At 40.3% G+C, this 256,657-nt stretch overlaps 3 protein-coding genes and 1 pseudogene across 5 annotated transcripts; 3 read left to right on the forward strand and 1 right to left on the reverse strand.

Moving 5' to 3' along the window:
• Window positions 1-4,328: 4,328 nt before the first annotated feature.
• LOC102271671 (protein FAM47E) lies at window positions 4,329-5,638 on the reverse strand. Its single transcript, XM_005889443.2, has one exon. The coding sequence runs from the start codon at window positions 5,636-5,638 to the stop codon at window positions 4,373-4,375; it is 1,266 nt and encodes a 421-aa protein (XP_005889505.2). The 3' UTR covers window positions 4,329-4,372.
• Window positions 5,639-35,405: 29,767 nt separating this feature from the next.
• LOC138986499 (MOB kinase activator 1A pseudogene) lies at window positions 35,406-38,515 on the forward strand (annotated as a pseudogene).
• A 54,898-nt stretch (window positions 38,516-93,413) lies between these two features.
• On the forward strand, window positions 93,414-235,881 carry PRRG1 (proline rich and Gla domain 1). Of its 3 annotated transcripts, none has more exons than XM_005889421.2 (4): window positions 93,414-93,521; window positions 144,792-144,844; window positions 174,680-174,840; window positions 232,921-235,881. In XM_005889421.2, the coding sequence occupies exons 2-4, from the start codon at window positions 144,835-144,837 to the stop codon at window positions 233,404-233,406; spliced, it is 657 nt and encodes a 218-aa protein (XP_005889483.1). In that variant the 5' UTR covers window positions 93,414-93,521; window positions 144,792-144,834; the 3' UTR covers window positions 233,407-235,881. The 3 variants fall into 3 exon arrangements, with proteins under 3 accessions (XP_005889483.1, XP_070221649.1, XP_070221648.1); XM_070365548.1 differs by lacking the exon at window positions 93,414-93,521 and adding an exon at window positions 99,227-99,244; XM_070365547.1 differs by lacking the exons at window positions 93,414-93,521; window positions 144,792-144,844 and adding an exon at window positions 162,295-162,427.
• Window positions 93,434-162,385, forward strand: LOC102269701 (transcription factor E2F6). The gene is made up of 4 exons (XM_070365546.1): window positions 93,434-93,521; window positions 144,792-144,844; window positions 160,974-162,038; window positions 162,255-162,385. Exon 3 carries the CDS (start codon window positions 161,164-161,166, stop codon window positions 162,028-162,030), a length of 867 nt encoding a protein of 288 aa, XP_070221647.1. The 5' UTR covers window positions 93,434-93,521; window positions 144,792-144,844; window positions 160,974-161,163; the 3' UTR covers window positions 162,031-162,038; window positions 162,255-162,385.
• Window positions 235,882-256,657: the final 20,776 nt, after the last annotated feature.

Below are 256,657 nucleotides of genomic sequence, written 5' to 3' on the forward strand. Positions count from 1 at the left end.
TATGACCTGAATTCGGTGTTTAAAAGATCACTCTGGTTTACTCCGTGGAAAATAATCTACAGTGTGAAAAGAACTGCAGTCAGAAGGTAAGGTGAGAGGCTTTTGCTATTGTGTGGCAAGATATGATGGCTCAGAGAAGAGCAGTAAGAGTAGAGATGGTAATAAGAGTAGAGGCTCTCCCTTTGGGAATACATTGTGAAGATATATCAAACTTCAGCATAGAATTGGAGAAGTCAAGGCTAGCCTGGCAACTCTGAGTGATGATGCTGTTTACCAAAATAGGGAACATGAGAAGATGAGCAAATTTAGAAGTAGGAAATTATGAGAGTTCTTATGATAATGCTCTTTCTTTTTATTGAAGTGTAGTTGATTTATAATGTATTAGTTTCAGGAATACAGCAACATGATTCTGTTATACATACGTGCATGTGTGCTCAGCCACTTCAGTTGTGTCCAACTCCTTGGCTTCTCTGTCCATGGAATTCTCCAGGGAAGAATACTGGAATGGGTTGTCATTTCCTCCTCCAAGGGATCTTCCCAGCCTGGGGAACGAACCTGCATCTCCTGAATTGCAGGCAGATTCTTTACCATTGAGCCACCAGGGGAGCCCTTATATGGTTATACCTACATAAATATATTCTTTTTCAGATTTTTTCCATTATAGATTATTATAAAGATATTGAATATAGTTTGCTATGCTATGCAGTGTGTCCTTGTTTATTTTTTATATATAGTAGTGTGTATCTGTTAATACCTAACTCTTAATCCCTCCATCTTTTCCCTTTGGTAACCATAAATTTGCTTTCTATGTCTGAGAGTCTATTTCTGTTTTGTAAATAAGTTCATTTGTATCATTTTTTTTAGGTTCCACATAAAAGTGATAAAGATGTATATATAAACAATGAAATATTACTCAGCCATAAAAAGGAATGAAATAATGCCATTTTTAGCAACATGAATGAACCTAGAGATTATCATACTAAGTGAAGTAAGTCACATAGAGAAAGACAAATTTCATATGATATTGCTTGTATGTGGAAGATAATGCTTTATTTTAAATTCCTATTACACATGCTAGTAGAGGTGTCATGTGGGCAATTGACTATATTGCAATCTGGAGTTCACCACTAAAAACTGGGGAGTGTGTGTGTGTATATATATGTGTATATATATATATGTGTGTGTGTGTGTGTGTGTGTGAGAGAGAGAGAGAGAGAGATAAAATCATGCTATTCAATTGAATTACCTGCAGAGTTAGTCCCAGGACTGATCTCTGGGTATATCCAGGTCAGAAACAGGAGAATTTCAAATTTAAGTCTCAGACTGGAGAAGGACCAGAACACAGGAATTGTCATGTTAGAAGAACAAAAAAAGGAGGGGATCCAAAAAGGAATGAGTTACTTATTAGGCCCAATGCTCTTGAATAAGATGAAAATACTAAATTTCGCCATGACACCTTATTGGTGACCTTGACAAGAACATGTCACTAGGAAATTAGAACAAAATTCTGATTGGAATGAATTCAAGAGGCCCTAGGAGATGAAGACATGGAAACAATGATTTATAAACAACTCTTTGTGGTAATTTTTCTACAAAGTGGAGCAGAAAATATAGAGTGGTAACTGGAAAGAAAAAATACATCAAGAGAATTTTTATTTGGTTTGGTTATTTCACATGATGGGAGTTATAAAAGCCTTTTTGGTTTTGGTTTGTTTGTTTTTTAATGACAAGAATTATTCTTCCCCAAGACAGAACAATAATATAGGAAAGAAAGAAAAATACAGGACAAATATTTAATTGGGCAAAATTTGACATCCAATGCACTAACGAAAGGCTTTGCCTTAGTAGAATAAAGAGTTCATCCTTTGTTTCAGAGGATGGAGAATATGGGTACAGATGTCAGTGGCCTGGTAGATGGAAGGAAAAGATGATTCTCTTCTAAATATTTTTTTTCCTCAGTGAAGTACAAAGCAGTGCTTTGAGAAGAAGGAATAGAAACAGGGATTTGGGCAACTGATTGTAGAAGTAAGATGATCATTAGAAAATGGGAAAATGTATTGATGAGGGAAATAAATGGAGCAGAATTTCAGCTAGTGTTGAAGGCACATTTAAGATTCATGCCATATGTAACCAGTCCCTGTGGTATGTGATTTTCTCTAGCCATGTATAACCATTTGGGTGCAGGTACAAGAATGGCAGAGATTAAGATTTAAAACCAGGATTGGGGTTTTATCAGAGGACTATAAGAGTCAAGGGAGTTAAAAGTATACTCAAAGAAGGGATAATAGTAGTCAGTGGAGCCTAAGCTGGGAAGGTAAGGAACTGAAGTAAGGCACAATTAATGCTGAAATTCAGGTGGTGAGGGTCATTGGATTGTTATAACATGTTGGAGTAGAAGAATTGGATGTTTGGGAATATTAAAAGGGCCTTATCCACAAGGTAAAAAGTAGGGATTGGAAGGTGGGATAACTGAAGTTGAGATTTGGAATTGGTATAAGTATTGCCAGAAACAAAGGCTAGAGTCTGACTGTAGGGATCATCTTACCTACTGTCTGTAGTGAGATAAGGACAAGATGAATGGAGGTAGTGAGATCCAGTGCCAGGATGTGAATGGATAGTCTTTGTGAATATTTGAATCAAGAACTTTGAGAGTAGTTAAAGGGAGTAAGTCAGTAATTCAGACACTAAGTAACCTCACTGAAGGTGGAGGAGTGAAAAGGGAGTAGTTGATTGCAGTAAGGACATTGGTGAACATTACAACCTGATGGCTCTGTTCCCTTCTCACATCAGTCCTGGGTATTCATTGGAAGGACTGATGTTGAAGCTGAAACTCCAATACTTTGGCCACCTGATGCGAAGAGCTGACTCATTGGAAAAGACCCTGATGCTGGGAAAGATTGAGGGCAGGAGGAGAAGGGGATGACAGAGGATGAGATGGTTGGATGGCATCACTGACTCGATGGACATGGGTTTGGGTGGACTCTGGGAGTTGGTGATGGACAGGGAGGCCTGGTGTGCTGTGGTTCATGGGGTCGCAAAGAGTTGGACATGACTGAGCGACTGAACTGACTGACTGACAACCTGATGGCTCTGTTCCCTTCTCACGAGGGTAAAGTATATGCACATACTTCCATTTACAGATGAATTCCTTCATTACCAGAAATAGAATTGCACTGCAGATCTGTGCTTCTAATCTTTCTCACTGCTGCTGCTGCTAAGTCACTTCAGTAGTGTCTGACTCTGTGCAACCCCATAGACGGCAGCCCACCAGGCTCCCCCGTCCCTGGGATTCTCCAGGCAAGAACACTGGAGTGGGTTGCCATTTCCTTCTCCAATGCATGAAAGTGAAAAGTGAAAGTGAAGTCACTCAGTCGTGTCCGACTCCTAGCAACCACGTGGACTGCAGCCTTCCAGGCTCCCCCGTCCATGGGATTTTCCAGGCAAGAGTACAGAATGGGTTGCCACTGCCTTCTCCAATCTTTCTCATTACCAATTTCCTATCCCAGACAATTTTACATGTTATTTTGGAAATGTAAAGAAGTTGCTTGACTTCTTTTAAATTCATGAGTGAGTTTTTAGTCACTATTCATGAAATGAAACGATTAATCTTACTTGAATAAATATGTGTGGATATTTGATGATGCTGTGTGTAGTTTTGCTTACTGTATTTTGCACACTAGATTTGCCAAGAACTTGAAGCTCCCTGCTATTCTGTACCTGTGTTATATGGAAATACTTTTTCTTGGTGAATTTTTTATGAGTATGGTTAAATTTTTTTAAGTATATTTAATTAAGAGGCATGACAAACCAGCATAACAAAGTTTTACCTATAATTTTGATAGTTTTCCATCTGTTTTGGGAGCTTGATGCAATCCTAATAAGGGGGATAGCAATTTCATTATTAAATGGGGCTAACATTATTTTGGCTACCAGTTGTACTTAAGAGTAATTGTCATAATTAACTCATTATGATTTTAATACAAATGGAACTGCATGTCTCCTTTTTCTCAACACAATTATTTTGAAATTGATCCCATTTTGTAGCTGACATAGCTAGATCATACTCTTAAAAAGTAATTATTTTTGTGGTTTGATTTTTACAAATAACTGATACAACTATGTGGTATTCACAATGCTATAAAATGTGAGAAGAGTATTTGTGAATATTGATTTCATAGGTGATAAAAGTGATAAAATATTGATAAACCCAAGCAGAAGGTCATTGAGAACTGTTGATAAGCATTAGGTATTAAATTTACAGATGTAGAATCAAAGTTGTACATACATGGTGGGATGGACACTCACCATGAATTCTGATGGGTGTTACAATGAGAGAGAAAAAAGCCAAGTTAAGTAGTAAATAGAAAAATGTCTAAGCATCTTCCCGTGCATCTTCTTCTCCCATTAAGTTGATTTTTATCACTTTGTGTATAGGAGTCTTAACAGAATCATATTTCCATCCCTTCCTGGTGAACAACCTCTCAAGGATGTCTGGCATCCGGTAGCCCTTGCTTAGAATGAAATCTTTAAATGCAATTGTTCCATAAAGATCTTCAAGAATGTCCTGTTCAGGAAACCTCCTTCCAAAAATCCCACCTCCAAGTAAGGCCTTGGGATCAATCAAAGGTTCGTCATTTATTAGCTTTTTCCACAACTTGGGCTGCAGGTACCATGCACCATACCTTATCTTCACCCAGTCAGGTTTATAAGGATTGTGTGGTTTCTGGAGTTTCCTCTCCCAGTTTGGTTCCTCCATGGAGAAATTTTTCGCCTCCATTTTACCTATCCTGATGCCGAACCTTACCTTTGAAGAAACCTGGGATATTTTCTTCATGCGGGCTTTGTTGTGGGTTGGTGGGCAGTCGCAGCCAACCTCACACAGTTTCATGATGAACTGTTCGTCAATGCGCAAGTCTCCGAAAGTAGAAACCCATTTGCAGAATTTCTGAATTCCTTTTGGTACATTAGAAGATGAATCAGTGAGTGACTCCTTTCTGCTTGACTTCTTGTCTTCATAATATAAATTGGCTGGGTGTGACACGGGAGCCTCCTTGACAGGTTCCAGCTGGACCATCGCAGGGGATTTTTTACGAAGCTTTTTGGGGTACTTCTTTTTTCTCTTGGGACCCAGACAGTAAGCCCACAAGTCCTCCAGCTTTCTGTCAGGATCGAGCACTTCCAGCACCTTTAATAAGAGGTCTGCAGGTAGATCTTCCTTCAGCTTTGGGCAGAGCGCCAAGGGATGCTTGGTCAGGTGGGCTTCGATTTCCTCCACGAATGCCTTCCGTGCTTGCTGGGCTGATGAAAGCGTGGAGAACACCTCTGCTTCCGCTGGCAGCTTTTTCTTTGGGGGGGCATGCTGGGGAACTCTGTGAGCAATCACGGGGAGAAAGCCCTCATTAGGTCCTCGAGTGATCAGATCTTTACAAGGTGGGCAGCCCTTCCGGAAGTCGTCCAGCCCCTCTTTCACAAATACCCACTGCCGGCTGTCCAGGTATGTGGGGAATTTCAGGAGTGCCTTCTTGTGCTTTGCGAAACACTTGGAGGGTAACTTGTCTTTGTACCAGGGCTTGCAGTTCATGCCCAGGGGCATCGGTTCCAGTAACCCCGGCCCTAGCAGCCACTTCTTGTCTTCCATGGTTCCCCTGGCCTCGAGGGGGACTCACCACTTTAGTAGTTTGTTGTCCAGGCTTCTCCGGTTGCTAGGAGACCACGTAGCCAGGTGCCGCTAGATTCTTCCTGGAGGCGGATCAATGCAGGCGCCATGTGAAACCTGCATTCTCCCAGGATGCGCAGTGAAGGCACATTCTTTTTTGTTGTAGTTACTGTGTTGTTGTTACTAGTCCGTTGTATGGACATAGCATCACTTATTTATGCACTCATCTTTTGATGGACATTTGGATTATTTGCAGTTTGAGGCTATCACAAAGCTGCTGCAAATATTTGTGTTTCTGTCTTTGTATATCCATATACTTTCATTTCTCTTGGGTAAACTTTAACTGATGGAAAGCTGGGAGCAGATGAGGTTTTATGTTTTAGACTACTACCAAACTTTTCCAAACTGGTTGTACTAGTTAATATTTCTTCTAGTTGTGTATAGGGGCTTCCCAGGTGGCACTAGTGGTAAAGAATCTGCCTGCCAATGCAGGAAACTCAGGAGACATGGGTTTAATCCCTGGGTTGGGAAGGTCCCCTAGAGTAGGAAGAGGTAACCCAATCCAGTATTCTTGCCTGGACAATTCCATGGACAGAGGAGCCTGGAGAGCTATAGTCCATGGGGTCACAGAGAGTCGGACACAATTGAGCATGCACACACAAAAGTCTATTCAAATTTTTTGTACTTTTAAAAAGAGGTGGATGAAACTGGAGCCTATTATACAGAGTGAAGTAAGCCAGAAAGAAAAACACCAATACAGTATACTAACGTATATATATGGAATTTAGAAAGATGGTAACAATAACCCTGTATATGAGACAGCAAAAGAGACACTGATGTATAGAGCAATCTTTTGGACTCTGTGGGAGAGGGAGAGGGTGGGATGATTTGGGAGAATGGCATTGAAACATGTATAATATCATATATGAAACGAGTCGCCAGTCCAGGTTTGATGCACGATACTGGATGCTTGGGGCTGGTGCACTGGGACGACCCAGAGGGATGGTACAGGGAGGGAGGAGGGAGGAGGGTTCAGGATGGGGAACACGTGTATACCTGTGGCAGATTCATGTTGATATATGGCAAAACCAATACAATATTGTAAAGTTAAAAAATAAAATAAAATAATTTTGATGGACGTCTCTTATTTTTAGAATTCTTTGTATATTCTGGATGTAATATATGATTTGTAAGCATTTTCTTCTCCACTTATGATTTTTCTTTTCATTGTCTTAAAACTGTCTTTTAACGAACAGTTTTTACATTTGATGAAGTCCAGTATATCAAGTATATATCCAGTATATGGCTTGTCTTTTTGTGTTGTATCTAAGAAAGCTTTGCCTATCCAAAGTTTGCCTATTCTGCTAAAATTTGTATAATCTTTAGGTTTTATGTTAAGATTTGTCATCTCTTTCAATTCTTTAGATGATGTAAGATATGGATCAAAGTTATTAATTTTATTTATTTATTTATGTTTGGCAGTACTGGGTCTTTGTTGCTGTGATCAGGCTTTCTCTAGTTGCAGTTAGCAGTGGCCACTCTCCAGTTGTGTGTGTGGCCTTTTCATTGTGGTGGTTTCTCTTGTTGCAGGAGCACAGGCTCTAGAGCATGGGCTCAGTAGTTGTGGCATTTGGGGAGCAACTTAGTTGCTCCTCAGCATGTGGGATCTTCCCCTACCAGGGATCAAACCTGTGTCCCCTGCATTGGCAGATGGATTCTTATTCACTGCACCATGAGTTAAATCCCAAAGTTTTTTATTTTTATTCTTTCTGCGGATATCTAGTAGTTCCAAAATTTTTTATTTTTTTTAAATTTTATTTTATTTTTAAACTTTACAATATTGTATTAGTTTTGCCAAATATCGAAATGAATCCGCCACAGGTATACCCGCGTTCCCCATCCTGAACCCTCCTCCGTCCTCCCTCCCCTACCCTCCCTCTGGGTCGTCCCAGTGCACCAGTCCCAAGCATCCAGTACCGTGCATCGAACCTGGACTGGCGACTCGTTTCATACACGATATTATACATGTTTCAATGCTATTCTCCGAAATCTCCCCACCCTCTCCCTCTCCCACAGAGTCCATAGACTGATCTATACATCGGTGTCTCTTTTGCTGTCTTGTACACAGGGTTATTGTTACCATCTTTCTAAATTCCATATATATGTGTTAGTATACTGTATTGGTGTTTTTCTTTCTGGCTTACTACAATCTGTATAATAGGTTCCAGTTTTATCCATCTCATTAGAACTGATTCAAATGTATTCTTTTTAATGGCTGAGTAATACTCCATTGTGTATACGTACCACAGCTTTCTTATCCATTCATCTGCTGATGGGCATCTAGGTTGCTTCCATGTCCTGGCTATTATAAACAGTGCTGCGATGAACATTGGGGTACACGTGTCTCTTTCTCTTCTGGTTTCCTCAGTGTGTATGCCCAGCAGTGGGATTGCTGGATCATAAGGCAGTTCTATTTCCAGTTTTTTAAGGAATCTCCACACTGTTCTCCATAGTGGCTGTACTAGTTTGCATTCCCACCAACAGTGTAAGAGAGTTCCCTTTTCTCCACATCCTCTCCAGCATTTATTGCTTGTAGACTTTTGGATCGCAGCCATTCTGACTGGCGTGAAATGGTACCTCATAGTGGTTTTGATTTGCATTTCTCTGATAATGAGTGATGTTGAGCATCTTTTCATGTGTTTGTTAGCCATCTGTATGTCTTCTTTGGAGAAATGTCTATTTAGTTCTTTGGCCCATTTTTTGATTGGGTCATTTATTTTTTCTGGAGTTGAGCTGTAGGAGTTGCTTGTATATTTTTGAGATTAGTTGTTTGTCCGTTGCTTCATTTGCTATTATTTTCTCCCATTCTGAAGGCTGCCTTTTCACCTTGCTAATAGTTTCCTTTGTTGTGCAGAAGGTTTTAAGTTTAATTAGGTCCCATTTGTTTATTTTTGCTTTTATTTCCAATATTCTGGGAGGTGGGTCATAGAGGATCCTGCTGTGATGTATGTCGGAGAGTGTTTTGCCTATGTTCTCCTCTAGGAGTTTTATAGTTTCTGGTCTTACGTTTAGATGTTTAATCCATTTTGAGTTTATTTTTGTGTATGGTGTTAGAAAGTGTTCTATTTTCATTCTTTTACAAGTGGTTGACCAGTTTTCCCAGCACCACTTGTTAAAGAGATTGTCTTTTCTCCATTGTATATTCTTGCCTCCTTTGTCAAAGATAAGGTGTCCATATGTGCGTGGATTTATCTCTGGGCTTTCTATTTTGTTCCATTGATCAATATTTCTGTCTTTGTGCCAGTACCATACTGTCTTGATAACTGTGGCTTTGTAATAGAGTCTGAAGTCAGGTAGGTTGATTCCTCCAGTTCCATTCTTCTTTCTCAAGATAGCTTTGGCTATTCGAGGTTTTTTGGATTTCCATACAAATTGTGAAATTATTTGTTCTAGCTCTATGAAGAATACCGTTGGTAGCTTGATAGGGATTCCATTGAATCTATAAATTGCTTTGGGTAGTATACTCATTTTCACTATATTGATTCTTCCAATCCATGAACATGGTATATTTCTCCATCTATTAGTGTCCTCTTTGATTTCTTTCACCAGTGTTTTATAGTTTTCTATATATAGGTCTTTAGTTTCTTTAGGTAGATAAATTCCTAAGTATTTTATTCTTTCCGTTGCAATGGTGAATGGAATTGTTTCCTTAATTTCTCTTTCAGTTTTCTCATTATTAGTGTATAGGAATGCAAGGGATTTCTGTGTGTTGATTTTATATCCTGCAACTTTACTATAATCATTGATTAGTTCTAGTAATTTTCTGGTGGAGTCTTTAGGGTTTTCTATGTAAAGGATCATGTCATCTGCAAACAGTGAGAGTTTTACTTCTTTTTTTCCAATTTGGATTCCTTTTATTTCTTTTTCTGCTCTGATTGCTGTGGCCAAAACTTCCAAAACTATGTTGAATAGTAGTGGTGAAAGTGGGCACCCTTGTCTTGTTCCTGACTTTAGAGGAAATGCTTTCAATTTTTCCCCATTGAGAATAATGTTTGCTGTGGGTTTGTCATATATAGCTTTTATTATGTTGAGGTGTGTTCCTTCTATTCCTGCTTTCTGGAGAGTTCTTATCATAAATGGATGTTGAATTTTGTCAAAGGCTTTCTCTGCATCTATTGAGATAATCATATGGTTTTTATTTTTCAATTTGTTAATGTGGTGTATAACATTGATTTGTGGATATTGAAGAATCCTTGCATGCCTGGGATAAAGCCCACTTGGTCATGGTGTATGATCTTTTTAATGTATTGTTGGATTCTGATTGCTAGAATTTTGTTAAGGATTTTTGCATCTATGTTCATCAGTGATATTGGCCTGTAGTTTTCTTTTTTTGTAGGATCTTTGTCAGGTTTTGGTATTAGGGTGATGGTGGCCTCATAGAATGAGTTTGGAAGTTTACCTTCCTCTGCAATTTTCTGGAAGCGTTTGAGCAGGATAGGTGTTAGCTCTTCTCTAAATTTTTGGTAGAATTCAGCTGTGAAGCCGTCTGGACCTGGGCTTTTGTTTGCTGGAAGATTTTTGATTACAGTTTCAATTTCCGTGCTTGTGATGGGTCTGTTAAAATTTTCTATTTCTTCCTGTTCCAGTTTTGGAAAGTTGTACTTTTCTAAGAATTTGTCCATTTCTTCCAAGTTGTCCATTTTATTGGCATATAATTGCTGATAGTAGTCTCTTATGATCCTTGGTATTTCTGTGTTGTCTGTTGTGATCTCTCCATTTTCATTTCTAATTTTATTGATTTGATTTTTCTCCCTTTGTTTCTTGATGAGTCTGGCTAATGGTTTCTCAATTTTATTTATCCTTTCAAAGAACCAGCTTTTGGCTTTGTTGATTTTTGCTATGGTCTCTTTTGTTTCTTTTGCATTTATTTCTGCCCTAATTTTTAAGATTTCTTTCCTTCTACTAACCCTGGGGTTCTTCATTTCTTCCTTTTCTAGTTGCTTTAGGTGTAGAGTTAGGTTATTTATTTGACTTTTTTCTTGTTTCTTTAGGTATGCCTGTATTGCTATGAACTTTCCCCTTAGGACTGCTTTTAAAGTGTCCCACAGGTTTTGAGTTGTTGTGTTTTCATTTTCATTAGTTTCTATGCAAATTTTGATTTCTTTTTTTGATTTCTTCTGTGATTTGTTGGTTATTCAGCAGCATGTTGTTCAGCCTCCATATGTTGGAATTTTTAATAGTTTTTCTCCTGTAATTGAGATCTAATCTTACTGCATTGTGGTCAGAAAAGATGCTTGGAATGATTTCTATTTTTTTGAATTTACCAAGGCTAGATTTATGGCCCAGGATGTGATCTATCCTGGAGAAGGTTCCATGTGCACTTGAGAAAAAGGTGAAATTCATTGTTTCGGGATGAAATGTCCTATAGATATCAATTAGGTCTAACTGGTCTATTGTATCATTTAAAGTTTGTGTTTCCTTGTTAATTTTCTGTTTAGTTGATCTATCCATAGGTGTGAGTGGGGTATTAAAGTCTCCCACTATTATTGTGTTATTGTTAATGTCTCCTTTCATACTTGTTAGCATTTGTCTTACATATTGTGGCGCTCCCGTGTTGGGTGCATATATATTTATAATTGTTATATCTTCTTCTTGGATTGATCCTTTGATCATTAGGTAGTGACCATCTTTGTCTCTTTTCACAGCCTTTGTTTTAAAGTCTATTTTATCTGATATAAGTATTGCTACTCCTGCTTTCTTTTGGTCCCTATTTGCATGGAAAATCTTTTTCCAGCCCTTCACTTTCAGTCTGTATTTGTCCCCTGTTTTGAGGTGGGTCTCTTGTAGACAACATATGTAGGGGTCTTGTTTTTGTATCCATTCAGCCAGTCTTTGTCTTTTGGTCAGGGCATTCAACCCATTTACATTTAAGGTAATTACTGATTAAGTATGATCCCGTTGCCATTTACTTTATTGTTTGGGGTTCGAGTTTATACACCATTTTTGTGTTTCCTGTCTAGAGAATATCCTTTAGTATTTGTTGGAGAGCTGGTTTGGTGGCGCTGAATTCTCTAAGCTTTTGCTTGTCTGAGAAGCTTTTGATTTCTCCTTCATATTTGAATGAGATCCTTGCTGGGTACAGTAATCTGGGCTGTAGGTTATTTTCTTTCATCACTTTAAATATGTCTTGCCATTCCCTCCTGGCCTGAAGAGTTTCTATTGAAAGATCAGCTGTTATCCTAATGGGAATTTCCTTGTGTGTTATTTGTTGTTTTTCCCTTGCTGCTTTTAATATTTGTTCTTTGTGTTTGATCTTTGTTAATTTGATTAATATGTGTCTTGGGGTGTTTTGCCTTGGGTTTATCCTGTTTGGGACTCTCTGGGTTTCTTGGACTTGGGTGATTATTTCCTTCCCCATTTTAGGGAAGTTTTCAACTATTATCTCATCAAGTATTTTCTCATGGTCTTTCTTTTTGTCTTCTTCTTCTGGGACCCCTATGATTTGAATGTTGTAGTGTTTAATATTGTCTTGGAGGTCTCTGAGATTGTCCTCACTTTTTTAAATTCGTTTTTCTTTTATCCTCTCTGATTCATTTATTTCTACCATTCTATCTTCTAATTCACTAATCCTATCTTCTGCCTCTGTTATTCTACTCTTTGTTGCCTCCAGAGTGTTTTTAATTTCATTTATTGCATTATTCATTTTATATTGACTCTTTTATTTCTTCTAGGTCCTTGTTAAACCTTTCTTGCATCTTCTCAATCTTTGTCTCCAAGCTATTTATCTGTGATTCCATTTTTGACTTCAAGATTTTGGATCAATTTCACTATCATTATTTGGAATTCTTTATCAGGTAGATTCCCTATCTCTTCCTCTTTTGTTTGGTTTGGTGGGCTTTTATCCTGTTCCTTTGTCTGCTGGGTATTCCTCTGTCTCTTCATCTTGTTTAAATTGCTGAGTTTGGGGTGTCTTTTCTGTATTCTGGCAGTTTGTGGAGTTCTCTTTATTGTGGCATTTCCTCGCTCTGTGTGGGTTTGTACCAGTGGCTTGTCAAGGTTTCTTGGTTAGGGAAGCTTGTGTCGGTGTTCTGGTGAGTGGAGCTGTATTTCTTCTCTCTCCTTTCGAAGACTTGGGTTGCTTTTCTGGGTGCCTGATGTCCTCTGCCGGCTTTCAGAAGTTGTTTTGTGGAATTTACTCGGCGTTTAAATGTTCTTTTGATGAATTTGTTGGGGAGAAAGTGTTCTCCCCGTCCTACTCCTCCGCCATCTTAGCTCCTCTCCAATTTTTATTTTTTTTTTAAAGAGAAAAATTTCTCCTTTGTAACTTTGTAGGTATGTGTTGTCCATATTTCTGTGGGTCCATGTCTAGACACACTTTTCTGTTTCATTGATTTCTCTGCCTTTACTCCAATTCTGCTCTGTGTTGATTACTTTGTATTTTACAATAAGCCTTGAAACTAGGCTGCATTAGTTCTCCAACCTCTTTCTTCTTTTACAAAGTTGGTTTGACTCTTACAGGTCTTTTGAATACATATGAGAATTTTAGAATCAACTCATCAATGTCTTTTAAAAGAAACCTGTTGGGATTTTGATAAGGATTTGTGGAATCTATTTTGAGATACTTGACAGCTTAACAATATTGAGTTTCCTGACCCGTGACAAAGGTGCATGTTTTCATTTATGTATATATTCTTTCATTTATCTGAGCAATATTTTGTAGTTGTCAGTGTATACATCTTTCACATCTTTTTGTTGTTGTTGTTCATCTTCTCTGAACTTCTGTTTCATCTCCTCCTGTCTTTAGCTTCCATTATGGAAAGATACAAAGTTTGTTCTTACTAAACTGTCAAGAAAGCTCTTATTTTACTACTTAGTTAAATGAAAATAGTATGACAATGCAAATTTATATTATTTCCAGACTTGCAAAAGAAACCACAACCAGTATGATGCATTGTGTAAAGTATGTACAGCTTTAATAAAAGAAGCAAACCAGCCACTATAACAAACATCAGAAATGTTCTAGAATAGCAATAAACCAAATCTTTTAGTTAGGAGTTTTAGAAAGTAAAGAATTAAATAGCTGAAACTCAGCTTTAAACTATCAGGAGAGGTGCAAATTATTTCTTGTAATAATGCAATATATTTGGTATACGGAAGAATATCAAAGGATAAACTACCATTCCTGATTTCATGGAGGAGAAACATTTCACACTGGTACCTTGGTATCTGCCTGGGGTTAGCTCAAGGACTCTCCTTAGATACCCAAATCTGTGGATGTTCAAGTCCCTTATGTAAAATGGTACAGTATTTGCATATAATCTGTGTACATGCCTGTATACTTTAAATCATCTCTAGATTACTTATAATACCTCTTGCAATGTAAATGCTCTGTAAATAGATGCACCACAAATTCATGTTTTGCTTTTTGGATTTTTCTTTTTCTAAATGTTTTCCATCTGCATGTAGCTGGTTTCATGGATGTAGAACCTAAAGATATGGATGGCCAACTGTACTGCACCATTTCATACAAGGGACTTGAAATCTGCAGACATTGGTATCTGCAGGGGTCCTGAAACCAGTCTCCTTTGGCTGCTGACAGATGACTGTATTCTTCTTATGGCCTCTCTTCTTTCTAGCCTGTCTCCTCTGCTCCACACTGATGTGGATTCTTCCTTTTTGAAATTACAGCTTTATTGAGGTAGAACTTACATATTATCAATTCATTCTTTTAAAGTGTGCAGTCTAATGGTTTTTAGTGTATTAATAGGATTGTGCAACTATCAAAGCAATCGGTTTTGACACAGAGTCATTAATCTCAAAGGAACACCAAACCCATTGGCAGTCACCTCATCCATCCCCCGGACACCTCAGCACTTGGTGTCTAATCTACTTTCTGTCTTTTTAAATTTGCCTATTCTGGACATTTGATATAAATGTAATTATAGAATATGTGGTGACTTTTGACTGGCTTCTCTCATTTATCATACCGCTTTTGAGTTTCATCCATGGTGTAGCACGTATATGTACTTCATTTCTTTGTATTGCCAAATACGAATCAATTATGTAATATACCATATTTAATGTATCTGTTCATCTGTTGGTGAATATTTGGGTTTTTCCACTTTTTTGTTGTTATGAATAATGTTGCTACAAACCTTCATGTACAAGAGATTTTTTTATATTTTTTTATTTTTTATTTTCTATTTTTTTTCTATTCAGTCTTTTGAAATTTATTATAATCTTTTTCCCAGCTGTCATGATGTATAATTGATAATTTAAAATTTCATATTTTTAAGGTATACAGCTTGATGATTTGATAAACATATAATAATGAAACAATCACCACAATCAAGCTAATCAACATATTCATCATCCCCCATACTGTCCATCTTACTTGGCTTAAGATCTACCCTCTTAGAAAATTTCAAATATATTGTTAACTATATTCACAGTGTTCTACATTAGGTTTTCAGAATTTATTCATCCTAAATGACTTAAAATTTGTACCCCTCGATCAACAACTTTCCCCGTCTACGAGTCTCTGACAACCAACTCTGTTGCTACTGCTGTTCTCTGCTTCTAGGAGTTTGACTCTTTTAGATTCAACATATAAGTGAAATCCCGCAGTATTTGATTTTCTGCATCTTGATTATTTCACTTAGCATGATGCCCTCCAGATTAACCCATGTTGCAAAAGGTAGGATTTCCTTCTCTTTGAAGGTTGAATAATATTCTTGTGTGTGTGTGTATCTCATATTTCCTTTATTCTTCTCTGGATAGATATTTAATTTGTTTGCATATCTGGACTATTGTGAATAATGCTACAGTGAACATGGGAGTGAATGTATCTCAGTATCCTGATTTTATTTTCTTTGGATGTATACCCAGAAGTGAGATTGCTAGATCATAAGGTGGTTCTGTTTGTAATATTTTGAGGAATCTCCATACTGTTTTAAAGAATGGTGATAAAAATTTACATTCCCACCAACAATGCACAAGGGTTCCGTTTTCTCCCCTTCCTCAACAACATGTGTTATTTCTTGTCTTTTTGAAAATAGCTATTCTAAAGGGTGTGAGATGACATCTCATTTTGATTTTGATTCACATTTCCTTGATAATTTGTGATGTCATGTACACTTTCATACCTTTTAGTCATTTGTATGTCTTCTTTGTAGAAATGTAGGTCTTCTGCCCATTTTTTTTTTTTAATTGAGGCATTGTTTTCAGCCATTGAGTTGTATGACTTACTTACATATATTGGATATTAAGCCTTATGAAAGATATGGTTTGAAAATATTTCCCCCATTCTGTGGGTTGCCTTTTCCCTCTGTTGGCTGTTCCGTTTGCTTTGCAGAAGCATTTTTATTTGATAAAATTTCTCTCGTCCACTTTTGCTTTTGTTATTTCTGCTTTTGTTGATATATCCAAAAAGTAATTGCCCAGACCAACATCAGGAAGCTTTTTCCCTATGTTATCTTCTAGTAGTGTTACAGTTTCAGTTTCATGTTTAAATCTTAATATGTTTTGAGTTTTTTTTTTTTTTTTAGTGTGAGATAATCTCATTCTTCTGCATGTAGATACCAAGTTTTCCCAGCAGCATTTACTGAAGAGAGTATCTTTTCCTCATTGGGTGTTCTTTTCTGCTGCTGTGCTGTGCTCAGTTGCTCAGTTGTGTGTGACTCTCTGCAACTCATGGACTGTAGCCCACCAGACTCTTCTGTCCATGGATTTTTCCCTTAAAGAATATTGGAGTGGGCTGCCATTTCCTTCTCCAGGGGATCTTCCCCACCCAGGGATCAAACCTGGGTTTCCTGCATTGCAGGCAGAGTCTTTATCACTGAACCACCTGGGAAGCCCCATGGATTTATTTGGTATTTATGTCTGATTTTAATGCCAATATGATGCTATTTTAATTACTGTAGCCTCACAATATATTTTGAAATCAGGAAGCATGGTTTTTATTTCTCAGGATTGCTTTGGCTATTTGGGGTCTTCAATTTGTTACAGTTACTTTGTGACCTAATATGTGTTCTATCCTGGAACAGGTTCTCTGTGCACTCGAGGAGAATGTGAGTTCTTCTACACTTGGATAATAACTACTGTATATTTCTGTCATGTCATTTTAGTCTATTGTGTTCTCACATCAGTTGCTTCCTTCTTGATTTTCTGTCTGGATGTTCTATCCACTAAGTGAGGTATTGAAGTCTCATACTATTATTGTACTGCTGTCACATTCTGCCTTTAGAACTGTCAGTATTTTTCCCACCTTTATTAATGTATGATTGACAAATAAAGAATTTTTATATATTTAAGACATATAATATGGAGATATATCAATATCTGCTTTATACATTTAGCTGTGTATTCATATAAATGTTATATAATCCTGTTGAACTGACCCTTTTATCATTATGCATTTACCTTCTTTGACTCCAAAGACAGTTTTAGACAAAATGTCTGTTTTGTGTGGTATAAGTGTAGTTACACTTGCCAGGCTGGAGAGGCTGAGCCAAGCTGGACAGGGCTAACTTTAGAGCATCCCTTTGGGGGCCTACCCTGTGACCCCCACCTTTTAAAATTATGGTGCTGCTCCTCCAGGGTCAAGGACAGGAACTTGGTACTCTTCATGCTTCTATGATACTCCACCTGGCACCAGGATCACATGAAAAAAAAAAAAAAAAGCTGATGCGTGCAAAGAATTGACTCTTTTGTTCCCCTTCTATAGCAACCTAAACAATATATCCAATAAATACGTATCAATATCAGCCAACTGCGGGGAGCTGCCCGTGAGAACGGGGTCCTTTATCTAAAGGACACAGCTCTGGGAGCTGCCTCAGTCTTTGAGGGTTTGCTTGCAAACATAGCTGTCTGTCCCGCCACCCCAGAGATTAGGCGATTATTTACTGCAGACACCTGGAGTTCTGGACAAACTTCTCACGCACAGGGAAATGTTATCTGGTGTAAGAAATAATAACAGGGTGCCATTCCCATGCTCTCAAGATTTCTTGTGGCTTTTTGTAAGATGTATAGGTCAACCAAGAAAAAATGTTAACTGTCTTATTTTTCTCTTGCTCTCCTGTAAAAATATAAGATGCTGAATAAAGTCGTGGTCAGACCGCTTCTCTTTGTGGAGACATGTCTGATCCTCTCGACCCCATCTTTGCTGTAGTATTCTTTTGCTGTAGTATTCTTTATCAGCCGCATTGTGCGCGTTCTCGGGACCTGATCAACTTTGCCGGCTGGCTCCGGCAGCCAACTCTTATGGGAGCAATAACGTGACCTGAGCAAAAGGTAATACTTGAGTTTTCTGCTAAGGAGGCTTGAGAAGCTAATAGGATTTTATGTGGGGATGTTTTTATTATTTTACTAATATGCTGACATCTACCTATGACTCCATGCAACTGGTATATGCCACAGAACCTAACAGCAGGAAGAATGTGCATTGCCAAAGAAAAATGGAGGTAGGGAAAAATGAGACTATCAGAGATATGAGTATGGACTTATCACAGTGTTTTGGGTTGAGAATCAGTGGATCAACTCAGAATTCAGTTCAAGGTTTGATACCTGGGCATTGTCCTATGTTGACCTTGGTTACTTAGGTATCAGGGCTTCTAGCACTCCAAACATGCTCATGATCCAAAAGATTTCTGAAAAAAGCTTGTATATACTGATAAGAAATGCTTTATGTGCTCACTTTTTAAGCATATGCTTAGTTGCTCAGTTGTGTCTGACTCTCTGAGATTCTTTGCAACCCCATGGACTATAGCCCACCAAGTCCTCTGTCCATGGGGTTTCCCGGGCAAGAATACTGGAGTGGATTGCCATTTCTTCCTCCAGGGGATCTTCCTGACTCAGGGATCGAACCTGTGTCTCTTACATCTCCTGGACTGACAGGCGGGTTCTTTACCACTAGCACTACCTTGGAAGCCCTAAAAATCTAGAGCTGTATCCTTGACCTTTGGGGAACTTTTCTCATGTGTAAAAATGAAGTAGTTGAAGCAGATTTTCTGACTTTATAGACCAAGAAAATTTAAATCAGGAAGATTTTTTTTTATAAATATCTGAAAAATCTGTGAGGAGAATATTAAAGTATCATCTTAATGATCTCGAACCAGAAACAGAGAGTTCTATCTTTTCATGTGGAACAAAATGAAATTCTTCTACCTTGGAGATAAGCAGAGCCCAAGGCCCTTAATCTCAGCAACACAGTGTATCCAAGACCAGTGCACTCAAGGAGTGTGGCACCTAAAGATGAAAAAGCAAAGTGCCATTCATCTATTGCTTTCTGCATCACTGCACAGCTTCTAGGTCTTAATACCTCTGACCTATGGCCTGAGATCCTTATCTGGTTGACTTCCCTTTAATCTCTTTCTCACCTCTCCAGTAAATCCTCCATACTGACTCTGGTTGTGCATCTTTCCAGAACAAAGATCCATCATGACATTCTTCCTTCATTGGATTTTTGCATCGAGGGAAAAGAAAAAGAAAAAAAAAAAAAACTTGTCTGCTGGCCAATCATTTAAAACCTTCCACAGTCTTCTCTTGACCTGCCTTTTCAAATTTGTCTTCTTTACTCCCTGTGTTCTGTACAACTCCACAATGTTGTAGCTACTGTTCTGAATGCATTCTGCTTTCATACTTTCTGAGTCAAGCTCAAGCTTGCTTCTCAACCTCACCACTAACCCCATCCCTTTACTGCCATTCTGACAGTGGGGTCCTACCCACCCTCCATGACCTTGTTCAAATAATTTCCTACAGAACCCTCCTAGACCTCTGCAGTTGGAAATAATCTACCTTTGCTTTTATTCCCAGAGCACTTTGAACCTTTTCCAGAAAACTCTTATAACAGCTGGCTGCTTTGTCTGTTACCCTCACTGCCTGTCTCTCACAGGATGAAAAGCGTGTGTGCCTTAATCATCATCATGACCCCAATAATGCCTAGCATAGTGTGAATATTTGATGAGGATTCAGAAAACATTTGGTGACAACCAAAGGTAAGATTATAGCCAAAATATCATGCAGGAGGTAATACCAAACATTTTGTTAGTTTTAATGGTAACTTTATTTCTGGCCTTATTTGTAAGACTATTTGGCGATAAAGAACACGGTAGATAAAACATTTCTATCCCCTTTATTCAAGATAGCCATTCTATCTGTTTATACTAATAAAATAAAATCTTTATTAGAGGACTCGGAGTTAAATAGAAGCAGTTGATATTAGCATTTAAATAGAATTTGGTGTTACCCAGATATAACACAAATTTGTAGTATATGACAATTGAGAGTCAGTTCTCCTACCATAGTGTAATATATTTTTTAGCTCATTGACCAGGAGTCTTCCTTGTTTGCTTTTAGAACACTCTCTCCTGTACCACGGCCAACAGGCCAGAGAGAGTTGGTAAAGACTACTGGTAACTATCACTTATGTATCATTTTATCATGTTCTGAGCACTTAAATGTATTTTAGGTTATTTAATCTGTCTGAAATCTCTTCAAGGCAGGACTTGTTTCCTTTCTTGAGTGAGGAATCTCAGGCTTAAAATGTCGTGTATCACATCTAACATTCAACAAATAGCAGAACCAGGTTCAAATCCAGATTTTCTGACTTGGAACAGCCAAGCTACAAAGAATGTAGAAGAGCTGGTCTGTAGACCAAGAGAATGAAGAAGAGTTGGTCTTTAGAAACATTATTTGTGGTCCATCCCCCGACCTAGTCAATGTGTTGGTGTATTCCCAGAGTATAGCTAACCTTGAAAAAATCCTTGTAATAATTCGATTTCTCTGTATAAACCAACTTATCTACTTGTGTTTCAGCAGTACCAATATTACACTAAAACATATCTATGACCATCTCCCAAGACTAGTGTAGTTTATTCTCTGAAAGAAAGAAAAAATTATCCCAGAGCTCACTAGAGCTACAAAATGGGGAATGTGGAGTTAATGTGAGTCTCTTCATAAATTATCAAATTATCTTGACCTTCAAGATAAGTTCAGGCGGTGCTTCCTTCATTCTCCTTGCCTTTCTAGTTTCTTTTTAATTTTATTTTTAAATTTTCTCCTCTGTCTGAATACCAAGGAAATGTTTCTAAGGAGCTCCACTCTGGAGAGCAACTTGTCCAGGTCCCTTTGCTCTGTCTTCTGTATTCAAAGCCATCCATATCTTTGCCTTCATGACCTTCAAATTCAGTGTTTCTTAGGTAGCCTTTGATTTGCTCTCTTCTGTTCTTCTCCTGACAGGACTAGCAAGTCATTAGATGCCCTCTCTGTGTATCTGTCAAGCTAGCTGTATTTCCCAAGTCATAATTGGGCCATACGGTTTGACATGTATGCTTTTTGAGACAAGGGAAAAGGATGTTAAAATTGAGATTGTCCCAAATCTTCAGATGTATGGTCATCATACCTATCTATGTGTATTTTGTGTCCTTTATTCTGTGGCTGTAACTTTCCTTCACATGAGAACAAAGGAGAGGGACTTGGATACCCCCCATTCCTGACTGGATATGCAACTTAATTCTGTTATGTCTTCTTATTCATGACACCTCTCCACAAATGTCCTTGAAAAAGAGAGACTAGTTCATTTAGAAGCATCTCAGGGATATGTTATCACTCTCTTTAGCATGACTTTTCTCCAAATTGTTGCACATAATATTCAGTAAATATTGTGGAATGAGTGAATAAACAAATTGAAATAAGGCTGATGTTTGTTTGTTTGTTTGTTTTCCAGCTGTAGCATACAACTACTCTTTGTGGTTGTTATTCTTCTGGTTTCCATTTTTTGATCCTTGGGTGTGCCACAAAGGTGAGGCAAAAGCTAACCCAGACCCTGAATTTTTCTGATAGTATCTCTGATAAGCTGTGAAAACTTAGTGACATTAGAGAGATGTCAAAGTCTTTTTTTTTTTTTTTTTAGGTCTCATAACATTTATTTTTTGCTTACTGATTAATGCATTCAACATGAGTTTTGGTGTTCACCTAACATTCATACAGTATACCACAGGCTAGAAATAAAATGGTCAGTAAGCAGTGATTACCGTGCCCTCAAGTTTCAACTCTGTTTAGTGAGTGAAACTTTAAACAAATACTTATGATAATAAAGATTTTTTTAAATTTTTTTTAATATTAATTTATTTTAATTGGAGGCTAATTAGTTTACAATATTGTATTGGTTTTGCCATACATCAACATGAATCTGCCATGGGTGTACACGTGTTCCCCATCCTGAACCCCCCTCCCACCTCCTTCCCCATCCCATCCCTCTGGGTCATCCCAGTGCACCAGCCCCAAGCATCCTGTATCATGCATCAAACCTGGACCAGTGATTCGTTTCACATATTATACATGTTTCAATGCCATTCTCCCAAATCATCCCACCCTTGTCCTCTCCCACAGAGTCCAAAAGACTGTTCTATACATCTGTGTCTCTTTTGCTGTCTTGCATACAGGGTTATCATTACCATCTTTCTAAATTCCAAATATATGTGTTAGTATACTGTATTGGCAATGGCACCCCACTCCAGTACTCTTGCCTGGAAAATCCCATGGACGGAGGGGCCTGGTAGGCTGCAGTCCATGGGGTCGCTGAGCGTCGGACACGACTGAGCGACTTCCCTTTCACTTTTCACTTTCATGCGTTGGAGAAGGAAATGGCAACCCACTCCAGTGTTCTTGGCTGGAGAATCCCAGGGACGGGGGAGCCTGGTGGGCTGCCGTCTATGCAGTTGCACAGAGTAGGACACGACTGAAGCAACTTAGTAGCAGCAGCAGCAGCAGCAGCATACTGTATTGGTGTTTTTCTTTCTGGCTTACTTCACTTTGTATAATAGGCTCCAGTTTCATCCACCTCATTAGAACTGATTCAAATGTATTCTTTATAATGGCAGAGTAATACTCCATTGTGTATATGTACCACAGCTTTCTTATCCATTCATCTGCTGATGGACATCTAGGTTGCTTCCATATCCTGGCTATTTATTATAAACAGTGCTGCGATGAGCATCGGGGTATACATGTCTCTTTCAATTCTGGTTTCCTTAGTGTGTATGCCCAGCAGTGGGATTGCTGGGTCATATGGCAGTTCTATTTCCAGTTTTTTAAGGAATCTCCACACTGTTCTCCATAGTGGCTGTACTAGTTTGCATTCCCACCAACAGTGTAAGAGGGTTCCCTTTTTTCCACACCCTCTCCAGCATTTATTGCTTGTAAACTTTTGGATAGCAGCCATTCTGACTTGCATGAAATTGTACCTCATTGTGGTTTTGATTTGCATTTCTCTGGTAATGAGTGATGTTGAGCATCTTTTCATGTGTTTGTTAGCCATCTGTATGTCTTCTTTGGAGAAATGTCTGTTTAGGTCTTTGGCCCATTTTTTGATTGGGTCATTTATTTTTCTGGAATTGAGCTGCAGGAGTTGCTTGTATATTTTTGAGACTAATTCTTTGTCAATTGCTTCATTTGCTATCATTTTCTCCCATTCTGAAGGCTGTCTTTTCACCTTGCTTATAGTTTCCTTTGTTGTGCAGAAGCTTTTAATTTTAATTAGGTCCCATTTGTTTATTTTTGCTTTTATTTCCAATATTCTGGGAGGTGGGTAACAGAGGATCCTGCTGTGATTTATGTCGGAGAGTGTTTTGCCTATGTTCTCCTCTAGGAGTTTTATAGTTTCTGGTCTTACGTTTAGATCTTTAATCCATTTTGAGTTTATTTTTGTGTAGGGTGTTAGAAAGTGTTCTAGTTTCATTCTTTTACAAGTGGTTGACCAGTTTTCCCAGCACCACTTGTTAAAGAGATTGTCTTTTCTCCATTGTATATTCTTGCCTCCTTTGTCAAAGATAAGGTGTCCATAGGTGTGTGGATTTATCTCTGGGCTCTCTATTTTGTTCCATTGATCTATATTTCTGTCTTTGTGCCAGTACCATACTGTCTTGATGACTGTGGCTTTGTAGTAGAGCCTGAATTCAGGCAGGTTGATTCCTCCAGTTCCATTCTTCTTTCTCAAGATAGCTTTGGCTATTCGAGGTTTTTTGGATTTCCATACAAATTGTGAAATTATTTGTTCTAGCTCTGTGGTAGCTTGATAGGGATTGCATTGAATCTATAGATTGCTTTGGGTAGTATACTCATTTTCACTGTATTGATTGTTCTGATCCATTAACATGGTATATTTCTCCATCTATTAGTATCCGCTTTGATTTCTTTCACCAGTGTTTTATAGTTTTTTATATATTGGTCTTTTGTTTCTTTAGGTAGATATATTCCTAAGTATTTTATTATTTTCATTGCAATGGTGAATGGAATTGTTTCCTTAATTTTTCTATTTTCTCATTGTTAGTGTATAGGAATGCAAGGGATTTCTGTGTGTTGATTTTATATCCTGTAACTTTACTATATTCATTGGTTAGCTCTTGTAATTTTCTGGTGGAGTCTTTAGGGTTTTCTATGTAGAGGATCATGTCATCTGCAAACAGTGAGAGCTTTACTTCTTCTTTTCCAATTTGGATTCCTTTTATTTCTTTTTCTGCTCTGATTGCTGTGGCCAAAACTTCCAAAACTATGTTGAATAGTAGTGGTGAGAGTGGGCACCATTGTCTTGTTCCTGACTTTAGGGGAAATGCTTTCAATTTTTCACCATTGAGGATAATGTTTGCTGTGGGTTTGTCATATATAGCTTTTATTATGTTGAGGTATGTTCCTTCTATTCCTGCTTTCTGGAGGGTTTTTATCATAAATGGATGTTGAATTTTGTCAAAGGCTTTCTCTGCATCTATTGAGATAATCATATGGCTTTTATTTTTCAATTTGTTAATGGTGTATTACATTGATTCATTTGCAGATATTGAAGAATCCTTGCATCCCTGGGATAAAGCCCACTTGGTCGTGATGTATGATCTTTTTAATGTGTTGTTGGATTCTGATTGCTAGAATTTTGTTAAGGATTTTTGCATCTATGTTCATTAGTGATATTGGCCTGTAGTTTCCTTTTTTTGTGGCATCTTTGTCAGGTTTTGGTATTAGGGTGATGGTGGCCTCATAGAATGAGTTTGGAAGTTTACCTTCCTCTGCAATTTTCTGGAAGATTTTGAGTAGGATAGGTGTTAGCTCTTCTCTAAATTTTTGGTAGAATTCAGCTGTGAAGCCATCTGGTCCTGTGCTTTTGCTTGTTGGGAGATTTCTGATTACAGTTTCAATTTCTGTGCTTGTGATGGGTCTATTAAGATTTTCTATTTCTTCCTGGTTCAGTTTTGGAAAGTTGTACTTTTCTAAGAATTTGTCCATTTCTTCCAAGTTGTCCATTTTATTGGCATATAATTGCTGATAGTAGTCTCTTATGATCCTTGGTATTTCTGTGTTGTCTGTTGTGATCTCTCCATTTTCATTTCTAATTTTATTGATTTAATTTTTCTCCCTTTGTTTCTTGATGAGTCTGGCTAATAGTTTGTCAATTTTATTTATCCTTTCAAAGAACCAGCTTTTGGCTTTGTTGGTTTTTGCTATGGTCTCGTTTGTTTCTTTTGCATTTATTTCTGCCCTAATTTCTAAGATTTCTTTCCTTCTACTAACCCTGGGGTTCTTCATTTCTTCCTTTTCTACTTGCTTTAGGTGTAGAGTTAGGTTATTTATTTGACTTTTTTCTTGTTTCTTGAGTTACGCCTATATTGCTATGAACCTTCCCCTTAGCGCTGCTTTTACAGTGTCCCAGAGGATTTGGGTTGTTGTGTTTTCATTTTCATTCGTTTCTATGCATATTTTGATTTCTTTTTTGATTTCTTCTGTGATTTGTTGGTTATTCAGCAGCGTGTTGTTCAGCCTCCATATGTTGGAATTTTTAATAGTTTTTCTCCTGTAAGAGATCTAATCTGCTTTGTGGTCAGAAAAGATGCTTGGAATGATTTCTATTTTTTTGAATTTACCGAGGCTAGATTTATGGCCCAGGATGTGATCTATCCTGGAGAAGGTTCCGTTTGTGCTTGAGAAAAAGGTGAAATTCATTGTATTGGGGTGAAATGTCCTATAGATATCAGTTAGATCTAACTGGCCTATTGTATCATTTAAAGTTTGTGTTTCCTTGTTAATTTTCTGTTTAGTTGATCTATCCATAGGTGTGACTGGGGTATTTAAAGTCTCCCACTATTATTCTGTTATTGTTAATTTCCCCTTTCATACTTGTTAGCATTTGTCTTACATATTGTGGTACTCCTATGTTGGGTGCATATATATTTATAATTGTTATATCTTCTTCTTGGACTGATCCTTTGATCATTATGTAGTGTCCTTCTTTGTCTCTTTTCACAGCCTTTGTTTTAAAGTCTATTTTATCTGATATGAGTATTGCTACTCCTGCTTTCTTTTGGTCTCTATTTGCATGGAACATCTTTTTCCAGCCCTTCACTTTCAGTCTGTATGTGTCCCTTGTTTCAAGGTGGGTCTCTTGTAGACAACATATGTAGGGGTCTTGTTTTTGTATCCATTCAGCCAGTCTTTGTTGGTTGGGGCATTCAACCCATTTACATTTAAGGTAATTACTGATAAGTATGATCCCATTGCCATTTAATCTATTGTTTTGGGTTCGAGTTCATACACCCTTTTTGTGTTTCCTGTATAGAGAAGATCCTTTAGCATTTGTTGGAGAGCTGGTTTGGTAGTGCTAAATTCTCTCAGCTTTTGCTTGTCTGTAAAGCTTTTGATTTCTCCTTCATATTTGAATGAGATCCTTGCTGGGTACAGTAATCTGGGCTGTAGGTTATTTTCTTTCATCACTTTAATTATGTCCTGCCATTCCCTCCTGGCCTGAAGAGTTTCTATTGAAAGATCAGCTGTTATCCTTATGGGAATCCCCTTTCCCTTGCTGCTTTTAATATTTGTTCTTTGTGTTTGATCTTTGTTAATTTGATTAATATGTGTCGTGGGGTGTTTCGCCTTGGGTTTATCCTGTTTGGGACTCTCTGGGTTTCTTGGACTTGGGTGATTATTTCCTTCCCCATTTTGGGAAAGTTTTCAACTATTATCTCCTCAAGGTCTTTCTTTTTGTCTTCTTCTTCTGGGATTCCTATGATTCGAATGTTGGGGGGTTTAACATTGTCCCAGAGGTCTCTGAGATTGTCCTCATTTCTTTTAATTCGTTTTTCTTTTATCCTCTCTAATTCATTTATTTCTCCCATTCTATCTTCTACCTCACTAATCCTGTCTTCTGCCTCCATTATTCTACTATTTGTTCCCTCCAGAGTGTTTTTAATCTCACTTATTGCATTATTCATTATATATTGACTCTTTTTTATTTCTTCTAGGTCTTTGTTAAATCTTTCTTGCATCTTCTCAATCCTTGTCTCTAGGCTATTTATCTGTTATTCCATTTTGTTTTCAAGATTTTATATCATTTTCACTATCATTATCTGGAATTCTTTATCAGGTAGATTCCCTATCTCTTCCTCTTTGGTTTGGTTTGGTGGGCATTTATTCTGTTCCTTTACCTGCTGGGTATTCCTTCGTCTCTTCATCTTGTTTATATTGCTGTGTTTGGGGTGGCCTTTCTGTATTCTGGCACTTTGTGGAGTTCTCTTTATTGTGGAGTTTCCTTGCTGTGGGTGGGGTTGTATGGGTGGCTTGTCAAGGTTTCCTGTTTAAGGAAGCTTGGGTTGGTGTTCTGGTGGGTGAAGCTGGATTTCTTCTCTCTGGAGTGCAATTAAGTGTCCAGTAATGAGTTATGAGATGTCATTGGGTTTGGAGTGACTATGGGCAGCCTGTATATTGAAGCTCAGGGCTATGTCCTGTGTTGCTGGAGAATTTGCGTGGTATGCCTTGCTCTGCAACTTGTTGGGCCTTGGGTGGTGCTTGGTTTCAGTGTAGGTGTGGAGGCATTTCATGAGCTCCTATTGATTAATGTTACCTAGAGTCAGGAGTTCTCTTGTGTTCTCAGGATTTGGACTTAAGCCTCCTACTTCTGGTTTTCTGTCTTATTTTTACAGGAGCCTCAAGACTTCTCCATCTATACAACACCGTTGATAAAACATCTAGGTTAAAGATGAAAAGTTTCTCCACAGTGAGGGACACCCAGAGAGGTTCACAGAGTTACATGGAGACGAGAAGAGGGATGAGGGAGATAGAGGTGACCAGGATGAGATGAGATGGAATCAAAAGAGGAGAGAGCAAGCACTTCCTTATGTGAGCTCCACAGTCTGCACCACTCAGAGATGTTCATGGAATTATACAGAGAAGAGAAGAGGGAGGAAGGAGACAGAGGTGGCCAGGAGGATAAAGGGGTGAATCAAAAGCAGAGAGACAGATCCAGCCAGTAATCAGTTCCCTAAGTGTTCTCCACAGTCTGGAACACACAAAGAGATTCACAGAGTTGGGTAGAGAAGAGAAGGGGGAGGGAGGAGATAGAGGCGACCTGGTGGAGAAAAAGTAGAGTCCAAAGAGAGGAGAGAGCAGTCAAGCCAGTAATCTCGCTCCCAAGTAAAAATGGGTACTGAAGATCGGGTTCTTAAAGGTACAAAATTGATAACAAATACCAAAAAGCAAAGATTAAAAATCCAGAGTAGAGGTTGGATTTTCAAAAATTCAATATTAAAGAAAAAAAAAAGACAAAGTCACAAAATTATATAAAAATATATATATATATATGAAGTTTGCTTTAAAAAATAGGGTCTCTCTTTTTATTTTCCAAAGTAATAGTAGGTTATAAAAATGAAAATTAAAGGAGTAATAGAGGACTTAAAAATAAAAAAAATTAAAATTAAAGAATGATAGTAAAAATAGTAAAATTATATCTAGGACTTTCTCTGGTGGTGTTGTGGGGAGTGTGGGGTCAGTTCATTTTCGGATAGTTCCTTGATCCGGCTTATGTGTCTCAAGATCTATAGGCCCCTTCCTATGTAGTTGGTGCTAACTACAGGGTTTTAATCTATTGCACCTGTCAATTCCAAGGCGGTTCCTTCTGTTTTAGCTTCTTCTGTTTGCTGGTCTCTTCAGTGTCTAATTTCTGCCCTGATGCAAGGGGGCGGTGGTGGACACCTTTCTAGGCTCACTGGTTCAGTCGTGCTGTGGGGAGGGAGGTACACTGCAAACAGATAACATTGGCGTGTGCTCGCAGTATCTTGGCCACACTGGGTTTGTCCCCACTCATGGTGTGTGTTCTTTCCCTATCTACATTGCTTAGGCTCTAGGTTGCTCTGCCGGGAACTCTCTGAGGCTGGCCCTGGGTTGTATGCACTTCCCAGGTCTAAGCCGCTTAGGTTCAAGTACTCAGGTAGTCCTCAAAGGCGCAGACTCGGTTGGGCCTGCGTTTTGTGCCCTTCCCAGGTCTGAGCAGCTCGGGTGACCAGTTTGGTGAGTGCGGTTGCTGCCACTTATCGCCTCCCCTGTCCCTGCCACTCGGTTTTCTGGGTGTACAACCGGCGCACCTTCTCAGGTGGATGTTTACCATTCAGATTCCCAAGAAGTCTTGGTTAGCAATGAAGCCTGCTTGCAGTTTGGTAGATAATGCCTCTCTGGGGCCACGATTGCCCCCTTCCGGCTCTGGCTGCCCTCGCTTGCCTGTCTCTGGAGGGGGATGGGCCAGTCCGCAGCCGGCTAGCTCTGCTCAGCGGGAGCAGAGCTAGCCTTCATCTGTGAGCAGGCCTGAAGGTGTCTTAGGTTAGGGCTTTTCACGAGGTAGCTCTCCCACAGTCTGGTTTGCTATCTCAAGTCATTTCCCTCAGATTGCCCTCGGGCCATTCAGGCGGTCCTTACTCTAAGCAATGCATCCCGCGCCTCCCTGCCCAGGCCCCGCTTGCTAGTGGCAGGTGCAAGCGTCTGCACTGCTTCTCTGCTGGGGGAGTTACTGTTGGGCACGTAATCTGTGGCTTTTAATTATTTATTTATTTTTCCTCCTGGTTATGTTGCCCTCTGTGGTTCCAAAGCTCGTCACAGACTCGGCAGTTAGGGTGTTTCCTGGTGTTTGGAAACCTCTCATTTTTAAGACTCCGTTCATATGACGGAGCTCTGTCCCTACCTCTTTTGTCTCTCTTTTTATCTTTTATATTTTTCCTACCTCCTTTTGAAGACAATGGGCCGCTTTTCTGGGTGCCTGATGTCCTCTGCTGGCATTCAGAAGTTGTTTTGTGGAATTTATTCAGTGTTCAAATGTTCTTTTGATGAATTTGTTGGGGAGAAAGTGTTCTCCCCGTCCTATTCCTCTGCCATCTTAGGGAGATGTCAAAGTCTTGAACACTTCTGTTCTGCATATGTCTCCCATATCAGCACCAATGATTGAGTCCTAATTTTATTTGATCAAGACCTCTTGGGTATTGGAAATGTCTCCTCTATGTATCACTGCAAGCTTATATTAATACTGAGACTCAAGGTACTTTTGTTTTATGATTTTAATCTATAATATCCAAATCCTGACATATTTTCTCTGCACTAAATGAACTCAGACTTGCCCTGAATCTCAAGATATGACCCTAGCAATGAAAAAGGAGTCTTTATGAGAGACAAAAATACATTTTCATTCTGCTACCTGCACATCATATTCATTAGTTTGTTCCCAAGTCTAAGAAGAGGGTAGATGCTAACTTGATTTGTAAAGTTAATTAAAGTTGTTGGGACATGTCACATGACAACAGGGGATTCTGTGAATCTCAGTACCTACTCAGTACCTTTTGTTGGGCAACCACACATGATGCAGCTGAAATTTGAGTTTTCTCTTGCTCCTTTTCATTTCCTTAAGTGATTATGCAAGATTGTTAATGTCTTCAATGAAGTTTCATTTACACCACAGAATTAAATTAGCAGGCAATCATGTTCCTGTTAATTTCGCTTTGTAAATGGCATGATGACTAGGCCCGGGGCTGGTGATTTTCAATCTTTACAGTCTCAGAACATCTTTATTCCATGTTTCTTCCTTACATCTTTGTATGAGTGTCACATGAAGGTGAGGAGATGGCCAAGATGAAGGGAAGCTAAAGGGGGTCAGGAGTGGGCATTCCAGCACACAGGCGTCAGGGAAGAACAGCAGAGGATGTTTGGGAACTGTAAACAGTTGCATAATCATAAGGGATTTGATTTAGGTCATACCTGAATGGTCTAGTGGTTTTCCCTACTTTCTTCAATTTAAGTCTGAATTTGGCAATAAGGAGTTCATGATCCAAGCAACAGTCAGCTCCCAGTCTTGTTTTTGCTGACTGTATAGAGCTTCTCCATCTTTGGCTGCAAAGAATATAATCAATCTGATTTTGGAGTGCCTGATGAACTATGGACGGAGGTTCATGACATTGTACAGGAGACAGGGATCAAGACCATCCCCATGGAAAAGAAATACAAAAAAGCTAAATGGCTGTCTGGGGAGGCCTTACAAATAGGTGTGAAAAGAATAGAAGTGAAAAGCAAAGGAGAAAAGGAAAGATATAAGCATCTGAATGCAGAGTTCCAAAGAATAGCAAGGAGAGATAAGAAAGCCTTCCTCAGCGATCAGTGCAAAGAAATAGAGGAAAACAACAGAATGGGAAAGACTAGAGATCTCTTCAAGAAAATTAGAGATACAAAGGGAACATTTCATGCAAAGATGGGCTTGATAAAGGACAGAAATGGTATGGGCCTAACATAAGCAGAAGATATTAAGAAGAGGTGGCAAGAATACACAGAAGAACTGTACAAAAAAGATCTTCACAACCAAGATAATCATGATGGTGTGATCACTCACCTAGAGTCAGACATCCTGGAATGTGAAGTCAAATGGGTCTTAGAAAGCATCACTAGGAACAAAGCTAGTAGAGGTGATGGAATTCCAGTTGAGCTATTTCAAATTCTGAAAGATGATGCTGTGAAAATGCTGCACTCAATATGCCAGCAAATTTGGAAAACTCAGCAGTGGCCACAGGACTGGAAAAGGTCAGTTTTCATTCCAATCCCAAAGAAAGACAATGCCAAAGAATGCTCAAACTACTGCACAATTGCACTCATCTCACATGCTAGTAAAGTAATGCTCAAAATTCTCCAAGCCAGGCTTCAGCAATATGTGAACCGTGAACTTCCAGATATTCAAGCTGGTTTTAGAAAAGGCAGAGGAACCAGAGATCAAATTGCCAACATCTGCTGGATCATCAAAAAAGCAAGAGAGTTCCAGAAAAACATCTGCTTTATTGACTATGCCAAAGCCTTTGACTGTGTGGATCACAATAAACTGTGGAAAATTCTGTAAGAGTTGGGAATACCTGACCACCTGACCTGCCTCTTGAGAAACCTGTATGCAGGTCAGGAAGCAACAGTTAGAACTGGACATGGAACAACAGACTGGTTCAAAAGAGGAAAAGGAGCATGTCAAGGCTGTATATTGTCACCCTGCTTATTTAACTTATATGCAGAATACATCATGAGAAATGCTGGGCTGGAGGAAGCACAAGCTGGAATCAAGATTGCCAGGAGAAATATCAATAACCTCAGATATGCAGATGACAGCACCCTTATGGCAGAAAGTGAAGAGGAACTAAAAAGCCTCTTGATGAAAGTAAACGAGGAGAGTGAAAAAGTTGGCTTAAAGCTCAACATTCAGAAAACTAAGATCATGGCATCTGGTCCCATCACTTCATGGGAAACAGATGGGGAAACAGTGGAAACAGTGTCAGACTTTATTTTTCTGGGCTCCAAAATCACTGCAGATGGTGACTGCAGCCATGAAATTAAAAGACACTTACTCCTTGGAAGGAAAGTTATGACCAACCTAGATAGCATATTGAAAAGCAAAGACATTACTTTGCCCACGAAGGTCCATCTAGTCAAGGCTATGGTTTTTCCAGTGGTCATGTATGGATGTGAAAGTTGGACTGTGAAGAAAGCTGAGCGCCGAAGAATTGATGCTTTTGAACTGTGGTGTTGGAGAAGACTCTTGAGAATCCCTTGGACTGTAAGGAGATGCAACCAGTCCATTCTGAAGGAGATCAGTCCTGGGTGTTCATTGGAAGGACTGATGCTAAAGCTGAAACGCCAATACTTTGGCCAGCTCATGTGAAGAGCTGACTCATTGGAAAAGACTCATGCTGGGAGGGATTGGGGGCAGGAGGAGAAGGGGACAACAGAGGATGAGATGGCTGGATGGCATCACCAACTCGATGGACATGAGTTTGAGTAAACTCCAGGAGTTGGTGATGGACAGGGAGGCCCGGCGTGCTGCAATTCATGGGGTCGCAAAGAGTCGGACATGACTGAGCGACTAAACTGAAACAGTTGCATGGAAACAAGGTAGGAAATGGGAAGAGATATAGCCAGATAAGTTGTCAAGACCATGTGGGGAGAGGCAAGGCCACGTGGGGAGGGACAAGGATGTCATGTGGTACTGGGGAGTGGGGGCCTCCTCAGCAGGTACAGCGAGGCCCCCCAACCCAGGGGTGAGCCAGGAGTGGTGCTATTGGACTTGCATGCATGCCTTGGGTAGCTTTGTCAGGGGGAACTTTGTGAAGCACAATCCTGGAAAAAGGAAATCACATTGGGAGGAAGCATGGAGGCCCAGGAAAGAGATGATAAGTGTTGAAACTGTCACTCAGTCATGTCTGACTCTTTGTGACCCCATGGACTTTGGCCCACCAGGCTCCTCTGTCCATGGGATTCTCCAGGCAAGAATACTGAAGTGGGTTGCCATTTCCTTCTCCAGGGGGATCTTCCTGACCCAGGGATGGAACTCAGGTCTTCTGCATTGCAGGCAGATTATCTACCGACTGAGCCAGAAGGTAATAGAAAAGGGGAGGATGGGCTGAATCTGAGAGGTATATTAGGGGAGGCGCAGGGCTATGTGGCTGTCTGGTTGGGTTGATCTGGTTGGGGAGGGAAGGAATGAGCCCTCGTTATGGTGGAGACGGGGTGAGACAGGAGGGGGTTGTGAAGGGGCTTTGGCAGCTGTGAGAGACAACTCAGGAAGAGCAGCAGCAGTTTTGTCCTTCATTTCATCAGGATTTATTGAGGGCCTTCCTCAAGGTCAAGTGCTGGAAGATGGTGAATGGGGTGCAGGAGACATGGCGTTTGAGGTTCTGGTGTCATAGCCACAGACCAATGTGTGACAGTGAGAAGTGGAACTTTGAAGCTTGCAGCAGGGGTGGTCCAGAGATGACAGATCTGTAAGTCACCAGCTCATAGCTGGTGGTTGAAACAGAGAGTAAACTTACTTACCCAGGGAGCCCATGGCGGAAGAAGAACACAGAGCTTGGCAGAACTCTAGATGATATAAACATTAAAATGTTTATACAAGTACTTTTTTTTAGTAGGTACCCCATGCACATTATATATCCAAAGGGTTCAAAAGGCTGGAGAGAAGTGAGTTTTTCTTCAGCCTTGTCCCCTGGCTGTCCTGCTCCCGGCACTGTAACTGCCTTTATTGGTTTCTGGTGTATCATTTCAAAGATACTCTCTATAAATGCAAATGTTTGCAAGTATGTTTGTGGTGGTTGGGATCACTTCAAACAGTGCCATCTCGTGTTCAGTCTGGTTGAGTTGCAGTCTTTGAGGACCTACCTACATGCAGATGTCTAACAGTGAGAAATAGATCTTTGATGCTTGCAGGAGAGGTGTGGGCCTGAGAGAACAGTTCTGTAAGTCATCAGCCCCCAGGTGGGAGTTGAAACAGCAATAGTGAATTATCTGCTCCTGGAGTGTTCATTCCTTTCCAGAAATGCAACACAGAGGGAAAGAGAGGACTGAGCAGGGGAAAGAAAAACAGGGAGAGAACGGGTGTGTAACCTCAGGAGAAGAGAAGATGGGGCGGGACGTTATTGCTTTCAAGAAAATAAATTATTAGAGAAAAAAAAAAAAAAGAGAACACTTGAGGTTGTGTTTTGTTCCAAATAGCTAAGGGGGTGGAGAAAATGAAACTTTGTGATAAAATGGAAGCATAGGGCGTTTGGAGGACTCAGATGGACACCCCAGAGACACGCCTTCTCTATTTGTTTACTTTCCTTAAGACTTACACTCTGGGAAGTCTCCTGAAGCCTTAAGAACCGGAGGCATCTCAGTATGCCTGAACATATATGGGGTGTTTTTCCTTCTAAAAACGGTCTAGCAACATTTTCCTGCGGCCTCATGATGTACAAAGTAGCGCCCTGCAGCTCGGAGCGTCTCGGCTGTGGATTGCTGCCCTCTAGTGGCCAGCAAGGAACCTCCCACTCCGGCTCTGCCTGGCTTCACTGTGACTTCAGTGAGGAGAGGAAGTGGGGACTGGGGTTTGTGCTGAGTGTCTGAGTGACTGACTATGTGGAAGGCTCCTTGGGAACATTGGAGACTATCAGCCTCTCTACCCAATCCACCATTTACCCAGATAAGAAAATTTTCTTGGTCCAGAACACATTATGGAGGCAGCCATTAGGGCCAGACTTGAACTCATTGTTTCTATGATGTAAACAATGTTCTAAAGATAATGCTTTCTACTTTCTCTGATGAAAGAGATGGCAAGATGTGGTTGGAGCAGACCCTCGTGAATATGTCAGGAGGGAAATCAAATGGAAGTAGTGTAAGCCAAACAAGTTTGTAAGCTCTAAAAAAGTACGTGTATATATAGCATTATTTTAGGGGAAAATAGCAGTAATTACGTGGCCTCTGCAATAGATTCTTGGGCAAGATGTGCAACTTCTCCAAGCTTCAGCTGGCCCATCTGGGGATAACAATACATCCTGCATGTATGTGTGGCTGAGATCATATGAGTCGATGGTTGAAGCGCTTACTTTACCTTTCACTGTGTTTGACTGACACAGTATTAAAGATTTAATTAATTTAGCTATTATTTATAATGAGGCCCATGCGCCTCGTGCACAGTGAGGCCAAACAAAGTGAAATATCAGAGTCTGGAGCAGAGAAAGATTCGTTGTGGGCCATGCTTCTCAGGTAGCTCAGTGGTTAAGAATCCGCCTGCCAATTCAGGAGACACAAGTTCGATCCTTGGGTCAGGAAGATCTCATGCAGGAGGAAATGTCAACCTACTCCAATATTCTTGTCTGGGAAATCCCATGGACAGAGTACCCTGGCGGGCTACAGTTCATGGGGTCACAAAGAGTCTGACACGACTTACCAACTGAGCAGACATGCAAGGAGATAAGGTGGCTCATATCCGAAGAACCTCGCACTCCCAGAAGGGTTTCAAGGGAAGCACTTTTAAAAGCCAGTTGGGGGGGGGGGCGCCTGGGGAATCATGCACAATTCTCTGATAGTCTGATGAGGAAGCAACAGGGTGGTGTCACAGGGGTTAGCTTTCTCAGTCCTTAGGCTCCAGGAAGCCTGGGACTTTGCCCTCATGATCATCAAGTAATTAATATCTTCTATTTGGTGGGAGGTTTTTGCTTCTGCAAAGCAACTCAGAAAATGTGTATCAAATGCAATACTATTATCCAGGTACTTCAGAGAGGAGCTAAAGCAGAGTATGTTGGGGGGGGGGAGGCACCATAGGGTCCTGCTCGGTTACATTATTATTACTATTTTACTGTTTTACTGTGTTGATTATTCTTTAGGAGATACAGCCCCAGCTTCAGCTTTATGACAGACTAGGAGAACCCTTCCATAAATAGAAACTCTACTTCCCAGTTTATAAGGGTGTTTCAAGTCCATGTTGATCCCACTTAATTAAAGTAGCACTTAAAATTCCTCATAAAGCTCTCCTCAAAGAGATGGAAGGCTCGTTCTTCTAAGGGGAAAGGATGTACTTGAATGGCCACTTGATATGAAGAAACTGTAGAAGCGATTGAAGTGAACTTTGAAGGCCTTGATAAAATGGACCTCAAAGCCCTCACAGGCTGAAAATTTTGAATCACCTGACTCTCTGACCTGCTTGTGGCCTGGAAATTCATGAGCAGAGGCCAACAGCAGAAGGGACCAGAGACATGTCTCCGCACAAGCTTGTGGCTGACCCCGCCCCGCATTCTGGAGGGAAACTCCATTCTCTCCTCCTCAGTGGTGGGCACTCGGGTCCCTTTCAGTCACCCAGGGATGCTCCTGGAATGGCACACAGGCTGCCCATGACGGCACCCTCCCTCCCAGCGCCACGCGCGAAGAATGCTTTCCTAATGGAGGAGAGATGGGCATCAAGCTGAAGGAAATCAAAATAGTAAGACTCTGCAGGATGACTGAACAGAGACCTAAGGAAATGACTGACAATAAAAACTGGCAAGGATGATTTAGATACCAGTCTGATCTTTGCATGATATAGACATTATAACTTCTTGTGTCTTGGCAGAAAATAATGCAAACATCATCATCTAATTTGTCAGTTCCGTCTGACAGTCATAGCATTAATAGAATGCTGTGATTAGGGTACAGAGAGAGGAAACTATACAAGCTTGAATTGTGACATAGAATATACTTAATTCTTCTTTATGGAAGGATAGACAGACAAGTTGGTGAATTGACTGTACTACATAATGGGCTATGAATTCCTAAGAAGGATCCTTCACTATAAGTCAACAAACATTTCAATATAGACACTATTAAAGGAATTTCCCTGGTGGTGCAGTGGATATAAGAATCCGCCTGCCAGTGCAGGGGACAGGGGTTCAGTCCCTGGTCTGGGAAGATCCCACATGCTGGTGCAACTAAGCCCATGCACCACCACTACCAAGCCTGTGTGCTGCAACTGCTAAAGTCCGTGCACCTAAAGCCTGTGCTTCACAAGAGAAGCCACCACAATGCAACAAAGAGTAACCCCCTCTCGCTGCAACTAGAGAAAAGCCCATGCAAAGCAACAAAGACCCAATGCAGCCAAAGCTAAAATAAATAAAAAATTTTAAAAGCTATTAGTGTCTGGACTTATAGGGAAAAATCATAATATCAAAATAGCTCATGTTATTGAGCATTTACTGAGCACCAGATGCTGTGCAGAGTACTTTTCACACATTATCTCATTTTATTCTTGAGACATACAGCAAATTTTCACGTTTTACTGGGGTTCTTTAGAGAATTTCTTTCTTTCCCTTCATATGATTTACCACAATTCATCATTATATATTGTTTGGCTATTTGGTGTCCAAACATTATAATTGATGTCCGACATTATAATTGCAGTGTAAGTGGAATCTTTTCTTTTGAAATACGGCTGGGTCCATTTTTCTTGTTGGTGGTGTTGGGGAGGCAGCACTGGGCTTTGCCCCAAGTTTGACCCCTGCTCAGGGTAGCAGTAGTCTGTGTTTCGCTGTCCGCAGACTGAGGAGTATCTGCCCCTTCTGGTTCCTAAGTGCTGCCTTTGCATACTGACTGCAGTGTAACCCAGTGTTCTCTCCCTCCCCAACCTCTACCCTCACCTCAAGAAGAAAAGAAGAGCTTCCCCTTCAGCAGCCATTCCTCTAATACATTGAAATCCAAGAACATCCCTGAAGGAGCTCATCAACATGAACACTTAAAACCTGCAGAAGCACTGTCGGAAGTGGGAACACAAAGGAAGCTGCCATGTTGCCAGAGGAAGAGGATCTCCGTCAATGGATGACAGTTAACACTATGGATTTCTTCAGCCAGATCACAACTCAGCATTGAAACAAGCTGCAGATCCAAGATCTGAACATCACTAGGAAAATGATACTAGTTTTGACAGCAGTCATGTGTCCAGCTCCAAAATACATTGACCATTTGATGCCTTGAGTTTAGGATGAACTTTACTGTGATGCTTTTTCCTTCTAAGATTGGTGTCCCATTTCCCCAAAATCTTATATCTGTGGTAAAGACTCTTCTAAAGCATCTGTCCAGAGTTTGCTGCCCACCTTTCTTACCAGCACTTTGATTCTGTGATGTAGCTGCCAGAAAAGGCCTGTCATAGTGTGTCCTTTAAGTGCTTTATTTGTTCAAGATTTCAATTTGACTGATAGAGGAGAGTTGGCACCACTTCAGGAATTCATTGAGGAGTTTAGATTGAAAGACAAGTTTCTTTAACACAGTTATCCTCTTGCTTCATGTACCGTTTGACTTGTCTTATTGCTAATCTGCCATAGACTTGTGTTGGAGGTTGAATTGTGCACCGCCCCCTCCAATCATATGTTGCAGTCCTAACCCAGTACCTTATTTGGAAGTAGAGTCCTTGCAGATGTAATTAAGTTAAAGTGAGGTCATTAGTTTGGACTCTAAGCCAGTATGACTGGTGTCATATAAGGGGAAATTTGGATATAGAGACATGTGCAAAGGGAGAATGTCCTGCAAACATGAAAACTTAGACACATCACCCCTTTCTTTAAGTCGAAGAGGGAAACCCTAACAAATCCTTCCCTCACAGCTCTCAGAAGAAACCAACTCTGCCCAAACCTTGATTTTGAACTTCTAGCCTTCAGAATTGAGAGAGAATGCATTTCTGTTTTTCTAAGCCATCTGGCTTGTGGTACTTTGTGTCCTGGCAGCCCTAGCTAATACAACCGGTGATACAAACTTTGAGAAACCATGGTGCAGACACCCATTGTCTGTGTTAACTGATAAAATTATTCCAGTGGTAGGTTGGCTTCAAAGTAAGAATACAAGAGTGTAGTTAACTTTGATGTACTGGAAGACCTGTTATTTCATGAAGTCATACTTGTAATATATGATGACTAACCTGTACTTTATTAGTTTAACATTGTTTCTTTGCTGAAGAAATTGAATCTTTTTCTGATGACAACATAATAGATAGTGAGCATTTCCGCCAATAATTTATTGGTTTCCAAAAGTTTTGAAACCAAATTTCCTAACAGTACAATCACATCACCAGATAGGTTTTATTCTACTTCAATCTAAACAATAAAAAGAGACTTCTTTTTTTACCATTTAGAACATATGTATTACTTTGTATTTTATTTTCATGTTTGTATAGAAGTGCTTTTTATAGTTAATCTACCTACTTACCTGTCTACCTATCTCACTATCGATCTACCTTTAAAAAAATTCATAATTGCTATATTAGTATTATATGACACGTGGTATAGGAACAACTAAAGTTTTTCCTTAAATTCCTTTTTATTTTATAATCTTTGAGATTTTGATCAACATAAACGTATCTACATTATTAGGAGGGCATATCAGTTCAGTTCAGTCAGTCAGTCATGTCCGACTCTTTGCTACCCCAAGAATCACAGCACGCCAGGCCTCTCTGTCCATCACCAACCCCCGGAGTTCACTCAAACTTGTGTCCATCGAGTCAGTGATGCCATCCAGCTATCTCATCCTCTGTTGTCCCCTTCTCCTACCCCCAATCCCTCCCAGCATCAGGGTCTTTTCCAATGTGTCAACTTTTTGCATGAGGTGGCCAAAGTATTGGAGTTTCAGCTTCAGCATCATTCCTTCCAATGAACACCCAGGACTGATCTCCTTTAGGATGGACTGGTTGGATCTCCTTGCAGTCCAAGGGACTCTCAAGAGTCTTCTCCAACACCACAGTTCAAAAGCATCAATTCTTTGGCGCTCAGCTTTCTTCACAGTCCAACTCTCACATCCATACATGACTACTGGAGAAACCGTAGCCTTGACTAGATGGACCTTTGTTGACAAAGTAACGTCTCTGCTTTTGAATATGCTATCTAGGTTGGTCATAACTTTCCTTCCAAGGAGTAAGCGTCTTTTAATTTCATGGCTGCAGTCACCATCTGCAGTGATTTTGGAGCCCCAAAAAATAAAGTCTCACACTGTTTCCACTGTTTCCCCATGTATTTCCCATGAAGTGATGGGACCAGATGCCGGCTGTGTTTATATACACAGAAATTATATATATCAGAAATTATTAATATCTTTTACATCTTCTAAGGATAATCTTATAGATTTTTATTTTCAAATGCCTCATTCAAATTAATTTTAACATATGAAGAGTTTGGTTAAGAAAAAAATCTTCTAAAACATTATCATAAACAGAGGTCTCAAAGCTACTATTTTCATTCACGTTATAGTGTGGGAGTCCACAAGCTTTATCCCAATAAAGATAAATTGAGGAAGACCACGATAAAAGTCATGAAGATATCCAAAAGTATAGCACAGCTAAGTTATGGTGTGCTATCTATTCTTTAAGGATTGAGCCCTCACAGGAGTTCTGTTCTTTTTAACTGTTTTAGTATCCATATTCAACATACTTTATTTCAGTTAACAAAAAGGACCTTCCCCTTAAATAAGAAAGCACGTATTTTTCATTTGGATCCTAGGACTTACTCCAGCTAACTGTTTAGAATATACTGAGGCAGAACAAGTCTACTGGAAGATTTGCAAAACAAAAGAAGCTTTAAATTCCCCTACATTCTGTCTTTCAGAACCATGATTTTCTTAGTCACTCACTGACCTCCTTGATGGCTTTGATGAAGGTTAGATTTGATAGTAAATTTTGTTATTTATTTTTATTATCCCACTAGGCTATAAAGAAAATTGTTGTTTAGAAAACTCCATTTATTAACTCAATTTTAATAAATTCTTAAATACATACAGCACTTGAAAGAATTTTCATCTAATTTATATCATCATTTGTTGAGTGAAACAGTGGCTGTCACTGGTGAAAAAAGAGAAAAGCCCTTTGTGAAACTAACTCATGATTGCCTGTCAGCCATTTCATAGGGGTATCTAGATAATGCCTAGAAAGTTACTGCCTCTCAACTTTAAATTAAACCTTGTCACCTTTATTTTATTTTTCCAGAAGAAATTAACTTCTATTTTTCAACTAGAGTCACATTTTCATCTTCATTTCTAGTATTTGTTATTTTCCAACACAGGGGGTCCTCACTTTTCTACATGTATTTTCAGCACTAGAAATCCTCTCTTTCCTCATGACTAAGCTTCAAACCAAACATCATCAGATCCCAAAGATACATTTATTGTTAACCACAAACCAAAAGCTTGTAATGTGAGACTCGTGCTGTCCTTTATTATTTTTAATAAGCACAATTATCACCAGGTACGCCAAAACCCTGATACTAACATTATTTGTTTGCATTCAAGGCCAGGGAGCCGAGGGTAGGAAGAAAGCTGAAAGTGGAGAGAATCGGAGAGGATGACACCCTCCTGACTTGGCTCAGAAGCTAAACTTTGAGGAGTCAGAAGAAATCTGACTTCTGTTTCACTTTCCTGGTATCTCTCTGTGCCCTAAGCCAGAGTGTCTTGTTCCATAACCCCTACTCCCCTGCCCACTCCAAATCACAAGGCCACTATTCTCAGTATCTGTGATCTTTGCTCCTTGTACCTAATCCCACTCATAGGATGGAGAGAGCTTGCTACATTGTGTAGTCAATCTGTGGTGCTTTTATCTTCAGGCCTTTAAAAACAAAAACTTTTAAACCATGGAACCATCATAGATCTTTGTTTGAATATGGACGATTCCATGTGCTACCGTGTTGCTTTTGGCCACCAAATATATCTGTCTTATTCTTCTTCCGTGATTTTATAGGACTGCTAGTTAATGAAGTGTTTCATGGTAGACTTGTAGCATCCTAACTCAAGTAGCTTCCTAGTTATTCTGGAATAGCAAATCAGTGCTCATCGTGACTTTCACAACAAAGGGCAAGTTCCTCTAGTATTGCAGAGGCCCCAGGGCCAATTTTACTGGTGAATTCAAGTTTTCCAAACTTGAGTTTTCCTTATTATTCTCTGGCCTTTCTCTCTGAGTGGTGAGGTTAAACCAGAAGTGGAGCTTCTTAATCATGGTATCACTGTGTCATTAGCAGAAACAAATCAGGCCTAAAGAGTATACATCCTAGAAGTTTGTTTCCAAGTAGACTCAAATCATGGTGCTGCTGCTACTCCTGCCTCTCAGTGTAGAATCCTAGCCAGAGAAGTACTGGCCTGGACAGTTAAATTCATTAAACAAGGAGGTCATTAGGCTGAGGTGATTGTAATGCCACTAGGTAAGTCAACTAAAACCTAAGCCTGCAAATGCCTCAAGGTTATGAAATTGAAACCTAAGAACAATCAGTCACAAGTCACCTAGGCTTTAAGCTGTAGCCCATCAAAGAATTTCCTTTCTTTGCTTCTACACTTCTCTATATAATCTCTTCCCTGGCTCCTCCTGGCAGTGTGCCCCTAACTGTTTCAAATTCCACTAGAATCAATTTTTACTCCGATAAGCTCATAAAATTTTTAGTATGCCTCAGTTTATCTTTTGACAGCACCAAACCCTGAACACCTTCATGGAGGGCCGTTATTTCCTCCTGCACATTCAGTATGTTGAGTAGATTTGATTTTTGCTACTGTAGAATTTTGGTAAAAAGGGAAAATGATCATTATCTGTTTTCAATCTTTGTAAGTTTTGCATTATATTCTGATGTACCAGGCTGTAAAAGGCTTCCAACAGTAGTAGGGACATTACATGAGGTGGCAGTAATTTTACCAAATCAAGTTCATTGAAATTTGCTTGAGGTTTTTCTCATTATCAAATTCTATGCCAAGCAAGTATTCTGTAAATCCAGATGGATTACCAGTGGGCTGTACACTTGTTATGGACCAACATTACATATTGGGTCTACATCAGAAATAGTAAGCCTTGTTTGCTGTCCAAAATATTTTTAAATGTTCTTTTTATTAAAAAAATTAACCAATTTCAACCAATTGAAGTGTAATTTACATTGTTGTTAGTTTCAAATGTACAGCGAAGTGATTCAGTTATTCATACACACACACACACACACACACACACATTCAGATTATTTTCCACTATAGGCTCTTACAAGATACTGAATGTAATTCCCTGCACTATACATGCTATACAGTAGGTCCTTGTTAGTTATCTATTTTATACATAGTAGCGTGTATATGTTAATCCCAATCTAATTTATCTCTCCCCTACCCCCACTATGTCATTTGGTAACAATAAATTTGTTTTCTTTGTGAGTTTAATTCTGTTTTGTAAATAAGTTCATTTGTATCTGGAGTGGGTTGTCATTTCCTTCTCCAGGGGATCTTCTTGACCCAGGGATTAAACCTGCATCTCCTACATTGCAGGCAGATTCTTACCATCTGGGCCACCAGGGAAGCCCATTTCCTTTGGTAACCATAGTTTGTTTTCTTTGTGAGTTTATTTCTGTTTTGTAATTAAGTTCATTTGTATCATTTTTTTAGATTCTATATATAGTGATATCATATATTTATTTTTCTCAGTCTGACTTACTTGGCTCGTTATGACAAATTCTAGTTGCATCCATGATGCTGCAGATGGTATTATTTCATTCTTTTTTATGTCTCAGTAATATTCCATTGTATATATAAACATCTTCTTTATCCATTCACTTGTTGATAGACATTTAGATTGCTTTGATGTCTTGGCTATTGTAAATAGTGCTGCTTTGAACATATGGGTGCATGTATCTTTTCAATTTAGAGTATTGTCTGGGTATTATGCCCAGGAGTGGAATTGTTGGATCACATGTCAAGTCTATTTTAGTTTTTTAAAGGAACTGCCATGCTGTTCTCCATAGTGGCTACATCAACTTGCCCTCCCACCAACAGTGCAGGAGGACTCCCTTTTTTCCACACCTTTACCAGCATTTATTATTTGTTAAGTTTTTAATGATCGCCATTCTGACTGGTGTCAGGTGGTACCTCATTGCAGTTTTGATTTCATTTCTCTAATAATGACTGACACTGAGCATCTTTTCATGTGCCTATTGGCCATCTGTATGTCTTGGAGAAATATCTACTGAGGTCTATTCTTCCTGAGGTGTGCATCTTAACTATCTAGGGCCCGTTTATCCAAAGCACAGAATGCCTCATCCTGTTTTCTCATCCTGAATTCCTCTCAGTGCACTGTTAGTGGATGACTGCGGTGGGTTGTGACTTAAACCTTGTATAATGGATGATGAGTGACACTCTTTGTTCTTTTTTTGTTGTTCATGATCTCTTTATCAGAATAAAATACATTGTAAGAAAAAAATGGTAACATGCTGTTGAGAACAGTGGCTATTACTGTTTTGCTAACCCATCTACTCAGCACATAGCAATATTTATTGAATGCATGAGGCTCAGAGAATCACGTACTCATTGTCATTGAAGGGGAACAGAATTTGCCACCCCAAAATAGCCTTCTTTGGCATAAGGATTGTTTGAGACTAATTACTTTGGACAAGCTTCAGATAGAGGAGAAACTCTGAAAACCTGGTAGAAGTGACCCTTTGGTAAGAGACATTTACATTTGTTAGGGAAATCTCCATTTGTAAGGGCATCTCCCTCACTGTACCAGGAAGAGGAGGATGACCAAATCTCTTGAAACACTTATCAATGGAGAAAGCTTGATAGCCTTCAAAAACCACCTCCCCTGCCCCTCCAGTATCTTCTTTTGTCTTTAGCTGGAAAGTGAAAGTGTTAGTCACTCAGTCCTGTTGACTCTTTGGGACTCCATAAACTGTAACCCTCCAGGCTCCTCTGTCCTTGGAATTCTCCAGGCAAGAATACTGGAGTGGGTTGTCATTCCTTTCTCCAAGGGGATCTTCCTGACTCAGAGATCGAACCCAGGTCTCCTACATTGCAGGCAGATTCTTTACCATCTGAGCCACCAGGGAAGCCCTCGTCTTTAGCTGGAGATGGATTTAAATGGTGGCTTGGACCATTTCGGGGAGTTTTTCAGTTCTCCTGGGTCTCTCCCAAGTATATAGGAGATATTAACATCATTAAATTTCTGTTTGTTTTTCTCCTGTTACTATGTCTTTTGTTAGGGAGGTTCTCAGCCAAGAGCCTATAAGGGTAGAGGGAAAATTAATTTTGTCCCCTACATCACTTACATTTGAGAAACCCTGTCTTGGAACCATTAACTTTTGGATCCTCTTTTCATACTACCGTGGGTCAGCGAAATATATGGATCTGGGGCATTCATCTTATCACAAAGGGTCAACCAGGAGAAAAAAGTCAAATGAGTACAGGATGCTGGTTCTGAGGTCGTCAAGTTTCTGGATCAAGGCCAATAGCCACCTACCTTCAGATTTTTTTGTTATTGGAAAAAAATAAACTTCATCTTTGTTTAAGTCATTGTAAGACAGGTTTTATACTGCTTGCAACTTGAAGTCCTGATAGACTTGCCTTACCCCAGGAGAGCCACAGAAAAAGCAGTTACAGCTCAATTATGGACCTGGCACCAGTCACCCGTGACTGTCACCTTTGGGTGCACATGAAGCTTTGGATTCCTACCTGCTCTTGTACTTGTGTCCTTGGACTTTGGATCTGTGTCTGCAGGGTGGTAAACATGTTTCTAGATGCCAGTTATGATTGCTCCTGTCTCCTGTTTTAACCAGACTTGGGGGTGTTCAGGGTCCCTCCTCCATTTTTGTAGTCAGGAAAGTGTAGATTCTGTGGTACCCAGAGCCACAGGTTGAGAAAAAACCTTAAAGGCAGTCTTCCAGTTTCCAGATGAGTAAACTGAGGATTGTGACAAGGCTAATGGGAGTGTGCCGCTCTGCAGTGCCCTGTTTATATCTCATCCTTCCTTTCCTGGCAGGAAATGATTCCTATTCAGTGTTGTCTAAAAGGCCCCTTGTAGGGTTGCACCAACCCATGGTTGTAGGGAGCTTTGACGCGTGTGGGATTGTCATACTCCTTATTGCAAGTGACCCCTTGGGAGGCAGAATGATGAGAATCAGTCAATTAGGTGAGAGCAGGTGGATTGACAATGCAGTCATGTGGAAAACCATTTAATTTCACTTGCTGCCAACTTCAGATAAGAAGCATATGCATGATGATCACCTAAGATAAGAGTAGCACTTAATATTTTTCCTTCATATTACCACTGAGTGGTGATTACCTCTTTGTCGTATTAGTAAAAAAGCATGCAATAAAATATTACTGAGCTATTAGATGAGATTGTCTTATAAGGGTTTTAAAATTTAATAGTTTATCAATTATGTTATTTCACTTAAGTTTCAAATATGATTAATTAAAATGATAGATTTGTGATCACTGGATTAATAGAAAAATTACTGAAGTACTGAGAGGAAAAAGGAGAAGAAAGAGACAGGATGACATGGTTAGATAACATCACCGACTCAATGGACGTGAATCTGAACAAGCTCTGGGAGATAGTGGAGGACAGGGAAGCCTGGCGTGCTGCAGTTCATGGGGTCGCAGAGTTGGACACGACTTGGCAACTGAACAAGATCAAGAACTGAGAGAAAATGATTTCCCACAAAATTTTTATGTAGCTAATTGAATAATTTCCCATGTATACTAAGAGGAAAAGAGAGATGGAAAGTAAGTTTGAGGTTTTTAATACAAGCACCTCAGAAGATGACTTCCTATAATTAAAAATACCATAATAGTTGTGTGGAGAAGGAAATGGCAACCCACTCCAATATTCTTGCCTGGAGAATCCGGTGGACAGAAGAGCCTGGCCGGCTACAGTCCATGGGATCACAGAGAGTCAGACATGACTAACACTTTTTTTCATAATTGCTTTACAATGTTGTGTTAGTTTCTGCTGTACAACAATGTGAATCAGCCATATGTACACATACAGCTAGCAAGATTCTCTCTGCCAACCAGTGCCCAGCATCAAGCCAGGAACTGCCTTTTAAAGAAGTTTTGCTAGCATCAGACATGTAACAAGACCCTCCTCAGGTGGATAATAGTTACTATGCCAGTACTGAAAGGTACTAGTGTGTGTGTGCACGCACACACTTAGTTGCTCAGTCGTGTCTGACTCTTTGCAACCCCATGGACTGTAGCCCACCAGGCTCCTCTGTCCACGGGATTCTCTAGGCAAGAATACTGGAGTGGGTTGCCATTTCCTTCTCCAGGAGATTTTCTCGATCCAGGGATCAATCCTGGGACCCCTGCATTGCAGGTGGATTCTTTTCCATCTGAGCCACCAGGGAAGCCCAAAAGGTCCTAGTAAATAACCTTTGATCAAGTGGTCACCAGGCACAAAGTCATGTGTGTAATATTCTTGTGATAAACTGTTCAGCATTTGAACCTATAGCAAAGTGATAGCCCCAAATTAACTCAAAATTGAGATACTCTATTCTTTAATAAAAACACATGATCATGCCATGAAGAATTTAAATATGCTTGAATCTGAATAATTTTTTTTATCACAGTGAGCATGCACATGTCTACAAGATGAACACTCTTAAAATGAGGGCCAGATGATAGCTTCAATTACATGGTTCCAGGTTTCTTTTAACTTATAATATCTTGGAACAGAACCTTGAGAAACAGTGAAAGAGTCCTATATTTGGTAATACCTGAACACATTTATTTGTATCTCAAGGGGCTTCCCTGGTGGCTCAGACAGTAAAGAATCAGCCTGCAATGCAGGAGACCCAGGTTCAATCCCTGGGTTGGGAAGAATCCCTGGAGAAGTGAATGACAACGCAGTCCAGTATTCTTGCCTGGAGAATTCCATGGACAGAGAAGCCTGGTGGACTGCAGTCCATGGATTCCCAAAGAGTTGGACACGATTGAGCAACTGACACTTTCAAGGGACCTAGTTACTACTCAGGTGTGAATAATTCTAAGCAGCAATACATGATTTACTTAGCTTCCATACTTGTAAACTGGGAAAGGGAAGAGAAACAGAAAATATGGGCTATTTTAATATTAATTGTTGACTCTTTTAGTAAAAGTTACATATGGCTAGAAATTAAACATGTGATACAAGAACAATGAAAAAAGATATGCAACTCATTCCACTTAATCATCACACATGGAACCAATAATTGTAACTTTTATTTCATAAAACAACTGCTTCAAACTCTTTCACTCCCTTTTGTCCTCTTCCACATTTCTTTCATCCACCACTTTTTGTCCCCTGATTTTTTGTTTCCCAGCTGTAAACTCTCAGAGAACCGGGTTTATGTACAGCCAGGCAGCCCCAAGCCTTCTGAGCCCGTTTAACCTCAATGGGATCCAGTCTTTTCACTCCCTTTTGTCCTCGACTCCATTTTCAATCCCTGCTGTTAATTAGCTTCATGCTTGGGACTTGCCAGATTAATACTTTTCTAGTCTTCTCAGATGGAATTGTGATTAATTTTGGTAGATTGTACAGTAGATTATCACCATCTTTATTTCCTCTCCCCTACCATTTAATTCAGTTAGTTAGGCCATAAAGCTTCTGAAGGATATGTTTGCCATTTCTTTTCTCTTTTGTTTTTGGCCTCTCGAGCACTTAATACAGTATTTTGTAGGACCTTAATAAATGCTTGTTGAATAGTCAGATAAAGTCCCTAATTCATCCCTTCTTTTCCCTGACTTCCTCTTAGTCCTCAGTAAGTTTTGGAGAAGAATATGACTAAGACATGCTTAGAATAGGGATGCTCTAGCGTCTCTGCAGTTTGTCACCATATTTTAGTGGCTGTAATTCCAGGACTAATGATATTCCCTTAGAGGTCTGGACAGTACACTTTCTTCTTGCCATTTCCCATGCTCTCCTTGTGAATCCCCATCCATTCTATGTCCCAGGGCCAGGACTGATTAACTTGCGTAGTTTTATTTGGGTCAGTTTTGCAAATGGTAAGGAATTTGTTGCTTCAGTGGTTTGGACAAATCTATCCAGATGGATTCATGTGCACATTCAAAACTGGGCCCAAGTAATCATTAGAAAAGATTGGCAAGGAAGGAGGAAAACCTGGGAGAGATGGAATGCACTGAAAATTTTCATTTCTCCCTGCATAAATACATTTCATAAATATATTTTCTAAAATCTCTCTTGAGACTTCCTCTTTTCACTGGATTCTGTAGAAGTGTGATGTTTAATTTCTAACAATTGGAGATTTTCCTAACGTTCTGTTAATGATTTCTATTTTATTTTCATTACAATCAGATTTCTGTTGTTCTCAATTTGTTAATGTTTTATTACCTATCTTTTTGCTTTCCTTGTGTGCTTGAAAAGAATGGGTATCTGTTGTTGTTGGGTAGAATGTTCTATAACTGTAAGGTGGATCCCATTGGCTGATGTTGTTCAGTTCTTTTATATACTTGCTGATATTTTTATCTAGTGTTCTATCAGTTACTGAAAAGAGGTGTCAAAATTGTCAACCATGATTGTGGATTTGTCTGTTTCTCTTTTAGTCATGTAAGTTTTGCTCTTGTGTTTTTTGCAGCTCTGTTGTTTAGGGTATACATATATGTAGGATTCCTGTATCCCCTGGTAGGCTAATGTTTTTAGCATTATAGAGTGTCCCACTTTATCCCTGGTGATTTTTTTTCCTGTGAAGTCTCCTTTATCTGATATTTGTATGGTTACTTCTGGTTTCTTTTGGTATATCATTTTGCATCCTTTTATTTTTACTTTTATTTAACTTACGTCATTATATTTGAAGTGAATTTCTTGTAGACAGTGTGTATTTGGGTTTGGAAGGTATTAATTATTCTTTGCTCATACTGTTCATAATCTCTCAAACTCCTTTTTTTAGGAATACATTTTATTTATGTATTTTTTCTGTCCTGGGTCTTAGTTGCTGCATAGGCTTTTCTCTAGCTGCAGAGAGCGGGAGCTACTCTCTGGTTGCAGTGCTTGGGCTTCTCACTGTGGTTCTCTTATTGTGGAGTGTGAGCTCTAGGGCCTGCAGGCTTTAGTAATTGAGGCATGTGGGCTCAGTGGTTGTGGTTCCTGGGCTTTAGAGCACAGATTTATTAGTTGTGGTGCATGGGCTTAGTTGCTCCACAGCCTGTGGGATCTTCCCAGATCAAGAACTGAACCTGTGTCCCTTGCATTAGCAGGTAGATTCTTTACCACTCAGCCACCAGGGCAGGGAAGCCCCTCCTGTTTTCTCATTGTACTTTACTTGTACTTATGGTATAACAGTTATCACACTTTATCTTATGCATATTTTTGAATGAGATTTTAGAAGCAGACTCTTAAATTTTTGATTCCCCCATATGGAACACAGTGCATTAAGTGACTTAAGTGTAGAACTATTTTTAAATTCCCTGTGTTCTATTACCTGGTTTTCTTTAATTGAAGTACAGTTGAGTAACAATGTTATGGTGGTTCCTGCTGTATGGCAGAGTGATTCAGTCACACACGTGTGTGTGTGGGTATGTGACTGAATGACTTTACCATACAGCAGGAACTACCACAACATTGTAAAATATATATATATATATTTATATTATATATATTATTTTTCATATTTGTGTGCATTATGGTTTATCACAAGATATTCAATAGGACAGTATTGTTTGTCTCTATTACCCGTTAATGGTAAACTTAAAGTGTAAGATCCAAGAAAGAGATGAGACTTTAAATTTTGAAAAATCTCATCCTTAGTTTACTTTTAGAAGGCATATTGATGTTTAGTTGCTACACACAAAAATCTTTAGGTAAAAGATTTAAAACTTTATTTTTAATTCCATCAAAGGGAAATATTGTGTCAGAGAGTCATAGTCTTAAATTCTGCAACCTGGGAAATTTAAATTTAAGGAAATACAAACTAGAGTGAGACATGAGAACTTCTTGGGTAAATTAATGTAAGACTGTTAGAGGATGAAGAACTGTGGTAAAGGAGGGGAGTAGGTGGGAGGAAGCAAGAGAAAACAACTTTCATTGCCGTTTCATACCCATCCTCTGCCACAAATCAAATATTCTTATTCCCTAATTTAATGTCAATGCTAACATTGACCCTCATATACATATATATATGTCAATTTTTATTGGAGTATAGTTGATTTACAATGCTATGTTAATATCAGGTGTACAACCAGCATATATTACTAATAGAAAAATGTTAAAAGGATTAATAGCAAAATAAAAAAGGATTTCTGCTGGCTCATAAAATAATAGCCTCATTGATGAGAACTAATAATTTTCTCAGGGAGCTCAGCTCGGTGCTCTGTGATGACCTAGAGGGATGGAATGGCAGTTGGGGAGGCTTGAGAGGGAGGGGATCTATATATGCATATTGGTGATTCACTATGTCATACAGCAGAAATTAACTCAGCAATGTACAGCAATTATACTCCAATTTTAAAAAAAAGAAGAAACATGGTGTTAGTACAAAAAACAATTTCCCAGAAATGTTTCAGTAACATGTAGACTGTGGTTGCATCAGGGAACATTTTAGTAATCTATAGACTGGTTACAACAGAGAACACTTGGCTTTTAGTTCAAGGATTACAAACTCCACTGCCCACCTGGGTCAGGGAGGTCATTTAAATATGTAAAATGGGTCAAAGGTTTATCAAGGAATGATAAGGACTGTGGTAGAGTAGCAAACACATGCCCTATACAAAGGCATTCAATTTAAAACATTTAAAAAATACTATAAAGGACATGCAAAACATGTCTCCTGGCCAAGCCACCTTGGTGTGACCTCCAGTTTAATTACTTAGCCATTTTCATGGAAAAGAAAGCTAGTCTGTCTTTATCACATTCAGATGGCCCTTACCTCACATGTAACTGCCACATTCTGGAGTCATGAGTAAGCTCTGCAGATGGAATCATCCTATGGGGAGATTTTACAGAACGCAGTGACAATAAGACATGATGCTGTGCCTCAGGAATTTCTGACCCCTAGAATCTTAAAATCAATAGATTTTAAAAAACAGAGTTCAAAAAAGGTCTAAATAAATGGTCATTTTTGCTTTAAAACTTATTTTGTATATGAACATGTATAACCTTTCTTTCCAATTAAGGATGGCATCACTAATTCAATATATATTTTACTCTAGATCAAGGGCCAGCAAAATTTTCCTGTAAAGGTTAAGGTAGTAAATATCTGAGGCTCGCAGGCTACATGATCTCTGTCACAAATACTAAAGTTGCTCACTGCAGTGCAAAAGTAGCCATAGACATTATATAAACAAATTCGTGTGACTGTGTCCCAATAAAACTTATTTATGGACTTTGTGACATTTTCAATGAAAAATTGAGGTCCTAGTTTGTTCATTTTTTTCAGTAAGTGGGTAAAACCATTAATAGTTACCCATGTCTTTAATGCTCAGCCAAAATTAAGTCAATATGAGTCTTGTTTCTGAACTCTAAATTGAGCTCCATTTACTATCAAAACCACACAGAATATTTTCCAGTTGTTATGGGAAAAAAGCAATATCATTCCTCAGAGCCAGCCAGTTGGCATACAATGACCAGGCAGTGGGAGTGTCTGCCCGCATGGGAAGGCTTATGACTTTCACTGTCTTGCTATGCACTGTGATAATAAAATGGAGACAGATTTTAGTTAGGTTTTTCTTTAATATTTAAAATATTTGGCTCCACCAAATAAATTGCACGTGGGATCTTTTTTTTTATTGAAATTGTCTGTAGTCAGTGAACCCTATTATTGGCTGTACTCCTGGTCTGGCCCCCTGAGTGTAGGGGCATGACCATTCCCACTGGGCCACCCTTGGAATGCCACATGGGGTCAGCCTCTGTGATGTTTGCCCATGTGGTATCATTGGAAGGTTGTAGGAAAGCCTCAGACAAGTCTATCATAAAATACCTAAAATTCTCCCATTCATAACAGAAATAGTAAGGATAGAAATGCATAAGAATTACCATGCATTGACTTGTCTACCATGTGCCAGAGATTATGTGTTAAGTGCTTTATTTACACTTGAGAGATGAGGAAATGGGGTTTCTGAGAGGCGAAATAACTTGTCCAAAGCCACTGAAGAAATAATGGGGTGAGGATTCGGGACTGGGTGTAGGGAACAAGTAGGGTGAAGAAGGCTGTGTGGGAAACTTCAGGAAAAAGGATGTTTAAAGTTGAGAGAAGAGAGGGTTGTATGAGAACAAAATGAAAGGATAGGGTTGAAATGAAAGGGTGTGTCACAAGTTTCCCATGGCTGCTTTTGTTCCCCTGTGTGTCCTTTCTCCTCAACTTGCGCTGTTTATTGACAGCTCACGGTGTGCAGGGGCTTCTCCGGTGTATCTAGTGGTAAAGAACCCGCCTGCCAATGCAGGTGATGTAAGAGACAAGGGTTCGGTTCCTGGGTCGGGAAGATCCACTGGAGGAGGAAATGGCAACCCACTCCAGTATTCTCGCCTGGATAATCCCATGGACGGGGGGAGCCTGGCGGGCTATGGTCCATGGGGTCGCACAGAGTTGTACATGACTAAAGCGACTGAGTTTTCACACAGTGTGCAGAGTGCTTCCAGATTGCTGCTATCACAGGAGCCAGGATTTTCTGTGTTAGCTGAGCCTGTGGAACCTACACTTGTGCAGTGTCAGCTCTGCTGCAACAAAGACGATGAACCATATGACCAAAGGAATAAGTAATCGTCAAATAAAATTGCTTGAAAAGAAAAGTTATTCCATACACACTCATGATGAATCTTAAATAATTATTCAAACCTTCTTCCCAGCATTTTGACACAATATTAAACAAATAAACAGTGGAACAATGTTCACAAACATCACCATATTGTAGTACAATTAATTACCATAGTTTGATTGTTAAATATTGAGCCGGCCAAAAAGGTTGGGTTTTTCCATACCATGTTACAGAAAAACCCAAATGAAGTTTTTGGCCAATCCAGAAGATCACCTTTTCTAACCTCTAAAAACTATAACACTTTGAAAAGTGAGGTGATTGCATAAGACGTTAAGGTAGTTGTGTTTTCCTAGAAAGATTTCAGTATGTAACAGACTCAGGGCCTTCCTGATTCAAAAGTTGTTCAGTCAGTCAGTCATGTCTGACTCTCATGCCCCATGGACTGCAGCATGCCAGGCTTCCCTGTCCTTCACTATCTCCTGGAGTTTGCTCAAACTCATGTCCATTGAGTCAGTGATGCCATCCAACCATCTCATCCTCTGTCATCCCCTTCTCCTTCTGCCCTCCATCTTTCCCAGCATCAGGGTCTTTTCCAGTGAGTCGGCTTTTTGCATCTGGTGGCCAAAGTATTGGAGCTTCAGCTTTAGCATCAGTCCTCAAAAGACGCATGTCTTATTTTGGCAACCCAGATCTTTTTCCAATGACTCTGTAAACATTTTAAGTATGGTCAAAGCTGTCATGTAGTAAAAGACCTCAAGTAAGATGAATATTAAAAACACCTGTAGTGAGAAAAAAAGATTTAAGAAAAATAAGATGAAAAGCATATCTACAATTGGTAAAAAGGGAAGGGAACAATGGAAGTTATCATTGCATTCACTGAAAATTAAAGTAAATGTAAAATGGATAGAAAGTTTTAGAGTTAGGAGACTAAAAGTGGTCCTCCAACTTCAGTGTGCATCTCTATCACCTGGAGGGGTTGTTAAAACACAGATCACAATCCTCACCCTTAAAGTCTCTGATTCAGAAGGTCTAAGGTGAAGCCTGATAATCTGCATTTTTAGCAAGCTTCCAGGTCATGCCGATGATGCAGGTCTGGGGACCACCCTTTAAAACTATTGGACCCAGACTTCCCTGGTGGTTCAGTGGTTAAGACTCTGCACTTCCACTGAAGGGGGCGTGGGTTCGATCCCTGGTCTGGAAACTAAGATCCCACATGCCCTGTAGCATGGCCAAAAGCAAACAAATAAACAAAATCTGTTGGATTGGAGCAATGGCTACCTACACTTTTCAAACTATTCCCAGTAGAAAAGGAGAGTAGGCAACCATGGGCTAAGATTTATCACAGCAGTGTAGTAAAGATACAGGACCAGATGTTAAGGGGACAGGACACAGGCAGAGTCTGGAGTAACTCGTGTGTCCGTGCTCATGTTCAGTTGCTCAGTTGCTCAGTCGTGTCCAACTCTGTGACCCCATGGACCATAGCCCACCAGGTTCCTCTGTCCATGGGATTTCCCAGCCAGATTACTAAAGTGGGTTGCCATTTCCTCCTCCAGGGGATCTTCCCAACCCAGGGATCGAACTTGGGTCTCCTGCATTGATTCATTACCACTGAACCACCTGTTAAGCCCAATCCATGTGTAGGCCTCCTAATGGTCTCTGCCTCCCATGAGGAGTCACACAGAACATCCTTTTCCCCCAGCAGTTAAAAGGCAGCAACATGCACACAATGTTTCTGCCTAGGGAAGCCCTTTGAGACTTAGTGTAGGGTTTTCTCTCTCTTTTTTTTTTTTTATTATTGTTTTTTTCTTTTTAGGTTTTTTTTTTTTTTCTTTTTTTGCTGGAAACTGGTCACATAGGTACCCTCTGCCTTGCATGTAGCAGAAGGCCCAACTTCCAGGAGGAAAGTAGGTGTTCAGAATAAAACACATTGTGTGAACAGTCCAGGCACAGTAAAAATCCTCATCACTTAGGAAGTCTTAAGGACCCTCCCCAAATCCAGCCAAGGACCAAGTTGGCAAACAGGCCTTTCTAAGGGTACCAGTCTCAGATCTGCTTCATTCTTATTTCTGCAGAGGAGAGTTGGCAGAAACCTCAGATAATACCATCAGTAGTATTATGGAACCCTATGGGATAGAATGATGAGGTGAAACCAACAAGGTGAAGCCTATTAAGGGAAAACGAGAGCTTTGCATTACAGTCCAAAAGATCAATGACTAGTACTGGATGGTGGAGACCCAGCTTGACAACAATTAATGTGAAAAACCCCCAAGGGGATTTGTTGCTCAATATCAATTAACAATGTTAACTGAGCCATTGGAAAAACTAATGGAAACTTATTCTAAATTAATGGGTGTGTCATGTCTAGATCAATGAGGGTAGAACTCCCATGGTATTCTGAAACGATCAAATATCATTTGGAAAAACACTTCTAAGGTTTTTATTCTAATACAGATATGAATAAGTAAAAAAAGTACAGTAGCTGTATGGGCTGCCAGAGTGACATTGATATATGAGCAACCTTATCATTTTTGAAATGAGCCCTTGAAATTTTTGAAACGAGTCTGGGTGATTCTCTCTTGCTCCATTTGGCAGACTTGAGACCAGTGGAGGCAGCTTTAGGAAGGTAGATACAGTGACAGAATTAGAACAGACCAACTATGGAATTAGCTGATGTGGGCAAGAATGTCTTCCCCAATAATGCACGTATTTACACAACTGGATGAACATGGGTCTCTAGGCTGGATGAGACACTGGAACTGAAGATCTGCGTGTGTGTATGTATCTGCTCAGTTGCTCAGTGGTGTTGAACTCTCTGCAACCCCATGGACTATAGTCCACCAGGCTCCTCTGTCCATGGCATTTCCCAGGCAAGAATACTGGAGTGGGTTTCCATTTCCTTCTCTAGGGGATCTGCCTGACCCAGGGATTAAACTCACATCTCCTGCATTGGCACCTGGGTTCTTTACCATGGAGCCACCATCTTTTTCTATTCCACTGTGCTTGACCCTGTGGTTCTGTTAATTTAGATGTCTCCACTGTGCTCATGTCTCAGAGGCTGCTGAATGGACAGTCAAAAGAAGAACAAGAGTGGTGACCTCTGCCTGGTGTCTGTGAATCTCCTTCTGAGTGTTGCCATAGGAGCCCTGGAGATGCTCACATGCGCTAGGGGCTCATTTCGTAACATTGTCTCATACAGGCAGGCCCTCAATTTGGAGACAAAACTCTTCACTGGCAAGGTTCATGCTTGAAATTTCACTTATACAATTAATCTTTAAGGATTATGTGATAAACATCAAGACACTACCTCAGTGAGCAACTCTTAAATTTTAGATGCAATTTCAGTATACACCAGGAAGTTCCTTAGTCCCAGATGAAGCTGACCAGAGCTCTTCCCATTTTACCATTAAACATTTATTTTTCTGCATCTTACTAATATGTTGACTGTCACAAAACATCCCCTAAAAATAAATACCCCTGGGCGAAGTAGTGCTTTAGCTGCTGCTGCTGCTGCGTCGCTTCAGTCATGTCCGACTCTGTGTGACCCCATAGATGGCAGCCCATCAGGCTCCCCCTGTTCCTGGGATTCTCCAGGCAAGAACACTGGAGTGGGTTGCCATGTCCTTCTCCAATGCATGAAAGTGAAAGTGAAGTCGCTCAGTTGTGTCCGAATCTTCGTGACCCCATGGACTGCAGCCTACCAGGCTCCTCCATCCATGGGATTTTCCAGGCAAGAGTACTGGAGTGGGGTGCCATCGAAATCAGGGTTCTCTAAATGTTTTGTATTATGTAAAAAATATTGATTTCTAGGAGGAAAAATTCAGTTGTATCAGTAAAAAAAATTAGTCATATCCCCACCTGTCTATATCTTTTATTTCCTTGCATGCTTGACACTCTTGACTCATTCTCATTCAGCTTCCTTCCTTGAAACAACCAGAACCCTAATCGCAGCCAGCTCTCTGCCTACCCTGCAGCTGTGTCCCACTAATGCCTTTGGCTGGAATAAAATTCATCACCATGCAGATGGTTCTCTCTTGAAATTGATGCTGGAAACCTCATATGGGGCCTTAATGCAGCTGAACCATCAGACTGTTCTTCCTGAATGTAGTCCCTCTCCCTAAAAGTATACCTCAGACTTGGTGGTGATGGTGGCTTATTGCTAAGTTGTGTGTGACTCTTTGTGACCCTTTGGATTGTAGCCCACCAGACTGTCCATGGAATTCTCCAGGCCAGAATACTGGAATGGATAGCCTTTCCCTTCTCCAGGGGATCTTCCCAATGCAGGGATCGAACCCAGGTCTCCTGCATTGTAGGTGGATTCTTTACCAGCTGAGCCACAAGGGAAGCCCAAGAATACTGGAATGGGTAGCCTATCCCTTCTCCAGTGGATCTTTCTGACCCAGGAATCAAACCAGGGTCTCCTGCATTGCAGGTGGATTCTTTACCAACTGAGCTATCAGGGAAGCCCAAGATGCCATCAATTGTGAGAAGCAGCCTTATATTATGTATAAGTAAGGTAAGGGACATGGCTATGAACTAAACTGTAAAGCTTTGCCTTAAAACTGCGTGCATGTGTGCTAAGTCGCTTCAGTCGTGTGCAATTCTTTGAGACCCAATGGACTGTAGCCCACCAGGTTTTTCTGTCCATGGGATTCTCCAGGCAAGATTACTGGAGTGGGTTGCCATTTCCTTCTCCAGGGGATCTTCCTGACCCAGGGATCGAACCCCTGTCTCCTGTGGTTCCTGCATTGCTGGTAGATTCTTTACTGCTGAGCCACCAGGTAAGCCCTTGCTTCAACGTTAATCTTGTGCAAAACATCACTTAGTCTCACCAGAATCTGTCTGCTTGAAGAGATTTCACAATTCCAGGATATTTGACACTTTTTAAAAAAACTGTATTCAGATTCATTCATCACTTGATGGAATGATAGGCAATCCTTTCGGATGTATACCATGGATGAAAGAAAACCCAAGTCTCTGTACTCATTGATATATTTTCTTTGACTTTTTATAGTACTAACTTGGTAATGGCTTTGCAAGAAATGACAGACTTCCACTCATTCCTCCAACAATGAACGTTCATTTCACTAGTATCACTTTTTACACTGCTGCTGTGTTTCCCTGACTTTCTATTGCATCTTAACTTTTTGTTTCAGTGCCAAATCATCATATAATCTTTTGGAAGACATTTTTATTTTTTAAATATTTATTTATTTGGCTGTGCCGGATCTTTAGTTGCAGCATACAAACTCTTAGTTGGGGCATATGGAATCTAGTTCCCTTTCTAGGAATTGAACCCAGGCTCCCTGCATTGGGAGCATGGAGACTTAGCCACTGAACCACCAAGGAAGTCTCTGGAAGGCATTTTAAACAGCAATTAAACTCAACACATGTAGTACTGATAATGCAGAGAACTTGCCTAAAGGGAAGAAAAGAATTTTCCTGAACAAGTTCCTTTGTGCAGGCAAATAACAACTTTGCCTGAACTGTCACATGGCAGACAAGTGTTGTAATACAGTTGCTACAAAGGTAATCCCAATAACCCCAATGATAAAATGTAGGGGAAAATTGATAAAATGCAGTAAGTCAGATCCATCCCTTCTGTACTCATATCTAACAAAGGCTCTCCACTGCACTTATGAGAACCCCCACCATATCCTACCGAGTGCTGTGTGAGCTCCCTGTTCCCAGCCCAAGCCCCTTTGTCTTTGTTCCAGAGGGAGTTTGTGAGTGTTTGGAATCTAGCCATGGGCGTATTGAGTTGCAGATACATGTAGCTTGGATTTCTGGGATGTATTTTTGTGGTTCACAGTTGTACCTAGAGGTAAGCTAGCTTCCCTATGTAAGGAATGGCTTCCCGAAATGCTCCTCATGTCCTCTCTGCTGACTCATCTGTGTTGGACATGAGGATGCAAGACCAAAGGCTGTTAAGTAATATAACCATGCACTCTGGCTCCCGGCACCTGGAAGAATGGAGATTGTGGGAGAGAAACAATTACTGAAATGGATGATGCCACAAGCCAGACTGTCGGAAACTCTTCTGATCACTAGCATGTATAAAGTTGTAGGCAGGGTGGTTTACTCATGCCAATGTCTGTTGAGACAGAAGTTCTCTCCTATCAGGAACATACATGAAAATGCAGCCATAAACTCTACTCCATACTTCAGGGACTTCAGTGTTCGTGGCATTTGTTGCCTTTGTAAAGTTTGGGCTTCCCAGGTAGTGCAGTGGTAAAGAATCTGCCTGCCAAGGCAGGAGGTGTAAGAGACTCAAGTTCCATTCCTGGGTTGGGAGGACCCCCTGGACTGGAAATGGCAACCCACTCCAGTATTCTTGCCTGGAGAATCCCCATAGACAGAGAAGCCTGAGGGGCTACAGTCCATGGGGTTGCAAAGAGTCAGACAGGATTGAGCACACGTGCAGATACCTAGGGTTCATCATTTATTGCCATTTTCTGTTATTCTACATAAATCCTTGATTTTGTGCCTAATTTTGTACCTTTGAATTCTTTCCTTTTTAAAAAGCATTTATTTATTTACTTATTTATTTGCTGCTCTGGGTCGTCTTTGTGGCACATGGGGTGTTTCTCTAGTTGCAGTCTATGGGCTTCTCTTGTTGCTGCATGTGGGCTTAGTTGCCCCACGGCATGCGGGATCTGAGTTGCCCAACCAGGGTTGGAACCTGCGACCCCTGCATCAGAAGACAGATTCTTAGCTAGTGGACCACCAGGGAAGTCCCTGAATTCTTTCTTTTAATTGTTCAACACTCAGGTGCCACAAAACCTAGATCCACTTCTGCTCTGACATCTGTAACACTACCCTTGTCCCCACTTCCCACACACTTGCCCTGAGCTCTTGCCATGCTGGTCTCTGCACTGTTCCTCAGACAATTCCCACATTTCCTGGTCTCTGCACTGGTGAGTCCCTCTGTCTGGAGCCCTCTTCCTCCAAACATCCACATTGCTTGCTTCATCCCCTTTCAAAAGGCTTTTCTCAAAATGCACCTTCATAGGGAACTATATTCAATATCCTGAAATAAACTATAATGGAAAAGAATATTTTAAAATGTGTGTAAATATGTGTAACTGAATCACTTTGGTGTACAGCAGAAACTAAAACAACATTGTAAATCAATGGAAAGGAGATCCAAAAACCAGTGGGTATACATATACATATATCTGATTTATTTTTCTGTACAGCAGAAACTGACAAAACATTGTAAACCAACTATGCTTCAAAAAAAATTTTTTTTTAAGAAAGAAAAAAAAGTCCACCTTCTTCATAAAGCCCTCCCTATCCTGTCCTCTCCCTAGGTATATGCAGTCCATATCTATACACAGTTCTGAAGCTTCTTACTCCACTTTCATCTTCTCCTTCTGTAGCATTTTTACACTCTGAAGTAGGTAAATTGATAATGATTGATCGAGCAATAGATAGATGACGGACACTATCAACAAATAATCAGATTATGCTTAGAGTTAATTGCCTCCCCTTCCACAGGAATGTACTCAATAAATACTTGTTAAATAAGTGAAGCTCTGCTTATATCAAAATCTATGAACCACTTACTTAGGTAATACTCACACACACACTCTCACACACACACACACAATGCTCTTCTAAACCAAATTGGTAACAACTTCTAGGATCTTAAGTGAACCCTGAAAGGAAAATCAAGATGGAGTTAGTATTGCTAAGAGAGCTCTCTAAAATGAAGCCAGGAGCCATTAAGGAAGTGTGATTTATGGATGTCTCACTCTGGATGGAATCTGATCTTTCAACCTGATGAAGCCATCCAGAACACCTGCCAGAAACTCAAGATACTTATCTGACCCTTACCCTAAAATAATTCTTGATAGTCTATGTATTAACAGACCCCTACCCTAGAACAACTTTTGATTCCTTAAGGACAAATATTTTTTAAGTCACAGTCAGTCACAGTTGTCTTCAGGCAACTTTTAGCCATCTTGTAGCTTTTTTCTCCGTAAGCCCCTGACTCTTTCTCTTCCCTGGAACATTCCTTTGGGGTTATCTGAATATGGGATCTCCCAGGCTGCAGTTCTTAAGACCCCAAATAAACTTCTTATTTGCAGCCTCTTTCATCATCACATTTTTGGTCAACACCCTTTACTATGCCTTGTATAAATTTAATATCAATATGATACTCTGGTCTCCAAAATGAGAAAGTGTGGAGAAAATGTGACTCTTCAATTGAAAAGACCCAGGGAATATTGTAGGGTTCGATTGTGGTTGGTGGTTGTATATTCTTTTTTTTTTTGATTGTGTGGGGATTTTTCTTTTAAGACTATTTTTAAGAGCAGTTTTGGGTTCCCAGAGAAATTGAGAAAGGTACAGACTTTTCCCATATACCTCCCCTGCCCAGTGGTTATGAATTCTTACTACAGGAAAAAGTACAGGATGATTTTTATGGTTGAATGACTGCAGGACAAAGACCAAAGCTGCCTTTGAAATAAAAGTTTCTCATACACGTGGCTCTCGGTTCAGGAAACCAGAGAATTCTCTGGTGGTCATTATTTAGAACAATGAGGAAAATGAGGACAGCAGAAAATGCTGAATGCTGTGAGCATTGGATACACGCCAAACATTGGAAATGATGGTTTATTAACTTCTTTTCTGTTTGAATTTGTTTAGCTTTTTTTTTTTTTTCTCGCCTCAGAAATGAGGATCATTTTTCCCACATCTTGGGCTCCATTTCCATCACAGCACAGCAGGGCATGGCAGTGGGAGCCTCACAGATGTTAATTTCGCTTCTGTCTCAGAACTTCACATTTCAGGGAAAATCTGCCTCCTTGTCAACAGCAAATTCAGTTAACAGTTACTAGCTATGTTTCTGGTGTCTTCACCTGGCCATGCATGGCTTCAAGCTACTTCTATCACTGTGCAGGAGGCTGGATGAGAGGTCATGTTTCTCCTTTTTGCTGAAAGGAAAGATTCAGGCATAATGTTTTCTGCTTGGCTTAGCACATGTTCCAGGATGCTGACATATTTGGTGTAGCGATGCTAGGGAAATTTCAATGTCAAGAGCGTGTAGCCCTGATGAGGATCACCTGGGGGAGGGTGGGTGGTTAACCATGTGTCTTCTCCACTTACATCACACACATATTTGAAGCTTTGATTCATGTCTGATCTTTGACACTTGGCAGTTGTCAGCTGTAGCTTTCTGTTCATGGCATGGTGGATTGGCAGGAGGGGTCCTCCCATGGGCACAGGCTTGTGGGGCCTGATGGCTTGTGGGGCCCAGGGAGGTGCCAGGACCTGTGAGGTTTGATCCTTTGTGATCCAAGTGAGCAAGACACTAGTCTCACTGCCCCCATCCTGGCCCCCACACAGCAACCCAATGTATCCTGCTGAAGCAGGAATCAGATCATGTCACTCCATTGCTTCACACCATCCCTTGGGTTCTCATTTCACTTGAAGGAAAGATGAAGTCTTCACAATGGCCCTGCTTGTCTGATCTCTGCCCTCCTCTTACTTTTCCAACCTCTTCTCCTATTACTCTCCACCTCCCTCCCTCCATCCACTTGGACCACACTGGTCTTTTGTTTTTTAATATTTATTTATTTGACTGCATTAGGTCTTAGTTGCAGCATGCAGGATCTTTGTTACATCATGCACGCTCTTTTGTTGTGGCACACAGACTCCAGCTATGGCACACAGGCTCAGTAGGACGCTCGAGTTGTGGCACATGGGCTCTGGAGCATGCCAGCTCAGTACTTATGGTGCCCAGGCTTAATTGCCCTGTGGCATGGGGGATCTTAGTTCCCCCACTGGGGTTTGAACCCAACTCACCTGCATTAGAAGGAGAATTCTTAACCACCAGACCACCAGAGAAGTCCCCACACTGGTCTTCTTGCTGGACCTTAGACACACCAAGCACATGCCTTCCTCTGAAAGTGAAAGTTTCTGAGTCATGTCTGACTCTTTGCAACCCCATAGACTGTAGCCCTCCAGGCTCCTCTGTCCATGGAATTCTCCAGGCAAGAATACTGGAGTGTTCCCTCCTCCAGGGGATCTTCCCAACCCCGGGATAGAACCCAGGTCTCCCACATTGCAGGCAGATTCTTTACCATCTGAGCCACCAGGGACACCCTTGCATTTACTGTCTCTTCTGCCTGAAATTCTCTTCTCTCAGGTTTCCTCATGGCACCTTCCCTCATCATCTACAAGTCTCTGCTTAGAAGTCACCTTCTCACTGAGGCTTACCTCAACTGCCACATGTCAATTAGCACCCTCTCCAGACAGCCCACTCACACATGTATACTTTTTTTTCTTGTCCTCTCAGTTTATTTTTTTTTAATTTAAATTTATTTATTTTAATTGGAGGCTAATTACTTTACAATATTGTATTGGTTTTGCCATACATCAACATGAATCTGCCATGGGTGTACACGTGTTCCCCATCCTGAACCCTCTCCCACCTCCCTCCCCATACCATCCCTCTGGGTCATCCCAGTGCACCAGCCCCAAGCATCCTGTATCCTGCTTTGAACCTGGACTGGCGATTACTCTCTTATATGATATTATACATGTTTCAATGCCATTCTCCCAAATCATCCCACCCTCTCCCTCTCCCACAGAGTCCAAAAGACTAAATTCTCTCTTCCCTGCTTTATTTTTTCCATAGCCTCCTATCATCATTTAACATTCTACATTATCTTTCTTGATTGTTGTATTGTCTGTCTTTCCTGCTACAGTATAAGCTCCAAGAAGTTACTGGTTTTTACTTTATATGCTGTTCACTGCTCTAGTTGAAGCCCCTGGAATAACACTTGGAATATAACCAGATTGAGCATCCATACTGGTTTGCCAGGACTGTCCCAGTTATGTCTGTTGTCATGGTGTGATTATTAACTATACTCCCTTCACTGTGCAAAGTGATAATTAGATTTATGGTCACTGTACACCAAGGAGAAGCTCAGTAAATATGTCTTAATGAAGAAGCTGCTTTCTCATGGGTAGGGTCTTCTCCAGTTGTGGTTCAGGCATTTGGTCAGTACCTGGAAAAAAAACTGGCCACTCACCAGGATGGTGCAACAGAGGTTCAGAAATGGTAGTAGAGAAAAGCAGCGAGCCTCTGAAAGGTCAGTCGTTGGGCCACAGTTTATCTATCTCTGAGTTTCCCTGGTAGCTCAGTTGGTAAAGAATCTGCCTGCAGTGCAGGAGACCTGGGTTTGATCCCTGGGTCAGGAAGATCCCCTGGAGAAGGAAATGGCAACCCACTCCAATATTCTTGCCTAGAAAATCCCAGGACAGAGAAACCTGGCAGGCTACAGTCCATGGAGTCACAAGAGTTGGAGACGACTATCAATCTCTGATATTCAGGAGCAGCATACCAGTTTCCTGCAGGAGCACAATGGACTCACTCTTTCTGCAAGAGGCCTTGGGTCACTAGAAAGTTGACCAGAGCAGAAATGTAGAACAGCATCCAAAACAGAAATCTAGCTTCATAAACCAGCGCTAAAGAGGGTAGCAGCCAGGTAATCACAAGTTTTAGCTAACAAAAAGGATCCTGGATGCCTTTACTCCCTTGAACGAACCCTTTGAACTCTTTTGTTGTTTAGTCGCTAAGCTGTGTCCGACTCTCTGTGACTCCATGGACTGGTGCCTGGCAGGCTCCTCTGTCCATGGGATTTCCCAGGCAAGAATACTGGAGTGGCTTGTCATGTCTTCCTCCAAGGGATCTTCCTGACTCCAGGGATCGAACCCATGTCTCTTACATTGCAGGTGGATTCTTTACTGCTGAGCCACCGGGGAAGCCCCTTGAATCCTTTAAATATAGTCAAAATCATCCTTTTCTTGTTGAAGACTGTGGTTCCCCTTCTACATGCCTTGTTAGTCTGTGACTTTTTCTTTTTTCAAAATATATACTTGAATACTTTAAAAAATATATCACTTTGCTTTCTCTTATTCCCTGTATTATTTTTAATGTGTTGTTTATTTGGCTGCTCCAGGTGTTAATTGCGGCATGCAGGATTTTAGTTGCAGCATGTGGGATCTAGTTCCCTGACTGGGGATCGAATCCAGGCCCCCTGCATTTGGTGCACTGAGTTTTAGCCAGTGGACCACCAGAGAAGTCCCAGTGTATTAGGTTTCTATTGCTGACATAGCAGATAGCCACAAACTTAGCAACTCAAAATAACACGAATTTATTGTCTCACAGTTCTGCAGATCAGAAGTATAGGATGGATCAGCAGGTTTTTCTACTCTGGGTCCCACAAGGCTGAATTCAAGGTATTGACTGGCCTGGGCACTTGTCTGGTGGCTCTGGGAGGCATTCCCCTGCTTGGCACAGCCAGGTTTTTAGCAGAATTCAGTCCATGCTGTTTTAGGACTGAGGCCCGCATTTCCTTCCTGGTTGTTGTCTGGGAATCATTCACAGCTTCTGGAAGCTGCTCACATTCCTTGCTTTGTGGCCCCTTTATCTTCAAAGCCAGCAAGAGTGGGTTGACTTCCTCTCACAATTGGAATCTCCCTGAAATGTTCCTCTCTAGCATCTCTCCTCCCCTCTACCGCTGCATCTCTCTGACTGACTTTTCTGCCTTCCTCTCTCGCTTTTCTGGATTCATCTGTTTATCGTGAGCCCATGTCAATAATCCATAATATCCTCCCTGTTTTAAGGTTAACTGATGCATCACCATCAATTGCTTATTAATAAACTGGTGAGTGTAATAAACTGTAATAACTGTAAAAAATTTTAATTACATCTGCAAAGCCCCTTCACAGTAGTAACTCAGTTCGTGTTGGATTGAACAACCAGGGAAAGGGACTCTTGGGGGAGTCCCTTTTAGAATTCCATTCCTCACATTCCTCCTGTTTTTGCAAATGTATGTTCAAGTTTCTTTTCAAAATATGTATTCAAATTTCTTTCCAAGATATCAGGCACTTGAGATGTTTCTTACTTTTGAAACATTTGTGACAGCTTCCTGGCCCTGCAACGCCACAGTTGATGACTGTAAAGGTGGTGAAATGGGTGGGCAGAATCTTGGGCTGTACTTAAACAGGAAACTCATCTGGTGAGGACTGATGTGTAAAAGTCTCTGGCTTCTGGCTGGCTCTCAGTACCTTCATTCCTTCTTCCTAGAAGAGTTTGTTGTTGTTGCTATTGTTCAGTCACCCAGCTGTGTCTGACTCTTGGCGACCCCATGGACTGTAGCAGGCCAGGCCTCCCTGTGCCTCACCACCTCCTGGAGTTTGCCGAAGTTCATTGCATTGGTGATGCCGTCCAGCCATCTCATCCTCTGATGCCCTCTTCTCCTTCTACCTTCAATCTTTCCCAGCATCAGGGACTTTTCCAATGAGTCATCTATTCACATTAAATGACCAAAATGGTGGAGCTTCAGCATCAGTCCTCCCAGTGAATATTAGGGATTGATCTCCCTTAAGACTGATTAGTTTGGTTTCCTTGCAGTCCAAGGGACTCTCAGGAATCTTCTCCAAAATCACAGTTTGAAGGCATCAATTCTTTAGTATTCTGCCTTCTTTATGGTCCAGCTCTCACAGCTGTGTGTGGCCACTGGAAAGACCATAACCTTGACTATACGGAGCTTTGTCAGCAGAATGATGTCTCTGGTTTTCAGCACCCTGTCTAGGTTTGTCAGCAGAGAGTTTAGTGAATAGCAAAATCCGATGTCAAAAATAAGTCTCCAAGTCCCTGATTTCCAAGGCAGGGAAAATGGGTAGGAGGATGTGCATGGGCTTAGAAAACTCCAGCACAGGAGCATAATTATCAAAACAGTGCACCCAGGAAGTGGTGGTGGGAGGGGCCCACACGACTGAGACCCATCAGGTAGTTGTGAATTATGACAAGGGACATGTGGGTGATGATTCTGAAACTGCTGCAGTAAGTCCTCTCCGGAGCTAGGATAAGTCAAAGACGGTGCTTCTCCAAGTGGGATCCCTGGACCCACAGTGTCAGCCTCAGCTGGGGAACGTGTTAGAAATGTAAGTTCTTAGGACTTCCCTGGTGGCCCACTGGCTAAGACTCTGCACTCCCAATGCAGGGGGCTTGAATTCAATCCCTGGTCAGGGAACTAGATGCCACATGCCTCAATTAAGAGGTTGTATGCTACAACTATGAAGTGACACAGTCAAATAAATACATACGTACACACATATAAACATTTGTTGTTGTGCAGTTGCTAAGTCGTGTCTGACTCTTTGTGACACCATGAGCTGCAACACTCTAGGCTTCCGTGTCCTTCACCAGCTCCTGGAGTTTGCTCAAACTCATCTCCATTGAGTCAGTGATACCATACAATCATCTTGTCCTCTGTTGCCCACTTCTCCTCCTACCCTCAATCTTTCCCAGAATCAGGGTCTTTTTGAATGAGTTGGCACTTCGCTTCAGGTGGCCAAAGTATTGGAGCTTCAGCCTCAATCCTTCCAATGAATGTTCAGGGTTGATTTCCTTTAGGAGTGACTGGTTTGATTTCCTTGCTGTCCAATTTGAAAGCATCAATTCTTCAGAGACATATATACATACATAAATATTATTTTTAGAATGTAAGTTCTTGGACCCCATTCTTGATCTCTTAAGTCAGAAACTCTAAGGCCCTAGGGATAGGGCTTAGGTGCTAGTGTTTTAACATGCCCTCCAGGTGATTTTGATGCAGGCTAGGTGGGTCCTCTTCAGCTATAACAGTACCCAAGAAATGGAAAGAGACACATCATGTGAAGGAGGTAAAGATACAGTGTAGAAACATCATGGAGATTCTCAGTTACCTTTCATGCGTAACACTATGTTAGTGATTTTTGAAGACAATATGGGTATGGAATTATTTCCTCTAGGAGTTCACATGCAAGTCACGGTTCCTTAACAGATTTGAACATTTCCTCTAGAATAGGAGTTTTTGTTGCCCAGAATCTCTGGAGACATTTTCTAAGTTCAATAATCTAGGGTTAGACTTAGTGTCCAGGGGCAGGAATATTTAAAATCGGAATAATTTATCTCTGAAAGCCATGAAGCAAAGAGGGTTCACTTCATGGTTCACCCTGAGTTAAATAGATTCCTAAATCATTCCTAACCCCTTCGGGTTTGTCAACGATTCATTCATGACCCAGAGTGTGGAGGGCTGTGGCACCAATTTGGCTGCTAAAGGGCTGGTGCTGAATAAAAGTATGGTTCTGCACAGCAGCAGTGAGCCCGTCTCTACAGTGAGCTTCTGCTTTGATGGAACTTGGATATGAGGCTGGCAAGCTGCCTGGCCCCTCAGAGAGTGAAAGAATTTATTGTGAGTAAATGCCTGAGGCAGAGGGAGTGGAAAAGGTCAAGGACATGGTTGAACTCAGACATCTGTCTGACTTGGAAAGAGAGGTGTGAGCCACGTAAAAGCTAGGAGGCCTCCTCCTCTTTGCTAAATGCTGATTGACTCCCTCTTCACTGAAACTATAGGCTTTTGCTTTTGTTTTACTTTGTTGTTATTTTTTAATCTGGAAGCTCTACAACCAAAAGAAATGGCTTTTCTTGATTTTCTTTTAATTTTTTTAAAAATTTGTTTGTCTCCACCAGGTTTTAGTTGCAGCATGTGGAATCTAGCTCCCTGACCAGGGATTGAACCCAGGCCCCCTGCAGTGGCAGCCTGGAATCTTAGCTACTTTTTAATGTTTTTGTCCTCAAATTTTGGCATAACCAAGTAGCAATTCCTGAAATTTGTTTTTTGAGAGCTGCCTGCACCCAGCTCTGCCATTTCTAAACTGTAAGCTGTAGCAGGTCACTCAGCATCTCAGTGTCTCATCTGTAAGATGTGAATATAATGGTTCTTACCTCATTGGGTAATGTTTAGGATTGGATGAGTTCATAAATGTCAAGCACTTACAACTGCGCCCTACATAGACTAGGCACCCAGCAAATGAAAATTATTCTTGCTGTTGTGGTGGTATTCTCTGCTCTGGATCTCTCTCTTCTTGCACGTCCCGATATGTACCATATGCCTCATGACCATAACAAGAGGAGAACACCAAGGCTATGGACTAGAGGTAAAATAATTCCTCAAGTGCTACACCCAGGTTGCATGCACAGTACCTTCCTGTCTTCTCTCCCTGACCATGAACTCATTAATGAAATGCCACTAAAGTTCAAGGATAACAAAAGATTACTTTAGTGACCTAAAAATGTGGCCTTTAAGCATTTAGAAATGTAAAAAGTAGAAACTAGCAAAAGTAAATTTTAAGTCATTCCAATATAATGTGGGCTTCCCTGGTGGCTCAGATGGTAAAGAATCTGCCTGCAGTGCAGGACACCTAGGTTTGATCCCTGGGTCAGAAAGATCCCCTGAAGGAGGAAATGGAAACCCTCTTCAATATTCTTGCCTGGAGAATCCCATGGACAGAGAAGCCTGGTGGGCTACAGTCCATGGGGCCGCAAAGAGTCCAACACAACTGAGTGACTAAGCACACAATACAATGTATGGACTGTGTCAGTCAGTAACAAAGAAGTCCAGCATTATAACCATATATAACCACAAGGACTTATTTCTTGCTTACATAACCAATCTGCCGTGAGAAGACTGGGTCCCACCTCCACAGCTCTCTTCTCTGGCTGAGTTGGGCTGTTAGAGTAGCCAGCATCTGGAGAGTTGCTGTATTGTCGCCATGAAAAAGGAGACGAAGCACATCATGTATACAGCCGTTAAAGCTGTGGCCCAGAAATGAGCCACTTCTCCTCACATTCCTTCAGTTAAAGCGAGTCACCTGTCTACGCTTAACTTCCACAGGGTCCATTACGTCTGTGAAGGCATAGCCTAAAAACCAAAGCATTGTAAACTGTTGCTTCCAAAGAAAGATATTGGGCTTCCCTGGTGGCTCAGTGGTAAAGAATCCCCCTGCCAGTGCAGGAGACTCGGGTTTGATCTATGATCTGGGAAGATCCCACATGCCTTGGAACAACTAAGCCCATGCACCCCAACTACTGAGCCCATGTACTGCAACTACTGAAGCCCGTGCACCCTGGAGCCCATTCTCCACAACAAGAGAAACCACCACATTAAGCCTGCACGCCACAACTAGAGAGTAGCCATGCAGCAACGAAGACCCAACACAGACAAAAATAAAATTTATAAAAAGGGAAAATATTTAATATATAAGAACACAAATCAACAATGTAAGAATGCAAATCAACCTGAAATGAATCATCCCAACCCTAAGTACACATTGTATCAAGTCAGTTTTTTCACTCTTTAATATTTATATGATTAGTCTACTTTCCTAAAACCATCACCACAAGCAGAATGATACAATTGTCAAGCATTTTAATTAAGAAACCTGCATAAAATGGTCAGTCTCATTCCAATTTTAAGACAATATCAAGATACATGGATATGTTTTTTGAGTTGTTTGTATTATCATAAATTTATAGATGTATAATTCCTAAAGTATCGTTTTTCTGTAATATAGTCTTTTGTTCCTGGTGTTCAGTGTGTGCATATATGCATTCCGGTTGCTTTAATTCAAAGTAACTCCTTTAAAATGTGCTTTGACTAAGGAAGTTTGTTTTTGAGAAAGCCTATCAGGTTTACTAGGTTGTAAGCATGGACTGTAGATTTTTTCTTAAGTTAACCTTGATGATTCCAGCTGGATAATTCAATGTTTGCCTTTAAATCCAAGTCTGAATTTGCATAGTCATGAAATGAAAATAATAATAATAAACAATATCTTAATTTACTAAGCTTTGTATACTTATTTCATCGCTCAAAAAGAGGAACTATTAGTGTCCCCCCGCCCCCCGCACCATTTTACAATTGTAGAGATTGAGGAGAAGCTAAAAGACTTAACCACGGCTTCTCTGGTGGCTCAGTGGTAAAGAACCCACCTGCCAGTGCATGAGACGCAAAAGACACAGGTTTGATCCCAGAGTCAGGAAGATCCCCTGGAGTAGGGACGGCAACCTACTCCAGTATTCTTGCCTGATAAATCCCATTGACAGAGGAGACTGGGTTACTACACTCCAGGACATCACAAAGAGTTGGGCACTGCTGAGAAACTGATCACAAGCACAAGAGACTTAACCAGGATCACATAGTAAGTGGCAGAGGGAGCATGCAAATCCTAGTCTCCCTGGCACCAGAGTCAGTGCTCCTAGTAACACTCTATGCTCAAGGGCTAACCAAGACCCCACATCCCTGAAAGTGAAATAGTACAGTTTGATTATCCAAGTGAACTTATCCACATGGAATCCTTGAGTGTATATTAAAAAAACAAAACAAAACAAAACAGTTACTTAGGGCCTGATAAAATACATCCTAATGAGATAAGAGTATGCATAATTTTCCCAAAAGCATAATGATCACCTACCTACTATTAATACTGCATATGTGTGTGCCAAGCCTCTTCAGTTGTGTCCTACTTTTTGTGACCCTATGGACTGTAGCCCACCAGGCTCCTCTGTCCATGGGATTCTCCAGGCAAGAATACTGGAGTGGGTTGCCATGCCCTCCTCCAGGGGATCTTCCCAACCCAGGGTTCGAACCTGCGTCTCTTATGTCTACTGCATTGGCTGGTGGGTTCTTTACCACTAGCACCACCTGGGAAGTAGGATACGTCTTATACATTGATATCTATGTTTAAAGTATATAAGTAAGGAATAGCAGGCTTTTGTAAGTTGAAAGAATGAGAAAATAGTTGTGCTTAAAGGTAAGTGACTGAGGACTTCTCTGGTGGTCCAGTGGTTAAGAATCTGCCTGCCAATGTAGGGGACATGGGTTTGATCCCTGGTCTTAGAAGATTCCATATGCGGGTGGGGCAACTAAGTGCATGCACCACAACTACTGAGACCACATGCTGCAACCACTGAAGTCTGTGTACCCTAGAGCCTGTGCTCTGCAACAAGAGAAGCCATCACAATTAGAAGCTCTTACACGGCAACTAGAGAGTAGCCATTGCTTGCTCAACTAGAGAAAGCCTGTGCACAGTAATGAAGACCCAGCATAGCCAAAAATAAATAAATAAAATTAGTTTTTTTTTTAAATATAAGCAGCTGAATTCTTAATATTAAAAGAAAACAAGTATTAAAAAACTGGCTCAAACTGGTAGGTATGTCAAAGGCTTCTTTAGTCAAAGTAGAGATGAACAGCAAAGAATATGCAGTAGCTTCAGCTCATCTGTTAACGTGTGAACTTTCAGGCCTGCCAAGAGACTTAGAGTAGCCCAAGTGTCATAATAGGCTTTTAGTTTTCAACAGGATCAGAGAGAAATTACATTTTAACTCTTATTAATTCCAACATCCTGTTAATTCAATACTTCAACAAACTCATTAACGAGACTGTTGACAGAAGAATGTAAGATCAATTGTTTTTTATTGTGGCTTTTTAGTTGACATTACCTTCAAAAAGAAAAGCTAATAAATTACATTGGGAAATCTATATTTGTAACCAGAAAATAAATTGCTATTACAGTAACTTTGCTGAGGAAGGTAGACTACAGTATAAAGGGCATTTATTTTTAGGTAAATTACTGGTGTTCAAAAATATTCTATTTGCAAGGCTAACTTGGTTAGCTACTTTGCAGAAAAGAGTTAAGATAACATGCTTGAGACTGCTTTCCTAAGAAGGGTCTGTTAGTAAGGTTGAACTTTGCCTGGCATGTGGGAACTTGGATTTGGGGAGGGTTCCCACCAGTCCCCAAACTGATAAGGGTGATTCACTGTGTCTAAATGGTTTGTGCAAACAGTGTGGTTCCTGCTGAACTCTGCTTTCCTTCTGGAAGTCTCAATGCTGAAAGCTCAGCTTCTCTGCACAATGGTGCCAAGTCAAATCTTGGAGACAGAGTTTTGCGTGAAGTAGAAAAGAGTAGCTTTATCACTTTGTCAGGCAAAGGGGGCCACAGCAGGCTAATGCCCTCAAAACCGTGTGTCCCAACTTGGGGTAGATACTGAAAAGTTTTATAGTAATGATTCAAAGAGGCTGTGATCAGCTCGTGGACATTCTTCTTATGGGTTACTGGTGAGGTAAGTAGGAGTCCACATCATTGACCTTCAGGTCCAACTGGTCTGGGGTCTACGTGCTTGTGGGCAGTATACCATGATTAATTGTTAACTTCTCCCACCCGGGGTTGGGGGGGGCTTTCAATATCTGCAAAATAGCTCAAAGATACTCTTGTGTGTATCCATGGATGGGGAAATGGGAAAACAGGACCTTGACCCAAGGCTGCTCTTGACTGTTTGTTTCTCCCTAGTCTCACATCCCCTCCCTTCCCTATGAACAACTGCTTGAATCTGCCTGTTGGAACTCAGGGAAGGTCATGGAGGCTGAATGAAGGCTGTTTCCTATAATCAAGGAAATGGGTGACACAGAAAAGCCTCATTCCCAGGAGTCCCACTGGGCCCTGCATAGTATCATCTGGAATTTTGATACATGATTGGCAGAGGGTACCTATGTGACCAGCCCCCAATGAAAACCCCAAATGCTAAGTCTCTAATGGATGGCACTGGGTAGTAACATCACACATATGTTGCTGCATTTTTCTTGCTGGGGTAAGTGTGCACTCTTGAGTGACGCCTGATGGGAGGAATAAAACCTAGCAAGACCCTGTAGGCCTTCCCAGGCACAAAAGCCCCTCCATGTCCCTCATTTCTTTTCTGTAGAAAAAGGCTTTAGTCTCCTAAACCCTTCCTGAGTTCCAAAGAGCAGACTCAAGCATTTGCTAATTAGGGAAGTGAGGAAATGCCAAAGCAAAGGAAAAACACTCAAGCAAGAAAAGTTGTGAGAGCTTAGATAATAGTTCAGTGATAAAACAGTCTTAGTTCTTCCTCAAGAGATCCACATAATGTTGTTATTGTTGTTCAGTTACCCAATTATGTCCAACTTTTGCGACCCCATGGACTGTAGCATGCCAGGCCTCCCTGTCCCTCACCATCTCCCAGAGTTTGCCCAAGTTCATGTTCATCACATCAGTGATGCTATCCAGACATCTCATCCTCTGACACCCTCTTCTTTTGCCCTCAATCTTTCCCAGCATCAGGGACTTTCCCAATGAGTCGTCTGTTCACATCAGATGACCAAAATACTGGAACTTCAGCTTCAGCATTAGTCCTTCCAGTGAATATTTGGGGTTGATCTCCCTTAAGATTGACTGGTTTGGTCTCTTTGCTATACAAGGGAGTCTTCTCCAGCACCGCAGTTTGAAAGCATCAATTCTTTGGCATTCTGCCATCTTTACGGTCCAACTCTCACAAACCGTATGGGACCACTGAGAAGACCATAGCCCTGATTATATAGACCTTTGTTGGGAGAGTAATGTCTCTGCTTTTCAACACACTATCTATGTTTGTCATCACTTTCCTGCCAAAAAGCAATCATCTTCTGATTTCATGACTGTAGTCACTGTCTGCAGTGATTCTGGCTTCCCTGGTAGCTCAGCTGGTAAAGAATCCACATAATAATCTGACATATATCTTCGAGTCATTCTGCAAACACTAAGACTACCCACCTAGCTGGAGGATGGTGACTACATTCTGACCACAAGCAGGTAGACCTCAGACTGATTGGAACCAGAAGGTTGATGATTGATTAAGATTACCAAAACATCACCCTGTTACCTTACCACCAACCAATCAGAAGAAAGTCTTGTATCCTGCAGCAGTCACCCCAAATGCTGCCTTTCAAAAACTCTCCCCTGAAAGCCATCAAAGAGTTCTGGTCTTTTGAGCATGAGACGCCCATTCTCCTTGTTTGAAAGTGAAAGTGTTAGTCGTTCAGTCATGTCCAACTCTTTGCGACTCCATTGACTGTAACCCACCAGGCTCTTCTGTCCATGGGATTTTCCAGGCAAGAATACTGGAGTGGGTTGCCAGTTCCTTCTCCAGAGGATCTTCCCAACTCAGGGATTTTCCTGACCCACAGATTGAACCTGGGTCTCCTACATTGCGGGCAGATGCTTTACCATCTGAGCTACCAAGGAAGCTCTCTCCTTGTTTGGTGCCCTGCAAATAAATGCTGTACTTTCTTTCACCACCACCTGTTATCAGTATATTGGCTTTGCTTGTCAGTGGGCAAGTAGACCCAAATTTGATTTAGTAACAGGAAGAGGACAAAAGGAAGCCTGCATGTGGATTCTTCTAGATTCTGATTATGTTTTCCCTGCATGATCTGGCTGTATATCCATGCTGCATCTCTGTAATAATTCTTAGCAATGTGTGCGACTGCATGTTGAGTCCTATGAGTCTTTCTAGTGAATGTCTGAATGCAGGGATGGTCTTGGAGACCCTTCAACACAGGTACTTTCTACAGGCATTTTATATCCACAAGCTTTAATTTAAAAAGCAGTACTAAGTTGGTGTGTTTCATCAGAAAGATGATGTCTCACCCAGTTCTGACAAGATAAATAAAACTCCAAATATATTTGCAATCTGTGATTTCAATACATCAGCTTGCAACAAATGTTTTACACAGTAAAAAGCTCTGAAAGAGAATCAGAAAGGCAATGAATGCACACAGCAGAAACAATAGCTCACTTTTAAAGAAAAATAAGCAGAAGTGTCATTGTTCCTTTAGCCTTGGGGCACAATTATTCTTTGTTCTGAGAATTGTGAGGAAAAATAAATCCAAGAAGCCATATGAAGATCTCTTGTGGACTTTTAAAAATATCAGCCAAGGGAGAAAGTGGGCAGAGATAAAGAGGAATCATGTTATTAATGAATGTTGTCCTTTTTATTTTTTTATGTTTTTTTCTCCTTTAAAATTTTTTGGCTTTGTAAATATTATCTTTTAAAAATTACAGTTAATTACCTTTACTACAATATCCACATGGTTTTATCTACTCTTCTTTTTAGGTACTGGAGGGCTGTTAAATGTATGTGAACAAAGGAAGAAAAAATATTCACGCAGTATGTTTTGAAATGGAATTGAAAACAAAAGAAAAGAACAAAGCAGAGCGTTCATTGAGATCATCATATAAAAAGAAAAGATGCCTGACAGGATTAAAATGCCAACGCCTGACATCAGGTAAAATTAAAATGTCAATTTCATAATAAGTATGTCATGAAGAGATACTGTAACACAAAATGAAATGTTAGAAAACAGCAGTGCAGTACAGTGTACATCTAAGCATCACTGTAGTTTTTTCTCATCCTTTAAAGCAATGTGATGTTTTTAAAATGCATAAAATATAATGTTATGACAATGTTTAACACATTTCATATAGTTTCACCAAGTATTTCCAGAATATGAGTAATAATTTAGGAAATATATTTCATCTGTTCGGAGTGTGGCTTGAAACTCTCTTCCTCTCCTCTAAGATTCCTGTAACATTTATGCGTCTTCAGCATCTTCCCCGATCCTGTTTTTCCACTTGTCAACCACTGACTACTTTTGTAATTAACTTTATTTTTCTCTATAAACTAAAGATTTCTTAATGAAACAAATGGTAAAAGACTGGCCTTAAGGGGAAATGGGTTTTGCTAGAAAAGTTGCGAGAGAATAAGATTAAAAAGAAGAAAGATCAGTTGAGAGTAATGGTTTGAGGACTACATATGGCATGGAGTTACCCTAATTGGAATGTGAAGCCTGTTGAAATGATTTCACATGAAAATAGATATGAAAAATAACTATGTCTATCAAAGAGTTTTAATCTCTCAAAAAGGATTATTTTCCAATACTCTCCAGTTACAATATATAAATCATTTGTAACAGATATTTTTGTTACATTCCTTGTAATAAAGGTGAATGAATTTCACTTCACAAAATTCTAAGACTTTAAACTCCTTTAAGGAAGGGAAGTGAATCCATTTCTCCTTACTTATATCTTTCTCCCCATATCCTCAGGCTCTTCTCAATGCTTAGTTCATAATAGGAGTTTGGAGAAAAGTATAGGGGGTGATGGGGGCACTTTGCTCCTTTCCTTGCTATGTAGACTTGGGAGAAAAATGCACTCTATCAGAGTTAGGAGTTGGTTTTTTGTTTGTTTTTTGTAACTTTTTATTTTATATTGGGGTATAGTTGATTAATGGAGAAGACAATGGCACCCCACTCTGGTACTCTTGCCTGGAAAATCCCATGGATGGAGGAGCCGGGAAGGCTGGAGTCTATGGGGTAGCTGAGGGTCAGACACAACTGAGCGACTTCACTTTTACTTTTCTCTTTCATGCATTGGAGAAGGAAATGGCAACCCACTCCAGTGTTCTTGCCTGGAGAATCCCAGGGACGGGGAGCCTGGTGGGCTGCCGTCTATGGGGGTCGCACAGAGTCGGACACGACTGAAGCGACTTAGCAGCAGCAGCAGCAGCATAGTTGATTAGCAATGTTGTGTTAGTTTCAGGTGTACAACAAAGTGATTCAGTTATACCTATACATATATCTGTTCTTTTTCAAATTGTTTTCCCAATTAAGTTATTACAGTTCCCTATGCTATGCAGTAGGTCCTTGTTGGTTATCCATTTTAAATATAGCCATGTGTACATGTCGATACCTTCCTGGGGACTATAGCCCAAGGAGACAGCCTCTCAGTAGCTCTGAGGGAACTGCTCCAAGAAGGAAGAGGAAGAAACCCCGTTTGTATATCACATTTGGCTAGGGAATCATGCAGTCAAGCATGCAGCTTGGTAAAAGATTACTGCTATTCACAAAGAACAGATATCTCAAGTTAATGATCTGAGTGCTTTTCTATGTATGGATCTAACTATCTAAGGGGACTTGTTTTTTCCAAAGCACAGAGAACCTCATCCTGTTTTTCATCCTGAATTCCTCTCAGGGTGCCCGGTCAGTCAGTAATGACTTAGAGCTGGGTGCTGAGCAATGCTTTTTGTTCTTCCTTGTTTACAGCTATGTTATAAAAAATTAATTTTTCTTTGTAATTCATAATTGAGAGGTGGACTGCCACTCTATCTGATTTCACTTCTACAGTTTCCACTGGGTTCTATTTATAGTTCTTACTTCTTTGCTGAGAGCCCCTGTCTTTACATTCATTCTGAAGGTATTTTTATTTAATTCCCTGAGCACAATTACAATATCCTTGTGTAATAATTTTGACAACTGAGTCACCTTAGGGTTGATCTCTGTTGATTATCTTTTCTGCTAAAAATTGGACCACGTTTTCCTGTTTTGTTATATACTTTGGGATTTTTGCTGGCTATTGTGAATGTTATATCATGGAGATTTGGATTCTGCTATAGTCTCCTGAAGAGTTGGTTTTGATATTTTGCTCATTTGTTTTCAAATCAGGTATGTGCTTTGGTTGGTTTCAGACTTCACGGTCTGAATCTCCTGAGGTGGCGACATCTCAAATTTCAGCTCTCACAGGTAAAACTGTGTTAATTTGAGCCTACCCCAGCCCCTGTGTGGTTCAAGGGTCAGCTACAGAGCTGAGCAAAATTTATAGAGAGAAATGGATACACTCCCTCACTTGTCTCCTTTTCATTGTCACGCCCCTCCTTTCCAATGTCTGTGGTTGCCCTGGATTCTGTCCTCTAGTTCTTCAGGACAGAAATTCTGGAGATTTTCTATCCAAGTTTTAGCCACTCCACGTAGAGAGATCTTTGTTTTGTCCTCAGTCTAATGGATGTTAAACTGGTTCTGTGCACTGTTCCTCCTTTTGAGTTTTGAGTTCCCCCCAAGACCTCCTGTTTTTGTTTATTCTCCAATGCTTCCCAGTCACTGTTTTATATTATTTTTCTCCAGAATTTTTAATTGTTTCCTGTGGCAGGATTGGATCTAGTAGAGCTACTCAGCTATAGTAATAGCAAAACTTTATAGCTCTATGTGACTTCAAATATAACAGCTGTGGAATGAGCTTTATGGCTATAAAAGTTTCTACGGTGTTTTCACTAGTGGGCTATTATTAATTAATATAATAAAAATAATCAGTGTAGCTATTAAAAGGAGCCTCCCAGATATAACTTTTCTATAAGCTATTTAAATATTTTAAAAATAGACTTTTCAAAAGAGAGTAAAATAATAAATAGAGCAATATTACTTGGAAAATCATATTATAAATTAAGAATATTTGAAGGAAGAATAAGTGGCACTGCAGAAAACATAAGATGAGAAGTAAACACAAAGGCTGTGGCCTTGATTCTAAGTCATTATGGATAAAAACATTGGACCTCAGAATAGGTTTACTACCTTAAACTCTGATGTGGGTTGACAGGGGTCTCTTCTGTTTAGTGACTCAGGGATCCGGGTTTCCACCAGTTTGTTGTATTCCCATGTAAACATGTGGCTTGCATAACCTCTGCTATCAGGAGAAAAAGAACCAGAACGTTGCTTCTACACGTGCTTTTTATAGCCAGACTTGGAAATGGCATATGCCATTTCTGTCTACATTCCATTGGCAAGAACTCAGTGAAATGGTCCCAATCCATCTTCAAAGGAGGTTGGGAATATTGTCTTTCTGTGTGCCCAGGAAGACGAAGTAGTATGGTGAATACATAGTGCTGTATGTGCAACGCTCTCCTTTTCATTGAGGATAGTATTAGAGGGAAAAGGGCTTCCAAGGTGACTCAGACAGTAAAGAATCTGCCTGCAATGCAAGAGACCCGGGTTCTATCCTTGGGTTGGGAAGATCCCATAGAGAAGGGAATGGCTACCCACTCTAGTATTCTTGCCTGGAGAATCCCACGGACAGAGGAGTCTGGCAGGCCATGGTCCACGGGGTCGCAAAGAGTCAGACACAACTGAGCGACTAACACACACACATGAGGCAAAGAAAGATAATTTTTAGTCCACATTTCTCTTCTTAATGGGAGGAATAGTTGCTACTTCTTGCATATCATAAGAGTATTGATGAGATCAAGACTACCTCAGAAAAGTATTTCTACAATTGATCCAAAAAAAGCAAAGAGACCTACTTGACAATAAAGAGTAATATCTTTATTTATAGATATTTGAGGGAGTGTTTTATAAGATGTTCTTTCTGCTCCCTTTAATCAGTAGTCTTAGCAACCTACTCTATATTATAAGGTAATAGAGTCTGTAGTTGTTGATACAGTATATATATTAATAGCTTTTTTGTTAATATTTTTAATATAAATTTATTTTAATTGGAGGTTAATTACTTTACAATATTGGTTTTGCCATACATCAACATGAATCTCCCACGGGTGTACACATGTTCCCCATCCTGAAGCCTGCTCCCACCTCCCTCCCCATACCATCCCTCTGGGTCATCCCAGTGCACCAGCCCCAAGCATCCTGTATTAATAGCTTTTATGTACAAGAAGGTAATCTACAGCCTATATGGAGGGTAGGAGCACTGGGAACTTACCATTGAGGGGGTGCAGTTGGGGCTACCTTCATGCTTATTGTCCTTCAACCCCAAGGAGGCTTGGCTAGTGGACTTGGCTTTGACCTTTCTCTCTTGGGGCTCCCTGCCCTAACATGCAGGAGTGGCCTATATGTAATCCATTTAGGAATCCCAAAGCTTGAAAAGTTCTCCATCGATTACTCATTCTCCCCTCAAAAATATTCCCTCCATCAGATTTTGGACTTACCATGAATGAATTATTTTATTGTTACAGTTGGGTTTTAATTTTTTTTAACCTTGGAATATCTTAGCTGATCTTTCATCATTTATCTGGTGGGTTTCGTTTTATTATTGTAACAAACTTTAACCTCTTTCCTCAGTTTCACTAAGTTAATGTTTAAAATAGTTTTTTAAAACTCCTTTCACACATATATACAGACAGGGAGAGAAGTAGAGAGAGAAAAACCAAAAGATACAGGAATATGGTGATTTCTGTACACAGGGTAGTATTTTTGTGCAGAAATGATCAGAAACTATTTTCCAAAAGAGCCCAGATCTGTCACAATAATTTTATCAAGAACTTATTTTAATAAAAAATATAATATTATTTTAATAATATTTTAGAATATATTATATATTATAATGGTATATATTATTTATATAATTATATATTATAATACAGTAATATTTTATATTAATGTATTACATGTTTTCTAGAATTTATACAATATAAAGTATATGAAAAATCCCCCAAAAGATCAAAAGAAAAAGAAAAAACACTCACAGTCCCATCATTCAATCATTGTTTACAATTTAGAAAGATTATACACTGAAAACTTGATGATATTTAGAAGTAGAGAGAGAGCAAATCCACTACAGAATCGTGAACAGCTGCTTAGCTGAGGAGGCAGTCTGTAGAAATGGAGAGAATGGGAGATTTGAGACATTGATATTAGAAGAGTGTAAAGCAACTAAATGAATGAAAAGGAGTCAGGAAATTTTTTTCCTCCATCCTTCTAAGTTCTCCTGGCTGGTCTAAGAATTAAACTGACATCAGACATATTAACAGCAGAAAATCAAACAAAAGTTTAATAACATGAAGACATGTAAGAGACCCAGCAAAATTCAGTAACTTGCCAAAATGGCTGAAACCCTCACCTTCAATACCATCTTCAGCTAAAGAAGTAGGGGTGGTGGTTTGGGACTTCAAAGAGGAGGTAGGCAATTCACACAGAGATGGAAAAGCAAATATTTGCTAACCAAATGTTTGCTGGGCCACACAGAGACCATGGGACACAGAGTGGACCCTGATCTCTAGACCCTGCTGTGTTTCCCTAGTACATCTAGCCCCATGTTCTTTACATATCTCTAGTGGTAGCTCTATTCTGAGAATGGGACTTCTATCTAAATTCTTTCATGCAGTGAGATGTAAGGTCAAAGATTGATCCTGAATCTTTTAGACCTTGATTGTTTTCAGCTTGAAATAATCCACATATCAAAGAGACACATTTTGGTGTGGCTGATTTTGTTCCCTTATAGAGTACAAATGTTATAAAGGTATTGTTGTTTTTCAGTGGCTCAGTCATGTCCAATTCTTTGCAACACCAAGGACTGCAGTATGCCAGGCTTCCCTGTTCTTCACCATCTCCCGGAGTTTGCTCAAACTCATGTCCATCCAGTCGGTGATGCCATCCAACCATCATATCCTCTGTCGTCTTCAATCTTTCCCAGCATCAGGGTCTTTTCTAATGAGTCAGCTCTTCACATCAGGTGGCCAAAGTATTGGAACTTCAGCATCAGTCCTTCTAAAGAATATTCAGGATTGATTTCCTTTAGGATTGACTGGTTTCATCTCCTTGCAGTCCAAGGGACTCTCAAGAGTCTTCTCCAATACCACAGTTAAAAAGCATCAATTCTTTGGCCCTCAGCTTTCTTTATGGTCCAACTCTCACATCCATACATGACTACTGGAAAAACCATAGCTTTGACTAGATGGACGTTTGTCAGCAAACTAATGTCTCTGCTTTTTAATATACTATCTAGGTTTGTCATAGCTTTTCTTCCAAAGAGCAAGCGTCTTTTACTTTTATGGCTGCAGTCACCATCTGCAGTGATTCTGGAGCCCAAGAAACTAAAGTCTGCCACTGATTCCATTGTTTCCCCATCTATTTGCCATGAAGTAATGGGACCAGATGCCATGATCTTCATTTTTTGAATGTTGAGTTTTAAGCCAACTTTTTTACTCTCCTCTTTCACTTTCATCAAGGGGCTCTTTAGTTCTTCTTCACTTTCTGTCACAAGGGTGGTGTCATCTGCATATCTGAGATTATTGATATTTCTCCCAGCAATCTTGATTCTGGCTTGTGCTTCATCCAGCCTGGCATTTGGCATGATGTATTCTGCATAATAGTTAAATAAGCAGGGTGACAATATACAGTCTTGATGTGTTTGTTTCCCAATTTGGAACCAGTCCGTTGTTCCATGTCTGGTTCTAAATGTTGCTTCTTGACCTGTATACAGATTTCTCAGGAGGCAGGTAACGTGGACTGGTATTCCCAACTCTTGAAGAATTTTCCACAGTTTGTTCTGATCCACACAGTCAAAGGCTTTAGCCTAGTCAATGAAACAGAAGTAGATGTTTTTCAGGAATTCTCTTGCTTTTTCGTTGATCCAACAGATGTTGGCAGTTTGATCTCTGGTTCCTCTGCCTTTTCTAAATCCAGCTTGTATATCTGAAAGTTCTCGGTTCATGTACTGTTGAAGCCTAACTTGAAGGATTTTGAGCATTTCTTTGCTAGTATGTGAAACAAGTGCAATTGTGCGGTAGTCTGGACATTCTTTGTCATTGCCCTTCTTTGGGATTGGAATGAAAACTTACCTTTTCCAGTCCTGTGGCCACTGCTGCATTTTCCAAATTTGCTGGCATATTGAGTACAGCACTTTCACAGCATCATATTTTAGGATTTGAAATAGCTCAACTGGTATTCCATCACCTCCACCAGCTTTGTTCATAGTGATGCTTCCTAAGGCCCACTTGACTTTGCACTCCAGGATGTCTGACTCTAGGTGAGTGACCACACAATCATGGTGATCCAGGTCAGAAGATCATGAAGTTCTTCTGTGTATTCTTGCCACCTGTTCTTAATATCTTCTGCTTGTGTTAAGTCCATACCATTTCTGTCCTTTATTGTGCCTGTCTTTGCATGAAATGTTCCCTTGGTATCTAATTTTCTTGAAGAGATCTCTTGTCTTTCCCATTCTATTGTTTTCCTCGATTTCTTTACATCGTTCACTTAGAAAGGTATAGTTTTACCATTTTTAAGGGAAAGAAAAGAAGTGATGAGCCACAAACAAAATCTCTTAGATCAAGAAAAATCTCTTAAATGCTAGTTCCTCAAAAGAATAAATGCCAGAGATAGCTCATAAGTCCCCCAAATAGAAAAATTGATGTCATACCAAAGACTAATAACATTAGCACTAAAAGCCCTATGGGACTTCAGAGTAGCCAACATGCTTCAGAAACTAACAGGATAAATTAAAAAATAAATCAAGAATATTTAAATACTAAACAAACAAACAAACAAACAGGATGAGGCAAAACTAATTAATTTATGCCCCAAGTTGGGAAAGAGCAATCTGACAAATTCTTCACTGGATGCAAAAATAAATAAAAAATTGTTCCATTTATATTTATTTTGATTATATATTTTATATGCATCTCTTTTCAAATAACTACTGCTCCTCCATTTAGGATTGATAACAGAAAAAATCATGCTGAGGTTTTTTTTCTTGCTGAACTCAAAATTGAATGAGAAATGACTATAAACAGAGAAGGCAATGGCACCCTACTCCAGTACTCTTGTCTGGAAAATCCCATGTATGGAGGAGCCTGGTAGGCTGCAGTCCATGGGGTCGCTAAGAGTCAGACAAGACTGAGCGCCTTCACTTTCACGCATTGGAGAAGGAAATGGCAACCCACTCCAGTGTTCTTGCCTGGAGAATCCCAGAGACGAGGGAGCCTGGTGGGCTGCCGTCTATGGGGTCGCACAGAGTTGAACACCACTGAAGCAACTTAGTAGCAGCAATGACTATAAAAGCTCAAGAAATATACTCATGAAATAATTTATAGAGGCATGTAACTGAGAAAAGAAAGTGAAGAAGGAAGAGTGGAATAAGAGCAAAGCAAGGCAAGAGGAAAGCATAAGAGAGGGAGGACTTTCTTTCTTTATTTTTTTAGTTCAGGTTCTGGTGCACTGGGAGGATTTTCTTTCTTAAGTTTTAAATAGATTTTGTTTTTAAAAGAAACGAGCCATGTATGCTACAAGTTCCTAACTTCAATCTAAGAATCTTCCATTACCAAACTTCTTAAATTTCTATAAAAAGTTAAATTACTGTTTAGTTCCTCACAGTTTAGGCATTCTAGACACCCCTGTTGAAAACATTGACCTGATTAGTTTTTCAGTTTACTTTGGGAAATTTGTTCTTTAGTCTCTAATTAAGCCATGTGTGATAGACTGAATAATGAACCCCGAAGATATTCACATCCCAATCCCTGGAACCTGTGACTATATTATCTATCACAGTGAAAGGATCTTTGTGGATTGATTATCTTGAGGAGGGAAAATTAGCCTGCATCATTTACTTGCATGCTAAGTCATGTCTAGTCAAGGCTATGGTTTTTCCAGTGATCATGGATGTGAGAGTTGGACTGTGAAGAAAGCTGAGCACCGAAGAATTGATGCTTTTGAACTGTGGTGTTGGAGAAGGCTCTTGAGAGTCCTTTGGACTGCAAGGAGATCCAACCAGTCCATCCTAAAGGAGACCAGTCCTGGGATTTCTTTGGAAGGAATGATGCTAAAGCTGAAACTCCAGTACTTTGGCCACCTCATGCGAAGAGTTGACTCATTGGAAAAGACTCTGATGCTGGGAGGGATTGGGGGCAGGAGGAGAAGGGGACAACAGAGGATGAGATGGCTGGATGGCATCACTGACTCAATGGATGAGAGTTTGAGTGAACTCTGGGAGTTGGTGCTGGACAAGGAGGCCTGGCGTGCTGCAATTCATGGTGTCGCAAAGAGTCAGACACAACTGGGCAACTAAACTGAACTAAAGTCATGTCTGACTCTTTGCGACCCCATGGACTGTAGCCCACCAGGCTCCTCTGTCCAAGGGATTCTCCAGGCAAGAATACTGGAGTGGGTTGCATGCCCTCCTCTAGGGGATCTTCTCAACTCAGGCATCCAATCCAGGTCTCTAACACCTTCTGCATTGGCAGGTGGATTCATTACTACTCACACCACCTAGGAATCCTCTGAATTATTTAACTGAGTCTTAAATGTAATCACAGGCTTCCCTGGTAGCTCAGAAGGTAAAAAATCTGCCTGCAATGCAGGAGACCTGAGTTTGATCACTGGGGAAGAGCCCCTGGAGAAGGATACAGCAACCCATTCCAGTATTCTTGCCTGGAAAATCCCATGGACAGAGCAGCCAGTGGGCTACAGTCCATGGGGTCACAAAGAATCGGACAGAACTGAGCAACTAATGTCCTAAATGTAATCACAAGGGTTCTTATGAGAGGGAGATGGAAGGAGATTTGGCAACCAAAGATGGAATACAACAATGGAACCAAGAGGTTGGAGGGATATGAGGAAGGGGATGAAAGGAACCACTAGACAAATGATACAGGAGATCTCAAAAAACTGGACCATCTATTAATGGAACCATGCTCAAAGAAGATTTCTGGGCTTTAGGTCAAAAGACTGATAAATAAATGTACATATAGTTTTATGTTAAAATGACATTTTCAGTTTTCCATTTTAGCCAACTTTGCCAATTATTAAACCAATTCCAATCCTAATTGCTTTTGATGAGGGATTCTCCTACAAGTTGGTTTATTTTTCTATAATTTATTAGCTTAAAAACATAAAAATAAGACCCAAATCCTATAAAGATGCAAAACCCCCATGACATATAAGTATTGCCCCACTCAGTCTTTCCTTCCATACTTATAAAAAATATATTTTATTATTTATTTTTGGGTGAGCTGGGTCTTGGTTGCTGTGCAGGCTTTTCTCTAGTTGGAGTGAGCAGGGGCTACCCTCTGGTTGCCATGCATAGCCTTCTCATTGCAGTAGCTTCTCTTGTTGCAGAGCACAAGCTCTAGGGTGTGTGGGCTTCAGTAGTTGTGGCTCCTGGGCTGTAGTGCACAGGCTCAGTAGCTGTGGCACACGGGCTTAGTTGCCCCTCGGCATGTGGGATCTTCCCCAACCAGGAATCAAACCCGTGTCTCCTGTATTGGCAGGCAGATTCTTTACCACTAGGGAAGCCACCTTTCATACTTTTTTTTTTTAATTAATTTTAAATAGTAATGTGCCTGTCATCCATGGCATCCTGTATGCCCCAGCTCATGCAACATTCATCTTATAAAATAAGGGCCAAGGTCTTTCCATACTGAGGTTACCCTCTGTAGCTGGTGCAGGATTCGCTTTGCACCTACTTTCAAATATTTCAATGTTGCATCTTTCTTGTTATCTACCTTAAAAAGTCATATTGAAGTAAATGGTGTCAGAACTCTCCTGAGACCTAGCCTATTGTGTTGCCCTGGGCCACCCAAAGGGTCTACCCAACCAGAAATGAGGGAAATTTACTACTACCTCCCAGCAAAATAATCAGAATTTCCTTTTTCTTATTCAAGATCAGAATAACTTAATAACTACTTCTGGTTTGACTATAGTGGACTGAATTGAGGAAGGCAGTGGGATCTCAGGAAGCTGTTGATAGAATCATCTAAATGTTCTATTAACTAGGAATTGGGCTTGTCTCAAAATGTCTTATATGGAAATTTTGTGATTATTGGGGGGAAAAACATTCTCTATTTTGAGGGTCAGATTAGGGAAAGTCTGCAGCTGTTGATCAAAAGGGAAGATTAATAGGAAGGAAGTAAATATTGTACAATAATATTTATTATGGAAAAGACCCTGATGCTCGGGAAAATTGAGGGCAGGAGGAGAAGGGGGTGATGGAGGATGAGATGGTTGGATGGTATCACCAACTCAATGGACATGAGTTTGAGCAAACTCCAGGAGATAGTGAAAGACAGGGAAGTCTGGCATGCTGCAGTCCATGGGGTCACAGAGTCAGACACGACTTAGTGACAGAACAACAACAGCAATATTTATTAAGGTAGGACTTAAAAAAGTCCTTATCCTTGGGCTTCTTCCCAAGGATAAAAAGAGACTTGGTCCCTCTTTTTCCAGTGATGATGGATTTAGGAAAATCAACTCAGATTGTGATGAAACTAAAGACATGTTAGAGCTGAAGGCAAAATGACCAACAAACATTCAGACTAAATATAGGGCAAGTACAAAATCACTTGAACGTTGCATTGATTTTTCCATCTGAAAGCAGGATGTTTGTTTGACTAAAAGATTTCAGAATTCCAGCGTCTTAGATTAAGAGTCATAACTCTGAGCCTTAAATGAGATAATTGTGATTTAGAAGCAATAGCACAAAATGAGGTTTCCGAAGACTTGCATTCTAGTCCCAAATCCATTCTATATGTAGGTGAAGATACTTAAACTCTCAGAGCTGAGTGAATTAAGATTTGACACTTACTAGATTCTAATCTAGTCCTTGACCCTTGGCAGCCATGATCTTAGGTACAGTGCTTAACCTTTCCTAGCCTTGGGTTTGCTATTTGCAAAACAGGAATAATAATAGAACCAAAATGTAATAGGTAGAAGTGATGATTACATGGAATAAACATGTAAAGAACATAGCACTGTGGCCAGCATGCAAGTACTCAACAAATATTAGCTGTAATTATTCATTTTGTGGGGAGGTGGGTAGAGAGACTGGCAGGAAGGAATGAATGTCAGAATCGGTGGCATTAGCTCTTTGAAAGGGAGCTATTTTTTAAAAAGGTATGTACAATTTTTCAGCCTCTAAAGAAATGCTGGTGCCCTAAGGCATAGTCCTGGGTGACCACACCCTAGTCAAATTCTCATCACAGATCTTGCTCTTTGGCATGAAGATCAGGGTCTGTGAATACCTTTTGTGTAGTCCTCATTCTGTTTAATCAGAAACTAGACAATTAGCCTGGGGAATAAAAGAATATGAAGTACAACTTATATGTATAATAATTATTTTAACTTTTATTCTAGTATTGACAGGACCATATTAATATTGACTATCCTTTTCCAACACCTGAGAACTGTTTAGCCACCAAAAAGATCATCCAAATTTAATGCAGTTAGAGCTTAGAGAGTATGCCTGTTTGGGACCTCCAGAAATTTAAATCTGAGACAGGATTATAAGAGGTTTGGGGGAAGGATGGAAAAGTAACATCTCTGAAAGATAAATGGGGGAGGAAGGCTTGGGCAGAGAAAACCTTGGTCCTAAGATGCTGATTTGACACTTTTGAAAGGAAAGTGAGGAGGAAGCACATCAGTGAAAATTTCACAACAAAACACAGATCTGATCAAGTTTCAGCAAACCCAACGGAGCTCCAGAGCAAAGATTGTTCCTTAGACTGAGTCTCACCTTGGGCAGGAATGGCCAGGCTCTAGTGCCCCACCATGCTCATTCACATGGTGGGGAGTTACCCATCAAGCATGCATAACCCCCTCCCACCTCAAAAGCTGAGGTGCATCCTGAAGATGATTTAACTGGAGCCTGCCAGCTACACCTACTGTTTGTAGCTGAACAACAATTTTGTTTCTTGAAGGAAGATCTGAGAGGCATACTGCCAAAGAGAGTTTCCATAATATATATATACCCTCAATATATTTTATTATAACAAGTGTTTTTCATATTTTTCTGCTTTGTTGTGTGCTGTGCTCAGTCGTGTCCAACTCTTTGTGACCCACTGGACTGTAGCCTGCCAAGCTACTCTGTCTGTGGGATTTTTCAGGCAAGAATATTAGAGTGGGTTTCCTCCTCCAGGGGATCTTCCTGACCCAAGGATTGAACTCATGTCTCCTGCATTGCAGGCAGATTCTTTACTGCTGAGACATTGACTACATCATTTAATATTTTGTAATTTAAATCTTTATATTTTTTTCTTGAACATATTTTATCAAATTCTTGAAGTGCTAATAAATACCAAATTACCAATTATAGTTGTTCAGTGCTAAGACGTGTCCGACTCTTTGCGACCCCATGGATTGCAGCATGCCAGGCTCCTCTCAACTTCACTATCTCCTGGAATTGCTCAAATTCATGTCCATTGAGTCTAACCATCTCATCCTCTGACACTCCCTTCTTTTGCCTTCAATCCTTCCCAGCATCAGGGTGTTTGCCAGTGAGTCTGCTCTTCATCAGGTGGTCAAAGTATTGGAGGTTCAGCTTCAGCATCAGTCCTTCCAATGAGTATTCAGGGTTAATTCCTTTAGGGTTGACTGGTTTGATCTCCTTGCTTCCAAAGGACTCTCAAGAGTCTTCTACAGCACCACGGTTTGACAACATCAATTCTTTGGCACTCAGCCTTCTGTATGGTCCAACTCTCACATCCATGCATGACCACTGGAAAAACCATAACTTTGACTATATGGATCTTTGTTGGCAAAGTGATGTCTCTGCTTTTTAATATGCTGTCAGGTTTGTCATAGCTTTCCTTCCAAGGAGCAAGTGTCTTTTAATTTCATGGCTGTAGTCACCACCCACATTGATTTTGGAGCCCAAGAAAACAAAATCTATCACTCTTTTCACTTTTTCCCCTTCTCTTTGCCATGAAGTGATGGGACCAGATGCCATGATTCTAGTTTTTTGAATGTTTAGTTTTAAGCCAATGCTTTCACTCTCCTCTATCACCTTCAAAAAGAGGCTCTTTAGTTCCTCTTCACTTTCTGCCATTAGAGTCATGTTATCTGCATATCTGAGGTTGTTGATATTTCTACCGGCAATCTTGATTCCAGCTTGTGATTCATCCAGCCCAGCATCTCGCATGATATACTCTGCATATAAGTTAAATAAGCAGGGTGACAATATACAGCCTTGTCATACTCCTTTCCCAATTTTGAATCAGTCTGTTGTTCCATGTCTGGTTCTAACTGTTGCTTCTTGACCTGCATACTGGTTTCTCAAGAGACAGGTAAGATAGTCTGATACTCTCATCTCTTTGACAATTTTCCCCAGTTTTTTGTGATCCACACATTTAGAGGTTTTAGTGTAGTTAGTGAAGCAGAAGTAGATGTATTTCTTGAAGTCCCTTGCCTTCTCCATGATCCAATGAATGTTGTCAATTTGATCTCTGGTTCTTCTGCCTCTTTGAAACCCAGCTTGTACATCTGGAAGGTCTTAGTTCACTTACTGCTGAAGCCTAGTTAGAAGGAAGGTCTTAGTTCATTTACTGCTGAAGCCTAGTTAGAAGGATTTTGAGCATAACCTTGCTAGCATATGAAGTGAGCACAATCGTACAGTAATTTGAACATTCTTTGGTGTTCCTCTTCTTTAGGATTGGAAAGAAATCTGATATTTTCCAGTCCTGTGACCACTGCTATTTTCCAAATTTGCTGACATATTGAGTGCAGCAGTTTAACAGTATCATCTTTTAGGGTTTTAAATAGTTCAGCTGGAATTCCATCACCTCCAGTGGCTTTGTTGGTAGTAACGCTCCCTAAGGCCCACTTGACTTCATACTCCAGGATGTCTGGCTCTAGGTAAGTGACCACACCATCATAGTTATCCGAGTCATTAAGATGTTTTTTTGTACAGTTCTTCTGTGTATTCTTGCCATCTCTTTTTAATATCTTCTGTTTCTCTTAGGTCCTCACCGTTTCTGTTCTTTATCATGCCCATCCTTGCATAAAATGTTGCCTTGATATCTCCAATTTTCTTGAAGAAATTTCTAGTCTTTCTCCTATTGTTTTCCTCCATTTGTTTGCATTGTTCATTTAAGAAGGCCTTCTTATTTCTCCTTAGTGTTCTCTGAAACTCTGCATCCAATCAAAATATTCAGATCAATTTGGACATAAAGTAATAAATCCAGTAATCAAATGAAAGTGAACAAACATATGCATCTATTAAAGATGTAAAAATTATCTTTATCAATGCAGGGTTAGTGTTGTTGTTGTTTTTTTTTTTTTTTAGCACCTTCTGTATGTGAAACATTTTACCAGTGAAAAATGACTAGGACAAATTCCTACTTCCAAGCAGTTACAGATTATCTAGCCTATAGAGTCTGTGTCTACACTTAGCAATATACATACCCTCTTGCAGTCTGTCCTCACTGAAATCCCCATCTGCTTATTTGACACATGCAAAACAGAAATGAGTTCAGATAGTCTGGTTTGTAAAAATACACAAACAGAAGAACCACAAAGGTTAATGGAAAGAAATTCAGGATATTCAGATCTCTAAGGGCAATGACCGGTCTCTCACCAAAAATGTTCCTTTCCCTTTTCAGTCAAAATACTTGGTGTGAAGGACTATTGCTTTGGCCCTGTGGCAATTCTATTATTCTTAATAGCCAGTTGTTTCTCAGTTCCATCATAACTCAAGTAAAAAGAAGAAAAGTAATTTGGAATAAGTCACTTCAGGCCCACAGGCCAATTCACTTGGATTCCACTCAGGTATGTTTATTTTAATAACTGATCTGAAGGCACGTGGAATACCACAGCCGACCAGATTTTAAACAGAAAAGCATAGAACTTAAAAACTAAGCACGCATGCAGCATGGAATAATAATCAAGTTAGGCTTCTTAAAATGCTAACTGCCAGAAAAACCTGAAGCCAGTAGAGCAAAATTCACAGGGCTACACACGCTGAATACTCCTGTTTCTCAGAGGGGCTTTTAAGAAGGCTCAAATCCTGAAGTGGCTCCCTAAAGAAGCAGGGTCAGAGATGGGTCTTATTTGACATGTGTTCTTCTTCACAAGATATTTGGGTAGGTTTGTTTAAGACTTTTCTTTTCGTTCTTTCTTTCTTTTTTTTAAAGAAAAAGCAGACGTTGTCAGCAAAAGGCCAGAACAGCAAAAGAGTTTGTTCTCCGGGAAAGGGCTGTGCTGTAACAGTGGGCAACGGTTGGAAAGTCACCAACCCTGTTCTGGCCTCACACAGCATAGATGTGTTAACTAGGGTGCCTTGCACAGACAGTCTGTGGGTGAGAAATTTCCATGCGGCTCGCCTCTGGAGCGCCAAGAACCGTGCACGACGAGTCGAGAGGCCAGTGGGCGGAATAACGTGTGGGGAGCCAGGCATGTGAAAAGGTGAAAGGGTAATGAGGACCCAGAGTGGTTCCTGGGAGAGGCGTGCTGACGCCTGGGGTGGCTAGCTTGGCCCCGCGCCGAGCTGGGCTTTCTGGAGTGTGAGTGTGCATGGGGTGCACCCAGGGTCCTCAATGACTTCTCATGCCAGTGTTATTTATAAACAGATCTCAAGACTGGAAAGCTCTAACCCAGTGCCCCAAGCCTTAGGTCTTCCGTACCCCAGCGGCGGGCTCCGCCCCTCGGTTTCCCAACCTGCCTGGCCCCGCCCTGCCTCTCCTAACTCCTCCCGGGCCCCGCCTCCGCCGCTTTCCACAGCCCTTCCCGTCGGCTCCAGGCTCCAGGCTCCCACCCGGCTCGGTGGAGGTGGTAGCGCGCAGGCGCCGTTGGCGGCAGACAGAGTGCGGAGTAGCGGCGCGGGGCGCGCGGTGAGTGTGTTGGGCACACGGGGCTCGCAGCCGCAGAATGTGGTTCGGGCTGGGCGTCCCGAGAGGGATTGGAGTGTGTGCGGGTGACGGCCGGGACAGCCGTCGGTCCCGTAAGGAGAAACCTGCCAGACGTGCGGCAGCGGGATTGGCCGCGCTGCCGGAGGGTGTCCGGCTCCTGCTGCGTGGGGAGCAAGAGTGCGTGGTGGCAGGAGCGGGCGAGGATATGTGGAAGAGGAGAAATTGAAGGAAAGGGCTGCGGAGGCTGAAAGTCTGGACTCAGGCTTGGCAGGACCGGGAGGCTCGCCAAGGGCTCTGGAGGGTGTCCCAGCTTCAAGTTTAGTAGCCCCCGCTTAGTGCCCCTGAGCGGCGGGCGTCCCGGGCCCATCCCTTCCCCCGCGCTGCCGTCCTGGAGTGCAGAGTTGCCAGGAACATTCCTCATCGCGGGGGGAGAGGATTTGGAGGAGGTGGGCTGTCGCCCCAGGTTTGTGCCAAGGAGGGCGTGGCACTCGTGTGACTTTCTTCACCCCGCCCCCGGGAATGTGTCCGTCTTCTGGTACATTGTGCTCATGGACATTTTAACAAAGGCTAGGACTGTTTTCTAGGCAGTAGCGGGTGACAGCGGGGGCGAGTCGGTGGAAGGGGGAGCGCACAAGGTCGCGGTGCAGCCTTGGGGGACGGGGGAGCGAAAGTGGGGGGCAGACATGGGGGGAGTGGAAGGCAACAACCCTCCTGCCTCAGCTTTTTCCTCCTTTCTGGTCCGCTGATTTTGATTATTGGTAGAAACAGCCTCAAGAGGGATGTGAGTGGAAATTAGTGTGTGTGTTCAGACTGGCTGCAGCCATTGGTTTTGTAATTGTGCTGTTGATGTATTTCTAAGTGTCCCTTAAGGAGAAATGGGAAACTAATGGAATTTAAGAGGAAATAATTGAAAGGAAGAATGAAGAGGTGGTGTGTCAAAACTTAGAGCTAAATTAATGCCTTGAGATAGTCCTAGTATAAATTCAGCCAAACTTTGAAGGATGTGGAGGTGTGAAAGTCAGGGTAAGTGGAAGCTGGTTAGGGCGTGGTTGATTGTTTCAATTAAGAATGGATTTGTGTGTGTGTGTGTGTGTGTGCGTGTGCACAGGCAAAATTACATTGGGGATATAAAACACCAGGGCAACTCTTGTAATTTAGGATAAGGTTCTGAGGCTTTCATTTTCAAGCATAGGGTTTTTATGGAAAGTAGTTATATGTGTTCCCAAGCATAGATGTTGATATTTTTACTCATTTGTTTAACTTAATACAATAAAACAAACTGAGCTTCTTCCTCCTCCACCCCTTTCCCCTGCTTCTGAATACTGTTTTATAAACATTTACTTTCAGATCTGAAATGTGTTTAAAGGCACAGTCCCAACCCCCAGATCGTAAAGTGGAGGATTTCTTCTTGCATTATTGTCATTTTACTCTTTCTTTTTCTGTTATTTTAAGTTAAATGCCACTAACATTACCAAATTTGGGGAGACAAGTATTAGGGATACATCCCTTTTCCAGTGCCTGATGAACTTCTATTTATCCTTTCAGATTCAGCCCAGTTCACTACTTGGAAAAAATTGGCCAAATCTTTCAGAATGTATTGGGCTTCCCAGGTGGCTCAGTGGTTAAAAAAAAAAAAAAAAAATCCACCTATCATGCAGGAGATGCGGGTTCGATCCCTGGATGGAGAAGATCCCTGGAGGAGGAAATGGCAATCCACTCTGGTATTCTTGCCTGGAAAATCCCATGGACAGGGAGCCTGGTGGCTCCTGTCCATGGGGTATCATAGTGTCAGATACGACTGAACACGTATGCACTCAGAATGTATTAATCACTTCCTTTTCTGTCAAGCTGACACTACTGGCCTTTTTTCTCTTGTTACTGGAACCTCAGTCTATTGTGTTATCCCAGTACCTAGGACTGCTGGGTATGTACTCAGTGCCTAATAAATGCACATACAGTTAGATGTTAATAAGTGTTATTAGAAAGATAGTAATTCACATCACATAAGGCTCATGGGATAATAGAAGAAATTCAGAATGCTGAAATTATAGTGTTTGAACACCATTATTTAGAATATGGATAGCAAATAAACACGGAAATATGTTTCCATGTATTAGTCTGTGGAGATCCCTGGGTTGGGAAGATAGATGCCCTGGAGAAGGTAAAGGCTACCCACTCCAGTATTCTGGCCTGGAGAATTCCATGGACTGTATAGTCCATGGGATCGCAAAGAGTCGGACACGACTGAGTGACTTTCATTTATATACTCTTCTTAAAAAGGTATAAAAGCTTTGTGTATATATATATAGGCGAAGTAAACATCAGAAAAAGGCTGATTATTTTTTTAAAGGTTGATTTCTGATACCAAAACAAGTGAAAAGTCAACGCAAAATGATTAATCATTTGTAGAAAGACACAAATAGAGTGCCACTGGAATTTAGGAAATTCGTAAGCAGATCAGGCTGACTAGATGGCATCTTCTGGAGGGTAATGTAAGTAAAGAAGCTATAACCGATTAGACCAGTTAGACTAATCAGTTGTATTATACTCCTCCAAAATCATAAGGTGACTTAAACATTTGGCTAGGGAATCTCTTCACAGCACAGTGCCCTCAGTAGACTTGGCCTGACTTTTCTGCCTACAAGTTCTCTTAACACCACCAGCATCCCTGGCCTTCCAGTCACCTCTAGCTAATAACAGAAATTATCTTCCTTTTGCTTATTACAATTCAAGCTCCTCACCCCAACAGCTGGCTTTCCTCTGCTAAATGGATTTACCCATTGGAGAGAATATCATGAGCAAATGGTTACTCAGTTTATAAGTGAATAAAATTGATACTTTAGTTTTAAAAATGAGTCAGAATCTTGCTTGGTTGGCAACCTGGATGGGAGGGGAGTTTGGGGGAGAACAGATACATGTATATGTATGGCTGAGTCCCTTTGCTGTCCACCTGAAACCATCACAACATTGTTAATCAGCTGCACTCCAGTATATATATAATTTTTTCTTCTTTTTTAAATAAGATAAATCTTAATAAAAAGTTTTTTTTAAGAAAGGCAGAAAACCTATTCTGGCTCTTAGTACATTTCTAAGTTTTCTCCTTCATTTAATTTATCCCCTCTCCACCTAAATGTAAAACTTTTTTTCTTCATGTCACTTTAAATATAAATATATATAAATAATAATAACCATTATCCCCCTAAAACAATCCAAGTTAGTGTCTGGTTTTGTCAGTAAAACTTGGGACTCAGAATGAGTAGCCTCCATAAAACTTCAAAAAAAAAATAATAAAGTTCTACATCCTTTGTGGTCTGTAGACTACTGAAAAAAATTTTCCCAACCACTGTGATTAAGGCTTTCTGTTTAAAACTTTCCTCACCTAGACTGACTTCCCTATTTCTGGTTTCTTCTCTGATTCTTTGACCAGTCAACCTCAGTCACTTCCACTGAGTCGTCTTCTTAGGGTTCTGTTCAAGACTCTTTCTTTCTGAGTCTTTGCAGGAGACAGTGATATGGTGGTCAATGGTGTCAAATTTGGAGGCAAGAGTTTAAACTTCTGTTTCAAAGTTTCAGTGTCCTTACCTGTAAAAATAATGATTACAACACCTGATAAGTGAGATCAGGTGTGTTAACAGTTTATCAAAGTATCTAGCACATACTAATTGCCCTGAAAACAGTAGTTACAATTATTTGTAATTGCCATTTCTTAGGACACCTACTTAAGCCCACCATAGGCTTCCCAGGTGGCTCAGACGATGAAGAATCTGCCTGCAGTGCGGGGGATCTGGGTTCAATCCCTGCATTGGAAAGATCCCCTGGAGGAGGGCATGACCACCCACTCCAATATTCTTGCCTGGAGAATCCCCATGGACAGAGGAGTCTTGTGGGCTACAGTCCATGGGGTCACAAAGAGTCCAACATGACTGAGCGACTAAACAAACACACATGACAACTACAGTAACAGTTAACTTCAAAATATGAATGTGTTGACATCATGCTTCAGTCCTGTGAGTAGATTCCTCCCATATTTCCAAAAACAGGTGGCTTAGCACACTGGTTCAGAGAAGGCAATGGCACCCCAGTCCAGTACTCTTGCCTAGAAAATCCCATGGATGGAGGAGCCTGGTAGGCTGCAGTCCATGGGGTCGCTGGAGTTGGACACGACTGAGCGACTTCACTTTCACTTTTTACTTTCCTGCATTGGAGAAGGAAATGGCAACCCACTCCAGTGTTCTTGCCTGGAGAATCCCAGGGACGGTGGAGCCTGGTGGGCTGCCGTCTCTGGAGTCACAGAGAGTCGGACACGACTGATGTGACTTAGCAGCAGCAGCAGCACACTGGTTTGCAGACATCAGCGTGCCTAATAATCACAAGAATTCATTGATTTCTGGACCCCATCCCTCGAATTTCTGATGTCTGGAATGGGGCCTGAGGAATATTCATGTCTTGTAAGTTTCCAAATGATGGTATTGCTGCCTACCCTCGGATCCACATTGAGTGGCACTGATTTAGATGGCATTAAGACAGATTGGCAGGGAGGAGGGAAGACCGAAACCAAAAGACCAAGATGTTACCGAAGAGAGGAGCATGCTTAAAATTGGTGGTATTGGATGCCTTGGAAAGTTCAGAAAGGATAAAACTGAGAGAACACAGTTGGATTTGTGTTCTGATTGGAGCCTTTTTATTTGTTTTTCATGTGTGTCAGGTACAAGAGTTGATCTAATTATACTCCTCAATTGGTAGAATATTAACATTATTATGACCAGAAAAAAAGAAAAACAACATATGGCAGATCTTTGAGATAATAGTTCTTAATATGGGGGTGTGTATTAGACTCTGTTAGGGAGCAGTTTTCACCAACACACTTAGGTTTAGTGTGTTGTCTAAAGTGTCTCCCCAGTGCAAACTGATCAAGTCAGAATTTCAGAGTGTAGAACCTGGCGTGAAAAAATTCCAGGAGGGTTTCATGTACACTCTAGTTAAGAACCACTTCTTTGAATAATGCTGGTCAGGAAGTAGAAGCAGTGAAAAATATTTTTTTTAATTGTTGATGAAGGAAGAAGGGAAGAAAAAAAACTGGAGTCTGAGAATTTTAAGGGATCAAGAAAACTGTATTGTGAAAGGGGTGAAAAGCCTACTGGAATGTTTGAAGGTGTAATGCTAAGGGGATATAATTGATAAAACAGAGAACTGGATCCAGAGAGCAGGAGGGCCTAGAATCAGGCACCAAGAGAATAGAGGGGGAAAGAATGAGTTAAGAAAAGTAAATCTAAATGTGAGAGGGGAGAAGTTGAAGGAACACTCTGTAAGGGAGGTTTGTTTGCACACTACTTTTCAGTGGAACTTAAATAGGCCATGAACTCTATGGATTTTTCAAGTTTAGTAATGCTGGTTACTAAAGTTCAGGACTCCAGCTACCTCTTATGGTTGCACAATTGTGTTTTTTTCTACCTTTTTTCATTTGGAAGAATTTTTTGAAGTTAAGTTCAGGCATGCTCTGTCATAACCCCATTTCCCAAGCCCTTCCCCTAAGACTGACATAAGTATATGGTTATCATTCAACAAATGTTTGTGTGCCTCTCAATTGCCAGGTATTATTCTAAGCACTCAGGATATAGCATTGAATAAAATATTTGTATTTTACTGGACATTTCTGTCCTCAAGGAGCTAACATCCTATTTGAGGGAGGAAGAAAATAAACATAAGTAAGTAAAATGTGGGTGTATGTGCGCTCCGTGTGTGTGTGTGTATACATGTGTATATGTGTATGTGAGTAGAGTTACAGTGTTGTATTCTTTAGAGAAATGCAAAGTAGGAAAAGTGAATAGTGGAGCATCTATAGATATTCATCAGTAGGTGAATAGAGTCTTTTGGAGGGCAGTGATCAGGGAAGACAGTGTCAGCAAAGAGTTTTAAGAGATGAGAAAACTATTTGGAGGAAGAGCTTTATGGGAATAGAGAACAGCAAGTATAGAGGTCCTGAGGTGGTACCTTTTTGAGACGTTTTGCTAGGAATCACAAAACAGTCCTTGTGATGAGAATAGCATGAATGAGTGGGAGTGAATAATAAGAAACAGGGTCACATAAGTAAGAAGGTGTGTTGGAGGGTTAGGGCTATTCCACTCATTTTGAGAGGATATTGTAAGGCTATTGAGTGAGAGGAAAAGCCTTAGAAGGTTTGAAGAGTGAAATGATGTGATCTGATTTCTGTTTCATAAGGATCAATCTGAGTGCTTTGTGGAGTATAGAATTGCAAGGGGAGCTGGAACAGTAGAGACCAGTTTGAGGATAGGTCGGGGTGACTTGAACCAAAGTAATATAATGCTAAAGGTATGATAAGTGACCAGATTTTCTGCTCACTTATTGGAAGTGGAATTGGAAGGGGAATATGACAAAGGATGAGAGTCAAGGATGATGCCAAGGATTTTGGTCTGAGCAACTAGAACAATGGAGTAGACACTTAGTGAGATATGGAAGATTGTTGGAGAAGAAAATTTGAGAGAAGGAAGACCAAGCATTCAGTACTAGGCATGCTGAGTCTGAGAAGACTTTCTGCTATCCAGGTGGAATTCAGGAGAGTGGCATGGGTGGAGAGGAAGCTCTGGGAATAGATCAGATCATTACAAGGAAAGAGAAGGACTCACTCCTTAAAAAAAATAAATTAATGAACTGTTTTTAGATCATTTTAGGTTCACAGCAAAACTGAGTAGAAAATAGTCCTCCAGCTTTGTTCTTCAGTATTAAGTTGACTCTTTTAGGTCTCTTGGCTCTCCATATAAATTTTGGAGTAAGTTTGTTGATATCCACAAAATACCTTGCTAGCTTTCGATTGAGATTGTGTTGAGCCTATTGATCATCATGGGAAGAACTGACATCTTGCCACTATTGAATCTGTATTTCCATGAATGTGGAATAATTCTCCATTTATTTAGTTCTCCTTTGATGTCTTTGGTCACAAATATGAGGCATTTTCCTCATAATGGATTTTGAACAAACTTTTTTAGATTTATATATAAGTAATTCATTTTGTGGGGAGTGCTAATATAAATGGTAATATATTTTAAATTTCCAATTCCACTTATTTATTACTGGTGTTTAGGGAATTGAGTAACTTTTGCACATTAATCTTGTGTCTTGCAACTTTGCTATCATTGCTTATTAGCTCCAGGAGTCTTTGTTGTTGATTCTTTGGGGGTTTTCTACATTGTCGATAATGCCATCTGTGAAAAAAGTTTGATTTCTTACTTACCAATCCGTGTAACTTGGGAAGGAATTCCCAGGTGGCGCTAGTGGTAAAGAAGCCACCTGCCAATGCAGAAGATGCAAGTTCAATCCCTGGGTCAGGAGGATCCCCTGGAGAAGGGAGTGGCTACCCGCTCCAGTATTCTTGGCTAGGCAATCCCATGGACAAGAGGAGCCTTGTGGGCAACAGTCCATGGGGTCACAAAAGAGTTGGACATGACTGAGCGCACACACACATAACTTGGAAAAGAGTGGTAAGAGGAGACATTATTGACTTGTTCCTTATTTTAGCTGGAAAGTTTTGTGTTTCTCCCTATTAAGTATGGTGTTAAGCTATAGGTTTTTGTAGATATTCTTAACAAGTTGAGGAAGTTCACTTCTACTTCTCATTTTCTGAGAGTTCTTAATCATGTATGGGTGTTGGATTTTGTAAAGTCCTTTCTCCGCATCTGCTGATATGTTCGTGCTATTTTTCTTCTTTTGCCTATTGATGTGATGGATTACATTAATTGATCTTCAAATATTGAATCAGCATTGCATAGCTGGGATAAATCTCACTTGGTTATGGTTTGTAATTCTTTTTATACATCGCTGCATTTGATTTGCTAGTATTTTGTTGAGGGTTTTTGCAGGTATGTTCATGAGAGATACTAGTCAGTAGTTTTCTTTTCCTGTAATGTCTTTGTCTGGTTTTGGTATTAGGGTAATTCTGGCTTCATAAGTTAGGAAGTATTCCCTTGGTTTGGTTTCTATCTTCTGGAAGAGACTGTAGAAAATTGGTGTAGTTTCTCCTTAAGGGTTTGATAGACTTCACAGGTGAGCCCATCTGAGCCTGTTGCTTTCCTTTTTGAAAGGTTATTAATTATTGATTCTATTTCTTTAATATATAATATATATTCATATTGTCTATTTCTTCTTGTATGAGTTTTGGCAGGTTGACTCTTTCAAGGAATTGGTTTAATGGATTTGTTCATAATAATCTTTTATTAACCTTTTAATGTCTCCATGCAATCTGTAATGGTGGCTTTTATTTCAAGTAATGTAATTTGTCTCTCTCTTTTTTTTCTTAGCTTGGCTAGAAGATTATTAATTAAAAAAAATCTTTCCAAAGTGTCAGGTTTTGGTTTTATTTTCTCTATTCATTCCTCGTTTTCAGTTTCATTGTGATATCTGCTCTAATTTTTATTATTTCTCTTCTTTTGCTTCTTTGAATTGAAGTCACTTTCTGACTTTCTATGGTAGAAGCTTAGATTGTTGATTTTTAGAGCTTTTTTCTTTAAATGGGCTTCCCAGGTGGCGGTAGCGGTAAAGAACCTTATATGTATGCATTCATTGCTATAAATTTTCCTCTAAGCACTGCTTTCACTGCATTCCGTAGTATTTGGTAAGTTTTATTTTCATATAGTTCAAAATATTTAAAAATTTGAGAGTTCATGTGTTGTTTATAGTGAGTTGTTTAATCATCATGTGTTTGAGGATTTTGCAGTTATCTTACTGATTTCTGGTGTAATTGCATGGTGGTCTGAGAGCAGACAGTATATGATTTATATTCTTTTAAATTTGCTAAGGTTGCATTTTATGTCCCAGAACGTGGTTTATTTTGGTGCATATTCCATCAAGCTAGAGAAAAATGAGAATTCTGTTGTTGGATGAAGTCGTCTTTAGATATCAGTTGTATCCAATTGATTGGTGGTACTATAGAGTTACTGAATTTGTGCCTGCTGAATCTGTCCAGTTCAGTTAGAGGAGTGTTGAAGTCTGTAATAATAGGAGATTCATCTGTTTTTCCTTGCAGTTCTGACAGGTTTTGCCTCATATATTTTAACACTTTGTTGTTATGTGCATACATTAAGGATTGTTATGTCTTCTTGAAGAACTGACCCCCTTTGTCATTGTGTTATGATATTATCCTCTTATCTCTGACAACTTTCCTTGCCCTGAAGTAGCTCTGTCAGAAATTGATATAGCTGCTTCTACTTTCTTTGATTAATTACTAGCATGGTATATTTCTCCATGCCTTTACTTTTCATCTGTGTGTGTCTTTCTATGTAAAATGTGTTTCTTGTAGACAATATATATTTGGGTTTTATTCTTTCATCCACTCTGACAATCTGTCTTTTCATTGGTATATTTAGATCATTGATGTTTTAAAAGGATTATTGATATAGTTGGATTAATAACTACCATACTGCTTTCTGTTTGTTGTTCTTTGTTCCTGTTTTTGTCTTTCATACTTCTCCTGTGTCTTAATTGACACTTTACATGGTTCCATTTTCTCTTATTTGTTAGTGTATCAGTAAACTTAAAAAAAAACAACAGCATTTTTTAATGGTTGCCATAGCATTTGCTAAATACACGTTTCCAACTAATCCAATTCCACTTTCAAATAATACTGTATCACTTCATATGTAATAGAAGTACTGTATAATAACAAAATATTCCAAATTCCTCCCTCCTATTCTTTGTATCATTGTTATTCATTTCACTTATACATAAGCGTATATATAAGTATTTATAACTGAATGTACTGTTGCTAGTAGTTTGAGCAAATTGTAATCTTTTAGATCATTTAAGAATGAGGAAAAAGTTTTTATATTACTTCTAGTTATTCATTTATTGATGCTCTTCATTTCTTTATGTAGCTCCTTATTTCTGACCTATATTATTTTCCTTCTCTCTGAAGAACTTTTAACAAATCTTGTCAAGTAGATCTACTAGCAAAAAGTTGCCTTAGTTTTTGCCTGTCTGAGCAAATCTTTATTTCTCCTTCTCTTTAGACAGATAATTTCTTAGAGTACAAAATTCTGAGTGGGTGATTTTTTTTCTCTCAACACTCTCAAGTATTTCTGTTCACTCCCTTCTCGTTTGCTTGGTTTCTGAGGAAATGTCAGATATACAGTTAGCTCTCGAACATCATGGGGATTAATCCAAGTGAGTATAACTTACTGCCATACCTCCATAGCTCCAGTTCCTCTGCATCCACAAAATCAACCAACTAGGACTCTGTGGTACTTCAGTATTTACTACTGAAAAATATCTGCATATAAGTGAGCCTGGGCAGTTTAAATCCAGGTTGTTCAAGGGGCAACTTACCTTTGTTCCTCTAGTGATACTTTTTTTTTTTCCTCCTTTGGGTTGTTTTCCAGATTTTTTGTCTTTGATTTTCTGCAATTTGCCTATAACATTCCTAGACATAGCTTTTGGTTTGTTTCTTTGTTTTGCTTTTATCCTGTTTAGCATTTTATCCTGCTTGATGTTCTCTGAGCTTCCTGGATCTATGGTTTGGTGTCTGACGTTTATTGGGGAAACTCTCACTCATTATTGCTTCAAATACTGCTGCTGTTCTTCTGTCTGTTTCCTCTTTCTGGTATTCTCATTATACATATGTTACATCTTTTGTAGTTGTCTCAGAGATCTTGGATATTCCTTTCTTTTCAGTTTTGCTGTTTCTGTTTTCATATTTTCAAGCTTAGAAATTCTTTACTTAGCTGTATCCATTCTCCTAATAAGCCTATCAAAAGCATTCTTTATTTCAGTTACAGCATTTTTGATTGATAGCATTTCTTTTTGATACTTTCTTGGAATGTCTATCTCTCCACTTACACTATCCATCTTTTCTTGCATGTTGTTTACTTTTTACATTAAAGCCCATATCATATTTGCTTTTTAACTGCTGCTGGGTCTTTGTTGCTTTGCATGGGCTTCTCACTGTGGGGGCCTCTCTCATTGCCGAGCACAGGCTATAGGTGCACCGGCTTCAGTAGTTGCCACACATGGGCTCAACAGTTGCGGTTCCTGGTCTCTAGGGCATGTGGGCTAAGTAGTTGTGGCACACGGGCTTAATTGCCCCACGACATGTGGAATCTTCCCAGACCAGGGGTCGAACTGCTGTCCCTTGTGTTGGCAGGCAGATTCTTATCCACTGGGCCACCAAAGAAGTCTCAAGTCCATAGCATGTTATTCCTAGTATTTTAAAATTCCTGGTCTGATAATTCTAACATTTTAGCATCTCCCAAAGAAGTGGCTTTATGCAATGTATGTCACACTTTTATTCAACATTTATTGAGCACTTTTGCTGTGAAAGGGGTGTGCTTTACCCTTTGTAGAGTAGAAACATAAGTATTTCTCAAGAATATTATTGAGCATAATGAAATGAGAGTCGAATAAAGTTCCACAAGGCAGGGATAATCAGAGCTCTTAAAAATGCTCAATGGTTGCTTTTCTTTCTCTATTATTGTGTGGTAATAGCTGGTATACTTCTTTTCAAGCTCATTCACATACATATATGAATTTTTGATAGTATTCATTATCTTCTGGAAAGGCTTGGCGGTTAAATGGGCCAGAATTGAAATAACAATTTGAGCTTCTTAATTGAAAATAACAATTTTCAGTGCCTCATAATTTAGAACCTAGGATTTCTTTAGGAGAGGGTATGCTATTTTATATTCCTGACTTGGAATAAGTTCCCTGCATTCTATTTTTTCCCTTCTTTGTGTCCTAGAAGATACATGTTATTTCCTGGAATCCTAGGTAACCAAGCTCCTCCTTTTTGACCGACAAAACCTATTCAAAGCACTGTGTGTTCTGTGTAAGGGCTCTAGTCTGGCTCTAGAGAGCCTGTTCTTTGTGGTTTGGTTTCTAATGTTATGCATTACCATTTTGAAAAAAAAAATCCATATGACTAACTTGCCACAGTAATCCTGTCTGACATGTTTGTTTCAGAGAGAAAGCTGGCAAAGTTAGAAACACATGCCTAGTTGAAAATTTGCTGTCACTGCAGAAAAAAGTTAATGGAATATATTCCTAGTCTTTTCTTCTATGTTAGTATTACTCATGGGAGCAGAATAATGATTTTTGGCAAGAATATATTTACTTTCCTGTGTAATTTTATCATACTTCAATTTCTCACTCATTTTTTCCCTAGGATTTATCAAGAAAATATTATTATATAGAGGAGTAAAAATAAAAATTCTTTCTTTAGGCTCATAAGCAGTTAGTCTGAAAATACACTTTTTTGTTGCATTAATATGAACTATCCATAAACACTGAAAGCTTCCAGCCTGCAGGTACCACTTCATAGTGCTTCTCCAGTCCCTTCTCCAGGGGATCTTTCTGACCTAGGGATCGAACCCGGGTCTCCTGTTGCAGGCAGATTCTTTACTGTCTGAGCCACCAGGGAAGCTCCTATAAAGCCCCACCCACCCCTAAAGACTGAGCTCTTCACTTTCTTAAAAGGTTGTGTACCCCTAACCTTTCTGAGTTGGGTTCTGCTTTTCTGCCTTAGTTCCTTATTTGCATTTCAGCTCTTAACTGTTGAACTGGTGCTAGTTCTCTGCCAGAATCTCAGCCTCATTAGCTAGGGGTCAGAGCATCTCTGTTGTCTTTGTCTACTTTGGTCTTTGCCTGGTGAGGGTTGGGAATCAGAAATCTGAACATCCAGTGACTCCTCACCACTGGAGTGGATGGCCTCCACTGTACTTCATCAGGGCTGATAAGAGGCAGAATATATCAGGGCCTTCAGAAAACCAGGAAAGGCACTGGGGTAAATCCTGTTTGGAATGGGATTTTGTTTTTTCCTCTGGGACTCAAGCACACTCTTAGCAACCCTGTCCTTCACAGGAATATAGTTGAGTTCATTACTCAGAAGGTTGCCCACATTATTTTTTTCTTCTCATCTCTCAAGCGACACGGTTTATCTTCCTTAATAATGATAATAACAGCAGTGACAACCCTTCCATGTTGTACCAGACATTTTTCTTCTATTATTTTTATTACCTTGTAAGGGATATGATATTTACACCCACTTTTATACCAAGGACACTGCAGTTCATCAAGCTTTAGAGCTCAAGGTCACTTCGGGGTGTTCAGGAAGAGAAAATGTATATTGAACACTTACCATGCATGCGTTTCAAACATCAGACATGATCTTGCAGGCGTTAGGTGCTTATTCATTGTTGAATAAATGAATGAATGAGAGGATACTGTGTAAATTTGTTAGAAAGGTTAATCTCTTTGTGCTTAACACAGCAGCAGGCATGGGTTGGTGCTCAGAAAATATTTGTTGAATTGATGACACTATTCATTCAAATATTGTTGAATTAGATTATCCAGTGTACCCTTCTATTAGAACATGATGATGAATATAAGTGTTTGAGTGATAGATATAGTCTTCTGGGAAAGAAAAGATGAGCTTTTTTTTTTTTTTTTTATTTTTGACCTCTACACAGCATATGGACTTTGGTTCCCTGACCAGAGATCTAACCCATATCCCTTGCATTGGAAGCACAGAATCTTAACCACTGCACCACCAGAGAAGTCCTAAACACAGATTTTAATGGATGTTTTTGTCCTTTGATTCCCTCAAAGAGTAATTGATATCCTATGCTGAACTCCACTTGCGGTAAAGGCTTCGTTTACCTACTTTGTCTTACTCAGTCTCTCACTCATTCACTGCTAAAAACTCCTTCCTTGATTTCTGCCCTTTCCCTAGATAATGCCATTAATTCTATAACCTGCTACATTCTGCACACTGACAATTCCCACAAATAGATCAGAATTTTTTAGTCAAACTTTTTCCTCAACGACCTAGGGTCATATAAATGACTGTCGACCTTCAACTAAAACGTCTTAGAACTTTCCCCCCTGCCCACTGCCCCATGTATGTATCTCTGCTTCTCCTTTGTGGCTCATATTGTTAAAGAGGAGGAGATTCTGTATTCAGGACAGAGACCTCTTGGTAAGAAGTGGCCTGAGTTTAATTACGAATGTGACCACGTGGGGTTCCCTTAGCCACTGCTGGGGAGAAATAGCCGTCTTGACCTTGAGTTAAGGCCTCTAACTTCAGGGGCTGTGGTCTGCATCACCTCTGCCAAACAAGTTTTGTCTTTTGGTGCTTTTCTGTGCTGCACTATGCGTGTGGTCCTGTGCTCAGTCACGTCCAACTCTTTGCGACCCCATGGACTGTAGCCCCCCAGGCTCCTCTGTCCCTGGGATTTCTCAGGCAAGAATACTGGAGTGGGTTGCCATTTCCTTCTCCAGGGGATCTTCCTGATCCAGGGATCGAACCCACGTCCCCTGCATGGCAGACAGATTCTTTACCAGTGAGCCACCAGGGAAGCCCTCAATTGTTTTCTGTGCCGGTGACCTCTTCCTCCTTGCTGATGCAAGTAGGGATGACAGGAGCAGGAGGCCTCTTTCTTCGGACCTTCCTTTCTCAAGTGTGATGTGTGAGAATGTACTCTGATCATCACGTCCACAGAACTCTCAAGGTCTGTGTGGATTTTTCCCCCATTGTCTCTTCCTTTCCTGGCTGGATAATAGACCATATGTTTTTTTGTGAGTTATTTTTCCTGTGACTTCCAGTCCTCACAGGAGGCCTTCCCAGTGACACTGTGCAGTTCACTCTTACCTATTTCTCTGGGCCTATCCATAGTTTCCCCTTTTTGTGCTAGAGCCACAGGACTTCAGCTGATAGTGTTATGTTTTTTCCTGTTACATTACTACAATGGCATGTGGTTTTGCTTTCCTTTTTTTCCTTTATCCCATTTATGTGGGACCCATTTGTTTAAAGCTGTATATGAAATGTTTTCAAACAACCTTAAAGCCAGACACTGTCTCTATAATGTTGGTAAAGAAATGTTAAGCATTCTTTCCTACATTTAGTCACATTAAAGAGAAATTTATTAAAAATATTTTATTCTTTTTATTCCAAAATATTTACTAGAACTTCTATGTAGTATTGATGAAAGCTGTGGATTCTATTAAGATGACCAAAAGTTAATGTACATCTAAGCTCCATGTTGTCATAGGCGAATCTTAGTTGCTATGTGATCATCTACTGTGTGTCTGTCCATGCTGTGCTGTGCTGTGCTGTGCTGAGTCGCTCAGTCGTGTCTGACTCTTTGTGACCCTATGCACTGTAGCCCACCAGGCTTCTCTGCCCATGGGATTCTCCAGGCAAGAATACTAGAGTGGGTTGCCATGCCCTCCTCCAGGGGATTTCCCAACCCATGGATCAAACCCAGGTCTCCTGCATTGCAGGCGGATTCTTTACTGTCTGAGCCACCAAGGAAGCCCAAGAACACTGGAGTGGGTAGCCTATCCCTTCTCTAGGGGATCTTCCCAACCCAGGAATGTAACCGGGGTCTCCTGCATTGCAGGAGAATTCTTTACCAGCTGAGCTACCAGGAAAGCCCTTGTCTGTCCATATCTGTATTTAAAGAAATGTAATTCCAACTCATTTTGTTGTCGGTTCCCCAGCTAGCAAGGACTAAGGCAGAGAGTGTCACAGGGAGCTCTGACATAGGTTTGTTGACAACCTAAGGTTCTAGCACTGTCTGGGGTAGATGATTCTGATTATAGTGCACTGATTGCTTTAGAACCATACCCCTTGATCTTGACTTTACTGTGTTAGACCAGAAGCAGCAGCATTAATTGCATGGAATATTATGAAATCCTGAGAACATCCTTCTGAGGACCAAGAGTGAGTCGTTGGGGAAGTGTACAGAGCTGGTATACCACTTCCTTCATTGTGATTCCACATACCTCCCACAAATAGACCCCCTGCTTCAAGGGTGCTTATATTTGGAGTGCTTTATTCCATTAACCTGTGTGAGTAGGTGAAAGGTTATTTTGTTAAAAACTTCACGTTTACCTTCCTTCCCCATCACTTTTCTTTTATTTAGTTCAGGGCTCAGCTGAAATGCTCAGTGTTTCTCCTTAGCGAGTGCTTCAGAAATCTTGGCACTGAATATCATTCTAATAAAAACATGTAAATTCAGCATCTTGTAGAAAAGCTTCTCTGTGCGGCACCTGGGCCACCTTGCATGTCTTCACTCAGGCCCCACGGGCAGTGCTTGACCATAGTCTGAGTCAAGTCTTGGCGAAATGCCCCATGGTTCCTCCTGGAGCAAGGGGAAATAAGCAGCCTGGTGAGGAGCTGTCATGAGGCAGTTTCTTGTAACATACCTCGTGGGAAATCTCCTAAGTCCCTTTCTCATCCATCTCCTCATTCAGCTGAGGGCAGAGGCTTCCGTCTCGTTCCCCGTGGAGTACAACTTTTGGTGTCTGTGTACGTCAGTAAAGCTGCTTGGGTTTCATTTAGAGGTGGCTCCTTGATGGCAGCATGACACATCGCTTGGACATCTGTCATTGGGCCCCTCCTGTTTGATGTCAGCCTATGGGATTAAGTACTTGGTACACTGACACATACTGATTTTGCTTTTGCTGTGTGCGTAAGTAGTAAATTGTTTGAATCCATTTGAACTCATTGTCTCCTTACCAGCCTAATCTATGGAAGTGTGGCAAGCCAACCCAGCGGCTGCACTAATAATACTTGTGACCTCGTGAACCATTGAATTGGTGCTTTGGGAATGTTGACTGTGTGACACAGTGAGGCATTGGGGCTCTCACTGGCCAAACCCTCAGCTCCTAGATGTACCATGGGGTACACTTTCAGCCTTTGTACTTGTCTTTGAGCAGAGTGGGGCCCCCAGTTTGTAGGTGAACAGAGCCTTTCTATTGGAATTACCCTTTTCTCACATTTCCAGGCCAAGGAAAATACCAATATCTGCTTTTTAGAAAGCCTTATTTATAGAACTGGAAAGACCACACAAATTCTGAAGTTCCCTTCCCCCCACCTCCCAGCCTCTGACTCTTTCGAAGTGTGGTGGAAAACAAGGACTAATCACCGTGTTTGGGCCTGCTCAGAATGGTGTACTTTAAATGGTACATTCTTACTCAGGAGGTGGTTCTCTTGCTCATAGATTTTGTGACATTTTGGTTTCCAAAGACACCAAATGTTTCAGCATTCAAGCATGTACAAAACATTTCTATTCTGGCATTAGATCTGGGAAAAAGAGAAAACAATATGGAGGGCAATTTCTACTTACATATTTTTGGAATTTTTTTCTATAATACTTCTTGATTTTGCACTAGAGTTTTTTTTTTTTTTTAATGTAGACATTCAAGGCTATAACTTTACCACTAAGCACAACTTTAACTGCATTCCACAGATTTTATGTTGTACTTTTATTACCATTTAGTTCAAAATATTGTCTAATTTCTCTTGTCATTTATTTTGAAGTTTTTATGTGTTTTCCCATGTTGAAAGCTTTTTATCCAGGTGCAGTCATATACATTTCACTACATGGTACTATAATTTTTATGTAGTACTCTTTCAGTTTATCAGACCCCTTTCAGAAGAGAAGGTAGTATGTGTATAATTGAATTTTGATCCAATGGTTATTTAGAGTTTTATTGTTTACTTTCCAAATATGTAGGGTTTTCCTCGTTTACATATTGGTATTTGTGAGGAAGATGTTAACACAGGGAGTCTAGTTGCTAACTTTTCATGTCTCTAAAGGAACCTGGAACCATATTCTTGGTTAACCCCTGGGAATGTGGCCCTCTGCATGTTTTCATGTTAATGGTTGATTTTGTTTTACACACCAGGAGCAATAGACCATGCTGTACCTGTTTGTCAGAACTACTTTGTACAAACATCTAGATTGATGAAGTATACCTAGTTTCATTGTTGGGGTTCTGAGTGTCAGTTCCCACGGCTGGATATGCCTGTATGACCAGCCCTTCATATAAGCCGTGAACACTGAGACTCAGTTGCTTTTTCTTCTCTTCCCTGGGCAGAGAGATTTTGCATATGTCCCTGTATTTTGTTTCAAGAATGTATAAGAAGGTGTGTGTCTGACCTCTCTGGATTCTTCTACCCAATGCATATATTTTCTTTCTTGCTTTTACTCTGTACTCTAGACTGCAATGAATCTTAGCCATGAGTATAACCTGCTTTTGACTCTTTCTTGGTCAATCACAAGCTTGAGGGTGGTCCTGTGTGCCCTAAAACTGTATTTTTTTTTTTCACAATCCTCTGTCCATGGGATTTTCCAGGCGATAGTACTGGAGTGGATTGCCATTTCCTTCTCCACTAAAACTGTATTCTAATTTGATTCAATTGTGGTCAAAGAACATACTCCATATGATTTCAGTTTTTTTTTTTTAAGAAAAAATTATTGAGGCTTGTTTTATAACCTAGAATATGATCTCTCCTGGTAGCTATACCATGTAAATCTGAAAAAGAATGTGTTCTGCCATTATTGATTATGTCATTCTATAAATATATATTAAGTCAAAGTGGCTGATAATGTTGTGCAGGTCTTCTGTGGTTTTGCTGATATTTTTTTTCCTCTAGTTCAATCCATTGCTGAAGGTGGAGTGTTAAAGTCCCCAACTATAATTGGAGAATTGCCTATTTCTCCCCTTCAGTTCTGTCAGTTCTTATTTCATATACTTGAAAATTGTTATGAAATGCATACACATTTAGGTTGATCCCTTCCTGTTAAATTGACCCTTTTATCATTATGAAGAGTCCTTTATATCTGATAATACATTTGGTTTTAAAATTTGTCTTGTGATGTTAATGGTCGTTTTAGCCTTTTCCTTATTACTCTCTTCAAGGTATATTTTTTCATCTGCTCATTTTTAACCCATGTATTTATATTTAAAATGAATATTTTGTAAACAGCATAGACTTGTGTAGTTTGTTTCATTTTTGCCTTCTGACAGTTTCTACTTAATTGTAATGATTAACATGATTGGGCTTATGCCAAATATTTCTATTTTTATTTTCTACACATCTGTTTTTCCTTCCTCTCTTCTTCCTGCCGTGTTTCTAGAGGACTTGAATATGTTTTCAGAATTCTATTTTATTTTGTCTATTGATATTTTAGCTATTCTTGTTTGTACTATTTTTATAGTGGCTGCCCTAGGAGTTACAATATACAAGCATAACTTTTCACAGTCCACTTAATTAGTTAATAATGTACTACTTGGTACATTAGTTAATAATGTACTACTTCAAGTAAAACATGAAAATCTTACAAACTTATATGTCCACATTTCTGTTCTTTCTTTTTATACGTGTTAAATGTCCACATGCATACACACACACTCCACAAGACTCTGTTATCGCTTTAGTTTTAGACAGCTTCTTGATTTATAAAAAAATTTAGAAGAAAAAGCAAAATATAGTCCTCTGTTTTTATTCTGCCATTTATCACTTCTGATGTTCTTTATTCATATTTGAGTGTCCCAATTTCATCTGATACCATTTCCCTTACAGCTAAATAATTTCTTGTATTTCTTACAAGGCAAGTCTGCTACCAACAAATGCACTTCTTATAGTGATCTGCCAGTGACAGAAGCTTTTAATTTTTTTTAAATTAAAGATCTGAAAGTATCTTTATTTTGTTTTCCCTCCTCAGGGATATGTGTACTGGATATAGAATTCTGGGTTAACATTCCCCCAGCCCTCCAAGATTTTAAAGATGTTGGCTTCAGTCTTTCTGTCCTCCATGGTTTCTGATGAGAAGTTAAAACATTAATCAGATCATTGTTTTCTTATTGGTGATATGCCATTTTTCTCTGGTTGCTTTCAAGATTTGCTCTTCATCTTCGGCTTACAATGGTTTATTATCTACTTTGTGTTTATCCTGCTTTGATTCATGTATCTTGTATCCATGAATTTCTTTCATCAATTTTGGGAAATTTTCATCCATTATTTCTTTAAAATTTTTTCCTCTCTCCTTTTCATCTGGTATTCTAATTACATTTATTTATGACTATATAATATCATTTAACAGGTCTCTTAGCTCCTGTTCATTTTGTTTTATTTTATTTCTCTATTCCTCACCTTCTAGAATTTCTATTGTTCAGTCTTTAAGTTCTCTTACTTATTCCTCTGTCATATCCATTTGGATGTTACTCAACCTAGTGATATTTTTTTCAGATATTATGTATTTTTTGTTCTAAAATTTCATTTTCATTGTTTCTGTTTCTCTGCTGAGACTTCTAGTATCTTGGCTGAAGCTTTCATCAGTTAATCATTACAACATCTCAGCCATAATTGAATCCAGTTCTCATGCTTTCTTTGTCTCATCTAACTAGATTGTTTTGTTTTATTATGCTTTGACATTTTTTGCTGAAAACTGTACATCACGTACTGGGTAATAGGAACTGAGATAAATAGGCCTTTAGTGTGAAGTTTGATGTTAGTCTGGCCAAAAGTTAGGCTGTGTGTAGTATTTACTGTAGCTGTAGTTGTCAGGATAAACTTTCCTCTGGTATCTTTATTTTTCACTTTCCTCTTGTATTCAGGTTCTCCTAGGGACTTGTTCTTAAATATGGTCTGGGATGTGCTGTACTTTCAGTTTTATTCCCCTGTCATTATACAAGAATTCTATTGATGAGGTGGGAAGGTGCAGGGAGAGATGAAGTGCTTTATAATCCTAAGGTTGGGTCTCAGTCTTTTAGTGAAACTGTACCCCTGCACTGTGACCTTCACAACTACTTCTCAGCTTTTGTTTTTCCCCCTTAGATTACATCTCTTTTGCATTGACAAGTGGGTTCTTTACCACTAGCGCCACCTGGAAAGCCCCTTAGATGAGACAGAAAGACAAAATGGGGCTGGAATTGGGTGATTTCTTTCCCCCATGTGGAAGGCTAAAGGGGGTTAGAACTAACAGGGTATTTGGGTATTTTGAGTATTTCACTTCCCAGAGGTTGACTCAGTTCAGTTCAGTCGCTCAGTTGCGTCTGACTCTGCGACCCCATGGACTGCAGCATGCCAGGCTTCCCTGTCCATCACCAACTCCCAGAACTTGCTCAAACTCATGTCCATTGAGTCAGTGATGCCAAGGTTGACTAGGCTTTGTTAAATAGTCTCTCTCTCTCTCTTTTATAATTTTATTTGTTTATTATATTTGGCTGTGGTGAGTCTTCACTGCTGCGCAGGCTTTTCTTTAGTTGCGCTACATGGGCTTCTCACTGCAGTGGCTTCTTGGTGCAGAGCATGGACTCTAGGGCATATTGTTGTTGTTCAGTCTCTCAGTCTTGTCTGACTCTTTGTGACACTATGGACTGCAGCACACCAGGCTTCCCTGTCCTTCACTGTCTCCTGGAATTTGCTCAAACTCATTTCCATCGAGTTGGTGATGCCATCCAACCATCTCATCCTCTGTTGTCCCCTTCTCCTCCTGCCTTCAATTTTGCCCAGCATCAAGGTCTTTTCCAGTGAGTCAACTCTTCACATCAGGTGACCAAAATATTGGAGCTTCAGCCTCAGCCTCAGTCCTTCCAATGAATATTCAGGGTTGATTTCCTTCAGGATTGGCTGGTTTGATCTCCTTGCTGTCCAGGGGACTTTCAAGAGTCTTCTCCAGCACCACAGTTTGAAAGCATTGATTCTTCGGCGCTCAGCCTCCTTTATGGTCCTACTCTCACATCCATACATGGTTATTGGAAGAACCATAGGCTTCAGTAATTGTGACATGTGGGCTCAGTAGTTACAGTTCCTGGTCTCTAGAGCACAGGCTCCACAGTTGTGGTGCACAGGCTCAGTTGCTCCACAGCATGTGGGATCTTCCCAGACCAGGGATCTATCCCATGTCTCCTGCATTGGTGATGGATTCTTTATCACTGAGCCACCAGGGAAGCCCCAGATAGTTTCTCTTGAGGGCAGGCCTCGTTAAGAGGTAGAGAATGTTCTGAACATATTGCACAATGGCTATTTTTCCCCCCTCTCCCTGCTGAAAGCCTGAGGGAATTTTTCTCTGATCTTCTCTGTGAGAACTTGGTAGGGCTCCTGGTAGTCAAACTCACAAAAGTATTAGGGTCTGCCTGAGATCAGCCCCACCTCCTGAAGTTTTTAACTCTCAAACTTATCTACACTGAGCCTCCAGCAATCAACTACAGTTTAGGTTCTCTACTCTGATTCTGGGTTTCCCTTGTGGCTCTGCTGGTCGAGAATTCACCTACAATGCAGAAGACCTGGGTGAGACCCCTGGGTTGGGAAGATGCCCTGGAGAAGGGAAAGGCTACCCACTCCAGTATTCTGGCCTGGAGAATTCCATGGACTGTACAGTCCATGGGGTTGCAAAGAGTCGGACACGACTGAGTGAATTTCACTTTCACATTCACTCTGCTTCTGGTTCTGGAGTTTTCTTTTCCTGGGCTTCTTTCTGCTTTGATACATTGGATTTTCTAAATGGACCTGTCTGTCTCTCCAGTTTTGAAGGGTTTGCCCTGTGAGCTCAGTCCTCTGATGGATCTAGAAAGAATTGTTGATTTTCAGTTTGTTCACCTTTTTTCTTATTGTGGAATTGGGAGTGGCAACTTCTAAGGTCCTTATATACCAAGGTCAGAAATCAGGTTTTTATGAATTGAAAGCAGGTCTCCTTGTATTTCGTTGAGGATAGCCACTTTAGCATCCTTGTCTGTTAGTTCCAACATCTCAATTCATCTAGGAGTTGGACTAGAATGGTTTTCTTTTCTCCTGATAATGTTTTATATTGTGTGTGTGTAGTACATACATATATATATATATATATATATATATATATATTCTTTGTATGCTGGGTAGTTTGGGATTGTATCTTGGATATCATGAGTGTTATAAAATTCAGTAGATACTGGACTATATGATGTTTATCCAGTAAGTACTGTATTTTAGCAGCCAGTTTTGTTGGCTGGGCTTGAACAGCTAACTCTTGTATAGTAGCTCTTGTCTTTGTTCAGATCTGTTGTTTCTGGATGGCTGTTAAAAGTCTAGTCTGTGCAAGTGTTGTTCAGGGTTTAGTCAGAGATGTGGGTAATCAGGGATTAGGGATCTGCTCTTTGGCGCTTTCTCTTCAGTGCTCATGACTTCCTGGATTCTTGTTACCTGATTTTCCACGGCTGAATGACTAGGTTTTTCCCACCTGCTTGCTTCTGCTCTGAGTACTTGAGCTGCACCTAGACCCAGACTAAAACGCTCACCATCTCCCCTCCTTCAAGTGAGTGCACAGTCTGCCAGTGTCTGTCTGCTTCTCTTTGCTCACCAGAACCTTCTGGATGGCAGTTACAGTCTCAGTTCTGAGTCTGTTCTTTTGCTTTGCATTTATTTCATACCAGTGTAGTTCAGGATTCAATTACCAGTGTTGTTCAGGATATGGGTAGACAGCATTTGGCTCTCCTCCTCCTGGGATTCCCTCACTTCTTCAGCATTTTTCCAACTCATCTTTCCTGGTTCCCTAGGCCAGGATAATGTCGGGTTTTTTCCATGTGTGCCCTGTCCTCCACTGGCTACTGTTCATCACAAATGCTGACTTAGCCTCAAGCTGAAAGCCATGGTGACTAAAACTTATTTATCTAGCTCTCTGTCTTTGTCCCTCCCAGCAGTTGTGAGTTCTGGTGAGAGTCCGTATGCTTCTGCTCACTGTCTGGTACCTTAAGTTTGTTTCTCTTTCTATCATTCTTAGGCTTTGTGCTTGTTTTGTGTGTGTGTGTGTGTGTGTGTGTGTGTGTGTGCATGCGCGCATGTGCACATGCAGGAGAGGGAAAGAGTCCTATGGGTTCTGAGTTTATCATGTCCAGAAATGGAAAGTTTTGAGGAGTATTTCGGAGGGCAAAAAACCAATTCACTGAATAGTCCCTTATTAACCAGCACCATGTGTTCCTTTAGTTAATATTGGCGATATAGAATCTTGTGATGTCCAACCTCTGGTTTTCCATACAAAAGGGAGTCCAGGGGGAGACATTTTAGAGATAAACAGCCTCCTTTGGGGGCTATGAACAACATGTATGATCCCACCTCACTAAGTTGTATTGAAAATAGAATTACTTTTCGTCAGTTCTGGAGATTTTAAAAAACCTATTTATTGCTACTGATATTTTGAGTCAAATGCTAGATTCTGTTTTGCTTAGTACAGTGTTGTTGTTTTTTAGTTGTTGAATTGTGTCCAACTCTTTTGTGACCCCAGCTCCTCTGTCCATAGGATTTCCCAGGCAAGAATTCTGGTGTTCAGTAAATCATATTTCATCATAATAAATTACTCATCATTAATAAATTAAGAGTGAGCATTTTGAATATCTCATAAGTGATTAAAGAAATATATTTGTATATTTTTCTTCTTGTAACCATGCAAACAGGCAGCTAATATATTTCAAGCCATTTTAAATCAAAGATTACTTTGTCCATGATATACCTTGTTATATAGTGCTATATAACTGAAATATTTGGGAGGAAGTTCCTGTAATGGTTATTTCTTACTAATAACTCATTTGTTGAAGAACTGTAGGGAATAGTGAGCTAGGTAATTAAATAAAGTTCATTTTGTATGAACCTTATAGAACAGCCAGAGTAAATGAGATTATTAACTTGAACACCTTAAGAATGCACATAATAATTAGGAGGCTTGTAGAAATCACCAAGGAATTTACAATGATAGAAGAGCGAGGAATTACAGTTTCACTAATAACGAAGTTAAAGTGTTCTGCATATATGTCTGCATATGTACAAAGTATAAAATTCATCAAAATACAGCTCACAATACTTTTAGCTCATTACCCTCTTGTTAATTCATGTGTAAGAGATTATGTGTGGTGTCTTATGGTAAAGCATTATGGTAAATCATGGGCTGCACTGCTCACTATTGAATGAGATTGCATGAGATCAAAGCAGCCATGTTGGCCTGTCACTAAAATGAGAGATTTGGCATTGACTTGTCAGAGTGGTTATAGTAAAAGAGATGCCGTATGGAGCTATTTCCTGAGATTAATCCAAGTATTCAGCATTGCAACTCAGAAACTCATTGAGTTCTCTTGCTCTAGGCCTCCACTGACTCAGTGCTTTAGGCAGATTGGTGAATCCTGAGAAAGCTTGGGACTTTAAAGGGGCTATGGTAGCTATCTTGCTGTTGGCACTAGTGACCCATAGCTGTGGATCCCCCTCTATGCACCCTCATTCTAGGGTTGAAATCCAGTGCCCCAAAGCTGTTTTGAGGCCTTAATTGCATGAGTGAGCTCTAAAAATGTGAAAACAATTATAGACCAGAATAACAAGGTAAGTAAGGCCAAAGAATGTTCTTATGGTTATCCGTGCATGTGGCCAGCAGACTTCATTTTTTTCCCCAGATGATTCTGAAAGATTCCTTTATAGTTTAACAAATTTATATTTGATTCTTCTTGGCACCCAGTTGCATTACTATTGGTTCTGTACCAGACCACATCAACTGTGACCCTTTGTCTTAATCTTCCATCTCTGAGGTAGACGAATGTTTCATTCAGCTCAAAGGGTGGTAAGGAGCTATGTTTCCATGGAGTTTGCCTTGTGTTTCACAGCGTCTGGGTGGTAAGAACAGGAAGAAAAATCTGGTTTAGAATAAACTGTATGAGGTGTTAGAATCCTGTAACGCTTATATGAAGTTCGGTGAAATGCTTTTCCAAAGAGAATTTTCTCCTCCAGTTAGTAGGAGAAATTGGTATGAGGATGGAACCTTCCCTCAGATTGGCTTTCCTGGTAGCTAAAGCAAGACATTGCAGACATTTCAGAAGCAGTTTCCAAGGAGGTGAATGGCTCGTGAGATAATTTTCTTAAGTACTTGGATCCTCATTGTCGCCAGAGGCTTTGAAGCTGTGAGTTACCAAAGAGCCTGATTTGATCTCCTGGGATCTTTGCCAGGTTCATAATTGCATTGAGATTTTCTGTGATCACAAATGACAACATGATGTATCTCCTTTTATTCTAGCAGAGAGGTGATTCCGAGATGATAAGGAACAAAGAGTAGGTTTTAGTTTGGAAGACTTGAAACATCAGACTTCTTGTAGGCCAAACACAGTAGTATATATCAGAAACAGGTATGCAGCCATGGAGTTTTGACTGCTTGCTTTATTGAGATAGCCTTGAAAAAGTCAGTTAAACTAACCAACATGAGGGCAGGTTTTATGTTATTTAATATTTTGATGATCAGACTCCTGGTATGATGCTTGGCTGTGGAAGATCCTGATAGATAATTGTTAGAATGAGATGTCTGCTGTATTATTGCAATGTTCCTAGGTTGCTTGACTTGTTTTAGCTTGGGAATAGAGGTAGCAATGCTGGACAGAAAGCACAGTAAGAGAGACTTTCCCTCCTGCCCCTGGCAAACAAGTCACTTTTTGAGACTTTCAGGTGTCACCTGGAGACTTCCCCGGTGGTCCAGCGGCTAAGGCTCCACACTCACAATGGGGGGCCCTGGGTTTGATCCCTGGTCAGGTAACTAGATTCCACGTGCCACAACTAAGATATGGCACAGCCAAATAAATGAATAAATATTTTTTTAAAAAAGAAAAAGTGTCACCTGGTCTGTGATGCTAGACCATATCTTTTCTGGGTACCACTGACCTAATCATTTTCCCCTTAACGTATCCTTTACTTCTTTTATAGCATCTATGGCATTTTTACTTCATTTTTGATGTGTATCTGCCTCTTTATACCACAGTGGAGAGCTCAATTACAGTTCGTTTGCTTACCCTTGGTCTATTAGTAGGAATGAGTTTGGCTGCAATTGGCAGGAAATGCATTTAATAGACACTTAGATAAGGGTGTTGTTATCTCACAAAATAAGTTAGGAGGTAGGCAGTTCAGAGCGAATGCCTTCAAGGGCACATATCTTTCTGTTTTTCCAACCCATTAAGCGTGGCATGTGGTTCTCATTCTCATGGTTGTACAATGGCTGTAGTCCACACCTCACATCTGTATTCCATGTGGGAAGAAAGAGGGCACGTGCAGAAAGGTTTGCCAGAAGTATGTCCTCTGAAAAAAAGACTTTTTCCCCCTTACATCACATTGGTAGAACTGGATCACATGTATACCCACAGTTACAAGGGAGTCTGAGAACTTTTCTGGCCCTCCTCCTAGAGAAAGACTGGGGGCAAAAGCATTGTGGATAGCATTTTTGTAGGCAGTCTACAGTGTCTTATTCATAATTGGGGTCTCCCTCAAAAATGTCCTGGCACACATCCAATCAATTCTGTCACATATTGAACAGATTTTAGTCATAGGCTCACCATCTTAAACCTCAAGGACAAAATCTGTTTCTTTGCTATTTCTTCAGATTCTTTGCATCTATTTTAAAAGTGTGGTCTGGCTCATGGTTTCAAATTAAACCTACGTTGGCCATTTTCAAGATGAAGGTTATGGTCAGAGATGGAAATATGCAGGAGTACAATAGAATGTGGTTCCAGGAATGTGGCCCCAGCAGTGTGGAACCCATTCAACCCTGTGAGTGATGGACTCCATAAACAATCTGTCTGATTCCTAGGGCTCTGTGATTTCTCGATGTCCTTTAGCTTCCAATTCCTTTCTTCTCTGACCAATTGCATTTCATAGAGGGAGGGGCTGTAGCACGTGATGGGTCCCCTTATGTGTGTGTGGGTGTTAGTCACTCAGTCATGTCTGACTCTTTGTGACCCCATGGACTGTAGCCCACCAGGCTCCTCTATCCATGGAGATTCTCCAGGCAAGAATACTGGAGTGGGTTGCCATGCCCTCCTACTAAGTGTAGTGTGAAAATAAATCTGTATCAACAAGTAACTTCTGAGTGTCCTCTTCTTTAAACTGATTGGAACGAACCTGAGTACATCTGGGAACCTTTAAGACCCTCTGATTTTTGCTCCTGCTGCCCCCACTGTTACTCTTGTCCTAGGACACTCGTTTCTATCATTTGTGGCTCTTATGCATTACTGACTATATTCTCTAGATGGTTGTGAATTGTAATGTCTCTGTCTTTATCCAAATACAGAATGTTTGTTTTCAGCCATAAATTCCCTTGTCCTTACTAACCACAGCCACAAGAAAACCCTACAGTCATATCTATTACACAAATCCCTTTCCTTAGAGACCAGGCTTTCCTCCACAGTCCTTCCCTTTAGTTGTTCCAGGAATGGCAGGAGCTTTATTGAAGGAAGTTTGCTGAAGCAAGGTCTTCACTGCCTCTAGGAAAGTTATGTCCAATTCGGTAGTGGCAAAATTTTTTTTTCCTTTGCAAGTCACATATATAAAGAGGAAGAGATCAAATAAGGGCCACACATGTCAAGATCTTACTGAGAGGGTAGTTCTTGTGGGAAGAAGTTTTACATTTTGAGAGAAAATATTCTTCATGCACGCTTTTACAATTAAAAACAGTGTCCATGTCCCACAAAGAGCAGAGAGTACAAAATTTTAACCAAAAGCTATAGGCTCATAAAAGAACAAATATAACTAGCTCATACATACATTATATATTATATATTTAACCTGATTGTGATCAAGGAATTGTAAACTAAAGCAATGAGGTGCATTTTTAATCTGTTGACTTCACAAATTTGAAAAACAAAATGCTCATTCTCATTGCCAACAAGTATGGGAAATAGTCTTTTAAAAGTTTTTTTTTTTCCCTTAAAGACCTAACCCTCCCTAATCTGCTTCCCTTTCTTCTTCCCTCCTTCCTTCACTGTCAACCTCCCTAAAGCCAACCTGAGGCAACCACTCTCTGTAAACAATCACTGTCCTACACTGATGGTACAAATGAAATTGCTTCAAACTGCCTGGAGGGCAAGATAGCAATAAATATCAATCACCTTAGGAATTTAATCTCAGAAAATAATGAAATGTTCATAAAAATTTAGGTAGGTAGATTCACCACCATAATTTATAAGAAAGAAACAGAACCATCTTAAATGAGCACCCATAAACAACTGGTTAAATAAATGATATTCCTATAACATATTATGAAGTGGCCATGAAAATTTATGCATATTCCGAGTTGTCTGTTCCTAAGTATGTATCAGTGAGTGGAAAATAGTTCCCGTACATGTCATCCAAGAATCGATGGTCAGTCCAGTGTTAAAACATGCTGCTGCTGCTGCTGCTAAGTCGCTTCAGTCATGTCTGACTCTCTACGACCCCACAGATGGCAGCCCACCAGGCTTCGCTGTCCCTGGGATTCTCCAGGCAAGAACACTGGAGTGGGTTGCCATTCCCTTCTCCAATGCATGAAAGTGAAAAGTGAAAGTGAAGTCGCTCAGTTGTGTCCGACTCCTAGCGACCCCATGGACTGCAGCCTATCAGGCTCCTCTGTCCATAGGATTTTCCAGGCAAGAGTACTGGAGTGGGTTGCCATTGCCTTCTCCTTTATATGTGTTAAAAACATATAATTTGGTTTTTGTGTTATGAACAGTTAAAATAGAACAAGGTAAAGGGGAAAATGAAAAGTTAAAAGATTGATTGAGGGAACTAACCTCAAGTGGTTAGGACTTGTCCAGTGGTTAGGACTCTGCACTTCTACCACAGGGGCACAGGTTCGATCCCTGACCCAGGAACTAAGATCCCGCATGCCTTGCAGCTCAACCAAAAAGGAAAAAAAAAAAGGTTGAGTTTAAGGCTTCCCTGGTAGCTCAGGTGGTAAAGAATCCACCTGCAATGCAGGAGACCCCAGTTCTATTCCTGGACTGGGAAGATGTGCTGGAGAAGGGAATGGCTACCCACTCCAGTATTCTGGCCTGGAAAATTCCATGGACTGTATAGTCCATGGGGTTGCAAAGAGTCAGACAAATTTATAATGAAAGAAAAACAGTGAAGTCGGCAGCTCGATTGTTTAGACTGTTCAGAGGACCTGCAGTCTTAGCCATCAGTTATTGGGTGTGTTTTCTCTGTGTCACCTGGGTGCTAGTTGCTATTGTCAGTGCAGACAGGGCAAGTGAAAGTCTCATCCCTCAAGCAGCTTGTGATCTGAGGGAAACTGAGGGCAGGAGGAGAGAGGGCGACAGAGGATGAGATGGTTGGGTGGCATCACTGACTCAATGGACATGAGTTTGAGCAAACTCCAGCAGATTGTGAAGGACAGGGAAGCCTGGCATGCTGGAATCCATGGCGTGCTGGAATCAGACATGACTTAGTGACTGAACAATACAAAAATACACAGAAAACTGGTAAGCAAGCAAGAGAGGGTCATATTTGATGAATGAGTACTATGGATTTGAGTACTATAGAGATTCAGAGAACAGAGAGTTTATGTCCTGTGGGGCTGATAGTGATGCATCTCTAAGGAGGCAGAAAATCATACTGCCCTTAATAATGGTGTTTGGATTCAAATATGCCAAAAGAAAGGGACATCATATTTCAGTGAAGAGGAATGGTATGAACACAGGTTTGTAAGTGGGAGAGAGCTAAATTTTTGCAGAGACCTTTTTTGTAGAGAGCTAGCTTGATTTGACTTGTAGGGTTCTTGTTGTAGGGGAAAAACAAATAACAGGGACCAGAAGTCAGTCTGGAATGTGACACTTGTCTTCAGACCTCTGATGCAGATTTGCATGCAATTGTGTTTGTTGCTTTTAATTGCATGACACAAAAATATCCATTTTAGTATTAGAGAACCCACTGTAGGACATAATGAAATTAAGCTGAGAGCTGAAAATTTTCCCTTCTTGGTTGAGAGTACTACAGTGGGGACAGCATTAGACTGAGATGTGCTGCAGGGTCTGCCAAGCAGAAACTCTACAGAGTTTGGTTACAACCAACCCAAACCTTGGTTTCCTCATCTGTTAGACAAGTATATTATTATTTGCCAGACTGAACACACAGGGTTCCTAATGTGTAGGTCAAGCATTCATAAAGTGAAAGAAAGATTCTTGTTGATGCAGGGTTGGAGGATAAAAAAAAAAAAAAAAACTTTCAGACAGAACCCCCTCTGTATCCTGTGCTCTCTCAACCTCAGCTCTGATGAAAGGGTGTGCAACTAGGGGACATAAAAGCATTTATAGAGAAATTTGAACCCACCTGAAAATTGAGTACTGACGGGGCAGTAGTCCAGAAAAATGTTCCCCCACCCAGTACCAGCATCTTTAGTGCATTGTCCCCAGACAGCTGGGCTCCAGTATAGGTTTGGGGATTGCTTTTGAGTATGTCCCTGGTGGCTCAGATGGTAAAGAATCTGCCTGCAATGTGAGAGACCAGGTTCGCTCCCTGGGTCAGGAAGATACCCTGGAGAAGGGAATGGCTACCACTGCAGTATTCTTGCCTGGAGAATCCTTATGGACAGAGGAGGCTCGTGAGCTACAGCCCATGGTGTAATAAAGAGTCAGACATGACTGATCAATGAACACTTTCATATTGTAACAAATATCCTCTTTGGTTTTGGCCAATGAATCCCAGGGTTGTACTGATTTGGTAAACTCACCTGACAGGCATTCCACAATGTTTTTCCATAATGCAGTAATTCTTAGGGACCCAAGGCTACCCCCAGATGAACTATAGTCCCTCATCCTTAATTATTTAGAGTGGAATGATATGCTGAATTCTCTTGGCCCATGAGGTTGCTTTGTGGCTATTTTTTTCCTCAGGGCTGCTGCTCTTTTCTGGAGAAGGGCCAGCAGAGTGAGTCAGAGCATCTAGAATTTATTCGTAGAATGGTCCTCAGGATTGCTGTCTGAATCAGCCAAATGTAATGAGTTTCCTTTGGCACGGGCATTCGGTTGGGCCTGGTTTGTTTTTTATTGTATCTAAGCAGTTTTGGGCTTCCCTGGCTCAGACAGTAAAGAATCTGTCTGCAATGTAAGAGAACCGGGTTCAATCCCCGAGTTGGGAAGATCCCCTGAAGAAGGGAATAGCAACCCACTCTAGTATTCTTGCCTGGAGAATTCCACGAACAGAGGAGCCTGGCAGGCTACAGTCCATGGGGTCACAAAGAGTCAGACATGACTGAGTGACTTCTACTTTTTTCAGGCAGTTTTAGGAAGCCATCGAGTGGGTCAATTTCTAAATATATTATACAAATGTAGAGTACCTGGCTTTTGTGCCGTCTTGCCATTGGCCTACTTAATAATAAGAAACTATAGAAATCGTGTTGTAAAATGCCTCATAGTATTTGCTCTATGGATGTTGAAGATACTGTTCATCACATTTCTTCTTTTGAGGACACTCGGGATAATTTTTTTCTCTACTCTCAAAATCATAACTAATAAGGCTTCTAGGCAATTGCTTTGTTTTTATTTTAGAGATACTATGGCTCATGTAGCTAGTAGTGTTTTTCTCTTGGCATTGGCTCCTAAGAAGTTTATCTCTTCCTTTAACAAAGATACAGAGCCTGCCAGCGAGTTTTTCATAGATTAATCTCAGTTCTCTCTATACAGGCCACATTATCCTGAAACTCTTCAATTCTTGATTTCCCCTTTGTCACATTTCCCTCAAAGGCTTTTTATTTTTTAATTTTATTTTCTCTTCTTTAATTATCTAAGTTTATATAGGCCATCTTTAATTCTTTCCAGAACTAGACAAGGTGTAAGTAAATACAATTAATTTGATACTGAAATGTTAAATTTAATGTGTTGAAATGGTGTCTATTTTGCTTTTGTTGTATATTATGACTTCGTGGTGATCTGGGATACCAAATTAAGTGATACTACTGACGTGTATAACAACTGAACTTTTAGATACAGGAGAGATAAAGTAACAGCTGATCACATGCCTGCAGTAACCCCTGCAGTGAATACCTCAAAGTGTGCACAAGTTCTGTCTTCTTGGCCCTTTCCTGTCAAACTTCTCAAGTCTCAGTTCATTTCACCAGGAAGCCTTTTATAGGAGAGGAAACAGAGTCTCAGAAATTTCTCACAGCTCACTAAGTAACAGAACAAAGGCCTAGCTCAGTGCATGTTCCTTGATCAGGATCAATTCTCCCATACCCACCCTATATAACACAGCTCTTGCTGGATAAAATCCATTTTTGTTTAATCATGGGAAGACTCCAATTTTTGTAATCTGTTTCAGCTAGGCATTAAGAAACAGGTGGATTAATTTATGCATGTGTGAAGAGCTGATAATGCCCTCTGATTTTCCTACTAATAATATATGCTGGTTTGCCCCCAAAGATAAGATAGCTGTATCTCTAGATATCTAAATCCAGGTTCTCTCATTTATCTGTCCCAAGGCAATAATGAGAAATGAGAATAGCGGTTTATATTTTAAAATCCACACTGCTACATTATTTATGACAGCAAAAATTGGAATCAGTTCTTAATGACTGCAAAATTTTTTATTGTATGATTATAACAAAGTTTATTTCTGAAAGAACATTTAGGGAATGCTTAAATTATGGTTCATGAATGTAATGCACACATCAAGAATCATACTTAGGAAGTACATAATTCATAAGATTATTACGATGTATGAATGAGAGAAGTTGGACACAAAATGGAGTAGTATATAAACTCAACACGTTAAAATACAATATTTTATTTATTCAACAAGTTTTTTACTCGATAAATTTCTCATGTCTAGTATGTGTCAAGTAGAGTGATAAGTATGAAGATCTAGCATCAAACAAGATTTACATGCTCTCTGCCAGCATGAAACAAAATAGGACATGATTATGCAATTGAATCTCCCTTTGGGGATTGGTGGTTTCTCATCAAATGTGATTAAGCTCATTTTCTAGTTTGTGGATTCTCCAGGACCTTGGTTTCATTTCTCTTCTGCGTTTTGTATGGGAATCCATAGTTCTCCAGTTCCATTAGATTGAGTGGTAGAATTTAAAAACAATAGCAACAGACAACATCAAGCCTCATTCCCTGTCATCTTTAGATTTCTTTTTTTAACCTATGTGGTTAGTGTTGCCCAGTGACATCAGTATAATAGCTTCTCCTAGAAATCTATCTGAGTTTATCTGGGCTGCTTATGCAGGAGAAGATACTAGTGTGCAAAGGAAAAACGTTTCTTTGGGGTCTTTCTATTTTACCTTACACCTGCTTTTACAGAATGATTCTTATGGTTGGCTAGCATTATGAACTTAATTTTGTTCTTAAAATTAATTTTCCTTTGAAAAATTTGAATGATACTTAAAGGAAATGGACCTTCACTCAGAAATAGTTTTTTTATCGAAGAAACTATAAATCTTGTTTATTTAAGAAAGTCATCCTGCAAAATAAACCTTTAGAATTAAGGTTAATGTTCTAATTTCATGTTTAATGGTCCATGTAAACCATTAAATTTTGGTTCTCCCAATAGCTTTAATGTAATATCCTCGGACATATTCATTGCAATGATATGCTTTGTTAGAGAATGATGCAACTTTTTACATGTCATAGCAAGAGCTCTTCTTTCTAAAGCCTTAGAGGTATATCAGATTTGTTCCATATACTATTTGTTATGTTATTTCAATGCCATATTTTTGTCATGTGCCTACACAGTAGGATAGTGGGAATACTAAAAATGTGAGATGGATTTTTTTTTTTCTGGTTGAATTGTAAATATTGACCTCTTGAAGTAAGTTAATATATCTGACCTCATTTAAAAAAAAATTATAAACCTGAACTACTTATATGATCACATTTAAAGCACCAGTTTTGTTACATTTAGGGCTAAGATTTTGTTCTGTGGTATGCCTAAGGTAAATACAACCAAAGTCACATGGTTTATTCTTCTACTTTTTCACTCACGCATGGTGTCCATTATGCATTGATCTTGTCCAGCAGTATTAACTTTCTTTAACTGATTGTTCTGCTGTCTGAAGCGTCTTATTAAAATTTAATCAGTAAACTAAAAATAAGCAGCTAATGCTGTAGTGCATTCTGGTAACTCATAAAAGAGAAAAAGAAAGTAAAGCCTAATATAGGCATGTGAGATTAAAGGAAGGTGAATATTTATTGGCTAGTCAAGAGTATATATGGGCTTCCTAGGTGGTACAGTGGTGAAAAATCCACCTGCAATGCAGGAGACCTGAGTTCAGTTCCTGGGTGAGGAAGATCCCCTGGAGAAGGGAATGGCTACCCACTCCAGTATTCTTGCCTGGGAAATCCCATGGACAGAGGAGCCTGGTGGGCTACAGTCCATGCAATTGCAGAGTCAGATACAAACTGAGCACGTGTGCACAGGTATATATAAATTACCATTTTTCCTCTCGAGATGTGTGATGTAATGGGATCACACTTACAGGTGATATACTTTTCTATTTGCAGAATGTTTACTGCTTTCTGTACTAGCACTGAACTGCTCTGAATTATTTAGTGCTAGTGCTAAGTCTCTTTCAGTTGGGTCTGACTCTTAGCAAGCCCATGGACTGTAGCCCACCAGGCTCCTCTGTCTGTGGGATTCTCCAGGCAAGAATACTGGAGTGGGTTTCCATTTCCTTCTCCAGGGGATCTTCCTGACCCAGGGATCAAACCCGCGTCTCTTGTCTCCTGCACTGGCAGATGGGTTATTTACTTCGAGCGCCACCTGGGAGGCTATATAATAGGGGTAACGCCCATCTGTGCCCCTTGTTTCCACAGAAAAGCTTTTCTGGACAGTGACTATGGTAACATAGTTGTTGAGTTATGTCCTATGTGTGCTGCACTTCCCATCCACCAAAACAAAGCAGATCCCACCCACATGCATTATCTTCATAATTGTTCTTCTCTTTTTGTCTCATGCCCACATTGAAAAGTTCCTTCTGCCTTACTGCTTTTCTTGTCTCTCTTTTCAAAACATTTCTAGATTTAGAACAGTCATCTAACCATATTCCTGCTATTAGTTCTGTCTTTGCCCCCACTGGCTCTGTTCAGAGGTACTTGTTTTCACAATACTATAGAGAACCTATTGGCGGTTTAGTCATGTCCGACTCTTGTGATCTCAAGGACTGTAGCCCGCCAGGCTTCTCTGTCTGTGGGATTTTTCCAGGCAAGAATACTGGAGTGGGTTGCCATTTCCTTCTCCAAGGGATCTTCCCAACCCAGGGATTAAACTTGGGTCTCCTCATTGGATTCTTTACCAACTGAGCCACTAGGGAAGCTGTTGAGAAAATTATGGTATTTTGCTGATCTTAAAAGTAATATTTGCTTAAATAGGCAAAAGATTTGAAACAGGCACTTCACATAAGATGTCCAAATGGTCAATTAATGTAAAAAGAGTTGTTCAGTTTCACCAATCATCAGGAAGATGTGTGATGCAGTACCACGACCATTCACCAGAATAGCAAAGATGAAAAGGACAGTATCAGAAGTCAGCATGAATGTGGAGCAACTGGAGCCCTATTTTAGTACTGCTGAGAGTGTACAACCATACTGGAAAAGTGCTGATTAAGTAATGAGTAGAGCTGAGTATAAGCATGCCTATAAACCCATTAATTCCACTTTTTGGCATAGATGCAGAAATAGTTATAGATGTTCATAAAAAGACATGTACAAGAATGTTCATAGCACTATTTGTTGTAAACCTAAACTTGAGAAAACCCAAATGTCCATCAGTAGTAAAATGAATGCATTAATGGGGATATAGACCTAGGATGAAATTGGTAGTGAGAATGAATGAACTGTAACTACATAGAACAATATGGATGAATCTTATAAACATGATGCTGAGCAGAAGCCACATTCAAAAGAGCATACATTGTGATTCCACTTATACGAAGTTCAAAAACACTCAAATCTCATCTATGATATAAGAAATCAGGCCAGAGGCACAAGGGGGGCTTCTGGAGTGCCAATAATGTTCTGTTCAGATCTGGGTACCGGTACATAGTTGTGCTCACTTTATGAAAATTCAACGAGGTATATACTTAGGATTTGTATACTTGCTGGGAGAAATATCAATAACCTCAGATATGCAGATGACACCACCCGTATGGCAGAAAGTGAAGAGGAACTAAAAAGCCTCTTGATGAAAGTGGAGAGTGAAAAAGTTGGCTTAAAGTTCAACATTCAGAAAATGAAGCTCATGGCATCCAGTCCCATCACTTCATGGGAAATAGATGGGGAATCAGTGGAAACAGTGGCTGACTTTATTTTTCTGGGCTCCAAAATCACTGCAGATGGTGACTGCAGCCATGAAATTAAAAGACGCTTACTCCTTGGAAGGAAAGTTATGACTAACCTAGACAGCATATTCAAAAGCAGAGACATTACTTTGCCAACAAAGGTTCGTCTAGTCAAGGCTATGGTTTTTCCTGTGGTCATGTATGGATGTGAGAGTTGGACTGTGAAGAAGGCTGAGCGCTGAAGAATTGATGCTTTTGAACTGTGGTGTTGGAGAAGACTCTTGAGAGTCCCTTGGACTGCAAGGAGATCCAACCAGTCCATTCTGAAGGAGATCAGCCCTGGGATTTCTTTGGAGGGAATGATGCTGAAGCTGAAACTCCAATACTTTGGCCACCTCATGCGAAGAGTTGACTCATTGGAAAAGACTCTGATGCTGGGAGGGATTGGGGGCAAGAGGAGAAGGGGACGACAGAGGACGAGATGGCTGGATGGAATCACTGACTCGATGGACGTGAGTCTGAGTGAACTCCGGGAGTTGGTGATGGACAGGGAGGCCTGGCGTGCTGTGATTCATGGGGTCGCAAAGAGTCAGACACGACTGAGCAACTGATCTGATCTGATGTATGTGTGCTTTATTTTAATATTTTATATAAAAGAATAATAAGTACCATGTTATTTATCTACTGCTGCATAACAGATTATCCCAAAGCTTAGCAGTTTAATAATTATCTCACACAGTCAGAGTGTCATTGATCCAAGAGTAGCTAAGCTGGGCAGTTTTAGCTCAGTCTCTCTCACAAGGTTGCTTTCAACATGTCAGCTGGGGCCTGTAGTTATGTGAAGGCTCGAATGGGCCTGGAGGATCTGCTTCAAGGTGGCTTAGTCATCTACCTGTTGGCAGACACCTCAGTGAAAGCTGCTTATCTTAGCACAGGCTAGAAAAAAGAACAGATAACATTTATTTATTTGCTCATTTATTTCTAGCCTGGGATGGGGGCATGAATGATGGAGTTGCAGAGGGAACCCATGTTTTCATTACATTCTTCAGTCACGTGGTCTCTGCTGTACCTTGGAAGACAAAGTCTGGAAGTTTTTCCTTTCTCTTTTTCTGACCCAAGCTGATCTTACATTTGAAGCCATGGGTGCAGAGTGGCTTAGCTACTTGTGGAGAAAATAGTTGATAAGGAAGTAAAGAAAGAAGGGGGAAAAAAAATGAACTCTTGGGAGAAATACAACTTGAAGTATCTAAAAAAATGTCATCCCACAACACTTGGGTTGAATTACTGATAATAAAGATATCAATAATACAGTTACAGAATTTAGAGGGTCAGCTACTTAATATACATAGTGGAGAAAATAGTTGGTTTCAGATCCCTGATGTTTCAGGTGGTGGCACAGTATCCAAGTGTAGATTTCTCTGGGGCATTTGAAATTACAGAAGTTAGGGGAAAGGTTAAGACTAGATAGATAGCTTTGTATTTCATTGGGTTTGAAGTGATAATTGAAACATTACTTTGGATGAAATAAATTATTTCTGTTAGGAAATCCCATTGACTTCATCAAGTGATTTACAGGGTATCTAGATTATTTGATGTCATCTGTGATGACTTCTTTTCATTCACTGAGGCACTTCTATAGCTTGAGCATGATTTATTTAGATAGTTACACCATTGTCTTTAATATTTTATTGTGTACTTGAAATACAAGTCCCACTATCATATAAAATTAATATCTCTGACTTAAAAGTTATTAGACAGTTGTCTAACTCTTCTTATTGATAGTGCTAGATCTTTATGTTTCAGTAATATTTATCCTGGGCTTACTTGGATTTCTTTTGACTTGTTGATTTATGGAAATTCAGTAAGCCATTTCCCAGTATACTCCTGGGACTGGCAGATAATGGCTTGTGTCTGTTTTATATGGCGCATGCTTTTTACACTTTTAAGTGGTTGAAAATTTTTTAAAGGAAATTTCACGACACACGAAAACGATATAAAATTTTAATTTCACTATCCAAAAATAAAGTTTTATTAAAACACAGCCTTCAGAATGGGAGAAAATAATAGCAAACGAAGTAACTGACAAAGAATTAATCTCAAAAATATAGAAGCAACTCCTGCAGCTCAATTCCAGAAAAATAAACGACCCAATCAAAAAATGGGCCAAAGAACCAAACAGACTTTTCTCCAAAGATGACATACAGATGGTTAACAAACACATGAAAAAGATGCTCAGCATCACTCATTATCAGAGAAATGCAAATCAAAACCACAATGAGGTACCATTTCATGCCAATCAGAATGGCTGCAATCCAAAAGTCTACAAGCAATAAATGCTGGAGAGGGTGTGGAGAAAAGGGAACCCTCTTACACTGTTGGGGGAATGCAAACTAGTACAGCCACTATGGAGAACAGTGTGGAAATTCCTTAAAAAACTGGAAATAGAACTGCCATATGACCCAGGAATCCCACTGCTGGGCATACACACCGAGGAAACCAGAATTGAAAGAGACACGTGTACCCCAATGTTCATTGCAGCACTGTTTATAATAGCCAGGACATGGAAGCAACCTAGATGCCCATCAGCAGATGAATGGATAAGAAAGCTGTGGTACATATACACAATGGAGTATTACTCTGCCATTAAAAAGAATACATTTGAATCAGTTCTAATGAGGTGGATGAAACTGGAACCTATTATACAGAGTGAAGTAAGCCAGAAAGAAAAACACCAATACAGTATACTAATGCATATATATGAAATTTAGAAAGATGGTAATGATAACCCTGTATGAGAGACAGCAAAAGAGACACAGATGTATAGAACAGTCTTTTGGACTCTGTGGGAGAGGGTGAGGGTGGGATGATTTGGGAGAATGGCATTGAAACATGTATATTATCATATGTGAAACAGATCACTAATCCAGGTTTGATGCATGATACAGGATGCTCGGGGCTGGTGCACTGGGATGACCCAGAGGGATGGGATGGGGAGAGAGGTGGGAGCAGGGTTCAGGATGGGGAACACATGTACACCCATGGCGGATTCATGTTGATGTATGGCAAAACCAATACAATGTTGTAAAGTAATTAGCCTCAATTAAAATAAATATATTTTTAAAAAAAGAACACAGCCACACACAATTTCATTTCTGTGGCTGCTTTCGTGCTACAATAGCAAAGTCGAATAGTTTAAGGAGAGACCATATGGCCTGCAAAGCTCAACATTTACAGAAACAGTTTACAGAAAAAGTTTGGCCCTTTACAGAAAAAGTTTGCTGACCCCTGGTATGCAACCAACAGTTATTGATAAACTACATTGATAAACTACTAAAAAACAGGTATTCAAAAAATGCTTGCCTGTTTACACAGATTTAAATAGTCCCTATCCTCCTTTCAGGCCTTATTTTTTTATCCTTGCTGTGCACCGCTATTTGTCACAATTTAGCATACTATACATTTTGCTTGTTTCAGTAAGCAAGCACAGGCTTCCACCCATCTAGGTTATAACTTTCCTGAGGGCAGGGATTTTTATCGTTTTTATTTACTGCTGTCTTTCCAGCAACTAGGCACAGGGTAGAAACACAATATGTATTTGCATCGTCATAGTGTTTGTGGAATTGAAAAGAAGGTTGTGCTGCTGCTTTGTGTATATCACTGGGAGGAACAGCATTTATAAATATTTATAATATACACATATACATTTTAACATTATTTTATATCATGATTTAGAATTGTATAATTATTAGTACTTAATATGTACATATTAAAATATATATCTTAACTTTATGTCAGTTATTTTATTTATACATTGAGGTTAATGGGCCTAGTGAAGTGAATGGTGTGGAGTAAGTACCTAAAGTTTGGAGCAGTTGAAGACTTCAGCCAGCTCTTCGGGAAGAGGCTGTTTTATGAAGAAGGGGCATTGTTTAGCACTGTTCCACAACATTTAGAATCCAAACTCTTTTTCAGGCAGTGAAGCCTTCTATGATTTGACTATTTCTTTCTCTAACCTCTTCTCTCTTTCTTACCACACCAAAGCCATGCTGAACTTTTTAAAGTTCCTCTATACCTTAAGCTCCTTTATGTATGGTCTTTTTAAAAATAAATTATTATGACCCCCTATAGACTCTAAGCTATATTAGGGCAGGGATCAAATCTGTCTTATTTACCATCAGCTCTGCAGTGCTTAGCAAAATTCTGACATTTAGAAGCAGTAACTAAAAATATGTTGAATGCCTATGTGTATGATTTACAGGTATGATTTAAAGAGCACTGGACTTGGTGTTGGAACCCCTCAGTTAAAATCCTGTGGAGTGTGTTCCAAATCTTAATCTGGATGCCAGTTAGAGCAGGTGTGTTTGTGAAGTCTTTGAGCTGTGCACGTATGAAAGTGTACCAAATTGATGTAAATGTGTTGATGAACTAAAAACAGCAATCCTGGGACTCTCCTCCTTACTGATGATGTGAACATGCATAAGTCAATTTCTTTGAAAGTTAGTTTTATCACTTATCAAAAGTTATTGTTGTGAGCACTCATGAGATGATATATATGGAATGGCTTTACTGTTGTAGATATATAACATATACCAGTAGAGTTTTTATTATTTGGAGGATGTGGAAGTGGAGAAGATGCAGAGGGGAAGCTCTGAGGAACCCGGTAGAGTAAACTCACCTCTTAAAGAAGGCCCTTCAGCAGCTCAAGAGAGTTGGGGCTTTAAGAGACATCATGAAGAGACAATGGATTTCCTCTCAACTCTAGAGTATGCCACAGGGCCCTTAGGCCCACTTACTCTTCAAAATCGAAAGGACTTTGGGGCTTGGGGAAGAGCAGGAGACTAGGACTGGCACAGCCTTTAGCAGGATGTCCAGAAATTAATGCAAGTATCTGAGTCCTCCACAGTAGAGGACAGGGAAATGATGGACCTACCTAATCAGCCATGAGAGAGCCATGTGGCTCAAAAATAAAACCGTCATCGAAGTGCTTCTCTACAAATTCAAATGTACCCTTCAGTGTTTCAGAACTAATAATCGAGTCTCAGAGGATTGCTGAAAGAAGAATCGCTACCGGGATTGGGAGTTTCCAGGCTCTGATTGTCACTGGAAGCTTGGGAAAAGAGGCACAAGCACATTTAAGGACAGCAAAAATGGCAAAGGAAGCTCATAAAGAACTGAGGGCACACATTCCAAACTTAAATAGGACATGCAACTGTTGCTAAAACTTTAAAATCAACATTTTTAAAAATTCGGCTCATTAAATATATAGTATTCTACTCTCTGTCCTAAGTAGTAATATTTACACTTAATACTTACTTTGCCAACAAAGATCTGTCTAGTCAAGGCTATGGTTTTATCAGTAGTCATGTGTGGATGTGAGAGTTTGACTATAAAGAAAGCTGAGCACCGAAGAATTGATGCTTTTGAAGTGTGGTGTTGGAGAAGACACTTGAGAGTCTCTTGGACTGCGAGGAGATCCAGCCAGTCCATCCTAAAGGAAATCAGTCCTGAATATTCATTGGAAGGACTGATGTTGAAGCTGAAACTCCAATACTTTGGCCACCTAATGTGAAGAACTAACTCATTTGAAAAGACCCTGATGCTGGAAGGGATTGGGGGCAAGAGAAGAGGACAACAGAGGATGAGATGGCTGGATGGCATCACTGACTCAATGGACATGAGTCTGAGTAAACTCCTGGAGTTGGTGATGGACAGGGAGGCCTGGCGTGCTGCAGTCCATGGGGTCGCAAAGAGTTGGACACAACTGAGCAACTGAACTGAATGTATTGAACCAGATCGGCCACCAGAACTACACTGAACCAAGACATTTGGGGGAATGAAAATCTTTGTTACCCTCCTCACAGGTCCTGTTCACTGTTTATTTGTTGTTACATTGAACTGTTCTCATTTAATCTTCCCTCAAAGTCTGTGAAATTAGGGCTACCAATAATAATTGCATTATGGTTGAAAAAACGGAGGCTTGGAGAGGTTAAATCCCTTGCCCAAGGCCACATAGCTAGTAATTGGCAGGGCAGTCTCAAACCTGGAACACATGGTGGCAAAGCTCACACTCTGACCTGGTGGTGGAACCCTTGTCAGGAATGTGTGAAACCTGCCATTATTTAAGAGGCCACAGTTCTGGAAATTTGCTCAGTGCCAGAATGCCTGCCTGATATAAGAAATTAATACCACAGAGAAGAAATCCCGAAAACTGTAGACTTAATGAATCTTACTTGAACGTACAGGAAGAAAGTAGTAGCATCTGTAACGTTGTTACTGGACTGTAAGCTCCAGAAAAGCAGATAATGTTTCTTTCATTTGCCATGTTTCTCTGAAGCAGGGTTTCTTAACTTGGATATTGTTGACATTTTGGATCAGATAATTCTGTGTTGTGGGGGACTGTTCTAAAAACTGTGGAATGTTTAGCAGTATCCTTGGCTTCCTCTACCTCTGAGATGTTAGTAGCATCCCTCCCCAGTTTTAACAAGCAAAAATATCTTTCATGTGTGTGCGCTCAGTTGTGTCCGACTCTTTGCAGCCCCAAGGACTGTAGCCCATGAGGCTCCTCTGTCCATGGGATTTTTCAGGCAAGAATACTGCTGTGGGTCGCCATTTCCTCCTCCAGGGGATCTTCCCAACCCAGGGATCAAACCTGTGTCTCCTGCATTGGCAGGTGAATTCTTTACCACCACGCCAGCCTCTCAAATATCTGTAGATAATGTCAAACGTCTCTTGGGGAGAAAATTACCTTCAGTTGAGAACAACTGCCCTTTTAAAGAGTAGAACAGCACCTGGTAAGTAAAAGACCCCCATTATTTTTTTAATTGACTGAAGATAGGAATGAACAATGTTCCACAAAGTAAACAAAATGACTAGAGCAAACCTTGAAAAAGTTTTTGAACTTTAACAGTTATGTATTTTTATATGCATTAGAAAAAACATTGAATTCGTGATTTCACATAGTGTTTTACAGGATAAGGCTAAAGTGAAGTTTAAAAAAATGACTTCATTGAAGGAAATCTGAAGTGAAGACAATAAATGCATTTAGCAAAAATCAATAAATCAACTAAGGTGGTATGTAAGTGACTGAAGTATGATTCATTGATCTATATAGTAAGGAAAACTTAGGCAAAAAGAGTGTCCTAAACATACTTGGTATGAGAGCCTCCCCTAAGTCTGGCCACTAGAGCTCTCATTGGGAATGATCTGGTGTCCTGCACAACCTAGACGCAGACGTAGAAGACAAATTACTTACCCTCTGAAAAGTGCGGTCTGATGGACACTGTAAGGTATGCACATCTGTACAAGATAGCACCTAAGTTCCACATTGTCTTAGTTCAAAGGAAAAGAGATGACTTCCTGTTCGTGGAATGAGGAATGGCTTCACTACCAATAGTGAGGGATGAATGGGATTTTAGTAGGTATGGATAATGTAGAGAAGAGCAGAGGCATAGAATTGGAACAGTTTAAAGCATACTTTTGGGATGAGTAGAGGCCGGTTTGGCTGGAATGTAGGGTGACTGCTGATGAAGGTGGAACCTGCTTATCGAGAATGTTTAGTACCAGGCTGGGTAAACCCATGGAACAGTGATTTTTATTTAGATTTGTTAATGTCTGGCTAAAAGCTGCTTTATTGTTGTTTTTACGTATGTTGTCATTACTTTAAGATATTAGCATTGATGTATGGCAAAACCAATACAATATTGTAAAGTAATTAGCCTCCAATTAAAATAAATTAATTTTAAAAAAAGAAAAAAAAAGAAATTAGCTTAACCCTGGCAACAGGAGAAGCAGAGTAGTAACCTGGGACTGGGGGAATCCAGGGTTTATTGTCAGTAGGCGGTAAACTCCATACCTCTGTCAGGAAATTGTCTTCTTTAAAACAAAATTCGGGTCTTTGGAAGTTTATTGCTGGAACACTAGGTGAGTCAACTGACGGTTACCTCCTTGGTTTCATCTTCCCCTGGAAGAGAGTTGCCTCTGAAACCTGTTCTCTTCACCATGTTGACCTCTGGAGAGGCCAATCCTCTTGAAAGTCCTGGCTTAGGGCTGAAAGCCTTTTGTGGTTCCCCGAACACAACTGAGAAAGACTTGATTCTTTGCAAAAAGACTATTAAATATTAAAGAACAAACAGGAAATAAAGTACAAGAAGTCTTGCCAGTCAAATCTCCTCTTTTCCATACTGCCGCCACTCAGAACTTCTTGAAATCCAAGTGTAGCCACGTGGCTCCCCGGCTTAACACTTGAATAGCTTCTCGTCTCTACAGGGGTTGCATTTTAGTGTATTTACTGTCATGCGGTTTTTTCTAGAGTGAGAAAAGTTTTGTGATTCTCTCTACATAATGCTTATTTTATGTGTCCGACTTAAAGGAGTCTTTTAAGGAGGATTTAAAATTGAGTTGATACCGGGAAGGGTGAAGGACCTTCCTGTGAATATGTAGGCGAGTTCAGCTCTTCCCCAAAGCCTTCTCAGAATAGCTAATCAGAAGGGTCAGGGCTCACTAACCTCTGCTTTCCGATGACGTTTCTAGGCTCCCTCAAGGAGAAATCCCAGTAAGTGGGACTACAGCCCTCTATGTCAATTCACCCTGAAGACTTTGGCCCTAACCCATTTTATATATTAGTGTTCTGCATAAGATTTTGCGAGTGTGATCTGCTGCTTTAAGTAAAAGGTGGAGTGAGGAAAAATCATTAGATGATTTCTCAAGTTCCTTTTGACTCCAAAATACTGTGCGAATCAACCCCCTTGACTTCTTTCTGGATTCACTGTTACTTTTGTTCTGTACAATTAACGCCTTGTTAGATAGTAATGAAATCTCAGAGCTAAAAGAGGTTTTAGCAGTTATCTTCTGTGGGTTCCCAAACTGAGCTCACAAGAATAGAACTCCTAAGAAATACTGATTGCTTATGAAAAGGATTGTATAGCCAAATACATGGAGAGAGTATACTTTTGTCACATTGCTTATTAGCATTTTTAAGGCTCTGAAAAGTTTTATAATAAACCCATTTAACCTTAAGATAGCATTTCTTCCATTTATTTGATCAGAGCCTTGTTTTTGAATAATGCACCTTTTAACATTCTGTGGACATCAACTTGGGAAACATTCATCTAATTCTGCTCCTTCCTTTTGCAAGGAACATGAGATAGAAATAATTTTCCAGTGTTGTACAACTCGTTATCAGGTTTCAGTCGTGTATTTATTCCCTGAGTGTCCCTATTTCATATAGACTTAATTTCTTTCTTTCCCAGCTTTATTTGAGATGTAATTGATATATAACATTGTATAAGTTAAAGTTGTACAATGTGATGATTTGATTCATAAATATATTGTGAAATGAAAGCCACAATAAAGGTTAGTTAGCTGATCCATCACCTCACATAGTTAGAATTTTTTGTGTGATGTATTGAGAACTTTTAAGGTCTACTTGTTTAGCATTTTTCAAGTATACAGTAAGTATTGATAACTGTAATCATCATACTGTATATTACATCCCCAGAAATTACTCATCTTAAAATTGGAAGTTTGTACCTTTTGACCATCTTCACCCATTCTTACCACCACCCCTGCCCCACCCCTTGCCACCACCATTCTACTCTCTATTTTTGTAAGTTTTTTTTTTTTTCAGAGTCTACACAGAAGTGAGATTATACAGTATTTGTTTTTTGGGGTCTGCCTTATTTCACTTAGCCTAATGCTCTCAAAGATTCGTCCGTGTTGTCACAGATGTTAGAATTCCCTTTCTTATGACTAATAATATTCCTGTGTGTGTGCTTGCACGTGCATTTCTTTATCTCTTCACCTGTTGATAGACATTCAGGTATTTCCATGTCTCAAATATTATAAATGATGCTGCAGTGAACATGGTGGTGCAGGAATCTCTTCAAGATAGTGATTTCTTTTCCTTCACCTATATACCCCAAAGAGGAATTGCTGGATCACATGTTATTTCTGTTTTTTATTTTCTTGAGGAACTTTCATACTCCTTTCTCCAGTGGCTGTACGAGGTTAAATTTGCATTAGCAGTGTCCAAGGGTTCCCTTTTCTCCATATTCTCAGTAGCATTTGTTCTCTCTCATCTTTCTGTAAGTAGGCATAGTAACAGGTGTGAGGTGTGATGTTCCATTGTATTTTTGTAATGTATTTTTAACTGGAGGATAATTGCTTTACAATATTGTGTTATCTTCTGCCATACAACAACGTGAATCAGCCATAAGTATACATATGTCCCCTCCCTCTTGAACCAACTCCCCCACCCCTCATTGTGGTTTGATTTGCATTTCTCTCAGGATTAGTGATGTTGAACACCTTTTCATGTACCTGTTGGCCATTTGTGTATTTTCTTTTGAAAGATGTTTATTTAGATCCATTGCCCATTTTAAAATTTGATTGTTTTCTGCTGTTGAGTTGTATAAGTTCATTGTATATTTTGAATATTAACCATTTGTTGGATATGTGGTTTGCAGATAAACTCTCCCATTCCTTTGGTTGCCTTTTCATTTTGTTGATCATTTCTTTTCTATACAGAAGCTTCTAAGATTGATGTAGTCTCATTAATTTGTGATTTTTTTACCTGTTTTTTCCCCTTTGTTTTCTTCTAGGAATTTTTATGAGTTCAAGTCTTACATTTAAGTCTTTAGTTCATTTAAAGTTGATTTTTGTCCATGGTGTAAGGGAGGAGGTGCATTTTCAATTTTTTTAATGTGAATATCTAGTTTTCCCAGAATCATTTGTTAAAGACACTGTTTTTTCCCCATTGAGTGTTTTTGGCTCCCTTGTCATATATTAGTTGACTTTATATGCTTGGATTTATTTCTGGACTCAGGATTCTGTTTTTTCAGTCTATTTGTCTTTTTTTTTATGCTAGTACTTCTAGGTTGTTTAATTTGTTGGTGGGTAATTGTTCATAGTGGTCTCATGATCATTTCTATTTATTTGGATCTTCATTTTTTTCATTGGTCTAGCTAAAAATTTGTCAGTTTTGTTCATCTGTTCAATGAACCAACTTTTAGTTTTGTTAATCTTTTCTGTTGCTTTCCTATTCTTTATTTCTTTCTGCTCTAATATTTAGTATTTAATTCCTCTACTAATTCTGGGCTTAGTTTGTTCTTCTTTTACTAATTTCTTTATGGCTAAAGTTCGGTTGTTCTTTTGAGATCTTCTTTTTTCTTTTATAAATTTACCACTATAAACTTTTTAGAACTACTTTGGTTGCATCTGATGGGTTTTCTTGTATTGTATTTCAGTTTTTGTATGTCTCAAGATTTGTTTTATTTACCTTTTGATTTCTCTTCTTTGGTCCATTGGTTGGTCAGGAAGATGTTGTTTAATTTCCATGTACTTAATTTTTTTCTTGCTTTCCTCTAGTTATTGATTACTAACTTCATAACATTGTATTTGTAAAAGATGCTTGATATAATTTCTGCCTTCTTGAATTTGTTGAAACTTATTTTTTGGCCTACCATATGATCAATCCTAGAAAAAGTTTATTCTTGAGAAAAATGTGTATTCTGCTACTGTTGGATGGAATGCTCTCTGTCTGATCTATTTAGTCTGTAGTGTAGTTAAAATCCACTGTTTCCTGATTGATTCTCTATTTGGATGATGCATCCATTGTTGAGAGTGGGATATTAAAGTCAGCACATGTTACTGTATTGCTGTTTGTTTCTCATTTTATTTGTAGTAGTACTTGCTTTATATATTTAAGTGCATCTAACATTGGGCTCATAAGCATTTACAGTTGTTATATCTTCTTGATGAAATTGACTCCTTTTTCTTTATATAATGGCCTTCTTTGTCTCTCATGACCATATTTAGCTTAAAGTCTACCTTGTCTGATCTAAGTATAGTTATCCCTGCTTTCTTTTGGTTTCTACTTGCTTGGAATATCTATTTCCATCCCTTCACTTCATTTTATATGTGTCCTTAAAAGTAAAGTAAATCTCTTGTAGACAGCATATCATTGAAATCTTATTTTTTATCCACTCAGCCATGCTGTTTTTGATTGGAGAATTTAACCCATTTACATTTAAAGTAATTATTGCTAGATATTACCATTTTATTCTGTTGAATTCTTCAGTTATTGTATTCCTCAGCTCTAAGATTTCTGTTTTTCAGAAAGAGACTCACAGACTTAGAGAACAAACTTATGGTTGGGGGGAAGGAAAGGATGGAGGGATAGTTAAGGAGTTTGGGATGGACATGTACACATTACTAGTCTTAAAATGGATAACCAACCAGGACCTACTGTATAGGATATGGAACTCTCCTCAATGTTATGTGGCAGCCTGGATGGGAAGGGAGTTTGTGGAAGAATGGATACATGTGTATGTATGGCTGTGTTCCTTTGCTGTTCATTGAAACTATCACAACATTGTTTGTTAATTGGCTATACCCCAATACAAAATAAAAAGTTAAAAAAAAAAAAAAACAGTGGACACTTCTATCAACCCCCAAAAGATCCTGTTTTGTTTTTTTTTTTATGGTTTCTGTTTACTTCTTTAACCTTTTGTTTTGTTCATGTGCTATTGTCCTGATTTTCTTTAGTTGTCAATGTGTTCTTGTAGTTCACTGAAAGTTCTTTAAGAGAATTTTTCTGAATTCTTTTTCAGATAGCTTATAGACCTCTGTTTCATTAGCGTCAGTTGTTGTAACTTTTAGTTTCTTTTGGTGATGTCATGTTTAACTGTTTCATGATTCCTTGCATTGGTGTCTGTTCATTTGTTTAAGCAATCTCCTCCTCCAGACTTTACAGGTTCACTTCTGTAGAGAAAGACCTTCACCACTCATGATAGCTTTCAGCTGCGGGTCAGCTGATAGCTTCCACAGTCAGCAGGGCTTGCACTTGGAGTCTCATTGGGTGAGGCCGTTGCCTATGCTCTGAGGTTGGGGGAAATGCCACTGACTGGGCTCCACTGTTGGGTAGGCCTATTGGCTGGGCTCCAAGTTCAAGCAGAACTACTAGGTGACCATCTCCCTGTTTGGGTGGGGCTACCAGTTTTGCTCAGCAGTGAGATGGGACCACTATCTGAGTTCTGATATCACCTCCAGTTGGGTAAGGTCCCAGACTGTGTTTGTTGGTAGGGTGGTGCCACCAGTTCAATTCCATGATTGAGCAGGACTATGGGTTGGTTCAGCAGTCACGCCTTGTTGTGTGGGATCTCAGACTGCACTCCACAACCCAATGGTACTGCTGGCTGGATTTTATGTTTAAGCAGGGCCCCAGGCAGGACAGAGTGTTTTTACATGGCTTCAGGTTGTGCTTCAGGATTAGGTGGGGCCACAGACACTGCCATGAAGTTGAACAAGGCTGCATGCTGCTGAGCTTCCTTGTTGGGTGGGACCGCAAGCTACCCTTCTTCATTGGACAAGATTACTAGCTGGGCTTCCTGCATGGGCAAGACCACAGGCTGTTCCCAGCAAGTGAGCCGGGCCATAGGCTGGGCTCCTCAGCTTATCATGGTTGTAAGGCTGGGCTCCTCAGCTTATCATGGTTGTAAGGCTAGGCTCCTGTGTTTGTTGGTAGGGTGTAGGAGTAGGTTGGGAGTGTAGGCTCGGCTCTGCCTCTCTAGCAGTCCCATAGGCTGGGTTCTCCTGTTGCCCAGGGTTACTGTTCCAGCTCCCTGGTTTTGACATTACTCTCCTCTATATGTTTGACTTAAGCAGGTTACATATTCCTTAACATAGTGATAAATTATGTCTTAGAATTGTGCCTCTCTGGTGCTTAGCTCCATATTGGGAATTTGACAAGTGAACAGTAAATGTGTGGTAGTTTTGTGATTAAACCCTGTAAGAAAATGAAGCCATTGTGGTATAAATTAGCTTCTCTGTGTGTGTATTTTCCTAAAGAAACAGAATTGCTGCTCCTCCATGCATGCCTGCATTTGCAGTATGTATTTTTCTCCTCCAAAGTTTCTGTTGTCAGTAGCTCATAGTTATTATTGATTCATGCTGTTTACTGGTAGTAACTCTGTGGGCTGCTTTGCCGGAGGGATAATTTGATTAGAGGTACTGCTGTTTGACACCATTCAGGAAAATGTTACACTGTAAAGGGTATTGGATTTGTCACAGAGTGACACTGAAGAGAAACCGGGGATAGACAGGCTAATAACACACTAGCCTTGTTATTAAAATTGAGCCTTTTGGCATTTTTGTCCACCTTTTTTTTTGTTGATATCCCTGCTTTCCTATGAAAGAAGCATGTGACCACTTTGATGACTTTTATTTGGCAAGGGCAGAAACTAATGCCAGATAAACAAGGTCATAGCCAACTGATATGGAGCCCATGTGTTCCAGAATACTGTGTTTCCATCTTCTGAGGTTAGATATCAGCTTTATTTATATAAGGGGGAAAGATTGGAAAGCACTGAAATGAAATGCTCATGTTGACAACATCAGTTTTAATGGAACTTGAATCTGACTGTGTGTGTGCTGTCTTTTGCAGAGGGACTCATCATCCAAGGATCTACCAGAGACCACAGGAAAACATGGGGAGAAGTAAGTCTCTCTTCACTTTTAAATAATTTAGATTCTCTCTACAGTAATCCACTATATACAGGAAATTAGATTTTCAACTCAAAGTTTTTTTTTCTTTTGTGGACAACTAAATTGTGTTTCTGGTTAGTGTTAGAAAGGTTTTGTCTGAAGCAGTGCTGTGCAGAGACAGGTTGCTCACTGGAAAGAGTTTTCCTCCCCCACACCACTCCCCCACCCCTGCTCTTTTCTGAACATCTCTTAGTACAGGGAGAGAAGGCTCAAACTTGATATTATATAAACCTGCTCTAATCTTTGCTTCTTTACAACTCTTAGCAAAATTACTCACATGCTGCTAATGATTTCTAAGGCCTTATTGATAATAACATAAACAACAATATGATTGTACTATGCAACTAATGATAATAGGGGAAAAAATCACCTGTGAGGTTGACTTAAATGGCTTTGGTTGCCTGTAAAGTGTTAAAGACTGGAAATAAGACCCATTAAATCAATTCTTTTTGTCCATTTTTCATTTCTCATAAGGCTGTTATATGGGCAGTTGACAACAGACAAATTTAAGGTTATTTCTTTGTTAACCAGCCACTGCAGTGACCTGATGATAAATTCTAATCAACATAGGTCATGAAATCTGATGTTATAAAGGACCTCAAAGGAAGAGTTGGTGTTGGGTATTATAATGAGAAGAGTACTTGGCAGAGAGAGTCAGAGTCCTGAATTCAAGTTCTACCTCTACTGTTTTGATCAAATCCTGTCATTGCTCTAAACTTGTCTGTTCATCTCTGTTCAGTTCAGTTCAGTTGTTCAGTCGTGTCCAACTCTGTGACCCCAGCACAGAGTGCTGAAGCACACCAGGCTTCCCTGTCCATCACCAACTCCTGGAGCTTACTCAAACTCATGCCCATCGACTTGATGATGCCATCCAACCACCTCATCCTCTGTTGTCCCCTTCTCCTCCCACCTTCAATCTTTCCCAGCATCAGGATCTTTTCCAATGAGTCAGTTCTTCACATCAGGTGGCCAAAGTATTGGCGTTTCAGCTTCAGCATCAGTCCTTCCGATGAATATTCAGAACTGGTTTCCTTTAGGATAGACTGGTTGGATCTCCACACAGTCCAAGGGACTCTCAAGAGTCTTCTCCAACACCACAGTTCAAAAGCATCAATTCTTTGGCACTCAGCTTTCTTTATAGTCCAAATCTCACATCCATACATGACTACTGGAAAAACCATAACTTTGACTATGTGGACTTTGGTTGGCAAAGTAATATCTCTGCTTTTTAGTATGCTGTCTGGGTTGGTCATAGCTTTTCTTCCAAAGAGGAAGCATATTCTCATTTCATGGCTGTAATCACCATCTGCAGTGATTTTGGAGCCCCCCAAAGTAAAGTCTCTCACTGTTTCCATTGTTTCCTTATCTATTTGCCATGAAGTGATGGGACCGGATGCCATGATCTTAGTTTTCTGAATGTTGAGTTTTAAGCCAGCTTTTTCACTCTCTTCTTTCACTTTCATCAAGAGGCTCTTTAGTTCTTCTTCGCTTTCTGCCATAAGGGTGGTGTCATCTGCATATCTGAGGTTATTGATATTTCACCCGGCGGTCTTGATTCCAGCTTGTGTTTCATCCAGCCCAGCATTTTGCATGATGTACTCTGCATATAAGTTAAATAAGCAGAGTGACAGTATACAGCCTTGATGTACTCCTTTCCCGATTTGGAACCAGTGTTGTTCCATGTCCAGTTCTAACTGTTGCTTCTTGACCTGTATACAGATTTCTCAGGAGGCAGGTAAGGTGGTCTGGTACAGTCAGCAAAAACAAGACCAGGAGCTGACCGTGTCTCAGATCATGAACTCCTTATTGCAAAATTCAGACTTAAATTGAAGAAAGTAGGGAAAACCACTAGATCATTCAGGTATGACTTAAGTCAAATCCCTTATGCTTAAACAGTAGAAGTGACAGATAGATTCAAGAGATTAGATGTGATAGAGTGCCTGAAGAACTACGGACAGAGGTTTGTGACATTGTACAGGAGACAGTAATCAAGACCATCCCCAAGAAAGAGAATGGTTGTCTGAGGAGGCCTTACAAATAGCTGAGAAAAGAAGAGAAGCTAAAAGCAAAGGAGAAAAAGAAAGATATACCCATCTGAATGCAGAGTTCCAAAGAATAGAAAGGAGAGATAAAAACGCATTCATCAGTGATCAATGCAAAGAAATAGAAGAAAACAATAGAATGGGAAAACTAGGGATCTCTTCAAGAAAATTAGAGATACCAAGGGAACATTTCATGCAAAGATGGGCACAATAAAGAACAGAAATGGTATGGACCTAACAGAAGCTGAAGATATTAAGAAGAGGTGGCAGGAATACACAGAAGAACTATACAAAAAACATCTTAATGACTCAGATAACCACAATAGTGTGATCAGTCACCTAGAGCCAGACATCCTGGAATGCAAAGTCAAGTGGGCCTTAGGAAACATCACTACAAACAAAGCTAGTGGAGGTGATGGAATTGCAGTTGAGCTATTTCAAATCCTAAAAGATGATGCTGTGAAAATGCTGTACTCAATATGCCAGCAAATTTGGAAAATGTAGCATAGGCCACAGGACTGGAAAAAGTCAGTTTTCATTCCAATCCCAATGAAGGGCAATGCCAAGCAATGTTTAAACGACCGCACCATTGCACTCATCTCACACACTAACAAAGTAATGCTCAAAATGCTCCAAGCCAGGCTTCAACAGTATGTGAACCATGAACTTCCAGATGTGCAAGCTGGATTTAGAAAAGGCAGAAGAACCAGAGACCAAATTGCCAGCATCTGCTACATCATCGAAAAAGCAAGAGACTTCCAGAAAAACATCTACTTCGGCTTTATTGACTACACCAAAGCCTTTGACTGTTCATCTCTGTGGTGGGATTAATAACATAGCACACTGTTAGCCTCAGATGGTTGTGGGTGGCATAATGTGAGAATATATATGAAAGCATGTTGAAAATCCTAATGTATAATGGAAGAATGCAGAGGTCTCTGCTCATTGCTGTCCTTGTTGAAGACGTAGATCTCCATTGGTTCTATCATTCAGTAGTTAAAATGAAGTTATTTGATCAGATGCCTCTGTAGGCAGGAAGACTGGGACTAGGGTGTGTTAGAGAAAGAGTGCTTCCTTATGTTTGTGTTCTAGGCATCTTTCTCACCCCACACCAGTCTGGGCCCTGGTAGGCAGCCCCAAGGATTATAGATGGAAAATATCTTCCTGAACCTTGATGAGTCAGCTTTTGTGTGTTTTCTCCAGCACTCCCTCAGGGATTCTGATTCTGTCCCCACCTTCACAAAAGATACCTATCTCTGATAGTTTTGAAAATTTTAAAACCTGAATACATTTTTTTTAAATGGTCAAAGTTCTAGAACTAATCTATGCCAGGTCCTAACTCCAGCATCAACTATCAACAGAACCTTCTAGAGTAACTGGAATCATGGTTTCATTTTCACTTTCTTTCAAGCTTCAAGTGGATTTGGAGAATGCTATGATTCTTGGTTTTCATCATGGCCCTGTAGTTAAGAGAGCGGCACTGAGACAGGGCAACATACTCCTCCTTGTTTCCCTTCTTCCTTTTTAGAATAGTCATCAAATCATTATCAGTAAGTGCTTGCTTTAAAAGATGCCTCAGCAAGTGTCTGTTTAAATAGTCAGGCAGTTAATAGAGTTCTTGCTAAAGGATACTGCTTGTTAGTGTAATCTGCAAAGATGGAGAGGTTTCCAACCCGGAGATGAGATAAGAGAAGCACTTCCAAAAACGCTACTTTTACAAACACATGGCAGCTTGTAATAACAGCATTTTGACTATTTGTGTGAGCACTTTGAAAACATCCTTAACATCCTGAATCGCAAAGAATCTATCCTTGACACTCTAAGCTTTAGTTTGTCTGATTATACTTGTTAATTGCTGACTCTGTTAGTGAGGGGAAAAAAAAAGATGCTACTGTGTGCTCTTTTTTTTTTTTTTTCTGGCCGTGTACAATGAAGTTTTTACTGGCTTTGGCGAAGGTTCTCACAAACATAGCTCAATGTGTCATACAAAGGGACAGCAGAGGAAAATATCAAAAAGACATGTCATTGGCCTCATTAATTAAGGAGCCACAAAAACAAAGAACACAGCTGGGAAACCATATAGTATAGATGAAAAATTAAATTGAGGTCAACTTCTTTTAGTATTCTTTGATGTTGGATGAAGAAATTATTTATAGATGTGCTAGAGGAATCCTTCTTTTGCTTGTATGATATGGAAAAATTCATAGTCTTACAAATGGTGGAGGGGATGAGAACAGACTTGTGTGAATCATTTCTCAGTAGACCATCAGCAGTGTCCATTTTATGTGGCGTTGAAATTCCATTTACCATATAGAGATTTAGTTTTTAAGTAGGGTTTAGTTTTTATGATTCTTATGAATATATAATTATTTTGGTATTAACAAGTATCTGTAGAGTTCATAACTCATAGATATTTCTCCATTATCTTACTTGAGTTGTGAGAGAACCCTGTAGTATAAATATGGATTATTATCTTCATTTTATGTAGTATAAAACATAGTCATGAGAGAAAGTCTTATCTAAAGTCTACAGTTTATGCATGAAGAGTCAGAAGGCAAACCTAGGTCTCCTTATGTCATAGGCAGTTTTCATTTTCTTCCAATAAACTGTATTCTGAGCACCCTAGTCATCAGCTGTGTATAAAGTCAATTAAAAACCTAGGAACTACCTTATGGTGTGAAAGAAAATATTTTCTTAAAACTATGTTCTCACAATATGGTGTTGGGATGGGAGGAGAGGAAAAGAGAAATGGCTCAGTGTTCATCCTCATTTATGGTAACAGCTAAAACATCTGTGTCACATAGTGGAGTGCCTCACATATCAAAATCCTCTGAGCAGCAATGGTCCCTGGCTACGGTAACTCAAAGGCAGCAGCACTGATTGGCAGTCACCAAGTTAAAGTAACAAGAAATTCAACTCAGAAGCTTGCTGTACACAACACACAGTGGGAGGTCCCCAAAGTAAGGGGCCTAGGACACCACTTCCATGGTGAAAGTCACCCTTCTTGATTGATAGGTTTTATCTCTGTGATTTTTCATAACACAGAGAATACAATACACTGTGAAACACCAGAACAGTATGTAGTTAACAAGGAAAGATGCTGTTACAAAAAAAGAACAGCATGTATAAATTAAATTATGTGTAAGATTCTAGTAGAGAATTAACATTTTCACAAAGAAAATATGAGAATTTTACAAAGGTGCACATTTAGGCTTACCAGATATTATGTACCAGGAGTATCTGTAGTCATCTTCAGATAGACGTTAAAACTTTATCTACCCTTTCATCCTCTTCCCCCACCCCCTAGCCACTGAATAACTGGTACATTCATGATAAAATGACAAAGGTCTCAGTACTCCACAAAGCAATTTCTTGGGAGTTTTGTTGCTAAAAAATTTGAGGGTTGTTTTTGTTACAGAGTTTGAGTAGAATTTGATTTTTAGTCATACCTATTTTCCATCAGATTTTTTTCTATGTCAGAACACACTTCTCTTACTGTGTATTTTAAGTACTATAGCAGCAATTTATGGTATTTATTACTCTAATAGGCAGTTATGATGGCTAATTTCATGTCTTTACCATAATAACAAAGCTTGTGAAAGAAATTCATCTTGGCTTCTCAATAATAGCAAACTACAAGATGTTCCTACTCCTCTTTTACAGAATAAGAATAATATTTACCCATGAATCTTCAAACAGCTTTATTTTGCTTTGTTGTACAGAAAACAATATCTGGAATTGCTGAATAATAACAGACATACAGGTTATATTTTTGGAGAATAATTAACATAAAATTATTGATTCCAACTCAAGCTGGAATCAAAATTGTTGGGAGAAATACCAGTAACCAGATATGCAGATGCCACCACCCTTTTGGCAGAAAGCAAAGAACTAACGAGCCTCTTAATGAAAGTGAAAGAGGAGAGTGAAAAAGTTGGCTCAAAACTCAACACTCAGAAAACTAAGATCATGGCATCCAGTCCTAACACTTCATGGCAAATAGATGGGGAAACAATGGAAACAGTGACAGACTTTATTTTGGGGGGCTCCAAAATCACTGCAGATGGTGACTGCAGCTATGAAATGAAAAGACACTTCCTCCTTGGAAGAAAAGCTATGACCAACCTAGACAGCATACTAAAAAGCAGAGATATTACTTTTGCCAACCAAGGTCCACCTAGTCAAAGCTATGGTTTTTCCAGTAGTCTTGTATGGATGTGAGAATTGGACTATAAAGAAAGCTGAGTGCTAAACAATTGATGGTTTTTGAAGTGTGGTGTTGGAGAAGACTCTTGAGAGTCCCTTGTACTGCAAGGAAATCCAACCAGTCCATCCTAAAGGAAATCAGTCCTGAATATTCATTGGAAGGACTGATGCTGAAGCTGAATCACCAGTACCTTGGCCACCTGATGTGAAGAACTGACTCATTGGAAAAGATCCTGATGCTGGGAAAGATTGAAGGTGGGAGGAGAAGGGGATGACAGAGAATGAGATGGTTAGATGGTATCACCAACTCGATGGATATGAGTTTGAGTAAGCTTCAGGAGTTGGTGATGGACAGGGAGGCCTGGCATGCTGCAGTCCATGGGGTTGCAAAGAGTCGGACATGACTGAGCGACTGAACTGAACTAACATAAAAATATAAAGATGCCTCAGCACGTTTTCCATTTCTCCTCTTTTGGTATTTAGTCTTTGGAGATAGGTTTTACCTAGCTTAGAAGGTAACCCTAGACCTATAAATTCTTAATCCACAAAGTCAGTTTCCATCTTCATTTTCCATACTTAATAGTAACATGCCTTTGATGTCCTAGGATCCATGAACATGTGGTTGTGCTGTAGAGAAACAGTGATGGTGCTACCAGTTACAGTCTTTTGTTTATTATTGTTAAATCATGGAGTTCTCAAGGCAAGAATATGGAAGTGGTTTGCCATTCCCTTCTCTAGTGGACCACATTTTGTCAGAACTCTCCAGCATGACCCATCCGTCTTGGGTGGCCCTACATGGCACAGCTCATAGTTTCACTGAGTTAGAGAAGGCTGTGGTCCATGTGATCAGTTTGATTAGTTTTCTGTGATTGTGGTTTTCATTCTGTCTGCCCTCTGATGAATAAGGATAAGAGGCTTATGGAAGCTTCCTGATGGGAGAGACTGACCCTCACAGAAGAATTGATGCTTTTGAACTGTGATGTTGGAGAAGACTCTTGAGAGTCCCTTGGACTGCAAGGAGATCAAACCAGTCCATCCTAAAGGAAGTCAGCCCTGAATATTCATTGGAAGGACTGATGCTGAAGCTCCAATACTTTGGCCACCTGATGAAAAAAGAACTGACTCATTTGAAAAGACCCTGATGCTGGGCAAGATTGAAGGCAGGAATAGAAGGGGATGACAGAGGATGAGATGGTTGATTGACATCACTGACTCAATGGACATGAGTTTGAGCAAGCTCCAGGAGTTGGTGATTTACAGGGAAGCCTGGCGTGCTGCAGTCCATGGGGGTCGCAAAGGGTCAGACATGACTGAGTGACTGAACCAAACTGAACTGATTAAACCATAGCAGCATCATTCCCTTGGCTCCTTTACTTCAAAGAACCCAAACATATCCCCTCCACTTACCAAGACTTAATGGAAGGAAAGATGGTTCATAGCTACTAGAGTAAATTTCTAAGTTCTTTGAGTCTCTGCTGAATTAGTGCTCAGTTGAGGTCAATCCTAAGCTTTAAGTCAAGCCATACAGCTCCATATTTTCAAACAGGGAATGCGCATTCAAACTGACAAGGCTTGTAAAGTGACTGTTTAATAATGTACTGCCTAATTTTATTTGACAGCTCCCAGGTTTATAGTTCAAGTGAAGGCACACATTCAAAGACAATTGTTTCATTTTCTGACCTATATTAAATCTGAGAGTCTTGCTGTTATGGTAGCATATTCATGCCTGTGCAGTTCAGATGATGTCACCAATTTATTATAAATCCTTATCTAGCTTCATAATTTTGTAACAGTAAAACAAATCTACTTGGAGCTGGCAACAGCCATTATTTTTTTCCTGGCAAGATTTTCCCATTAGAAAACAAAAAATGAGCTTACTATGTGAGGTTCAGGCTGCGTTTAAAAAAAAAAAAACCTCATTATAGTGCTTGATGCTTTTTGTCTTTGATACAATCCTCTCTGCCTTTTACATATTGAAGAAGAGAATAACTTTGGTACATAAATTTATAATGGCTTTTTAACCCTAGCACTGTTGACATTTTAAAAATTTGAGGCAAAATACATAATATAGGCAAAACAATTCATATAACATAGAATTGACTCATTTAAAAAAAATAATTTTAGTTTTTAGTTATTTTAGTTATTTAGTTTTGGCTGTCCTAAGGCTTTGCTGCTGTGTGGGCTTTTCTCTAGTTGTATTGAACAGGAGCTACTCTCTAGTTGTGAGCAGGCTTCTCACTGTGGAGCTTCTCTTGTGGAGTATGGGCTCTAGGATGCACGGGCTTCAGTAGTTGCAACTCCTGGGCTCTAGAACACTGGCTCAGTAACTATTGTGGCACACAGGCTTAGTTGCTCTGTGGCATGTGGGATCTTCCTTAATCAGGGATTGAACCCATGTCTCCCACATTGGCATGTGGATTCTTTACCACTGAGCCACCAGGGAAGCCCAGAATTGACCATTTTAAACTGTACAATTTAGTGGTATTTAGTACATGCACAATATTGTGTAACTTTAGTACCAAAACATTTCCATCACCTCCAAGGGAGACCTTCTCTACCCATTAAACAGTCAGTCTCTATTTTGCACTCTGCCAGGCCCTGGCAACTTATTGGCTGATTTCTAGCTCTATGGATTTATCTATCATGGATATTTCATATAAGTGGAATAATATAATATGTGCCCTTTGGTGTCTGGCTTTTTTCACTTGGCATAATGTTTTTTTAGATTTATCCATATTGTATTAGTGCCTTATTCTTTTTTTTATGGCTGAATAATATCCCACTGTATGAATGTATTACAATTTGATGAGTCATTCATCAGTTGGTGGACATTTGGGTTGTTTCCACCCTTTGGCTAATTGGAAATAGTGCTCCTGTGAACCTTGATGTACAAGTTTTTGTTTGAGTATCTGTTCTCAATTCTTTGGGCCAGATTTGTAGGAGTAACTATCAACATTTGGGACCAGATATGTCTTTGTTGTGGAGGCTGACCTGTGCATTGTAAGATGTTCAAGCAGCATCCTTGGCTTCTCCCCACAAGTTGTACCTACTCCTCCAAATTGTGAGAATCAAAAATGTATCCAGGGACTACCCAGGTGGTCCAGGGTTGAGAAACCACCTTGCAATGCAAATTTCAATCCCTAGCTGGGGAACAAAGACCCCCACATGCCACGGAGCAGCTAAGCAACAGAAGATCTCACATGACACAAGGAAGTGCCTGTGTGCTGCAACTGATACTCAGCACAGACAAATAAATACTTAAAAAAAATTTTTTTAAATACATCGCCAGATGTTCCTTGGGGGTGCAACATCACCCAAGATAGAAAACCACTGATTTAGAATGAAGGATAGTCATAGTGAAAGTCACTTAGTTGTGTCCGACTCTTTGTGACCCCCTGGACTATACAGTCCATGGAATTCTCTAGGCCAGAATACTGAAGTGGGTAGCCTTTCCCTTCTCCAGAGGCTCTTCCCAACCCAGGATCGAACCCAGGTCTCCTGCTTAGCAGGCGGATTCTTTACCAGCAGGGAAGCCCCAGAATAAAGGATAGGAAATCTTTAGAGATAAGCCAAACAACACCATTGTGATTTTCATAGAAGTAATTTGAGTCTCAAGGAGAGCGTTAGAGTCAGTGCTCTGTGTCTTCAGTTATCCTCAGGTTCCACAACCATGGATTCAATCCACTAAGGATCAAAAATACTGGGAAAAAGTAAAAATTTCAGAAAGTTCAAGAAAGCAAAACCTGAATTTGCTACATGTCCTCAACTGTTCACATAGAATTCATGTTGTGTTTGCAACTATTTATGTATAATTTACATTGCACTGGGCCTCCCTGGTGGCTCACATGGTAAAGAACCTGCAATGTAGGCAACATGGGTTTGATCCCTAGGTCAGGAAGATCTCCTGGAGAAGGTCATGGCAACCCACTCCAGTATTCTTGCTTGGAGAATCCCATGGACAGAGGACCCTGGAGGGCTGCAATCCTTGAAGTTGCAAAGAATTGGTCACAACTGAAGCAACTGAGCATGCATGCCATTTCACATAAGGGACTTGAGCACCTGCAGAATTTGGTATCCATAGGGGAGCCTGGAATCAATCCTCCACAGCTGCTGAGGGACAAATGTATATGGTTGTCAACAGAAATGATCAGTAAACCAATCTATGATAGGAATAGAAAGGAATTTTGTTTGAGCCAAACTAAGGATTAAGGAAGCCAAACAAAGGAAGCTGAAGCGCCAGTATTTTGGTCACCTGGCGCAACCAGCCCACTCATTGGAAAAGTCCCTGATGCTGGGAAAGATAGAGGGCAGAAGGAGAAGGGGATGACAGAGGATGAAATGGTTGGATGGCATCACTGATGCAATGTACATGAAGTTGGGCAAACTTTGGGAGATGATGAGGGACGGGGAGGCCTGATGTGCTGCAGTCCATGGGGTTGCAAAGAGTTGGACATGACTGGGCAACTGAACAACAACAAGGACTATAGCCCAGGAGACAATTCAGATCACTCTGAGGAACTTACGCTGGAGAAGTTACGCTGGAGTTTTCAGCATGTTTTTTTTTTTTTTCATTCAATCAAAATGTATTGAGTAGCAACTGTGTGCCCAACACTGGGAATACAGTACTGAACAAGATGGGCACAACATCTGCCCTCATGAGCTTATAGTCTAGCAGCCCGCCAGCCAATTAACATCTGTAATTTTTATATTACTGTCACAGTAAGTGCTCTGAAATGGGCCTGGTGCTAAGAGAAGATTTAACAGAAAGTCTTGACCTACATGGAGAAACCAGAAACGTTCTCTGTGGAGAAGAAACACTTAAGATTAGCACAGTGGGAAATGGAAAAGTGTTGCAAGCAGAGAGAACAGCCTGTGTGCCGGCTCTGAAGCAGGAAGATATTTAATAAACAGAAAGCCAGCCAGTGTGACTGGGACACAGGGAACGAAGAGGGGGGTGATGCAAGGTAGAGGCTGATTTATGAAAGGTCTTTAGATTTAGGACTTTCTTCCAAAAGCAGCTGGAAGCCACTGAAGAATTTGCAGGAGGAAAGTTAGATGCTGAGGTTTGTTTTTAGCAGCTCACTCTGCTGTGTGTGTGGCTGGTTGTTGTTTAGTTGCTCAGTCATGCCCAACTCCTTTGCGACCCCATGGACTGTAGCCCGCCAGGCTCCGCTGTCCATGGGATTCTCCAGGCAAGAATACTGGAGTGGGTTGTCATCTCCTTCTCCACAGCACAGTTTTGTATCTTGTCAGAACAAAAAATACCATTTTTGCTTTTTGTCCTGACAAGAAGTTAGGGATCCATTCCTTCAAGATTTTGAAACAACAATAACAAATCAGCATGTACACAGGAGTCAGTATAGCCTTGGTACCTGGGAAGGGCATCTCATCATTGAAGGAGCGCCACCATTGGCAGCCCAGGAAGGGAGGCATTTAATGTTTATTTTTAACATAGACATTTTTTACTTCTGATGAATGCACACTTTTCTTTAAGGATCAAGGAAGATGTAGGGTGTTTGTTTGATAGGCCATAAGCAGGCTGTTTTAGTTAGCATAAACTTTGAGTTTAATCATATATAAGCCAGAATGACTCCCCCTTACCTTAGTATGTGAAATTTGCTTCCATTATGGTTCTAGAAACCAAGATGTAGTGCTGGTCCTAGAATCAAGCAGCCTTGGGTAAGGCTGTCCTTGGAGTCTTTGGATAAGTCATTTAGCCTGGATTTCCCTTTTATTGTCAGCAAAATGAAGGGATTGAGATGGATCCGTGGTTTCAGTGTGCTCAATGAAGCCCCAGGTTTCCTACATGGGGTCCCTGAGGAGCCACTAGGAGAGAAGGGAAAGAAGAGGGAATACTGGTGAGTGTTCCTCTCCCCTTCAGACAGAACAAGCAGAAGTTTGAATTCTGTCAACATCACTTCTAGAACAAATTCACATATAAACAACATTGATTTCACCAGCGAAAAGTCCTTTCTGAAATCTGTGTGCTAATTAATAAAAGTACTAATTTGTCAGTGTGATTCCGTTTCTGAAATCCATTCTGCTCTGCTGTTGTGCATAACAGAAAGATAGCTGACCACTAGCTTTGCATGTTCTCTGAACAACCATCTCTGATATGAGACTTTTTGATTAAATGTAGTATGTATTCTATTAGGACAATCATTCACTCCTAGCATCTAGATTACAGTTAACTATCCCATAGATAATACCATACTGTCTATGTTGACAGAGTGTAAAGCATTCACTGTAACATAGTTATATATTTAAAGCTATGTTTCATGTTTGCTGAGTCTCACTACATGCCTTACCCTGCCCCCCCCGCCAGCCCATTTAATGGTGATTGTTATAGTTGTTTCTGTATTCTTCCAAATGGGACAGATCCAGTGTAACTAGAATCAGTGTAAATCATATTCGTAAACTAAAAACAAAGTTTTGTGGTTGTAGCAACTATAAACTCTAAGACAAATGATCTTCTTGTTGATGAGAGTTGAGGCACTAGTGATGGGAAATACCTATCTTAGGAATTCCCCTGTTTTTATGCTTCTACCGGATTGTGTGCTTAATGTTGTGCAAATTAGATCATTTTCTAAACCCATATTTGTTTGCTTCCTGTGGGTAAGGCACGGCTTTCATTCATAAATATCACGTTAAAGTACCATACATTTAAGCAGTTGGTTTAATTGCTAGTAACTTGATTGCTGTCATCTACCATTTCATGAAGTATTCTTTTTGATAAGGAGTTATTGTAAAACTCCTTCAAAGAAATTTGGCTTTTTACCTTCCCTTGTGGGAGAATCTATTAGATAATTTCTCTGTATCTAATTATTCCTTACAAAGCATAAAATCATTAGACAAGAGACATCTGAATATATGATGTAAAATTTGGCTTTCAAGTAAACCATATTGAATTAGTAATAGATCCCTCCTCATGGGGGAAGGGATCTATTGACTTTATAGACATACACTACCTCTTTTGTCTTCAGTCTTATAGAAATCCATTTCTGGCTTTTTCTCCACACTTTTTCCTGGAAACCTGCCTGTTATCTGGCATTTCATTGCATACCTCTGATAGCACAAAGATGTCTTTTTTTGAACTCTTAGATAGGGATCATAACCACTACATTGTCCTTAAGAAGCAGGTTCAGGATATTAAAGATACAACAGTTACTTCTCTCAAACCCTGAGATGCCCCACTCTCTCTAGTTCAGTCCTATAACATTAAATTATATTTTAAATGTCTCAGTTCCTGAGTGGGTTTCCACTTCCTAATTCCTGTGAAAATGTATACTACATGCCATTCTAACTAAGTTGTAAGTTTGTGACAACCTGTATGGGCACATGAGCACCACTGTACAACAAATTCTGAATTATAAACCTACCTTCTATGAAAAAAATAGCCTTTTAATTTCCGCAGATAGGTTACAGTGGTGAAATACATTTGAGAAATAATCTTTTTCCCACCTCCCTAAGTAATAGGAGGGCTTCCCTTGTGGCTTAGCTGGTAAAGAATCTGCCTGCAATGTGGGAGACCTGAGTTTGATCCCTGGGTTGGGAAATTCCCCTGGAGAAGGGAAAGGCTACCCACTCCAGTATTCTGGCCTAGAGAATTCCATGGACTGTATAGTTCATGGGGTTGCAAAGAGTCAGACATGACTGAGGAACTTTTTTCTTTTTTTCAGTAATAGGAAGATGATCCAAATAGGATCATTTTTAATATTGAAATTTATTTTTAATTGAAGGGTAATTGCTCTACAAAATTGTGTTGGTTCCTGCCAAACATCAACATGAATCGGCCATAGGTATACTTATGTCTCCTGCCTCCTGAACCTCCCTCCCCATCCCACCCCTCTAGGTTGTCACAGAATCCTGGTTTGAGCCCCCTGAGTCACATAGCAAATTCCCATTGGCTATCTGATTTACCTATGGTAATGTATATGTTTCCATGCCACTTTCTGCATACATCCTACCCTCTCCAACCCCCCCGCCCCCGTGTCCATAAGTCTGTTCTCTATGTCTGTCTCCATCAGTCCAGTTCAGTCACTCAGTCATGTCTAAGTCTTTGTGACCCCAGGGACTGTCTCCATCATTGCCCTGCAAATAGGTTCAACAGTATCTTCTTTCTAGATTCCATATATATGCATTAATATATGATATTTGTTTTTCTCTTTCTAACTTACTTCACTGTGTGTAATAGGCTCTAGTTTCATCAACCTCATTAGAACTGACTCAAATGCATTCCTTTTTATGACTGAGTAATATTCCATTGTATATATGTACCACAATTCCTTTATCCATTCATCTGTCAATGGACATCTAGATCTCTTCCACATCCTAGCTATTGTAAATAGTGCTGCAATGAACATTGGGGTCCATGTGTCTTTTTCAAATGTGGTTTCCTCAGAGTATATGCCTAGTAGTGGGATTGCAGGGTTACATGGTAGTTTTATTCCTAGTTTTTTAAGGAATCTCCATACTATTTTCCATAGTAGCTGTATCAATTTACATTCCCACCAACAGTCAAATAGGATCTTTTTATTTTGCATAATTTGGTTTTTAGGAAGTGAGATGTCACTTGAAAATTCTAGTGAGACTTAGTTGTTCTAAGGAAAGTTGTGTCCATCCATTTGTGATAAGAAATGTCTATTTATACCCATTTTAGCAGAAAAAACTTGAAGGCATTGTATGTACACACAACTGACTGAATGATGGTATCAAAAGTTTAGAAGCAAGGAAATATGAGTGTGACATTTTATAAAAATGTTTATAGTATATAAATCTGAGCACAGGATTTGATGGGGAGGGTATCTTGTTGATTTTTGCTTCTTGTTTGTTTTTATTGTTGGTTTGGGAGATGGTGATTGCTTGGCTGAAAAATAATATATTCATATCCCCAAAGAATTTGAATGCAATACACTACTCCCACTTAACAAAAATCTTTCCAAGTATAAAATTTTACAGTAACAACTGAAAAGACCTAAGAAATCATACATATAAACCTTAGGTTAACAAATTAGGAGATAGGCCCAGATAAATTTGGCAACAAATGCAGAATCATGTAGCCAGTTTAGTCCCAGAGCTGGACAGAAATCCGCATACCTGACTACAAATTCAGGATCTTTCCTCCCTTCCATACTCTGCCTGAATTTTCATTTGTCTCAATACAGGGTTGGTGAAAGCAGTGAACAGATACTGGCTTTCTCAGACTTCAACCAGAGAGTCTCAAAAGGCAGTTTTCATATGACTAACAACAGAAGGCTCAAATAAATGGATAACTTAGCATCTTACACAGTCTTTTATGAGAAATTCACAACTAAACAAGATATTAGATGTATTTAAAAAAGAGAAAAATAACCTCTTAGTACGCGGACTCCTTATAGTTTCAGATTGTGGCACACCAACATTTACACAACACCGACTAGGAACAAACTTTCTATTTGAATAAATACATGTTGCCGATTGCTGAAAGTGAAAGTTGCTCAGTCGTGTCCAACTCTTTGTGACCCTATGGACTATATACTCCATAGAATTCTTCAGGCCAGAATACTGGAGTGGGTAGCCAGATTCCCTCCTCCAGGGGCTCTTCCCAACCCAGGGATTGAACCCAGGTCTCCCGCATTGCAGGCAGATTCTTTACCAGCTGAGCCACAAAGCTGAGGCCGATCTTTTGTATTAAAAAAACAAAAACAAAACAAACGTTAAAACACCATACTGCGTGCATCAGAACGTGCCAGCCGCAGCAGGCATGCACACTAGAAGCAGCGCGCTGCGCATGCGTAAAGATGGCGGGACTCGTGTTCTGAGTGCCGTAGATCAGTGTGCTTTCTTTCCGCTAGCGTTCCAGCTCCCAGGGGCGTGGGGCAGCGGTGTGCCAGAGGGCCGGCCTAGCCACGTTGAGCATCTGATCACAACAGGGGCCAGGTTCGTGCTTGTCCCCCGGGACCGGTGTGTTGGAAGCGGTGCCCGACTTGAGTGGGAGAAGGCGGGAGAGCTCGTGCAGTGCGAGGCGAGGGCCAGCCAGGCAGCATGAGTCAGCAGCAGCCTGCTTGGGAGCCACGCAGCTTGCATGTGGACCGGGTGGAGGAGAAGACGGTGTGCGGTGAATCCAAAGACCCCGTCTGCACGAAGGACCTGCGCCCATTAAAAGTAAGAGTTAATTTAGAAGATAGTACGCAACAGGTGTCCATGAAAAAAGGCCCAGGTATGAAGAGACGTCGGTGTAATTCATCCCTGTCTGATTTAACTCCAAGATTTATGGCTCTTCTCAGATCTAGTCCAGAAGGTGTTCTTGACTTAAATAAAGCTGCAGAAACACTGGGAATACCAAAACGAAGATTGTATGATGTCACCAATGTCTTAAGTGGAATCAAGCTGGTTGAAAAAAAGTCTAGGAGCCATATTCAATGGATAGGACCTGATCTTAATGAATTGGAAATACGGCCCAAACAGAGGCAGCTGGAGACGGAACTTCTTGACTTATCAGCGAAAGAAGCATCTCTGGATGAATTAATTAAGGATTGTTCTCAACAGTGGAATGAGTTACTAGCGGACAGAGAAAAGAAGAGGCTAGCATATGTGTCATATGATGATATTCATAGCCTTGACATCTTCCGTGAACAGACTGTAGTTGCAGTTAAATCTCCGCCTGATACCAGCTTGGATCTTTTAATTCCCCTAGAGGGTTCTGTCTCACTAAATATGAAGAGCACCACAGGACCTATCGATGTTTATGTATGTGAAATGGCGGAGGATCTCTCAAGTAATGAAATATCGGATGGTGTAGGAAGCTCTTCCTCCGAAAGCACACAGCCAGAACACCCTCACCCTGAGAAAGAAGAAGATCCTCCAGAGCAGAGTGAAGAGTTGATTGAAGTGAAAACTAATGGCATGTGAGGATCCAGGTATTGAATCTTTGGGGACATCCGGGTGGGTGAATTACACACCAGATGTGATTTTCAGAGGAATAAATCATCCTCGATGCTTTCTCATTCTCCCTTACAGCAATAAGGCCAGGAGTAACTTCGGGCAGTTCACTACTTAGATTACTAGATAATTATGGTTTCTGCATTTGAAAACAACTTTAAAAAAAATTAATTATTCCCTGTTTTTTTTGCCAGTGAAATAGACATCTTGCCTCCTGAGATTACTGCATCACACAGAGTATCATTGAAACTGTTGGGCAGGCTGGATGGACAGCTCTTTGTGGACTCTGCCCTTTGCTGCATGGATCAGGTGTTTTTATCACAAGAGAAATTGCCTTAATATGGGTTCATGTCTGCAATGGATAGGGGTATGCATGCATCTGGACATGATGTCTTTGTTTATATTTGTATAATGTTTAGATTGCTTATAAAGTATTTCAAAGACTGTTTACCCTTGTACAACCAAAATAATGTCTATATGGAAAGTAACAGGTGTATTCTCTAATTTTTCTGGTATTTATAACTGACCAGAACCCTCTGAATGAGGGTTAGAGAAGAGTTTTTTCCAAACCTCTGTATGTAGAGGTATCATAAATATGCTGTATCCTTAAAGTTTGTGAAATTACTGTATTTCACTATGGTTCCCAGTGTTAAAATTGGACTTGAAGGTCCCTACAGGTTGATTGTGTTGGAGCAGACTGGTGGCATGCCCCCAGGCTTTGGGGGCAAGTGTAGAAATGCCATCAGATCATGGTTTAATAATTCCTTGCAAGATGTGAATTCAGTCATGGTGACAATTGAAAACTATTTTGACCTTTAAAAAAATTAAAAAAAAATGTTTACTGTGGACCATTGTTAAAGTCTATTGAATTTGTTATGGTATTATTTCTGTTCTGTGTTTTTGGTTTTGTGGTCTTAGCTCCTCAACCAGGGATTGAACACACACCCCTGCATTGGAAGGCAAAGTCTTAACCACTGGACCACCAGGGGAGTCCCCTATTTTAATCTTTTTTGCAAGCAGATTCTGTAATATGTCTCTGTATGTCGCCTTGCTCTTCAGTCAAAGGGGTTTACTTATGATGACCTAATGGTACCCTGCCCTCTCTCCAGCTCTAGTCAATCATTTCCAGGTACCTATTATTTCCACTTCATTGGGCAAAGCATTTACCACTCTGTGCCTCAGTTTACTCAGTAGTTTGCCATTAGACTATGAGCTCCTTGAGGGACTTTGTCTTATTGTTAAGCCCACTGCCTTGCACCAACATCTGGCACATAAAAAGTGCTACATAAATGTTTGAACAAATTAGTGAGTGAGTCAGTGAATGGTAAAATTAGACTAATAATACTTGGCTTGTGTAGCATACAAGGTTCTTGTGTCATTCAAATTCATATCTTAAGCTTCTCTTGCTTTCAAAGAAAGAATTGAAGCAACATGGAATTAAAACCATGTATAAAAAGAGCATAGGAATCAAAAATCAAAATATTGGAAGATAATACTGAGCATTTAGGAATTGCACACCTGTGAGCTCCAGTGGCTTTTGCCAGTCCTGCCCCTCTGCTGAACACAAGCCTCCTCCCTCCTAGTAGTCCCTGCCAACTGCCTTTGCCAGTCTGGGACTGCTCACTGTGCTCCTTGGGCACAGGTGATGAACATGAGAGTTTTAGCAGAAGGTGTGTGTATCAGTCAGGTGCTCCTTGGACAGGGCCAGGCTGTGCATTGTAGAGTTGGCAGCTGTCACTTATATGTGATGACTAAACATGAGAGTGGATGAGGTCACCTAATTAGAGGGAAGGAGAAGAGGAGAGGCCAGTTAACATTTATTTTAAGGGAAAAGACAGCAGAAAAAGCCTTTCCTGAGAGGGAAGAGTGAGAGGAAGGGGAAAAACAACTGAAGAAGGTGGTGCCCCCAAAACCCAACAAAGGAAGCATGGCCACAAGTGATAGCATCCTTTCTAAACAGCAGGTTCTTATTGTGAGATATGACAAATACTCTGCTTTGCAAAATGTTCTGAGTAAAATGAGATCATGTAAACAAAAGCCCTCTGTAAACTTGTAAATAACCTCAAAGGGCCTCCTATCTCTTTCCTCATCAGATCCACCAACTTTCATTTCTTGTTGCTGTCAGTGTGTTGATCTAGTTCAGCTCACCCCTAGTCCCTTCTACTTCTCAGCTTTAATGTGCAAAATAAGCTTTCCAGTCTTATAGCCAGGCTCATGGATGAGGGATGAGTAAATTAATCCTTGTTAAGTCTAAGGGAGCTAGGGCTCCCTTATAGGTAAAACAGAAGTTCGAATGCATCACCTTGGTCGTGTTTTGTTTCTAAGTTTATGGGTATGAGTGACTTCTGCATAAATAATGTCTTACTATCCTTAATATCCACAATGATTATGTCAGATATTGAATAGCTACCTGAACTATCAAATAACCCAAATATCAGTAGAAAATAATTTAGGATATTTTGTTACAGCTACTCATTCATGCTTCTCTAAATATGTGTATCTGTCATGTGTGTGATTTTCAGTTCTCAATCCTTAAGAGCTTCTTTCTAATCTTTCGTTAAAATTCTCATGATGACAGACTTATCAGCACACATTTGACAAAAATTGAAGTTAACAAAAGTAAGCATGTAAGGTATGGTAAAGGATACTTCCTTATGAGTTTCTTATAAAATCAAGTCCTTCTTAAATAAGGACCAGAAATAGTCCATAATTTATATTCTGAAGAATTTCTGAAATTTTTGAAAATAATTTTATTTATTTATTCACTTACTTTTGGCTGTGCTGGGGCTTCATTGCTTCCCAGGCTTTTCTCTAGTTACGGAGATCATGGACTACTCTCTAGGTGTGGTGCACAGGCTTCTCATTGCGGTGGCTTCTCTTGTTGCAGAGCATGGGTTCTAGGGCACATGGGCTTTGGTAATTGTGGTTCCTGGGCTCTAGAGCACTGGCTCGCTAGTTGTGGCACATGGGCTTAGTTGCTCCATGGCATGTGGGATCGTCACAGATCAGGAATCCATGTCTCCTGCACAGGCAGGCAGATTCTTTACCAATGAGCCACCAGGGAAGCCCTCAAAATTTTAAATCTCATGATATCCTCAGAATATTTATGAATCATCAAAGTAGCCACTGCTGCTGCTGCTGCTGCTAAGTCGCTTCAGTCGTGTCTGACTCTGTGCGACCCCATAGATGGCAGCCCACCAGGCTCTGCCAGCCCTGGGATTCTCCAGGCAAGAACACTGAAGTGGGTTGCCATTTCCTTCTCCAATGTATGAAAGTGAAAAGTGAAAGTGAAGTCGCTCAATCGTGTCTGACTCTAGCGACCCCATGGACTGCAGCCCACCAGACTCCTCCATCAATGGGATTTTCCAGGCAAGAGTACTGGAGTGGAGTGCCATTGCCTTCTCCAAGTAGCCACTACTTGACACTAACTAATTGAAAGGACCTATGAGATTCTCATAAGGTATTATAAAGGTATGGACTACCCTGTGGCTCAGTGGTAAAGAATCCGCCTGCCAATCCAGGAAACGTGGGTTCAATCCCTGGGTCAGGAAGATCCCCTGGAGGAGGGAATGAAAACCCAATCTAGTATTCTTACCTGGGAAATCCCATGGACAGAGGAGTCTGGCGGGGCTATGGTCCATAGTGTCACAAAGGGTTGGACTTGACTTAGTGACTGAACAACAATGATGAAGGTATGGTGCAGCAGGAGAAAGATGGCTCCTAAGCCCATTTTTTGTAACACAGGATATGCTTTGTCTTCTCAGTGAGAACAGTCAAGATACATGCAAGATAACCTTGGTCTCAGGGGTGCCAGAGGACAAGTTTACTGAGAATCTTTGATATTTAATGGTCATATAGCTGAAATTAGGCTGCATGCCATCAGTGCAAACCATCAATCTATACATTTTTCAATAAACTAGACAGGCTAGTACAGAGTGCCTCCAAGGGCTTTAAACAGCATTGTATAAAGCTTGTACATTTCATCCCAAACTTGACCATGGAGACCAGACTTCCAGGCATCCCTGGAGTTAATCATACAGACTCACTGCAAATTAATCCTATCGTTGATCAATTATTCTTTCTTTTCTAAGTGTATTTTTTTATCATCTTGGTAAATAAATGTCTTGTTTTTCCTTTAATGAAATAACTGCTACCAGGACAGTGACAACAAATCATACTCTTGTTTATTGAGCTCCAGTCTTTGCCAGGCTCTGAGCAAAGCACCTTATGTCCAATACCTACCTCATTTATAACTGAGGTTGGTGCTGTTATTCCAGTTTTACAGATGAGGAAGGGAAGCTTAGGGTTTTGGCTTTCCTCACATAGCTGTTTGCTTTAATGCCTCTTCCTTACTTTGTAAATGTGTAGCTGATGGGTACCATTTAACAAACTTGGGATACCAGATCACATTCATTACTCAAATTAACCACAGCCCCTGAAAATATGAGAATGTCTTTCTTTCTTCCCTTACCAGCCCTGTTCCCGTGGGACATGTAGGAACTCTAGGGTTGCACCTGAAGTCTAGAGGAGTACATCCTGTGAGGAGTGATGAAGATGAAGGAGTAGTAGGATGTGAAGCTCACCTTCTCCCACAAATAGAGGAGTACATCCTGCCTCCTGCACCGAAGAAAGATAATGGAATGCTAGGCGCATTTGTAGGAAGTCTCCCTTTTTTCTTGCTCTTCATGTTGTTGCTGGCGTATAGTGAATAGTGAAGTCGCTCAGTCATGTCTGACTCTTTGCGACCCTGTGGACTGTAGCCTACCAGGCTGCTCTGTCCACAGGATTCTCCAGGCAAGAATACTGGAGTGGGTTACCATTTCCTTCTCCAGGGGATCTTCCTGACCCAGGGATCAAACCCGGGTCTCCCGCATTGGAGGCAGACACTTTAACCTCTGAGCCGTCTTACACTGAAACCAGGGCACCCAAACCAGGCTTTTTGATACCCAGCAATTCCAAGGACAGTAGAGGAGCCACTTCCTGAACTGAGGCACAGGTTTGCCCTGGCTGGGCTGGTAGTAATTACCAGCAGCACTAGGGAAAGAGGAGAACACCTTTCTACCCGGCACTTCACTCCCCTCTGCTCGCTCCATAACACAGGAAGCCTGATTGCCCAGTGTTTCGGCTACCTAGTGATCGTGTATTTCAGTTTTCATCTCCCTGGCCTCTTCCCCAGACAAGCTGGCAGAACTGGAGCAGCTAATTGGGGGAGAACTGAAGGTAACCTACAACTGAGGGGGTGTGACTGGATGGGGTGGGGACTACACTGGATTCTTTTCCTGCTAACTTTATCAGGGCCACAGTAACTAGCCCATGTGACAGGTGTCACCAACTTTCAAGTTCCAAAACGGATCTCAGTTTCCTTCCTCAAAGAGGAAACTTCGCAGCCCATTGAAACTTGATGTGCCAGATGGATTTGGGAGCACATTGGCAAGACCCAATCTGTCTTCAGAACCCCTAGGTCAGAGGTTCCCAAACTTGCTGAGTTTAAAGTACTCTTAGTTATTGCAGTGGCTTTTTCATAGCAGCTATAGGCCAAAAGAAATGCCTAATAGTTCCATTTATGAAGTAATTAGGTCTAAACAACTTAATAGGTATTTATATCTTGAGAGCTTGGTCACCTCTTAAAAAGATAATAAATACTTCCTATTAATGCACTTGTCAAATATTGCGACTTTTACAAATTGAAGGTTTTTGGCAACCCTCTGTTCTCAGGTGGTAGTTAACATTTTAGCAATCAAGTATTTTCTAATTACAGTATGTACATTACTTTTTAAAGACATAATGCTATTGCATACTTAATAGTATATAGTATAGTATAAACATAACTTTTATGGGCATTAGTTATGTTTATGCTCCTTGGAAGAAAAGCTATGACCAACCTAGACAGCGTATTAAAAAACAGAGACATTACTTTGCCAATAAAGGTCCATTTAGTCAAAGCTATGGTTTTTCCAGTAGTCATGTATGTATGTAAGAGTTGGACTATAAAGAAAGGTGAGTGCCAAAGAATTGATGCTTTTGAACTGTGGTGTTGGAGAAGACTCTTGAGAATCCCTTGGACTGCAAGGAGATCCAACCAGTCCATCCTAAAGGAAATCAGTTCTGAGTGTTCATTGGAAGGACTGATGCTGAAGCTGAAACTCCAATACTTTGGCCACCTGATGTGAAGAACTGAATCATTGGAAAAGATCCTGATCCTGGGAAAGATTGAGGGTGGGAGGAGAAGGGGATGGCAGAGGATGAGATGGTTGGACAGAATCACTGACTCAATGGACATGAGTTTGAGTAAGCTCCAGGAGTTGGTGATGGACAGGGAGGCTTGGCATGCTGCAGTCCATGGGATCGCAGAGTTGGACACGACTGAGTGACTGAACTGAACTTATGTGCATTAGGAAACCAAAAAACTCACACTTTGTTTTGATATTTCTTTTAAATAGCCGTGCAGTTACTTACTAATTGGATGTGTGTACCTTTTGAGGATCACAAAACTTCTCACACATTCTCACTTCTTCTCACACATTCTCACTTCTTCTCACACATAGCACCTATTGTTTTTTGTTTTTTGTTTTTTAATCACAGCCAAAATCCACCTTCTGTGTAGAACTACCTAATAATGAAACTGAATGACCTTCAGCTCATAGTTTGTGTGGTATCCAACCAATGGGATGTATCAATGAATTTCTCCCCAAATGTAGACTATCCCACACATCTGTCATGAATTGGCTGCAACACCTTGGGAAGCTAAGCTGCTAGTTCCTTGCCAGGAACTGGCTCTGCCCTCTTCCCACATCAGTAGGTGTCCAGCTGCTCTCCTGCTACATAACTATTGGGGCAAATCAGTGTTTCTTTCAGAACAGCAACAAAACATATGCTCCAAGCAGAGTCCAAATAGAACTGTTGTACAAATTTCAAAAGGTGCTTGCTTTTGCAAAAAGGACATTCAAGTGCTGGCTAACTAGAAACTTTGCTGTAAATGTGTTTGTTTCACAATCATATATTAACTTTGTGATGCTGCTTCATAATTGGAGGTATGGCCCATGGATTCCCAGTTTCTAGTCATTCAGATTTCAAGTTTCTCCTGTTCTGCGTTTTCCTTTATTTCCCCTCTTACTGAATCCTGTTCTATACCAAAATCTTTACTAGGCATTATGAAAGACAGAGGTTAGATCAAAATATTAATAATACGTGGGGCCCGTCCGCAAGTCTTGAGAGGGAATCAGATAGGCATACTAAAACTTCTAATAAAATTACAATATAGTTTATTTAATTGCTATAATTGAATTCTACCTAATTACTGAGAGTCTATAGCAGCTGTGTCTAATGAAGTGGGAAGTAGAATCTAGGGAGCATTTTTAGAGGATGTTACAGCTGAATAGTGTGTGTTAGTCACTCAGTTGTGTCTGACTATTGGTCGGGAAGATCCCCTGGAGAAAGGAAAGGCTACCCACTCCAGTATTCTCGCCTGGAGAATCCCATAGACAGAGGAGCCTGGTGGGCTACAGTCCATGGGGTTGCAGACAGTTGGACACAACTGAGTGACTAACACTTTCACTTCATATCTGAATAGAATAGGAGTTTGCCTGGCAGGGGAAATATTAGGTATAGCGTTATGGAGGCATGAAAAAGCCTGTATGGAGAATGACAAGATTTGGTTTGACTGAGGAATAAGCCACATGATAGGTGTAGTGGCCAAAGGCATCGCACATTGAGTTATATTTATATGTTGGGTTATATTAACCCTAAATTTCACATCTGTCCCTTTCTTTCCCTTCCTTTTGGCACCATTCTAAAGCATGATCTTATCATTTCTTAACCTGGTCTAATGTAAGTAGCGTTTCTCCTGGCCTTTATCCCTCCATTTTCTCCTCATCCTACCCCTAAATCTTGTACATATACATTTTTCTAGGTTTTTCTCTGTGAAGTATCGGTCTAAAATCTTTTTTTTTTTTTTTTTTGAATATTGCTTCCTTTATTTAGCGCTTCTCTTTCAGTAAACTTTAAAAATAACTTTATTTATTTATTTATGACTGTGCTGGGTCTATCAAATAGTTTAAATATTTTAGCCTAACATTCAGTGCCTCATGACACAGCTATCAAGCCATTTCAAGTCCCATTTCCCTCTCTTCCTTTTTTAAATGGTGAACTCTGCCCTACTGGCAAGCTCATTATTCCTCATTTATGGCCCTAGGTTTATTTGATTCTAGGCCCTCACTCACTTTTTTGTTTTCGTAGGGTGTCTTTCCTCACCATCTTTGCATGTCCCTAAAAGGCCAGCCCTAATACACTTCACTCGTCCTTCTCCAGGCCTCTCTCCCATCCACCAACACACCGACCCAGAAGAAATTTGCCTGCCTGCCAACTTCATGGGGTCGCTAAGAGTTGGACACGACTGAGCAACTTCACTTTCACTTTTCACTTTCATGCATTGGAGAAGGAAATGTCAACCCACTCCAGTGTTCTTGCCTGAAGAATCCCAGGGACGGGGGAGCCTGGTGGGCTGCCGTCTCTGGGGTTGCACAGAGTCGGACACGACTAAAGTGACTTAGCAGCAGCAGCAGCCAACCTCAAACAGCATATATCTAGTTCATCTTCCATTAGAGCTGTTTGTATCTCTCTTATCTTCATTATCTGCACCAAAGAACCTTGAGGGCAAAGGCCATTTCCTATTGATCTTTGTGACTTGTCATTATCTCATTGTACATAGTCTGTGTTCAGTAAATATGTCCTAAAGAAAAAGTTTTGCTCACTTAAAAATGTAAACATTTGCCACTTTAAATAATGGCTCTTTGAGTAAATTCAGACCCAAGATAAGAGAACTGATAAGATAAGGGGAGTAGAGATTTTCCACATGAGCTGTTAACTTTCAGGCCCTGCCATCTGCTGTTTTTTAGCAAATATATGCACATGATTTTACCTAGATAAAGATTTTTGACATTAAAATATCAGTTTTAGTATCCTGCAATGTTAAAAATATGCAACATGACTACATATTTTGGTTTAAGGGAGTAATTTAGGGAGTTACTTGAGCAGTCATCTTATTTCACTTATTTTTACTGTTTTCTTTTGAAGAGAAAGCATGGGTGAGAGCTATTTATTTTGAAATTATGAAAAAGTAGCTATGTTTTTTTAATTAATATACTTATTTTATGGTGGTATTTCAGTCTTAGAGTTGAAATATTTTCCTTAGTGAGGATGTTCCCTAACTGAATAGAAAACAGCTTAGGTTTTTCCTTATGTACTTTAATGAGACAAGAACATGTTTGAATACCACCTCAGTGCTGTGTTCTTAGAGTAGATTTACAGTCTGTATACTTGTCATATCATGTCATCTCTGAAGAAGGCATACACATGATTCTGGACAGCTCTGGGGTACCTCACACATTTTGATGAAAAGGAGGTAGAGGAAAGTAATCAACCTTAGTTTCAAACATTAAGTCCAAACACAAGCCCCTGCATCATGGAGATTGCCCAGCGTTTTAGGAAGAAATAGTCTGATCTTACCTTATAGGTTCAAGATGCCACCTTTCCCTTATTTTGCTTTCGCATAGAAAGGATCCCAATTCTGACATCACCCATTAGATTTCCAAATTACTTTGATTAGGACTGGAAAATACTCTTCCACAATTTCCTGTTCCCTAATATATGGCAGACATGTTGTCGTTCAGTCGCTAAGTTGTGTCCGACTCTTTGTGACCCCATGGACTGCAGCACACCAGGCTTCCCTGTCCTCTGCTATCTCCTGGAGTTGCTCAGACTCCTGTCCATTGAGCCAGTGATGCCATTCAGCCATCTCATCTTCTGTCACCCCCTCTCCTTTTTGTCTTCAATATTTCCCAGGACATAACTAATCTGTAACAGTATCCTTCCTACTAGTCAGATTCTTATTCCAAGTGGTAACTTCTAATTGACCATATTTGGCAAGTGAGATAAAAACCTCCTTGCCAGGTTATTGCATCTAGAGGTCTCAGTATTATATCACGTTGCCTCCCAGTACAAGAAATACACAGGAGATGTTTGTAGAATGCTCTTGGTAATTTGGTTAGGCTGGAATTAGAAGGGCTGTGTCCTGCTGTACATTACCTTATAATTGTGTGATCTTCTGAATTAGTCTGCATTCTGATTTTAGGAGTCAGCTGCTTTCCTTGACACATTTTTCAACGTAGACAGCATGTAAGATTTTCCCTTAGGAGAATTTAGGGTTTTTCCCCTCTTAAAAGCTTAAAATACAATATTATTGATTGGTTTATTTTCAAGAAACCTGTCACCAAAAGTTAAGGAAGCCTTAGACTTCATTGACATATCTGAAAGTGAAAGTTGCTCAGTCATGTCTGACTCTTTGCGACCCCATGGACTATACAGTCCATGGAATTTTCCAGGCCACAATACTGGAGTGGTTAGCCTTTCCCTTCTCCAGGGGATCTTCCCAACCCAGGGATCGAACCCAGGTCTCCCGCATTGCAGGTGGATTCTTTACCAGTTGAGCCACCAGGGAAGCCCAAGAATACTGAAGTGGGCAGCCTATCCCTTCTCTGGTGGATCTTCCCGAACCAGGAATCAAACCAGGGTCTCCTGCATTGCAGGCAGATTCTTTACCAGCTGAGCTACCAGGGAAGCACAATTGACATATCTAGTGTGTCTAAAAACAAGGAAGCTGATAGCCATGATTAGTTTTGTACTTGTCAGACCACACTCAGTGTAGAATATAGCATTTAATGTGATAAAGATGATACAGGGACTCCTATATATTTTTCTGGTATATGACCAACAGATGAAGGAACAAGACATGTTTATCCTAGAAAAGAGAAGCCTCAAGGGAAGTCAGTTACCATCTTCATGTATTAGTTGGCCTATTGTATGGAAGAGAATTGTTTCTCATTGCCATAAATAAGACCGGTGACTAGAAGTTGTTAATTCAGTGAAATGTCCCTTGGAAAAGGGCTCCATAGTCAAATAAATGTGACATACGCATGTGTTGTGTTTGTTTTCTGGAGATTTCAAATATGTATTAAATACATAGTAAGAGTCCTAAAAAGTCATACAGTAAAAGATCTTTTTGCATTTGTTAATCCCAGCATTCCATAAACACCTTCCTCAGAACTAATTTTCTAAGGATCTCCCATTTGAGTAGTGGTTTTCAAACTGTGGGGAGTGGGCCCAGCAGCACCAGTGTGACCTGGGCTCTTACTTGAAATGCAGCTTCTTGGCTCTACCCCAGCCCTGTGCAATCAGAGACTCTGGGAGGTAGGCCCAGCAGGATGTGTGATAGTAAGTCCAACAAGAGATGCTCATGCAGCTAAACTGAAAAGCACTGGCAGAAAATTCTACTATTACTCTCCAACTCAGCAGCACCCTTTTATGTTCTAGGATTTCTTCTAATGATTTTTTATGATTCTGTGATCCATTTTTATCGCTACTTAACCCTTCTGAGGCACAGAAGGAAGGAAGACATACCATAGTTTTCAGTGTACCCATCTAACTTGTATCAATTTGGATATTTTAAAGAGTCCTAAGTAATGAATCTGTATCCTCTATAAAGTCAAATACACACTTCTAAAATTGAGGTAAACCTTAAATTCATTCCTGTTGTTGCCATTTTTAAGCGAATATTTACTTATTTTCATTTAACTTCAAAATGTTTTTTTCCCCCCAAAATTTGGCCTTTTTTTCCCCTTAATTTTCTGAAGGATCTATTATGTACCTTGTCACATGTCAGAGGTCTTTAAGCTTAGGGTATTTTCTAATTTATTTGCTCTAGCAGAAGATTAAATTCTGGTAGCATTCTATTTATCTTTTCAAACAAGCATGACCATTTTAGACAAATGTAATTGAAGTTTAGTTTAAAATGAATCTGTACATAAAAATTATTTCCCACAAGTGTGCATTATAACCATTGCCTTATTTTACTGGTATCATGAATGTGCATTTTGAATGTTTATATGAAATGCCTCTACAAGTCAGACAGAACAATTTTCTTTTTCTGAAGGACATCAAAATGGGGTTAAATATATTAACATGTCAAAATATATTCAAGCTAAGTGCATTTAGAACAAAATGACTATTAATATTCTTTGGAATGAATTATGGCCAAATTTATCTTAATTTCTTGATAGTATTTTGTCACCTCTTCTTTTCACATGAGTAAAGGTGCTTTGGGTTTACATAATTAGGTCAATTGGAGTTTTATTTATTTTTAGTTAGGGGTAACAAAGACTGATAGTCCACAGACTGGATTTTTATTTCATTGCTGCTATCCACCAGCAGAATGCCTGGGGCGTTCTCTTACAGTAATGAATGCATGCATGTACTGGTTTCATTATTGCTATATTTAAACACCCATGGTTGGCAGGAATGTGCTAAAGTCTGGATATAGGATAGTTCATTATGTCACTGTCCCTGCCGAAGGCAACTGCCACTGAAAGGACACACATGATGAGGAAGACAGCAGATGGATGGGGTGGTTGAGAGCCGAGTGTTACTTCCTTGCTGACCTAGAGAAAGAGGTTGAGGGTGTTGGCTATGTTCTCTAAAGAGCGTCTAGCAGACTTCATCTTGTACAGTAACTTTCCACATGTACTTTTAATTACAATTTTATGCTTATTATTATATCTCTTTGTAGTTTTTCTCACTGGAGAAAAAGCCAATTCAGTATTAAAACGCTACCCAAGAGCGAATGGACTCTTCGAAGAAATAAGACAGGGCAACATTGAGCGTGAATGCAAAGAAGAAGTCTGTACATTTGAAGAGGCAAGAGAAGCTTTTGAAAATAACGAAAAAACTGTGAGTATATTGGCAGTCTTTTAAAATATTCATAGATTTGCCTACCTTTGTGATGTATATTTAAAACCTGCATTCCCAAACGTGTGCGTTGCTATCAGTTAAAAACTAGCCTCTCAAAGAGCTAACTCTAAGTGTTGCCTCTAAGAACACAATGTGGGTCAGAGGTCTCGGTCCACTTTCCTGTGTGCTGATCTGTGTTTGAGAGCTCCATTTCCATAGGACCCTGCTGAGCTGAGTTTGATCATCCGTGCAAGGGCTAAGTAACCATGTTTTACGCAAGGCTTTGTCCAGGAAAGTTGCAGATACCATCATGACCCTACCATGCTTGATCACAGAGAAAGTACAGAGAAAGCTGATAGATAGTGACGCTGTTTTAAAACATTTTACTTCTACCAGAGAAAAGACATATCAGAACTCCCCTCCCCATTCTGACAATGGTGTACATTCTTTGAAACTGCTTTACAGTAGGAAATGATGTTTCAGAGAGGTAGGTATTGTATAAAGATCCACTCCTGTACGCTGCTGTGAAAAAAACACTACTTGAGAAACAAGTGGTGTGGGATATGCTCAGGGGACATCAGATAATCTCAGGAGCAGTGGATGCAGAAATTTTAAAGAAAGATGATGTGGTTTCTTGTTAGGTAAGGAAAGATCCAGGGGCGAAGAGGAAGGAATTCAAGGAGAGATGAGCAGAGAGGCAGTGTTGCTAGATTTCAGTGCGCACAGCAAAGGCAAAATCAGTGTGTAAAGTGATCAGTTGTGAGCATCAGGGTTTTTAACTCAGAAGTCCCACAGGTAAAAACAGGGAAAAGAATACATCATCTATCATGCCATCATGCAATCACAAAACACTCTTAGCTTTTAAATTTATTTCCAGCTTTTTTATGTTGTATCTGCTTACTCCTTGTGGGTTTTTTTCTTCCCATACTTTTTCTTCTTATAAAAGTAATACATGTTTATTGTAGAGACATTGAAAATATGGTAAAACATAAAAATGAATAAAATTACTTGAATTTTTAGTACTATCAGTTTTATAATTTTGGTATTTATCATTCTAGCCTATTCATAGTACATAGATAATTTTAATAACAATAAGATTATAGTATAAATAGTATTTTGTAGCATGGAGTTTCTGATAAAACCTGGCTCATGTACTTAAAAATTAGGTTTTGATATTGTGTTTTTCCAAAAAAGTACAAATTTTAGATACTCTACTGTGGTTTTCATAAAGCTAGTGCCTTTTCATCCTGCTTTATCATGTTCCTTTAAAGGAAAGGTAAGAACTTTAGTGGGAAGATACTTTGACACTACGTAAAAATGTTCTGTTCTCCAGCAGACTTCTACCCACTAGTTTTAACATCTGCTATTGATAGTTCTTGACTGAATCAATGAAATTCTAGTTTAACATAATGCTAAATGGTGAGTTTCTGACTCCATCGTTAAGTGTACATTTGTTAGCTGGCAGTCCACTATGCACAAAAATTTTCCCTTGATCTATCTCTTTCATAGATCATTTTATTCTGTGAGTTATAATCCATTACTGTCAGTGTTTTGATCAAAATATCTTAAATTTGGCTAATGGAAATTTCTTCAAACCAGCTTCTCTGTCTCTTTGACATGTCCTTATCATTTTTGTTTTTTTTTAATGTTTTGGCCCAGCAAGGTGCTCCAGGATACTGTTGTACTTTGCCTGCCTGCCCCAGTCTTGGCATTGGTTGTTTCTCTGAGGAGCCTTGCTTGCTTTTAGTTAGGAATAATATTTAGAAACCAAGATCTGGGAGCTAGAGTGTTTTCATTGCTGTCAGAGTATCATTGTTTCTGGATGTTCCAACAACAGAGCGAGGGAAAAAAATGATACATGTATATGCATATAAATGTGTGTGTGTGTATGCACGCACACGTGTCTGTGTGTGTTAGGGACCTGCATATTCATCCTGCTAATCTCCAGTTCCAACACCCCTCAGGGTTTCTCTTTTCCCCATTCTGTATTTGTATGTGAAATGTAAATATTCTTCATAGATGTTCTTCCACAGTGAGAAGCCTGGCTGTCAATTACACCAGTATATTAACTCATTTGCCCAGTTCTACAGCACACATACAGTGGTTTTATAATTTTAATGCCCATATCATAATAGGGAGGGAAAAATGTTTATGTTCATCTATCTGTCCCTTCTGAAAGTCATTCTGTATGTATTCACAGAGCTTACTCTGTTTAAAAAAAATCTTGACAGGACTTCCTTGTAAGGATATGTCACCATTTTTTCAGCCGGTCTGTTGTATTTTGGCGTTAAGTAGTTTTCACTAGTTTTACAATTACAGATAACGCCATAGTAAATCATTTTGCATGATAGGAAGTACATCTTCAGTGTAAATTCTTAGAATTGGATTGCTTATCAAGGGTTGATGTATGTATAGGTTTGTTAGAATTTGCCAGAAAGCTCGTAATGTTTTACATTCCCCCCAGATATTTGAGAGAGTGCCTATTCCCTCACAGTCTGACTAGCAGGGTGTGACATGGTATCTTGGTTGTGTTTCAGTTTACAATTCTCTTATGAGTGAAGTTGTGTATTTTGCCATGTATTATGGTCCATTATTATATCTATTTTGTGTGTTGTCTTGGCCTTTTGTTCATTTTTTTTCTATCATATTTATGGTCCTTCCCATGCCTCCCCACCCCGAATTTTTAGAAAATATATTAGAGATACTAGCCTTTATTGGTGATACATTTCAAATATGTGCTTGCAATTGTCATTTATATTTTGACTTTGCTTATGGGTTTTACTTATGCAGTTTTTTTCATTTTCATTGTAGCTATACATTAAGCAAGTAGTTTATTGAATCTAGATTTTTAAATCATACTAGAAAACCTTCCTCTTAGTCCCTGGTTATAGAGGAATTCACACAATTTCTTCTAATATATTTGAATTTTTACATTTAGTCCTCTGATTCACTTAGTTTATTCTTGGGTGTGGTGTGACTTATGGATCTGATTGTTTTGCACGTAGCTATCCAGTTGTCCAAACACAATTTGTTACGAAATCCTTTGCCCCAGTGATTTTAGTTACCTTTTACCATAACCCAATTTCCGTGTGTATTTAGTGAATTTCAGGATTGTTCATATTCTAGTCCACTGGTCCATCATTCTACTTAAATGCTAGTCCACACTGTTTTAATTATAGAAGATTGTTAGCATATTTAATATAAATTACAGCTAGTTTCCTTTATAAGCTTTTTCAGTGTTTTGTTCTCATATGCCTATTTGTCCATATAAATTTTAGTATTAATGTGTCTAGCACAGAAAGAAGTCATTTGTCAGTGTTTTTATTTGGATTTCTTTCAGTTTGTAAATTAACTTAGGGAGAACTAACATCTTTAAGGTATTAAATCACCCTCTCAAGAAGAGATTTCTTTCTGTTTGTTGAAATAAGGAAAGTTTTACTGTTTTCAGAAATGTTTTATTGTTTTCATCATACAAGTTTTGCACATTCCTTAGGTTGGTTCCTGTTTCTTTGTTGCTGTTGTAAATGGGTTGTTCTTTTCCATGAAAAATTCTAACTGATTATTATTTGTGAATGTGTGAGCTATTGATCTTTTTTTAAACCTTATTGAGTTACATACAATTAACTGCACGTATATAAACTGTACAACTTGCTAAGTTTTAACATACGCATACACCTATGAAACCACAGTGAAGATAGTAAATAGATTCATCACTCCCAAAACCCCGTTGTAATTCCTCCTTCCCAGCTCTCCCCATGAACAAGACCACCCCCAGGCAATGATTCATTTGATTTTTGTTGCTACAGATTAGTATATATTTTCTAGAGTTTTCTATAAGTGAAATCATACATTATGCACTCTTTTGTCTGACTTCTGTTACTCAGCATAATTATGTTCAGATGTATCCATAGTTCACATAACAGTAGTTATTTTTATTGCTGAGTAGTATATCATTGTATGTATATGGACGTTTGAGTTGTTTCCGGTGTGAGGTTATTACAGATGAAGCTGCTATGAATATTCATGTACTGGGCTATTGACTTTTTAAAATTAATGAACCATATATATTTATTTTGACTTGAATTCTAAGAAATCCTATGGTCCAAGTTAAACTTTCAAGGATGCATTAGATTTTTAAAAACTTTTTATTTTGAGATGATTATAGATTCTTAGAGAATTGCAAAGATAACAGAGAGAGGTCCCACCAGAGCCTTTATCTACTTGGCCCTAGTGGTTACATCTTCCATAATAGTAGTGCCGTATCAAAACCGGGAAAGTGACATTGGTACTACCTGTCTGTATAGTTCTGTGCCATTTTATCACTTGTGTAGACTCCTGTAACCACCACTACAGTGAAGATGCAAAATTCTTTCATTATTACAAAATCTTCCTTAATAGTCACATCCTTTCTATCACCACTGACATCCCTAACCTCTGGTAATCACTCTTCTGTTCCCCACCTGTGTCGTTATAAAAATGTTATATAATTGGAATCATATAATATGCAACCTCTTTATATTGTCTGTTTACACTCAACATAATGCTCCTGACTTCATCCAAGGTCGGTGTGTATCAATAGGTCATTCTTTTTTATTGCTGAGTAGTATTCCATGGTAATGGACTTCCTTGGTGGCTCAGATGGTAAAGAATCTGCCTGCAACGTAGGAGACCTAGGTTCGATCCCTATGATGTATCACAGTTTTTTGAACCATTCCCTCGTTGAGGGTCACCTGGGTTGCTTCCAGTTTGGGGCTATTTCAGATAAGGCTGCTATGAATATTTATGTACAGGTTTTTATGTGAACATCAGTTTTTATTTCTCTGGGGTAAATCCCCAGGAATATATTTGTTGTATGGTAAGTATATGTATAGTTCTGTAGGCTGCTGACAGATTAATTTGTCATTGTATAAATGACTATTTTAAATTCCCACCAGAGCACTGTTTGAGTGGTTGTTTTTCTGCGTACTCTCCAGCACTTGGTGTCATCACTGTTTTTTTGTTTTTAGTCATTGTGATAGATGTGTAGTGATACATTGTGGTTTTAATTTCCATTTCCATAGTGGCCATAGGAACATCTTTTCATATGCTTATTTTCCATTTATATATTCTCTTCTGTGAAATCTTTCTTCCTATCTTTTGGTTACCTTCTGATCAGATTTTCTTGTATTTTTGAGTTTTCCGAGTTTTCTGTATATTCTGGACACAAATCTGTGGTTAGATATGTGTTTTGTAGGCTATTGATTTTTATGTGTTAATTATAGATCGTACTACCTTACCAGTGGCCTCTTTTGTTTCCTTCAAGGTGAGTGATGATGTCTTTATGGCTTCCCTCTCTGGCCCTTAATGCATGTCAGTGCTTCTCTATATCCTTTCTTGCCCTCAGAGACAGGATGCTGCATTTCAGCAATATTCAAAGCAAATCAAAGAAAGTCTTTCAGCAATTGCTTTGTGCTCTCCAGCATCACCTTTTCCCTCTGTAGAATCGTTCTCATTAACCTACCCACCTTTTAAGGGAAAAAAAAAAGAACTTTCTCCCACCCTCTTATCTCCCTCCAGCAATAACCTCATTTTTGCCTTGTCTGTACTCACACCCCTGGTGAGCTTTTCCTAGTTTGTGGCTTGAAATGTTAATGACTCCCAAATTTATATCCTGGAGTCCTGGAGAGTTACCTTGAAATGCAGACCCAGGTGACTGTCTACTCAACATCTCCTCTTGGAATTGCCACAGTTGTTTAGTTTGTTCAGTTGTTCGTTGTTTAGTTGCTCATTTGTGTCTGACTCTTTGTGACCATGGACTGTAGCCCACTAGGCTCCTCTGTCCACGAGATTTTCTAGGCAAGCATACTGGAGTGGGTTGCCATTTCCTTCTCCAGGGGCTCTTCCCCACACTGGGATCGAACCCATGTCTCTTATGTCTTCTGCATTGACAGGCAGATTTTTTACCGCTGGGCCACCAAGGATTGATCCCACTCTAATCTCAGTATATGGTAGCCATACATCCATCCGTCTCTTTGCTAAGCCCCAAACCTTGTTGCCACCCCTGACTCTTCTTTTTCATATCCACACTCCATCTACCAAGAGTGCTGGTTCTAACATGAAAATATATTCAGAATAGAACCACCTCTCAAAAAAAAAAAAAAAAAAACCACCACCTCTCAGCCTGTCTTCTTGGTACCACTTTACATCCAAGCCACCATCACCTGCTCATTCGTATGATTTCTTGGCCACCTCGTCATTGGTCGTTCTCAAAACAGCAGGCTACGGTGATCCTTCCAAGTGTCTTCTCTGTAACAGCTTCCTGTCTTCCTCGATAAATGTTCAAGAGGTCAGAATCACCCAAAGGGCACTGCACCATAAGTCCTCGTCTCTGTCTACTCCATACCTCCACCACGGCTGCAGGCACTTCTGTATTGTATCTCCTGTGACACATCACTCCTTGGTCACTTTCCTGTGGCTTCCTTGTGGCTCCATACACACATGTAGCACGTGTCCTGCCTCAGGGCTTTGGTACTTGCTCTTTCCTCTTCTAGGTGGATGTTTCTGAGCTCTGTCACCACTCTCCATCAAGGTAACATTCTCAGGGAGGAAGTATCCTACTGAAAGTTGCAAGCTCTACTGAAAGTTGCAAGCTCTTGCCCCTTCGGAGCATTGTTTTTCTTCCCAGCACTTATCAGCATCTGACGTGTATTCAGGGTATTTGTTAACTGTTAGCTCTGACAGCAGCGTTTCTTTTCTGTATTGTTCATAGCTATGGTCTTTAGCATATGAAACAGTGCCCGTACATGCTAGGCATTAAAGAAATACTTGATGAAGTAATGAATGAATGTATTGGTGTATTATGAAGTCCATTTAATTTATAGGAAGTAGTGATCTCATGACTTTTGGCATTTGCTTTCTAGTCTTAGACTACCTGTGTGTAAGCAGTCGTGTCTGACTCTTTGTGACCCCACGGACTGTAGCCCACCAGACTCCTCTGTCCATGGAATGTTCCAGGCAGGAATACTGGAATAGGTTCCCATTTCCTCCTCCAGGAGACCTTCCCAACCCAGGGATCAAACCTGCATCTCTTGCTTCTCCTGCATTGACAGACAGATTCTTTACCACTGAGCCACCTGAGAAACCACCTGTAAGTTAACTGACTTTTTGTTTACTAAAACCTTGCACTCAGACCACTTTACCCATAATTATTTTCCTTATCCCCAAATCTGAACTTCGTGAAGTTTAAAAGTATGATTTCAGTAGAATTTTTTGTTGTTGTCATTGATTTTTTTACCTAATTGGGAATATAAGTCTAGTTGTGAGACAGTAGAAGTAAATGTGTTATGCTTCATGGTCCTCATTTTCACCAATGTAGGGATTTGTGCAGATTTATTCAGATGTTATCTGCTGACTGCCTGCTACATAACAGACACAGGACATTCAGCAGTGAATGTGCTGACCCTCCCTCCTGGCTTTGAGATCTGGGAAAGGCAAGCACGCAGAAAAGCTCAGTTCAGTTCTGTCACTCAGTCGTGTCACTCTTTGTGACCCCATGGACTGCAGCACACCAGGCTTCCCTTTCCTTCACCATCTCCTGGAGGTTGCTCAAACTCGTGTCCATCGAGTCAGTGATGTCATCCAACCATCTTATCCTCTGTCATCTTCTGCTTTCAATCTTTCCCAGCATTAGGGTCTTTTCCAATGAGTTAGTTCTTTGTATCAGCTGGCCAAAGTATTGGAGCTTCACCTCCAACATCAGTCCTTTCAAAGAATATTCATGACTGATTTCCTTTAGGATGGACTGGTTTGATCTCCTTGCAGTCCAAGGGACTCTCAACACCACACAGTTCAAAAGCATCAATTCCTCGGTGCTCAGCTTTCTTGATAGTCCAACTTTCACATCCATATACGACTACTGGAAAAACCATAGCTTTGACTAGACGGACCTTTGTCGGCAAAGTAACGTCTCTGGTTTTTAATATGCTGTCTAGGTTTGTCATAGCTTCTCTTCCAAGGAGGAAGCATCTTTTAATTGCACGGCTGCAGTCACCATCTGCAGTGATTTTGGAGCCCAAGAAAATAAAGTCCGTCACTGTTTCCATTGTTTCCCCATCTATTTGCCTTGAAGTGATGGGACCGGATGCCATGATCTTCGTTTTTTTCAATGTTGAGTTTCAAGCCAGCTTTTTCACTCTCCTCTTTCACTTTCATCAAGAGGCTCTTTAGTTCCTCTTTGCTTTCTGCCATAAGGGTGGGGTCATCTGCATATCTGAGGTTATTGATACTTCTCCTGGCAATCTTGATTCCAGCTTGTGCCTCATCCAGCCCTGCATTTCGCATGATGTACTCTGCATATAAGTTAAATAAGCAAGGTGACAATATACAGCTTTGACGTACTCCTTTCCCAATTTTGAACCCATCTGTTGTTCCATGTCTGGTTCTAACTGTTGCTTCTTGATCTACATACAGGTTTCTCAGGAGGCAGGTAAGGTGGTGTGGTAGGCCCATCGCTTTAAGAATTTTCCAGTTTGTTGTGATTCACACAGTCAAAGGCTTTAGTGTAGTCAATGAAGCAAAATTACACGTTTTTCTGGAATTCTCTTGCTTTTTCTGTGATCCAACGGATGTTGCCAATTTGATCTCTGATTCCTCTGTCTTTTCTAAATCTAGCTTGAACATCTGGAAGTTCTCAGTTCATGTACTGTTGAATCCTAGCTTGGAGAATTTTGAGCATTGCTTTGCTAGCATGTGAGATGAGTGCAATTGTGTGGTAGTTTGAATATTCTTTGGAATTACCTTTCTTTGGGATTGGAGTGAAAACTGACCTTTTCCAGTCCTGTGGGCACTGTTGAATTTTCCAAATTTGGTGGCATACTGAGTGCAGGACTTTCACAGCATCCTTTTAGGATTTGAAATAGCTCAGCTGGAATTCTATCACCTCCACTGGCTTTGTTCATAATGATGTTTCCCTCAGGCCCACTTGACTTTGCATTCCAGGATGTCTGGCTCTAGGTGAGTGATTACACCACTGTGGTTATCTGAGTCATTAAGATGTTTTTTGTATAGTTCTTCTGTGTATTCTTACCACCTCTTCTTAATATCTTCAGCTTCTGTTAGGTCCTTTATTGTGCCCATCTATGCATGAAATGTACCATTGGTACCTTTAATTGTCTTAGATCTCTAGTCTTTCCCATTCTATTGTTTTCCTCTATTTCTTTGCATTGATCACTGAGGAAGGCTTTCTTATCTCTCTTTTCTATTCTTTGGAACTCTGCATTCAGATGGATATATCTTTATTTTTCTCCTTTGCCTTTAGCTTCTCTTCTTTTCTCAGCTATTTGTAAGGGCTTGTCAGACAACCATTTTGCCTTTTTGCATTTCTTTTTCTTGGGGATGGTCCTGATCACTGCCTCCTGTACAACGTCACAAACCTCCTGAAGCAGTTCTTCAGGCACTCTGTCTATCAGATTTAATCCCTTGAATCTATTGGTCACTTCCGCTGTATAATCATAAGGGATTTGATTTAGGTCATACCTGAATGGTCTAGTGTTTTTCCCTACTTTCTTCAATTTAAGTCTGAATTTTGCAGAAAAGCTCACCTCTGCACTAGTTAACAGAATGCCAAGTGAAATCCTCTTTGTGGGCAAGCACCTGGACCTGATTTCGTGTCTCAGCTCTGCCACCTACTGACTATTTTGTTTCTGCAAACATTTCACCTTTCTAAGCCTCAATTTCAGAACGTTTACAAAAGGAGAAATTACACCTTTAGCGTTAGGTTTGGAACCATGCACTTAGCTTGGCACAGTGCCTGGCACAGGGAAAGCCTTCCGTAAATCTATTTTATTCTAGTTTTTAGGTGTTGAATTATAACCTCTGTATTTCAGAATCAGTATTTGATCTGTACTATTGTCTTCTCTCTTTTCCTCTCTATGGGTCCCCCAGGGTGTTTGCATTTTTGAACTTCTGATCTTGAACTAACATGAAGAAAATAGTAGTAATTCTTTAAACGAGCTACTTCAGAGCTTTTCTTGACAAATTATATCTAGTTTATTTGTGCTTGACTTTCTAAAATGGCTGCCCTCAAACTTGAGCGTGCCTAAGAATCTGCTTGGTTGCTTCTCAAAACTGCACAGTCCCCCTCAGTGCCCAGATCTAGGTCGCTCATACAATTCCATAGCAAGAGAAATCAGGATTCCCTGGGGGTATGGCAAATTCTAGGGCTGTAGCAAGAGAATGGAAGATGAAGTGAAATCTGTTGTACTGCCATGTCATTTGTGTGTCTGACTTTTTTTTTTTTGACCCCATGGGCTAGAGCTTTTTCAGAGCTCCTGCCAGGCTCCTCTGTCCATGGAATTCTCCAGACAAGAATACTAAAGTGGGTTGCCATTTCCTACTCCAGGGGATCTTCCCAACCCAGGAGTTGAACCTGCATCTCTTGCGTTTCCTGCATTGGCAGGCAGATTCTTTACCACTGAGCCACTTGGGAAGCCCAGCAGCAAGTAAGGAAGTACTCAAAGTAAAGAGAGCATGTCCAAGGGACATAGGAGCCAACCTGAAGGAGCTCTCAGTGGCCAAAGCCAGAACAACGTGAATAACAATATATGTGATGTAGTTTTGGATTATAACGTAAAGCATGTAATAAACACACGAGTCCATAATGATACAAATAAATAAATAAATAAATAGGTAAGAAGGGACAAATCTTTATTACACAAGAATTCTAATCTACTTATGTAAATACTCCCCTCTCCAGGAGGTAGAGCCTAATTCCCTGCCTCTCTTGAGGGTTGCTTGGACTTGATGATCTGCTTCCAAAAACTAGAGTATGGAAAGTGGGGGAAATACCTTACAGTGGAGAAACCTGGCAAACCACCACCTTGACTGGGTGATCAAGGTTAGCATCATCAGTAACAGGTCATGTTATGAGAATGGACTTCACCTCTGTGGTATCTTCCCCCTCAAACCCATAACCCCAGTGGAGTCATGAGAAAACTGCCAAAGACATGCAAATTGAGATACATTGTACAAAACACCTGACCCCTCAAAACTGTCAAGGTCGTGACAAAGAGGAAAAGACTGGAAAAGTGGTATTCTGATGAGACTAAAGACATGTAATGATTAAGTGCAATGTGGATTGAATTCTGGAACCAAAAGGTCATTAGTAGGAAAACCAGTGAAGTCCAAATCCACTGTTAATAGTCATGGATCAATATTTGTTCATTGTAACAAATGTACCATCCTAATGTAAGAGGCTAATGTGAGGGAATACTGGGTGAGGGACACAGAGAAATGCTCTGTACTATCTTTCCAAGTTGGCTGTAAATCTAAAATTACTCCAAATTTTTTTTAAATTTTATTTTACTTTTTAACTTTACAATATTGTATTGGTTTTGCCATATATCAAAATAAATCCGCCACAGGTATACATATGTTGCCCATCCTGAACCCTCCTCCCTCCTCCCTCCCCATACCATCCCTCTGGGTCGTCCCAGTGCACCAGCCCCAAGCAAGCAAAATTTAAAAAAAAAATCATTTTACAAATGTATGGTCCAGGGTCCACAGGTCTCCATGCGGCCAGGGAACCTGCTTTAATGAGCAGGGGATTCTAATGCAGGTGATCAGCTGATAACAGTTTGTTAGACTGTCAACCAGATGGTTTAACTAAAAGTGCTTAGTTTAGAAACCAAATCCAAGGATTTTAGTCTAAGTTGAGCTATTCCTTTTTGGATGACACTTCTCATTCCAAAGTGTTGCCTTAAATTTGCCTTATGTGGAAATTATTAACAGAGAAATTGAAGAAAGTGCCACTTCATACTAGAATATGCCACAGTAGCTACTCTGGGGATCTCTAAAGTCAGAGCCCACAGCAGGAGACAGCATGTGGATATTCGTGGGTGGAGATGGTGATTCATAAGAAAAGATGAGAGGTATTTAAGAGTTGGTCACTAGTTCCCTGGAAATGACTCATCACACTTGCAGGGAAAAACTGGGATTCTTTGACACTGTTAGGGGAACTCTGATTTCATTTAGCCTCTCATGATCCACTGATGGCATTTGAGCCACTGATTCATAACTTTGCCCTTTGAAGGTTGAGAGAATTCAGAAAAAAAAGGGAGGGAGGGAGTTAAGTCTGGGCATAGACATACGGGGGCATACAGGGAGCCTCACCGTGGCTCTCTCACAGCCATCCTCTGTGCATATCCATCCAGAACTTTCCACACTTTCCATAGACCCATCCTAGACCCTCTTGGAGGAGCGAAATGTGAAGTTGCCTCTCAGCTACAGGTGATAGTTTCCTGGGGTTCCCATGGGCTTCATCACTACATCTTTTGGGATCTCTTGAGAATAATTTACCCAGGGCTAAAGTCTGTTATCATGTATCATTGGTATTCTGAGCTCCCAGAAAGATCAGGAACGTCTGACAGCACTTTGTCCATGATCGTATATGATCATTTAGTTTTATTGATTATACTGTTGATATTTCTCAATTAGTGGTGAACTTTATTCTCTGGCAATTGGGCCCTTTTGTAGATTGTAAATGCTATGTAGTCTCAGTTATTCTTTTCAAGTTATGGTAGTAACTTTATTTGGATGGTTTCAGCCTGCATGTTACTAAAGCAGTGGAGTTGTTCTAGTGTGGGTCTCTACTGCCATACCAGCAGTCTTTTAACCTCGGCAAGTTTCAATACCAGTTACCCTTTTTTCAGGCCAGCCCTCAGAGAACTGGTGACTGGTGGGATTGATGGGTCCACTTTTTTTTTTTTGTCATTTGTATAATCTTCTGCACCATAGATTTAATATAACTGCATATCTTAGGCTGCAATGTCTAGTTAATGATGTCCTGTTTAGCCTCCAAATATGCTGCTATTCAGGGCTTCCCTGGTGGCTCAGACAGTAAAGAATCTGCCTGCCATGTGGGAGACCCAGGTTTGATCTCTGGGTTAGCAAGATCCTCTGGAGAAGGGAATGGCTACCAACTCCAGTATTCTTGCCTGGAGAATCCCATGGACAGAGGAACTGGCAGGCTACAGTTCATGGGGTTGCAAAGAGTCAAACATGACTGAGTGGCTAACACGTTCACAACACTTTCATGCTGCTATTACCCATGATTACCCCCCAAGACATAGGTAGAATTTCAGAACTCATTAGTGCTCCTCATTTTGCCAGAAGGAGTTCTCCTAATGGAGCTGGTGGAAACCCAAGGGTCCCTTGGCAATATTGCATCAGAGTTTAAGGTCACAAAAGTGGTGAGTCAGGTATTTGAAAAGACCCTGCTTTGCCTAATCCCTCTAGTTTGACAGTCTATAAACTCTTGTTTCTTGAAGACAGGCAGATCTCTTACCTTTCTAGGCACTTTGGGCCATAAAAATTCCTATGTACTCTCTTCCACTTAAAACTGTAGTGCTGGATTTGCTTTATGCTCACCTTTTCCTCCTCTCCTACTTCAGCTTCTGCCACATCTTGACCAGAAGATCTTGCAGTAAGGAGAAGGTCATGATCTGCTCTTCAGCACTTACCTTCCCCATTTGTCTCTCCCCTGGTATTTTGAGGACCAGGGTGGGGGTGGGGAGAAGAAGGGGACAGATGTCTCTAATGTCACTAGTATTGCCATCACTGCTCCCCTTCTTGGATGTCACCAATTCTCAGGTGGGCCTAATTATAAGTTGGCTGGCAGGTGCACAGTGTTCTGAAAAGGGTCCGAGAAGAAGCCTTCCCATAACGCAGTTCAGGGAACAGGAGTTAGGACTGTGTGGTGGCCTCTTTTGCCCCATCCCCCAGCTGACTCCTGTCCTACTGTGCACACGTCACTTCCTCATTGTTGATGCCCTCTGCCTGGCACACAGCACTGCAGGGCAGAGTAGAAGCAACATAGCTCGAGCTTTCCACAGCAGCCACCTAACTTACGGGAAGTTCTTACAGCCTCATTTTAACCCTTTGAAGGGGTCGGCTCTGTTGCTGAGCATATTCCCCACCTTGCTTTTCCTCATATTCCTGTGGACACAGTGGGCAGGAGTGAGGCACCCCGGCCATTCCACTGCTGAAGCGGACGTCCGCTCGGGGAATGACTGTTCATGAGCTCCTCATGCAGGTACCCTACATTGGGCTTCCTCAAAGCTCCTCTCAGTAGTTCGGGGTCTTGGGTTCTCAGCAGTACCTTTGAATCTATGAAAGTGTGACAGACCGACCTGGCCTGTGCAGTGCTGCTGCTCCAGAGTGCTGGATTGCTAGCTCGGCAGTGCTGTCACTGTTAGAAGTGGCTTACGTTATCCAGTAGTGAGTGGCATTCAGTCAGTGGAACTGATGAGAATGAAACCTTCACATTCAAAGTGGGATTTGAGTAGAACCCTAAATCAGCAACTTTCCTTGCTAAATATTTAATGCACCTATTATTTCATCTGAAAGATGGTGTCACATGTCTCCCATGGCATGCTAGGAGGAGGTTAGCTATGAATTCAGAGAACAGGGGTTACCTATTACCCAAGGAATTATTCCTTAACTGAATACATTAAACCTCTCTCTTCAAAGATGTAAAAGAAAGAAGAAAAAGGTTAGAAACCACCCATTCTAGGATGAGGCTGATGTGTTGAAAAATGATACAGTATCCAATAGAAAATGCTAGTATTTTTTTTTTTTAAATAAGGTTTTCTATCCTTATATATAATACTAGAGACCATTATCGGAGAAGGCAATGGCACCCCACTCCACTACTTTTGCCTGGAAAATCCCGTGGATGGAGGAGCCTGGTAGGCTGCAGTCCATGGAGTCGCTAGAGTCGGACAGGACTGAATGACTTCACTTTCACTTTTCACTTCCACCCATTGGAGAAGGAAATGGCAACCCACTCCAGTGTTCTTGCCTGGAGAATCCCAGGGATGGGGGAGCCTGGTGGGCTGCCATCTATGGGGTCGCACAGAGTTGGACACGACTGAAGTGACTTAGCAGCAGAGACCATTAGGGTCACAAATCAATTTCCAAAAAGTAATAAGCAATTATGAATAGTTTAAAAAACTAGCTACTTTAATAAATATACTAAGGCAAGTGGATGACAAAATCCAATATATATTACGTCAATTCTCTACAAAACCCAATATATTTCATCAATTCTCTAATCATTTATTCACATTTTAAGTTCTGTGAAATTGAGGTGCAGCTTCCAATCGATGACATATGGTTGAAAACATGATATTTTTCCTTTTTTTAACCCACCCAGAAAAAAAGTGTGCTTTTCAATTCATAGTATATTTGATAAAATGCAGCAACCAGTCACCACTCCTCAGAGCCCATCTGGGTGAGGCCACTACTGTACATCAAGTAGGTGGCTGCTGTTTCTTTCTTTCTTTCTTTCTTTTTTTTTTTTTAATATTCTAGGATATCTTACAATCACTTCTCTCTCTCTCTCTTTTTTTTTTTAGAGATAAATGTGCACTTTAGAACAACTCACACTTCTTTTTTTTTTTAATAATTGTATTTGTTTGTGGCTGTGCTGTTCTCCATTGCTGTGCAGGCTTTTCTCCGGTTGTGGTGAGTGGCGAGCGGGGGCTGCTGTCTGGTTGCGGTGCACGGGCTCCCGTTGCAGCGGTTTCTCTTGCGGAGCACAGGCTTCAGCAGTTGCAGTGTGTTGGCTCAGTAGTTGTAGCTCCCTGGCTCTAGAACGCAGGCTTGGTAGTTGTGGCACATGGGCTCAGTTGCTCCACAGCATCTGGGACCTTCCCAGATAAGGGAATGAACCTGTGTCTCCTGCATTGGCAGATGGATTCTTATCCACTGAGCCATATTAATTAGAAGCCCAGCTGCTGATTTAATATATTGGGGGTTGTAACTGGTTCTTTCCCCCAGTGTTAGGGCACAGTTTCCCTAGTGTTAGGGCACAACTGCCCCAGGGCAAGACTTCTGACCATGGTTCTCATGGTTGGAATGTCAACAACTGTAGAAATAAGACTCAGTTTAGCTACTTCCAAGGTACAATAAAATCAGTAGCAAAAGAAATTAGAACTCTGCAATAGTCTAGTAATTTCAGACCTAGGACTTAGGTACCATCAAACTGAAACAGGGCATCTTTTCCCCTACTGCACACACAGCAACCAGCAGAGCAAAGAGGGCTCTGCTTTTTCTTGAATTGTAACCTTCAGAGAGTTGTACTAATGCCATAACTTAATGTGGCATTATTATTTGAATGTTAAAATATTACCCCATTTCCAAAGCTAATATTTGATACCAGTCACTGCTTATCATGAATAGACTAAAGCCTGATTTTTCTTTCCATATAGGCTCCAGTCATTTTTATAACTGATAGGGTTTGGGAAAACCAAATAGGTCAAGCTGTTCATTTCACAAATAAGGCAATAATAAGAGAAGTTGTTGATTTGCTCATTTCTCCCTAGCAAGATACTGATTGGGGAATCCGAGGGGAGAACCCAGGTCTCCCTGCCCTCCCTTCCCTCTGTATTGAACACAGTTCCCTCCTAATCTGGTGGGTGATGGTGAGGCTGGGGTTTCACAGTGGAACAGTTTACCTCTAGGCTTTTTATGCCAGTTCTTATTAGGCCATTAGTAAAGGCACATCACCATATCCTTATTCAAGCCCAGATACGGTTGTAATGGAAAAATTGGTGGCTGGTTCGTACTCTTGGCTGCATTTTTATTTTTACTGTTTTAAAATGCTTTAGAACAGGCAAAGCAGGTGACATCCTTTGCATTTTTAAACCAATATTGTGAGTGCCAAAAAGACCAGTGATGTACCTGATTTCTGACTGGAGTTGGAATTTGTGGCTTTTGATTCCTAATCAAGTACTCCTGAACATCATACCGTGTAGCTGATAGACTTGGAGCACAAGACAGGAAGAAAAGAAAAAGAAAACTTAATAAGGCTTGTAATATAAAAGGGCCAGTTGGGAAGGAATATAGAGGTAGGCTGAAACTTCCTATTGTTACCTGAAAAGTGGCAACCTGAACTCTTAGTTTTGAACTTGTTTGGTTTGATGGTAAGATCATTTTCAAGAGAGCTGTCTTTAACTAAATAAACTAGTGGGGTTTCATTATAATTCTAGAGTAACGTCTGAAGTGGTAGAAGAGATGATAAAGCTGTTTAGAGTTAATGAAACTTTACAGTAATACAGAGATTAACTTTTATTACTTTGAAAGACAGATTATATTATAAAGATCCAGGTACATATTAATAACTTAAATGAGATAAAGTAGTAAGAATAATTAATTCCCCAGAAACCTAGAATTTATGTTTTTTCATCAAAACTATTCCATTTTCCTGTTTTGTATTTTAAAGTATTAAAATCCAGAAACTAACACAACAGTAAATCAGCTATACCTGAAAAAAATAAAAACAGGGTAAACTTTAGACAGACTTATTTACTAGGAACTATATTCTTCAGTCTACCATAAAAAGACCCTTTGCCCCAGCGTATGCCATCCTATTTGCCTTAACTACTCTACCACCTTTTGTATTACGCATTTCCGTTACACTAGAAATCCTGTGCTCACTGCAGTTTAGTCATGAATTGCCCTACCACTAACCTTCTTGCTGAGAAAAGAAACTAATTGCCTGCCTTAATGTATTCTGAGTTGCTGCTTGTGTGGCAGATGAAGTGAAGTGAAAGTCAAAGTGTTAGTTGCTCAGTTGTGTCCCCTTCGCAACCCCACCGACTATAGCCCACCAGGCTCCTCTCTCCATGGGATTCTCCAGGCAAGAATACTGGAGTGGGTTGCCATTTTCTTTTCCAGGGGGTATTCTCGACCCAGGAATTGAGCCCAGGTCTCCCGCATTGCAGGCAGATTCTTTACCATCTGAGCCACTGGTGAATCACAAGTCATGTCCGACTCTTTGTGACCCCATGGACTGCAGCATACCAGGCCTCCCTGCCCTTCACTGAGTCGGTGATGCCATCCGACCATCTCATCCTCTGTCATCCCCTTCTCCTCCTGCCTTCAATCTTTCCGAGCATCAGGGTCTTTTCTAATGAGTCAGCTCTTCACATCAGGTGGCCAAAGTATTGGAGCTTCAGTATCAGTTCTTCCAATGAATATTCAGGATTGATTTCCTTTAGGATTGTTTGACTGGTTTGATCTCCTTGCAGTCCAAGAGACTCTGCAAGAAGTCCAAGAGTCTTCTCCAACACCATAGTTCACAATTATTAATAGTCTAAGCATGATCTAGTTCTAATCTAGTCATCACCATGACTGATCACAGCAATATTGTTCCTTTTCATAATCTTTAGTAATGTGTTCTCTCTCATTCTTAATGTTGGTAACTTGCCTTCTCTCTTTTTTTCCTGATCAGTCTGTTGAGAAATTTATCTTTTTTTTTAATCCTAAAGAATCTATATTTAGTTTTGTTTGTTCTATTTTTTTGTTTTCTCATTCACTGAATTTTCCTTTCTTTATCATTTTCTGACTTCAGCTTGACTTGTGTATTCATTGCTTTTCATCTTCTTATTCCTTAAAGGAGGGTAGATTTTTTTGATTTAGATGTTTTTTCTTTTCTAATGATGGGTGATTTGAGTCTTTTGAAATTTATTGAGACATGGTTATAGCCTAGAATATGATCTATCTTGGTAATGTGCTTCTAAAGAATATATTTTGGTTTATTCTCTTCAATCTCATGAATATTATTTCTTCCTCTTTTCCTTCTTTTTCCTCCTGATTTATAAGAAGTAATGCCATAATGCTTGCTTGGAGAGAGAAGACCAGTGTGGCTTTGAACCATATGACTATATTACCTATTAAGAAAATTATGTACATTTTTAGAGATTTTTTTTTCTTGGAGGATAATTGCTTTACAGTGTTGTGGTGGTCTCTGCCATACATCAATGTGAATCAGTCATTAATATATATATAGAAATTTTTAAAAATTATAATTGAATCATGGCAGTGGTTAAACACACACAGACATCTACACACACACATACCACACTAAAGGGTATTATTAGCACATCATAAATATGAGGAATTCTTGGAAGATAGGAAATGCAGATGCAGTCAAACAAGTTAATTAAGAGAATTTGAAACATCTGCAGTAGAAAACTGAGGATGTTCAGACACACTTCAAGAACAGTCACCAAAACTGAAGCACTGTACAAAGTCCTAGGTCAGCTGTGAGATGACACGGCTATTCTGAGAACAGCGCACGTGTTGCCCTGCCCTGCCCTGAACCATTCCCACCTCTACTTATACTGGACATAAGGACCTGTGCCATTTGAGCACCTTTCATCTCCCCAAACTGCAGACCTGCACAGAAGGGAAACATCAGGACACAGCTATCTCCAAGGGAAAAACATTTGCCTGGCTATGTCAGAAATAATATCTTTATTTCAGCAACAGTGAGGATCTCTAGCCTACTTGCAAGCTCCACGCCATGCACCCACAAAAGTGGTCACTGAATAATAGACATAGTCTGCCCTTCCATACATGGATGTCAAAACTCTAGAGCAGATCCATGCCAATTACCAAGGCTAATCAAATGAGTCCTTTATGCCTATGTTTAAATGGACAAAAGCTTGCCAGATATTTGAGGAAAATAAAAAGAGATGTTCATGATGAACAAATATAAATATTTCTGGAGAAAAGATGAATATAATACAGGAAACAATAAAACCAAATTCATATTCTCAGAATTTTAATGAAGACAGTGATATTATAAAAGGAGAACACAGTGCTATAAAAGAGAGGAATTAAAGAACAAGAGAACGTCCTTAAAAAGTAAAGCAAGGAGATCCAACCAGTCCATTCTAAAGGAGATCAACCCTGGGTGTTCTTTGGAAGGAATGAAGCTAAAACTGAAACTCCAGTACTTTGGCCACATCATGCGAAGAGTTGACTCATTGGAAAAGACTCTGATGCTGGGAGGGACTGGGGGCAGGAGGAAAAGGAGACAACAGGATGAGATGGCTGGATGGCATCACTGACTCGATGGACATGAGTCTGACTGAACACCAGGAGATGGTGATGGACAGGGAGGCCTGGCGAGCTGCAATTCATGGGGTCACAAAGGATGCTTGTGCCCCGCCCCTTGCGCGCCCCCCGCCTTGCGCGCCCCGCCCCTTGCGCGCCCGCCCCTTGCGCGCCCCGCCCCTTGCGCGCCCCGCCCCCTTGCGCGCCCCGCCCCCTTGCGCGCCCCGCCCCCTTGCGCGCCCCGCCCCCTTGCGCGCCCCGCCCCCTTGCGCGCCCCGCCCTCGCGCGCCCCGCCCTCGCGCGCCCCGCCCCTCGCGCCCCGCCCCTCGCGCGCCCCGCCCTCGCGCGCCCCGCCCCTCGCGCGCCCGCCCCCCGCGCGCCCCCGCCCCGCGCGCCCCTGCCACCTGGAATGAAATAGGAACCTTCTCTCGCCCCTCCCAAGCCGGTTAGGGACTTGACTTTTGGTCCCTTGCAGACCTGAGCCGCATTCCCCTGGCAACCCTAATTGTTCACTCTGGGAACTCTCCGAGGCTGGTGGTACCTGCCCCGTGGCTTCACCTTCACACCCACCACACCTGTGTCACCTGCTACGCTGCCTGCACCACCCTCGCAGGCACGCCAGAACTACTGCCCAGAGTGTTAGGCCGCGGTCAACAGCCTTGGAGTTCCACACCTCCTACGAGTGCCTGGCCATGGCCTTTTTTCTCAACCATGAAGACGTGGCCTTGAAGCACTTCTGTGTTTGCTCCGCTCCCACGAGCACAGCAAGACAGCCGAGAGCCTGATGTTCCTGCAGAACCCGTGTGGGGGCCGTGTCTGCTTCCCTGACATCAGAAAGCCTGAGACCCAACAGTGGGAGAGTGGTCTCCAGGCCATGCAAGACACCCTGAACCTGGAGAAGAGCATCAACCAGAGCCTACTTGACCTGCACCAGCTGGCCACCGACAGTAGTGACGCCAGCCTGTGCCACTTCCTGGAGATGCACCACCTGGACCAGCAGGTTGAGTTCATCAAGGAGCTGAGGGACCATGTCAGCATCCTCAGCAACATGGGATCCCCGGAAGGTGGCCTGGCAGAGTACGTCTTTGACAAGCTCACCCTGGGTGACGGCAACAAGGAGGACTGAGCCTGGACTGGACTTTCTCTTGAGTTCCGGGTGACTGCCCAAGGTCACCCTGCCTGCCATGCAGACCGCAGTATTGCCCTTGCAGAAAAAGTTCACTTAAATTTTTTTCTTCCAGTTTTACCAGTTCTTCACATAAAGTTACTGGTTCTTCAAATAAAGTTATTAGTTGATACATAAATAAAGGTCTCTGATTTGTGTGTGCAAATCTCTCACCTTTTAAACTTTAAAACTGGTATCCTGGAATCTCTCCAGCTACCCAGGCCCCATCCATGTGCAGCTCAGGATCTCCACCGATGGAGAGGGAAGGTGTTCCATGGAAAACACAAAATCATTCCTCCCCTAGTAAAACAATGTTGGGTGGGGGGTGGTCTGGGGCCCTGGTGAGTGTGGGTGCCTGTGCAGAGTTAAAGTATAAAATCATGGCCTGAAAATCGTGATTGGGGTTGATCTGGGGAAAGAGTGAAGGGGATGGGGTTATTGAAATGAAGGGGTTTTTCACTTTATCTGAAATGTTAGTGGTTAATTCTGGGTAGCAAGTTGGGGGCCCTGGAAGCCAGCATGGCAGAGTCCTTCTTTGACAAGCTCATCCTTTGCTGCAGTGATAAGGGAAACTGAGGTTTCACCTGTCTTCCGCATAAGATGTGAGGGTGACTTCCTCTGATCCCCTATGCAGAACATGCATGTTGTCCTTAGAAAATCTCCACTTTGCCCTTATAAACTGTGGTTATATGGGATGGGTGAGATGAATGGTTTGGGACACTGATGTCTGTGGGTACACGTATATGGTAAAAAATATGGGTAAAAATATGTTCTATGATTCATAATAGTGGTTGCATCCCAGAAAGAAGTGAAAAATGGGATTGGTGGTGGTGGTGGTTTAGTTGCTAAGTTGTGTCCAACTTGTGTGATCCTGTAGACTATAGTCTGCCAGGCTCTGCTGTCCATGGGATTCTCCAGGCAAGAATACTAGAGTGGGTTGCCATTTTGTTCTCCAGGGGATCTTCCTGACCCAGGAATTGAACCCGGGTCTCCTGCATTGCAGGCAGATGATTTACCAACTGAGCTATGAGGGAAGCCCCAAAAATGGGATTGGGCAGGCATTAACTAAATGGATGTGAGACTTGGACCATAAAGAAGGCTGGGTGCTGAAGAACTGATGCTTTTGAACTGTGGTGTTGGAGAAGACTCTTGAGAGTCCCTTGGACAGCAAGATCAAACCAGTCAATCCTAAAGGAAATTAACCATGAATATTCATTGGAAGGACTGATGCTGAAGGACTGAAGCTCCAATACTTTGGCCACTTGATGCAAAGGGCCAACTCATTGGAAGAGACCCTGATGCTGGGAAAGACTGAGGGCAGAGGAGAAGGGGATGATAGAGGATGAGATGGTTGGATGGCATCACCAACTTGATGGACATGAGTTTGAGCAGGAGATGGTGAAGGACAGGGAAGCCTGGCATGCTGCAGTCCATGGGGTCACAATGAATCAGACAGTATTGAGAGACTTAACAGCTACAAATAAATGAAGTCTTCCACTTTATCTGAAGTATTTTAGCTTATTATGTAAGTGTCCATGTTTATTGTTTCTCAGTAACAATTTGGGGCCCTGGAAACTGGCATTGTGGCATCCCTGTTTGGCAGGTTCACCTTGTCAGTGATTATGGGAACTGTGCCTTAGGCTGATGGCTCCATAGACACAGGTATGACTTTCTATAGTTAGCAGTGCCAGGCATATATGCTGCTGCTGTTATAAAACTTCTGCCTTTATTTTTTTTCCTTTGTAGAACTTCTAATAATTTGGTAGAGAAAGAAAACCCTACTTATTACAAAGTTTGAAAATTTAACATAGTAGCTGAACATCAAATTTTTGATAATGAATGTATAGTAGATTGAATTTCCTTTAGAGAAATGAGTCATAAGGACCTTGTCCAATAACTGATAGCCACCAATAGAAATTTCAGAAGGTGAAAATAGAAGGTTGCATAAAAGGAGACAATAATCAAGAAGCATTTTTTAAATACTAACTACATCCAAATGCTATTATCATATAGTTTTCACCTTTAATATACTAGTACTCTAAATTAGATTAATAGATCTCCCTATGTGGAATTATTCCTGGAATGAAACTTACTTTGTCACTGTTTATTTGTTTTGGTGTCAGTTTTTGAGCTATAAGACTATATAATATTAAGATGTATAGTGTGTTGATTTATATACATGTATTGTGAGATGATTACCACCAAAGCCTTAGCTAAAAACTGTCACCTCACATATTTACCATTTCTTTTTGGTAGTCAGAATATTTAAGAATTACAATCTTAGCAACATTCAAGTATATAATATTATTAATTATAATGACCATGCTGCACATTAGATTCCCCAAAGTTTGTACCTTTTGGTTAATGTCTCCCCCCTTTCCCCCACCCCTAGCCTCTAGTAACCACCATTTTACTCTCTGAGTTTTGCTTTTTTAGATTCCACATGTAAGTGATAGAATACAATATTTGCCAAACTTACTTTACTTAGAATAACACCCTCAAGGTTCATTCTAGTTGTTAAAAACATAAGGATTTCCATCTTTCTCGTGACTGAATAATATTCTGTTGTGTGTGTTTGTGTGTGTGTATATATATATGGAGATATATATATGCACACACTTACATAAAGACACATATATATATCACATCATCTTTATCCATTCATCTATTGATAGACACATTATTTCCATATGTAGGCTCTTGTGAATAATGTTGCACTGAATATGGAGATGCAGATATCTCATTGATATCCTGTTTTCATTTATTTTAGATAAATGCCCAGAGAAGGAATTGCAGAATAATATGTTAGGATTATCCTTTTTGAGGAGCATTTATACTACACTGATTTCATACTGGCTGTATCAATTTGCATTCCCAGAACAGTACACAAGGGATCCATTTTTTTTCACATCCTCTCCAACACTTACCTCTTTTCTTTTTAATGATAGCCATTCTAATAGATGTGAGGTGATATCTCATTGTGGTTTTGATTTGTATTTCCCAGATAATTGTGATGTTGAACACCTTTTTGTGTACCTATTAGCCATTTTTATGTCTTTGGAACAATGTCTACTCAGGTCCTCTGACCACTTTTTAATTAGGTTTTATTTTTTTAAAATATTGAGTTGTGTGAGTTCTTTATATATTTAGTATATTAACCCCTTATCAGATATAAGATTTATCTGTTTGCTTTACTGATGGTCTCTTTTGCCATACAGAACTTTTTTTAGTTTGATGTAGTCCTACTTACTTATTTTTGCTTTTTTTTTTTTGCTTGTACTTTTAGTGTCATGGGCTTCCCTGGTGGCTTAGCTAGTAAAGAATCCACCTGCAGTGCGGGAGACCTGGGTTCAATCCCTGGGTTGGGAAGATCCTCTGGAGAAGAGAATGGCTACCCACTCCAGTATTCTGTCCTGGAGAATTCCACGGACTGTATAGTCCATGGGGTCGCAAAGAATTGGACACAACTGAGTGACTTTCAGTTTCACTTTTTAGTGTCATATCCACAAAACTGTTGCCAGGACAAAAGTCTAAGAAGTTTTTCCTATGTTATCTTCTTCCAGGAGCTTAATGGCTTCAGGTCTCATGTTTAAGTCTTTAATCCTTTTCAAGTTAATTTTTGAGGTGTACAAGGGTCCAGTTTCATTCTTCTGCATGTGGTTATCTATTTTCCCAACACCATTTAACAAAGAGACTATCCTTTCCTAACTGAATATTCTTGGCTCCCTTATTGAATATTAGTTGGCCCTACATGCATGGCTTTATGTCTGAGCTCTTATGTTCCACTGGACTATGCGTGTGTGTTTTATGCCAGTACCATACTGCTTTGAGTACTAAAGCTTCTGTATTATGGTTCAAATCACACCCTTTGGGGTGTCTTGTGCGTTTTTAGAAATTATAGGCTTGTTTCCCTATTTCTGTAAAAAATGTGATTGAAATTTTGACACTGCATGTACAGATCGCTTTGGCTAGTCTGGACCTTTTAACCGTATCAATTCTTTTACTTAGTGAACACAGTATTTTATTCATTTTATTGCGTCTTCCATTTTTTATCAAGATCTTAAAATTTTCAGCATACATATCTTTTACCTACTTGACTCAGTTTACTTTTAAGAATGTTATTGCTTTTTTATTTTAGTGTGAATAAGATTTTATTTTTTAGAGGTCTTGTGTATAGAAAAATGCAACTGTTGATGTTATTTTTGTATCCTGCAACTTTTCTGCATTCCTTGATTAGTTATAGCAGGGTTTTGGGGAATTCTTTTAGGACTTCCTGTATATAAAATCATACGATCTGCAAAGACATGTTCACTTCTTCCTTTCCAATATGGATGCCTTTTCTTTCTTTCTTTTTTTTTTTTTTTTTGCCTGGCTGCTACAGCTGGTCCTTCCAGTACTATGTTGAATAGGAGTGATGAGAGTGGGTTTCTTGACTTGTTCTTGATCTTAGAAGAAAAGCTTTCAAATTTTTAGCATTGCAGATGATGTTAGCTGTGGACTTGTTCTATATGGCTTGTATTATGTTGAAGTGTCTTCTCTCTATACCAAATTTTTAAGAATTTTTATCATGAAAGGATGTTGTATTTTATTAATCCTATTTCTTCATCTGTTCAGGTGATCATATGATTTTTATCTTCCATTCTATTAATGTAGTGGGGTCAGTTTTTGATTTGCATATGTTAAACTGTCCTTCCATCCCAGTGATAAATCCCACTTGATCATAGAATATGACCTTTTTAATGTGCTGCTCAATTCAGTTTACAAAGGTTATGTTGAGAATATTTGCATCTACATTGAATAGGGACAATGACCTGTAATTTCTTTTCCTGTAGTGTCCTTACCTGGCTTTGGTATTAGGGGTATGCTAGCCTTGTGAGATGATTTTTGGAGTGTTCCCTCCTCTGCAGTTTTTTGGAAGTCTTTGAGAAAGATTGGTGTTACTTCTTTTTAAAACAGGGAAACCATCTGGTCCTGGCTTTTCTTTGGAAGACCTTTTTCATTCGTGATTCAATCTCTTTATTCAGTATTGTTCTCTTCAGATTTTCTGTTTCTTCCTGATTCAGTCTTGGTAGGTTGCGTGTTTCTCAGAATTTATCCATTTCTTCTAGGTGCCAATTTGTTGGTGTATGGTTGTTTATAGGATCTCAGCATCCTTTGTATTTCTGTGGTATCAGTTGTCATGTCTTCTCTTTCACTTCTGATTTTGAGTCTTTTCTCTTTTTCTTAGTCTAGCCAAAGGTTGTCAGTTTCATTTATTTTTATTGATGTATGCATTTGTCACTATGCAGTTCCCTCTTAGAACTGTTTTTTATGCGTCCCATTTGTTTTCATATGCTGTTTCCATCTTTTTTGTTTCAAGATAATATTCTGTTTCCCTTTTGAATTCTTCTTTGACACGCTGGTTGTTCAGCAGTGTGTTTTGTTTTTTTTTTATTTTCACATATTTGTGATTTTTCCATCTTCCCTTCCATTAATAATTTCTAGTTTCATAACGTTGTGCTCCCTGGTGGCTCAGAGGTTAAAGCGTCTGTCTGCAATGCGGGAGACCTAGGTTCGATCCCTGGGTTGGGAAGATCCCCTAGAGAAGGAAATGGCAACCCACTCCAGTATTCTTGCCTGGAGAATCCCATGGACGGAGGAGCCTGGTGGGCTACAGTCCACGGGGTCGCAAAGAGTCAGACATGACTGAGCGAGTGACTTGACTTGAACGTTGTGCTCAGGAAAGCTACTTGGTATGGTTTCAGTCTTATTAAATTTACTATGTCTTGTTCTGTGACATCACGTGATCTATCCTGGAGACTGTTTCTTGTGTGCTTGAGAAGAATGTGTGTATTCTGCTGCTGGACTACCAGGGAAGTCCTAGAATCTTTTTGTTGGTGGTGTTTTGCTTTTGTATTTAACACAGGTTTTTCCTTTGTGTTTGGGATTGGTTACTGGTGATGATTGTGATCCTTTGGTCATGTCATGTTTACTTGATGTTTTTCATGCTCCTTGAAGTTTTACTTGGCTGTCTTTTCTTTTAAATTTGTTTTTTATTGAAGGATAATTGCTTTACAGAATTTTGCTGTTTTCTGTTTGGCTGGCTTTTCTTTTGAAGCAGTAGTCACTTCTTACAATCTTTACTAATTGCATTCAGGAGAAAAATACGTACTCTGAGCCCTGTTAGTGAGGCTTTCTCAGATCTTCTATAGACACAGCTGCTCCACACTTCTTCCTCCCTCTTGTGGCAGGATTCTTAAGCTTTCTCTTATGCCTTCTCTTGATCCTGCACTGCATCAGGCCAAGAGTTGACAGTCTCAGTTTTATTTTTCAAAAAGTGGCACTGAATCTCAAGTTTGTCGTCTTTCCCTAGCCTATAGAATTGGGTGATTTTCTGCAGATGCTCACTAGCCATTTTCCAAGGCTTTCCCTTGCCACCACTAGGAGCACACACAGGGAGCTGACCAAAGTGTGAGTGTGTGTGTGTAGAGCCAGTATGCTGAGTACTGAGGGTACCCTCAGGAGCACACACAGGGAGCTGACCAAAGTGTGAGTGTGTGTGTGTAGAGCCAGTATGCTGAGTACTGAGGGTACCCAGGGGTCAATTGGGGGGTCAGTTGGGATCATCCATGGGGGGCAACCAGTGCTTGTGTGCAGGCCTCTTGATGGAGTCAGACACAGTAGGATCCAGGTCCCTTTAATACCCTCTTAGAGGCTTATCTGCTGCTCTCTCAGCTTCTTCCTGACCCCCAGTCCTTTAGTATTCCTCTCCAACGTGTCTGAAATTTGTAATACTTTTTCCAGTGGTATGTTGGAACTTTTCCTCTGGAAACCTGGACTTCCACAGAGGTTCTCACATCTATGGGTGATTGTGTAAAACAGTATTTTCCAGGGGTTCCTGGACTGGGGCCAAGAGAAACTGGAACTGGTTCACGGGCCACCCCAGGAGTCATACCTGAGACCAAGTTTACTCAGTGTGTGGGTAGTTGCAACTGCTTCTGGGATACTTGGCATGTGGAGCTGGATCATCCCACGATGCATCCACGAAGCATTTTTGTCCACAATTGGATGTCAAATTGTTATTGAAGGGGGACAAAGATACTGGTTATTAAGCTGGGGATTTTTGCCAGGGATACTTTGGAGGTGAAGGTTAGGGAAGACCTGCCTTGTAAAATCTGGGATGTGTATTAGATATCCAAGTGGAATTGTCATGCAGGTGGGTGGAAAAATGAATCTGGAACTATTGAAATATACATATGAGAGGCATCAGCTATAGAAGATGTTGAGGTCAAGGGACTGGACAAGCTCACTGGAAAGAGGGTGGAGAGAGAATATGGCACAGCCAGCCATAACCCCAGGGTGGCTAACTGTAGGTGGTGGGTTGAGGCGTTGGAGCACCGAGAGAGCTGCTGGCCCCACCTTGACCATTAGCTCGTTCCAGACTGTGGCCACCTGGGTCCACACCCACTGGCCCCAGATCAGCCTGTTCCTGACCTCAGTGTGGCTTCAGGTTTCTCCTTTCAGAATGTGGAAAAGGGTGAGCATTTTACTTTGTCTTCACGACTGTTAGTGCTAAGTCGCTTTAGTCATGTCCAACTCTTTTGTGACCCCATGGACTGTAGCCCACCAGGCTCCTCTGTCCATAGGATTTCCCAGGCAAGAATACTGGAGTGGGTTGCCATTTCCTTCTCCAGGGGATCTCCCCAACCCAAAGATTGAACCTGTGTCTCTTATGTCTCCTGCATTGGCGGGTGGGTTCCTTATCATTAGCGCCACCTTCATGACTGTGGGTAGAAAGAAATATTTCTCAGTTAAAGGAAGATTCCCCAAGGACATGATCTGCTTTTTTATGTTTGTATTTTTTTTTCTGTTCCCTTTTGTTTTTTTAGTAGGGAGAACAATTTACTTGTTTATCTGCACTCGGTCGTAGTGGCATGCGGGATCTTCGACCTTCATTGGGATCTTACTTGCAGCTTCCAAACTGTTAGCTGTGGCATGTAGCATCTAGTTCCCTGACCAGGGATCAAACCCAGGCCCCCTGCACTGGGACCCCAGTCTTCACCACTGGACCCTCAGGAAGTCCCTCTGTTCCCTTGTAAAACCCCCAGTCTCACTCAGTCCACTATGTTTAACCAAATGAAATCTGTACCCATGTAAACTCTAAGGTTGTCCATATCTGGGAAAAAAATTCACAAAATATTTTGTTTCTTCTGAGCTGCCTGTGTGTTACAAAGATAAAAGTCAAACAGTACAGATTTTGTTTGTGGTAATTAAGGTTACAGGGATAGTGCAAGTCTCTTTATAGCTAGCAGATAGCTTTAAACATTTAGTAAAATGTGCATGAGTTTAGCTGTGTAGTAATTAGCATCCACATTTCATCACTGCACTGTAACACTTCTTTAAAAAAATGAAAATTATGCCCCTGTGAGTTTGGTTTTCAGAAATGCTATTGTCATTTACCTCTTCTTAGTGCTGGTCTTTGTACTGGTTTTCTTTCTCTGCCTGCTTGGAGGGCCTCTCCTCTCTCTAACATTCAGATCTAACTATTAACTGTTCTCCTCTAGATATGAGGAAGCACAGCGTGAGTACCTGTGTTCATAACTGTAAACTGACTGAGGAGCCTTATTTTCCTGTTTCGGAGAGGCAGTTTACTGATAGCTTTTTTTAAAGTATTTATTTATTTTGGCTGCACTGAGTCTCCGTTGCTGCATGCTGCCTTTCTGCAGTTGCAGTGTGCTGGCCTCTCACTGCGGTGGTTTCTCTCGTTGCAGAGCACAGGCCCTAGGTGTGGGCTTCGGTAGTTGTGGTGCACGGGGCTTAGTGCTTGTGGCACATGGGCTTAGTTGCTCTGCAGCATGTGGTATCTTCCCAGAACAGGGATCCAACCCATGTCCCCTGCATTGGCAGGCGAATTCTTAACCATTGGACTACCAGGGAAGTCCCCTGTACTGATTTCTTAACCTCAGAATGCCTGGCTTCAAATCCCAGTTTATCCATGTATCTTTGGTGAGCTTAGCCAAGTTATTTAACTTCTCTGCACCTGTTTGCTCACACGTAAAATAGTGATAATAAAAGTGTTAACCCCATTGGGGTTTTGCAGTTAAATGAGTTATATGTAAATCATTTTGAACAGTGTCTGGTATATAGTCAGTACATTGTGTATTAGTCATCATTTATCATTACCATCCTCCTCATTCACTCACTTCTAAGTTGTTGTGTTTTTTTGGTGCTTCGGGGAGAAGATTTCATGTCTGTGCTTTGCCACTGGTGGGTCTCTCTTTCATTTTGACCAACCTTGTCACTCTGTATATTTAGAAGGAAAAGTTCTTCGTAGCTGCCTAGTCATGAGGTTAGATGGTGAAGGACAGGGCAAGCTGGTGTGCTGCAGTCCATGAAGTCGCAGAGTCGGACACAACTGAGCAATGGTAACAACAAAGTTGTCAGGTGCTGCCGGGATGCAGGAGGGTAGATTGCTATTTTCACTGCCCTAAGCTCAGGCACAAAACTATGGGCGATTTTTGCTATGACAGCTTTCCCTGGCAATCCTCCCCATTGTCTCAATGAGCTTCCCTTTTATATCATCCCATACAACATTGTTTGCTTATTCTTCCCCATTCCAGATTGCCCAAGTCTCTTTTTCCATCCTGAACTAACTTTCACTTCTCAGAGATGGAAAAGAGCAAAAGGATGAAGTGTTAATCCTGAATTCCCCCTGCTCCCCTGCCATCATCTGGATGTTGGAATCTGAAAAGGAGAGGAATGTGTGAGCACAAATCATGGGCGGTGGAGTAGGCAAACAGGACCACATTAGAGCTGCTGCTGCTGCTAAGTCACTTCAGTCGTATCCGACTCTGTGCGACCCCAGAGACGGCAGCCCACCAAGCTCCCCCGTCCCTGGGATTCTCCAGGCAAGAACACTGGAATGGGTTGCCATTTCCTTCTCCAGTGCATGAAAGTGAAAAGTGAAAGTGAAGTCACTCAGTCGTGTCCAACTCTAGTGACCCCATGGACTGCAGCCTTCCAGGCTCCTCCTTCCATGGGATTTTCCAGGCAAAAGTACTGGAGTGGGGTGCCATTGCCTTCTCCGACATTAGAGCTAGTAACAGAATAATAGCTAAAATTGATAAATCACCACATGCTTTGCTGCACGTTAGAGTCCCATGCAGGGTACATGCCAGACCACTTGTATCACTCTCTTGGGGCAGGACCAAGGCATCCCAGGCAGGTAAACCAGCAAGACTGCCTTGCTACTCATATGGTGGTCTGTAGGACAGCAGCAGGAACCTCACCTCGAGAGCTTGTTCATGCTCATGCTCAGTTGTGTCCAACTCTCTGCGACCCCATGGACTGCAGCCCACCAGACTCCTCTGTCCATGGGATTTTCCAAGCAAGAATACTGGAGTGGGAGAGTTTGTCGAAAGTGAAAGTTGCTCAGATGTGTTCAACTCTTTGTGACCCCATGGAGTGTAGCCCGCCAGGCTCCTCTGTCCATGGGATTCTCCAGGCTAGAATACTGGGATGGGTTGCCATGCCCTCCTCCAGGGGATCTTCCAAACCCAGGGATCGACCCGAGGTCTCCTGTATTGCAGGCAGATTCTTTACCGTTTGAGCTACCTGGGAAGCCAGGAGAGCTTGTTAGAAACTCATTAATCTTAGATGCTACCCCCAGACTTACTGAACCAGAATCTACATTTTAATAAGACTCCTGGTAATGAGTATGCACACTGAAGTTTTTGAACTGCTGTTTTAGCATCCTGCTTCTCAACGATGGCTGTATCTTGGGATAATCTGGGACTGGGATGCTAGAAAAGGATACTTATGCTCAGATTTAAACAGATCATCCAGGCATATCCTTATGCACGTATGCACCAAACACACTAAAACTTTAACTTCAATTGTTGAATTGGCAAATATTGACAAAGACTTGAAAACCTCATTTCCACTTAGGTTGCATACTTGCATGTGCATACACACACTTTTAAGCATTCTGTTTTGTAAACATATGGCAACTGCTATGTTTTATCACAAACAGGGGTTGGAAACTGGGGCCTACAAGCCAAATCCAGTCCACCATCTACTTTTGTAATAAAGTTTTATTGGAACAAATGCATGACCATTTGATTACATATTGCTTGTTGACAGGGTTCATGCTACAGTGGTACACTTACCAATCTCAGGCCCAGCTGCTTGCCGCTGGAAAGTTGGTAGGAGAGACAAATGGTGGTAGGAACAGAAAAGCTGCTTTTAAAAAGTTGCTGGAATCTGGAGAGAAGACTGACTAGTGTCCCAAAACCAACTCTATAAGATTCTGCTTGGCTATGAAACTTCTTAAGGGAAAAAAGGGAAGTGATCTCAGTTAATCATTGAGGTAGGGGGTTGGACTCATTGCCATCTCCCACTGTGCACAGGCCTGTTGATTCCTTGTGATCCTTCTTTAGATGTAGCTCCTTCACCCAGTTTGTCTGCAATATTACTGAAGGGGAACCTGGGGAAGAGATCTGGTCATCTGTTAATTACTTATTCTTCATTTCTATCTCTTTGACCTAAGGGAGGAACCAGCAGGTTAGGCAAGGCTCTGTCTAATCAAAAGACTTGAAAAGTGTGCTTGAGCCAGAGGTTAGTTAAAATATAGCTTTGTTTGCTGAAGTGACAAGACAAAAGCTGCCTCCTGTGAAGAGCTATTTTCTGCCAAGAGCTGCTTACACAAATTAGTACATAGTGACAAAGACCGTATGTCCCACAAAGTCTAAAATACTGTCTTATTTGTAACAAAGTGTTTGCCAACCCCTGTATTATACTAACTTGTCACAAGTCCTGAATTTACCTAAAGCTGCTAAATATTTAAAAACCCATAGGTGTCTTTATACTTCCAACATCCACACATTATAATTTAATCATCCATCTCCCTACCACAGCCACCCTTTGGCAGAAAGGAAAGCAAGGTAATGTGTATGTTTAATCTTGGAGGTTAATGATTTAATATAGTGTGAAATGAAAATATCTCCTGCCATATCAATAAGCAAGAAATGTCACAGCCATCAGCAACTTCTGGCCTCCAGATGTGAATGAGGGCTCCCATAACTGTGATCCAGCAGATGCCACCACCCCTCATGGTGATTGCTGAGGAGCTGGGGGAATGTAGGAAGCAAGGTGACCAAGGAAACAGGATTGGCCCCAGATAGCTGAGGTGCGTATGAAAGGAATGAATTCAGTGAGCCCAGAGGCTTGCATCTTCCCATACATAGACTGTTAAATTCCTTGATACCCGATCTTTGATGATCAGACTGCCTGCTCCCTTTGTTGCAAACTTGTATGTAGCCTGACTTCCCCTCCGGCCTCCTTGGAGCAGTTTTCTCAGAGCTGCTGAAATGCTGTCTCCCAGGCTCAGAGTCCTAAACATTCCCACCAAATAAAATAACTCTACTTTCAGGTTGTGACTATATTTTTTAGTCGACAGTAGCATCTCCAGCTAAGAGAAGTGTGGCAGACACTGTTGCTTACTTATCCAATGGCCATTCCACTCATCCTTCCTTACTAAGGTGGCACTAATTTGGGGGAATGACGATGTCCCCAGTTACTGGTGATAAGTCATAACTAGTCTGCATCAGGCATGGCAATTATGTTCTCCTTACAAGAGGTTTGCTTTATTCATCTTTCCTGATGCTAGGGCCAGCCATGTGACTGATTGATTTCTGGTCTAAGAAGTAGATGTAAATAACCTGGCCGCCTGAGCAAAGTTTGCTTCTCTGATAAAAGATACAGTTTTGTGAAAAGTATTTTGCCACCATTCTAATCATTCTTACTGGGATGCTTGTATGAAGATGTGATACCACGAGCAGAGACAGCCACCTTGTACCCATGAGGAAAGGCTGAGAATTGCAGGAAGACATAGACCATACTTTGGCTAGAGTCATCAAAGCTAGCATTTTTTTTTTATCACCCAGGCTTCTTGGTAAGAAAGCACAATTGATATTATTAAGTGCTTTGTGTGTATTCTGTTACTTGTGGATGATCTAACAGGTCTAAGATGACTTCAGGGGCAAGGTATTGATTTTTGCTGTTGTTTCGTCGCTAAGTCCCACATAGTGTAGCCAGCCAGGCTCCTGCATCCTTGGGATTCTCCAGGGAAGACAACTGGAAAGGGTTGCCATTTCCTTCTCCAGGGGATCTTCCTAACCCAGGAATCAAGCCTAGGTCTCCTGCATTGGCAGGTGGATTCTTTACCACTGATTGCTTAGCCTCACTCAACATTAAATCGTAACTTTTCCCTCCCTTGTTAAGTAAGCAGTGTTGTAAGCATGTGTTATATGTGAGGTTTCAGATACAGCACCTGTTTCAGGTGCTCTCCAGACATTTTCTGTGTTGTTGTTAACAATCCTGTGAGGTATGGATGCTCCTTATTGGATGAGAGGATGGGTTCAGGGTGGTGCAATTTTCTACAGCCACTAGCTGCAAAGTGATAGAGCCAGAGTCCTCTGGTTTCAGGGGAGGGTATCACTTCTACTTTGCTCTCATCTCAGTTCCTTCTGCTCTGTGATCCATAATACACAAGTGATTTTATTTAAGCAATAGCCCTGTGAGATGAGTCGCTATACCTCTGTTTTTAAAAAAGCAATGCAGTTTAGTTTGTGGGTAGTGTTTGCATACCCCTTTCAGGTGTTCAGACCTACAGCTCATTCTCTCCTTGTCACACCCAGCCCTGTATGATTGCTCCTTCCCACTCTCTCTCTTTAGGTGTTTAATATTCCTTAAATACACGAATCCCTAAACCTTACCTGCATCTCAAACTAACAGCTGTTTCAACCTTTCATTCATAGCCAGGCTTCTGGAAAGGTTTGCCTGTATCTGTTGACTTTCTTAAAAGAAGGAATTTTTTACTATTAAGTTTTAGAAGTAGTACTTCCAGAAGATTTAGAAATAAAACACATGAAATTATGTGAAAGACTCCCTCCAGTTCCTATCCCTAGGCTCTCAGTTGTCTCTCCTCTGCTCCCTCAAGGTAAACTTTTCCTGGGAGTTTTCTGTATATTCATATGTACATTTGTTTCATGTATATTTCAGCATACCCTCCCCACAACCTAAAGAGTAGCATAATTTAAAGGATCCTGCATATTGCTTTTTTTTTTATCCTTAGCAATATAAAAGAATGAGTGTTTTTATTGAGATATAATTTTATTGGTTATAAATTATTATAATTTTATTATATATTTTTATATAATTTTATTAGGCATAACATTTTATTAGTTTCAGGTATATACAACATGATTTGATATTTGTATATGTTGCAAAATGATCACAAGTCAATTTAACATCCATCACCATACATAATTACAACTTTTTTTCTTGTGATGAGACTAAGATCAATTATTTTAGTAACTGTCAAATATACAATTCACTATAGTCATCCTGTTATACATTACATCCCCATGACTTTATAATTGGAAGTTTGTACCATTTAACCCCTTATAACCATTCTGCCCATTCCCACCCCTGAAAACCACCAATCTGTTCTCTGCATCTATGAGCTCAGTTATTTGTTGCTTTGATTGTTTAGGTTCCACATATGAGATCATATATTTGTCTTTCTCTGTCTGACTTATCTCACTTAGCATAATTCCCTCAAGGTGCACCCATGTTGTTGCAAATGGCAAGATTTCCTTTTTTTATAGTGGATGATTGTATATTCCATTTTATGTATTATACCACATCATCTTTTTTCTTTTTTAATATAGATTTATTTTAATTGGAGGCTAATTACTTTATAATATTGTGTTGGTTTTGCCATACATCGACGTGAATCCGCCATAGGTGTACATGTGTTCCCCAACCTGAACTCCCCTCCCACCTCCTTCCCCATCCCATCCCTCTGGGTCATCCCAGTACACCAGCCCCGAGCATCCTGTCTCATGCATCGAACCTGGACTGGCAACTCATTTCATATATGATATTATACATGTTTCAATGCCATTCTCCCAAATCATCCCACCCTCTCCCTCTCCCACAGAGTCCAAAAGACTGTTCTATACATCTTTGTCTCTTTTGCTGTCTCGCATACAGGGTTATCGTTACCATCTTTCTAAATCATCTTTATCCATTCATCTGTTGATTGGACACTTCAGACTGTTTCCATATATGTGTTATTATGCATAATGTTACAAATGAACATGGGGGTGTGGATACCGCTTTGAGATCCTGTATTCATTTCTTTTAGATAAATACCCAGTGGAGTGATTGCTGATTTTATGGTAGTTATGATTTTCATATTTTGAGGAGCCAGGTTCCATAGTGGTTACACTAATTTACATTTTCACCAACAGTGCACAAGGGTTCCCTTTTCTCCATGTCCTTGCCAACACTTGTTATTGTCTTTTTGGTAATAGCCATTCTGACAGGTGTGAGGTGGTATCTCCTAATGGTTTTGCTTTGTGTCTCCCTGATGAGTAGTGACAGTGAGCACCTTTTCATGTACCTATAGGTTATCTATATGTCTTTATTTTTAAAACTGTCTATTCAGATCCTCTGTCCATATTTTAACTGGATTGTTTCTGGGATTTATAGTTTTTTAGCTATTGAATTGTAAGAGCTCCTTATGTACTTTGGACAGTAACCCCCTAATCAGATATATGATTTGTGAATATTTTCTCCCATTCAGTAGGGTTGCCTTTTCATTTTGTTGACAGCTTGCTTTGCTGTACAGAAGCTATGTAGTTTGATGTAGTCCACTTGTTTATTTTTGCTTTAGTTGCTCATTTTTTTGGTGTCTAGTCCAAAAAAATCATCACCAAAACTGATGTCAAGGAACTTATGACCTGTGTTTTCTTCTAGAAATTTTATGGTTTCAGGTCATAGATTCAAGTCTTTAATCCATTTTGGTAGAATTTTTGCATCATGTAAGATAGTGGTCCAGTTTTCCCAGCACCGTTTAAGAACATAATTGCCGTATTGGCATAGAGTAATTATGACTTCTCACCAGTAACCGGGCACACTGTCATTCCACCCCAAATAAGCTTATAGCCTTATGGGTTTGACCCTATATGACATTCAGAAAACTAAGATCATGGCATCCAGTCCCATCACTTCATGTCACGTAGATGGGGAAACAGTGGAAACAATGGCTCACTTTATTTTTTTGGGCTCCAAAATCGCTGCAGATGGTGATTGCAGCCATGAAATTAAAAGACACTTACTCCTTGGAAAGAAAGTTATGACCAACCTAGACAGCATATTAAAAAGCAGAGACATTACTTTGTTGACAAAGGTCCATCTAGTCAAGGCTATGGTTTTTCCAGTGGTCATGTATGGATGTGAGAGTTGGACTATAAAGAAAGCTGAGTGCTGATGAATTGATGCTTTTGAACTGTGGTGTTGGAGAAGACTCTTGAGAGTCCCTTGGACTGCAAGGAGGTCCAACGAGTCCATCCTAAAGGAGACCAGTCCTGGGTGTTCATTGGAAGGACTGATGCTGAAGCTGAAACGCCAGTACTTTAGCCACCTCATGCGGAGAGCTGACTCATTGGAAAAGACCCTGATGCTGGGCAAGATTGACGGCAGGAGGAGAAGGGGACGACAGAGGACGAGATGGCTGGATGGCATCACCGACTCTATCGACATGAGTTTGAGTGAACTCCAGGAGTTGGTGATGGACAGGGAGGCCTGGTGTGTTGCAGTTAATGGGGTCACAAAGAGTCGGACATGACTGAGCGACTGAACTGAACTGAACTGACCCTATTTTTCTCTTGCAGCCTTTGGAATTCTTTATCTTTGGCAGTTTTAATTATGATATGTCTTGGTTTGGGACTCTCTGTGCTTTCCTATACCTTGGTATCTGTTTCCATTCCCAGGTACAGGAAATGTTCAGCCATGAAATCATCAAATACATTATTGACCCCTTTCGTTCTCCCTTCTCTTTCTGTGACCCTTATAATGTGAATGTCAGTACATTTGACGTTGTCTAGCAGAAAATCCCTTAAACCATTTCATTTTTTAAAATTTGTTTTTCTTTTTGCTGTTTGAATTGGATAATTTCCATTATTCTATCAGCTGGATCACTTCTGTGTTCTGTATCTAGTCTGTTATTAGTTCCTTGAGTGTTTATTTCATTTCAGTTACTGTGTTCTTCATCTTGACTGGTTCTTTCTTACATTTTCTAGTGCCTTGGTAAAATTCTCACTGTATCCATCTGTTCCATGTTTCAGTTGTTAGTACTAATGCTTTGACCTCTTATCTCATTAATTAGTTCTTTCTAGATCACTAGTTGTTTTTCCAGGTGTTTTTTTTTTTAACTAGTTGTGTTTCCAGGGTTTTTTCCTTCTTTTTTCATTTGAAACAGCTTTCTCTGTCTCTCTGAAATTAGGTAAAACAGTTACCTATCCCAGTCTTAAAGGTGTCCTAGTGTGGCAGTGTCCCTGTGCAGTCTGCACGGGCCCCGTGGCTTTGGTGAGAGAGCCGGATCTGAAGTGAGCACAGGTCAAATGTTCACCTATGAAGTGTTGGCAGTTACCACCTTGGTGGGAGGTGGGCTGGGGCTAGAGCTGGCGCCAGGGTTGAGCCAGTGCTTCTCCTACTCTCCACGGCCATCATTGTCCTGATGGGGGTGGGGGTAGGGCCCAAGGTGCTGGAGAAGCCTGACCTGTTCCCTCGAAATATACATTCTCCTTGTTCCCAGCAATGGCATCTTTGGCGCAGAGGGGCGCAGCACTGCAGCAAGAGAGGCTGGAGTGGGTGCACCGTGAAGGCTGGGGTGCATTATGGGATGGTCCCCACATGCCAGTCCGAGCTCCAGACAGCTACTTGTCAACCCACTGCCTCCACCAACGGCCAGCAGTGGCTGCTCTCACCCCATTCAGATGTGGTGCGGGCTGCAAGCTGGCTCCGTTCCCCACATCTCTTCCTTGTTTAAGGAGTAAACAAGCTTGTGCGTGTGGTTTTCAGGGGTGGAGTCTCAATTTCTTACAGCCCACTGGTTTTCAAACCAGCAAACAGGACTCATCTTCCCAGTATTGGACCACCGGGCTAGGGTGCCCAATATGTGGTTCAGACTGCTTACTCCCAAGGAGAATCTCCCACCCCATGATAGTCCCCTGCCCTTCTCTGTCCCCTCCTAGGTATGTGGGTCCCAAGCTGATCGCTTCTCCTCTCTTTCTAACCAACTCTGTGCAGATCTTTGTTTACAGCCTTGGTTGTAGAAGAGCCTTTCTGCCAGTCTCCAGTTTGTTTTCAGTGTGAATTGCTCACTCCACATGTAGATGTATTTTTGATGTGTTCACGAGGCCAAGTGAGCTCAGCCTCCTCCCACTCTGCCATCTTGAGTTCCTCCCTTCCCTATGTTTTTCTTTAACTGGAGGATAATTGCTTTATAGTGTTGTGCTGGTTTCTGCTGTAGGACAGAGTGAATCAGTCATAATTATATGTAGATCCTCTCCCTCCTGCGCCTCCCCCCTCTTCCATCCCAGCCTTCTGGGTTGTCACAGAGTGCCTGGCTGGGCTCCCTGTGTTATATATATAACATCTTCTTCCCACTACTTTACACATGATAGAGTATTATATCAATGCTACTTTCTCAATTCATCCTTCCCTCTCCTTTCCCTACTGTGTCCACAAGTTGGTTCTCTACATCTGCATCTCCATTTCTTACCTGCAAATAGGTTTATCAGTATTATTTTTGTAGATTCCATATACATGTGTTAATATATCTTTGCTTTTCTCTTTCTGACATTTACTCTGTTTAGCAGGCTCTAGGTTCAACCACGTCACTATCACAGACTCAAATTTATTCCTTTTAATGGCTGAGTAATATTCCATTGTGTCTGGGTACCACATCTTCTTTGTCTATTCATCTGTCAGTGGATATCTAGGTGGCTTCTATGTCCTGACTATTGAAAATAGTTTTACAGTGAGCACTGGGGTACATGTGTCTTTTTCATTTGTGGTTTTCTCAAGGTATATGCCCAGTAATGGGATTGCTGGGTCATAGGGTAGTTTTATTCCTAGTTTTTTTTTAAGGAATCTCCATGCTGTTCTCATAGTGGCTGTACCAATTGACATTTCCACCAACAGTGTAAGAGGGTTCCCTTTTCTCCACATCCTCTCTAGCATTTGTTGTTCGTAGATTTTTTTTTTGCTGGTCGTTCTGATAGGTGTGAGGTGATACCTCATTGTAGTTTTGATTTGTATTTCTGTAATAAGCAATGTTGAGCATCTTTTCATGTGTTTATTGCCCATCTGCCTCCCATATTTTTTTGTTTAAAGACCTGAAAGTTATCAGGAACCTCTACTAGTTAGAGTGCTTTCCATGAGTGTTCTTGAAAATGAAACACTTTGTGTAGGAATAGTCTGGCAAAAGCAAGAAACAATTAACTCTAATGACAAAAAGACAAATGTCTGTCGTTAAAAATGTGATAAGAGTTCATAATAACGTAGTTGACATGGATATTTGGTTATTCCAATCACAGAGAACATTTTAAGATGATAACTAGATATATAACTAATGACAGTCTACTAGGACATATCAGAGTTTTAGGGATTTTATAAAATTTCTGGGACTACAATATTAGCAACATATATATGTCAAATAAAACCTTGAGAAGGTTTATAATTACTTCATATTTATTAATATTTATCATATAATTTAACATATCAAATAAACCTAAGTAAAGTCTCTTTTTTTGTAAGGAGAGACAACACATCTTTTGACATGTTCCAGGATACTTCTGGAAAATCCCAAAAGTAGTTCAAGGTCAAGAAGACTTCATTTGGTAATTTGATTTGGGGGAAGTTTGTCAAAACAATCTCAAAATATTAAAACAAATAGGATCATAGGTCCTTCTGAAACAGTACTGAGTTATCCATTTAATCAAAGTGACAAAGACTTATCAGGGAAAACAGAAAGTTACAAAATTGTAAAAACAACACCTTAGCTCTTTTAATAGAGAAGACTGGGTGTTTTTAAGTTTCCAGAGACTTGATAAAACACCAAACACAGGAAATTATTTTTGATAAAACATAGGATCTTTGTTTTCTAGGCAAATTTATTAAAAAGTAAAGAGAAACCTTTCAGTCTTATCAGGAGCGGACCAGTAGCCCATGAAAATTTTGTCCTTTTAGCAAATGAAAGAAAATTAAGTTTCAGATTCCTGTACATTCACTACTTACTTGGGGGAAAAAAAAAAAAAAAACCTTACCATAAAATTATTCCATTTTTAGCTAGCTTGAGTACCCAAGATAAAGTTCTTTCTCTCTGCCCTCAGCTTCCTATATCCATTCAGTTAGCCCTTTATGTTACTCTTTTCATTATGAAACACCCGGTTTTATTTTTTACATTTATGTTTAATTGAAGGATAATTGCTTTACAGTATTGTGTTGGTTTCTGCCATCCAGTAACATGAATCAGCCACAGGTATACATATGTCCTCTCCCTCTTGAACCTCGCTCCCACCTCCCACCTCTCTAAGTTGCTGCAGAGCACCAATTTCAGCTCCCTGCTTCATACAGCAAATTCCCATTGGCTGGCTGTTTTACATATGGTAATGTATGTTTCCATGTTACTCTCTCCATATATATCCCACCCCCTCCTTCCTACACAAGTCTGTTCTCTATGTCTGGAAACACCCAGTTTTACTTGAGGATAAAATAACTTTCATTTCCCTTTTAAAAAACGCATCTCCATACATCATATCTTTTCTTAGCCAAAACATCCAGCTTATTTGGCATAGTGATATTTCTTTCTCTTAGTATTTCTAGTAGTTTTAATTACATGTATTAGCATTCTGAACCTGTAGAGACCTTAACTTTTAGTGAAGACTAAGAAGTACTTGTGAACTGCTGTACAAGTGTTCTGTAGAGTGGAACACATCTGAATACAATTCATAATTTCTAGAAGCATATGACTTCTCATAGTATATCTTTTAATGTGGCACATGTCTGCTGACAGATCCCAGTATCTTTAGCTTCTCTGTAGTGAGACGCCAAAGGTGACAAAACCTATATTGGGTAATTAATCTATCAATATTTTCTCATTTGGAATGATGCAGATATGCATTGAATTGCCATCATTTATCTTAAGTTAGAAAAACTGTAAGGTTTCAAGTTACAGAAAGATTTGAGTAACTCTTTAAGTAGACATAGCATGAAACATAAATTCTGTAGGAAAGTTCACTTCTAAATATGTATCCCAATTATGTCTATTTAATAAAGAGTTTCTTCACCCTCGCTCTCTCTCCCTCTTTGCCCTGAAACCCCATGGACTGCAGCATGCCAGACTTCCCTGTCCTTCACTGTCTTCTGGAGTCTGCTCAAACTCATGTCCATTGATTCCATGATGCCATCCAGCCATCTCATCCTCTGTCGCCCCTTCTCCCTCTACCCTCAATCTTTCCCAGCATCAGGGTCTTTTGCAATGAATTGAATCTTCCATTAGGTGACCAAAGTATTGGAGCTTAAGCTTCAGCATCAGTCTTTCCAATGAATATTCAGGGTTGATTTCCTTCAGACTGGACTGGTTTGATCTCTGCTGTCCAAGGGACTCTCAGGAGTCTTTTCCAACACCATAGTTTAAAAGCTTAATTCTTCAGCGCTCAGCCTTCTTTATGGTCAAACTCTACATCTGTACATGACTACTGGAAAAATGATAATTTTGACTCTAGACACCTTTGTTGGCAAAGTGATGTCTCTGCTTTGCAATACACTGTCTAGGTTGTCACAGATTTTCTTCCAAAGAGCAAGCATCTTTTAATTTCATGGCTGCAGTCACCATCTGCAGTGATTTTAGGGTCAAAGAAAAGAAAGTCTGTCTCTGTTTCCATTTTTTCCCCCATCTATTTGCCATGAAGTGATGGGATCAGATGCCATGATCTTAGTCTTTTGAATGTTGAATTTTACACAGGTTTCTCACTCTCTTCATTTATGTTCAACAAGAGGCTCTTTAGTTCTTTGCTTTCTTCCATTAAAGTGGTATCATCTTCATATCTGAGGTTGTTGATATGTCTCTCTGAAATCTTGATTGCAGCTTGTGAGTCATCCAGCCCAGCATTTCACATGATGTACTCTGTACAGAAGGTAAATAAGCAGGCTGAGAATATACAGCCTTGACGTACTCCTTTCCCAATTTTCAACCAGCCTTTTGTTCTGTGTCCACTTCTGTTACTTCTTGATCTGTATACAGATTTCTCAGGGGGCAGGTAAGGTGGACTGGTATTCCCAACTCTTGAAGAATTTTCCACAGTTTGTTCTGATCCACGCAGTCAAGGCTTTAGCCTAGTCAATGAAACAGAAATAGATGTTTTTCCGGAATCCTCTTGCTTTTTCGTTGATCCAACAGACGTTGGCAATTTGTTCCCTGGTTCTTCTGCCTTTTCTAAATCGAGCTTGTATATCTGAAAGTTCTCAGTTCATGTACTGTTGAAGCCTAGCTTGAAGGATTTTGAGCATTTCTTTGCTAGTATGTGAAATGAGCACAATTGTGTGATAGTCTGAACATTCTTTGGCATTGCCCTTCTTTGGGATTGGAATGAAAACTTTTGGAATGAAATTGGAATGAAAACTTTTCATTGGAATGAAAACAGGACCTTTTCCAGTCTTGTGGCCACTGATGCGTTTTCCAAATTTGCTGGCATATTGAGTGCAGCACTTTCACAGCATCATCTTTTAGGATTTGAAATAGCTCAACTGCAATTCCATCACCTCCACTAGCTTTGTTTGCAGTGATGCTTCCTAAGGCCCACTTGACTTCGCACTCCAGGATGTCTGGCTCTATGTGAGTGGTCACACCAAAGTGGTTATCTGGGTCATGAAGATCATTTTTGTATAGTTCTTCTGTGTATTCTTGCCACATCTTCTTAATATCTTCTGCTTCTGTTAGGTCCATACCATTTCTGTCCTTTATTGTGCCTGACTTTGCATGAAATATTCCCTTGGTATTTCTGATTTTCTTGAAGAGAGCTCTAGTCTTTCCCATTCTGTTGTTTTCCTCTATTTCTTTGCATTGATCACTGAGGAAGGCTTTCTTATCTCTCCTTACTATTCTCTGGAACTCTCCATTTACTTGGGTATATGTTTCCCTTTCTCCATTGCCTTTTGCTTCTCTTTTCTCAGCTATCTGTAAGACCTCCTCAGACAACTCCTTTGCCTTCTGCATTTGTTTTTCTTTGGAATGGTTTTGGTCACCACCTCCTATACAATGTTATGAACCTCCATGCATAGTTCTTTAGGTACACTGTCTATCAGATCTAATCCCTTGAATCTATTTGTCACTTCTACTGTATAATCATAAGGGATTTGATTTAGGTCATACCTGAATGGTCTAGTGGTTTCCCGTACTTTTCTTCAAAAGTGAAGTAGCTCAGTCGTGTCCTACTCTTTGTGACCCCGTGGACTGTAGCCCACCAGGCTCCTCCGTTCATAGGATTCTCCAGGCAAGAGTACTGGAGTGGGTTGCCATTTCCTTCTCCAGGGGATCTTCCCGACCCAGGGATCGAACCCAGGTCTCCCACATTGTGAGCAGATGCTTTAACTTCTGAGCCACCAATTTGGTCTTCTTTTTCCTGACTGTATAGAGGTTCTGCATTTTCAGCTGCCAAGAATATAATCAATCTGATTTTGGTATTGACCATCTGGTGATGTCCATGTGTAGAGTCATCTTTATATTGCTGGAAGATGGAGTTTGCTGTGACTAAGTGTTCTCTTAGCAAAACCCCTTTTAGCCCTTGCCCTGCTTCATTTTTTACCCCAAGGTCAAACTTGTCTGTTACTCCAGGTATCTCTTGACCTACTTTTTTATTCCAGTCCCCTACAATGAAAAGGACATCTGTTTTTCTTTTGGTGTTAGTTCTAGAAGGTCTTGTAGGTCTTCATCAAACCATTAAACTTCAGCATTCACTAGGGCTTCCCTGGTGGCTCAGCTGATAAAGAATCTGACTGCAATACAGGAGGCCTGGCTTTGATCCCTGGATTGGGAAGATCCCCTGGAGAAGGGAACAGCTACTCACTCCAGTATTCTGGCCTAGAGAATTCCATGGACTGTATAGTCCATGGGGTTGCAAAGAGTTGGACATGACTGAGCGACTTTCACTCTTCAGCATTACTGAAAAATGAAAAATCCAAGGCATAGACTTGGATTACTGTGATATTGAATGGTTTGCCTTGGAAACAGAGATCATTCTGTCATTTTTGAGACTGCACCCAAGTACTGCATTTCGGACTCTGTTGTTGACTGTGAGGGCTACTCCATTTGTTCCAATGGATTCTTGCCCACAGTAGTAGATATAATGGTCATCTAAATATAATTCACCTATTCCAGTTCATTTTTGTTCAGTGATTCCTAAAATGTCGATGTTCACTCTTGCCATCTCCTGTTTGACCACTTCCAATTTGCCTTTCTTCATGGAACTAACACTGCAGGTTCCTGTACAATATTGTTCTTTACAGCATCAGACTTGACTTTCACCACCAGACACATCCACAACTGGGCAACGTCTCCACTTTGGCACAGCCTCTTTTTTTCTCTCTGGATCTATTTCTTCACTCTTCTCCAGTAGGAAATTGGACACCCACCGACCTTGGGGGCCTATCTTCCAGTGTCATATCTTTCTGCCTTCTTGTACTGGTCATCAGTCTGTTGTAGATAGCATATATACAGGTGGTGTTTTCGCAGCCTGCCAGCCAGTCTGTGCCTTCTGGTTGAAGTATTCAATCAGTTGACATTTAAGATAATTATTAATATGTATGTTCCTATTGTCATTTTTTAATTGTTTTGGTTCATTTTTACAAGTCTTTTTCTCTTCCCTTTTTATCTTCTCTTGTGATTTGATGAATAACTTCAGTGTTGTGTGTGGCTTCCTTTTTCTTTTTTATGTCTGTGTATCTGTTGTAGATTTTTGGTGTGCAGTTCCTGTGAGGATTTTTCCCCGTGAGGTTTGATACTGCATTCTCTGTATGTGCAAGGTTGTTTTAGTTTCCGTTATCTCAATTTCCATTTCATTCCCAGTATCTTGCACTTGTACTCTCCTCACAATTGCTGGTTTTGATATCATATTTGTGTGCAGATTATTTCTTACATGTACCGTTTATTTGCTTTGACTGGTGAGCTTTCCCATTGGTAATTTTCTTGTTTCTGGCTGTGGCCTTTTTTTTTCCCCTGCCCCAGAGAAGTTCCTTTATCTTTGATGTAAATATGGTCTTATGGTGCTGGATTCCATTACTTCTGCTTGTCTGTAAACCTTTTGATTTTTTGGACAAATCTGAATGAGAGCTTTGCTGGGCAGACTATTCTTGACTGTTATTTCTTGGCTTTCATCACCTTAAATATATCATGCTTCTCACTTCTGGCCTGCAGAACGTCTGCTGAAAAACCAGCTAATAACCTTATTGGGGGAGAAGGCAATGGCACCCCACTCCAGTACTCTTGCCTGGAAAATCCCATGGACGGAGGAGCCTGGTAGGCTGCAGTCCATGGGGTCGCTGAGTCGAACACGACTGAGCGACTTCACTTTCACTTTCATGCATTGGAGAAGGAAATGGCAACCCACTCCAGTGTTCTTGCCTGGAGAATCCCAGGGATGGCAGGGCCTGGTGGGCTGCTGTCTATGGGGTCGCACAGAGTTGGACACGACTGAAGTGATTTAGCAGCAGCAGCAGCAACCTTATTGGAGTTCCCTGTTATGTTATTTTTGCTTTTCCCTTTATTATGTGTTAATATTTTTTCTTTGTCTTTATAATTTTTTTTCTGTTTGATTAGTATGTGTCTCAGCATGTTCCTCCATAAGTTTATCTTACCTGAGAGTCTGTATTTACTGGACTTTGTTTCCTTTCTCATGTTACGGGAGTTTTTGGCTATTATCACTTCAAATATTTACTCAGGGCCTTTCTTTCTCTCTTCTCCTTCTGGGACCCCCTAGAATGGGAATGTTGGTACATTTAATGTTGTCCCAGAGGTCTCTGGAGAAGGTAATGGCACCCCACTCCAGAACTCTTGCCTGGAAAGTTCCATGGACGGAGGAGCCTGGTAAGCTGCAGTCCATGGGGTTGCGAAGAGTCAGACATGACTAAGCGACTTCACTTTCACTTTTCACTTTCATGCATTGGAGAAGGAAATGGCAACCCACTCCAGTGTTCTTGCCTGGAGAATCTGAGGGACGGGGGAGCCTGGGGGGCTGCCGTCTTTGGGGTTGCACAGAGTCGGACATGATTGAAGCCACTTAGCAGCAGCAGCAGAGGTCTCTGAGACTGTCCTCATTTCTTTTCATTCTTTTGTCTGTATTTTGTTCTGCAACAGTGATTTCCACTATTCTTTCAGCCAACTAGTCATTGTTCTGCCTCAATTATTCTGCTAGTGGGTCCTTCTAGTGTCTTTTTCATTCCAGTGATTGTATCGCTAATTCATTTGTTTGTTCTTTAACTGTTAAACGTCTCTTGTATCTTTCTTGATCTGTGCCTCCATTCTTTTCCAAAATCCTGGAACATCTTCACTATCAATATCCTTGTTAGGTAAGTTGCCAATCTCCACTTCATTTGGGTTTTCTTGTGGCTTTTTATCTTGTTCCTTTGCCTGGAACATATTTGCCATCTCTCAGTTTTTCTTTCTCTTTTGGGGGTTTCCTTTCTGCTGGCTGCAGGATTGCAGCTCATTTTCTTCCTGTTATGAGGCACTAGTACACCTCCTTAAAGTTGTTAGGAGGTGCTGGCACCTGATGTTCGTGACAGGATATTTATTTGTCCATTGTGTAGCAACATCATGGCAGGTACCACACCCATGGGACCTCATCAGGTCAGGGGCAAAGAGCGCAACAGTTGTGAGTGAGGCAGTGACAGACTGTAGGCCTCTTGTATTTTCCCTTTCATTGTAGCCACCAGTTTCCCGTCACAAGGCTCTCTCTCTGTTCTGGGTTAAGTCTCTCAGTCCAGCCATGACCCACCAACGTGATTGTCACAAGAGGAGGTCTCTTATCTTCCTTACCTATAGGAATCGTTTCATTCTGCCTTTAACCCAGAGCCTCCCCTTGGGCAGTGACAACAGCCTGGTGATCCAGTCTCCCTTCATAAGCTCTCCTTGGCCTTGAGGTATGGAGTACCCTCATGCACATTCATAGTCAATTTAGTCAATTAAAGTCTCTATAATTAATGGTCTACTCACCTCGCCCTTGAGCATACTGCTCTAGGTATACTGCTGAGTTAATATAACAGCTGTGAAACTTTGGGATAAGATCCTGAACACAGTATACAACCAAGGCAGTATGTAAAAGCACACAGCAGCTCAACAGACCTCACGTAAGCAGTGTTCCTCCTCTTTTTGGGGGGAAGTATTTGAGAAGGATTGGTATTAATAATTCTTTGAATGTTTTGTACATTTTACCAGTTAAACAGTCTGGTCCTTGTCTTTTGTTAGGAGGTTTTTTTTTTTTTTTAATAATCTCCTCACTAGTAACTGTTCATATTTTCTAGTCATGATTCAGTCTTGGTGTTTGTACATTCTAGTAATTTAAGTTGTCAAACTTGTTGGCATGTGATTGTTCATTGTAGCCTCTTACAGTTTCTGTGGTATCAACTGTAATATCTCCTATTTTCTGATGTTTATTTCAGTCCTCCTTGTTTCTCAGGAGTCTAAAGGCTTGTCAATTGTGTTTATCTTTGTAAAGAACCAGCTCTTAATTTCACTGATTTTTCTATTGTCTTTTTAGTTCCTATTTAATGTATTTCCACTCTGATCTGTTATTTCCTTTCTTCTAACTTTGGCCTTAGTTTTTCCTTCTTTTTCTAGTTCTTTGAGGTATAAAATTAGGTTGTTTCTAATTTTTGTTTTTCTATATAGGAATTTATTGTGATGAACTTCCCTTTAGAACTGCTTTTGCTTCATCCCATAAGTTTTGGTATGTTTCCATTTCATCTGTCTTTGGAATTTTTTTCTCTTTGATCTCTTCATTGACACATTGATTGTTCATATGTTGTTTAATCTCTGCATATTTCTGAATTTTCCAGAGAAAGGGGTCAATCGAACAGGAGTATATAACACTTGTAAATATTCATTCACCCAACATAGTGGGTACCTCAATATATAAAGCAAATATTAATGGCTCTAAAGGGAGAAATAGCAGTTTATAATGATAGTAGGGGACTTTAATACCTCACTTGCATCAATGGACAGATCAGACAGAACATCAGCCTTAAATGTGAATGATAATGACAACTGTAAGTTGTATCATGAACCCTTGATCAATTGATACATTTCCAGGCAATAACATTGGTGTAACAAACACATATCAATATGTTTTTAGAAAGTGATACAGTTAGCATTATTGTATAAAGTTGTTAAAGCTTAACACTGACCAGGGGTTTATTATCCAACTTATAGTTGTCATTATCATTCACATTTTGCTCTGTTGGGTTTTTGTTCCAACCTTGTATATGTTAGAAACACAGGTGTATTACCATAACATTTTCAAAACTGACACATGGAGAAATTTCTCATTTCCACAAGATCCACCTTGTCAACTCCAGGTAAAAGAACACACTCTAGGTGAAATAATACCCACAGGACTAAAGAAAAATGCCACCAGAAAGTACAGAATGTCCTTCCAGTGAAACAGTATATTTGAAATAGATGCTCTGTCCTCCTGCATAGAGTGCCAGCTATACTGCCTCTAATGAAATATTAGAATGCTTTATTTAGTAAGACATGCATAAGTACAAAAAAAAAGTGTTTTTACTCAAATGCAGATGTTCACTATTCATTTACATAACAAATCACTGGCCGGTTACTAGCTTCTGCAAAAATCCCCAGGTCGATTATGTCTTGCAACAATGAAGTATAGGTATATATTTATTGCTGTTTTGTTGGTTAAATGTTTTCTTACTGCTTTGCAGTTCCTCTAGTCATTCATCTGTTGTTCTTTTCCTTTGTGATTTGATGACTTTCTTGAATAGTACACTTTATCTTAAGTGTCTACTATAGGTTTTTGCTTTATGGCTACCATGAGGCTTACACATACAAGTTATCAACTTAAGTTGTTGTAAATCTGAACACATTCTGAAGTTCTACATTCTTACTCCTCCCCACTCCATTATGCTTTTCATATCACATTTTACATCTTTGTATCTTGTATATCCCTTACATACAGTTAACCCTTGAACAACATGGTTTTGAACTGTGCAGGCTCACTTATACATGGAATTTTTTTCACTAAACTTGTACTATAGGACTACACAGTGTACTCTTGGTTGAATCTACAGATGTGGAACTGTTCTATGGGAATTTTCAAGTAGGTAGCAGGTTGGTACACCTAACCCCTGTGTTGTTCAAGGGTCAACAGTAATGGGATTGTAGTTAGTTATTTTTATTACTACTTTTGTCTTTTAACATTCATACTGGCTTTATAAATGATTAATCTACCATTTTACTACATTATGTACCTTTTTATTACATTTTATTACATTATTTACCTTTACCAGTGAGATTTAATTAGTGCCTTTTTTCAGCTTGAAGAAAATTCTGTAACATTTCTTATAAGGCTGGTAATGAACTCCTTTACCTTTTGCTTGTCCAAAAAACCCTCTTCCCAACTTTGAATAACTATTTAGATGGGGAGTGTGTTCTTGGTTGGAAGTTTTTTTTCCTTTCAGCACTTTGAATAGATCATGCCACTCCGTCCTGGCCTTCAACATTTCTGCTGAAAAATCTACTGCTGGTCTTATGTATGTTACATATTGTTTTTCTTTTGCTGCTTTTAAAAGTCTCTCCTTAACTTTAATTTTTTTAATTATAATCTGTCTTGGTATGTGTTTCTTTGGGAAATCTGGAGAGTTCCAAACAAGATGAACCCAATCTGGATGTCTGTTTCCTTCCCCATTCTTTCTTTAAAATATCTTTCCATGCTTTTCTCTCTCTCCTCCTCCTGGCACCTCCCTAAAATGCAAATCTTAAGTCAGTTCAATGTTGTCCCCAAAGTCTTTTAAGCTATCTATCTTCGGTTGTTTTTTTTTTTTTTCCTTTTCGCTGCTCTCACTGGCTGAGTTTCACTCACCTGTCTTCAAATGCCTGACCTTTTCTGCTTCATCTAGTCTGCTGCTGAACTCCTCTAGTGTATTCTTCAGCTCTGTAACTTCCATTTGAGGTTATCACTGTGTGTGCCCACTCCTTTCCTGTGTTCAGTAGCACCTTTATGATCATTATTTTGAACTCTTCATCAGATAACTCACTTACTGCTGTTTCGGTAAAGGTTTTATTCTGATGTTTCATCATTCCTCTCTTCATTTTCCTTGACTCTCTGTTGGTTTCTATTTAGTAGATGAAACCACCATCTCTCCCAGTCTTGAAGTAGTCGTCTACAAAAGAAGAACCTTGTCCCTCAACCCTGTCCTAGCTCTTGGTTGCCTGTCAAACCTTTGTGATTGTTCAAGCAGCCCATTTTATTTCTATTGGCTCCCAGTCCTTGGGGGTGTGCCAAGACATTTCAGTGACCCAAAGAAGAGGATCACCATCAGCACCTACATTCAGGCTGATGAGAAGCCAGACCTCAAACAGCAGCTTTTAAAATGTGTGAACATACTCTATAGTCCTGTGGCACCACAAGGGTAAGTCATCTGACTACCAGGGCCCAGTGGTATAGACTTGTGTCCTAGCCAGCAGCCTACAAAGTCGGGGTGCCAGATGGAGGGTACAAGCACCTTTCTAGGAGATACCAGCAGCCTGGAGCAGTGTGGTGGGAGAGTGCAAAGGCACCATCCTCTGGCCTTCATCCACAGAGAGCCTTCAGAAATCTCTATATATAAGCACCAAACCGGAATCTTGCTCCTCAGCCTGAAGCTCTAAGACAAGCAAAGAAGGATTTTTCACACAAAAATTGGGCTGTGTTTCAATCTGTGTCTGTGCTGTGCCCTGAGAGTGGTAGCCAGCCAGGAACTATTAACATCTGTTCCACTATCGAGAGGTCCACAAACACAGGACCTGCTAGCCATCACAGCCAGGTGATTAGGGGGCAGCAGACACATGTACAAGCTCCCCTCTGGGAGGTGCTGGTGCTCTGGAGAGGACTACAGGGGGCCGTAGCTGTATGTTTCCGAAGAAATCTGCCCCTCAGGCCACAGAGCTGTGACATAAAGCCTCTTTCCCAGAAGGAATTGGCACCTCAGTGCTGCTTCTTGCTCTGCCCTGGGTCACCTGTGTGCATAAGCCCTACCAGAGCCAGACACCCAGAGAGAACCCTCAGAAATTTCAGCTGCACACAAAGCTACAAGCCCCTTTCCAGGATGCCAAGGTGGCCCCTGCCGTCCTCCACCCCCAGAGCATTGCATTAGGCCTAAAAGATGTCTGCTATCTCAGAGGCCTGTGCCTCAGGCCGATTGATGCTTTAAGATCAGCAAGTGAGTCTCTTTCACAGGAAGTCTGGGGGCTTCTGAGTCTGCTCCCATCCTGCTAAATACAGTCGGGGTGCCCCCACGTGAGCTCAAATCCTTTACTCCTCAAGGAGAACAGCTCATGTTTCTGAGATCCCTCCCCATGATAGGTCCTCACACGCCGGGTGGGGTCCATGGGGAGGTTGTGTCCCAGCCTTTCCTATTCAGCTCAGTGTAGGGTTTTTTCCTGGTTCACCTGATGAATAGAAGTTGCTCTGCTAGTTTTATAGGTTTTTTCCAGAAAACAATTGTTCCCTGCATAGATCTGATGTGGCCACAGAAGGAAGTGCAGTCTGGGCCTTCCTGCTGCTTCTAAGTCACTTCAGTCGTGTCCGACTCTGTGCGACCCCATGGACTGCAGCCCACCAGGCTCCCCCGTCCCTGGGATTTTCCAGGCAAGAACACTGGAATGGGGTGCCATTGCCTTCTCCGGGGTCTTCCTACATTGGTATATTCAACTGCAACCCTAAAATACCAGTCAGTTTTTAATGCTGCTTACAAGGGATATTTTGGGACTTGAGAGTTCTCCTGTTGCCTCTTATACTGGGACAGCTATCAGTTCCCACCTCAAGTATCCTGAATCTGAACCTTTACAGTTTTACAACCATTAACCATTATACCTAAATTACAGAGTTTTTTACTTTATGTAAGCTGTATGCTGCCTAGCAAAATAATAATCCCCATAATTTTTTAAAAGATAGAACTGTAACTTCTGAACACATTTGAGTCAGTTTAAGTCAAAAAGAGAAGACAAATATCATATTGCATCTATATGGAATCTAGAAAGATGGTACCGATGATCCTTTTTGCAGGGCAGCAAAGCAGACACAGACATAGAGAACAGACTTATAGACGGAGCGGGGGAAGGAGAGGGAGGGATGACTTAAGGGTAATACTGAAACATATACATTACCATATGGAAAACAGCCAGTGGGAATTTGCTCTATGATGCACGGCACCCATAGCCAGTGCTCCGTGACAACCTAGGGGGGTTGCGAGGTTTGAGAGGGAGTGGGCATATGTATATCTGTGGCTGATTCATGTTGATGTATGGCAGAAACTATCACAATACTGTAATTATCCTCCAATTAAAAATAAAAGAAAAACTGTACCTTGTTCTTCATCCCCCAGCCATATCTTTTACAACTTATAATAAAATAAGTTGAAACCATACTTATCATAAATATTGCTTTTCAGCAAATTATATACTCTAGTGGCAATTTTCAAGAGAATGCCTTACCTTTTATATCGTAGTTCATAATTTACAAGTAGTCTTTGTTTTCTCAGAAGTTAGATCTACATAGTCCTACTCTTTTGATGAACGAAAGAACACAAAGTAACTTTTACAGGGATTTTTTTTTACCCTAGAACATCCGTCTAGATAAAGAATCTTAACAGTGCTCAATGACCTCTTGCTGGAATATTCTGACCTGTTCTCAACAAGGCAGCTTTTGGAGTTAGGATTGTGGCTTCTGTCCCTTCTCTCTGGTGGTCTTTCCTTCCCTGTCGTACTTGTTCAGTAAAAGGGAGAATGTGAGTGCTGAGTATAAATGCTGCCGGGCCCTCAGCAATACAAACTCACTGGGCCCATCACCCACTTCCAAACTTTACCACATAGGTAGGTTCTGAGCTGATTACTCAAAGACTGGAAAAATATTCTTGGCTTTACTCTTTGAATTTAGGAATACGGTCCTTCAGGCCTTGAGTCACTCAAATTCCACTTAAAAATGGTATTGAGAAAATTCAAATCAGAAAAGCAGACATTTTATAATAAAATAGCAACAAATTTGGTTTGGTAGAATCTTTCACATACTTACCTACTGTGATGAAACATCTATCTTTTGGGGCTCTTGCCTCCGAAATAATTGTCAAAAACTAGAGAAAATATAAAAAGCAACAAGGGAAAAGCAACAAATAACAACCAATGGATCACTGAAGAAAAAAAAAAAATTCATTTATCTCTAGGTAAACAAAAGCATGACAATCCAAAACGTATGGGATGCAGCAAAAGCAGGGAAGTTTACAGCAATACAATCTTACCTCAGGGAACAAGAAAAAAGCTCAAATAATCTAACCTTACACTTACAGTAGCTAGAGAAAGAACAAACAACCCCAAAGTTCGTAGAAGGAAAGAAATCATAAAGATTAAAGCCCAGATAAATAGAAAACAATAGAAAAGATTAGTGAAACTAAAAACTGCTTCCTTGAAAAGATAATTCATAAACCTTTAGCCAGACTCATCAAGAAAAAAGAGAGGGCACAAACCTAAGATTAGGAATGAAAAGGAGAACTTAGAAACCACAGAAATACCGAGGACTATAAGGCAACTATATAAAATGGACAGATTCTTAGAAAGGTACAGTGTCCCAAGATTCAACTAAAAAGAAATACAAAATATGAACAGACCTGTCACAAGTACTGAAACTGTGATTTAAAAACTCCCAACAAATGCTAAGGCATAGATTTGTAATCCCTAGCTCTGCTTACCATAATGAGAGCCTATCTTTTAGGGTGCTGGTGGAATCCGGTCATGGGATCTGAAACCTAACATCAGTATTTCAAAACATGAAGAAAAAAATCTCTCATTATTAATAAGTATGTAAGTACATGTAAAAAAACAAAAACAAAAAACCTCCCAACCAAAAAAGTGCAGGACCAGATGGCTTCACAGGTGAATTCTATCAAACATTTAGAGAAGAGTTAACACCTATCCTTCTGAAACCCTTCCACAAAATTGCAGAGGAAGGAACAGTCCCAAACTCATTCCATGATACAACCATCACCCTGTCACCCAAACTAGATAAAGATACAACAAAAATAGAAAATTACAGGCCATTATCACTAATAAACATACACAGACACAAAAATCCTCAACAAAATACTGGTAAACCGAACCCAACAGAACATTAAAAGGATCACACACCACGATCGAATGGGATTTATCCCAGGGGTGCAAGGGTTCATCCATATCTGAATGATTTGCCAGACCCCTCTGATCCCTTGAGATTCATTATCTATGTAATTTTAGCATTACCTAAAATGACTGAATCCCTTTCTTTCATTAAAATTTTCTTTCTTAAATAAACATCCACTGCCTCTAAAGCACTGTTTTACTTAGTCTTGAAATCACTTATTTGCTTTCTGAATATCTTCTGGCTATTTCCAGTAAAATAAAGAACAATCTAAATAGCTTAGAGAGACATAAACCTGGTTTGTCTATTTGAATGACAGTTATTTTACTTGATTTTAAGTGAGTATTTCCCTGATTCTCTTGCCTCAAGGACAAAGTCAGTCTAGTTTCCAAAGAAAGAAATCTTGGCAGTACCTTTTTATTCAGATCAATGAATGTTACTTGTTTTCAAACTACACATTTAGCATGATGAGAAAGATTGAATTTTCTAGGAAACTGTCCAAGTTTGACATACCTTATGCATCAGGACAGACTGCTTTTTGTTTTGCTCTGACACCAGGCCTGTTGCATTCAAATGCCAGCTCCAACATGTGTGTGTTAAGTGACCTTGGTTTTATTATAAGGTAACATCACTGAGCCTCCATTTCCTCATCTGCAAGTGGGGATGATTATTAGGTGCAGCTTGCGAATTGTGTTGCTATTAGTAAAGTAAAAAGCTGCTGTGATGATTCTATTCTATTGTCTAAGCTTTGTTTTTAAAATAGACTCACACTTTTATTTTCAAGGGTTAACGTTTTTTTCTCCCAAAGGAAAAAAAAATCACAACTTTGCTGCTTTTTCCCAAGTGTGCCAAGGAAACCACAGACATTGATTTATACCAGCCAAGCATGAAAACAAAACAAAACAAAACAGAACCATTTTCATGTGCATTATTGATTATCCAAAAGTGACTGGACAAGATTAAAAAGTCATTTGTCTATTCCATTTATTCTAAGATTAACATTATATAATTATTTGAAATCACATATTATTTGTGTTTTGTGGTTAAGATTAAATGGAGGGGAAGGAGATGGTGAGCTGAGAGATGGCAAAGAGAGGAGAAATCCTCATCTCTATCGATTAAGAAAGTTACCTACAAAGTAGATACTTGGTAGGTCTCTATAAGTAGATTAATAAAACTTTTATTGAGATTTAGTACAGTTTGATTCCAACTTTCTAAAAAATGTACATTTGTGTAAGGATTTGACTGAGAGTTGGCAGAGAGTAGTTGTAAACCAAAAATGTTAATAGTGATTTTATCTTTGCAGTGTAATTACAGATGATTGGTTTTTCCTTTTCAGATATTTCTGCATTAGTAAATTTTTATATAATCTATATTTTCTGTAATAAAGTTGGCAATACTAAAAGTAACAGTTATACAAAAATAGCGTACACTTTTATTGTTTACAAAAAGCTTCATGAGTTTTCAACCTGGATTATTAACTGACTGTTTCACTAATAAAAATTTAATTTCCAGTTTGGGGTATTGTCCTAACATAAAGGCTCTACACTTTGGGATTACAGTGTCTCTACTTCTGGCTTGTTTGAATGTTGCACCTTGCATATTTTCACCTGCACACAGCTGTTACTAAATCATACCATATTTCTTACAGCATATCAAACTTTTATCTTAGAATCACGGAATGTTGGAATAATAATGTACCTTATAAGATGACCAAGTTTAGGGGTGGAACACTGTGGGTCATTCTTAGACCCACATAGTACTTTAAAAGCCTTTATGACTAATAAAAGACAGTGCTATGAAACAAACAGTTTTAGCGCCCACAGTCTTACCTTCTGCTGGGTGTTTAAATACTATCAGTAGCCTGCAAACAAATATTGTGAGGGAAAAAAAACAAACATTATTGGCTAAGTTTAAGCATTGGGGGTGGTGTTTGTACCAAGGTTTGGGATATAGATTACTCCAATTTGAAGCAGACTTATGATACACAAGTGAACTGTTAATCACTCAGTTGTGTCTGACTCCATAGACTGTAGCCTGCCAGGCTCCTCTGTCCATGGGATTTCCCAGGCAAGAATACTAGAGTGGGTAGCCATCCTCTTTTCCAGGGGATCTTCCCAACCCAGGGATCGAGCCCACGTTTCCTGTGTCTCCAGTGTTGCAGGCGGATTCTTTACCATCTGAGCTACCTGGGAAGCCCATGATATACAAAAATTCATTATAATCACCACTACTTATTGAGTGTTTAGATGCATTAAATCTGTGTACTCTGGGGCTGGGGGGGGAATACCTGGTAGGAGAGAGTCCCAAACAGAGCTATTGGGAAACAATGCATTGCATCTGAGCACTAAGAGCCTCCAACAGCCTGAAATAGCACAATGATGATGGGGTCCCTCTCTCATAATTGGACATGGAAAATGGTATTTACCTTCTATATTAAAGGGGAGATTAGGTGGTATATTTGGAAAAGGGAAAATTCTTTATGCTTTTTGCCCTTCCAATATATCATAACTGAAAATACAAAAAACACCAAGTCTTGAAGACCTTGGGTTCTGACTCCCCATTTTAGGGGAGAGTCCAGAGGGAGCACCATGATCTACAGTTTCTTGTCAGGGAAAATACAGGCCGCAGGTCACTGGAACCAACAAATCTGGTTTGGGGTTTTCTTTTCATCATATTAATAAAACCCAGATATGCGTTCATTTGCTATTTCCGATCTTTGGATCATGTTGATTTACAGTTAATCTCCTCTTCTATTTTCAGAAGGAGTTTTGGAACACGTACACAAAAGCACAACAAGGAGAGAGTAACAGAGGAAGTGACTGGTTTCAGTTTTACCTTACCTTTCCATTAATCTTTGGCCTCTTCATTATCCTCCTTGTCATTTTCCTGATCTGGAGATGCTTCCTAAGAAACAAGACTCGCCGACAGACAGTGACGGAAAGTCATATTCCTTTCCCTCAACACCTCAATATTATCACTACACCTCCCCCACCAGATGAAGTCTTTGATAACAGCGGGTTGTCCCCAGGCTTCCTGGAATACGTGGTTGGGCGCTCAGATTCCGTCTCCACTCGCCTGTCCAACTGCGATCCCCCACCGACCTACGAGGAAGCCACTGGGCAGATGAACCTGCGGAGGAGTGAAACAGAACCTCATCTTGATCCGCCTCCGGAGTATGAGGACATCATCAACTCCAACTCAGCCAGTGCCATTGCTATGGTGCCAGTGGTCACCACTATCAAATGAAACTGCAAACTTCTTTCTACTATAATCGTTTTTAAAATACTAATGAGAGAACTTTCTAGCACTTTACCACTACATACACGTGCATCTGACTTATTGGACTCTGACAGCATACCACTTCATATTCTCCGATTTGATTTTCATTAGTTCTGTTTCCCACTCTAAACTCTTTATCCATGCTCATTTTTGCTAATGGAAATATGTGAAGAGGGAAAAATACTAGTGGAGGTCTTCCTAGGAGACGTACTTTGGTGTGTGCGCATGTATGTTTATGTATATATGTACATGAACATAGACGTGTGTGTACATCAGCCCAGTATATGGGCACCTGTTAAAAAGTCATTAACATCTATCTAAATCACCCGTAAAGAGAACATTACTCACCAAAATTGGAGGTTGGGGGAAGGCACCAACAATTTGTGTAACAGCAATGTGCTGTTGAATTTTGAAAATAAGATGAACTTAGCCTGCTTTTAAATTTTTACAGGCTTTTGTTAACCTTCTTAAACTTCCTTAAAAGGGAAAAAAATGCATATAGTCAGTTTTGACTTGAGGAACATCTCAGAGGGTGACAGAGAGAGAAGGAAGGCATAATAATTGATACCTTGTTCCTAGTGGACAGCAAGAAAATCACTGGTCCTTCATGGCTTTTGGCTGCTTTCACAGGAGGGATTTTGGTGCTGTAATTGACTGCCTCCCCCACAAAAATTAAACAGTGTTTGCTTAGTGTCCTTGAATGTCACATGCTATTTGTATTAACATCTTGGTGGAGTGGATTTCCTGGCAAAAGAATCATTTCTCAAGTAGATACTCAAATCGATGACAGAACGGATGCAGACTTCTCCTTGGCTCATTGGCAACACTTTCTTTCTCCATGTTACATTGCCTTTTACTCTAGTTGCTCTCCTACGACCCCAGAATCTTCTAGCAAGTAAGAATTTAGTTAAAACCCTGGGAATTATTTTCTTAATGTTTTTGTATAGAGTGAAGCCTTTGTCTCAAGATCATTACCAGACAATTTTCCCTTAAATTAAGAACTGTGATTTCTGCATTATTCTCCAGTTGGCAGAGGAAGACTGCAAAGTCTGTGTTGTGCCAGGCGCACAATAAATCTAGTTATAGCTGCAAACATATCTCACAGTTGCTATTTCATTTTGTATTTTCAGATTTTTTTAACTGCAGAATTTTTGTTGAAAATCTTTGGAGCAGGGGGAACAGGCTGTGAATGAATTGCCAACATAAACTGGCTAGGAAAGAAGAAAAAATCCAACAGTTATACATGCACTGATAGAAAATGCATTATATCGGTCAGATTTCTGTGCCACTCCCACAACTCCTTAGTGTTGGATAAAATGGCTGATCAGGCAGAAGGCAAGCAGGTTTTGGAAGCGTCATGTCCTGCGGCTTCCATATCCATCCCCACGCAGACTCCCCTAAACCCTAAGGAGGAGGACTGCTTGGGAGGACCTTGAACTAGGAGTCAGATGACCTGAATTCAGATCCCACTCTGCCATACCCTTGCCAGGCCACTTTGGGAAAGACCCATATCTGACCCTCGAGCTCCTTACTTACCTCTGAAATGGCGATAGTATCATTCGCCCTGCCTTTTAAAGTCCCTCCTGGGGCTTTAAAAGGATGCAATGAGATGATATGTGTGAAAGTCATTTGTAAGACCCGAAGAGCACTCTAGGTGTAAGGTCACAGCATTGTTCTCCTTGCTCTCATGGGGGAAGAAGCTTCTGTTTCCCCAACATGTATCTGAGTTTTCACAGAAATAGAGCAGGCTGCTCCGTTAGTGGCTCACAGGTTCCTAATTTGAGTGTGTGGGCTCTTAGTTCAGCACCTGTCATTCTCTGGTCTGTACCAATGCTGGGCCTACTTAATGACAACTGTCCGCTCAGCACAAGCAGGAGTAAGCAAATGCTGGAAAGGGAACTACTGCTGACTGTGTTTAGATAACAGGTTTTACGGCTTTCCTGGACTAAAAATTAATAAATCTCGAACCTGGTCTCAGCAGAAATGACAGCATTGTTTTGAATTTGGCCCTGAGTACATGGTAATCTCTGGCTTCTACTTAAAGCTGAGAATGGGAGTGTTTGAGCCAGTAATGGATTTTGGTTTAGAGAAAAATTAAGGCTCCTTTTGTGTGGACTTTTTCTTTTGTCATTAATATCAGGCCTCAGATTAAACCAGCAGTTCTCAACAAATGGCAATGAGCCCCGATGGGAGTCCTTGAGAACATTCAAATTTGAGGGGGGTCTGTGAGACCAACAGTATTTTCATAATAACACCAACACGTTCGTTGTCTTTTCACTTTCTCTCTCAAAAGTTGTTAAAAACGTTAGTCATCTTCCCATGCTTTTGTTTGTTTTAGAAAATATAGCTATTTGCTTTAAAATGTTATTTGTGTTTAGCATGTAATGGACTTTTTAATTTGGGGACTTTTATATTTTTAAATCAATAAGTACTTATTTTTTTTTCACTTTTACTTTCTAATATGGCAAATACTGGTAGCTATAAATTTCATAAACAAAAGCTCTTTGGTGTCCAGATCCCCAACAAATGTTAAGAATATAAAGGGGTCTGGAGACCAAAAGATTGAAAATTACAGGATGAGATAAAGGAGCAGGATGTTCTATTACTAACTATACATACTTGTCATTTAATTTTACATTCTAAACTCCTGATAGTGAATTTAACGCTGCCTCTTAGAGATACCTGAATTTAAGTATAAGAATGAATGTTGATCCTTGAAGCAAACACCAAATGCTTACACTGATCAATGGCTATAGCTTTTTAGACCGTTGTCAGAGAACACACTATTCCACACCGTTCACATCAGCCACAGGTCTCATGGCCGCATTCAGGTGATAATGACAGGCTAAGCAAATGTCTAAGATAAACACAATACTTTCTTTAAGAAACAGTCTGTTAGTTTGTTTGATCTTGGTTTGGGTTTGACCTTTTTAGAAACCCTTTTGCTACCCTATCTGGTTTTGTACACTGAGTTTCTTAACATTTGTTATAATTAAAGGGGCTTGTCTGGAATAGTGTCTATTTTTATGCTTTAGCCTTTCTTACCTGACTGATATTACATTCACCTTTGATCATTTTTAATAAATGTTTATTTTTACAGATCTATTTAGTACCTTTCTTAAGAAGTAACTACATTGAATCAACCAGTGTATATTTACATGAAAGAATGGGCTACCTGGTCTTTTAGTGGATCGGTTTCCAGACCTCCATCTGCAGTGATTGTGTCTGGAATCCTAGAACTGGCACTTTTCTGCCTCCCTGCTTTGAATGTCACAATGAATTGTATCTGTTTAAATTAAATGATTTCTCTTTTTCCTATTGACCAGTACAAATACAGATGCTGTGTTTGATTCACTGTTAATGATGACTTCAAGATTGATGATCTGATAGAATAACTGTGGAGGGAGCTTTACCTTGGTTCTGTGTAAATAGCATGTATTTGATAATATTTCACATTTTTAAACAGCTGGTTTACATTAAATTATGGTATTTAACTATTTTATGTTCATTCCAGGTAAGGTTTTTCTTATGTTTCTGTTTTGGGTATGCTAAATAAAGCTATTTTTAAACCCAAAAGATTTCTTCTGCCATTTGTTAATAATTAGATTATGGTGAGGTGATAAACATGCTGTATAAGCTCTTATTGTGATCTTTTTAACATGGTAAAATTATTACACTTCTTTTTTTCTTAGGAATTTAGGGAACACTGCTCAGTAATCAAAAATTACCTGTTGAAAACTTCAGGGTGTTCAAAGCCTAAGAAAGAATGATCCATACTACTTGTGAATGATGCTGGAATGATACAAAATGGGAACATTTGTTCCAAAGGGGTAGACTCAGTTCCCTGCTATAGTGGAGTTTGTCGACTACTGGGAACAGTGTTGTCTACAGATACAAAAGACCTGTGTTTTCTCCTTAGCAGAATAGCTTGCATTTGACATGACACACTGAGAAAGGAAAGCAAAAGATGGAAACGTATATGACCACAGGACATCTCCCTAAGTATAGTTACCTCAAAGATGAGAAGCTGATGTGACGTGTCATTAACTAAGCAAATGTAAATATGACTTGATCTTTATGGTATACAAAATTAAATCAATTTACTTATATCCAAGGAAAAATTTTAAGTATAAATTGTAAGCCTAAAATGTATATTTTATAAGTGTAAGTTTAGGTACTTTTAAAAACATCAGTTTCTAAAAATTTTATAACATACATCTTAACACATCCATGAAACCTAAAACCTAGATCAAGATATTTCTACCCGCAGAAGGCTCCCTCTTACCCTGCTGCTGCTAAGTCGTTTCAGTCGTGTCCGACTCTGTGCAACCCCATAGACAGCAGCCCACCAGGCTCCCCCGTCCCTGGGATTCTCCAGGCAAGAACACTGGAGTGGGTTGCCATTTCCTTCTCCAATGCGTGAAAGTGAAAAGTTAAAGTGAAGTTGCTCAGTCGTGTCTGACTCCTAGGGACCCCATGGACTGTAGCCAACCAGGCTCCTCCATCTATGGGATTTTCCAGGCAAGAGTACTGGAGTGGGGTGCCATTGCCTTCTCCCCTGTTACCCTACCCCCTCCTTAAAGAGAACACTATTCTCACATTGATCATAACAGATCAGTTTTTAAAATTTCACACTTGGCTGTAGCCATATGGACTTGTCCCTCTTCCTTTTTCAAAGTATTTCCAAAAAGTTCAGGCTATAAATTCCAGAGCTGCTCTTCTATCTCCTGGCCCTCCTTGAAATCACCTACTCATTCTAAGCCTTTCTGACATACCTAAAGCTCTTTGAGGGCCAGAATTCTGTTTAATCCCTTTACCTCCCTTCCACAAGTATGTGGTTGTGGTTTAGTCACTCAGTCGTCTCTGATTCTTGTAACCCCATGGACTGTAGCCCGCCAGACTCCTCTGTCCATAGGATTTCCTAGGCAAGAATACTGGAGTGGGTTGCCACCTAAAATGAGGCCTTTCATTGACCAAAACCTTAGTACCTTTCTGGCTGGTCTCTTGTTTGTCTTTGTCTTGTAATTCTTATCACATGCCATTTCCTTAAACTTTGTATGACGATATTTTGTTCTCAGTACTTTTATTTATTTTATCTACTGCTTTTTTTTTTTTTTAGAGCAAAACCTGCTATAATCTGGTCCCACAGGCTTATCTAACCTTATTGTCTTAGTAACTCAGATGATAGATACTTACAAAGTACCTACCTTGTGACAGACACTAATGGGATTAGAAAGCAGTGGTGCCTATAGCTTTGTCCCTGGGAATTAGACTGGCCTAACCTTCTAATCTTCTAATTTGGTATAACCCTAATTCCACCCTATCTCACAATCTTTTGGCTGAAAATTTTATATTATAAAATTAGTCATTGTCATCATGCAGTCCTATCAGGCTATATTGTGATTTGTATAAGTTTTTAACAATGGAAACAAAGTTTGAAATATTTTCTTCAGAGAACCCTAATATATTAAACAGATGAGACGATGATGACTGATGACAGAAGTGAGAAGCTTGGAACCTCACTGTCTGTGACCTTCCTTATCAATTGCCCTTATTTCAGGTCAAAGTTTCCTCTGCAAATGTTAGAATTTGATGAACATCATCACTTAACATCTCCCATTGATGTCCAGTTTCTTAGTCCCTCATCTTTACACACACACTAAAACAATCTACAGAATCTCTTCCACTAATGGACTGCTTAGAGTTTTAACGTTTTTTCTGGTCCAGTTGTTCCTAACTCACAAGTGTACTGCCCCGACCACCAACATACACTATCAGAATTTTGTCAGCAGAAGCACCACAGAATGCTGACAGTTCTGATTCTTTGTTTACATCATTTCCATCATCACCATACTGTTTGCTACATTTTCAATAATCAGTCCTTTTGCATTTGTGGAAATGATAGTTTGAATATACTCATAAACTATGTTTTAAAATAAGCATAGAGTAATGTCAATGAACGGAGAAGGCAATGGCACCCCACTCCAGTACTCTTGCCTGGAAAATCCCATGGACGGAGGAGCCTGGTAGGCTGCAGTCCATGGGGTCGCTAAGAGTCAGACACGACTGAGCGACTTCACTTTCACTTTTCACTTTCATGCACTGGAGAAGGAAATGGCAACCCACTCCAATATTCTTGCCTTCAGAATCCCAGGGACGGGGGAGCCTGGTGGGCTGCCATCTCTGGGGTCGCACAGAGTTGGACACGACTGAAGCGACTTAGCAGCAGCAGCAGTGTACATGAAAATAGGTAACTCCATGTTCTTCTACAAAATCAGAAAAAAAAAAAAAAAAACCTGCCAAAATCTGGCAGAATCAACTTTATTAGCACTCTTGAAACTACTTAAAGCTTATAGCAACCAATCAAGAAAAAATGTTTCCTTTACCCTGTCCTTAGCCCTGGCTTCCCTTCTCACTGGCACTGTAGAATTCTCGACGAGGTTCCTAGTACCAGAGGGAGAAAAATGAATCTTATCCTCAAAGAATAGAGGTTGGTTGCTCAGCTCTGTATTTTGGCTTCCTGAAGTACCAGCTCAAAGGGTTTATGTTTATTTAACCTGACTTGGAAATCTCCAAAGTTGGAGGCAGCAACAGGGCAGGGTAGCAGGGAGAGAAGGCAGTCAAAATACTTAAAGGTAAAAGCATTAGGGCTAGCAACTAGACAAGGACTGACAGTAGGGATAAACAATAGACAAAGGGAAAAGCTTGGGAGGATAAAGACTTTGAAAAGCTTTCAGGTAGTCTTAGTCATCTAAAAGGTCAAGCACATATCAAAAGCTGGGTACATGCTCTTGAAAAAAAAAACAAACCTGAGAGACTTTAAACTCTCCCCTTTGTCTGACCTTCAGGTTCTCTGTAAGCAAGAAGTGAAGGTTATGACAGAATCGCGTATTGTCTGACTCTAAGTCGAAGGTTTTCTCCAACACAAAGAGCCCACCTGCGAAAACTAGGACAATTTTTGAAGGGGGAGTGTTCCACGTGTTTAAGGAATTCTGTCAAATCACTAATTGACCACTACAGTAACAGAGACTTCAGCCACATCTGACTAAGAATACAGACTTTACAAAATGAGTTTAAAATGTTACTAAAATAACAACAACTAGAACAAGTAGAAAAAACAAACCCTGAGGAGGGGAAGAATCTGATTTCCAGAGCTGCTATTCTTTAATATTAATTCATAGCTCCACCTCTTATTTAGTAGAGTACCCAGTCCCCACCATCTAGGAAGCCTGACTGGAGAACTCAAGCAACCATGGAGCCCACCCTACAGCCTTCTGTGGGCAGGGAAATAGGCCAACAGTCCTATCCCACAGTGGACAGCCAGCAACACACACCTCCAACCTTGTAGCTCAGGCAGTGGCCTCACCCCAAAATAGACCCAGATGACAAGCCCCACTGGCCCAATGATATTATTAGCAGACATGTACAGGAACCCAAACTGAACTGACTGCTGAAGAGTTGTCTCTGACAAAGCAAGCCTGTAAGTCTGAAATAGAAAACCACTTTCTCAAATGTGTAGATACCCATGTAAGAAATCAAAGATTAAAACAAAACAAAACAAAAACAAACAGGGAAATAGAAAAGCACCAAAGGAAACTAATAAAGCTCCCAACAGCTGACCCTAAATAGAAATCTGTAAACTGTCAGGCAAAGAATTCACAATCATCTTTCAAAGGAGTTTAGTGAACTACAAGTACACACAGACACCTCAATGAAATTAGGAAAACAATACATGAACAAAAGTAAAAGTTCAAAGAAATACAAATCATCAAAAATGGGGGATGGTATGGGGAGGTTGGGAGGGAGGAGGGTTCAGGATGGGGAGCATGTGATTTTTTTTTTAAAAAAAAAAAAAAAAGAAAAAAAAAATATAATGAGTAAACTGAAGAATTCAACAGAGAACTTCAAAAGCAGATTCAACCATGCAGAAGAAGGCAGTGACTGAGTAGATAGGAGTATTGAAATAATCCAATCAGAGTGGGGGGAAAAAGAATAAAAGAGTAAAGAAAGCTGCTAGGACAGATGGAACTCAATAAAAAGAAACAATATCCACACTATGGGAATTCCAGAAGGAAAAAAATAAAAAGGACAAAGGGACAGAAAGTATATTTAAAGCAATAATGGCTGAAAACTTCCCAAACCAGGGGAGAGAAATGGACATTCAGACCCAAGAGTCTTAAAGGATCCCAGATAGGTTCAACTTAAATAGGACTACACCAAGACACAGTATAATTAAATTGTCGAACACAAAGAATTTACAAAGCGGCAAGAGAAGTTATATACAAGGGAACCCCCTAACACTATTGATGGATTTCTCAAAAACATTTCAGCTTAGGAGAGAATGGATGATATAGCCTACACTGCCAAAGACTCCAGCCTTGGGTTACTTAGTAGGATTTCAAAGAACAAAAAGACAAGACAAGAAAGCTTACAGTTTTCTCTCCTCTGTCTTTGCAATGTAACTTTTCTGCCTGGGCTCTCAGGAACTAGCTAATCTATCTGTAGTCCCCCAGACTGGAAAAAATAAGAGCCATTTTAAATATAAGCAGGAAAACCATGACACTTCCGGTTCTATATAAATTACCTTATCTAGCTTAAGCTACTGGGTTTACTTAATAGAGACCTGGGTGTAGAGTCATCAGCATTAAGTGTACTACTTTCATTGTATCTAGGGGTACTAGAAGTCAGTAAGCGCATACTGTTACAAAAATCTGTCAATAGGGATAATAACCAGATATGATTAAATTTTTAAGTAAATGTAACTGAGATAAGAACATTTTGGTAAAATCTAAAGGAATATGTATGTTTTGGTAATGTCCATCTAAAATGGTCTCTCCAAATGCTGGTACATTTGAAACTAAATTAAGTTAAATGATGGGAATTTATTGAATACTCAGGCCATTTCAAGTAAAGATACAATATTGGAATATTAATTGCTAAACAGACCTAAATATACCTAGTTTTGTCTTGTGAAAGAAACTAAAGATGTCTGGTGAAGAGTAGACTGGTGCATCACAAGCTGGAATGAAGATACTTGGCAGAAATATCAACAACCTCACATATGCAGATGATACCACCTTAATGGCAGAAAGTGAAGAGGAACTAAAGAACTACTTGATGACAGTGAAAGAGGAGAGTGAAAAAGCTGGCTTAAAACTCAACATTCAAAAAACTAAGATCATGGCACCCAGTGCCATCACTTCATGACAAATAGAGGGGTAAAAGTGGAAGCAGTAATAGATTTTATTTTCTTGGGCTCCAAAATCACTGTGGACAGTGACTGTAGCCAAGAAATTAAAGGATGCCTCCTCCTTTGAAGGAAAGCTATGACAAGCCTAGACAGCATATTAAAAAGCAGAGATATCACTTTGCCAACAAAGGTCTGTAGAGTAAAAAGCTGTGGTTTGGCCAGTAGTCACGTACAGTCGTGAGAGTTGGACCACAAAGAAGGCTGAGTTCCAAAGAACTGCTTTTGAATTGTGGTGCTGGAGAATGGAGAAGACTCTTGAGAATACCCTGGACTGCAAGGAGACCAAACCAGTTCATGCTAAAGGAAATCAGTCCTGAATCTTCACTGGAAGGACTGATGCTGAAGCTGAAGCTTCAATACTTTGGCCACCTGATGCGAAGAACTGAATCATTGGAAAAGACCCTGATGCTGGGAAAGACTGAAGGCAAAAGGAGGAGTGGCAGAGGATGAGACGGTTAGACAGCATCACTGACTCAATGGACATAAATTTGAGCAAACTCTGGGAGTTAATGGGGAACAGAGGAGTCTGGCTACAGTACATGGGTTGCAAAAAGTCAGATACGACTTAACAACTCAACAACAAAGACTGATACACGACTGGATTTGGTCTCTCTCGTAAGAGAACAAAGTTGTTCTGGAATGCTACTTTGATAATAGAGCGTGTGCCTTTAAGTGATCTACATTTACTCTAGATTTTTTTCCCACTTTACCTCAAGGAATAAAGCTACAGTAAGAAACCATGTGATAATTTCATGAAGGTAGACAAACAGATCAAGGAAATAAACAATCAAGAAAAAGACTGACACATATAAAGGCAACTATTATTTAATAAAGATTCAAAGGAATAACACTGGAGCTGGGATAGTCTTTTAAATAAATTATTCCAGAATAGTTATATGTATGCAAAAAAAAATCAACTTTTCGTGCATAACTTGGACTGTAAACAAAAATGAACTAAAAATAACTCTATGTAAAACACCTAGGAAAAAAGAGGATAAAATGTTTATTACTTTGGACTAAAGGAATATTTCATACACCACCAAAAACATGATCCATAAAAGAAAAAAAATGATAAATTTAGTATCTTCAAAATTTTTAAAAGCTCCTTCTCTTAAAAATGCACAGTTATGAGAATGAAAAAAGTTACAAACTAGAATATAATATTGGCAAATCTTGTATCAAATAAAGAAGTTGTACCCCCAATATATAAGGAATTCTCAAATTTGACTGTAAGAAATCAAACAACCAATATAAAAAATAAGGGAAAAAATTGGACAGACACTTGACCAGAGGAGATATGTGGATGCACATGGACATTTGCTTAACTTATCATTAGGAAAATGAAAATTGAAAACACTTAGAGTGATTGTTGGTGAAGATTTGGAAAAATTAAAACTCTCACACATTAAAAAAAAAAAAAGAATTGTTTCACAGAAACCTACGATCCTGTTTGGGTGTTTTTAAATGTTTTCTAAGCTTCTGACAATATCAAAATATTAAATTCTAATGGAAAGTCTCTAGACTTCCAGTTAACTGTGGAGCGCTCCAAAGGGCCCTTGGAATGTCCCAAAGAGAAATCCTAAACTAACTAGGTTCATCTGCAAGGAGTCATTGGCCAGATTCTCATAGAACCCTAACAAATTTAGGGATGAATTTGTCAGGCTAGGGATGGCATTCTCTCTCACCTGGCAGGATATCATAATTATTCTGGCCCACTGTTGCACCCTGGATGAAAAGGAGTATATACTGAGAAAGGCCAGGGAATACACAGAAAAAGTCTACTGGCCACCCATCCACACTACCAAATTCATCAGGCGGTAGGGATGCAACCCCAGAACATGAGCCACATGGGCACTATGAAGATCGTGTAAGCCAGGCTAGGATGAGACATTACATTACTTGTCTTCCAGGAGGAATGAAAAGGTGTATGAGAAAGTCTGTAAATTATGATAAGGTCAGAGAGGTTGTCAAGGAAGAAGTTAAAAACCTGGCAGTCTTCCTGAGTCAAGTGACAGAGGCATTCAGGAGACACCCATATAGACCCAGAGTCCACAGAAGGGAAGACATACTGGCCTCCTGATATCCAGAGAAAATTACAAAAGCTTGAGGCTGGGCCTCAAAACCCATTATCAACCTTGGTAGAGGATGCCTCCAAGGTCTCTAACAACTGAGACTTAATGGAAGAGGCCAATGAGGATCAGTTCAGTTCAGTTGTTCAGTCGTGTCCAACTCTTTGTGACCCAATGCACTGCAGCACGCCAGGCTTCCCTGTCCATCACCAACTCCTGCAGTTTATTCAAACCCATGTCCATCAAGTCGGTGATGCCATCCAACCATCTCATCCTCTATTGTCCCCTTCTCCTCCTGCCCTCAATCTTTCCCAGCATCCGGGTCTTTTCAAATGAGTCAGCTCTTCACATCAGGTGGCCAAAGTATTGGAGTTTCAGCTTCAGCATCAGTCCTTCCCATGAATATTCAGGACTGATTTCCTTTAGGATGGACTTGCTCTTGTTGCCATTTTGAAAAAAGGAGAAATGTTAACTGCTAGAAATTCCCCCTTAAAACATAAAGATGTGATTTCAGCTCTTTTCGAAGCCATGCAGCTTCTGACCCTGGTAGCAGTGATCAGCTGTAGGGGCCATCAGAGGAGGGAGCTTTTGTGAGCCAAGGGAACAGCAAAGCTGACTGAACTGAAAAACAGGCAGCTCAACCGCAGGAACTTAAACAGGTTCCGGCTTTAGTGACTGGTCCCCCCGAACTTCCTAGCCTTCCCCAGAGTTTCCCCACAGGAACAGGAATATGCTAAGAAATGGGGCTATGAGTAGGGGAATCACAGGCTGATATTAAAAAGGAGGGTAAGATTCTAATCTCTGAGGCCTAACAATGGAAACTCACTGAGAGCTTACATGACGCCCTTCACTCTGAGAGGGATGTACTACAGGACTTGATGCAGAAGGCCTTTTCAGTGAAGAGGCTTAAAAGAACAGTAAAATAAGCAATACTGCCTGTGATTTATGTGCCCACAATAACGCACAGACCCATCCAATCCCCCCTTCATTACTCAGGTCAATTGAACCCTGAGGTCCATACCTGGAGGAAGAATGGTAGGTAGATTTCACCCAAATGTCCACACCGTCAGGATAGAAACATCTTCTAGCATTTGTTGATACCTTCACAGGAAGGTATGAAGCCTTCCACACCCAATCTGAAAAGGTGAAACACACCTGTAAGTCCCCCATAAAAGAAATAATTCCTCTGTCTGGACTTCCAAAGTCCCTTGAGAGCAGTAACGGGCTCTCTTTTACAGCCAAAATCACACAGGGGCTCACAACAGCCCTAGGAGTAGACTACAAGCTACATACCTCTTGGTTTTCCCAGTCTTCAGGGAAGGCAGAGAAAATGAACCATACTTTAAAGAAAACCACATTGAAACTCTGCCAGGAAACTCATGAACCCTGGACCAATTTGCTTCCTATTGCACTCCTCAGGGTCCATATAACCCCCAGGTGTGGTCTGAGATTTAGCCCATTTGAAATGACCTATGGGAGGTCTTTGCTTATTATTAACTTTCTACTGGATGAGGAAGTGAGCCAGGCCATGAGATATACACATAAAAAAAATCTAGCACAAGTTCAGAAGGCAATCCAGGACAATGCCTACAAGGCACTGCCCACTCCCAGTAAAAACCTAGAGGAAGGAGCAGTTCCTTCACAAATAAACCCCAGGGACCAAGTTCTTCTTAAAACCTGGAAAGGGGGGGTCCCTCAAATACCAAAGATTGCTGTAATAGAAGGCCCCCTATAAAGTAATTTTAACCATCCCAATTACCGTCAAACTGCAAGGGATATCTAGTTGGGTACATTTGTCCAGACTAAAGTTTTTACCTTCAGAAACAGCAAAGGTCACAACAGAAGAACAATACACCTGTGAGCCTGTGGAAGATCTGAGATACTTTTTCAAAAGACAGGCATGGGACTTCCCTGGTAGTCCAGTGGTTAAGAATCCACCTGCCAATGCAGGACACAGGTTTGATCCCTGATCCAGGAAGATTTCCACATGCTGCAGGGCAACTAAACCCATGACTTACTGAGCCCACACTTTGCAACGACAGAAGTCACTGTAATGAGAATCTCCCACTTGATGCAACTAGAGAAAGCCTGCGTGTAGCAATGAAGACCCAACATAGCCACAAACTCTCAGCACAACCAAAAATAAATTAATTAATTTTTAAAAAGACAGGGATGATCAACAGTTAAGTAAAATGATGTAGTGCATTGGCTCCTATTTGAAGTCTTAACTGGACCTGGGACCTCTTGTTTCCTTGGCTGATGTGGTTCTTGACAGTTGTACAGCCCTTGGTTACCTTCTGTCAGACCAAGGCAGAGTCTGTGCAATAACTGATACTCCCTGCTACATTTGGATCAATGCAACAGGACATATACAAGTTAATATTAAGGAAATACACACCTAGGCAGAATGGCTTCCTAATTTTGGCAGGGGAGATACTGCCTCCCTTGAATGGTCAACAGTTAAGGAAGTTACCCTGGTTCCTTCCCTTTCTAGGCCCTTCAATGGCTATTGCTGTTGTCTTTTTTATCCCTTGTTTATTTATTACCCTTTTGGTTAAGTTTGTGTCTTTTAAAGGTGTTAACAGTTTGAAGTGAGGCTCATGATGGATCAAGGAATTCAGCTCATTCCAGTGGCAAGCGGCCCAGGTCCCTACAGGTCCTTGAAACAGTCACCGAGGGACTTCTACACCTCCAGTATAGGCTAAGGTCTGTGGCCCCTGTCCAGCAGGAAGAAGTTTCAGAAAAAGAGACCTTCAGCCCCTTACTACTTAAGAATAAGGATGTAGAGTCTCTTGCGGGAATGAGACTGGCTGGGATCTGGGACCCTTGCTGCAGTGCTGCAAAGCTTGCACCTGGAGACACCTTTCCTCCAGCAACGAAATACAAAGGAACTATACGGGACTGAAAATAGCTGTGTGCGTGTGCAGTTGGGGCAAATGCTGGACAAAAGATACAGAGAGACCAAAAAACCCAACTGCCACTTCTGAAGAGCCTGGAGAAAAAGCAGGGTACTGCGCATGCCCTCTGCACAGAACACCACCTAAGGGGTGATGACTCCGGCTTGACCTCTGAACAGACCTCCACCCTCACCCCATATAAGGAACAAGCTAGCCCCACCTCAGGGAGCAAATAAATAAGATAACCTGTTGTTTGTTCTCACTCTCCCCTGCTGCAGGAGCGGCCCCAATAAAGCCTTGCCTGAAAAAAGTAAATGAAGGAAGGAAGGAATAAATAAACACATAAAAACAAAAAAGCAGAGTAAAACTCATTGGTGATGGTAAATATATATTCAAATTAGACTCTGTAGTATGATAATGGTGATGCATAAATCATTTACTACTCTAGCTTAAAAGTTAAACAAATGTAATACAAATTAGTATAACTACAATAGCCTGTTATCACTTAAGCAATATAAAAAATATGTACACTGTAATATCAACAATCAAAAAATGTGATGGGAAGGAGAAGTAAAAGTGGTAAGGTTAGAAATTCAGTTGAGGGACTTCCCTTGTCCAGTTAAGAATCCATCTTCCAATGGATGGAATGTGGGTTTGATCCCTGGTTGAAGAACTAAGATCCTACATGCCAACAACGCAACTAAAGGCATGCACAGCAATGAAAGAAAGATCCCACATGATGCATGAATTATATATATATAATTTCTTTATATATATAAAGAAATTCAGTTGAAGTTGTTATCAGTGTAAAATAAGGTGTTATAATTTTAAACTATTTGATATGAACCTTGGAAACAATGATGGACGTTATTATACAATTATCAGATCAGATCAGATCAGATCAGTCGCTCAGTTGTGTCCGACTCTTTGCGACAGCACGCCAGGCCTCCCTGTCCATCACCAACTCCCAGAGATCACTGAGACTCACGTCCATCAAGTCAGTGATACCATCCAGTCATCTCATCCTCTGTCGTCCCCTTCTCTTCTTGCCCCCAATCCCTCCCAGCATCAGAGTCTTTTCCAATGAGTCAACTCTTCGCATGAGGTGGCCAAAGTACTGGAGTTTCAGCTTTAGCATCATTCCCTCCAAAGAAATCCCAGGGCTGATCGCCTTCAGAATGGACTGGTTGGATCTCCTTGCAGTCCAAGGGACTCTCAAGAGTCTTCTCCAACGCCACAGTTCAAAAGCATCAATTCTTTGGCACTCAGCCTTCTTCACAGTCCAACTCTCACATCCATACATGACCACAGGAAAAACTATAGCCTTGACTAGACGAACCTTTGTTGGCAAAGTAATGTCTCTGCTTTTGAATATGCTATATAGGTTAGTCATAACTTTCTTTCCAAGGAGTAAGCATCTTTTAATTTCATGGCTGCCATCACCATCTGTAGTGATTTTGGAGCCCAGAAAAATAAAGTCTGACACTGTTTCCCCATCTATTTCCTATATCCCTCCAAATTCCACTTTTGGTCATTTCTGGCAATCCTCGAGCTTTTACACTCTAACATGATACCCTTTTTATTGGGTTAGCCATAAAGTTTAATCAGGTTTTTCTGTAAGATGTTATGGAAAAATTTAGACTTTTTTTTTTGCCAACCCAGTATCTTGAGCTCTGATTCTGTTTCACCATGCTTCTGTGATTTTTTTTACATCACCTGATCATCTGCTTCACTCTGGTAACTTGATGGAGGGCAGACAGTCCATTATGATGCCCTCATCACAGAATGTCCCACAGGCCACAACCCCACCAAGTCAGTGTGAGATCAATTCTAAGAGGAAGTTCACAGCAAAACACATTTACATTGAGGAGCTAGAAAAATTTCAAATGAAAAACCTAACTCTATATGTCTTAAGGAACTGGGGGGGGGGGGTGGGTGGGAAAGAAAGTTACACCCAAATTGAGCAGCATAAGAAAGATATCAATAATATTAGAGTAGAAATAAATGAAATTGAGAACAGGAAAACAATACAAAAGATTAACCCAACTAACAGTAGTTTCTTTGAAAAGATAAACAAAATTGACATGCCGTTGGCTAGACTAGCTAGGGGAAAAGGGAGGATTCAAACCAATAAAGTTATAAATGAAAAGGGAGACATTACAACAAAAATACAAAGAATCATTATAAGCTACCATGAATAACTATATGCCAACAAACAGGAGAACCTAGAAGAAATGGGAACATTTTTGGAAAAATACAATCTACCATGACTGAACCAGGAAGAAAAGAAAATCTGAACAGACAAATTACTAGTCAGGAGACTGAGTCAGTAATCACACATCTCCTAAAAAAGACAAACCCAGGACCAGATGGCTTCACAGTTGAATCTTACTAGACTTTTAAAAAATTAATACCATTAGAGACTTTCCTGGTGGTCCAGTGGCTAAGCCTCTGTGCTCCCCCTGCAAGGAGCCTGGGTTTGATCCTAGTCAGGGACCTAGATCCCACATGCTGCAAGAAAGATCAAAGATCCCATGTGCCAAAACTAAGACCTGGCACAGCCAAATAAATAAAAAATTTTTTTAATATTAAAAAAATTAATGCCACTACTTGCCCAAAAAGCAAAGAGGAGCAAACACTCTCAAAGTCATTTTATGAGGCCATCCTACTACCTAAAAGCCAGAAAAGGACTCTATCAGAAAAGAATATTATAGGCCCATATACCTGATAAACATAGATGTAAAATTCTGAATAAAATACTAGCAGACTGAACTCAGCAGCACATTAAAAAGACCATTCACCATGATCGAGTGGGATTTATCCTTGGGAGTCAGGGAAGGTTTAACACATACAAATTAATCAATGTGATACATCATATTCGTAGAATGAAAAAAAAATCATATCATCAACTCGATAGATGCAGAGAAAGCACTACACAATATTCAACATCTGTTAATGATTTTAAAAAACTTCACAAATTAGATGTTGAAGGAATTTACCTCAGCATGATAACAACATATAACATTGCTGCAATGTTGACAAGCAGCAGCAAAAATTATACTAAATGGTGAAAGAATGAAAGCTTTCCTATAAGATTTGAAATAACACAAGGGTGTCCGTTCTCAACACTTCTATTCAACATAGCATGGAAGTTTTAGCTAGTGCAGTCTGGCAAGGAAAGGAAATAAAATGAATCAGAATTTGAAAAGAAAAAGTAAAATTGTCTCTATTTGCAGATGACATGATTTTATATCTAGAAAAGTCCTAAAGATTCTACCAAAAAACAGTTCAATCTAATCAACAAATTCAGTAAAGTTGCAGGATTCAAAATTAATATTCAAAATTCAGTAGTGTTTCTACACTCAAACAAAGAATTATCTGAAAATGAAGTAGAGAAAATGATCTCATTTACAATAGCATCAAAAACAAAAAAAAAATACTTAATGGAAAAGTACAACCTAGTAGGCAAAAGATCTATACACTTTAAACTGTACAACATTGATGAACAAAATAAAAGAAAACACAAATAAATGAAAAGATATCCCATGTTCATAGATTTGAAAAAATATACTTAAATTTTTCATACTGCTTTCACTTTTCACCCAAACCCATCCATAGACTTAATGGAATCCATATGAAGAAGAGTCCAATTGTTTTTTTTTTTTTTTTTAGTAGAAGTAGAATCAACAGTCTTAAAATTTAGATGGGCCCAATGTGTGTGTATAATCATATGGGATTTGATTTAGGTCATATCTGAATGGTCTAGTGGTTTTCCCTACTTTGTTCAATATAAGTCTGAATTTGGCAATAAGGAGTTCATGATCTGAGCCAGAGTCAGCTCCCAGTCTTATTTTTGCTGATTGTATAGAGCTTCTCCATCTTTGGCTGCAAAGAATATAATCAATCTGATTTTGGTGTTGGCCATCTGATGATGTCCATGTGTACAGTCTTCTCTTGTGTTGTTGGAAGAGGGTGTTTGCTATGACCGGTGCATTCTCTTGGCAAAACTCTATTAGCTTTTGCCCTGCTTCATTCTGTATTCCAAGGCCAAATTTGCCTGTTACTTCAGGTGTTTCTTGACTTCCTACTTTTGCATTTCAGTCCCCTATAATGAAAAGGACATTTTTTTGGGGTGTTCATTCTAAAAGGTCTTGCAGGTCTTCATAGAATGGTTCAACTTCAGCTTCTTCAGTGTTACTGGTTGGGGCATAGACTTGGATTACTGTGATACTGAATGGTTTGCCTTGGAAACGAACAGAGATCATTTTGTCATTTCGGAGACTGCATCCAAGTACTGCATTTCAGACTCTTTTGTTGCCTATGGTGGCTATTCCATTTCTTCTAAGGGATTCCTGCCCACAATAGTAGATATAATGGTCATCTGAGTTAAATTCACCCATTCCAGTCCATTTTAGTTCCCTGATTCCTAGAATGTCAATGTTTACTCTTGCCATCTCTTGTTTGACCACTTCGAATTTGCCTTGATTCATGGACCTGACATTCCAGGTTCGTATGCAATACTGCTCTTTACAGCATCAGACCCTGCTTCTATCACCAGTCACATCCATAACTGGGTGTTGTTTTTGCTTTGGCTCCATCCCTTCATTCTTTCTGGAGTTATTTCTCCACTGATCTCCAGTAGCATACTGGGCACCTACCGACCTGGGGAGTTCATTTTTCAGTGTCCTATATTTTTACCATTTCATACTGTTCATGGGATTCTCAAGGTAAGAATACTGAAGTGGTCTGGCACTAGATCTGATAGACATAGTGCCTAAATGAACTACAGAGGGAGGTTTGTGACACTGTACAGGAGACAGGGATCAAGACCATCCTCAAGAAAAAGAAACGCAAAAAAAGCAAAATGGCTGTCTGAGGACACCTTACAAATAGCTGTGAAAAGATGGGAAGCAAAAAGCAAAGGAGAAAAGGAAAGATATACCCATTTGAATACACAGTCTCAAAGAATAGCAAGGAGAGATAAGAAAGCCTTCCTCAGTGATCAATGCCAAGAAATAGAGGAAAACAATGGAATGGGAAAGAATAGAGATCTCTTCAAGAAAATTAGAGATACCAAGGGAACATTGTGGCCCTGGTGAATGCAGGTGCTTGTGAATAGAATAAATATAAAAATATGGCCTGAAAATCATGATTGGGGTTGATCTCCAGAAATAGTGAAGGGGATGAGATTGGGAAGGGACTGAAATAAAGGGGTCTTCATTTTGTTTGAAGCAGAGTTCTGGGTAGCAAGATGGGGGCCCCGGATGCTGGCATAGCAGAGTCCCTCTCTGACAAGCTCACCCTGGGCTACAGTGACACTCAAGTGTAGGAGGGCTGGCTTTCCTACAGACACTTCCTGTGGTCACCACTGTTGAGCATGGATGCTGCTCTTAGAAAACATGCACCTGTGATTTTTTTACTTGACCTGTACCACGTTGCAGTAAAATAACTGTTCCACTCAAAATTTACCTCAATAGAAGGGCTGAAAAATATAAGCTCATGGATGAAGGTCAATTTGTGATATTTAATATAAAGTAAAATGAATCCCCGTGAATGTGAAGTCAGTGGTTCCAGGTGCACTGAGGAATGTAGAGAGGAAGGAGATGAAGCTTGGAGACCAGTCAGTACATATCATAGCTGGTCCAGGTGAAAGACAATGGTGGTTGAATTGGAGTGGAGGCTGAAAAAATGAAGAGATATAGACACACTGCAGATGGATTTGGATACATCAGCAAGATTTCCTTATGGAGCAGAAGAAGAATGAGATATGAAGAAGATAATCGAACTTTTAATTTAGCCTGGGTTGATGGTGGTGCTAATTATTAATTTGGAGTCTTTTGTCAGGGTCACAGCTGGGATGGAAGGGTGGAGAAGATATGTCATGTAAAATCTGAGATGCATATTAGACATCCAAGTAGAGCTGTCATGCAGGAAGTCAGAAAAATGAATCTAGAGTTCAGGGTATACAGCAGCTTTAGAAAAAGACCTATGGGAGATATCAACCTATACAGATTGTGTTGCAGTGACGGGAATGAAAAACCTCACTGGAGAGTGGACAAGGATTACGGCAGAGCCGAAGCCCAGGGTAACTAACATGTAGAAGGAGGGCTGAAGTGATGAAATGCCCAGAGGGGTGCTGACCTCACCTTGACCATTAGCTCACTGCAGACTGTGCCCACCTGTGCCCACACCCCGTGGCCCCAAATCAGCCTGTTCCTGACCTTAGCGTGGCTCCTGGTTTCTCCTTTCAGAATGGGGAGAAGAATGAACTTTTCGTGACTATGTAGGAAGAAATTTTCCAGTTAAAAAAATCAAAACAAAAAACAGAAATTTTAAGAAAATGATAGGGACTTCCCTGGTGGTCCAGTGGTTAAGAAGCTGCCTTCCAACACAGGGGATACTGGTTCGATCTCTGGTCTGGGAGCTGTGATCCCATATGCCTCAGGAGAACTAAGGCCATGTGCAGCAACAAAGACCCAGCATAGCCAAGAAAATCATCTTTTTTGTTTTCTCCTGTTCCCCTTTAAAAATTCAGCCTCTTGATCGAGTCTATTTGATCAGATGAAATCTGTACACATATAAACCCTAGTATTGTCGTTGCCTAAGCAAAATCCTCAAAATATGTTTCTTCTGAGCCCAGGTGTGGTTAATAAGATAAAAGTTAAAATTTTATAGATTTTGTGTGCCTTATCAAAGACACATGGTCAGTCTGAGTCTAAAGTTTGCATACTGCTTTCAAAATTTACTAATATATGAACAAGCTTAGCTAGAAAGGAATTAACTTTCCCATTTCAACATGACTGCACTTGAATATTTTCTTCCAATGAGGATTAAGTCCCTTCAGTTAAGTTTCCAGAAAATGTGCTTGTTCCTTTGTTCTTAGAGACCTGCTGTCCTTTTACTCTGTTCCTTTCTCTGATCACTTTGAGGACCTTTCCTCTCTCTGACGGGCGTTCTCTGGTGGATCAGATGGTAAAGAATCTGCCTGCAATGCAGGAGACCCGGGTTTAATCCCTGGGTCAGGGAGATCCCCGGGAGAAGGGAATGCTTACCTACTCTAGTGTTCTTGCCTGGAGAATTCCATGAATAGAGGAGCCTGGCTGGCTACAGTCCATGAGGTCACGAAGAGTTGGACACACCTGAGTGACTAACACTTTCATTTTTCTCTCTCTGACAACATCTCAGCTCCTACATAAGTCAATAAACTGTTCTCCTCCAGACAGAAGGAAGCACCGGGTTGGTGTTTCTAACTAGAAATTGAGTGAAGAGCCTGCTTTATTTTAAAAAATATATATATATTCTTTATTTTTGGCTGTGCTAGGTGTTCATCACTGCACAGGCTTTTCTCTAGTTGCGGTATGTGGGTTTCTCATTGTGATGGCTTCTCCTGTTGCACACCATGGTCTCGAGGTGCTTGGACTTCAGTAGCTGCCTCCAACTCTAGAGCACAGATTCAGCAGTTGTGATGCACGGCCTGAGTTGCTCTGCGAAATGTGGGATCTGCTGGGATCAGGGAACAAACCCATGTTTCACGCTTAGGCAGGAGGATTCTTTACCACTGAGCTACCAGGTAAGCCTGAAGGTCCTTCTTACTCTCCTGTTTTGGAGAAACAGTTCGGTATTGTGGATTCTTCCCAATGGATGGCCTGGGTTCAAATCCCAGTCGAGCCACTTACTAAACTGAGGGAATTGGGACATGTTAATTACCTTTTCTGTGCCTCTGTTTTCTCACATGTAAAATATGGATCATAAAACTGTTGCTTAAAAGACTAGATGATTTACTATATTTTAAATGCTTAGAACAGTGGCTGGCACATAATAAGTACTTTGTGTAATCATCTTTTCTCGTCATTACCATCATCACCATCATACACTACTTGTAAGTTCCCTTGTGGTGTTTATACTTCGGAGAAAGCATTTTTTATTTATCTTTTCTTTGCCACGGGGTTCTCTTGCATTTTCACCAATCTTGTCATTGTACTAACCGAAGGGGAAAAATCCTTTGTAACTGCTTGATTGTCAAGTGCTACCTTAGGAATCAGGAGAACAGATTGCTCTTTTCACTGCTGCAGACTCAGGCCCAAGACTGAAAGCAAGTTTCCGGGTGAGAAGTTTTCCTGGCAATGCCTCTGCCACATTCTGTTTCAACTAGCTTTTTCTTTAAATTGGCCCCCAGAACCCTTTTTGCCTCGTTTTCTGCAACTCAGGTTGCCTGAGTCTCCTCTTTTTATCCTGAGCTACAGTTCACACCTCACAGGTGGGAAACATAGGAAGGATGTAGAGGTAATCCTGATCCCATCTATGACGGTGGGAGAGGAGTAAGTCAGGGTGTGTGGAATGGGAAGAGAAGACCACCTTAGGCCTACTGATAAAATAATAATTACACTTGCTAAATCACCATGCACTTTGCCATCGAGGGTCACAAGCTTTGCTGTACATTGGAATTGCCTATAGAGCTTTTAAGATGCTGGCTGCTGCAGACACATCCCAGACTAATTACATGAGTCCCTGGGGCAGGACCTGGACATCCCAGGCAACTAAAGCCAGCACGAGAACCTTACTCCTCAAACTGTGCGGTGGGAACCAGCAGTGGCCATCTCACCTGACAGCCTGTTAGATACTTAGTAGTCTTCAGTTTTAAGCACTACCCCAGGCTTCCTGAAGCAGAATTGACATTTTAACAAGGTCCCAGGTGATGAATATGCACACTGGATTTTGAGAAGCATTCTTTAGTATCCTAGTTGTCAAACATGGCTCCACCTTGGAATCACGTGCGGCACTGGCAAATAATGCAGATGCCTCGAGATGAACTCAGCATACCCTCGTGTTAGGACTGAAGCAAACACAATAAAAACTTAATGTGTCTTCAACAGCAGTTATACAAAGGGCCTTGGAAACCTCTTCTTGCATTTGATGTTTCACACATGGTGTCACAGACACACCAACAGACACCCGCACACTTTAACCACTGTGTTTTATCAGAGCTTCTGCACTTCACTTTT

The sequence above is a fragment of the Bos mutus genome, chromosome X (assembly GCF_027580195.1).
Source record: "Bos mutus isolate GX-2022 chromosome X, NWIPB_WYAK_1.1, whole genome shotgun sequence".
In the NCBI taxonomy this organism is placed as follows: Eukaryota; Metazoa; Chordata; class Mammalia; order Artiodactyla; family Bovidae; genus Bos; species Bos mutus.

Coding starts and splice junctions, on each gene's coding strand:
- PRRG1 (XM_070365547.1), top strand. Junction 174,841..232,920: donor TTGAAAATAACGAAAAAACT/GTGAGTATATTG, acceptor TTCTATTTTCAG/AAGGAGTTTTGGAACACGTA.
- LOC102271671 (XM_005889443.2), bottom strand. CDS start 5,638: ATGGAAGACAAGAAGTGGCTGCTAGGGCCGGGGTTACTGGAACCGATG.
- LOC102269701 (XM_070365546.1), top strand. CDS start 161,164: ATGAGTCAGCAGCAGCCTGCTTGGGAGCCACGCAGCTTGCATGTGGAC.